Source organism: Neopsephotus bourkii, unplaced genomic scaffold (assembly GCF_033783945.1).
Source record: "Neopsephotus bourkii isolate Nb327-2 ecotype Australia unplaced genomic scaffold, CSIRO-AGI_Nbou_v1 NB_323, whole genome shotgun sequence".
Classification (NCBI taxonomy): domain Eukaryota; kingdom Metazoa; phylum Chordata; class Aves; order Psittaciformes; family Psittacidae; genus Neopsephotus; species Neopsephotus bourkii.
The window spans coordinates 626,808-915,165 of NW_026900831.1; the positions used below are offsets into that span (position 1 = coordinate 626,808).

General features: G+C 41.3%; 1 protein-coding gene and 1 long non-coding RNA gene across 2 annotated transcripts; both read right to left on the minus strand.

Annotated features, from left to right (window-relative positions):
• Positions 1 to 35,205: 35,205 nt before the first annotated feature.
• Positions 35,206 to 195,788, minus strand: RAPGEF5 (Rap guanine nucleotide exchange factor 5). Its single transcript, XM_061347737.1, has 26 exons — positions 195,555 to 195,788; positions 172,412 to 172,462; positions 170,443 to 170,549; positions 169,324 to 169,445; positions 167,297 to 167,465; positions 161,970 to 162,036; positions 153,557 to 153,605; positions 135,906 to 135,982; positions 130,170 to 130,295; positions 99,361 to 99,464; positions 98,938 to 99,026; positions 71,806 to 71,884; positions 70,353 to 70,497; positions 68,399 to 68,496; positions 67,613 to 67,643; positions 66,610 to 66,688; positions 61,802 to 61,951; positions 59,064 to 59,161; positions 57,182 to 57,304; positions 56,196 to 56,374; positions 52,272 to 52,362; positions 49,602 to 49,652; positions 48,418 to 48,505; positions 44,606 to 44,670; positions 40,195 to 40,253; positions 35,206 to 36,880 (listed from the first exon to the last, which is right to left on the minus strand). Exons 1-26 carry the CDS (start codon positions 195,780 to 195,782, stop codon positions 36,766 to 36,768), a joined length of 2,640 nt encoding a protein of 879 aa, XP_061203721.1. The 5' UTR covers positions 195,783 to 195,788; the 3' UTR covers positions 35,206 to 36,765.
• A 74,464-nt stretch (positions 195,789 to 270,252) lies between these two features.
• On the minus strand, positions 270,253 to 277,974 carry LOC133209237 (uncharacterized). The gene is made up of 3 exons (XR_009724638.1): positions 277,011 to 277,974; positions 272,788 to 274,390; positions 270,253 to 270,926 (listed from the first exon to the last, which is right to left on the minus strand). It is a non-coding gene; the product is annotated as an uncharacterized LOC133209237 (long non-coding RNA).
• Positions 277,975 to 288,358: the final 10,384 nt, after the last annotated feature.

Genomic DNA, 288,358 nt, shown 5'->3' on the forward strand with positions numbered 1-288,358 from the left:
AGCTGCGCTGGGCAGGGCACGTCTCTAGAATGAAGGATCACCGCCTCCCCAAGATCGTGTTTTATGGTGAACTTGCCACCGGTAGCCGCAAGAGAGGTGCCCCAAAGAAGAGATATAAGGACTCCCTGAAACAATACCTTAGCCTTGGCCATATTGACTACCATCAGTGGTCCACCTTGGCCTCCAATCGGGAGACTTGGAGGCACACAATACATAATGCCGCTGACTCCTTTGAGTGCTCACGAAGAACTAGTCTCGAGGAGAAAAGACAACGCATGAAGAATCGTGTCCCACCTGTTCCACCCAAGGAGACCTTCTGCTGTGCTTTTTGTAGCCGGATTTGCCTATCCCACATTGGCCTTCTTAGTCATCAGCGCGCTTCTAGTAAGCGTGGGTAAAAGCCCTTCCCAAATCTTCGTTCGCGAAGTCAAGCCATGATGATGACTGCTACCACCAATAATAGTAATGATAAAGGAAATAACAAGGGAAGAGAATACAACACCTCATCACCAGCCGACCGATAACTCGCCCCCCAGCCCGACCAAGCACCAACTGATACCTCCTCCAACCCTGCAGTCCCCCTAGCCCTTCCGCGTAACTCCCAGTTACATCCTGGCCGTGCAGTGCTGTGTTTTGACTTTCAGCTGGGAACAGAGCTGAAAAACAATGATGTTTTGGTTTGGCCAAGGACTTTGTGGGCCTCATGCTCTGCCAGGGAGGAGGGAAGCTGGGAGGAAGCAGAGACAGGACAACTGACCCAAACTGACCAAAGAAGTATTTCATACCACAGCACGTCATGCCCAGGAGGTAACTGGGAGTTACCTGGAAGGGCTAGGGGGACTGCAGAGTTGGAGAAGTGGGCTGCAGGGTTGGAGGAGGTATCGGTCGGTGCTTGATCGGGCTGGGGGCGGGGGGCAAGTTATTGGTCGCCTGGTGATAGGGTGTTGTATTCTCTTCCCTTGTTATTTCCTTTATCATTATTATTATTGGTGGTAGCAGCAGTGATTTGTGTTATACCTTACTTACTAAACTGTTCTTATCTCAACCCGTGGGAGTTGCATTCTTTTTGATTCTCCTCTCCGTCCCTCCGAGAATAGGGGAGGGCAAGAAGGGGGGGGGTGAGTGAGTGGACAAGCTGTCTGGCATTGGTTAAACCACGACATGGCTCTATTAGAGCAGCATAAAGACTTTTTGTTTTTTTTTTATTTTGTGACTTTAAAGCCGCCTTAGGAAGAAGGAGGTAGGGAGAGTTTTCTTTCAACATATTCTTAAAGGTGGTAATTTAGACAGCTACAGAAGAAGGCCTTGTCAAATCAGCATAGTTCTAACTAATGAATGAAAGTTAAGAAGTTTAATGACTCCTTAGCTCCTTGCAAGGCTCACTTTCCTGCTACACTTACCACAACAGCAATCCAACAGGAAGACTGCTGCCTTGGGGGCTGTTACAATGAAGCCATGGGATTCCTGCAATTTACTCTGTGGGAAAATCTTCCTCTTGGACCTACTGTTCTTTCCCAGAGCCTTTTCTAACTTTTCATTGCCTCAGCAGGGGCAACTTTTTTCCTCTCAGTTTCTTCACTGAAATGCTGTGAAAATTGAGAGAACGTGCCTGCAGCGGAGGCCATGGAGATGCTCTTACTCTGCAGCCCAGAAAGTGTTCTTGTATTGATTGAATTTCCTTTCTGCCACTAAACTAAACTAAAAAGTGTTTCTCACCATGGTGGATGTATAGGCTGACTCCTGGAGACACTGGAAAGAGAAGTAAGGTAAACTAACTCATCTGAAAAAAAATGCAGGATTGAGGCTGTGCAAAGAGATTATTTCTGCTTGGATTAAACTTTCTTCTTTTCCGTTCACTGAAACAAACAAACCACAAATTCACTTGCCTGCAGACATTCCTTTCAGCACTTAATGAAACACCTTTACTGCTCCTGAGAAAAAGAAGAGCTGGATTCACAAAAGAAGAGGAAACATTATCTCCTGTTTTCTCAGGAGTTCAGTCACTGGTGCACTAACCCAAGAATAAAGGAAACTGGAGTTTACATCCCTTCTCATCTCTCTGGGATTTTCCCCCTCCTCTCTCATCTTTGTGCCTTAACAACTATGCCATAGGGTATTCTGGAAGCATTCAAACTTCCCCACATTTTGTACCATTTTCTAAAAATACAGTTCTATTTTTTAATTTAAAAAATGAATTAAAAAAAAAATTGTATGAGTAAAACAATGGCAAAGTTGATTTGGCTTCCAGTTCCATTATGGGTGGCCTAAAGCTGCATAGTTTGAAGGAGCAGGGGATTTGTGGCTTGGGGTTGAAATTTTTTCTGAAGGTTGTGGTTGTTTCATGTTATTACCAGGAACATTAAGGCATATTTTACTGTGACCTGTAACAGAGGTGTAGTCAGTCTTTCTTGCCACCTGCCTGATGGAGAGCAGGCACTGAGATATAGTTGTCCAATCACACAGGAAAGGACACTGGGGCAGAGCACCACACACCTCTGCTGTTTTGTGGCTGGTTTTTGTGCAAAACCCCATCCAACCTGGCCTTGAACACTTACAGGAATAGGGCATCCACAGTTTCTCTCGGCAACCTTATAGAGTGAATAGCTTCAGCAGTGCTGGCATTTTACCCAGGGTCTAGTAGACTCAGAATTTCTTGAACTACCAAGTAGAATATATCCATGTAGCTATAGAATTGGACTGGATATAGAAATAATGTGGTAACGAGTTCCTATTGTATTATGCTTTCAATGCTTAGGAGTTTTATTCAAATAAAACATTTTACTTCTTTTTTTTAGAAAAAGATTTTGATTACAAAGGTACAGAATACAGAAGAGATGCAAAATATACTAATGCTTTTAGCTGAAGACAAAAGGGGCTTATACAAAACAAAATGTGGCAGGAAGCACTGACAACTATGCAATTTGAGCATTGTACAGGAGTGCCTGGAGCAGCAGCAGTATAATTGTTTTTTTCTGGTTTCTGTTTGGTCCCCATGCTGGCTCACAGTGTTAATCTCTGTATGACTTTTTCTGAATTCAAGTAAATAAAAGAAAAACAAGACTCTGAATGGACACACTAGTTTTACTTGTTTCATTGTTTAAATGTGAGAGGAGAATGGGTTATGGAGTGATACGTAATATACTGAAAACTGATCTGAAGCTATTTTGCTACTACTTGCTGGTATGGAAAAAGAACATCATTCACAGTTCCCTGGTTAGAAAAGTAAAAGCAAGTTTAAAACCATATTAAAAGAATACTTTCTTTTACAACAGTTAGCATTCAGCAAAACCTGGGCTGACATCATTTTCGTTTTGATAAACAAGAGTATGGCTTTTCACTGTTTCATTCACAACAACTGAAATTATGAGAAATTATGTTTCACTATTTAGTTAGAGGTGTGTTTTTTCCTTCACCCATCTCTTGCTTTCCATTTCTTTATCCACTCCAATCTTTCTTTTCAAAACCCCTTTTTCTGTCCTATTTAGCATGAACCTCAAAATCTAATTAACTATTTTTTATCAGTTTAAATTTTATATATGCAGTTTTTCTCTTCTTTACAATTCCTGAAAAACTGAGCTGAAAACATCAGTTAGTTCCAATGTGCCTGTGCCTACATTAATACGTCTCAATTCCAGAAGCTCTGTCGTGTAATCCAACTCCAGAAATATACGTCTAAATTTTACAGCTTACATTGGAGCTAGCCTATCTAACCAGAAGGTGGTGTTTCTAACACCAATGATTTACTTCCCTTGACACACTCTTCAAGTCTTACATTATTGGCAAGTCTTAATTACTTTTTTAAAAAAGCAGAATAATTAAAGGTAATTAAAATAACAAGCCCTTAAAAAATTATGACTGCAGCATTTTATAGAATATTATATGTAAGACTGTCATATGTGTGGTCACTTTATTTTGCTGGCTGCCCCAGTGCCACACATATGAGGTTGAAGAGAGGGATGAGGGGAGGAGATTCACTTGTAAATACTCTTGGATTACAGGAAACCAAGCAGCCATTGCTATTTGCCTGACTGACATATGAACAGAATTTGATCATCATTAGGACTTCTGACTATTTTTTGTATCCATGTGGAACTGTATGGCATGGCAGATTTTTGAGTCTAGTATACCTGGAAAGCCAGGACTTGAGCACTAGGGGGAAGCAAATAGTTCCTCATGTGTTGGTCATAAATAATTTTAATGATATAGATATGGACTCTGTAGGCTGAACCAGAGACTGATACAAAACTATTTAGAAAAAGAAATTCCAATTTGAATACTGGACAGTTGAAACTGAACTAAAAACAAACCAGAAATATTTTGAGTACAGTTAGGATTGAAAGATAGGGATGGTGGACTGACATACTGTGAATTAAATTCAGATTCATTTCTGAATAAGGTTGAAACAAGAATATCAAAACACTTTTGCTTGAACTGTTGAGTATTTTTTTTCCTCTTTGATTCCATTTAATTTTTTTTTTTTTTTTTGTGGTAAGTTTGCAGATAGCTTTGGTTGCTTTCTACCTGAATTTAGGTGACCTTAAAAAGTAGGGGGGGGGAGGCCAGACAGGCCTCTTGCGAGGATTTTGAAGATGCTCTGTAAATCCTGCAAAGTTTCCTTTGTTTAGTCTACTCCTTTTTAAGAAACTGGTGAGTTAAAAAGTGAGTTAAGAACTCGTCTTTTTAAGAAACTATTTTTTTTTAAAAGAACTCTACCACTGGAGATGTTCTAAATTCAATGGGTAAATAAATCAACTGTAAAAACACTTCTTAAATATGAGTCATTATACACAGGCAGCTGCCAGCAGGAGTTTGTTGCTGTCAATTAGGATGCAGAGACTGCACCTCACCATCTGAATACATGAATCATGCAAACTCAACACAAACCAGCTCCTATTAAATATTTTACAACATTTACCTCCTATAAAATATTTTACAAGTTTTACAACTATAACACTTGGGCTAAACAACTGCTCAGTGAACCAGACTTTACAAAATTCACCTTGCAGTACTAATGAATGCCTGTCTCAGAGACAGGCTTTCAACATTGTTGTAATGTGATTTTTTCCATTAAATTCGGATAACTGAACTTTTCCTGTCATGATGCTGTGCTGCTGAGATGCTGCTCCACTGTTAGTCAGAGACACAACCAATTACAAGCATATGCAGAAGGTTATCCAAAACTTCTTAAAGCAAGAAGCTGAAATACACTAGAAGAGCCGTGATGCACTGCCTTTTATTCATTTATTTATTTTTTGAATGTGCTGTCTGACATTGCTTCTGTATGATGAGGAATTCAGAGTAACCTGCACTGTCTATGAACATATGAGTCTCTTGTTTTCCACCCTGCTATCTCTTTTCCCATATGGAAATCCTGGTCCTAAGTCTGGGATTTCTGCGGCTCTTTTCTACATACACCTTCTATTGACCTGTCTATGGGGGACCAACTAGATAGCCAAACACTGGACAAGGCACAAGCATGTCTCTCGTTTATAGAACAGCAAAATCATAGAATCATCTAGGTTGGAAAAGAGCTTTAAGCTCATCAAGTTGAACCATTACTCCAGGACTGCCAAGTTCACCACAACACCATGCCACTAAAGGCCTCATCTACATGGTCTTTGAATACTTCCAGGGATGATGACTCCACCACTGCCCTGGGCAGCCTGTTCCAACCTTTTGGTGAAGGTGTTTTTTCCTAATAGTCTAAACCTTCCCTTGTACAGCTTGAGGCCATTACCCCTTGTCCTATCGCTTGTTCTTTGGGAAAAGAGACTAGCCACCACCTGGTGGTTTCCATCTTGTTTGCAGTCCCTTTCCTAGTAATTGCCAAGTTTTCGTTTGTTTTCCAAGTACTCAGCTGTTGAACTAGTAATTGGAACCTTCTTTTACATAAAGTCACTCATCTAAAGGTTGCAGCACCTTCCAACTGAGGAACAGATTTGTGGATTGACAGAAAACAGAGAAATTCAGAGTACACAGGCCTAGTGAATTTGAACTGAGTGGAACAGAGCCCATAACTCTTCAAACAAGGGATCTACAATTACACACTGAAAAACTTTTACTCAAAGTTTATAATGCCATTATCAATTGCAGATGAAATTAATCTCCTCAGATATAAAGTTCTGCATACTGGGGTGAACATGCAGAGATCTACTAGGAAAACAGTTCAGTGGGATCTTCTCCCAAGCACATGAAACCTGGCAGATACTGAAAATCTGGTGTCTACTGCTCTGGGGTTGGTGGACTAAGACCATTTCTTCCCAGTATTGCAAAGAATCCTCCATTACTGAAAAACCAGAGGGTATATTTAATGAAGTAGAGGCTGCAAGTGACAGGAGCATTGGAAACGGGTGGAGAGGAACAGGCAGATAGCAGGTGGAGCTGGCAGGCAAGGCAGCTGGCCATTAGCCAGGGGTAAATAGAGTGGAGCTGAGTGTTGGCTGTGGCCAGCTGGTGAGAACAGAAAGAGAACACAAGGAAGCAGTAAAATCATAAGCTCAGGCAGGACAGAGTTTGTTGTAAAAGCACAAGTCACTTTTGAAGCAATATACCTTTAAAAATATAAGCAACCCTGCCAGTGTCATACATTACGGTAAGATGCAGAAACTCCCTTGGCCTCCAAGTCTTCAAGCAAGAGCAGAGAAGTGAAAACTTCTCCAGGAACAAACGCCAGACATGAAACATGAGAGGAAAACCAAAATGCTTTTACAGAAGGACACTGAGCCTGAATTTTCCCTGGTTTGCATTTTATCACCAGCTACAAAAAGTGAATTTTAAATTCTACTGAACAAATAGCAATGTGCATAGGCACAGTAATTAAAGATTTAAACACTCATTTAAGAAACGGTTTTATTTTCCTTTTCAATCCAAAGTTCCTGTCCCTCCCTGCAACATATTTTTTCTTTTTCTCAGTAGCCTGCTACCAAATTCACTTACTATGACATAATAAAAAACTTCAGATTTTCCAGTATTTTTGGGCAATGTGAAGCTCTGCTGAAGCTGGCAGAAGCTTTGGCTAGCTAAGAATAAATATACTCTGGATCAATGAATTCTTCTAAGATTTTTGGAATATAAAAGTAGTACTTCTTTGGGAATTATGTTCTCTTGCCCCATGGAATTTCATTATTTAACTTTATAAAAACTTGCCTCTTGTTGATTCCTGTTATTTGACTGAAGGAATCCACATGCTCTGATCTTGCTTTTTTACCAGTTTGAAGAGATGGGGTGGCAGAGGGTGTGTGAGAGTGTGTGGATGCATGAAACAAAATGGATCATGAATTTGAAAATTGCCAATTATGTTGCATCACACAGCTCAGAACACTGGCACAATGATGAACCACAATCCAGATTTTTCAGCTTAAATGGCTTTACATTCAAGCAAGCAAATTAACCATAAAATAAAGGGGGGGGGGGGTGTTTACAAAATATCCCAAGAAAGAATAAACTGCAGATAATAAGCACCAATCTGGTGTTGAATGCAGCCCAAGATACCAATTGTTTCAAGTCACGACAAAGACAGCTGAATGTTCATCTTGTGGATATAGAGCATAGATGATTGCTTGCCATGAGTATCTTTTCTCACAAATAACAGTTTTTTTCACTTTTAATTTTCTGCTAAATTGGAAGCTAACTGCTTCCCACATTGTCGTCAGAGCACCTGCAGCTGTTCTGGATTTCTGCGCACCATTTCGTTTAGGTAAAACAGCACTCCACTTGCTTGAGCTCATCATTATGTTTATGTCTTCCTTTCATTGCACTGCCGCACTAATGATTCAGGCAGGCTGGTCAGTCATTAAGTGACAAGCAAATGATACCATGTGCAATGTGTGACTAATCAGTCTGAACAAATGAAATCACAGACTTGCTTTTCCCATCATTCATTTCACAAACAGTAGCAATGTGGCGCGCAGCAGGTAGTTCAGTTAAAACCAGCCTTGTAAAACAAATTTCCTGCAGCCGTTTAAAGTGCACTGTGACAGATTCGATGCTTTAGCTGGTAGATGATGCCCAAGGGAACTAAGAATGGTTTGAGCGAAGGGAAGTAGGGAGGAGGAGAAATGCTCCATACATAACATTACAGTAATTAAAGGTTTAGTTACCTTATTGGTTTAGATATTCTGTTTGTATCACTGAAATGACTGCTGGATTACCAAGCCCAAAACATGCATAGCATACACAACGCTTTTCAAGACAGAATACATAGATCTTTAACTCAAGTTCTCCAAACATAAATATTTTATATAAATCTAGGCAAAATTATTTCTAATAGCTATAGTCAGAAGACATACATATGAAAAGTAGAACTTAAATCTGTCTTTTAATCTGTGCCCCAAATCTCTTTCCTTGGTTTTGATGAGACATTTTTCTCAGTAATACTAACATTAATATTTAAAATATTTCCTACTTGCATTAAAAAATATTATAAAAATTAGCTGCCTATCCTCAGTAAAGTCAAAGGTACAAAATAATTTCATCTGTTAGCACTAGAATTTTGCTAGTAGTAAATAAAAGCAGCTAAAGCCACTTCCTAACTGACTAGTTTCACTGTTTCATTTTCTCTGCTTATATGCTAGCTCAGAGTTCCATGCTGCTTGTATCTCATTGAGAAGGTAAAAAAAAACAACAAACAAACCGACAAAAAAAAAGCCCCAACAAACTTCTGAGCTCAGAAATTCAGTTCAGCATAGGAATGAAAAGGCCTCTGTCCTAAAAGACGGTGTTCTTTCTGTCTTTGCTCAAAACTATCTTTTGAAGCCAAAAGACCCCACAAGAATAAAAAGACCTCAAACCAGTCTAATTTTTTATAAAGTAAATAAATGAAGAAAAAAGAAAAACATGACAAAAGGCAAAAGATAGATGGAGTAACTTGCCACAGTCAAAATTTCGAGAAGTTACAATCATAGTTAAAAAGGAGACACAAGAAGAATACCTTCATTTGCTCATGCATCAATGTTAGAAGCCTATCACAGTATCACAGTATGCTAGAGATTGAAAGGGACCTCAAAAGATCATCTAGTCCAATCCCCCTGCCGGAGCAGGAACACCTAGATAAGGTTACACAGGAACGTGTCCAGGTGGGTTTTGAATGTCTCCAGAGAAGGAGACTCCACAACCTCCCTGGGCAGCCTGTTCCAGTGTTCTGTCACCCTCACTGAGAAGAAGTTTCTTCTCAAGTTTAAGTGGAACCTCTTGTGTTCCAGTTTGTACCCATTGCCCCTTGTCCTATCATTGTTTGCCACTGAGAAGAGCCTGGCTCCATCCTCGTGACACTCCCCCTTTATATATTTATATACACTAATAAGGTCACCCCTCAATCTCCTCTTCTCCAAACTATAGAGACCCAGCTCCCTCAGTCTTTCCTCATAAGGGAGATGCTCCACTCCCTTAATCATCTTACTTGCCCTGCGCTGGACTCTCTCCAGCAGGTCCCTGTCCTTCTTGAAATGAGGGGCCCAGAACTGGACACAATATTCCAGATGCGGTCTCACCAGGGCAGAGTAGAGGGGAAGGAGGACCTCTCTCGACCTACTAACTACCCCCCTTCTAATACACCCCAGGATGCCATTGGCCTTCTTGGCCACAAGGGCACAGTGTTGGCTCATGGTCATCCTGTCATCCACTAGGACCCCCAGGTCCCTCTCCCCTACACTGCTCTCTAACAGGTCGTTCCCCAACCTATACTGGAACCTGGGGTTGTTCCTGCCCAGATGCAGGACTCTACACTTTCCCTTGTTATATTTCATCAAGTTATTCCCTGCCCAACTCTCCAGCCTGTCCAGGTCTCCCTGGATGGCAGCACAGCCTTCTGGCGTGTCAGCCACTCCTCCCAGCTTAGTGTCATCAGCAAACTTGCTGATAGTACACTCAATTCCCTCATCTAAATCGTTGATGAATATATTAAATAATACTGGTCCCAGTACCGACCCTTGAGGCACTCCACTAGATACAGGCCTCCAACTAGACTCCGCCCCATAGACTACAACTCTCTGGCTTCTCTCCTTCAGCCAGTTCACAGTCCACCTCACTACCTGATCATCCAGACCACACTTCCTCAATTTAGCTGTGAGGATGCTGTGGGAGACTGTGTCAAATGCTTTGCTGAAGTCAAGGTAGACCACATCCACCGCTCTGCCATCATCCATCCACCGTGTTATTTCCTCATAAAAGGCTATGAGATTGGTCAAGCATGACTTCCCCTTGGTGAAGCCATGTTGACTGCCCCTCATAACCCTCTTATCCTTGATATGCCTTAAGATGGCACCAAGGATAAGGTGTTCCATCACTTTCCCAGGAATGGAGGTGAGGCTGACTGGTCTATAGTTACCCAGGTCCTCCTTCTTGCCCTTTTTGAAGACTGGAGTGACATTTGCTTTCCTACCTTCTTCAGGCACCTCTCCCGATTTATGGATGTCCAGATTGCTCAACTGGTCTCTAACCCATTCCTCATCGACTAAGGCAGACCGCTTCGTTGACCTATCTTCATCTGAGGTCTCAGCGGTACAGGGCTCTTCAGGACTGCCTCCGGCAGAGTAGACAGAGACAAAGAAGGCATTCAGTAACTCTGCCATCTCTGTATCTTCTGTCACCAGTGCACCCGTCCCCTTCATCAGCGAGCCTACATTGCCTCTGGTGTTAGTTTTACCTGCCATGTATTTGAAAAAGCTCTTTCTGCTGTCCTTGACCCCTCTTGCCAGATTTAATTCTAAGGAGGCCTTAGTCATCCTAGATGCCTTCCTACATCCTCTAACAGCAGCCTTATATTCCTCCCAAGTGGCCAGCCCCTCCTTCCATGACCTGTAAACTCTCCTCTTCCATTTGAGCATACCCAGCAATTCCCTATTTAGCCACGCAGGTCTCCTGGCCCTCTTCCTTGACTTCCTATGTGTCGGGATGCTCTGATCTTGAGCTCAGAAAAAGCAATCCTTGAATACCAACCAACTCTCTCGGGCCCCTTTCCCTTCAAGCAGACTTGCCCATGGGATTTCCCCTAGCAATTGCTTGAAGAGGCCAAAGTTTGCCCTGCTAAAGTCCAGGGTTGCAATTCTACTTGCTATTCTACTGGTCCTACCACACAAGATCCTGAATTCCACCATCTCGTGGTCGCTGCAACCAAGGCAGCCCTCAACCTTTACTGCTTCGACCAGACCCTCCTTATTAGTGAGGATGAGATCCAGCAGTGCTTCTCTCCTGGTTGGCTCATCCACCATTTGCATGAGGAAGTTATCATTCATTGTGGAGTAATGGTTATTCTCACGAGGGCCTGCACAACCCAGGATTAGAGCCGAGTGAGACAGCCTTGAACTCTTTCTGACTCAGCTGGGCGGAGGAGGCCTGGAGTCGAAGAAATGTAAGCAGAACGCTGAAACAGGAGCTTGCTGGCCACAAGGAATGCACCGCTTATCACAAGGCATGCACCCTGCTGTTGCAGAGATATGTGTGTAAAAGTTAGCTTAGCCAATAGCAGTGTATAGACAGGCGTGTGAACAGTTGTTGGGGACCAATGATAGCTTTGCTTTAGGAGCGTGGCTTATTTAAAATCCTATATAAACACTGTGTATGCAAACAATAGAGGAGAACGATCATACTCATATTGAGGTTGCGTCGTTACTCCGGGCCCGACTCCCACTCCGACAATCCATACACTGAAAGAACCTCATGGACTGTGGCTGGGTTGCTGAGTAGTCCTCCCAGCAAACATCAGGGAAGTTAAAATCCCCCACAACGACCACAGCCTGTGACTGTGAGACCACTCTCAGCTGCCTGTAGAAGGCCTCGTCAACTTCCTCACCCTGATCCGGTGGCCTGTAACAGACCCCCACAACAGTATTGCCCCTGCCAGCCTGCCCCTTAATTCTCACCCACAGACTATCAACTCGCTCGTCATCTGTCCCTGAACAGAACTCAGTGCATTGTAGCTGCTCTCGCACATAAAGAGCAACCCCACCACCCCGCCTGGCTGGCCTGTCTTTCCTGAAAAGGACACAGCCCTCCATGACTATATTCCAGTCATGTGAGCTGTCCCACCACATCTCTGTAATTGCCACCAGGTCATAATCTCCTGACTTAACACAGGTTTCTAACTCCTCCTGCTTATTTCCCATGCTGCGCGCATTGGCGTACAGACATTTCAGGGAGCGAGCTGAGCACACCGATTTCACCCTAGGATTACAGGAGGCCTCCCAGTCTTCCTCAATTCTGGAGTGCTGTCCCACTGAGGCAAGCCCAGCTACAACCCCATCCCCCTTCGAATCTAGTTTAAAGCTCTCCAAATGAGCCCTGCTAATTCGTGCCCCAGCATCCTTTTGCCTCTGTGAGATAAACCTTTCCCACATGCCATTGTCCAGACTGGTGCCCTATAAAACCAGCCGTTATCAAAGAATCCAAAGCCCTGCCTGCAGCACCAGTCTCGAAGCCAATCATTTATGGTCTGAATTTTGCCATTCCATCCCACATCATCAATGGAAGATGGAAGGAGTGAAGAGAAGATCACTCTTTCACCATATGCCCCAAGGCCCTGTAGTCTTTCTTCATCCCCTTAGACTGCGGGAAGCGGCTTCCCCCTCACCTGTCTGGAAGACCAGCAGCAGGCAGTAGTCTGTCGGGTGCACCAGGCTGGGGAGTGCCCTGGTGATATCCCTGCTCCGGGCTCCAGACAGACTACACACTTCCCTGTGATGAAGGTCAACCCTGCATATCGGGTCCTCTGTTCCTCTCAGAAGGTAATTGCCTACTACAGTGACCCTTCTTTCTTTCTTATCAGAGGCAGTCTTGAGGTGCGAAGTTGACCGCCTTTTCCTATGTGGACTTGTAGGTGGGCCTTGCACCACATCCTCACCTACCTCTCCTTCAAGATCCAGGGCCTCAAACCTATTACGGAGGGACACCTGGGGAAGCAGGGCAGGAAGGGAGGAGGGTTGCCCACGATGCCGAACTGGAACTTGCTTCCAACCCTCGTCATCTTTTTGGTCCCCTACCTCTGCATGACAGCTACAGGGCAGGGGCTGTCTCAGGCCATCCCCCTCTGTCTGAGAGGGCAGGGGGTCCATCCCCTTTTGGGGGGTATCTCCCTGGAGCCGTTCCAACTGGCCAGCCAGGGAGTTACTCCACCAGTCGATCTCCCTTTCACACTCCCTGATGCTCCTCAGCGTCTCAACCTCCTCCTTAAGTTTAGCTACCAAGCTAAGCAGATCTTCTACCTGCTCACACCTCACGCAGGTGGAATGCTGTCCTCCCTCCCCTGGCAGCAGCAGGCTCTGGCGCTCCCTGCGTCCAGAGACCTGCACAGCCGCGGTTTGGGATGGGGTCTCTGCCTGAGTTGCTACAGTCTTCTTGCTGCAAGCTCTCTTTCTGGAGGTGACCATATCGGTCAGCAGTCTGGGACACCAGCAGCAGGGTCAGCAACACGACCTGCTTGTTCCTCCCTGCGCCTGGTGGGCAGCGACATGTTGCTGCCCTCTCAGAGGCTCTTTCAAGGCAAGGGGCAAGGGGGTGGTCACTGTCACCGTGGGAACGCCCCCCACTACATCAGCCACTCTCTCGCATGGGCTGCTGGGGCTTCGGGATAAGAAAGAACTGGACTTATTCGTCTAGATAAGAAAGAACTGGACTAATTCATCTCCCAGTCTAAATGTGACCCCACAGGTATTTCTCAAACCTTGGGGAAATATTTGGGTAATTAGAATGTGAAAACCAATTCTTAATGAGGATCAGTCAAAGGGGACCCTCTTTTGCTCTTCTGTGTCAAAGTAGATTTACAGGTTTCTGAGTCATTGACAATTCAGAGGCAGAGGATCATGATTACTTATAGATCAATCACCTAACAGACAAAAACACAAGCCAGGAGCAGGTAGTGCTTTTTGCATGTCATAGTGGATGACCACCTTCCACAGCATCCTTCCGTGACAAAGACAGAACGAAGTTGTGCTTATAGAGACACCGCAGTTTGAGGGGTTTCAAAATGGGCCCAACCCAGGAATATGCATTTGTATTTACAAATCTGGAAACAAAATATGCAGCATATCTTTACTGAATGGGGATCTGCTCTGGCAAAAAGGTAACTTAGGGTAAAAGCTCACAGTCCTGGTGGACAGTGAAAATGTACATGTCTTCTCAGCATACTACTTTTGACAAAAGGCTAATGTGACCTCTGTGTATATCGAGAAAGGGCTATCACATAACCGTAGAGAAGTTATAATCCGTTTTTCTTATTGAAACACTTCCTACAGTTCTTTTACAGTTTGAGAGCTGCATTGATGCATTCACATGTTCAAAAAAGTGCCCTGCAGTCATATCTGTCAGAGAGTACCGTCTACATGTTCAAAGAGCAAAACAGATAAAAACGTTACTTAACAAGACTTATAAGTACCTATAGAACTACAAGAGTCAGAACAGATCAAAATGGATGTCAGTTCAGCTAGATATCACCTCTCCACAGCACCAGATGTGGATGTCTGGAAAGAGCGTACGAGGACAGAGCAAATTTATGATACCTCCCTCTAAAATCTCCTACCCCCCAAAAAAAATTTTAGTTCAAGTTGTTTTCTGGGTCTCATGTTGTTTCTATGCATTTAACAATCATCCATGTTTTTATCTCTCACAAACATGGCCTATGTCCTGTAGAACAGTGGTAATAAACCAGCAGTCAAAGACAATAATGGGATCTAAAAGCTGAAAGTGGAAGCTCAGCACAGAGTATGGACACAGCAGCTGGGATAACAAACAATTGGAATGATGTAATGAGAATTGTGAACCACTAACAAATCTTACATCAGTTTGAGTAACTGATTCTGCAAAACCTCATTCTAGTTCAAAGGGCTGTTTAAGCAACCAGTACGCCATGTCTTGTTCCAGATGTTTGATAGAAACAATGCAAAATCCAGCCAATGATGTTTTCATTAATTTTACAGTTGTGAGATACCTTTCTACTATTATACAGAAATCTAAAAGACTAGGCTTTCAGTATCATAAATTATTGCATGCCTATGAGTAGGAAAAATCTTCTTTGTGTGTATCATATGTTTACTGCATTATTATTACATCAGTAGTCTCCACATGAGCTAAATATGTACTGATTTGGTCCTGTTTTTAATGTCACTCTAGTACTTCTATTTCCATATGTTGTCTAGCTAGTGCTACAGTTGGCAAAAATGCCTTTCAAGAATCAAACATTTATGCAATAGTTTTTCCCCCGGGGTTGCTGTTCATTGTTTAAGTCATTGCAACAAAGGGGAAAAAAATATATTACCTGTTTCTTCTGTTTTGTTTTGTTTGTTTGTTTGTTTTTTGTTATGCCATAACCCAGAAACTTCTGGCACAGGATGCCTCACTGAGGTCCTTTCTCTACAGAGAAAATGAAGTTGTGAATATCCCAGTTTCAACAAACATGGGATTTCACAGGAAGCCACTTGCCATTCAATATAATTTAATAGTTATGAGTACATGTCTATACTGGCGCTTATTGATACCTAGTACAGATTTACAGAGTGTGCCAGAAGTTGAAGGACACATTAATTATGTACCTTTTCCATATCTCGAAAGCTCTGAATAATCTTTTTAGCTTTTTATAGAATACAGCTAAAAAAGAGAGAATGGCAAAATGGACAACACAAGGTAAAAATAATTTTAAAACCCTCAGTAGATACTGCAAACTAAAAATCAGTGCTCAAATATTTCTTACTGACTTTTGTTTCTTTCTTTCTTTGCTTTTAAACACTGCCCTTAAAAAAAAAAAAAAAGAATTACAAAGGAAGATGTTCCCCATGGCTTTCTGCCAGATACTATCTTATTTACATATACTTTTGCAGTTTAATTACTCCCTTTGTTGTTTTTTTCCTCTCTGATTAAAGAATAAGTCTTCAGATTGTTCTGTGATCTTTGTATCTATGCAGATTAGATTTGGAAATTAAGGAAACTTGCTACATAATTAACTGTATAAAGATGTCTGCCACACTTTCTTGTTTTTTTAATTACTAACAAACACACATCATATGAAATATTTAGGGGTTTTGGGATTTAAAGAAATATTTTCTGGGAAAGTCCGAGTAACATTAAGTTGTGTAGGTGAATAATAAAGGGACCTTTTCGTACTAAAGCTTTCAGCCTTTCCAGGTGCACTGCTCCTGTCCATTTTGAATTGCTAATAGTTTTCAAAGTCATAGAGATTGTCATAGAGTTACTAATGCACTAATCCAGCAAAACAGGACAAAAGGGGAAGTCACAGGTTATTTGATTCACCTCTTTTACTTTATGCTGTCTATCTATGCAAGCAGGTTCAAGGATGAAAGTTAGCTTGGTCAACATAAATCCATCTTCCTATTATGGTGAGTTCAATAGGGAACTTGTCACATGCCTCCTAAAGTCAGCCAAAAAAAGTGCTTGGACGAAAATGTGTCTTCCTGAGACTCATCATAAACAGGAAATGCTAGCAATGCTATGAAGGATTTTACAAAAATGTCCCCAAATTGTCAGTGGAAATGGAAGATGCCAACTTTATGAAGTTTAACCATGCCACATGCAAGGTCCTACACCTGGGTCAGAGCAATTCCAGGCACAACTACAGGCTGGGCAGAGAAGAGATTCAGAGCAGCCCTGCAGAGAAGGACTTGGGGGTGCTGCTCAATGAGAAACTTAATATGAGCCGGCTTCAATGTGCGCTCGCAGCCCAGCAAGCCAAACGTATCCTGAGCTGCATCAAAAGGAGTGTGACCAGCAGGTTGAAGGAGGTGATCCTGCCCCTCTACTCTGCTCTCAGGAGACTTCACTTGGAGTATTGTGTACAGTTCTGGTGTCCTCAACATAAAAAGGACATGAAACTGTTGGAACAAGTCCAGAGGAGGGCCATGAGGATGATCAGGGAGCTGGAGCACCTCCCATTTGAAGACAGGATGAGAAAGTTGGGGCTGTTCAGCCTGGGGAAGAGAAGGCTGTGTGGAGACCTCATAGCAGCCTTCCAGCATCTGAAAGGGGCTTATAAGGAAGCTGGGGGTGGACTCTTCATTAGGGACTGTAGTGACAGGACAAGGGGTAATGGGTTCAAACTTAAAACAGGGGAAGTTTAAATTGGATTTCAGAAGGAGGTTCTTTCCTGTAAGGGTGGTGAGGCAATAGGTTGCCGAGGGAAGTTTTGAATGCTCCATTTCTGGCTGTGTTCAAGGCCAAGTAGGATGGAGTCTTGGGTGACATTGTTTAGTGTGAGGTGTCCCTGCCCCTAGCACAGGGTTGGAACTAGATGGTCTGAAAGTCTTTTCCAACCCTAACTATTCTATGATTATATGATTCTATGAAAACCTCCATTAGTTCTACCCAATTCCTCACTTTGATCATAGGCTGCAGTTTTGAGGCCACTTGAACATGAGTCTGTCAACTATCTAACACAGCCCATTTTCATTTATGTTTCCCACCATGAAATCACCGTGCATTCTGCTTTGTTTGCACTCCTGTTTGGGGCTATTTCACACACACAAAAAAAACAACTAACCAACAAAAACACTGAAAAGCTGTGATTTTCCTAGCAGAACTCTGAAGGGCCATCTGTTTGTGTGAGTATCTCTCAGCCAGCTGTCACAGCCAAAATTCCCACCCAAGGAGCCTCCTGATCCCAGACACCTCACAGGGAGAACACCAAAAGGGAAAGGCAGAAATAATTTAGCACAGACTCAAATCCCAGGAAGAGCCTGTCATAGTATGACTTGCAGCTCTCATTTTTTCCATTCTCTTGCTGTGCCAGTTACTTCACTGCCGTATTTCTAAACCACTAACAAAAAGCCCAGTGCTATATCCAAGAGAGATGATTTCACCCCAGCTGCCATTTGAGGAGAAAAAAGGAATGGCTGCACAAATACACTTGCATGAGGCTTATATGGAACTTCATAAGTTTACAGTTTCCTTGTGCAGCACTACATGAAATTGAAAGGCTCTGAACATGCTTTTAGAAATTTTCTTAAAAGTTGCTCTGCAACTTCTTTTCTGAAGAAAGTAGAGACCTAGGTTAGCAATTGTCCCTCTTTCCCTAAAAACCTCGAGTGAGGTGCACTCCATTGTCCATTAATTTTATCCTTGCCAGAGTCCAGCCAGGCCAGCATATGCCCACGTAGGGATGAATTGTGATGGTTGTAGTCTGATGGCAATCAGCAAAGAGCTGAGGTTGCTGAGCCCTTGGGACGGAGAATTTAGGCCAAGGAGAGAGGGAAGGGAGGTTGACAATAAAATGGGACATGGGGGAAGCAGCAGGCTTTGTTGTAGTGGACATGAAGGGATTGAAAGTGTAGAAATTAACATGGAAACTGCCCATTTAATTAATTAAAAAAGCATGTTTCATTTATTTCACTGTTCACAGAACAATGTGTTTAACAAAGAAATTAGTATACAACATCTCAGTGTTTTTATAAGGGTGGGTTGAGTGGAAACAGAAAGAAGTGAATTTTACAAAAAAAAATAATTATTTTGCTAAAGTAAACCTTCATTTAGCCTTGTTGGCAGCACTGAAATTTGCAGCCACATTTATTAAAGAAACTATATCTTCATGCAGAAGCTACAGGTAAAATTAGTGGCTGTGCTACTGTTTACCTGTCACTGCTCGAAGGGGTAGTTTATCCCAGGAATTTTGACTTTCTGGTTAACTAGTAGATAAACTAATTTATAGAATTTATATTGTTCTTTAGAAACTTGCTGTGTTATGCAAAAAATCAGTTCCTGGCACTTCCAAAAGAACAAGCACTTGTTTAATTTTGTTCTTTTTTCCCTTGAAGATGTATACGTCTGTATATATTGCACATATATGTACATATATATGAAATTCAGATTTTTGATTCATAGCATCTAATTAAAAAAAAAAAAAAACCCAAACATCTCTGCTAAAAACAGCCATAATTTTACCTTAAATAAGGTAGCATCTACTGCTGATGCACGACATTTGTAGAGAGCAGCAGGTTGGATCTGAAAGCATGTAACAGGATTTGTGCTTAATATTAAGTATGGAAAATAAACCAGAAGAAACAGTTCAATTTTCAGTGTTGTCTACACACACTGCCCTGCCAAATTGCATGGAAATGGGCAGAAAGTTTGACATACAGTTCTAAAAGGAAAATTCCCTCCAAAAATAAAGAGCTGTCAGAAAAATATTTATTTCCTTCTCCTTAAAAAGATATATTTCCTTTGTCCTCCCCCTTCTCTAAAAAAAAATAAAAATACCCTCTGTTTATTTTTTCCCCTGTTCTGACACCCTTCAATTAATGCTCTTTTTTAGGTGAGAGTGCACACTACAGGTTGTGTGGCTGATTGGATGCCTACCCCTGCCAAGCAATGAGGCACCCCACAGAGCACCAATAAAAAGCACCAGTGTCTGACCCAGATGGGCCTCTATGAATAACTCACCCTCTCTTTATTAGGATAAAAGATGTGCAAGTGCCTGTGTATGCCAGATTAGGAGTGGGAGGAGATATACATCTAGGTTTAAAAACAGTGCATCTCAAGGAAATTTCAGAATGTGATAGACATTGCTCAGCCCCAAACAGGATTTGATTCTTGTCTGCAAGGCAACATGCAATGTTGCCAGTGTTTCTCAACAAGGGTCACCACCACACCAAAACAAAATGAACAGAAGGTGCTGGTAAAGCCTTCAGACTGCTGCCTGAGGTCAAGTGGGTGTGAGACCTGCTGCCCAGTACCTTTCCTGCCCTCAGGGCTAGTCTGGCATCCACTGCTGGCCACGGGACACTAGGCACCTCATAGGCAACAAGGCAACAGTCTGGTGGTGCATAGGCTGTGTATCCAGGGGATGGGAAGAGGCTAAATTTGAAAAACTAAATTTCTGCAATGAAAGGATAAAATCCAAAAGGCCCTGAAATGCAAATATGGCACTGATGTCAACAGAGACTTGGCCAGCAACTTAACTCACCTGTACAAATTTATATAGACTGGTACTTAAAGCTAACACAATATTGAATTTCAGACAGCAGCCACTACAATAACTTTTTCCTGACATTCCCTCTGACATGCTAAACATGACATACCATTCAAATAATGTTTTCTTCTCAGTTTTCTTCCAGCTTTTTCCTCATTATACCTGGTACAGTCAAGGGAGGGCAGGTCACGGAGACGGAAGTAAAATCCAACTAATGCTGCCTGATGTGTAAAATGACACTTCTTTACCTGGCACACAACAGTGTGGGGTCTTGAAGAGTTCTAATACATACAAATTAAATAACCTACACTATAATCGTGCAAGCTTGTCAGTTGCAGGAGTGTTGTCGGGAAAGCAAACACAAGAGAAGCTGAGCTAGCACTGCTGTAGCCTGTCAAATTGCACCCAAAAATAATTAAAAAAACTCCTGAGGATATATGATGTGGAGCAGAGTTCAAATTCTTGGTTTTATTCTCTTAAAAATAAGAAAGCACTGAATGACTTGTAAGAAGGTTTAGAGACTTGTCTAAACCTGACAAGTTTTAGGTGGAAGAAACAGTGCTAACAGCATAGTTGTCCTTGCCTCTCTGATGCCTACCCAGCCTGTGAGCTGGAATTGCCGCATGGTAAGGGTTGTGTACACAGAATTATACACCCTGTGTTCTCATTATACTACCAACCCATATTGTACCATGGGGTGTGTTCACCTGTAACACCCTTTAGGTAGCTGTTAAAGTATTAAAACATTGATTTAACCTCATGTTATCTGATAACTGCTACATCAAATATGAAGGAATCTGGATGATTTTTCAGTCTCATGCTCTTTTCAGTAAACCAGCAAGTGGCTAAGTGGCAGATAAGAGCTTGCTTTATGCCTTTCCAGACAACATAGGCTGCAGAGGATTATTTCAGGACGCAGCATGGAAGCCAAAGGACTGACTGGGAGCACCAGACACGGAAGGGCAGCTCCTCAGCAGTGTGGATGCTGACCATATGCAGACCAAGAGGCAGAGGAGTCACACCAGCAGCTCTCAGGCACCCTGCTAAAGAACAAGCGCCACTGACATCTCAGATCTACTTCTTTCAAATTAATCAACCTGATCCTGCCAGTGCTCTTCACCTTGCATCTCCACCATGAGAATATAGTGATGGAAGGACAAAATAAAAAATTTGGGCTGTATTTCCTCCTTGGCAGGAAGGATATCAAAGCCATATCTTCCACCTTCTTTCAGCTTGACTGGCCTAAGTGGGACGCTCCTTTGCCACTTAAATTAATGTCAGAAGGAATGATATGAGATGTGACTTTGCCATCCAAGTCCCGCGGCATGGGGCCACAGGACTTTGTGCACCTCAGGCCAGAGTCACTGAAGAAACGCAGAAAGAGCGCAGAGTGCGGGGACCAGGCTCCCCTTGCTGCTTCCCAACATACAGCCAACAGCCTTACCAGGATGCGGAGTCTGGCTCCCTCTTGTGCTCTTTCTTTAAAACAAATTAATTTAGGAAATACGATTCAGTGGAATATTATTAAAAGGTAGCCTGAAAGTGCCACTAACATAGGGCTGGGGCCCTCATGCATTCTGCTATGAACTTGAAGCTGTTCTGATAAGGAACTCAGCTTCCCACTCATTTGGCTAAGCATGATTTTAGACAGGAAAAAAAAGGTGGATTAGGATTGCAGAAAGGGATTTTACATTTCTAATCTTTTTGCAGAAGGCTTCCTATTACTGTCAAGCTTGGGACTTCTCAGCCTGGGATGCATTTGCACAGCCCAGTAGGGAAACCAATTCTCTGCAGAGATGACTGCTTCAGCTTTCTGACAGCACATAGATTAGAAATTTCCAAGAGTAGAAGCTGAAATGATAAGACACGACATTTCTAGTGTTTTACAGAAGGTGTCATTGTTGCGCTGCTCTGTTTGACAAATTCCTCACCAGCATTCAGCGTGGTACAAGTCACTTCAGAAAATGAATCCTTTTACTCATTCAGCTACAGTCAAGCTCAAGATCAAATATGCCCTCTCACAGAATTTAACTATACATATAGACAAATATCACAGATGACTGTCGTGGTTTAAACCCAGCCAAGACAGCCTGTGCACTTACTCCCAGTGAGTGGTGCCAGGCTGGAAGCAATCGAGGCCCACGTTAGTCCCCCCCCCCTTCCCTGCTCCCAGAGGGATGGGGAGGAGAATCAAAAGAATGCAACTCCCACGGGCTGAGATACGAACAGTCTAGCAACTAATGTACAATACAAATCACCACTGCTACCACCAATGACAACAATGATAAGAGAAAATAGCAAGGGAAAGGAGTACAATACTACGCACCGAACAACGAGTCCGACCCAGCAGACCCCCTGTCCTTCCGGGTAACTCCCAGTTCCCCCCTGCGCATGACGTGCTGTGATATGGAATACCTCTTTGGTCAGTTTGGGTCAGGTGTCCTGTCTCTGCTTCCTCCCGGCTTCCCCTTCTCCCTGGCAGAGCATGAGGCTCACAAAGTCCTTGGCCAAACCAAAACATCATTTTTATCAACTTTGTTCCCAGCCCGAAAGTCAAAGCACAGCACTGCACCAGCTACCAAGAAGGAGAAAAAAAAAATGACTGCTACTGCTAAACCCTGGACAACAACTTTTCCATTTCCTTGTAAAGAAGATTAATCAAGCATGTGTAATCTCACAGAATCTAATGCATTTCTCATAATAAAAGGAAGTTCCTGGTTTAACCAGGTGTCAATAAAAGCATGTTGGAAAGAGTGTAACACTCATTATAGCATGTTATCTGAACTACTGCCATGTCTAGCATGCCACTGCTTGGAAATGCTTTAATCATGACACAGGTACTGGGAATGAAGAGGGTCTTAAGAACAGATGTGATCCCAGGAATGTTTCTAGCAGCAATAAGGAACCCACTGGACTCCCCCTATTCAGACACATCACATCAGTTGTCACAAATACTCCACATAACTACATCTCTCTGAAGAATGCCCTACTTTTTGCTCACAGTATTAGAGCAGGGAAAATCATTACTGCATAAAAATAACAAAAAATCTAAAATAGCTTCTTCTATGGTTGCTGGGGAATGACCCAGGATGCCAAATGCCTGTGTCTTACTGTGACATTAAACATTTCTGGTTAAATCATCACAACCCAGAGTCATCTCTGCCACTAGTATTGCTGTAATTGTATTTGATACGATACCTTTGTTTCAGCACTTTTGCTTCAAACAAACAAAGATTATCATGAGGACACTTCCCCAAATCGAATCCTGCCATAGGCACTCACCTTACACACAAATTATTCTTGATTCCACATGTGCATTCAGCAAAGCAAATATGAAGTCAGGCCATAGAAACATGAGCAGAATGAGGCAAGAACCACCTTTCCTGGAGAGAAATGGACCATTCAATAACAAGACCCTGCAACTGAGTGGAGAAAAAGTCCAATCCCGTTCATTGCCAGAACTAAGATTACTCTTCTTTGCAGCCAGATTAAGGAAATAGTAAATATGAATCCACGTGGTTTTCAGTTACGGAACTCACCTGAGATCTCCCAGGGACTAGACATATGTGCCTATAACTTTTGACAGCTTTCTCTATAATATTGTATGGCTCTGTCTCATATGAAAGAGGTTGGATAATGAACAGGTATCCTCCATTTTTTTGGGACTGCTCTTGTCAATGTAAGACCAGTTAAAATGCATTGTCAGCTCCCAGCTGGCGAGAACTTCAGTGTATGTAGTCCTCAAGCACTGCGAAACTCCCCTTCCACTCGCCAATGCTGACCTGAGAGTGTATATTCTCTGCCTTTTTTATTTTGCATGAAAGAAAGCACATCCCAAAAGCCCCATCCACTACCCAAACATTATTTGAGCTCACTTCCATATTACATATTTGAAATCAAAACAGGAGACTTTATCCAATTTCTTCCCAACTTGCTCCAGCTAGAAACATCTCTTTATCGATAGAAGCCAAGCCGATATGTCTTTGCCATAAAGTACGCTTGTACTATTATCTACTTGTGTAACAGCAGTTCTTTCTCAAATTTGTGCCATTCTGGTATATTCAAATTGTCTTGCTTGGCCAAATACCATTTAGGACCTCCATGGCTCCTTCTTTTTGAGAGTCCCAAAGCACTTTTCTTATATTCCTAAAGTGAGCTTCAGAAAAGAAGCCTCAAGGTAGTCAAGCATTTTGGAAAATATCCAGGATAGAAATAGGACTAATATTCAATTTGTGTTTTCCTGAGCTGCTGTCTTCATACTATGGCTGAAGATATAACAAGCAAGGAAGAAAGCAAAAGTTACTCCCTCTCCCACCCCCAATTAAATATTAAGAATGATGATGCTGTTTCACTGGTAGTAATCAGTGAGGAACAAGGCAGCAGTAACACTAGGATATCAGTGTCATTTTCAGAGCTCTCAAATGGTCAGAGTCTCCTGCCAGTGACAGTAGGAGACAATTCACCTTTTTTGCAGGGTGAACAAAAAAGCAGGACTGGAAAAAGGCAGGAGGAAAGGACTATGATACGAAACAAAGGAACATCAGCAAAAATTACTTGCCTAGGGTGGTAAAAGCAGAAGCAAGATTATGACCCTGGATAAATGCCTTGCTAGGACTACCAGATATTAATCTTCAGGATGCAAAACAAAGTGTACAAATGGTGCCTTGCTCAAATGGGCCCACATACTGATTCCTACAACCAGCAAAACTTCTGCTGGGCAAGAGTCAAAACACATCAGACAAGAGCTGGCTTGCTGCTGGCCACAGAGCACCACAGGCATGAAGAACAGTGCTGCACCCTCCTGTTTGACTCCTTCTCATCACTCCCAGCTGCCCTCTGAATTCCCTCATAGACATAATTAGTTCTGAGCCTTTCACTACTCTTCCACATTTGGAGGAAATGTATCAAGTACCAAGAAAGCTAAAAAGGGGTAAGACAGGGTAGCAAATGAGACATTTTTCTTTAGAATCTGTGTTAAAACCACTTCTTTCCCCTCAGCTGTATCAGCGGCAAATTCTTGCTCCCGCAAGTACTGCCTGTTACCCCAGAAGTGACTGCTGGCATAAAGGAGAAAAAAGATGGGTGAAAAGCAATCTGGACAGTGTCCCAGCTATGTGTGACCCTGGCCAAGCCTCTCTGCCCCTTTCTCTCACTTCTTTTCATCTATGAAAAAGGAACAGCAACTCCTGTCTGCCTCATGCTCACTTTAACAGGTCAGCATTTCTATTTGCCTTCAGATCCCTCTGATTTGCACTAAATGAACAAGGTTTATTGACATTTCTTTCAGCTGCTGTTCATAAGCACCCTTCTTCCTGAGTCCAGAGAACTGTTAACAGTCCCTATTATCACCCCAGACTGATAAGTGACTGTCACTGTGACCATAGTCACCACATCAGAGCAACAAGTCTCTGGAGAGGCCCCTAGACTTGCTCACATTAGGCCCAGTGGTGAAGTACAATTACCAAGTTGTGTCTGTATCTCGGATATGAGGTTTATGACATAGAAGAGTTTTGCCTTGAATGCTATCATTTCCCAGGTTCATGATTTGGCTTGATGTGCAGGCTTAGGAACAGCTTCATCTACACAACAGTGGGAATGACTGACTGGGGATCATCCTAGTCCCACCTCACAGCTGAAGTCAGCTCATCATGTGTGTATTTCCTAAAGTACTTCCATATTAGCTGTTTGGAGACCTTTGCACAATTTATCAAACAGCTACAGCTTAAACAAATATTTTACTTTTTTGAATCTTCTTCAGAACTATATATGTAACAATTTTACAGTCCTCGTACTTACCAAGTCACGTCAAAATCTGATTAGTCTTTACTTTTACTAGAGTCCCTGCTGCCTGCAGCTGTCCCTGGCCAACGACAGGGCATGTCAGAAGTTGGAGAGGGGATTTTTACAAGGATATGTAGGGATAGGACACGGAGAATGGCTTTAAACTGACAGAGGGTAGGATTAGATTAGGTGTTGAGAAGAAATTGTTCACTATGAGGATGACAAGGCCCTGGCACAGGTCACCCAGAGAAGCTGTGGCTGCCCCATTGCTGGCAGTGTTCAAGGCCAGGTTGGACAGGGCTTGAAGCAACCTGGTCTAGTAGAAGGTGTTCCTGCCCATGGCAGGGGGTTGGAATTAAGTGATCTTAAGATCCTTTCCAATCCTAACAATTATGTGATTCCATGTTTAGGCTTTCTGAATTGTTTCCATTTTAGCAGTCTCTGGTCTATCAACCTGCAACTTACAACACATGACTCCCAGATGCTCCCGTCACCTATATGCAGCTTCCATGTGACACCATGTGGCAATTCCAGCTGGCTGTCCCCAGCTGTGCTCATGGGAATACTGCAGACATGGATAATTTGCAGTGGTTTGCCCAGGGTAAAGAGGATGTGACCCATGATGGCACAGGGAGAGCAGACCAGCACCCAAATCCTTTTCCCAGTTGCAGCACACTGCCCTGCACCTACTCCAGGGTACACAAGCCAGCACAGCCTGACCACACACCTTGGTGACAGCAGCATTTAAAAGTTGTGAAGTCAGGAGCAACCTTTTATAGTGCAATTCATTTGCAGCACATGGGATTTGGGATCAAAACCCTATGCAAAGCAGTTTCAGTTGCTCAGCTTTCCTATTTATCAAAGGTTGGGTGAACACAGCCACAGACTATCACCAGGCTAGGACCATGTGTACAACAGCACCTTTCAGAAAAACAATCACTCCTTGGCCTCACAAACCCTCTCCTTTCATTAAACAGTGAATTTTACCTCGCACTGTTAACTCAGCAGGCAGAGGATTTGCTTGCTTTTGTCAAACACACCCAGACAACTCTGACAGTGTGTTTGGAGAAGCTGTCCCCGACCAAATGCTCACACTGCAGATGACAGCTTTGAAAGAGACACTGACTCCAGGGGCTTCTGACAGATGAGAAGGCAGCAGTCTTTATTCCCTTAGCATCTGTCCTAAGTGAAAGTGCTCTCTTATCATAACACCTGAAAACTAAATCCATGGGGAAATGAGCTCAAAAAGGCTGGATAATCCCATCAGTTCACTTAAATGGGAATCTGAGTCAACAAATCTAATAAACTGGAGTCAGTGAACAACTCAGATGTCAGAGGAGCCTCTCACTGCTGCATTATGTCCTGCAGTCCCTTGAGGTCCCAGAGGCAGGTTTGATGCAATAAACTGGCTCCCTGGGCACAGGATTTCACCACTAGATGTCAATGATGTCTAAGCTTTCAAAAAGGAAGATATTGCTATGTGCAGGTTAAACAGTTCTAAATTCTAGTAGCAGCTTTTGCTGCAACCTATCATAGTCCACCAAGTCTTTTAATTGGTCAAAATGGTGGTGTGGTCTTTGCAGAGACATCCCCCATAAGAACCCTGCCTTTTAGTAACACATGGCTCCAGCAGTTTCTTGTCTAGTTGTTTCTGGAAAATGATGCCCAGTTTTGCCACGTTACTATCTCTCAGCATCCTCTGAAACCCTTAACACTTAACCTAAGCTTTTTCTCATTTGCATTTGTACAAAGCCAGACCAAGTTCCCTGGAGTCTCTCAAATTGCTCTGAGAATAAATCAAGTTAGCAAAAAGCAAAAAATTAAATTTGATTGGCTAAACTATGTTATACTTTTCGGAAGAAACTCTTCTTTAAAAGCAAATTACCTCACTTAAAATGAAGCAAACCTCATCAAATAAGCACTAAACAAGAGTGTCTAAATAAATTTCAGACACACATGAATTTTCTTCAGATTTGGATGCTATCTTTCCTTAACAGTCTTCCCCTGTTCTGCCTCTGGTATGCTGGATTTGTTCAGTTCATTCCCAGTCCTGTCTTGCACCTCTCTGCTAGCTGCTCCTATGAGCACATCATCATCTACTTGGACTGAAAAACTGGCCTCCAACCAACAGCACACTTTCAAGCTGGCGCATGTAGCTATAGCCTTGAGCTAAGGTCAGTGCTGAAAACTGATATCAGCCACAGCAGTTTTCATCTGTGTGAGTGTGACAGGACACCCAACACTGAGCAGCTCTGCCTGGTCCCCTTCCTGAACTACATAATGACCAGACGTGCCGGCCTTGTATGAAGGGCAGCATCAGTAGCACATAAATCAGTTTGCAGTTATTTGCTGCTTTGAAGTGTTTCAGATTGGAATCAGAGAGTACATTTGGTTTTGTATTGTAGCCAAGGACTCACTCAGCCTTACAGCAGATGTTTTAGCATCCAGAGTTTTTAAAACCCTGCAGGAATCAGTAGGTCAACTTGACTTCATAGAGACTTTCTGAATGAGAGACACCCCTATGACAGCAGCTGGCCTTGTTTTGATGGAAGTTTTTCCGTAACTTGAAGACTTCAAACTTTTGAGGGATTTATGGCTGAAGGATAGTCAACTGGAGCTGCTGAGCTGAGTTCCTCAGTAGACACTTGTCTGTATCGCAGTCACTGCTTCCAACAGGCACACTTGGCTGGGGGCAAGCCCAAACAGTAATTAGGCCCATGTGGCCTCTGCAGCAGCTTCATTGCCTATGAAGCAACACAAACCTTCCCCTAGCATCACAGTGAGCTCTCACAAGCATGTCAAAGTCTGTATAACTTACTAGGGAGATGCTTAAACTGGGTTGAAGCTGCACCATTCTTTATCATTTTTAGGAGTGAATCACCCTTGTTTACAACCCTTGGCAAATTCTTCTCCAGCATAACACAGCTCTGTGTTTTCAAACCATCTGTCCCAGCTGGCAGTGCCTCTCTGGAGGGGTACTTGGAATTCTAGAACAGTCAGGGTTGAAAAGGACCTTAAGATCATCTAATTCCAACTCCCATGCCATGGGCAGAGACACCACACACTAAACCATGTCACTCAAGACTTCATCCAGCCTGGCCTTGAACACAGCCAGAGATGGAACATTCACAACTTCCCTCTGCAACCTATTCCAGTGCCTCACTGCCCATACAGTAAAGAACTTCCTCCTTATATCTAACCTGAACTTGCCCTATTTAAATTTGAACCTGTTACCCCTTATGATATCACTACAGACCCTAATGAAGAGTCCCTGTCCAGCATCCTTATAGGTCCCCTTCAGATACTGGAAGGCTGCTAAGAGGTCTCCACACAGCCTTCTCTTCTCTGGGCTGAACAGCTCCAACTTTCTCAGCCCACTGATCACTTAGGATAATGGGCTAGTTCTGCCAGTGCCACTTCCCCCTGCTAAGTAACACCCCTGTCTAACCCATTTTCCTGCAAAACAGACCTGCACTCAGCAGGGTCAGGACTTTTTCTTTCCGTTTTTGGGGGGGATTTTGTGTTTTTTTTTTTGTTGGGGTTTTTTTGTTTGTTTGTTTGTTTTTGGAGGGGAGGTGGGGTGGGTGGGTTGTTTTTTGGTTTAGTTTTGGTTTTGCTTATTTTTGGTTTTGTTGTTGTTGCAGTGCCATTTACCTCATATCTACTATTACAGCTTATAAAGAGGCTGTTTGCCATTGCTAACCATTTTTAATTTATAATCTTAGCTGGAACACTAACAGTTGCCCTGAAACAGCTCTTCCTGCCACTACAAACAGGAGGTGACTCGCACTGGTGACAACGACAGCAGGAAACAAAACCAAAAAGCTGCAAGTTTTAGAAGTGCTGAGAACTTCTACAGGAAAATTTGTTTGAAAACCAGGCAACCTATAACCCACCTCCTTGCATAAACCATCGTTTAAGATCCATGTATTCAAGGCGGGCTACTCCAGTGAACTGTCCTTCAGTGTGGTTTAGCTCATCTGGCTCTTCTTAAAGACATATTCCCGTTTTGCCCATGTGCTTCTCTAAACTTAGACTACTGAATTCACGTTTGCATGCTAAAAAGGATAAAGTTTGGTTTTCCAATTGAATTTTATTCTAAACTATACTGATGCACTGCTTCTTATCACCCCAAAGGATTGCTCTGACGTCTTATTACAGCAATGAGAGGAGAAAACTTATGTGAACTAACGGCACCAGGACCATAAAGAGGACTAAAACCAGACCACTAAGATCTTTTGTTAGGAAAGAGTCCTACTTACACACAAACCCAGCACTATCCACCTCTTTGTGCAAAGTAGCAAATTAAACAGCTAAATATCCAAGTGCAATCGATCAGACCCAGAGAGAACCCAAAGGAAGAGTTTCCTTTTCAGCTGCTGGGTTTATATGACCCCCTGTATGGATCTTTCTCTTTCCTGACCCCTAAATGAGGTTTTCTCCTGGGTTTTAACTGCCATGTTTCTCTAGGATTGCTGTGTTTTTCTCAATGGGGAGGCAAGGAAAAAATTGCCTCTACCCTGAGGATTACCCCTGTGAAAGTGAGACCTGAAAATGGTCAGCAGCACTCTTTGAGCTGTCATGGTTTAAGCCCAGCTGGAAATTCAGAACCATGCAGCCACTCACTCACTTCCCCCACCCCCCCACCAGCTTTCTCCCCCAGCTCCCAGAGGGATGGGAAGGAGAAATGAAAGAATGTAACTCCCATAGGTTGAGATAAGAGCAGTCCAGTAACTAAGGTATAACATAAATCACTGCTGCTACCACCAATAATAATAATGATAAGAGAAAGAACAAGGGAAGAGAATACAACCACTCATCACCTATTGACCAATACGCAGCCCAACCAGAGCGGCGCTCTGGCCCTTCCAGGTAACTGTCCCCAGTTTATATAGTGGGCATGATGTGCTGTGGTATGGAATACCCCTTTGGTTGGTTTGGGTCAGGTGTCCTGTCTGCTTTCTCCCAACTTCCCCTCCTCCCTAGCAGGTCATGAGACTCAGAAAGTCCTTGGTCAGAATAAACATTACTTAGCAACAACTAAAAACATTGGTGTTACCAGCGTTGTTCCCAGGCTGAAAGTCAAAACCACAGCACTGCATCAGCTACTAAGGAGAAAAGTGACTACTACTGCTGAACCTAGGACAGAGCAAAAGAAGATTCCAAGAATTTCAAGATGATGCCCCTTTCCCTCCTCCCATAGTCTACCTGGGATAAGAAAGTGATGAGGACAAAAAAAGCATACTGAAACCCAGACAGTTCCCAAAATGCACAGACATGGAAAGATCTCAGTGCTTCTGCAAGTAAGTGGCAGTACAGATCTTCTGGGGAGAAAACCAACTCCAACTGCTTAGCACTGCACAGACAGTGAAAATTAAAATTGTGCAGGCTGAATCATTGCCATTTTTTAACCTCTTAAAGGCTCTGAGGCTGCTTCTCAATCTCACTTCTGCTAGGCTTTCTGGACGTATACAAGGATCTTAGGAATTCCACTGATGTCCTTCCAGACACAAGGGAATGTTCCAAAAATTACTTATTTGGCCCACTTTTGCAGGCCTTCATAGTTCTCCAGATCATATTAACTGCACTGCATGATTCTTTTAACTCTGATACAACCAGATCGTATTACTGTAGCCATGTATGTAGGGTGCCATCACACAACTCTGCAGTGTGGAATGGTGGTTATTGTAGGTGTAGAGGTAGACAGCACTTAAAGCCAAAGAAAGACTTATATTCTTTGGATTTTGTTGCATAACTCAGCTGCCACCCCTATGGCAGAAAAGAGCAGGACTGCAGGGCAGGGCTCTGCATGGCATCAGTAAAAGCCTACTAGGATGTGAAGCTCATTTTCCAGGTTGAGCGGGGTTTTTCCCACTGAAAAGAGGGAATCACCTCTATGTAAAGCAGTTGTTCCCATACAGGTGAGTCCCACTCTGCACAGAGCTATACTAACCTTAAAGCAAACTGCACCCACCTGCTACTAATCACCTTCATGCTACTCCTCACATGCCTCTCTAATCACTTCAGTTAAAGCTGAAGTCCATTGAGCAGCTCAAATTGAAGGTCTTTGCCAATAAAGCTATTTTTGGTTGACTGAATAGAGGAGTCCTTCTCTGAATAGTTCACTAAGATGGTCTGAAGGGACAACTTTTGCAGTGCAGCAGCCTCTTCTTGTGGCTCTTCTAGCATAGCTAGAGCTGTAAGACAGCTATCCTCAGCTCTGCCCTTCCCATTTGCAAATTGTCTTAAAGCTATCATCACTCTAGCTTCTCATGACAACCTCCCAGCAAAGGTGATGGATTTTGGTGCAAAGTGAGCTGCTTGCATTCAGCCACATGTGGCTGGAAGTAATCCAGCTATCTGCAACAGGTTAGAAGATACTCCCCAGGTCTGCTTCTGGGCTACACTGTGGGGAGCAGTGATCTCCAGTGAGGGATACCGATGAAAAGCTGGGATTGGAAGATCTGCAGCTTGCACAGCTGGACCTGAAAAGGATGTCTGGCTGCAAGGTATCTTTAAATATTCTTATACAGCTGTGTCAATAATTTGGGCTTCTACTGTTTTAATTATTACAGTTAAAATTCACCCTACCTGTACATTAACACTGGCGCAAATGCTTTGTCCTTAAAACTATTGAGGGTATGGGTGCATAGAGGATTAAGTACTGCCTATTTGTAAAGCCCTTTGATCAGATGTCAGGCTGTAAATACCAAGTGTCATTCCTGCGTGAAATAGCCAGATGGTTTGACTTAGTGGTTCCCAGGGTTTGCAAGTGGCAAGGGTAGAAGTACAGGACAAGTCTCAGTTGCATTACAGTGTGATACATCATGAACTCTGCCTTCCCTGCTGCAGACAAGTGGAAAGAAGAGAGAGGAAACCACACCAGCAGGGATGTCTGATGACAGGCAAAAGCATTTGCTGTCCTCAGTAAGAGGATCAAGTGCTGATAAGCAGACTCCAGGGTATATGAAGGTAGATAAGACAGATTTAGTCCTCCTCTCTCCCACTGGGACTTCTCATGGTGGCTCTGGGCCACTCTTAGACTGTGTTGTGATGATAGGGCACAGCTGAGACCCAGCTAACATCATCCCTGCTTCTGAAACATTGGCACCAGCAAGTCCCACTGACTGGAGACAGATGACAGTTCTGAATGGGGTCAGGCTCCTAAGCCTCCACACGAGTTTACACCCACCTTGTAAGTGCAGCAAGGGTTCACGGAACTGAATGACTGGAAGTAAAATATTCCAATTAGGAACAATAAGGACATTAGGAACAATTAGTACATGTGATAGGCATGAAGGCACAGAGTCCAGATTTCATTAAGGTATTTTTTATATTTTGAAAAGCAATATGAAAAAACACTGGAAAATGCAAGATAAATGTAACAGTTGCTTCTACAAGTTTTAACCTTATATTGCTTGGCCATTTTGACATATAAATTATTGCTTACTAGCTCTCATAAATGTACAATACAATAATATGTACAGATGCAGACAAGCATGAAATATGAAAAGGAACACATTGGCAATATTGATTCTGGTAAATCAGATTATTTCATACATACCACGTCTCATAATGGTGGATAACTACTAGCTGTAGTCCCTGAGAAGTTAGGTAAATACCTTGATTTGGGGTTTTCTATTTTATTACTTTTAATGGAAGCTGACAGCGTTATGTCAGTCAGAGAGAACAAACGGGCAGGTGTTCTTAGCTCACTGCCTTCATCCCAGTATTTAACAGTGTATAAAATGATAATACATAGGCTATGCAAACAAATATTACTCTGATAAAATGTTTAGTATATACATCTTTCTCTGTAATTTTATAGCAGCATGTTGTCTTATTTCTGCTAACACCTTTTATTTTTTGCCACTGTCATGCAAATGCAATGTATTGCTATCCAAGATGGGGCTGGAATCAAAAAGCTATGTCATCAGAACATCTAAATTTGATGCAAAAAAATCCCACATCAAAGAGGTATAAAGTGACCAAGCTTTTTCCTTTGTTCTGTCTAATTACTCCTCCTAGCTACTAAATCAAATATGCAGAGTATTCAACCACAGGTGTGAGTGCAATAAACTGAACTTACAAGATTAATGGATTTTATCCTATGTAAGATAGTTGCATTATTGAAGGTCTGAAAAAAAATCACACAATACCACCAGTGCTGCACCATGGCAGAGGCTGTATAATGTTCTCCTTCCATTTCACAGGGCTTACTTTTGGTCTTCCTCCCAACTACATCTTCAAACTGCTTGCCAGTCTGCAGCCCAGCTCTGCAATTCTTCACCTGTTAAACAATGGGCTTTTTTTTTTTTTTTTTTTTTTCTATTAGACATAGCTACAGATTTGGGCTATTTGCCTTTCCTTTATGATAACAATTATGAGGTCCATATTTTCAGTGTGAAACTGATGCACCCACATTAGCCCCTCGGACCAGAAATTTATATTGGAGTTATACAGGCCCCTACAAAAACTAGTTTCTAAAGTTTTAAACAGTAGTCTAAGTAGCCACAACACATACAGTGAGCTTAATGCTGGCTATGTGCCTTCAAACTGGTTTTATGCCAGCTGCAAGGGGTTGACAACACCTGATTTAGTATAAAAGTTGCAGCAATGCACACAGCCAGTACCTCAGTTGGCTCAAAGACTACTGGTACAACTACCCATCCATTTACTTAAATCATTAGCATACCATTACTTAAACCACTTAATCCAAACTGGCAATGAGGAGCCTTCAAGGGGTCTCTAGTATATTTTCAAATCAAAGCCAGAGCACAAAGTAATTTTTCTTCTTCCATTTTTCTCTTTCTTTTTTCCCCCTTCTTTCATTTCCCTGTCTTTCATTCTTCTCTGGCACTGCTGCTGGCTTATCAGTGGTAACTACCAAAACTATCACAAAACCAAATGCATGAACTGAGAAACAGCCCCACTTTCTCACCCTGCATGCCTTCCTATGCTCTCATCTCCTACGGATTTCAAGAGAATCATAGACTCATAAGGTAGTTCGGGTTGAAAGGATGATCTCAAAGCTCATCTAGTCCAACCTCCCTGCAATGAGCAGGGACATCTTCAACTAGATGAAGAACAACTTGTGGACTACAGTGTTACACCACATCAGCTGAAGCATGCAGGCTAGTCTAACATACAGGCTCAAAAAAATAATGCCACAGTAAAAAAAAAAAAAAAAAAAGGATTTCACAAGGGGGAGCTCAAAAACAAGCAAACTATCCAGGTAATGCAGCTAGGGTGGGAATTCTTTGAGTGCTGCAGCCAGAACTGCAATAACACAAGCAGCAAATTGCATCTGGTTTGTGTTCTTACACTGCAAAAAGGAGCCCACCACAGCTAGTATCCTCATCTGAACAGTTTTGGTCTGTTTGCACAAAAGAGTTATTTACAATATGTGCAGTCACATCTACAGAAAAACATAGGAAGTTTTTACTCCATGGCCAGCAAGAGTTTATTTTTTTCTTGTTACTGCGTTAAAAGATTTTTTTTTTCTAAAAAAAAACCCAAAACAATATAGTGTTTGATAATAACAAAGTACAAGCAAATACACTTCTGAAACATCTGTTTCGTTTACAATAGATTTATACAGTATTTCACAAGATGGGAAAACCAAATGCATTCTACAGATTCCCAGAGACTACTTGTTAAAGCTGTTTCTTTTTTAATTCCTTTAAACCAGAGATAACACAATTATGAAGAGCATGCTGCTTCAGTATTCCCATATTTCAGTAAAGGAGCGTTTTCTTGAAAATATTCCTCATGTGGAAAACATACAATAGAGATGGGCAAGCAGTGCAATGTATTCTCCCTGTTCTGCAAAGGGACTGTTGCCATAAATCAGTGTACAAATGCACGCCAGACTGCGTAACACATTGCCTGTGGCATTCACTAGATTATTTCAGGGCAACTTCTTAGCACTGAAAACCAGAGCTACGGTGATTGGTGATGGTGGTGCTTAGATGTAGGTCAGCTGTAGACAAGACTTCAAAAATGCTGCCTCAGTACATGCCCAGGAGTAGTACTTTTAGCTACACAAGAATTGGCATGGGGAGGGGTGTGAGAGGGATGAAAGCAATAAAAGGACTCTGAACTGAGAGCCTAGTGTGTATGCAGGTAATTACACTGGTACCCTGTAAGGTCTACCCTTTAGTTCTTTAAATACTAGAAGCATGTGCAAGTTAGGTGAAGTTTTACCTGCTGAAGTAGTATTTCCAGGAGGTGAATTAGGAATGTAGCTGGATCTAGGCATTGCCTCTGAGTAGACACCAAGGAGGCTGTAATCCAAGCAGAAAACAAAGCTTCCACTATCATAATTTACAAAACATTAACTGCAGGAGCTGGTGCTAAATCTCAGATAACTGAAAAGGAAGAAAATAACATGTTTTCAGTGTATAAACAATTGTGTCCATAAATTGCAACAATAGTGGATTGGCTCTTCCAGTGTGTTTTATAAAGCAGATTCTTAATGGTCCATAACAGTGTGAACTGTTGTTTAGTGCTGACCTTCACAACGCACTCTTGAGTTTCATCTGGTGTGCTGTCTTTTTATATTCTCATTCTTGGTTGTCAGGACTTGTCTCGAATAAGATGCTCCAGTGGACTCCGGGGAGCTGCACGGATTGCCCAGTATTTTTGGCAACAACACTTTGGCAGCCTTGAATTAGTGAAGTACATACTGTGGTTAACTGACAATCAATCCCCCTGTGGCATGTTGCCTGCTGAAACGTTTTGCTGCTGTGGCACAACCATTCCTTTCATTCTGATACTGGCAGAATCTGCATTGAAAGCTACACTGGACCAAACAATATTTTCACAGAAACCAAGCTTCTGAGCTCAAAGGATGCTGCTCCACTCCCTGGGGTGCTAGTGATCAGCGGGGATGGCACCAATCTCACCCTGCAACTCTGTGAGCAGTTCCTTTGCTGGCTCTTGACTGATTTTCCTGTGCATGTTGTGTGAGCTACTGATAAAACTCAGTAAACTGTTATTATATAGGGAAGCAACATGCTTGGCATAAACATTCACTTAATTCAAAGTGCTGGAGTTACAAGGTTATATGAAGCTGTGTACGCTCACACTCTCGGCTCTATCCTGTGAGAAAGATCAAACAGAGCTTGCTGGTTGTCAATGACATGCAGGTGATGGACGTATGGCTTCAGCTCGTGATGCTCTTTTGAAGGAACTTCACTGCCTGCAAGAAAGGAGAAAGGATCAGAAAGCCATGCCTTGCTCACTTCTCTGCCCTGTGCATTACAAAATCCCTGGTGTGCCAATCTGTCAGGTGCTAGACAGTCACAAGAAAGACAGCCAATAATCCAAGGTACCTGCTGTTTTAAGTGCAATTCCTGAGGAAACAGCTAGATGCAGAGAAGGGGAGAAGAAAGAAAGAAAGCAGCAATGCTGGGCAGCCAGTGAGCACAAAGGAGGGACAAGTGGAGTGCAAGAAGCTGACTCTTCCCAAGTGGAAGATATAATCCTCTCATCTCCTGTAAGGGTGGTTGAAAGTTTTCTTTGTGCCGCTCTAGCAGCACAACAGGACATTCAGCAGGGGTGGGTGACCCAGCCTGTAACTTTTAACCAACCTTAGCACAAGTACACAAGACAGCAGGCCCTGGATAACTTCCTTCAGAGCAGGTGAAAGGTGACAGTGGAGCAGACAGATATGAAAGCTGTTCAAAGCTGCCCTGACAGGCCCCCACCTTTTGATCTATTCCACTTTTGATTTCTGATATAGTAACAGACGATGTTACAACATAATGTAACAGTAACAGTCATGTTGTCATTTCATGGGAGTTTACATGGCAAGAGGAATTAGCTGTGTAACAGACAAATTGAATGGTGGCTGGGATAGCAGATGTTTTCTGTTATAAGCTTTATGCCTGACATTGGCTTGTGGGAACTTGCCGGCTGTGAAACCCTCCAGCATGGCTGGTGACCAGCAGAAGTGCTAAAGGAAAAGCTAAAACCATGGTCACCAGACCCATCAAAACAGGCAGACAAGTCAGTGTTTCCCACACATTGCTGACTGCTGACAGACAAGTGAAGGTTGGAGAGCTCCATCCTAGGCCATGTCCTCAAGCAATTTTAAATAGTATTATCCTAAATTAAAGAAGAAAAGCCCTCAAAATTTCCCAAAACAATCACCTTAACTCCCACACTCCCTCCCTCTCCTTTTTTATATTATCATCCTTTTCTCCACACTCTCCAGCTACACAAGAAGCTTTCCAGAAACTGACCATCCCTTTTGTTTCTGATGAGAGCTGTATGGTGCTGCATGGGTAATGTGGGATGTCAATGCGGCCAGTTCTGTGTGCAGCTGCTAAAGGGGCTCCTGGGCAGCTATTTTTAAGAGTTATTTCTGAGCAGCTATCTAACTTGAGAAATGTAGGAGAGAACAGGACATGATGAATTTGTGTTGGGATACAGAGATGACCTTTTTGTTTTGAGGGAATAGAATCCTAGCAGCTGTGCTGAATGTACTAAAAAACATTTGTATTTCTCATTAACACCTGAAATAACAAAAGCTTGAATTATATTATTTTCTCAAGCTGCTTTGCCTGTTTTTGGAAACGCTATAATTTATTTTCAGGATTTAGGGTATGAAAGTGTTATTTCTGTTAAAAAGGAATCTCATTCTTCCCCGGAACCAAATCAGTTTCTTAAGCTTAATACACACGACACAGTCCAGAAACAATAATAATATTCCTTTTGTTTTAATTCTTTCATACAGTGAGATGTCTGTTGTTCTTAGACCAATCTGGAAATTGATGCAGTAGAAAGATTCACATTCCTGAGGGCAAAATAAGCCCACTAGAAAAGGCAACTGTCCATAAAGTCTCAATAAATATTCAGTGAATTCATTTCATGCCTAAATTAATTTAAGAAAAAAAAAGTGCCTACAGGGATGTCTGTATAAGCTGCTTTTTAAATGCCAGGTTTACAATAAATCAAGTCTGTGGTAAAGTAAAAAAACAGCCAGGTACTTCAATCTATCAGATTATATGATAAATCTCAGGTATTAACCTTAGATTTATACTGCAACACTTACAAAACCACTTGGGGAAAAAAAAAAGGCAAAAATGGGATGAAAGATTTGCAGAGAAGCTGCAAAAAAATAAATTCACATCATTAAAAGGAACCAATGCTACATTTTATAACACCAAATAAGAGACATTTTAACTTACAGAGGCATTGCTTGAATTAGTCACTGTTTCCTTCACTATCTTATTTCACAGAATAAAAACAAAAGGTACGTCCTTCTCCCTTTCCCTCTCTTATACATATGTATCTCAAAATAACACAAGAACCATACTACTGAGCAGCCTTTGTTTGAAAAACAGACTGTACAGACATATGGTAATTCTGAACAAGTGTTCAGCAAAGCTCTTAACAGTGCCTGTCATTCTCCAAAGTACATGAATTTATATACAAAAGTATTATTATCATTATTCTTTTTGTGGGAGTCTATGTTGAGAGCTGCTGAAAATTCAGCTCAAAAAAAAGAAGCAATTCAAACCCTTTTTATTTCCCCCCAAGGTTACAGCACATTTCTGAACTGCTCTTTGGGAAAGAAGTTTTAGTGGCCTCAATAAATGACATGTTTAGTGGGTTTAGCTCAAAACCTAACCACTTCCTAAAGGAGTGCTGTGTTTGCCCCCTTCCTGTGTTTAACCTCTCTGCAGAGAATAAGAAATGCTGAGGAGAAAAACAAGGTTTCTCTTCTGTAAGCAGCAGAACAAAGTGGGCTGGGGTCTTCTGGCATGGTCCCTTAGGGCTGGATTCTCTGGTGGCTTAGCAGGTGGAAACACAGAAAAGAAGGATTCTTTTGTGCAGCTGATGCACTTGTGGCCATTCCTAAAAACGCAGATCCTCCAGTGTCTAAAGCTCTATTAGCAGAGGTACTAACACGACTCCCTTTTCACCTAGTCAGCTACTTTGATGAAACCCACAAGATCTTGGTATCGTCAAAACTTCTACTGCTTTGTGAAATGTCCTTGAGAACCCAAACTAAGCAAACAATTGCTCTTGGTGGAAAGCCAAGTGAAAAGCTGTGGTGACAAATACCATCTTTTAGCTACTGGAAGCTGAGACAGCTATGAATCCATTACCAAAACAGCCTAGCAGGGGACTGAGGTAACTCAGTTATGACTGGAAAAGTGAAAAACAAAGCATACACCACAGACTTTCGTGATTAAGAGCAGCTGTCACATATCTTAACATGGTATTTTGAAAAGGTCATAATTTTTGCAGGAAAATAATTTGTAAAGAATTTGGAAGCTGTTTCTACAAATATTTTGTAAAGTAAAACTCCATCCAACTGTGGTTTCTGCTATGAGGACCTTCCAACAATGATGCCACCTCTTGCCAACCAACTTCTTAAATAATTGTTGACCACATTTTCCTGCTGTAGTAAATCTGAGGAAGTGGAAAGAAAGCAGAGAAAAAAACCCACAAAGCTTCAAGGCTGTACAAAGGCAAACTAAGTAGCAAATTTTGTCTACTTACCAAGCTGGTTGTTTCGGCAATGTCTCAATGACCGAACAGTATCTGCAATCATGTGCTGCAAAGACAAGATATAAAACATTAGTGCAAAAATCTGACATAGATTTTGTCACTAGAAAAACCTGGGAAAAAATCTCCTTGCCTACACTGTGCAGCAAACCCCCCCCCCCCCCAGTAGTAAGGTAGAAAATGAAGACAGCAGGAAAGAGACTTTGCTCTTTGTCTTAGTGATAATATATGATGCAACAGGGTTAGTTTAGAAGGTCCTTACTGATATTACACAGATTATATAAGAACAACTCCCTAAGAGCCCATAGAAAGTGGTAATGAAAAACTGCCAAACAAACAACTGCCTATTTTTGTTCCTGTGACTTTTATTAAACTGAAAGCCTACAGCAGCATACTTCTATAATGCCTTGCACAATCAGGCATCAGTACCTGCTAGGCAGTTTTCTGCAGTATGATAACTAACACAACAAATTCCCCAGCCCATAGCCAAAATACTGCAGAGCAAATACCCTGACACATCTGCAGGCATGTACCACATAAGACTATTCTGTACGTATACTATGTTAAAAAAAGCTGGCGCTAACACAGATACTGAATGTTCACATAGATTAAGCAGAGGAAATAAAAGGTTTAAGTTTGGTTTCTTGTTTACGCTCAGGTCTTAAACTTATGACAACTGGAACTGCTCACTATAAATCAGTGCAAGTGTGCTAATTTTCACTAGATGTCACTCATAAAATTCACGAGGCATTACTTTTTTATTTGACTGTTTTCTGTGACAACTCTTCACCAAGTCTAGTAATTTAAACAATTTGCAATTAGCAGGAATGCTTTAATAGCTCATGTAAAGAGGTGATGCTTTTTTCAAAAATAATCAGAGGGGGAAAGTATTAAATATCTTGAGCAGAGTATGTTTAAGACCAGAATGACACAAAACAGCCCTCTCAACACCCTGGAAGTGGCTTACAAGGCACCTCCATAGAAAAATTTATCACGTTTACCAGAAACTTCATATTACTTTAATCAGTGAATCAAAATAACTTTTTCTTGTTGCCCACTGTGCTTCACTTGCCATGACTTCGTGCGATCTTTTGTGCTGATGTCCTTGCACTGATCATAATAAAGTTCTAATGAGATCTAGATTTCACGATCAATACTGTGAGTATTAGGACAGCTAAACTTCCACCAGAGCTGCTGATATGATGTTTTTCAGGTGCTATGCCTTGCATTTGGCTTTTAGAAGTAAGAGAGATCCCAGTATTGCACACAGTCATTCTTTGCTGTTTCTCCATTGTAGTAAGTGTGGGGATACATCACCTGAAGGTGATGCTCTGGCAATGGAAGAATCTCTTTGTGTAACACTCTCCTAAAGCAGAACTCCAAATCCCCTGGCTTTAGTAGCCTAATTAGGCATTTCTCTCTGTGTGTTTTCAACTCTCTGGGATCCAACTTTAATACAGAAAATCAGCCAATTCCAATTGCAAAACAAATGCTACTTTCTGACTGTTTGAGCAGGTGCTTGCATATCTTTAATGATATGCAATGAGTAACACGCATTTTTTGTGGCCTTTCAGCCTACCAGCTACATATGATCATTAGCACTCCTTTAACTAAGGAGAGCAAAATCTCAGGCTTGGGAGTTGCACAGATATTTGAGGGATGGGGCTTGAGAGCCTTCAGCTGCATATACACAGTACTTAGAGCTGAAGGTCCTAGGTAAGAAGGTGTTATCTAAGCCTCTAATGGCCATTGACCTGTATGCAAGTTTGCTGAAGTGTGCCTAAGACATATCATTGCTAGGTTATGGTTGATGGCTGACTGGAGAAAAAACCTGAAGCCACATTTCAGTGAATCAGCTCAGCAAATATACTGGAAATACCTTGAGATACAACAGTATAATACCATATTTTCATTTATTCCTTCAGATTTAGTTGAGGAAGTGGGTATGGTACTGTATATTGATCTAACACTATATAGACTAGAGTTTACCCAACATGGAGTTAAATAAACCATTGCAATCCCTTAAACTTTAGTTAAAATTAGGCAATGTTCCTAAGACAAAAGATTGTTTCACTTTCTTCTCTTTGCAAATTCCCTTCTTTATATTTGAATTAACTTTCTCTTCACTGCAACCATGTCATGTCAAATCAAGTTCAGTCATGTAGGACTGTTGAGGCCGTGATGGTCTAAGACCATAAAAAAAAAAAAAAAAAAAGCAGGAATTGTAGGGAGAGAGAATATCTTGTATTAAACCAGCTGATGCAGCTGGAAAAAACAATGGTTTGGACTAAAAAAGTGTCCTTCGGGTGAGATGTTTAATGAGAAATTAAATATTTCCAAATACTTATTCAAATAGAGACACAAGAAACCATCTTTGCTTTGAAATTTATAAGTAGAAATTACATGCATTTATGACAGTAAGTTTCTGCCCCTAAGCAGTAACCTGCCATGGTAGAATAATTGTTTTCCTCTTTTTCTGCAACAGCAAATTTGCAGGTGAGTTTCAGTGTCTTCATTCAAATCAAGCAGGAGCCAATATCAATCATAATTTTTCTCAGCAGAGGCCAGAAAGTGCTCAACACCTAGCACAGAACACCAAGGAAGACATTCTTCCTTGCTACAAGCCCTTATAATGAGAAAAGAAACATAAAACTGATGTATACATGTCCATGTGTGATGCATCTTATTAGTAAATTCATGCTCATTGATTAAATGCCTTAGCGTCCAGATGAGCCTGCTTAATACATGTACTGCCTGAGTTTCCACTACACTCATATTTAAACCTCTCCTAAACCCCTACTTCCTAAGCTTGCACTATTGCCTGCATTCATACGTATTCAGGGCTCTATGAGACAGCATGTTCCTGAGGGTGTGATCTGACTAATAATATGGAGGAAGTATCAATCTGAACAACCCTAATTCCAGCACCATCACCTCAGATTCTCCCCCCCTGCCATTTAAAATGTCCATTATCTATTTGCATGGAAAAGGTGAAATCCTGGCTCACTGAAGTCAATTAGCAAAGCTGCCACTGCCTCTGAAGACACAGTGGTGCCAGAAAGAATGAGAAATCTTAGCCAACAAGCCCAGCATATATTAAATACACAAATGATTAAACAACAAGCAAACAAACGAACAAGGTCTGACTAAGAGTGGAACAAGAGTCAGATCCTACATATTCACTAAATAAATATATGAGCCAGTGGGTGGTTTTTAGTAACAATTACTGTGTATTAACAGCTAGTTTAATTTACATGTTAATTCGACGTACTTCCAAGAGGCAATGAAGAACATGCTAACGTGTTTTATGCAAACACCTACAGGTCAAACAGTTAATGGACTTGGGACCAGAAAACCTTTCATTAAATGCAAATGCTTGTTCTTGGTAACTGTCACAAAAAAAGGTATAGAAATAAAATAGAAAACACACAAAAAAAAAAGAAGTTTGGGTTCAAAAATCAAAGTCTACATCTGTGCAAATTGAAAGACAATATACAGTATGACAGGATGTGAAAATAAGTTCAACATCTGATTTGTGAATAAGCCCATGTTTGTATGTTCAATAGTTGGGAATGATTCACGAGGCATAGCCATCTGGACTAACAGTCCCATGGCACATATAGAGCGATTGGGAAGAACATTTCTTGTTCAAATACTCCAGGCCAACAAAAAAAAAAAAAAATTCAAAATTTCTCCACTTCTCCACTGTTCAGATATGCAAACTGTGGATTTCAATGCTATGAAAATGTCATCAACAAAGAAACGAAATATGAAAGCTAGAGAAATCAAACCTCTATCTGTAATGTGCCAGAGTAGGTGTCACCTGATGTCTAGAGTAGATGTGGTTAAAGATACAATGTCAGTAAGTGCCCTTCTACATAAAGTTAGTACAATGGTATTTACAGTCAGTTTAATTCATATTTTAGGCATTCTTTTCTTCATCAACTAACCCAGATCAATAATTTTATTTTCATTTAAGATCCCTGGAATTACTGTACCAGTAGCAAGTGATTAAACTAGAAAAACCTTTTCTTCAGTGCCTTGAGGGGGAGAAAAAGGGAAACCCAATTCAAGGAAAGCTAAAGCAGGAGAACTCAACTGAGGAGAAATAGTCTATGAGGTGGTAGATAACACTGGGAAAAGAAATGGTTGGAGTGTGTGGCAGTGGTGCTGGCCATTACTGGCTTAGCCATTTACACAAAAGTAGGGGATGAAGGAGTGAGAAATGAGAAGAGCAGAGGAAAAGGGCAGGGAGATAGTGCTGGCTGTTATATCCTGATTGTTCTTTTGTATCCCTGATTCATCCAGAAGAAAGCCTTTTTAGTCTTACAAGATACGGAACAGAAAAGGAAAAAGGAACACAAATCTCTTTGAAAAACAGGAAGGACAAAATTTGCTTACCAGCTTCTCAAAGTTAACGAGGTTATCCAGAAAAGTTTTATTTCCTTCATGGATGAATGTTACATCTGGAAAAAAAAAAAAAAAAAGGAAAAAGAATTACTTTTCATGGATTTGTTGTTTAATGCAAAGAAGTAAAACTAAAAAACAGCAACAAAAAAATTAAGAGGAAAGTATCCCATTAAGGACTGACACAATGTCTTATAACAATGGAACAAAAGCCTGGTATAATGATGACATGAAGAGATCATCAGATAACTACACTATGTACATATAGCCCCAGCTGGGACTGGACAGTCCCTGAGCCCAGAGCTCCATGGGTGCATAGCTACCAGATGCTGGAGGAGACTCTGACACCCCTTTATCTCTCTCTGTAGGACACAATGATTCTGAAGTCCTCCCCAGAGACAAAGGGCTACAGCAGCTGCCAGCTGGGGTGGTTAAACACAAGCCACTGAACTGAAATTCAAAGCTTTGAAATAAGCTTTATGGCTGGGAAAGAAACACTTTTACACAGTGTTGTAGGAGAGATTTTGCAAAGGCAGCAAAAAGGTCAGTGAGAGGAAAAGGTTTATGTTTGGCTCCTGGAAGGAAATGAACACAGTGTAATGAACTGGGGAGGGCAGGGAGGGGAAGAAATAACAGGCAAAACAAAACAAATGTTGCTAAATTAAGATTATAATTAAAACAGTAGCTTGAGGTCATTTTTTCCACTTAGGACACAAAGTGAGACCTATCTTGGACATGAAGTACAAGGGACATGGATAGACTCCCCATGGGGACTGAAGCTGCTTTGACTTCAGTAATGCATCCTCCTGGTTACTGAAAATACTTGGATACTAGGAGTATCAATACTCAAGTACTACTCCATACTATGAGCATCGCCTCTCATGTCCCTATCAGCTCTCTCCTGGATGTGCAAGTCTCCAGGAGTACCAGGAGAAGAGAGCACTAGTGCAATGCAACAGTACTCTAACACCATTGCTTCTTAAAAGTCACAGCTGTGTCTGCCAGCAGGCAAATGGCACACAGTAAATGGGAAACATCTCCTTCTTATCAGAGGTGCCAACCTCATCTCTAGGATTCCCTCTGATGCCCACTTGGTCCTCCTAGTTTCATGGGACTCTACAGCACCCCTGCAGCTGATGCTAGGGTTTGCTTTGTAACCCCCCAACCACCTTCATCCTCCCCCATAACAGCCAACCTGTCTTTATTCCCTTTTGTTTCAAAGACTCACACTGAGTCCAAGGGGCATTTTGCAAGTCCTCAGAATGGAAATGTTAATGGCTTCATATGCTGGTGGAAACCAGGGGCTTGCACTCATAAGGCAGAGCTCTGTGAAAGGTGATGGAGAGTTCCTGTGCCCCCAGGGCAGATGGGTTGGGGTCAGCCTCAGGCACGCCGGATGCCAGCATGGGGACCCCAAGTCCAGCTCCAACTCCTGAGCAAGTAGGGCAAGCACTGAGCGGGGCAAAAGGAGGAAGTGAGGCCCTCTACACCTCCTCTGTTGGGGTGCTTTGAGGCAGCCAGGGAAAGGGACAGAGAAAGGACACAGATTCAGGACACAGGCATTACTTGTCTCTGTATCACTGCAGTTAAAAATTGTCCATCTCTTCTAACAAAAAACTTACACGAGAAGCAGAAATTTCCACAGAGCTTTTAAGTCAGTAACAGCAATGTGTGTATCTCTGAGGGTGGAAGGAACAAAAATTTGCTTTGCGGCCACAACTGACAGTCTAGCTATATTGAGCAGAGCAGAAAATTGCATCTGAGCTTGGTTATAAGAGTACATCACAGCACTTTATTACACATTTGAAAAATCTGCCTGATTTTCCAAACCTGTGAGAGAGCTCTGCATTTAAATTTAATTAACTTTAAAAGAACACTCTAAAGTTATTTTTCATAATCAGAGAAAGGCTATTCATGATTTTCAGTTTTTTCTTGAAGCTACTTTTGTTTGTCTTGTGTTGAAATGCAGTAATTTGTTCAGTTAATAATGATTTCTCTGTTATCCATGCTTATTTTATTGGTCTTGGAAATAACGATAATGCAAACATGCTTGACATGGAATAAAGTCCTAGGTACTATGTGATACTTTGAGAACTACCAATCTTGGCAATATCTCCTTATGGATCACTGTGCTTGTCCTGGGTTCAGCAGTAGCAGTCATTTTTTCATCTTCTTAGTAGCTGGTGCAGTGCTGTGGTTTTTGACTTTAGGCCTGGGAACAGCACTGATAACACCAATGTTTTCAGTTAGTGCTCAAATATTTAGTCTGACCAAGGACTTTCTGAGTCTCATGCTCTGCCAGGGAGGAGGGGAAGCCAGGAGGAAGCAGAGACAGGGCACCTGACCCAAACTAACCAAAGAGGTATTCCATACCACAGCATGTCATGCCCAGGATGTAAACTGAGAGTTATCCAGAAGGGCTAGTGCACTGCTGGGTCAGGCAAGGTATCGGTCGAGCTGGGTATCAGCAGGTAGTGAACGGTTGTACTCTCTTCCCTTGTTCTTTCCCTTATCGTTATTATTATTATTGGTAGCAGCAGTAGTGGTCTGTGTTATACTTTAGTTACTGGACTGTTCTTATCTCAACCATTTGTGCCCCACGTTGGGCAACAAAAAGAACTGTCATGGTTTAAGTAACTCAGACCCATGCAGCCGTTCGTTCACTCCTTCCCTTCCTCCCCACTCCACTTCACGATGGACCAGGAGAATTGAAAGAACGTTACTCCGACGGGTTGAGAAAAACACAGTGCTGCACCAGCTACTAAGAAGGAGAAAAAATGACTGCTACTGCTGAACCCAGGACAGTACTGAAGAAAATTACTGTAATAATTTGCAAAGTCTCCTTGTTATTTCCAATACATTTTAAGAGACATAAATGCTGCTTACGTGCATGTTTTTACACATCACATTGTACTGCTGTGCAAACATCATTGCTACAAGTTACTTGTTTATGTTTGCTGCCTTTTGTTTGCAGGCAAGACGACACTTAAAAAATACTGATTTTTAAGCTTTGATAATTGCATCCATCTGAATTAATGCAAACTCCTTTGACATGTGCAAAGAGGGGAAGTGCCTGATGGCTCCTCAGCTGTCACCAACTGATCTGGAGAACTGTCTTCAAACATTTAAAACTCATAGCAGCAGCAGCAGGCTGGAATAAACAGCCTAAAGAGAACACTTTTGGAACACAGGAATAATCAAATAGATTTGCCATGTTCAAAGACAAAGGAATTAATAACGCATGATTCCAAGACAGCAGAATATTTGAAATGCCTGCCATTTAACAAGCTGCCCAGCTCACTGCATTAAACACATAGCTGTGTTTTATTTTAATAATTTTGTAAAAAAATATTTTTTTAAATAGTAAGATTTTATTTATCTCTTTCAGACCTATAAAAGACTCAAAAAACTCTTTCTCTCAGGGCAGAAAGACAGGACAGGTTCTGCCTTCAGGGTGACACAGGGTAGGTTCAACCTGTTGAGGCAGAGCAAGCATCACAGGACAGCATCATGACTGATTCATGGGCAGCCCCATTCAGGTATTCCTCCTCTGAAGGGGACGTGGCCAAAGCAGTGGCACACTGCTCTATCTGCAACTCACAGGAGGATACTGAAAAACTGTTTGAAAATTGCCATCTTCCCCCTGTATTAGTAAAAGGCAGATGTTTATTATCCAAACCAAGTGCTACCTTGCAGATACCACTACATGTGCCACATGATTATCATAAAGCCACCTGAAGGAAAGATTACCTTGTGCTTATTTTAATTAACCACAACAAATAAGAGCAGCTGAGCTTTAACATTACCTTTCAGAAGTAAGGGCATGAAGGGGATTTTCGGTGATTTCATTTTCTTGAATGCATCTCTATAAGCTTTGTGATTCAAAGAAGGGTCCTGCAAAACCATTTGGGTAATAGAGAGAAAAATCAATATGCTATAAAAACAGCAATTCTAAATCCATTAAGGGCTTATAATCCGAACATGTTTTAGATACAGAAGGTTTCTCTGGAAACGAGGTAGATAAAGTGACTAGATAGGTGACTTACTAAACTGAACAGGAAACATAAACAGTGAAAGGAACAAAAACAATTACATTCCTCAAGATGAAGCAGTGCTAAAATGGGAGTAAGCTGCAGACTAGACTCACTTGCACTGCTCTGTAATTTCCCCACAAATTCCTGTGAGCAAAACCTCTTGTGCTTACTATCTAGCACAAAATGTACCTCTGAAAGTATTGCTGATCAATTTTATCTTTGAAAAAAGACAAAACCAACAACAAACATCACCAAACAACAACAAGAAAATCGCAACAAAAACTGATCTCGGATCAGTGGAGCGTATTAGAGATTTTAAAAGAAAGTAAGAGAGTATGTTTCAGTGATGTTGTGTAAGTAATTCAAAAAGGCATCTCCATTTCCCATATAAACAAACATTTTTGTACACAAGCTCACACACAATCTTGAAAACACATTAATTTATAAAAGATTCTTAAGCACAGAAGCATGGACAGCCATTGGAAGGCTAGGTCTCATGTTCCCCGCACCAGGCAGCGATCTCACCAGGCATCCACTTTCATGACAGCCAGAGGAAACACTTGTTTATTCAGCTTTGATAATGCTGACAACGACCCTTAGCCTTGGATTTTGAATTTTTTTTCCAAGGTCAGCTGTTCTCCGTTTCTCCTGATCCGCAGCATGTTGTTTCAGATAAATGCTAATTAACCACCAGAGTAAAAGAACAGCTTCCAAATTGATGCTGGGGATCCAATGTACATTTGCCTCTCTGCCCTTATTCCAGCTGTCAGGAATACAGCTTCTTTCTTTTTGTGTGATTGGAGACCACCTCTGAGCTCTGGAGAGCTGCATGGCCTTCGGCAAATCACAGATCTGATGTGACAAGCTCCAGACAGCAGGTAGCCTCCAAATAAATTTGGCAGAAGGAAGACAGGTAAAGGCAAGCAATGTTGTTCTGCTCCCAACACTGTACTTACTGTCAAACTTTCAAGCTCAGTGAAAAGTTTCTTGAACTTCCCAGGAATTTTCTGAAGTGGGGAAAAGAGAGAAGAAAAAAAGGAAAGTTGATTTAGGCAGAAAAATGCTGATGTATTTTTAAGCCATGAGACTGCCGTGGTTGAAGTGCCTGCTGAAAGTACCAACAGGCAGTTAACCTCTGCTCCTCAGTTCCAAGAGCTCTAATTACTGACCATGTTATGTTCAATGCTAATGAGGCTCTGGAGCCTACAGCCTCACCTCAGGGATCTGCATCTTTCTCTCTCGGAAACTGCTTGTTAGCAGCTGTTTTAATTTTCTTCCTTAGCTTCTATGTCTGCTGTGTTTACCTTAATAACCATATCAAGACAGAAGCAGTAACACAGTCTGAGAATTCAGGTATTGTGATCACATCCAGGTTAAATTATTTATTGTTATCAATCCTCCCTTAAAACAAGGGTTCTAGAAATTAATAGCCATCACGCTTGGTGCTGTCTGATGCACCACCCCCAGTGCTGACCAGTGCTAGTGCTGGCATATGCTTGTACCAGAGATATTTCCTTAACAAATGACTAATCCATCTTCGATATCTCATCCTACAGGGATTCCAAGAGAGCTCGGACACAATCTACCTTCTTGCCTTACCTGCTCTACCCCACAAGCATCCGCTTCCTTTATTTCTAAGATGTTTTAATGAATTCACTTCATTGTACTCAAAGGAATTGTTCTTCTCCAACTTGAATTTTGCTGCTATTATTTCAGATTTGAGGTAGTGTGTGTGGACCCTTCAAGCCTATTTTTTTTCAACCATACTAGTTAGTCTAGTAAAAGATATCCCCTTACTACAAATCCTATCTTGTCTGTACTTAGACTCCGACAGCCACAGGTGACACTAAGAGAAAAGAGTTTTAGAACAATAAAGATTAAATGTATGTGCTGTATGATTAAAATGCTAAAATAACAGAACATGGAACTGCAATTGCAAAACTGCAACATGGAACTGCAACTGCAAAATATCACAGGAAAAAAAAAAGGTAGAAGAGGGAGTTTGGGAGAATACTACTTGTTTAAGAATTCAGGTGCAGAGCCAATATAGTTTACTGTCTAAATGGTTGCTTAAATTTAGGTTGTTTCATTTACAAGTGTAAGTAATTATAATTAATTTATAAACATTGCTCTACTTCCTAGAAGTCACATTACTAATGCAAATCACCTTCTTCTTTTGAAACTTCCAGTATAATAAAGTTTTGGGTTTTTTTTAAATGCATGTGTCTTCATAACTATTTTACACATAGAACCATGACATACTTTAAACAATACATATGCATATGCAGTCATTGTTCTGACAAGAAATTTATTCTACTCTTCCTGAGAGAACTCCACCAGCAGCACATGATCTCCAGAGGTCTCATCACACAGCAGGGTTCTACATGTTTCTCTGTGGGACAGATCTACACCATTGCCACTAGGTGCCTTTGACACTACTTAAAACCTTCCACTCTCCTACCAAAGCCCAGAGAAATGGGATGAAGGCAACCTGTAAGAGCAGGCAAGGGCAGATGTCCCCTAGAGAGGCATTTTTGAAATAGAAAAGACAAAGGGTTTCTGTATCATTCATTGTCCTCAGGTGTGTATTTTCTCTAACATTTTTGCTTCACCTGTTATTTAAAGTTCGCTCTTCCTTGCCTGTCTAAGTCCCTGTAAAATCCTCTCTGCAGAAGCAGACACTGCCCTTGTTGCTCTGTGTGCCAAAGCCACTGACTTACACAGGAATGTTTCCATATGCATGATTTCAGTTAAGGGGGAAGGCTTTGCCTAGACAGTGGTAGGCAGGTTTGTAAGTCTCTGATGGCCATTTGTCTTCAGCTGTTGGTGTTTATGAATATCTCCAAGGCAAGAGATCATAGCCATTCTCTGTCATTTTGCATTACAGATTAGTATTTTTTGAGTACTGCCCACTTGTGGTGTTAGGGATGTGGGGGAGGGATAGGGCTTCACCCCATCACACTTAATTGTTCCTTCCCTAATTTTCAGTTCATCAGCAGATATAGCAAGATTGCAGACACTAACACTCAATAATTTATGTGGATAGAAAAAAATTTAATCCACAATATAAGCACAGATCCCAGTGGGACCCTCCTCTAAATATCCCACACTCTGTCTAGGCACCAGCATCCTCTTTAGCAGATAATGTCTGTGCTCCACTATGCTCCTTATTCATGGCCCATTTCCTAACTTTGCTGTCAAGATGAGCAGCTGCAAAAATGCTGATAAAGGAGAATTAAAGAGGGTTTATTTCTATTTTCTGGGATTTGGTTGGTTGGTTGGTTTAGGTTTAAAATTAAATTATTCCATGATTGCTTTTTTTGGAGCCACCTTTATGAGACTTTCTGTTCTGACACCTACGCAAAATGCTAGGATTTTTATTTCATCTTTCAGAGGGTAAGATCTTGCTTTGCTCTTACTTAAAAGCTCTGGAAGGACAGCTCTATTTGAATAACTGTGTATCTGAAGTTTCAGGTCACAAAGAAGTTTCTCAGCTAACACTCATTTCATGTTTGATTTCAGCATGAAAAACCCCAATAATTAGACATAAAGGGTATTTCACCAGTATACAACCTTTGTGCGAAATGGTTTTGACAGGGTTTAAAAGATACAAAGATGCATCTTACCTCCCAGGTCTGAGACAGCCGGCTGACAGATGCAGTATTGAGACCCATAACAATAGCGAAGAATGAATTCAGATTTCTTTGGGCTTTACAGCTGTGGAATAAAAATATGAATGTTGTATTCTCATTTTTTGTACTCAGAATTAGAGATAAATGGAAAGCACAGGTATCCTAGGTTACTGAGTCTCATTTCAACCCTCAGCACTAACATACAATCATCTTCCACATAATGAACTCATTAAATGTCCTCTCATGAACACCTGCAGTCTAGGCGATGGGGTCTTTAAGAAGTTTTTTAGCAAATGTTCTACTGTCTCGTCAACCCTGTTGTTGGCAGGGTTTTTTTTCCCTTTGCTGTCAAAAGTAATTTTCCCTTTTCAATGTTCAAGTTACTCTCAGCTGTCCTTTACCATACAGAATAATTGACCTGTATTCTGTTGTATTATAAATATTTTCATCCCCTTTTTCATCTTCTCCGTAAATTGCACATCATCAGTTCCTTCAATTCTCTCTGTGGTCATGGCCTGCAATCTACTTTTCCATATTGTTATTATCTTTCATTGAATTCTTGTAATTTGTTTTAACTTTTCTTCCATGTATTTCCTTCTTACCAAGCTGTAGTGAGACAGTGGGGAGAGAAGGAGAAAACTAATTACTGGTTTGGCTTTAAGTTCTCACACCTTTCTTCTGTGTAAGTGTAAAACAAATAGCAAATTATTGATTTGGATCAGCATCACACTTTGTCCTTGCCTTTAATTTGTCATCTATTATCACCCAAGGACCTCTGCCACAGTACTGTTCTTTACCATCGTGCATTTATTTCTTCAGCTCAGTATTAGCTTTCCCTAGCTGAATTACTTTGCATCTATCTAAATTAAATCTCATTCTACTGTTGTTTGCATGTGCCACTAGACTCCTCAGATCATTCTTTTTTTTTCCTACTGTCCACAGCATTTGCAATCCCTCATCACTTCTATTGTCTAAAAATTTGATTAATGTTCAATTTACATATCCCTATAAATCAGTTGCAGTTAGCACTGGTCCCAATACAGGTCCCTACAGAATTTGCTTGATACCTCTATGCTTTGACATTTTACTATATACAATCAGACCCTGCTTATTTCTTGATAATTAGGATATTTGAAATCCTGAAATATTGAGTCCTTTTCAAACAAGGTTCCCCTTTCTCTTGCAGATTCTTGAAGACCACAATAAACATATGTGTGCATGTGTGTGTGAGTGAGAATCCTCTTTGAACATAATTTTACATACAAATGAATCCACTACCTTCACTGGGATTTATCAGAGAAAAGCACATACCAAGGCATTAGTCTGGAAATTTTCCAGCACTTCTTACAAGTTCTATAATGATTGCATTCATTGCTGTATACTATCTTGAGACTCTATTTCTCACCTCACTTCAGCTGTCTTAAAAGTTAATCATAACATTGTTGCTCAGACTCCTTCTATCATTCAAGTCAGACAGCTCCCAAATATAATTCATTTTGAAACAAAAAGGGTGTCCAACACAGCTCAAATAAACTGTTTGTTAGGTGGGCCCATTTCACACAAAGAACTGTAGAGAGAAAGCACATCTTTTCAAGTCAGCCACTGCTTGGCAAGCAAGAAGGCTGCTGTTATAGTCTATTTATTCTAATCCTTCATGACCTGTTTCTGTAACTCCTCAAAATGTTAATTTCTAACAACATGCTGATTAATTTTCTTTATTAAATCACTTGTTTTCTATTTTAGACTAGCTCATCACCGATAGAGTATGCATCTGTGTTTCATAAACTCCATCTCCCTTTTATGTACTGACACACTTGTGCAAAAGCCTTCATCTTCTTCACATATTCTTCAGCAGTAAAGTACACAAACATTCAGCATGAGGTGTTAGTCCTGGTGTTTTCCTGACAAGCTGAGAGTCATAGAAAATGATTCCTTGCCAAATCTGGGAGCAGAGAACAGGAAGCAGCCAGAGCTGCTCACAGCTCCCTATCTCTGCCTTAGTCAAAACCAAAGTAGCAAGGCTTCTTAGCTTGTGCCTCATGATGAGAGTCCTGTGCTAAGCACACTGTCCTTCTACTCTAATCGTTCCTCTTTTATCAGCTCTTCCAGAGTTGATATGATAATGTCTTCTTTTAGAAAGCTGCTTTTCTGATTACAAAAAGATCCCAAGCAAACCACATACGCACTTATTTGTATATCCATTATTTCATCATCTATAGGCTACAGTGATGCAATGCACTGGGAAAGCCAGTCTGCTGTTTATTGACAACTGTATTTAGTATCCATAGCTTTGGCTTTTCACTTAACAGAGATGGGATGCAAACAAAGCAACATTTTAGTCTGGTAACGAATATACCTCTATTCATGTGGAACAGACATGAAACTTTTCTGGAATGCAAATTAATGCTACTGTGGTGCAAGCAAGACACACAGAAGCAATCAATGTTGACATAATTTGACCAAACTTGTCCATTGATAAGGCAGAAAATGAACCATATGGATACCATACAACTTGCAAACTAAATCAAATCACATTTATGAGTTACACTAGATTAGATTAGAAGAATTAATTTCACCAAAGGCACTGCTTCAGCAGAGAACAGTCTTTTGTACATAACTGCCTTGCAAATTAAATCAATCCAGTCGATGAAGGGAACAAATTACACATTTTCCATGAACATGCACATCCAAATATTGCAGAAGACTTACAAGTGGAAAGAGAGGCAAGAATGGTTGCACATATTTAAACTGCTCCATTTCCCTGGTTACTAAAATAAGAGTGATTACAGAGAACTCTCTGTGTATAGTATATATTTTCATTCTGTTCCAAGGCATAGAAGAAATGCCAACACTATTTAGTAGCAGCACAAGAATATACTATCAAACTTAATTAATAAAGACCCTCATCTCCAATAAATTAATGAGTAGTCCAGAGAAAACCGCACAGGGCAACAGCTTATTGTAACTAGTTTCCTCTAACAGAATATTTTTGGTTTCCATGTAGTCTTTGATGAATAACAGTGCTGCTGCTCAAATAGTTTTGGAAGTTTAAACCCAGCCAGACAGCTTTTTTCACTTATTTCCCCCCCCCCCCCCCTTGCCTTCCCCCCACTCCCGGAGGGACAGAGAGGAGAACTGAAAAGAATGCAACTCCCATGGGTTGAGATAAGAACAGTTTAGTAACTAAGGTATAACATAAATCACTACTGCTACCACCAATTATAATAATGATAAAGGAAATAACAAGGGAAGAGAATACACCACCACCACCAGCTGGCCGATAACTTCCCCCCCCCCCGACCAAGCACCGATCGATATCTCCTCCAACCCTGCAGTCTCCTAGCCCTTCCGGGTAACTCTCCCTTACATCCTGGGCATGACGTGCTCTGGTATGGAATACCTCTTTGGTCAGTTTGGGTCAGGTGTCCTGTCTCTGCTTCCTCCCGGCTTCCCCTCCTCCCTGGCAGAGCATGAGCCTCACAAAGTCCTTGGCCAAACCAAAACATCATTGTTATCAGCTCTGTTCCCAGGCCAAAAGTCAAAACACAGCACTGCACCAGCTACCAAGAAAGAGAAAAATGACTGCTACTGCTAAACCCAGGACACATGGTCCTCAGGTTATCTCTGCTAAGAAAAAAGATATCTGCACCACTAGGGATTTTGCAGTTGATCCTGCAGATACAGTGGCTAAGTTGCTGGGGAAGATCTGAGCAGCATATATTCTGCCATGTCTAGTTTTGGCCAGTATTTGTTGTTATTTATGGACTCTTTTATCTAGGTGTGCTTACAACACTATTAAAACACAAGGTGACAAATTAGTTTGCTTTCTTTGCTTTTGCAGCTACTCCCACCAAACAAAGGATGTGAATTCAAGGATTTTTGTTGCTTTGCAATGTTAGTAAAATGTTAGTAACTTACTGGGCAGCAATCTTGATGAACTTTTTGACTAGCTGTACACGTTTGCAAAGCTGGCTGCAGAGGAGTATCTCAGTGGCAACCCAAAGCTGGACCTCGTTGCATCTTTGAAGCAGAAGACTGAGATTCTCAGTGTTTTCAGTACTGCCCTGTCTGCTGAATGTGAAGTATATCAGCTCTTGCTGGAAGACATTGACAACATTATTATGGGTATAAAAAAGAATTAAATGTAAATTAATTACAAGTTATTTAGAACTGTACTTTTGAAACAAGACTTGGGTATAAATGGCGATCAAGGAAAGCATATGATGAGAAGCAAGGGAATTTCCCCTTCATTTTCTCAGAAAGCCAACATACTTTTCAGTGAATGGTATTTTTAAGCGACATTTTGTGCTGTTAACTGTGTATTTTACTCAGCAGCTCACACTAGAACCTATAAAAGTCATCGAAACAACCCAGTGGGCAATAAAGGGGGCCATTATCCCATTTTATAAAGCCTACCCAGTATTTTTTATCTCACTGAAGCCTAACAAGAATAATAACATCACCATCTAAATTACTGAAATGGTTATTTTTTAATTTTTTTTTGGTGGGTAAAGTGATATCAAGTACACCTATTTGTGGAGTCCTATATTTAATGGAACATTATCCAGTGCAAAATACAATTGGTGTATACAACATATTCATACAGGCCAGTTTTAGAGAACAACCATGCTCTTCTACTCTTTTTAGGCAAGTCTCAATAAGACCCACCAGATACACAGGGAACATAAGAGATGCCCCAGTACAGGGAAGTTACAAACTTTTCAGTTTTTTTCTTTTCAGTGTCATGGATTGCAACACATCTCTTCGACCTGACTCAATACCACCACTACTGAGAGCTGCCAAACCATTCTGTCATGATGGTGAACTGAACATCAAGGAATACCAGTGCTCCAAAATGCACCACAATGCTGCATGACAGTAATATACCTGGAGGCATTTCTTACCTCATGAACTGCATTGAAGAGGCTCCAGTCAAAGTTTGTTAGTTCTAAGGCAAGATTCCAGGTGTTGATTCCCAAAATTCTTACAGACCTTTGCTGCAATTCCTCATTTTCACCAAATGGGTGCTAAATCAAGAGCAAAGAATCCTTAGCAAGTTCTACAATGAAAGAGCTACAGGACCAAGCTACAAAACAAAGCTGAGTAAGTAATCTTCTCTAAGTGCACTCTGAGGGATTTTCCCCAAACTAATCAAAATCAAGAATTATAGCCTATTTAATAAATAGCTTGAAACAGAAAATGGGTCAGTAGGATCAATGATTTGCTACTGGATTAGGCCTTCTCCCTCAATCTCTAAACCATGAATATAAAACACTGACCAAGCAGACAGCATAATGAAAATCAAATCCCCAAAATGTTCAGAAAACAAAATCTGAATTAAGACACCAGGAAATTTTTGTATTGTAAGATAAAGGAATCATTCTGCAAACACACTATATTTAGAATAAATACACATAACTTGCCCGCCAATCCACCTTTACTAATAACATAAATACATACATTTTATGATTAATCTACTCCAAATAGAATCACCAAACAGTAAAGTACTGTGGGTCCAGATTCATTAAAGCTACTTAGCATATTACTCTGAAATGCACTTGCACTGCTGGTGTTAAGGATCATTTGACATTTCCTTTATTTTCTTGGATTTACAAAAGCTTGCATTTCTCTTTTTTTTTTTTTTTTACCTTGTTAGGCTAAAACTTGGCACATGAGCCATCTGCCACAATAAAAGAATACTCTTACCAGTTAAGCCATTACTTTGATGCTATATGTCTGACATAGCAACAACAAGTTTTGTGAAATTTATTATGCAACTAATGAAACTAAATTGTCTGTCACCCATCTGTGCTGGAAACCTTCCCTTGATATCCTCATTTTTGGAGGTGGCTAGAACGCCAGAGATAATGGGGATGACAGATTACAATGATAGCAGCATGTCAGGTCTTCAGCACACACTGATCCAACAAAATGTAAATAGACATTTCTCATCCCTAGGATAAATGCAGATAATCTTAGTGGTACTGACAACACAGAAGTCAGATGCAATACCATCCCTGCACTTTCCTTGGAACATCTGCATAACTAGCAGAAAACTATTGAAAGAGTAATTGTTTGAGTGCCTGACTGCTCCTGCCTCACTGAGGTTTTGGGAAATCATGGTCAGAGAGAATATGCAATCCTGGTTTCTGAGGACAGAGAGAATGAGAGAGACCTGCTCCCTTCAATCTGCTCTCCTTCCCAGCACAAGAGGGAGGATGGGAAGACAAGATAGACAGAAGGAAGGGAAGAGGACATACCACCAGTGATACATGCCATCTACAGACTGCCCATGTGGCTGCCACAGCACTGGGGTTGCACTGATGTCCAGTAATTTTGGTAGAACTCACACAACAACCATATTTACAAATAGCAATTCCATGGAGTTTGTCCATGACCTTGTATGATTATGTACTGGCCACTTTAAGTGTTACAAAGGCACAAGGGAGAGTTGGGGGGGGGGGGTGGGGAGGAAGTAAAGAAAGAAAAAAACAGTCACACAGGCCCTGAATAATCCTCATCCCATCCATTTCTGTACAAGCACAAGTCAGCTTTTCCAGGCTGATGTAGATTGAAAGATTTAAGCTGTACAGAACCTTTGATCTACATGAAATTGGTAAACAAATTCCATTACTGTTCAACCAAATAAGTGACGTTAATTCATGATACTTTTTATAGAGCAGCTCACTAAGCTTTATTAAGGAAGCAAAAAATAAATTCTGCATTGAAAAAGCCCTCTTGAGTTAGACAAATAAAAACTGGGAGGTAACCAATACAGATTCTTACCAAAGAATCAGTCAGATCTTTCCGGTAAACAAACATACGACTGGATGACTCCAAAGATTTTGAGATTGCCAAGTCATTTGGCTGTAGCTCATGTTTTTCTGTAAAAACAGAAAACAAAACACAAAAGCTACAGACAAGGTGTAAAAGGTGTACATAAATATGAGAAAAACATTACAAATGCTTTTGTGCAGACACCTCAAGTTCTTAAAATGTAACTACACATCAGATCCACTCCCTCTGGGGACCATCATCTCCACACTGTTTCAGGCACAATAAAGGAAAGATGTCTCTGATGCTGGACTAGAGTGCAAAACCTTCCAGCATCTGCTTTCAAAGTGTACTTCACATCAGATAGAACAGAAAGAAACCCTTGAACCATACATTCTAACCTCCTATACATTACAGAACATTTAATTTCAACCCAGTGTAGCTACTGTACATGTAGAGACTTTTGTTGGAACAAACTGTTTCGGCCCCCAGAGACTGAGTTGTTGTGTATCATTAGCAGACAAGAGCAGGAATGGAGACGTGGCTACAGTCATTTGATGGGAAAAGAAGTTTAAATGATCTTAGCACCATGAAACTAACCCCACAGAGCAGGGCTGAAGAGTCCTTTATAGTACAGTATTTACAAAAGTTCCTCTAGGCATAGAGTAATTCAGTTAGGAAATACCTGAGTAAAAGAGCAGGACATATCAAATTGGTAGCAAAGAGAACAGACTCCTCCACTGCAGAGTAGTGGTTCAGTTCTGGGCAATCTTGGATGCACCAGAGAAAGGTGTTAGGAAAAAGCAAAAAAGTAAAGCAGAACACAGCTAAAATCTGCCCTAGGAAAACTGCCTCTTCCTGCAGGCTCCAAGAACTGACACATGAGGCTTGATTGCACTGACTGTATTATGGAGACCCAAAATCACTACAATCATGTTGACAGCTACCTTGGACTTCACATTGCCCATGACAGAGGAGTAGGACCAAGAAGACTCTGAGAGCCAAACATCATTTCAGCCTGTTTTGCCTCTTATCCATGTTCATACTGACACCACATACATTTATGCTGAGCTACCAGTATGCTTTTTCAAGGTAATTTTGAACGAAAAGAGCTCGCTTGTTCATTTCAGGAGTACAATAAAAATACATTCTCCAGTGCTCACACTGCTGCCCTCCAAGTGGATGGCAGATGACAGTTCTGAGTCATGCATACACCACAAAAATACCAAGGAAAAAAGGGAAAAGCATGGCAGACTCATCTATTAACACTTGCTGTACAGGACTGACAATGCTAAGAACAAAGATATCAAAACTGTGTTATCTCAAATTAATTCAGGCAACATGACTAACATTTTAAGGGTTACAGTGGTCATGAACAAATGACAGTCCTATTGTACCTCTATTTTAATAATTATTTCTTATTGAACAGTCACATGGCAACCACTTCTGTAGCTTTCTTGGGAATCAGTGTGGTCTAAAGATAATAGTGTGTTTCATTATTTATGAATTGTTGGTTTTCTTTAGCTAAGTAGGCAGTTACCACCAGATTTATTGCTATCAGCAAAACTTGATCTGCCCTTGAACACGAGCACAAGACCTGAAAAACAACAGCAACCCAGTGATTTTGCAGTGCTGTAAAATGCACTGGAATGGGCACACACAAAGGTAAAATGGGTATGTCTGTAAATGATATTGCTCAGCTGGCCAGGACATCTACATGTAATGCTCTTCTGTGACTGCCCCGTGCCCAGCCTTCCTACAGCCAGAGCAGGGCACCATTTTCCAGCCACCCACACCAGTGCCCTGTAAAAAAAAAAAAGGTTATTTAATTGAGCTCAGCGTGGGGGAGAAAAATGTGACCTTCCACTTCTGAATCAAATAAATACACAGTACAAGCCAACATTTGTGTATAGTTAATTTAACTAGACTGACTAAGAAGTAGCAAAGATGCATCTTTTGCCCCAGGGGATTGACACCAACGTTATCTGAGAACACAGCCAAGTATTCTACACTCTTAGCCCCTTTTGGTAGATTCAGCTTCTCATTTCTATGTGCCTAGTTAAATAGCTTTCTTTATATACTCTAAGAGCCAAAAGATACCACAATGACCAAAACACTTTCAAAGAGCTTGAGATCTGTCAGACCCAAAGGAAATACTTGGGGGTTTGGCTGGTCCTTAGTATCAGCCTACGATCAGTCTGGTTTTCCTTAAAAAAGACAAAGCCTTTCTGTTCAATGAGAAACACTAAAATAATAAGCAAAAAATGCCAGTTGTAAGCAAAACTGCTCACAAAATATTGCTTAGATTGCTCTTGGTATCTAAACTGTGCAAATACATGTCTCCCTCCTTTCTGCTAGGAATATTCATTACCCATGCTGTAAATGAGTAAACAGACACACATACAGTATTTGCTATTCCCTTTTGCATTTTTAAAGCAAACCATGCCTCATCGCCTTCCAAATTAATTTAAATATGAAAGTAGGAGATTTATCTGTGGGGAACAAATAAAATCTTGCAATACTGCGGTGACTGAAAGTCCTTTGCACTCCCTTCCGAGCAAGGAGATGGCGTATCCAATGGTACCCAAGAATGAACTGTTGCCATAGAAACAACTCTCTGGGAAGCAGTTCCCGTGGTCATCCAGCTGCGGGCCTGCACAGGAACAGCTGTATCCTTGCACCAGAAAATGTCACCCCTCCCCTACGTGATGCACTAAAAGGTAAGTAATCAGATGAAGGGGGTTATTTACCACCAGAGAATGTGACTGTCACGAGCACCAGCTCTTCCTCCACATACTGGATCTTTTCTGCTACAATCTTCAGTATGTCTAGAGCTGAAGTGGATACTTGAGCTTTCACACTGACATAGGAGTGTTCTGTTATATACACACGGCAGAAAACTGCACAAAGGAAGAAAGACACATTCAGCATTAGACAGAGACATCTAATACAGCAGGGAGAATCTTGCAGACGCAACCCTGTCAATGCCTCGGCTGCCTGGCTGCTGCAGCTCCTCACCCTGGGAAATGAGAGAGGCAAGCAAATGGAAATGGAGACCCACCATGAGGATCTGTTATGGACACCCTCCTCTACTGCTATCATTTTTCCAAACCCAGCTGTTGCCATATTTTCTCCCTTCCTTTTATGTTCAGATAAATCACCATCCTTTCAATACATTTCATATCTGCTGCAAATTATTTTGGACCGCCACTTCCACCTGGAACAAGAGGCTTCACAAGAATCACTCTCCCCGATTTTCAACCTCCCCAGTCTTCAACTGCTCCTGCTACCTTATCTGGCTAGACATCTAAACTACTTTCATTGCCAGTGTACTTTAGCACCAGTAGAGGCTGCCCAAACAGCAATGCAATTAGTTCTGACAACTCTTTCCCTGAATCACTTGCAGCACATATAAAAGAAACCGATCTAAAGAAATTCTCTGGGTTCACCACTTCCACTGAAGAGCATGAGTAGGTTAGGTTCTGGAAGGGAGATTCCCAGCAGCAATGCTGTGATCAGCTTGATATGGGAATAGACTCCACAACTCATTAAAGTTGTAAAGAAGGTATGTGTTTATTCAGCTGAAGGCTCACGGAGGATTACTCCTCCAAAGGCATGCGCACCTCAGTGTTGTTTTCCTCTACATTTATCCTCTAAAGTACTACATATGCATTAGGTTAAACAATACGCCTATACATATTTATGTCCTATCCCCTATCATAATGAGCCCAAAGGTCCTTCGCACATGCTCAGTGCCTCCTGGTGGTTGTGGGCAGGGGTCTTCAGATGAAGTAAACAAGTCTTCCTCGGGCCTGAGCTTTTCACCCTTGGTCGTCACGCATGCTCTTTAGGAGCCTGGATGAGTCTGGTCTATGTCCAAATGGTTTTTGCAGAAACTTAAGTAACTGTTTTCCTTATTAGGAGGTTATGTTCTGGTACTGCTTGGTAAAACACGATAGGTATTTGCTGAGTGATAGATTTGTTAAGCAAGCTATGTAACTTAAGCAATACCCCCTTGTACAACCCCCTGTACAATTTACCTAACCCCTTGTACAACCCCCGTGTACAATTCACTTAACGCCCTTGTACAATAGTCCACATGAAGCTCAGCTCATCTAGTCCTCTTTTTCTGTTACAAAAAGGATGTACAATCTATCTGCTTGCCAGAATTTTGGGTTTACACCTTTCGCTGAGTTTGCTGTATCCAGTTCTTTGAAATACAGCTGCCATAATGTCCTGGGTTCAGCAGTAGCAGTAATTTTTTCTCCTTCTTAGTAGTTGGCAGTGCTGTGGTTTTGACTTTAGGCCTGGGAACAGCACTGATAACACCAGTGTTTTCAGTTCCTGATCAAATGTTTAGTCTGACCAAGGACTTTCTGAGTCTCATGATCTGCCAGGGAGGAGGGGAAGCCAGGAAGAAGCAGAGACAGGACACCTGACCCAAACTAACCAAAGAGGTATTCCATACCACAGCTTGTCATGCCCAGTATATAAACTGGGGGCAGCTACCCAGAAGGGCTAGCTCTCTGCTCGGGTCTGGTGAGGTATCGGTCGGGCTGGGTATCGGCAGGTGGTGAGCAGTTGTAGTCTCTTCCCTTTTTCTTTCCCTTTTCATTATTATTATTGGTGGCAGCAGTAGTGATTTCTGTTCTATCTTAGTTACTAAACTGTTCTTATCAACCTGTGGAAGTTAACATTCTTTTGATTCTCCTCCCTGTCCCTCCAGGAGAGGGGTCAGGGGGAGAGAAAGCTTGGGAAGCAAGCAGGCTGGCTGTGTGGGCTACTGACTGCACTTAAACCACAAAAGTTCTTTTTGGCACCCAACATGGGGCCCGAAGGGTTGAGATAATGACAGATCTCACTGGAGTGTGTCTAATCATATTGGAGAAAAGCATTCATTGCTTCGGATTAATAGTCACTCATCACAATGCTGATTTATTACCTCTCAAAGTTGTTGTTTCTGATCTCAGGGTTTCAGTATGTTGTAACTTACAGCTGGTGTTTGCTGTGTTAGTGTTTATCAGGTGGGGGGCTTGGTCTAAGTTTCTTGTCTCATTATACTTTACGGTAATGACTTGTAATACAACAGAATCATTGATCATGAAACTGATCTGGCTTATGTTCCCAGTGTGGTCACCACCTTTATACTTTGGGAGGTATATAATAGAAGCGCTTAGCAATTACTCATCTTTTTTCTCCTTCTCAGGTGGTCAACCTGTGAAGGAGACATTCTCTTACCCTCCCAGACTACCCCCCCCCCCCGACCATTTACAGCATTGTTTTAGAGTTCTGAATGTTTTGAATGGCCTTTAAATACGCTTGAGACCTGTTTACTGGTTGTGATGGGGATCACCATGTTGGCACACACACAGAGTGTGTTTTACCCATGACCATTTTGTCTGATCTCAAAAGTTAAGCAGAGCTGGGTTGGGGTTTCTCTAGGGTTAGACAACGATATAGGAGGACCAAGAGGTTTTCCCCAAGGCTGGCCAGTCATGAGTGGCAGGTTGTGTGGGACAGTATGGGCCAGTATCTAGTCCACTGGGCCCCCCCCCCAGTGCTTTGGAAGCGCCGGAGATGGAAGGCAGCTGTATGGAGTCCCCAGTGACAAGTTGCAGAAACTGCTGAAGGGGAGGGTGAATTATTTTGAGCCAGGTGGGCCCATGACACTTCAGGCCATCAGGGCAGAGATGCAACATACAGATGGACTGATGATCGAGGGGTGGACTTAGCAAGAGACACTATTGCCCAGGTTATCCACAAGTGTGAACACTGCACACAGCCTCTCCTGCTCTGAAAGACTGTTACAAGAGATGGAGCCTGACATCATGGACCGAATGGACTCAGCAGCTTTACAGAGGTTGGTTCATGCACTAAGGAATGATCTCTCTCTCTGTCTGTGTGTGTGTATGTATATATATATATATGTAAGAGCAATGGTATATTGCAAATGTGGGATCTGAGCATGATGTGAATGGTATGGAATAAGGGGTGGATAATGTCCTGGGTTCAGCAGTAGCAGTCATTTTTCTCCTTAGTATCTGGTGCGGCACTGTGGTTTTGATTTTCAGCCTGGGAACAGCACTGATAACACCAACGTTTTTAGTTCCTGATCAAATGTTTAGTCTGACCAAGGACTTTCTGAGTCTCATGATCTGCCAGGGAGGAGGGGAAGCCAGGGGGAAGCAGAGACAGGACACCTGACCCAAACTAGCCAAAGAGGTATTTCATACCACAGCACATCATGCACACTATATATACTCTTGGGGCAGTTATCCAGAAGGGCTAGTTCTCAGCTCGGGTCGGGTGAGGTATCGGTCGGGATGAGTATCACCAGGTGGTGAGCAGTTCTGTTCACTTCCCTTGTTCTTTCCCTTACCATTATTATTATCAGTGGCAGCAGTAGTGGTTTGTGTTATACCTTCGTTACTGGACTGTTCTTACCTCAACCTGTGGGAGTTACATTCTTTTGATTCCACTCTCCAACCCTCTGGGAGCAGTGGGAGGGAAGAAGAGGTGGGGAATGAGAGAGAGACTGTGTGGCTGACTGGGTTTAAACCATGACACATAATTAAAAGGGAAGAAACAGGGCTGCAGACTTGCATAAATATTTCAAAGATTATACCTGATAATAAGAATTGCCAGAACTTTTGATTTCATACTTACTTCAGCACTTAATTAAACTTTAAATTTCTTTCTACTCTAGCACTTCTTACTGCAATAAAGCTGCTACCATACAGGCATAAAACAAAACTTTTCTTGTCCAAAAGTGCTGGGTTTTAAATTATTTTTATTGACAGATGTATGTAGTTCTGTGCTTATCCTACAAATCTTCATGGCTTCAGGGCACTTTCATTAATAGAGACCATGCAGAAGCAGTTAAGAACTCTATTCTCAAGAATATTTCTTTTTTTTTGTATTGTAGTGAAGAAGAAATGCAGATGATAAGGAAGAAAAAACTTAACATATGGCCTTGGGGAAGAAAAGTAATTTGATTTTATAATGTTTTCTTAACCTGCCTCTGCTGACAGACAGTAAATCAGATGCTCATCCTATGGTAGATTCTCTCTTCAGAGTGGTTATAACTCATGGAAAGATAGAGACATCAAACTGCACACTAAATTACTAGGTAGAAAAATAAATTTTAAGAACACTGACAGGAATATTCAGACTCCATGTGCAGTGTGCAACATAACTTGCTTACACTGAGTTTGACTGAAATCTCATCCTCTCTGTCATTTATGAGGGAATGATGACAGCGATGTTCATTTATATCCTTTGTTTAACATGGATATTTAACAGCTGGACGGGCTGCCAACACTCTTGGGAAGCATACAGTTCAACTGTAGGGCTGCTGGAAGAACCAGACTGAGCAAAACCAGATCGCTGCAGAGTAGAAAGCAGGAAGCTAACTCTACACAGTCAAATCTTCTGTAGCTGTAAGGTGCTGTTCAGAAGTTGCATGGGAGTTAAAAAAAAATAATTACATTATGGGCAGCCCTTGAGAAACAATTTCCCAGTTTTGGAGTTTTTTCTCTACTCTTTCAATCACACTTACTTTCTTCTGTTTCATTCATGGTTCCTCTGTGCTGCAGCCAGTTCTCCTTTAGACTGAACTGGTGGAAAAAGGTTTTATTCTGTAAGGGAATGGAAGAGAGGAAAAAAAAAAAAAAGAGAGAAAGACAACATTGACTCTTTGCATCCCTGCCCTTTACAAAGCAATAATTCACAGAACACAGTATTCAGCCTATATGTCTGGCCTAAAAGTCTTCTGTATATGAAACCCACCCACCCTTTCTTGGATCAGTAAACTGGGCGTTGCCTTACTAAATAATGGCCAAGGTGGGATTTTGTTTTGGAGGAAGCAGGACATGCCAAGGCTAAGCAGCAGGCATAATTCAAGGTTCTCTGTAGTCATGTTCAAAGCCCATTTCTTATATACACTTACATACATTTTCTATGTACCAATCAGCCTATTTAGCAATTTCACTACAATCTCATGTTCTGCCTTCCACATTTCCACAGCAACATATTAAGCTTATTACACACTTCAGCTTCAGCCCTGTAAATTTTATGAGCACAGCAATTCACTTCAGTGCAGTCTGTACATCAACTTTCTCCTTCTGCATTTTCTCCCTCCAGTTAAATAGACAGATTTATGTTCCTCTCTCTCTTTCTCTGTCACAACAAATCCCTGCTTTGCTCTGTCTACTTGACATCCATATAAATGCCTATGCTCAGCCTGGTTTGTCCAGATTGCTACATCTCTCCAGCCCAGTGGGGAACTCACTCCCAGGCCTCTCCTGAATTCTGACATCTCAGAACATCATGTTAAGATGCTAAACTGTCATAGGTTATATCATATAGCTGATATCCAATGGCTGAAAATAAACATTCCTTATGCAATATTGCGGGTCTAACCTCACTGATGTATCCTGTCATATTTTTGGCCACCTGTCATTTTCGGTGAAGAAGCCAAGAAAAGAAAGGGAAGCGGGCAGAGGGGAAGAAAGTGCGATAGTAAGTTGTCTTTCAACCAGCAACAGTCAGGTTTGCATTACCTTTCGGTGAGGTGAATACTCATCTACAGTGCTGAAATAAAAAGAAAAAGCCAGATTATTCTCTCCAGCCAAAGCTTAGGAAAATGAAGTTTTAGCTATTATAAAGTTTACAACATCAGAAAGCTTTTATTATTAGTCACCATAGACTGACTGCAGAGCTCCTTCAGGGAAAACTAAGGGTGTCTGGCTTAGCCAGAAAACTTTTCTGTGACTTCCACAATTGATGTAGTGAAGAGCAATGCTGCCAGCCTGTGAGCTGCTGGAGAACATGGACACAGCTCAGGCCCCTGGCGTAAGTAGTCAGGGTTACCCTCACGGACATGGCTCTTTCCACTTCCCCAATGCCAAACCATGGAAACTAACTCCATTTGTTTGCAAAAATTGCCAAGGAAATACATTTTACAAAACCTACCACTGTTAGTAAAATAATAACCCCAAGATGACTATTGCAAGAGATTTGCTTCTCAGTACCACAGACTGCAAAGAGAAAAAGAGAATAAAGGTACCATCTGAAGTCACAGACTGAGCTTCTGAGGGAAATGTTGCCATCTTTTGCTCAAAGTATCACTCTACTTGCAAGTCATCCCAACCAAAATAGACAGAAGTGACTGTTGAAACACACACCACCCAACAAACATCAGAGAAGACTGAATAATCATCTAGCTTTAAAGAAGAGATTGTCTGTAAAAATTAATATAGTACTCATTTTACTGAATTATAGCAAGATGATAACAAAAATGTATTACACTCTAAGGAGGCTCGATCACAAATATAGTCAATACTCACTGACGACGATGCACTCCCAGAATCTTCTGGAATTCTTTCAGGTCCTTCTCAAGAATCGGATATTCATACACATCGTCTAACACATTCCTGTATATTGTCTACAAAATAAAACAGTATCTGTAAACATCTGATAATTCAAGCATAAATCTAAGGCACCACATCAGCAGTATAAATCAATTCAGCCACTAGGTTGCTAAAGCTAATTTCATCACTATATTTACGCAAGGGCTATAAGGACAGAATGCTCCTGTTAAAATTTCTAGACTGATCCATATTCAGCTTGCCTTTGGAGAAACAATCTTTATAAGATCACCAAACAAGAAGGCAAAATGTTAGCACTTTTGACTACACACACAAAGATTTAAAACAACACTTGCGGCTGTTACAGGAAATCTAGGTTAGGTCAGAAGAAAACATTCTGAAGCTTAGAACAGACCACACCATGATCACCTACCCAAAATTATAACAAACAGGTTAATTTTTTTACGACTTTTAAAATGGAGAATTTTCTCCTTCACTTTTCCTCATGTTTGCATACATTTTAAATTTAGTTGATGTCTCTCAGAAACAACTATCAATATAATCCTAGTTGTAAGCCACTAAATAAATAAATAAACCCTACTTATTTTAAGGGGAGGCATTATCTGAATGCCATCAATCAGGAACCTCACTCAAACATGAAAGGCACTACCTCATACAAGAGGTAAATAAACTGAGTAAGCTTTTATGATTGAAATTGTAGCAAGTATTTTCTTTGTACTTTTTCAGAATCTGTGCATAGATCCTTCCCTTCCAAGAAAATGAGGATCGTATGTATGAGCTGAATCATCAGGTTTGTTTGGTCCAATTAACACGCTTACATTCATAAAGTTCAGCATGAACGATTCTGGCTTACAATCCTACATATTGTTTTTGCATGTCCAACTATCACTAACATTACTGCTGTTAAATATTGCACGGAAGCCTCAAGCAGAGAAACTGTGTGACAATACACATGCCCAGAAAAGACAAGCCCCATAGCCTTAACTGATGGCTGGAATTATGTCTACTTTCTAGTATAACACTACTGCCAAATAGTAAAATGGATTTTTGCTTCCATATGCAGTGTGTCCTACTCCAAAACCAAAACAATACGTAAAAAAATGAAGCTCAAGACTCTCCAAATTCAGTTCAATATTTCATCCCTTTGTCCTGAGTGAAAGATTGAAAAGAACAGTTTCAGACAATCTCACTGGGAAAGGTGGAAGACCCAGCATAGTCTCAAATACTTTCATCTTTCAAACAGCAAGGAGAAAGCAAACAACCCAAAAAAAAAAAAAAAACCAACCAGAAAACCCCAACCAGGTGGATCCTGGGTCAGCAATGACATGGCTATTTGTGAACTTACAGCAGAATCATAAAAGCTTTTGGAGCTCATTCAGAAAGATCAGAAAATCCTCTCTATAAAGTAAGGACATAATTTCATTTATTAAAAATACATTAAGCTTTGCTCCTCTTCGTGTACACCTAAAAAACACTGCGAAATAGAATTTCACTCCTCAAAGTAGCATCTCTTACAAGGACCCCAAAACTTTCTCTTCAGCCACGATCCTCTGCATGCTGACTGCAGCCCCGCTTTTGGCAGACACAGTGTGTCCAAGGAACCTCCACATCTTTGTAGTTTTATTTCTTACTTTCACTCTCTAACTTTTCCAGTTTTCTAGAAAGCATGGTGTTCTATAAGTTTCATATATGAAAGCAATGTTTTTGACATTGAATGTATTAACATTACATATCTTCTGTTCAAACTGACTATCTGTAAGGCATTCAAGGAAGACACAGGTAAATAATTTCATATTCTAGATTCTGTGTATAAAATTTAAGTATGAAAAATTATAGATTTGGCTGTTGCAGCTTTTTAGACACAGTATGTTCATTAAACAGTGCTGAAATGCATCGTAAAGTATTTCATTACCTTTAAAAATTGTTTTAAATGCTCATCTTCATGTAACCAGTCTTTGTAGAGAGAAGTCCACTGTGACACCAAATGCAAGACTTTTCGTTTCCTACAGGACACATCAGAGTCATCTTCTTTACCTTGATGGTTCTTAGCACAATAGGTACAGCAGGTTAAGGAACAAGTAATAAGGCCTCACTGAAAGTTAAGAATTAAGTGGTAAAAAGACTTTGCAATCATCTCACTTGCTAGTGAAAGAATTTTTTATTTTTTTTTAATACATTGTTCAGTTTAAAATGTTTTATCTTATCTGGAGATTTAGGAGTTTCATCAACTTTTTGGAATAAAAGAAAGAATACGTTTCTGTCGTTCTCTATTCACAAAGCAGTGGCACCAAATGACAGAAGATACCCACTTTGTACATTGTTCCTGTCCCTTTGCTATTCTTTCTTTTATTAGGTGAAAATATGATGTTTTCACTACATAAGGTACAGCTCAAAAAAGAAAAGAAAAAAAAAAAGTAGATTCATTTTATAGCTACAAGTTCATTCAAACAATGCTCCCCAGCATATGGAAGTAATTGGAAATACAAGAAAAAAGAAATCTTTTATCTCAGAATGCCTTAAGAATTATATACTGCATCACATGATAAAAGGAGTGGAGACTGTAAAATACTTATTCTCCATTTTTTTTCTTCACATATTCTGAAATGTATTACACAAATACAGGCATTCTAAAAGTTAACATATATGTCTAGATAAGTTTTAACACCACTTTAAATGTTACTCGTTAACAGTTATAAAGGTTTACTTTTCTTTAAACAAATACAGCAGACACAAGATTGCATTGTTGCTATCTATGAGTTAGGTGTCTCTTTCAACACATTTTTCAAGCATTCTGGTGAAGTTAAGTATGCACATACACAAATGTTTGTGTTTTAGATGCAGGTTTATTCAGAGGCACCTTTAGCTTTGTATGTTTCTTCATATCTAACACAAAACTGTTTTACAGCAATTTAATCTCACCACCTCTTGTGGTGGTGACAATATGGGAACAGATCCTTCCTTTCCTTCCTCCTTAGGTACCTGAAAAATGTCCAGTTTACAGTTTTTTTCCAGTAAAACAATTCCAATTCTTTCAATCCTTCTTTGTAGGTCTTTTTCTCTAGGATACTGGTAATTCTAATTGCTCTCCTGAAATGTCTCCTATTCATGCATTTCTTGGGATTTGATGCCAAAATCTCAGGTGCAGTCCAACTTCTAAGCATGCCACAGTAAATATTTGACAATTGTTCTCTTTTCTCACCACTTTTATACACAACCTCGAAATTAAATGGGTTGTATTTCAATAACATCAATATTCAAAGATCAAAACTAAGGCATGCAATTTACATTTGATATAAGGTTTGACAATTAGATAAGCCTAGTTTTAAGTGTGTGACCTGTTAATGCAACACTTAATAAAAGGATATTGCCTCAGAAGTGCCTGGCACAAGTCATCAGTCGTCATGAAGACTGTGTACGTGAGAAGGAAGTCATCCAGGAGAGTTTCTGCAGAGGGAGACAAAAAAGCCCAAGGGACAGTACATTAATGAGGGGAAGAACAGAACATGCAGCTTGTTAGCATGCATGGGAGTGATAGGACACCCTTCTCCCTACCCCGCAAAGCCAAAAAGGTCCAGAGCATACAGAATACCTCAAACTTCAAGTTTCAAACAATCAGCAGTATGTTACCACTGGAGAGATCAGATCCTTGATTTAACAAGCACATCCCCTCTTCTCAAAGAACCAACAAGCACAACTATGCACACAATAATCCACAGTTTGGGAACCAGTGTCCAGAGAAAAGTCCTTATCACAAACACCACTTGGCTCTGCTGAATGCAAAGCAACTTTGCCACCAACTAAGTTGTTCCGAAAATTCAGAAGAAAAGCTTTTAGTAATAGGAAAGAGAGAAAACTGTGATAGCCACGTACTGTGATTAACATCTACACACAGTAGCTGAGAACCATGAAATAAATAGACTGAAATCTTTAGCTGGTTAGTCTTGTGGGAATCATTATTAAGTGCTGATAAGTTTTCTTTAAGATTTATTTAATTATATTATGGGAGGTGTTTTCCTCCACCTTGTTTCTATCAGTGTTACAAAAATGGGCTGAAGATATTCATGCTACTCACTGCAATCGTAGCACCTCAGGTTGTCAGGAGAAACAGCACTGTCAATTTGGAACCCTGTGTAACTTTCTCATTCCTCATTCCTTTGCTACACCAGTTTTGGGATTTTTCCAGATCTTTACTGCACATAGCAAGAGGCTGGAGGACTAGGTTTGCTCTAGGATGAAGGGCTGGGGTAATCTTACAGTGATCTTAACAACCCAGTGGCAGAGCAGAGATAGGACAGACTTTTCCTGGAGGTGTGCAGCAAAATGATAAGGGCCAACCACCCTTGGTTGCAGCAAAGGAAAATTTGTCTGAATACAGGGTTTGGGGTGTTTACCTCCTGTGAGGAGGGTCAACCACCAGGTCAGGCTGCCTAGACATCAGGTATATTCAGGGATTGCCTGGGTAAAGCTGAGCATCTTGATCTTATTAGGCCTGTTTTGGGCAGAGTTTGGACCAGATGTCTTCACAGATCCCTTCCAAGGAAATTATTCTACAATTCTTGAACAAATTTGCTTCAAATTTTATTAAACCATTCACATATGATGTATGATCTAGGAATGAATTTGTATTTGGTTCACAAACAACAAAATCTTTAGTTTTCTTCAAACAGCAAGAGAATTATATTGTTCTTTTTAACCCCAAAACAAGAATGTTTTTTTCTTCCCAACATGGTGATATTTTCCTCAAGTTTTGTGGAGCTCCTGCTCACTGTATTTCTTTGAATTCCAGCAGATATATTGTGCTCCCTTTAACAAGAAAACAGGTTTGCAACACCTGCTTTCTCAGATAAGAACAGGAACAGAAGCTGAATAGCAGAACTTATTCCAGTTATATAGCAGAGCAAAAAATGCTTTACCAGTATAACTAGTTGTTAGTAGTTAGTATCAATTACTCAGTTGTAATTTAAGTGGTGGTTTACAACTGTGAAAACTACAAATATGAACAATACGTCAAATGAGAAAGACAAGGTTGAGCCCTGATTTCTGTATCCCAAGTTCCTCACTATTTGTTTGCAATCTGTTCTAGTCCAAGCTAGTCCTCATGTACAAGCGCGCAACTGAGAGCATCCCAGGAGCTTTTGATGCCAAGGCTGCAATTTCACAATAACTTAGACCAATTTCAGTTACAGCTGCCTTGTATGTCCTTGTCAGTGAATTATTGACCTCATAGCTGCAGTGTAGGATGGCAATAAGAATCCATCTGCACATCATTCAAAACTAGATATTATGGGGTATGACATGGATGGATAGCTACTGACATCCCACCCTGTGAGCATGGGATCCAAAATACCTCCACTGTCCTTAAAAGAAAAATAAATCTAGCTAGATCAATGTATTTAACCAGCTGATCTAGAAAAAGTCCTGACCCAAAGATAAACAGCTAAACCCCTTTACATCCAGGATCAAAACAATTAAATTCTTTATATTTCACCAACATTGTTGAAAAAAGGTGGAAAGTATTAGCTCTGTGTAAAAATTATATTTTGTCTCAGTAAATGAAAAGACATTGTGAACAGCTCGCTCTATATCTGAAAGGTCATCTATTCATTCTGTTGCACATCTTTTGGATGATACAGTGCAGCTATTAAAGTTCGAGGTATCACAAATATTTATTTGGAAATCACTGATCTTGGAGTCAACAAACACATTTTAGTTCTTCACTAAAACGTGACTGTGCAGTGATCCTCATGAAGTCAGAGATATTTACAACAGATTATTTCCCCAGCTTTCTGTATAGGTGATATCTGAGTTTCAGGGATACATAGCCATGTGTTCAGAAAAGAAATTGAGTACAGATGAAGCAAAACTGCAATGTTTATCAATGAACTTCTGCAATTGATTTCTTTTTTCTTCTAAATGCAGAAGAAATGCTAAGAAGAGAAGTTCATAAATTATTATTCCTGTAGCTTGTATATGGGGCTAGATCTCTTCAAATTGTCCCTGAGCTTGCTTACAAATGTAAACCCTGAAGGAATCTTTGGAAAAAAAAAAAGTCTGAATTCTACATATGGTCCATTAATAGCATCACTCACCTGTTAAATTACTTTAACAAGTAAGCAATGAAAGTGTTTTTGCTAGTTTAAATATCTATTACAAGGAGATTTATATATTTATATATAATATATATATTATGATTTTTATATATATTTAACTAAAGACTTTACAGTAATATTCATATTTTCAAATGCCTGCACTAGCGTGTAGGTATTTCCCTGAAGTCCTACTATTCACTGTAACCACCTTCTTCATTTTCTTCCTAAATGAATCGTAATTTAAAATCATTCCAGAACGGTTTTCCATGCCATAGAAAAGACACAAAACTTGAGGGTATAGTGATTCTTCAAAAGGAATTTGTTCAAAACAAACAATTAGACACTTCTCAGATACTTTTGGACATTAATACATGTCCACATATAGTAATTTGCTGGTTTTAACCTGCAAACAGAGAGAAAGACAAAGCGTGAGAGAATTTATTCACAGCAAATTATTCATTCTGCTACTAATGGCCACTAAGAGCAGTAAATTTGAAAGAGGAAGGGCTCTAAGTATACAAGTTGGGCTGATAATTATGAACACATGTATTAACAGGGTTTTTCTGTTTAGTCACAGTTGATGTAAGAATAAAGGAAGAAAAAAAGACAATTCAACTCTCATCATTAATTATTTACAGTGCACCTGCTGCTTCCCATGTGCCCATTTACCTCTCTAACTAGTTCATACCCTTTCTCTGAGAGGGCAACTCTGCAAATATTAGCTCAATATGATGTCACAGTTATAAATGCCAGGAGGGTAGAATGGTTTTCTTACATGTAATTATACACCAAATTTGATTTTTCAACGGTTTCCTTTCTCCCTTCTCCACTCTTTTCTCTAAACAGGGTATCAATTACCAAGCCTTGGGAATAGAAATGAATACAGATCTGTCTGTGATGCCCATTTAACAAATTGGGACAGGCAGTATACTTCATGGTGTTGCCAAGTCTAACACTTGTGAGCTCAAACAAGCATTTTCTTGAACTACCACAGTGGTACAAAGTCATCAGTGTAGCAGTTTCACATTAATAACTTCTTACATAAACATGAAAAGAGACTTAATCTAAACAAAAGGCCTTTGTCAAATTGACTAAAACATTCTTTTTACTAAATATATTTGAGGGCAGTTTTTTAAAAACAAATATTTCAGTTTAGCTATCACATCGAATGAGCAAAGAACCAAAAGTAGGGAAATATTCCAATGTTACAGAGAGATACAACTCTCTAACTACCCACCAGGAAATTTGTATGTCCATATACTATATACTGGTAAGCACATGCACCAACCAGTGTCTTTAAACCATCACAGCTAAAACAACACTGTATACACATTTGCATTACAAAGATGTTCAATGAATCAAATTGTATTCAGATCATACCTGTTGCTCTATTGCTAATATTAGACACCCTGTCCAGCTAAGCCAGATATAATTATTCCTAATGCCAGTCTTGAGTCATTAATCCCTTTATACCCACAAGAAGAGAGAACCTGAAGACAAATTCCAGTTTGTCCTGGTTTTCTGATCACCCTGCTACATCCTGAATAGCTTTTGCAACCAGGGTTTTAAATATGCAGTGCATCAATATTTTTTCCTATAATTATATTGTTTACAAAAGTTAACTTCCTACAGAGGAGTAGAAAAATACATACTCTATATTGCTTAATTTACAGATCTTCTATGTCACGTACTGTGAGCTGAGGAGAGGGTACTAGTAGTGAAATCTGTTAAATTGCAAAGAAAAACGACTAATCTGTTTGGGTTTTCCAAACTTATCACCATTCTGAACCCAAATCTCTTCCACTCTGCACAATACAAATCCATTATGAATGGCTGTGTAAGAATTACAGAAAGATTTAAGGGGGTTTCAGGCTTGTATTCCATACTAAATTGGATTATATGAAAATATAAATAAATTACTGAAATGCAAGTCTTTTTCCACTTTATGCAAAGTAGCTGTTCAGCTTTCTCCAGGAATTTGCTGGAGAAGGACAAACCTGAATGGAGATTGAAAAAAAAGAAGAAAGACTGCCTGAATGAACAAGCAACTGCAATTCACAATTAACTCATAAATTAAAACTACTCTTACGGCAATTTTGTGGTGTCAGTTTGGCAACCCTCATTCATGCTCCACAAGAGTTGTTGTTTTCACCATGAGAGAATTAAACCGAGTAAAAGGATGAAAATTCGTGTATTGACATAAAAATACTACTCTCTAAACTCTGTTTTCCAAGCTACTACTCATTTATCTTTCAGAAACATACCAAATAGAAGGAGATCATAAGATCTTCTTCATCCTAAAGCATGTTAGAACCTGAGCATAATCTATTGGTGGGCAGCGTGTAGGAATTCCAGCAGCATGAAATGTGAACGAGGGTTAGACACACATTTTTCAAACATCAATGCAAAATCTAAGGTTTGTGTCTTAATAAGATCTCTTTAGGGTTACTAAAGAAGGGGAAGGGGTTGAGAAACAACAAGTCTGAGAAATAGACGTATCTTAGACAACATTCAACAAATTCTAAAATTTTTTAGCTACACCATTCCTCTTCTGTGATTATGGCAAAAACAACAGGGTAACCATATGGTCAGCTCCTGACATCCTCTTATGTTAATACACTTATCAGCATTAGCCAGAATTCCAAATTTAAAAATCACCAACAACTACAAAATTTGCTCTAATTTACATTCACTGTATCACCCCTACCTTGCAGAACCAGACACTTCTCTCTAACATTTAGTGAGGCTCATTGTCCACAGTAATTTTAGAAGGAAAAAATACCCAAAACCCAACTGAATCCTTTGGGGGTTTTATCTTCCTGCATATGACTGAAAAACTGGGTCAATAATGCTAATGTACTTTGTGACTTCAAAGCACACACTGGAAATGGTTTTTTAAAAGACAATATTCACTGATGGGGTTAACAACTGACTGCTCAGAAATAGTTAAATCTTGCATTTCTCACAGTCATCAAGAAAAGCAGCCCTATGAGATGGGGTTACAGCTGGGTAAACTGACAGATGAGCTCCCTGTGCCTGAGTAAAATGGATGCTCATTACTTACTATTCTATAGGGAATAGACATTTTCTTCTACTTTAAATATTCACTCATCACATTCAAATTAAACTAAGTGAGGGCTAAAGCAAAGCGTTATCAAGTTTTTCAGCCTCTCAGTGCTGAAAGCTCTTAAGCTTGACAAATTCTTGTCACCTCTCTTACTCCTTTCTGTAAAATGAGAAAAATTATAATCACACCTCAAGGCAGACAATGCTACATGTAGATTTCTTGCACGTTTTGATCCACATATTACTATGCAATGCTCTGAAACCTTTCAGGAATGTAAACGCAAGTCTAGAGAGTTGTAGCTGTAATGGGAAAACTGCTTGTTTTCAGAAATGGAAAAACAATTTGAGGGCAACTGTTTTCAAAGATAGGAGCTCCTCAACAATCTGTAATTCCACTGTCATTTACTAAAAATGTCAGGATGTCTTTGAGTACAAACAGTAAATGCAAACTGCTGTCATTACTATCTGATCTAACAAGGTATTGCTCATGTCTGAGTGCTGAGTGGCCCCATATCTCCCTTGCATTCAGCAGATGGCAATGGCACTCAGGACCTTGCAGGATTAGCCCTTAATTCAATATCAAATCATATAATAACGCTATGCCACCATGGACACAGCATGAAGGAGAAAAAAAAAAAAAAGAAAATTACACTGAAAAAGAAGGTCAAGGGAAAAAAGAACATTGATAAATAATGTGCTGCTAATGTATTAAAACAGCCACAGTACTTTTGTCATCTAACCACCGAAGCACTGAGAAATCAATGCATAAGGGAATAAAGAGCAAGTCATTTATTTCTGGCATTAGGTTAGAAAAGCGAAAAATATAAGGGCAAGATATTTAACCTGTACAACCAGACCTCTTATTAGAGCATAAAAGTCAAAGCTAGGAATAATTTCTAAGGGCATCTCCCAGAAATTTTCTGGCAGAATTTTAACATCTGCAGAACAAATCAAACACATTCTGTCTGGTAAGGTCAAAGATCCTTCTGAAGGTGCATTCCAGTTGCTGCTATCACATGTATTGGAGCAGTTCCTTATTTCATTTGAGGGACAGAAAGCCCTGAGAAACCACAGGCAGAAAGAAAATGTCAACTTTTCAAGCTTTAATGAGACACTAATTTTTCCACACAGAAATTTGAAGCTCTTTTTTTTTTCCTCCAGGTATGAGGGAGCCCTGGTGATTAATGTGCAGCTATAATGGTCAGGGTTATTTGAAATTATTGGACAAATCCACTATGCCTTATACATTTTGAAGTATCAGAAATATTGCCTATAGCAGTCACCCTAAGATTTTATGACTCTTTGTCTGAAAAAAAAAAAAGCCCTTGACTACTGCAAATAAAACACTCAAGCTTTCCATGCAGTGAAACCCTGCTTGACAGTAAACTGAGGTATTTTAACATACACATGAAGTCCTCACTGCAAGAGGCAGCCACTCCTTGTTCCCATCAGGCATCTCTCAAAGTACTTCAGGAGAAAAACCCATCCTCCCTTTCTACTGATTGCTTAAAATAAGCCAGCCAAGCCAGGATTGCCTGGAGCAGCAGGACAAAAGATGAAAGATTTAATGGTTCCCTTTCATCCTGCTGCCCTGGGGTCCAGCTGTGTTATGGGGCAGAAAACATGGCTATGCAGCAGTAAGGGTCTGCTGCTGGTCTGACATCATGGGTTTTCACCTCCAGCATGCACACTGCCTGGCACTCCAGTCACTAGTGTGTCAAAACTGTATAAGCAAGTGCAAGGCAAGTTTCTACTTTTCTGCTTCTGTCTTGCACCTGGATGGACTTTTTTGCAACCTTGCCATCAAGCTCTTCTTCAGGCACCCAAAAAGACGCAATGCTCTCCAGCCCAGACCCCTCAACACCATGACTTCCAGGTGCCATCAAGAGCTGCCACTGCCTCAGCAGGACCAGGAAGACCTTTCCTTGCCTGGTAGCAGCACAGTTGTCATGCACAGCCATCCTCCAGCAACAGACAGCAGCACATAAAAAGGGGCTGCATCACCTGCCCCTCTCCCACTGCAAGCCTGGTCCTACCAACTGGGTGTTCACAGCTGCTCAAGCCTTTTCCCAGGTCCATAGCTCAGCATAAATTTGAGTCTTTAAAAATACACTAGACATTCAACTTTCAGAAAGTTAATGTAAAGGAAGATGTACTGAATCTTCATTCTTTGCATCTTTGCTGTCCAACACTCATTAGACAGGAATTGGCATTGAAGAAGAACCAAGTTTCAAGTTCAGCATGTCTTTCTCACTGCTGAATAGGAATATCTATCCCTAAGAAACAATAATCTTCAAATCTAATATTGTATTTAAATATAAAAATATCATTGTATCTTCAAAACAAGATTTTGAGTTATTAATTTCTGAGTCATCAACTTGAGATACTTTAAAAAAGCCTAATTTTTCATGACATTTCTGACAACATGAACTAAAATTTTCTGTTAACAACCCAAAAATATCATGCATATATATATAATAAATCCTAATTGGCATTATTTTCAAATAATACTATTAGCCACAAAAGTTTTAACTATGGTTCATCCAGCACACATGAGAGAAATGCACTGGGTCAAGTGGTAGGACATTTTTGGTGCATTGGGTTGCACAGACTAGGTTAGGGTCTTGCATATGTAGCTGTGGCCCATCATCATGTAACCGCAGAAGCAGTGACTCACTTGCCAGCATCTTCTGACATATGGAGGCAAAAGGCCCAACAAAGGAGCTGTATGGCTGCAATGTGTTACAAGCTACACTGGCCAGGGGGCAAGGAGGAGGAGGGAATACATCTTGCAAACCCCACAGAAGACTCAGGCATTAGCATACTGCAGTGCCACTGCTTAAGGATGCCAGTTCCAGTATTTTGCCCAGGGGTGTACAGTACTTTGAAGCTGATGGGCACACACTACTCAGACCTCTCTGAGCTATTTAGTTTATGCAGTACCTGAACACCTACCACACACAGCAGAGACCTCCTTGTACTGGCAGAAGAGACACAGCACCCAAAAGAACCCAAAAACCAAATAGTGCCATATCTGCATTTGACATTTCCACACTTGCCTTCCTCCCTGCTCGCTGGGACAGTAAAGCACAGCTTCATTGCATAAAACCAGAACAACGGGCATCAGAGCACTCATAAGGCAGCTGCATTTTGCTTCCTCATGTGGTAAATGGGTTCCAAAAAAAACCTTCTGAGTTTCATGATGGTGGCATTAAAACACAATGCTACATTAATTGTAGACTTATTTACATGATATATGTCCTTAAATTATGCACCCAAAATTGTACTTGCTATACTGAGACACCCAAATCCAATGACAGGTTAACATGCAATTAAAGTACTTAAAGGCAGCTTTTCTCATTATTACAACTTAATGGAAGACAGCAATACATAGTCTGTATATGTATTAAGAACATCTAACAACTTCAAACTATTGGGTTTGTCAGTAAAACCCTTCATTGACAGCAGAATGAAAGAAATAACAAAGGTTCCTCCTTGCACAGCTTAAAGATCATACACGGGTAAAATATGAAGAACAGACACTATCTAGACCTGGATAATACTTGTGAGTATTAAAATATCTGCATGTGCATATTTCCCTGTGGCAGCAGAACCATATTCTTGTGCAAGGACCTTCGACTGCTTGCAATACACGGTAGTTCCATGTTATGCTTTTGAGAAAGAACACCTTTATTTTGATAATTTTCAAACTAGTCTCTCTCATTGGGGAGCTCAGCATTAGATCCTTGATTCAGCTGTACCATAATTACTCAGGGATTTTATTTGATGGCCTAGCTTATTTCAATTAAATAAAGTGGAGGCATTAAGCAATTACTGGCCAAAAGACTAGTGGGGTAATTTTCTAAAGGTATATATTAACTTTTGGCATTATTTAGTGTTATTTATTGATTTAGTGATCAAAAATACATGCAGAATAGAACTATCTGATAGGTATAACGTTGGACTGGCATAATCCAGCTTCATTTGTATCTCTGTTTCCCAAGTCTTACGAGATACTGTATCTTTCATGCACACACTGGAAAGCATCTAATGCAAGAGATGCATTCTCTATCTTGTAAAAAGTGTCAGTTATGCAGGCACAGATAAATCTCCTTGGTCGAGATGTAAACCCTACCTTTCTGCACAAGCATACATGAATTTGATGCAGCATTTAGGATAAAGGTAAAAAAAAAATCCATGATGATGTTTCACCACTAGACATAAAAACATCCAGCTGTGACTAGCACTTGCTGCCATCTTTCATTTCTATAGCTCTTTTAGGCCATAAGTGCCAGCACAGCTTTTATAATACATGCTTTATTTTTCCAGTGTACAGAGAAAGAGGAGACACAGGCTCATCAGAGGCAGAAGGTACCTGCCAGGGCTGAGACTACAAACTCAGTGTCCTCACTCCCATTCTGCTCACCTCTCCACAGCCCCATGCAGATAATACCAGTACATTTGGCCTCCTGACAGTGAGGCAAACACCTTCAAATGTGAGATTCAGATGGTGATCCCACTGTGAATCACCCTTACCTATCAAATTGCCAAACTCTCTTCAAATTAAATAAGCTAACAGCAGCATACCTTCTACTTCAGAATTTCTTCTTTTTTCTTGTTTCCCAAAGGAGAATGGCTTTTGCAACTGAACCGTCTGACCAACTGTCTATCAATCTTCCTCCCTTTTAGCCCTGTAACCTTTGGATCTGTTGACAAATTCCAAGCACATTTGAGGCAGTGCAGCAAATTCTCAGACACTATATTCCTACATGTAATGGGAATAAGGGCATCTGTAGGTGATGAGAAATTTTCTCACTGAAGTAAAGGCTGCCATTAAGCACAGCTACATTTGTAGACCTAAAATAGCTTAGTCAAAAGTGATGCAGAGACAGTACCTCAAGCTGCTGCTTGTTTAGGGTTTTTTTTTTTTTATTAAAAGATACAATCTTACACACTGGAACTACTAGCATCACTGAGATATCCTCCTTATTTAAAATTCTGCAGACTCTGTCCATACCCCATTTCTCTAACAAGGCCTTCCTGTCACTGCTCCTCCTGTCTCTCTGTTGCTCCAGGTTGCTGGATCTTCTCTTAGTGGACCCTTCAAATTCTAGGGCAGAACAATGTCTCCTACTTTGTGGCTTCTGAATGCCTCTATATATGTAAAATGATAACTCATTATCTTTCCACATTTGTTTCTGCAAATAAGGGTTTGGATTTTTTTTCATTAAACTGTTTTGCTTATTCAGTAAGTCATTAAGGCCAACTACAAAACCCCATTTTTATTTTTTTTCTGACTAAGAAGCATTATCATTTCTGTATCAGCCTTGGCTAGTCTATAGAAAATTATCAATTACATGATGTCAGTCTCAAACTGCAATCACTTGTCAGTCCATGGCTGCAGACTGGTAGACACTACTGCTGGTGCAACACTTCCTATAGCTTCTTTCAGGTTACAAAATTGTAAGCCTGTATTTATTTTTACTAAAGAATGCCTGTCAGAGAAGGTAGAAAAGCATCTTAAAGGAAGACTTCAAGGATAACATACCAGCCTTCAGGCAGCTAGATAATCCCTATATAAGAACATACATTTTAAAGCAATTTTCCAAATCAGTTTTTAGAAACACATCACCGATTACAGCAAATATATAGAAGCTGGAATTGATTCCATTAGAAGCTGCTGTTTTAAAGATACAGCAGCCCACATCCCAGAAGAACAATGAAGTATAATAGTCAAGCTCATTTAATCACTGTATCCAATTACAAGAAATAAATCATCACACACATGCCTACATCTGCATTTTAAAATGTAAATAAACCATGAGTAGCCAAGCCAAATGCTGTGCATCTCTGGATTCATGCATTTGCATGAGAAGGGGTACATTCACTTCCCATTTGAAATGAGTTCATCTGAAAACTATTAACAACATCTAATTATCTTAAGGTAGTTTAAAACCTGTCCTTTTTTGTTCAGTTTGGAACTTGGTCATACAGATCTGCCATTCTCTACAGTAGAGAACACAATCCTAATCCTGCCAAATACTGAACCTCAGCAGAGCTTGTATATGGCCTAATGACAGACTTTGGTAATCTTTTTGCCTTCTACCTAGGGCTCTCCTCAGTCACAGGGATTCAGAAGAGAAGCTAGCCTTCTTGCTAACACTACTAACAGCAGCACTTTGGGCAACTGTTCCTGCCCTTTGCTGTAAAATCTCTCATCACAGACCTACATGACTGTCCCCTGTAGGAGGATCTCAATGCCCTCCATCTATCAAGAAAACCCAATACTGCCATTTCTTGCAAAGCTGATGGTATTTTCATGTTTTTCAGACACTTTTACAAATCTGTTATGAAAGATTTAGCATTCTTTGTAATCATAAACATAGTTGTAACTTCCGAAATTGTGTCTTACTAACCTTGACTCCCTGAACAAATGTTCAGTCCTTTAACCTGAGATGTTAAATCAAATGCCCTGTAGCCCATCTGCATGTCAAAACCCTCACCCAAGTAGGAGATCAGATCCCCATTAATACTAACACAGTCTGTATGCACACATCAAAGAAAAATAAATAAATGTTCAAAACATTTACAGAAGCTGCACAAGCAAACCATAAGATGTACCAAAACACATCACACTGGAGAAATTGCCTCAACCCACTGACACCACCCCAGGATAGACCTCAGGAAATGCTTTTTTACTGCTTTGCAACAGAAGAGAAATATCTGGGAGAGTACTGAAATTCTGGAGAACATATGGGAGAGACCAAGCTTCAGCTGGCAGAGACCCTCTCCAGCCTAAAGGTTTAGACTTAGCTTGCCCAACATGCCAAGGTTTCCCAACTGCCCACATCCCAAATTCTTGTTCTTTGGCGCTTCTGTCATAGCAAACTTCAGGGGTCCAGGGGGCCTCACAGTGGCAAAGTGATGGATGTGTGAGCCCCCCAAGGTCTCACACTGCCCTGGGGAAGGACTTCCTGATCACCAAGAAGCCCTGCTGGGAGGAGCACGCAATGCAGGCATAGATGCCACTTTCAAAGCACTTGCAACCTGTGTATGGCCCAAGAGCCCTACATGGCTGTCACAAAGACAGCAAGGTGAGCAGGCAACTTCTCTGCTTCCCAGGCTCTGCTCAGGGTGGACATTCCTTCTCTGGATTGGAGGAAGAGGACACTGAGGAGACTGCAGCACTGCCAGGGCTGCTTCCTCACACTCAGGCTGGGCTCAAGCAGGCCAGAGGTCTGCATCTGTTTGTCTGTCATAAGAGAAGAATCTGTAGTTGCCTTAATAGGCAAAATGTTTGCATTTGCTTGTTACTGGTGGTTCCCATGCTTTGGGGCAGTGCTGCATGCTCACTGCTACTTTAAGACTGAGTGAAAAACCTCTGGACAAAAGGGATCTGACAAAAGCTATTTGTTTGTGGTTGTTTTTCACTGTTGTTTGTTTGTTTGCGTCCAGCTTGTTGCTGTGCATCCCCTATGATGTACTAACAGTAACAACAAACAAAATCCCATGGACAAGGCTTCTGTCCAGAGGGAAATTAAAGCCAACAAGGGTTTCATTATTGTAGTGATTCTGTGGCTCTGAATTCACAACTGGGAAAGAACAAAGGCAGTATCTGTCTTTCTGATTTTAGCTGTTGTGGTTCTTAGAGAGTTCAACTAGCCCTAAATCCTAAGAAGTGGAGGTGGGGAGGGTTAAAGAAAGGCTGCTTGGGTAATTGGTAGACCCTTGTGGGTGGGAGGAGGGATAATGGCAGGAGGGGGATTCAGGGTGCAGAAAAAAGAAAATAAATTAAAAAGCAATAGAAGGTGAAGTATAAATGCCTCCAGCACTCCCAGGTCAGACAGCATGATTTCTCTATGATTACATCCCTGATTCTGGCAATTTATATTTCCATCAAACTTCAAGTTCAAGCAAAGGAATAAAAGCACAGTTCATCCCTACTGCTGTCAAAAGAAAGTAAAAAGTTTTTATTATTAGCTTTCATCAAAATTAGATCCATCAACACTGTCACTTTATTTACATGGATCTGTTTTCCCTGTCCTCCCACCCCAGAATGTTTCTGAGCTCAGTGTCCTTGAAAACAAACGGTTGTATTTTCACTTCAGAGAGAGTACTGATTTGGTTTCAGATGGATCTCACAAGCTTTTCTGAACTGAGACAAGGTCATCCCATGATCTCAGCCTGGCTCAGAAGACAGTGATGTGAGCTGCTGCCACAGCTACAACTCACATCAGTATTTTTCACCTTGTCTAAAAGATGGGACAAGCAATTTACTTTATTGCAGTAACTGATGCTATTCCGAAAAGCTCTTTAGAACCAGCTATACCTCATGAAGGTAACTGACATCTCACAAGAAACCTCTGGCTGTCAAAGTGCTGTAATTCTACTCATATTTCAATCTCTGAAAGGATCAAAACTGACTTTAAAAAAATCAAGCAGGATTGTCTCCAATGCCAACCACATGTTGGCACAACAACTCTCCTAAAAGGTCTTATACACCCTAACTGAGGCTAAACTAGATCAAGCCTTCCTTTCTGAAAAAAGTGACAGCAATTTAACACCTGCATTACAGGCCTACTGATGGCAGTTGATGCATGAAGCTTCTGAATTTATGCCAAGCACAATCTGCTCCATTATCTCCTTTTTAGACAGTTCCCTCTGCTCTCATAAAAACATTCCTACTACAACCATCTATTCCTACATCTAACAACCAGTCTCCTGACTCACCCATTAGAATGGAAACCTAGCAAGATAAACCATAGCAGAATCCCATACCAACCTCATTCAGCACACAGCAAACCCAGCCTTCAGTAGCTGCTGCCACGGCTGCTCCTTCCCATTTCCTCAGACACGATAGAGAAGACACCAGCCAGCATTAGGCTAAGGCAGAGCCGAGCTCGGCTACACTTGGTAATCCAGAGTGTGTTGGCACCAGTTTGCCAATGTCACAGGCAGGCTTTCTCAAGCAATTTAGTTTATTCAGCTACACAGCAAGCAGAGGAGTTTGGTGGTGTAATGCAGCTCAGGGTTCTCAGATATAAGGGAGATCTTAAGAGCTCACAGAAAGCCTCATCAACACTACACATCAGGAAACAGGCAGAAATCTATTCCAATTAATGTTTCACAAATAGGTCTTCTGTGGTGGCTTTTTGTTCTTAATTTCCACGGGTGTCCTCTGAGTACAAGGATTTACAGAAAATGGTAAGATGGGGAAGAAAATAACTGCCTCAGCACACTATACAATGAAGTGTCACCAAAGGGTAGTAACAGGCAGCATGACAGGGAGCTTAGTAAAGTAATGATAACTATAGTTTGGCTATAGCCAAAACAGTCCCGTTCTTGCTCACAAAAAGACCAAGGCTGCTATTTTCATAATAACGTAAAACAATCCGAACTCAGGGCATGTCAAGAAGAACTGCGGGGGAAGGAGGAAGTAACAGCATGAGAGTAAATTTAGTTCACAAGGGAGAAAAAAGCAGCTTTGAAGAACACATTTCTTTCAGATTCTTAATACACAACCTCAAAGCACATGTCTTCAGTGAATCTGTCCTTCCACCCTGCAGTCAGGGAATGAACACATTCTTCATATTCCTCAGATAATGTTAATCGCACAAGAAAATCATTGTATTTTTGAGCACTGGAAACACTGGAATTCTAACCCTGAAGACAGTGCACAAACTATATTCTTGGACTCAAAGATGTAACAAGTATGTGGACATAAATTTTTATGTTTTCAGCATTCTTACAGAAAAACTCACCCACTCTGTGAAAGTTTCCTTCCAAAATTATCTGAATTCAGAGCATCATCTCCACATTTTACATTACAGAGTCTGCTCTTGGGAAGGAGTGTTTTGTTGTATCCTAAGAACAAGCTTTCAACTTAATAGCCATCACATTAAGTGCTAATAGCAACACAGAAGTTATTAATGGACAAACACCCCTATTTATGACAGCAGGTGGTGAATCTTAATGTTGTGGGAAAGCAACCCAAAAAAGAGAGCACTGAAGACAACATCCAGTTTTCAAGGTAGGATAGTAGAAAGTCTTAAGAAGGAAGGAAAGGAAGACAAGGCTTAGTAGTGAGAATGAGGAAATACCCAGGTAATACGGGAGATCCATGGTGAAGGGCACCACAGTTGAGGTTCCTGATGGTCTGTGGCTCCTGCTGAAGGAACAGGACATGTGGAGACTTTCTAAGAAGCAAACACGGATATTTTGGTCTTTCATTTCCACTTCCTACTCTTACAGTTAACTGACCTGCCAACCCACACACCATCTGTTGCTGTTCCTCTTACACTACTCCCTTACAAGTAAGGTCTCACTTTTCCCTATTAGAAACAGCAGCTTTGAGGTAACTATGTTTTATAATTAGTCAGCTTCAATGAACCACATCCTGGGAAATCATGAAAACAGAGCTGAGAAGTTCTAGAAAGTTGTGTCACCCTCACACTTTGTGGTTTGATCCCATTGCTTCAGAAGAATGGATTTCCTGGAGACAGAAGTCAGTAAGAGTTACCACTATTTAGACATATTTCAGAATTTGGCTATGACTTTTTGATAAGCTGATATTGACTGCCTTTGCTTTTGACGTTCTTGTGGCTCACTGGGACCAATATCTCACTGGTTGCAACAGACTAGACCTGGCCTGCTTCATCTCCAGAGCTGCAGCCATGGAACTGACTCAATCACCAGTGCAGTGTTTAAGCCAGGCAAAGAATCAACCCAAGTGGCTAGTGTACTTCTAAGACGTCTCTCTCGCCAAAGGAGATGTTCTCTTTGGCATCACCACTGCAGTGACTCAGTTTTCCTTGCTGCCTTTTTGGCCCTCAGTCCCAGCCTTCTGACCCTGGAATACGAGTTATTACTGCTAGATTTGACTCTGACCAGTCACACTCAATCAATTAGAAAAGCAAAAGGCAGAAACTAAAAGACAACCTCTGCTACTCTTTTTATCTCCAAAACAAAAGCATTTTTATAAAACAAAACCCTGGAAGCATTTTTCAATCCCTTCCATAGTTGATTCCTGGCTTAACACCATCTGAAAATCAGGAAATATCAAAAGCAATATTCTGAAAAAAAGTTCCACAGAAAAATTTCTCAAATACACTAACACGTCCCTTTATAATCTCAGCTACTCACTGTATCTGTTAATTTAGAGATATATATAACCATATATCCTTTCACATGTTTAAAATACTTAACTCCATTGGTTTGATAATTCGAATCACCTAGACTTCCAATGCCATTAGGGCAAAAGTGATTTTACAAATAACTGATTATAATACTTTAGGGTTACGTTAGCTTCCCAGAAACCTTACCAAATCAAAACAACTGGTCTTCCAAATGTTTTATCAAAATTTTTATATCACTCAGGTCTATTTTGCAGTACAACAAATTAACACATTCTGCCTTTTATTACTTAAAAAAAACCTAAAAGCCTTTTTCACTGAGAAAAGAAAATTATAGATCTTCACCCCTAAAAACATTCTCTTTCTAGAACTGTGCTTCCAATTTTTTCCTGTTTAAGCCACTAAAATCATCAAACACCCACATATTGTCTACAGTGCACATCTTCATAAACACTAGGCTTTCATGATGGCTCCTTATCACTTTCTCACATAGCAAAAGCTGACAACTAGCTATAATGATCCCCATAATTACAAAGAAAAGATTCAGAAACTAAGAATACTACAATTTGACTACAATGGTAGCTTTTTCTTCTGCAAGTTTGACTCAAACACAAACCACTTTAAACACTTAGGGCCCTTAGGTCACCACCTCAAGACATTCTTCCACAGGGTATAAAAGAAATCTATTTAGGTGCCTGAGGTGCCCAAAGGTGCTTGGGCATTCCTGGGCATACTGAAACCATGTGTTTGATGGATAACTCAGTACCTTTTCCTTCTTTAAAGGGCCTGCTTTGCTAGCCGTTCTTACACCATGAGAAGTATTGGTGGTGGCGAACTGAAAAAATACCCTCAGTATCTAGAGTCCTGATAATGAAGACAGAGCCCTGATCACTAGGATGTTCACCATTCCTCATGCTGTCTCTAGTTTCCCAGGTTGCTTAATATAACAGTTATACAATCCAGGAGCAGCATTCCCAAACTGCCTTTCTGAAGTTTGCCCTAAAAAGCCTTAACGTCCAAGAGCAAAAAAAAACCCCACCCCTTTTTCAGGTTCTGAGTCCTAATTTCTCAGAAATAACTGCCTGAGTGCCTAGCAGGAGACAGTATCTCAGACATATTCCCCTTGCTGGCATTTCCTATGAGCTTAGGCACCACAGCATGTGACATGCTGCCTGTAGTGAATCCCAGGCGTGGCGCTCAGCCTGCAAGCTGATTCAGCTCACTAATGTGACAGAAAGCTCCTTGCTTCTCTTGTCCTAGCTCCAGCCCCACCATGACATTTGCAAAGTCAATCAGCAGAAAACTGTTTGCTCTCTGCTGCCAACTGAACTGATAACTCACACAGGAAGGAACTAGTACCATATTTTACCTCAGATTCTGATTAATTGCTTCCAAATTGCAATGGGCTTCATGCATTACACTGGGTCAGCTCACAGATCCCCATACAATAGAACTAGATGTTTGGTAAGAGGCCAACAGAGGATGCCCAGGGGAAGAAATAAGATAAGAAAAAGACAAATACAGAGTTATCATTCTCTGATACACTGTTCTAGCTTCCAGCAACTGGCAGCAGAGACTTTTGAGACAAGCAGGCACAAAAGTACAAAATTTAATCAGTTCTCAGCAATGTTAAGTGTGATAGCTTTGTAATGGAAAATAACTACGGTGCTTGAAGGTACTTGACATAGTTTCAGGTCCTTAGGACCTTAGTACAAAAGGTGTAAGAAAAACAGACTAGAAAAACGGGACCTGGGGATGGGGAGTATCTGGGACTAGCAGATGTCCAGGGTGGACACAGATAAACTAACTGATAAGGAGAAGGACAGGATGATTGTTATGTTTGGTGTTAGTAAAGCCATTAAGCTGGTGTAAACATCTACTGGGGAGTATCCCGGACTAGCTGATGTCCAGGATGGGAGCAGTTAAACTAACTGATAAGTAGAAGGGCAGGATGATTGCTATGTCTGTTATGTTAATTAAGCTTCTTGGGAAAAGTAAAGGACCCTTAAAGACCACCACATTTTTGTATGCATGCCGGAAACTTTCTGTAAAATGATGTAATATGCCCAGTGACCATATAAGGATGGCCTGCATGGCAATACGGGGACACACGTTAGGAGGAGCTATCCCCCATGTCTCCCGGCGCCGCAATAGAGAATACTTGCTTGTCAGCTTAAAACTGCTGGCGAGTTTTTTCCTGGAGTTTTCTCTGAATCACTTTCCAAACAGGAAGCTGTATCAACATCACTGCACAATGGAGTTTCTGCAGAGATTTTGCCTGATTTGTTTTTGAACCCTTCTGTGAGATATATAGGAAAGATTCGTGTCAGCAATTTAGGAGTCCTTGTCATCATTGTACTTTGAGTGGAATTGAAAATCCTTGAAATCATTGTATCATGTGTAGAATGTATAAGAATGATCAGATTATGATAGATGTTCCTGTCAATACAATGATGAAAGAGAAGAAGAAACAAGGGAATAAACCTTCCTAATCAAACGCTTTGTTACTTTAAGGGGTACTTTGTTTAACTACTTGAATGTCTCAAACGCTTTGCTAATTACAGGGGTACTTTGTTTAACTGCTTGAATGCCTTAAGGGGGTTAGGTAATCAAGAGATACATCCTGTTACAGGATGAGGTGAAACTTGTGTATTGAATAAGTAACTATATAAGAAATGGAATTTAGGGGGCTAAGATGGTGGTTAAGCTTGTGATAGACATCCCCTGTTAATGTATTGCCAAGGAATTCAATAACTTTTAAAGAAGTTTCTTCACCCGAAGATAAGATCCCAGCAATAGGAGAACAATGAAAAGGAACCACGTTGATATTTGGGTGAAGGAGACGACAGGATTGGCTGAAACCCAAGACTGAGGAGTATAAGAGACTGTACCCTGGAAATCTCGGTGTGTGTCTTGGGTGGAGCAGAAACTCCCCAGCGCAACCAGCGCTGCTTGCTCATTGCCTCTCAATATTAATCAATTGTAATGAAGAAATTAATTAAATCAGATCATGGCCAACACGGAATTTTTATAACACTTCCAATCTTTGGTTAACACAAAATCCTCACAGTAATGAGTTTCACAATTTAGCTGTGCACCATACCAGAAAAGAGCTCCTTTCTATTAGTTATAACCCCAGAAATTTCACTGTGTTAGAAAAACACTTCCCACATTATCAGAAACAATGCAAAAATTTTCCATACTCGCCTTCCCCATGCAATCCATAGTCCCATAGATCACTATATGCCTCCTTTACAGAAAGTATTTTTCTAAGATGACAAAACCTACACTATTCGTTCTTAGATGTACTTCATCTATACTTCTAATTACACTTGCTGCCCTTTTCAAGCTTTCTTTAGTTCATTTACAATCTTTTTGAGCAGGGGGACTAGAAGGAACCATATTACACATGCCATATTACACAGTTATACAATTGTATAGCTCTGGTTCTTGCTTGTCCTAGTTGTCTCAAATCGTTTTGTCTTTTTAATTAATGATGATCAAAATTTCCAAGAACTATCTACTCTATTTCCAAAGACATATTTTCTGCATGATATTAGCCAATTCAGAGCCTCTGCTGAATATGTATAATAAGGATTTCCCTTCTCTGGGTTAGAAAATGCATTACTTGCATTTTTTAAATTTGGATCTCATCTGCAATTATATCACGCAGGTTTTTTATTCCTTTCATCCTTCTTCAGGCACAGGGCTGGTTTGAGGGGAACCGCTCCTAACTCCTAAAGTATCTTCCCAGTCCTAGGCTGCCCTGTTCTTACTACTTCCATGAGGGTACTTCTGAGTTAGATCCACTTCCTAATCTAACTCACCTTGAAGAGACAATCTGTTTGCCAATATGGTAACAGGACAACACAACAACTCAAACAGGCAGTCAGAGGTGGGATAACAGTGTGTACAAGAACATACTCTTGCGTGGCCACCAATTTACTACGGCTTCACATACTAAAAGATCCCTAGCCATTTAATATTATTGGCAGATGCCATTATCTCAGTTTTCACCCCACACTCAACAGCACCCAGTCTTCAATGGCAGCTTCTCTCCATTTTAAACACTGAAAATTTACTCCTACTTTTCATTTTCTCTCTCTTAAGTCATCAACAGTCCTGAAAAGCATCTGCTTCCTTATTAAAAGGATCCTTAAATTTCTTTTAGGATTTTTGGCAAGGGACTTTATCAAAAGCAATGTGGAAATACAAATATAAGATACAGGCATACCAGACCTTCACACTCCTTCAAATCTTTAACAGCTCTACAGGCTACACAAAATTTGACTTATCTCTGAAAAAAAAACCAAACACCACAATTCCCTTCCCTTAGTACAATATTTCTGCATGCATTTCTTCCTTCTGCTTTTACTCTAACGCCAGCCACCTTACTAGCACAAAGGCATAGCTTTATACTGCAGCTTTGCATCTAATCAAAGTCCCACAAGCAAGTCCAGCTTCTGAAGGCAAGAGTCCTCTCCTGGTGTCCTCACCTGCACACCTCCCATTCCCTGCCACCTTCTCCCTGTATCAGGGCAAATTTCATGACAACGACAGATAGAGATGATCAGGAAAATGATCTGTCTTAAAACTAAAAATTTGCTGTTTCCTACATTAGTATCAACTAGGACCAGCTCCCTGCTCATTCTGCTACAGAGTCACATGACAGGCTGTCACCTGGGGACTGCACCAAGGGTCCAGTGGAGCAATAGGAATGAAGTCAGTGAAGGCTGAGATGCTTCTTTTGACTACAGTGCCACTTTATGTTGGAATAATGTCTTAGTAAAATGACAACCTATTGCTTAGATGTTCCCCAAACAGAACCACTACTTTTAATTGGCATCACATTTTTTCACTTTCCTATGTCGCTCAAGATGATTTTATGATAGATTACAAACTACTGTTAGGAGTTCAGCTATTTCATATTTGATCTACTTTAGAAGTCTTTGGGGAGTAACATCTGATCCTGGTAATTTGTTACTATTCATTTTATTGATTGTTTCTAAACCTACTTCTACTGGCTCTCCAATTTGAGACAGCTTAGACTCATACTTAATGAAGCAATGGTTCTGCACAAGAACCTTCCCAGGTTCTCTCACTGACCACTGAGATAAATGATTATTTTAGCTTTTCTGCTATTCTTAGATGATGTTGCTCCATGCAGTCTGCTAAACTACTATTCCTCTCCTATAGGCATAGCAGTAATATGCATTTAGCCCACTCAGTTCACCCAGTTTTCCTAAGACTCTGGGGCAAAGTTTACAAAATCCCTCAAAACAATGACAGGCAACATTTTATTATAAAGGACTAGTAAAAGGAAGGGCTAGCAGGCATTTATTCCCCCTATCCTAAAAGCTGGAAGATAGGATCACAAAGTGTGGGGCAAATATTTATTTTTCTTGGCCACAGCCCACATGCATCAAGTTGTGTGGCAATCATAGGAGTACTTTTTTTAACACCTTTTACTCATCAGTAATAAAGCACAGTGAGGGAAATTCCTAACGATGTCATTTATAGCTATGAAACAAAAAAAAAAAAAAATCAAAAAGCAATCAGATATTTTTTCTTGGATTATTAAACAAAAGACACACCTAGAAAAGGCCAAGCTGTAATCCTTTTTCACAATATCATTTAGCAGCTGACTACAGTCAGATGATTCAAGGCAGTACCATTCTTCTAAAAGGTCACATAAAGCTCTGCAGAGGATGCCATTAGCCAACATCAAAGTACTGTCATTGGTGCAAGGGTAGAAACTGAAAGGATTAAAGAAAAGTAAGCCTCACTCCACAGCACCTCTAGGACAGACATGGTCTGAAGGCCCCTTCTAGATCCTAAAGCTAAAACTGCTTCTGTGCAAGACAGGAGAATTCCCACTAATTCAAGGATCATGCATTGTCCCAGGTAAGGTGACACAGCATGGTACAAAGGTCATTATTCCTTCATTTTCCTATTCCTAAGAAATCCAGACCATGCTTACACCCTTCTGCGTGATTTAGCTACATCATCAAGATTCATCCTCTTTTTCTGTTCCTTCAGTCTTCTTGGGGCTTGGTACATTGTGGGTTAGAATAACTCTGTGAGAGGAAAACTTTCTCCCTTTAAGATGGAAGGCTGGCAAGCCTTTGTTACTGGCAAGCCCAAATGATGCATTTCATCACTAGCCATCCTAACTTCCATGATAGCCTAACAAAAGTATTGTGCCTCCCCTTTGCTACAATCATTTTCATCCAGTCCACTAACAAGATACACCAGTTAAGACCAACAATATCATATTGTTCCAGTCATACCATTCTTCACTTACATGCTTTCTCCAGATCTCCATTTCCCACCACTTCTTGCTCTCAAAGACCTTCACAAATCAGTCTTTTCTCCCCACTCATTCCCTAAAATTAATATTGCAGTAGGGAGGTAAAAGACAGGTAGTGTCATCACATGTGATGATGGAGATTATATTGTGCTTCCAAGATATTCTGCTTAAACTTCCTGAGAGAGGTGGCTCAGTGGCCTGAAGGAAGTGGTCTGAGGGATCCGGTCAAGTCCATAGAAATAGGAGTGGATGTGATAACCACTGTGTCATTCCAGAGGCTGACAAACTTTGAATGCAACCATCACGAGGCAAGATGGCATGTTTTAATAAAAGCCAGTCCAAGGTTATTACGAAAACTAGATCAGAATAATATCCAGAGAAGAAAATTGTGTTAATGCCCAAGAAATAAAAGCTTTTTCAGAAAAGGACAACAACTCTGAAAGAAATGTAGTCAATGGAAAGGGATTAGAGATTCTAAGACACTAAAATTTGGCTTCTTGGAGATTAATTGTTCAAATCCCCATCCTTGATGAGGATTAGCTCAGGAGGTATGCCTTGCATTTTCTGCCTGGATACTGACATATTTGAAGTGTCTTATTCTATTCAACTCTTAAAACTTCAAACTGCCCTCTAAAGCACACACTCAGAAGAAATTCCCCAGTGATTCCAAGAACCTTAGAGATGACTCAAAAAAGCTGTTGGTTAGAGAAATTTAACATTTCTATCCATGTCATGGTAGGAAACAGGAACAATCTTCTTGGGGGTTGGGACACTGCAGGTTATAATAACTCAGGAGATGAAAACTCTCCCTCTGAGATGGATGGCTGGCAAGCCTTTGTTACTGGCAAGCCCAAATTTAAGATGGCGCCACAAGAACTCACATATATTCCCTGGCAGTCACCACCCAAAAAAAAAGAAAAACAACCAACCAACCTCAGTAATTAAACAGTATCAAGTATGTTAAGTTCAAACAGTCTTACAAACCTCAGGCTTTCAAGACATCCTTGCCTACAGAAGTCATCTGAGCAATAGACTAGTCTAGCTATGCACACTGCAGTGTCCACTTTAGTGTCCTCGGTTGCTATAACATCACAGACAATGGGACAACTCTCCAGTCCAGGCCCCCATATATTTGCTATATTTATTATATTTGCTATATTTATTATAGCAGAGGATGCCACAGCAGAGTTATCAAGATAACTTGCTATAGGTTTAGCAGAGCTGAAGAGAGCCTTGAGGTCTGGGCTGGACCCCATGTACATTTATTCTAGACCAGATCCACAACTTCCCTTTCACTCTCCCAGCTGCAAGTGGTACCTGCTCACTTGGGCTGGAAAATGGTGGGTGGCTGGAAGTAATACATGGTGCATCATTCAGCCATTGTCAGTATCTATGAGAAGCAGTGTTCCATTACCACACTAGCCTCAGGAGGTTGTGGATTTAATTTTTTCTTTAATGATCATAGAGAGTTGCAGTTATGATTTATTATGCAAAGAGTGGGAATGAAAACACGTAGAGAATCCCTCTTTGGGAAGCAGTGCAAAGGGTCAAAGAGAAAAACAGCCTCCTATGCACCAGCATGTGTAAGAACAGCTCCTTCTCATGTTCTTTATAGACACAAATAAGCAAAACAGGTTGGGGACTGCAGGAAAAGCAGGAGGCCAAGGAATTCATCCTGGAACTGGCAAACTGACAACAGGAGCAGCAGCTGGCTACAACAGCATTGTCCTTTTATGTTCTGCAAAGCTATGCCTGCTAAAACACAAGTCTGCAGGACTCTGCAACGCAACCGTCCTCTGAGATGGGCCAGACTGGAACTACAGAAAATGCAAAGAAGAGCAAAATCAAACACACAATCAGCAGAAGGATGCCTTCAGGTGCACACACCTGAGGTACATGTATACAGTCAATATCCCATACATCCTCATGCAAATGCCACTAGGTCTGCAAAACAGACTGATAAAAAAATATACAGGGGCATCTACCACATAGAACATTGTGAAAGCGAATTGCCAAAATCTTCCATTTTGACAAATTTCTAATTACCAGCTTAATAAAGTCAGAAAAAAAAAAAACAAACAGTAAATGAGGAAAGTGGAAGTCTGCTGGCAAGGTTTGGCACACTTCTTTGTGATGGCAAAAAACTGAAGCCACACCTACTTTGCTCTGCCTCTGGGATCCAGTTAACCCTGGCTACAGGGCAGAGCTAATTGCTTCTTTCTGAAAGGTCTTCAGATAAGGGAGAAGAGATGAAGGGAAGCCAATCACCCTTCAAATACATTACCATCTGCTAACAACCAGGCCAAGTAGTGGTTTAGCATTTGTTTTGAGGGCAGTTTAGCAGCCCCTCTCTGCAACAATGAGAACAGGCTTATGAACAGTCTCCTGGTGATGGGAGGGAGGACAGCAAAGAGAAAAGAAAGAAAAGGTAGTACACCTGAGGATGCATATAGCATCTAATGCTTCATGTAAGGAATCTTTTATATTTACGAACACTAAAATATAATGCATATCGCTAGTGAAAATCACATTGTTTTCCAGCAAGGTTGTAAGCTTATAAAGAAAAAAGATGTAGCAGACCAGGAAGGCAGGCAGCTAATGTCCCTCAATCTGCGTTTCATAAACATTAATTGGAAACTTATTCTGGATACAACATTTGACCTTAAAGGGCCAGGGGAGGAGCCTCACTACACTGCCTGAGATCTGGCTCAAGTAAATTGCTCCCAGAACTAGTCTGAGGGCATATGTGGAAGGAAAAAGCTCACACCTTCTCTCTGAACTAAATATTAATGTCTAAACAGACAAAAGCAGCAGTAGGAATACCGTAATAATACCACCAACAGACACCGTATACGTTTCTTCGGAGCATTCACACATCAGCACTACGAATATGCCTATTGTCCCACATTAAACTAACAACTTGTTCTGAGACGTTGCTCTGGGAATCAGAGATGTTACTTATATTTTCAGTCACTTAAAAGGATTAAAGTGTGTTTATTCTCAGTAATCTCATTTGTAGAGAGAGATATATACAGGCAGCAGCAGCATACATTTTAACCCTGTTGGGAACAACCAAATGCACAGCACCATTTAGAGCCAGCTGCCTTCTTCTTGTCAGTATTGAACTCCAAAAGTCTCACCAGCCTGGCCGCTTTTATTAAAACTATTTATACGAAGTGCATGTTGCAGGCACTTGTGATAAACAACTCCAGGAGCTCTTCGTGACAATACATACATACATAAATCTTGGTGCATACAGCCAAGAGATCCACCTGAAAATTAAACCACATGTCAAGCAGCCGGATCATAATATTTGCTTTAGGCTGGAACAAATTACAGTCTCTGGTTGAAGACACAGAAGGACAGCATCCAGCTATACACTGTGCCTTGGGTTACAAGGAAATTTCTAAGCCAGGCTTGTGAAAAAGAAGGTGTGCCAAAGTATTGGGGTGGGGGCAAAACGAGTAGTTGGCCAGGAGACTGAAGCTCAGAGCGAGTATTCTGATCAAAATAGTCATAGCTGCAGACTGCGAGGAATGTCAGCCTCTGCTTGAGGAGAAACGGGCGCAGTGCAAGGCAGGCCTCAGCCGGCGACAACGACAGCCCGAGATAAAAGAGGCCCAAGTTGCGCTAAGTGTGCGGCTGGGGAGCGGCCCTTGTCACCGCAGACATCCCTGCCCCGGGAGTCCCGCTTGGCCACCTCACGGTTGCCGCACGCTCGCGGTTTCCTCCTCACGTTGTCCCAGGCTGAACATCAGGCTGGCAGCCGGCTCTCGGCCGAGGATGCCTGGAAGCGACCCCAGCGCAGACCCCCTCTACCGGCACTGGGACCTCTTCCCCTCTCCCGCCCAGGGCCGGGCGTGTCCCCGGTCGCCACCTCCCCGTGGGGTCACTCCTTACCGGTCTCTTTGTCCTGGGTGGCTTCCAGGTGTAAGTCGCTAAGCAGATGCTCCAAAATCTTCTCCGGCGTCCCCGACACCACCACGTATCTATCAGAAAGCAGAGAGTCCCCGGAGTCATCCTCGGTGGAGGACTGCGAGCGGCTGCTCCACTCGTCCTCCTCATCCTCTTCGTCGATGTACTTAAAGTAAGGCACGTCGAAGGTGGGCAGTGACCGCTCCCCGCCGCAGCCCGCCAGCGCCTCGGGCACCCGCACCCTGCCGCTCCCCATGGCCCCGCTCCCGCCGCACCGCCTCCCTCACGCGCGGCCGGCGGGAGCCATCGCCCAGCCAGGGGCCGGAGCCTCTCCCGCCCCACCGCCGCCACCGCGGAGCCCGGCCCGGCCGGCCAAGCCCCGCGCTCCCGGAGCCGCGGAAGCCTTACCTCCCGCGCCGCTCGGGGGCCGGGCTGCGTGACCACACCTTCCGCAGCACCAGCGCTGCGCCGGCCTCCTCCCGCGCGCGCTCGCCACCGCCTCCGTCGTCCACCTTCCGTGCGCACGGGGGAGAGCAATATAGAGACCGCGGTCATTGCCTAGGGCCGCCCCACGCCTCAGGTATCTGAGGGGCAGAGGGGAGGAACGAGCTCCCTTTTGGGAGCGGTACTCGGCAGCTTGCTCTGGATTTTAACTCGCAAGAGCCGGGTTTGGGGTGCGGGTTTCCGTGTCTCTAAGGTGGTGGCTAGTTTAATGCCCAGCCGATCAAATAAAGCGGAGGACAAGTAGCAACAGTCAAAAGCGGCAAGCGCTGACAGTACTCCAGTAATACAGAGGCAGAGCACACATTCTGTAAAGCATCTCTCCTGTACTTCAACAAAGGCAATAAACCTAGTGGGATAGGCATGGAGTGCGTGAGCATCTCTTTAAATAATCCGTGTACGAATCCCTACGAACAACTTTTAAACTTGGAAAACAAGTACCCCGCAGAAAGTTAAGCCCAGTGACCAGCCGGTGTGTGAATCTCAGCTAAACTGGGATTTGAACACTGACTTTCTCCCCCTCGGCTTCGTGAAACGGAAGGCAGCTGAACAATCATCCCATTTCTGCACACACAGCCCACATCCACAGAGCTGCTAACGCAAACTGACTGAGCATCGCAAGAGATGAGGGCTTGCTGCTGACTGAGCAGGGCACATTGACACATGGAGATCGGCAAAGAGTGTCTCGCAGCTCCCTGGCGAGACCCTCCCGGCAGTTTCAGTCACCGGAGGGTGAGCGACACAAAAGAGTTGTGTTTCTACACAAGTACATCCAGTAGTTGCTGTTCCTCTAATTCTGACCCGGTTTAGTTATATTGTTCAGTATTTTAAACACACATATGAAGGCATGTACTACTCAAAGGAGAAAAAACAGCTTTTGTGCATCAAGTGCAGAATATCTTGGCAGTGACAAAGACTTAAAGAGGGGTAGAAATTGCTGAGGAACAGAGCTTGGCAAAACAAGGGAGAGAAACCACTTTATGGTCCCTCTTTCTATTGTTTTATTTCTTATTCCAAAACCCGTGAGTCTGATTGCTGCTTCTGGTCATCACAGGGGTGCAGATATGTCCAAAGGTGCAGCCCTTGCCCTGAAGAAGGTTTCTTTTATCAGTAAACAACATGTAGAATTGATCTATTAAATTTCTGCAAGGTCAGACATACAGGTACTGAGCCAATTAATGTCAGATATTCGTTGTAACACTCCCAGGGGACATTACTGAGCAGCCACATGAATACTGATGCATAATTGTAATCTTCCATTTCATCTGACATGGTTTTTTTTTTTTTTTTGCTCACATATTAGACAAAATGGAATGAAAGTAGCAGCAAAAGAAGAGAGGAAGAACAATAAAGAGGTGCCACATTAAAGCAATTCAGTAACAGGGAGGTTTATCCAAACAAATAAATCTTTCAAATTCCCTGCCTTTCCTCTGGTATCCTCTAAAATAGCTCAAATCCTCATTTCCCTGTGCCCTCTGAGATTCCCAACTGCAGCACATATGGGACATGTATGTGATGTATTTGTACAAACCATCTCTTTCCACATATATGGGAATGGATTTTAAGTGTACCTATACATACATTACATACTCAAGCAGCTGGCAGCAAGTCAACTGGGAGCACTGGGAGTGTGAAAGCTCTCTCATACTGAAAGGACATTAACAGTGGTTTTTCTGGAAGATGGTGCTCCCTCTTCAGCATCTCACCAAGCAGAAACATTCTCAAAAACCCTTCTCAAAAGTTTGGACTTCCAGTTAAGTAAAATAGGACCTAACACTCAGAATCTGCTGCCTCCTCTCTCCCTGTGAGAAACACCCACTGCTAGAAATAGGAAAGCTGCCCTGCTTTCTAACAGAAAAAAAAAAAAAAAAAAAAAAAAAGCTCTGCAATGGACATCGTATATTCAGAAGCTGGCTTCACTGAATAGAAACTGCATTTTCACATTCCTCCACAGGACAGGACACCTCTGCAAAGATTTATTTACTTATCAGTACTGAAGCACCTGTTAGGCTGGAACACTGCTAGCTACCAATGCAAACTATGCACTTCCCAATGACAGAACTCTTCTTCAACATCTCCCCACCGGCTTTTTTGTTAAGAAAGAGATCAGACCCAGAGCTACTCCAGCAAAACCCACGTCCAGAGAGACTCTCACATTGATGGTTTCTATGGGTAAAGAAGCAATTAAGAGATAACCTATAAGGCACCTATAGACTTAAGAAAGCATGGAAAATCCAGTCTGCAGACAGATTTTCCTGCTGCCAATCAAGCAAAGGCAAAGAGACTCTTCTTTGGGCAACACGCAACAAAGCAAACAGGCTATCTGCTTTGAAATCACATTAAGTAACAAAGAAATTGCCTCCTCTAGGAGTTATGGAGGGCAGGAAAATTTTGTTTTCATAGCATAATTTGGTAGAACTAACTCAGCGCAATCAGATAATGCCTGTCACTTCTGCCTCTATGTCTTCTGATGATGGTGCCAGGGCATGCCCTTGAGAGGTAGGCATACATGAAGGATTCGTGCCCCTGTTTGTGTTCTGGAGACAAGACTGCTATCCTCAATGAATTCCTGGAGCTTCCCCTCACACATGGGAATATTTCCATGTAAGAGTTGTGAAATATAAAAGCTGAAGCAGGAAGGGGCTGAGAAGCACAAGTGTGGAGGGGCTGCCACTGCAGCACAGGGAATGAGCTCAAATAGGTGAGAGAGCAGAACAAAACCCACAAAATAACAAGTTCCTCATTTCAGAAGACTAATTGTTTTCCTGGGCAGGTATCTTTTTGTTTGGATATTATAATCAATTCCAGGCACATATTAGCAAATGAAGAATTACAAGGACACTATTAAGACAGAAAGGTCAAGTCTGAACAATGGGAAACACTGACATGTCCTTTAATTTAGCTCCATCCCTACAGCTCTACCTTCATATGCATGTGAATGCATATAGCTCTATCTTCAGTTCAGCATATGTTGAGGCCTTGCTTTGGGACTGGGTCCAGGCAGAGACAAAAGGTCCTTGTCTGTGGGGACCCTGCTGTACCCACTGCAAAGGTTCACTACATCCTATATCATAACAGCTGGGAGATACAGCTATAAATAAAAGCCTTCACAGCTCAAGCTGTAGCATGCTCACAGCTTAGCAAGCCTTCAAATACTAACCTGCAGAGCTCTAGAAACTCTTCACAGAGCATGTACAAACTGCATTTTTTGGCCTCTAACTTGGGCCAGATTTGGGCAGATATTTATGAAGATGGCAAGAACCCAAAGGGATTTCAGATCCCACTTCAGAAGTACAAGGGCATGAGAGCTTTCCAGAAAACTACTGCCAGAATTCTTTTTAACATAGCAAAACAGTATTTATGCCTAACCGTACTCTTAGCAGCTTCTGAACCAAGTTGGCTGCATCTTTCATTAAAAAATAAAATAGGCAGAGGCAGACACCTTTCAGAATAAGTAGATAAGATGCAACAACTCTTAGAAACAATAGAAAAAGAAGTCTTACAGTATGATGCATTTGCCAGTACTAATAGTAGACAGTGAGATGAGCCCTGGCTATAAAATAGAAATATATTTATATTGCAAGCATAAAATTACTCTATTCTTTACAGGTTATTCCTTTTTATTTGACAAGGAAATGGAAATGAACACATGAAAATTAAAGTGCGGATGGACAACAATATCTCTGACCTCTCTGGATAATCCATCTCAGAAAATGTTGATGTGTTTCACAGGGTTTTGATCGAGACCAAAATCTACATTAATATGTTTGATTCACTACCAACTGCAGCAGGAGAAAAGCATTTCAAAGTCACCAGCACAGCTTAACCCAGCTATATAAGGAGACTGGTCTTTTTTTTTCTTTATTCTAGAAAGGTGAAAATAAAAATATCTATTATTCTACCTGTATTTAAAATATCACAGCACAAAACATTTTCAGTGGGATTTCCTATTTTGCTGTCAGTTGCATGATCATCACTTTTCCCAAATTTCAGGGGGAAAATTACTTTACAGGACTGCAGGAACATCAACAGCAGCTTTTCATGTGGCTATTCTCAAGAATAAAAAAATTCTTACATAAGATTGTATTATTTTATTTTACTATAAAATACAGCTCATAGCATATACATATTACATTTATTATTTTTCTCATCTTGTGAACTTTTTCTACTTATTCTATCTCTGTTTCTCTTTTCAGTCATTCAATCTACTTTCATAAACATGTGCTAATTTGCAGTATACTGTGAGAAACAGGAATCCATTAATGATATTAAAATGCCTTACACAGGGATGTTGTTTTGGCTCTCAGTGACTTCTGACCAGTCCATAAAACCATAAAATGCTTTAAATGAGTCAACTACCACATCTGCCACCAAAGGGCACTCAGGGATCACATCAAAACTTCCCAGTGGTCTCACACTGAGCTATCTGTCTTGGAGATGCAAAACAAAGGCCTGACATTTGGCTCAAAATAATCTCTGAATTTGTCAGTTTTGCAAATAGTGGTAAAATGAGCATGAGCCACATCATGGGAAAAAAATAAATCAAAATCCTTTGTTGCTGAAGCCAATTCCGAATATCACATCTGACAATGCACAGAACAAGCCCTTTTAGAAAAAATGTTGGGGCTGTCATCTACATACAAAGTATCTGCAAGAAAGGCAACGTTAATAACAAGTTATCCTTGTCAAGGAGTCAAAAGGACAGTGCTGGTAAGATGACAGACAACAAGCTTCAAGGAAAAGATCAATATCCCTACACAGTCATATATCAAGGAACTCAATTTCTCCCTGTAATCCCCAAACTGCTGAGAGTAGGATTATTTCTGCTTTCCCTATTGCTAAGAAAGAAACCGCTCATGGGAATAGGGCACTGCTAAATGAGAGTCTTTATGTGTGCAGAAAGGATGTGATTAAAGTCCTAGGGCAAAAAGAAAAAGCTCAGTTGTGCAACACTCCCAGTGTTGATCCCATTGCAAATGAGACTGGGGTTTCATCGCAAAGGCCACATAAAAAAAAATGAAAAAATCTGTGTAGTTGAAGAAAGGCAAAAGAAGCAGGAAAAGAGGAGCCTCGTGGCATTTCATAGCAGTTTAGTATCACAAAATGCCCTATATTGAGATCAAATGCCCATACCCCTGATTGGCCCCAAGTTACCTCCAAATATCATCATTTAAGTTGAGAGCACTTTTATGGATAGTGCTTTAATGAAAAGAAGCGACAGGTCTAACATACAGCAAAGGGCACATCTTCTAAAATAACATGAAAAAAATAATCACTGGTGTCACAACCACTGATATAATGATATCATAACCTTAACACTCCACAACTCTTTGTCAGATAATGAAAAATGTCTTTTTAAGGCAACTGAAGGCTATGAATATTGGTTTTTCCCTTCTTGGAGCACACACTCTTCATAGCTATTAGGAGGTAAGATTGACAGCCTGACAGAGAGCTCCCACCTTGGCAAGGACAACTTAGGAGAACTTCTCTCTGTAACTGTACAAAAGAGGAGGGGAAAAAGAAAGAGAAGGGAAAGCTTGGAGAGAGAGACGAAAGAAGTGAGGATGGTATTAATGCTGTTATCATTCTCTCACAGCTGGCAGGGCAACACTTCAAAAATACTGGGGTATGGAAGAATTGTGGGCCTAGAGCATGTGCATTTGTAGGAAAACACGATAGGACAGGACAGGTAGATGAAGCAACAGTTAAATCTCTTCAGTCACCAAAGACTGTCTTCCAGTGATGTCAGTGGAAGCAGACCAAGCCTTAGCTGCAGTGAAAAGTATGAGGAAAATGATATAAGAACTGCAGGACTTATGTCTGAGCCACGAAGGGAGGAGGAATGCCAAGGATTCAAGGAGGACTGCACACTTAACCCAGATAGCCCATGACTGATAACACGTACTACTATTACCGTATGCCTCAGGAAAAGAAAAATGAAAGATGTTTGACTGGATATACAGAACTTATACTTGAGAATAATCTTAACATCAGAAGGAGGAAATTATAGAAATTACTGGGATACGAGGGGAACTAGATAACAACTTTATTAACATTCAACAGGGATGGAACTTGGCTTCTATGGCAGCCCTCATACAGCATTCACACAAGAATAAAAGCTGCAGAAGGTAGTGCACTAATATTAGTGAATTTAATTTATTAATGTAGACTAATATTCACCTCCGTAAGGACACGTTTACCAAAGCCTTACGACCGTTATAATGGAAGTAGCAATAAATAAGGTCTCCTGAAGGAACGGAGGAGAGATGGCAGTAAATATACAACACTGTCAGCCTTATATTGGTCTAGTTACTAGTGTTGAACACATACAGCTTCTAAGTCAAGCAGACAAGATTGCGGATCCCTTTCTTTGCCTTTCATTCCAGTTTATACATGGTGCAAAGTAAAATATTATTTAAAAAACCTGGCTTAGCCACTTAGTGTCTATCGAAGAAACCTTTGTCTCTTGCCTTATGTCCATAATACCTCTGAAGGCTGCCAATCCCATTATTCTAATAAAAATAAAATAAAATTAAATATTTACACTATCCACATTACAAGCCACAGTTCCAGCTAGAAAGACTAAAACTTGTCTATTAAACTCAGGTGTTGTTCATTACATTTATCACTGTAAGGCATGTATCTTTTACTGGATGCATTATGCTCACAGAAGAATGCAGCTGATTTTTCATGAGAGAGTACTCAGCAAAGGCAGAAGGTGGTTCTGGCCTCCCAAAAGCTTTAAGATGAACTCTAAACCAGAGAATACTATACAAAGGAACTCCAATACTATACTTAGGAACTCCAGAATCAAACTTGCTCAAATGTACTGACATTTAAACCAATTCTTTAAACAGCAAGTGTGAAAAAGCACTGAGTAAAGGAGCAAAAAATAAAAATAAAAATCCAAAATTCATGTTTAAAATAAAACAAATTCATCTAACTTCTAGACCAACAATACACATGACAAAGTAGAGTTTATATCCTGTGGTTTGGTAGTTATTTTCAACTAAGTTAGATATAATGCAGTGATTTTTCTTTAGAGAAAAGCATAAATCACTACGACTACAATTTTCTTGGGTTTGAATGATGATTTTAATTCCCTCCAAAATCATCTGAAATAATCAGCCTTTTTTTTACTAATGCTTCCTAATGTCTCTTTTCTTACTAATTAATTCATGCATCTAAATCACTCAAAAATAGATAAGCCACTAATCACTCGCAGACTTGATAATGTATCCTAAGTAGACACGAATGCATAGTGCATGCAATAATGCTGCCAGAATGAAAATGAAAGGAGTTAGAAAGAAAAATAAAACTCACTCCTTCTGCCTAATAGCAGGAGATTTGACTCTCCGTCTGCTGTGTGGGATAAAATGCTCACTAATGTCAGTGAAGAAAATGATATTTTCTAATGTTACATGCACAGGAACGAATTAACACAGAAATAAAGAAATTTTGTTGCAATATTACAACAAGAAATGCTTTCTTGCATGCCTACATAAGAATGCCTACTATGAAATGATAAATTTAATCAAATTTTTGTGTACTGAAGAAAACCAAAGTGGCACACACAGTAGAAGTTACAGTTATACAGTGCCAGTCACCACATTATGAAGTAACTTTTTATATTTCTTTCACTTTGTGATTTTAAGTAGTCACATATTTTATTTTATTCCAGATGGAATCATCTACCTACTTCTTCACTAGCTACATACTTTAAACATTTATTTCAGTATGAATACTGAGAGATTCCTCTCTGCTTTCTTCAGATAATACAATCATGCCCAACTTCAGGAAGGAGGTAAGTTAGTTACACCAAAGGCAATCTCAACATTTATTCAAGTTATGGAATGAAAAAATGCATTGTTACCATGGTAACTGTGAAATCACATGATATCCCCAATGAGATGCAAGGCACCTTAGTAAACGCATCTGTGTGCTTGCATGGCCTCCTCCACACAGAATTTTGTTCCTCCTTTGTGGGGGAACGTGCACAGGAGTGTGACACAGTCCAGATTTCACTGTCTATTCTAAAAAACTTGATAGAAGCAATCCAATATGTTATTTTTGCATAGGGTGATCTATCATTAGAGTAAGAAGAAATACTGAAAAGATCAAATACTAAATGTTTTGCTAGGATTTGCCTCAGTCAGGACAATGAAACCTTATAAATGACAGTATAGCTTTCAAACTCACTTTGTACCCTGGCATCAGAAGACTGTTCGTAACAGCAGTAGAATAAAAAAAAAATCTTCCCCACAGTATGAAGAGCTGCCACATGTACAGCAGCCCATTGCACTGGGGCAGCTGGAGCTGTTACTGTCTCCAGCCATCTTCCCCACCCTTCTGATGGCTGCTGCCACCCCCAAAACAAGGACATCTGATCTATCCTTGAATCAGCCCTGAACCAGGCTGCTGCATGTCTTGCTGGGCTCTGGTATTATTATCACCTAATGTGCAACCTCTCCCTAAGAGGGCCTCCTCTCTTCCCTGCTCTTAACAATATAACGCTCTCCAGAACAATCCCTCCAAATCATACTGCTCTACTACCAGTCCCATTCATAAAGCACTAAATATCCATCAGTCGCTAGGCTTCAACTGTACTTCCCTGCAGCACTTTTCTAGCTCTTCTTTCTTAGCCACTACCATGCCCACACAAGGCTCCTTCCCTATCCTTTTAATTCACCCTTAGGAGCAGCATTGACACCAGATTCCCGAGTTAATCTCCCTTTGATCACTCCCTTTCTCCTCCTTCAAAATATCTCCTTCATCTCCTGAGCAACCTGAGTGATATTATCTATAAGAAGAGAGAGAGAGCCACACTGTGACACCACTTGCCAGCTTCTGGTATCACGCTGTATGCACAGTGGTTTCTTCAGCCAGCAAGGGCTTCACCTGGGGATGAAAACGCCCACTGACACCTATATTCTTCTGATCTCATTCTCTTCCTCACACCACATCCCATTACTATCAGACAACATAGTACAGACTACTCAGACACTTCCAAAACCTATGATGTCATCCAATAAATATCAAAACCCTCATGTATCTCTGATCCTGACTTCCATTTCTGACCCAGACCCCATTTCTGGCTTCAATTCTTGCCTGACTCTCATAGCTTTCTACATGTTGTATAGCTTTCTACAGGTTGATGCTCTTTTTGTGTAGAACTTTGGGATCTCATCTAACCAAGTTCCTTCTCCTTATTCAGAAAATTCATTTTTGAGTCATATGTCTCAGAAAGTTATTTTATCTTGTAAGTCCTTCCAGTAATGACTTCTTAAATCTATTTCTTTTGTCATTGCTGGGCTCTTCCTTCCCACCTGGTTGGTCATTTGCTATTTGAGCTGAACTTTGACAGGTAAGGAGGTGCTGTGTTTGAAGAAGAGACACAATCTGGAATTCATCAGCTGTCACAGAGCATTTGAGTCAAAGAAAAATAAAATGAGAAGTGTGAACAAATGACCAGGTCTTAACTCCCTGACAGAACCCTGGGGAGAGAGTTACAATACCCGAGTACTCCAGGGAAATAACTAATGATCATTCCTTCAGTTCAGTCATGTTTCAAGAAGCAATTGCCTGAGTTACTAAGTGCTCAAGACTGCCTCAGTAACTGCAATGATTTATTTCATGCAACATGATAATTACAGCGCTAGGTCAGGAGGACGCGTGCCTTACGGATACCTTGAATTTTAACACAGTCATTGGAGGATTAGGAGACTGCAAGGAGAGAGCACAATGATCTGACTGGGGTGGGAAGGTGGCGGGGCAGGGGGGGAAGACGAAGTCTTTAAAATCCTAAGCATCTAAAACACTAGGCTTCTGTTAGATTTTTAATAAAATTAATGATATTTTCAGGTGTTTCTAAGCAGAAGTTGCTTACATTTTCCTTCGCTCCCTTAAAACGCAAGTGATGACAATTTAATGTTCCCAAAGATCTCTGTTAGGATTTTTTTCCAGTATAAGTAATGAATGTGCAGTTTACAGTGCAACTATGCACTCAGTAAAGACAAACCCTGTCATCTTTGTCTTACATGGCTACCTATTCCAGAGGAAATTCTCCCTTGGGCAAAGCATGTTTGTTCATCTATCTTTAATCTGTACTAGTGCAGTGGCTACCTGTTAACAACCAGCAAAGAGAGGGATAAGACCTTAGGCTCATGAGCATTTACTTGACATAAGAAGTATAACCTTTGCAAGTACTACTCACCTGACCTATCGAAACAATGCTATGCCAAAGGATATTTTGGGAAGATGCAGGTGCATATGCTTGCAAAGCAATAAAAGGGTTTGATTAGCAGTTTCTCAAGCATCTCCTTCCTCCTGACCTTACTTAAACCCCCTTCCCCAGTCACCTTTGCCTTTAGCTATGTGAGACTTCACTAGCACAGAAGGACATTTTTAGGATAATGAAAAAGTGTCATCACCAGAACTTTCAGGCTATTTGAAGATCTTAGAGACAATTCCCCTCAACCCCCATAAACTTCAGACTGTTGCCCCCTGTGACTGAAGTGAAAGCATTGCTAACCTTCAGCACTTTTCTTCAAATTACTGTGTTTCAAGGTTAGCAATGTGGAAAACACTAAGCAAACACAGTTTCTAAAGTCAAAATAAAAAATGCAGCAATGGTAATCCACAATAACTTTAATTCATTTGGTATTCAGGACATATTCTTTCTGAATATCAAATCACAAAATCATTGTAAATTCATCAGATTTTAAGCTTTAACTTACTAAATATTAGATGATGCTAAAAATGAAATGCAGTTTTTAGTTTGATCTTATAAAGACGTTTCTGTACACCTCTACAGCCTCTAATTATCTATATCTCTATATTATCCCAGTTGCTGTTTCGATATAAGCAAATGCATAACGATCCATTTTAATGGAAAATATTCATATACTAAAAAGTGTTAAAGCAATAGAAGAAGCTGAATGTCAAGATGCTAAAAATGAAAATGCTACTCTACATTGCATGTGCCAGGAAAGAAAGAGCTCACACAACATTTGGCAGTGATTTAGCTGGTGAATGAAGTTGCTAAGCCGCTGTCCATCATATTTGAAAAATCATGGCAGTCAGGTGAAGTTCCTGACGACTGGAAAAAGGGAAATATAACCCTCATTTTCAAGAAGGGGAAAATGGATGACCCGGGGAATTACAGACCAGTCAGTCTCACCTCTATGCCTGGCAAAATCTTCGAGCAGATTCTCCCGGAAGGCATGCTAAGGCACATGAAAAACAACAAGGTGCTTGGTGACAGCCAGCATGGCTTCACCAAGGGGAAATCCTGCCTGAAGAATTTGGTGGCCTTTTATGATGGGGCTACAGAACTGATGGACAGCAGTAAAGCAGTTGATGTCATCTACCTGGATTTGTGTAAAGCATTTGACACTGTCCCACAAGACATTCTTGTCTCTAAATTGGAGAGACATCAATCTGATGAATGGACCACTTGGTGGATAAAGAACTGGCTGGATGGCCGCACACAAAGAGTTGTGGTCAATGGCTCAATGTCCGGCTGGAGGCCAGTAACGAGTGGTGTTCCTCAGGGATTGGTGTTGGGACCACTCTTGTTTAACATCTTCGTCGCTGACATAGACAGTGGGATTGAGTGTGCCCTCAGCAAGTTTGCCGATGACACCAAGCTATGTGGTTTGGTTGATACACTGGAGGGAAGGAATGCCATCCAGAGGGATCTGGACATGCTTGTGAGGTGGGCTGATGCCAACCTCATGAAGTTTAACCATGACAAGTGCAAGGTCCTACACCTGGGTCGGAGCAATCCCAGACACAGCTACAGGCTGGGCAGAGAAGAGATTCAGAGCAGCCCTGCGGAGAAGGACTTGGGGGTGCTGCTCAATGAGAAACTTAATATGAGACAGCTTCAATGTGCACTTGCAGCCCAGAAAGCCAACCGTATCCTGGGCTGCATCAAAAGGAGTGTGACCAGCAGGTTGAAGGAGGTGATCCTGCCCATTTATTCTGCTCTCATGAGACCTCACTTGGAGTATTGTGTGCAGTTCTGGTATCCTCAACATAAGGAGGACGTGGAACTGTTGGAACAAGTCCAGAGGAGGGCCACAAGAATGATCAGGGGACTGGAGCACCTCCCATATGAAGATCGGCTGAGAAAGTTGGGGCTGTTCAGCCTGGAGAAGAGAAGGCTGCGTGGAGATCTCATAGCAGCCTTCCAGTATCTGAAGGGGGCATATAGGGATGCTGGGGATGGACTCTTCACTAGGGACTGTAGTGGTAGGACAAGGGGTAATGGGTTAAAACTTAAACAGGGGAAGTTTAGATTGGATATAAGGAGGCAATTCTTTCCTGTAAGGTTGATGAGGCACTGGAATAGGTTGCCCAGGGAGGTTGTGAATGCTCCATCCCTGGCAGTGTTCAAGGCCAGGTTGGACGAGGCCTTGGGTGATATGGTTGAGAGCGAGGTGTCCCTGCCCATGGCAGGGGGGTTGGAACTTGATGAATTTAAGGTCCTTTCCAACCCTAAGTATTCTATGATTCCATGATTTCCCATTATGAAGCAACTCTATGGGACTTTTCATTTTCGTAAAAGCCCTAACCTATTTAGAGCTTGCTGCTACCTTGTTGCCCTTAATGCAGTACAGAAAAAGTTCATTAAACAGATTGTCTGAGATAGCAAAGAAAAGAAATTTTGCTATAGTAAGTACTTGACGAGTGCATGGCAAATCAGAAGGGTTAAAAAAAAGGGTAAGAAGGATTGGAACTAATTGTCATAAAAACAAAAGTGATGCGGGCATACTGATATTACATGTTGTGCTGCATTAGCAAAATTGCTCAAATGAAGAAACCCCAGAATGGGAAGTATTATCAGATCTTCATCAGTAGGATTTTTTTCAAGCTGGCTGGGTACCCAACCATTTGATACAGATCTTATCCATGCATGAGAGCACTGGAACACCAGAAAATGCAGCATTAATGAATTACAAGTAAAACTGCAAATTACTATGATTTTAGAATTAATTTTCACATTACAATGGTCAAGCAACTTTCACAGCATCTTGATATTTCTGCTGGAATGCTAAACCTTTGTTTCTTCTTGCAGCAGGTAAGACATGAATTTCTATCATAATTAAACGAGTAAATTGCTGATTTTTTTACTGTTTCTATTCTTAGGGGATCCTTAATGCATATTGAACATCACACAAATTAAAAACTAATAGCATTTTAAAATAGCAGTTATACACATGATTTATTGTATAGCTTTTGTCTAATACAAATATTTACTATTTACATGTCACTGCAATGAAAACAGTATGTGTCAATTGATTAACTAGTAAATATTATACAGAATTTATGTGTATTGCTACAGCAGCTGAGAAGGAAAACGGTATAGTGGAATTTTAGTCTTTTTCCCTACATAGTACAAAACTAAGTTTTGCACCAGGGAAGAGGTAGTTGTAACTGTACATATACGTAGTTCATCTGTGTGACAACTGAGGGTGGGAGAATGAGGACAAATCACAGGGAGCAGTTGGCCACCCAGTGCATGAATAGAGCAACTCATTTCTATGGATGGCTGAAGATCCCCCAAAAATTAGCACAGACACTCACAACTCTATTGTAAAATAGCAGCATGCTCCTTCAGTTCCTGAGTATGTTCCTACAGGAGATATCTAAAATGAAACCATTTTTAGGGGTCTCCTGAAATGAAGGCTATCCCTCTTTAAATAAATAAATGAATAAATAAATAAATAAAGCAGGTTAACGTTTAAGAAAGTACCTGATATTGGGGTTCCCCACTAAAAATCCATCACCTGAAGCAACCTTTTCAGACTTTGAGAGGGAAGCTGCTTCAACTTATCTATGGCAGCCACTGCATCCTAACTACACAAACACCACATCAGTGTGGAAGAGCATCCTGAGAGCCTCTGTTCACAATGCTCCTGAAAGTAGGTAAGCAGCACTTCATATACGAATGAGGATCTGAGACAGAGAGGTTTGGTCATTCACCAAGGTCTCAGAGAAAGGCTGCACAGGACAGGGAACTCCTGAGTCCGCATCTGAAACCCTGACTCCACCATCCCCATTCTTCTCCAGGGAGGCATCTTTGGTAACATGTACCTACAAAGAGTTATCTGCAAGATAACCCAATGAAGAGACAGCCTGGATCTATGATTTTTTTCTGTGAGCAGTAGAAATTCACTGATGTTCACAGCCCTGATGTGCCCAAGGTAGGGACACAGAAGTTTGTACAGGTCTCAAACGCAATACCTGAGGTTCAGTTTTTGATCTGAAGAACTGAAAAGGAGGTTGAAACTTTTCAGAAACTCCTAGATGAAAACCCGATGCAATCTGAAGAGGATGAGAGGAGTGTAAGAACAAATGGGTCACCAGGAGAATCAGCTTTTTTATGGTACCAAAACTATGTAAACGGGTGGTGTTGTAGTTTAAACGCAGCCAGACAGCTTTCACTCACTCCCCACCCACTTCTTGCCCTCCCCCTACTCCTGGAGGGATGGAGAGGAGAATCAGAAAGAATGCAACTCCCACGGGTTGAGATAAGAACAGTTTAGTAACTAAGGTATAACACAAATCACTACTGCTACCACCAATAATAGTAATGATAAAGGAAATAACAAGGGAAGAGAAAACAACACCCCATCACCAGGCGACAGATAACTTGCCCCCCCCCAGCCCGACCAAGCACCGACCGATACCTCCTCCAACCCTGTAGTCCACCTAGCCCTTCCAGCTAACTCCCAGTTACATCCTGTGCATGACGTTCTGTGGTATGGAATACCTCTTTGGTCAGTTTGGGTCAGGTGTCCTGTCTCTGCTTCCTCCCGGCTTCCCTCCTCCCTGGCAGAGCATGAGGCCCACAAAGTCCTTGGCTAAACCAAAACATCATTGTTTTTCAGCTCTGTTCCCAGCTGAAAATCAAAACACAGCACTGCACCAGCTACCAAGAAGGAGAAAAAATGACTGCTACTGCTAAAACCAGGACAGGTGGTTACTTCTAGAATGTGAAAAAAGGTTTCATAAGTAGTCCCTGTAAGAAATCAACTTGGCTTTTAACGAGATTTTCAGACTGTTTAATGAATAAATATACACAGCACATGCACACATAGGAGCTCCTTCTAAAGAAGGAGCACCCCAAATTCCTTGGTTGAGGGGGATTCTTATTGGTGATCAGATGCCATTACCTGCGATGTGCAGGATTTGATGAGTCCCCAGTGGGGCATTGGGAACTGCTCAAACTCCTCTGGAAAGTCTTTCAATGCTAGTGATAAAGCAGGTAGGACAATCCTCCACCCAGGCTTAATTTACTACTTCTGCCTTTGTGGGAATAGAAGTAAAGAACTCACTGCAAAGGAGGTTTTGTTTAGAAGCCACATGCTCCTTTTACACAAGTTCATCAAATCTAAGAAACAAAAAAATAGATCAATATAGTGCAATGATTAGCTCGCTATAGGTACTGTGTACAGACTGACAGATAATTTAGACAAATTGAATCAATGTGTTGATTCCACTGAAAAAATTCAGGTTTCACACATGATGAGACAAAGCTGGACTGTCAGTACGTTTTCCAGCTATCTACCATCCACACAAGGAAACCCAGGCCTGAATGTATCTGGTTTTTAGTTCAAAGCCTGAACAAACAGGTTTTACGTGTTAGAACTGTTACTCTGGCCTCTTCACTGCAGCCAGCTCAGATTAGCATCTTCCTCTCTGATGCTGATCACATCAATTTTCTCTATTAATCTGCTAAATATGGCCAAACAGCATAAACTGCAAACAGTAAATCAATTTAACAGTTGTATTTGTATCCACATATATGTTTTAAGGGTTCCTGTGGTGGATAATTCCCTACTTGCAATGTCAAAAGTATTTTACAAAATGTCCTAAACTGATACTGTATTCATTGAACAAATTCTAGTGCCTATAAAAAGAGGAGACACACTGTGATACTGCAACTAAATCAAAAAGGTGGTGCTTATTTGCATTCTGTGCTTGTCTCCTACTCTACTGAAATAACAGGTTCTCCTTTGTTCCTCCCAGCACTGGGCTAAGTTGAAATGCTGCTTCTGATAAGGCATGTACACGTCTACTCCCCTCATGTCCCAGAGAAAATGGAGATGAATTAAGAAATGGTGCTCTCAGTCCAGTCACTCCAGGTGAGACAGCAGTGTCAGCCAGGCTGGCAGGGGACAGAACTGATGCAGAGCAGCCAAGAAAGGGATGTGAGCTCTATGCCTTTCCCTTGATCAAACAGGGCTGTGTAGCTGTGTCACCCCCTGTTCAGGGCTTATCCTTGTTCAGAGCTTGGAAATCCATCGAAGATTTGATCTTCAGCAAGCTGTTATAGGAAATAAAAGCTGCTATTCATGCTCTTCCTGAGTTAGGTCATTGTATTAATTTCCAAGTCACCAAATGATGCTAAAGTACTTTTTCCTGCAACTATCAACTGCTGCTGCTCCCATACGTCATAACCTTCCCTGCTCAGATGTGCACATTCCATCCAGTGACAAAAAGAGCTGGGAACTGCCTGCCACATGGTATCAGAAAATGTATTCAAGGAAGGCCACAAAGTCATTGCTAATTTCCAACCCTGTTTCATGTTTCCACATGAAACTTCTAATTAAAACTTAGCACTGGATAGTTACTAGTTATAGTCCATATGCATTTGAGATCTCATTTTCAGGTGCTGTGAATTAGAATACAGGAGGTGCTGCACACAGTGGTAAGAACACTAATCAAGGAAGGAGAGGAGAATGCCTGCTTTGATTTAGAGGAAGATAGTCAGCAAAAATACCACTGGGTTTTCATTCCTTTGCTCTTTGAGCTGCCACATACAACCAAGTAAAATGAATGCAAGTGGTGTATTAACTGCTACCAAATCAGGATTCCCCATGGGTGATCATGTGTCAAGCACATCGTGCAAAATGCCACCACCTTGCAAGTCTACAGTGTGATGAAAGCATTAGGCCCTAAGGGCTATACCCTGCTTTCACCAAAATAAACCTATTAACATCAGCAGGCGCTGAATTAAGCTTTAAAATGCAGGTAGAGTGAGTGACAAAATGGCCATAGCAAACAGACAAGCTCTGGAGTTTTTAGGGATGTCTCTTGATTAAAATAAATGAATCCTGGGGAAACATAAGCCTACAGAAATATAGAAGGTCAAGTTGTCCTTACTTTCTTGCTGTGGAGAAGGCTTCAGCAGGAGGTAGATAGACACTTTACAGCTCCCCCTTTTCCAGAAAGCACCCAGTACGTATAGCCTGACTGACACAGGGGAGGCAGCTGAGTGCACGGAAAAGTCTGATACTCCACACCAACATGCTCCAGGTGGACTCCAGAGCCTGCCTGCAGGAAGAAGTGCCAACAAATGTGGATAGAATTTACATCAATGAGATCCTGACCCAGACTGTCAGACCTCTGCAGAAAGCCAGGTGCCCTGGCAGTTGGGGAGGGCTCTGCTGCCAGCCCTGCAGCACTGAAATCACTGACTCCAGAGAATCCTGCCACTGGAACCATACTGAGCCTAGCAGAGTGCAGATTGTACTACACAATTTGCTCTGGTGCAGTTTCTACTTCAAACAGGAGTAAACCTTCAGTTGAAGAAACGTTTTCACCTGTTTAATGACACTAGCCACATATCTGCTGCATTACCGGCTCAAATCTCCACTTCAATGAAACTGAAGATTCTTTCTAAACTTAAAAAAAGGGGACTCAAAACACTGAATCCTTTTTACATGACTGGCCTCTGGGCAGGCTACCAAATCTTAGACAGCTTCCAAAGACAATGATGTGGTGGACACACATCAGCTTCTGGCTCATCAACAAGGTTTTCCTGTTATCTTCACAGAATCACAGAATCCCAAGGGTTGGAAGGGACCTCAGATCATCTAGTCCAACCCCCCTGCAAAGGCAGGGTAACCTAGAGTACATCACACAGGAACTTGTCCAGGCGGGCCTTGAATATCTCCAATGTAGGGGACTCCACAACCCCCCTGGGCAACCTGTTCCAGTGCTCTGTCACTCTCACAGTAAAGAAGTTCTTCCTGATGTTCACATGGAACCTCCTATGCTCCAGTTTACACCCATTGCCCCTTGTCCTATCACTAGACATCACTGAAAAAAAAACTAGCTCCATCATCCTGACACTCACCCTTTACATATTTGTAAACATTGATGAGGTCCCCCCTCAGTCTCCTCTTCTCCAAGCTAAACAGACCCAGCTCCCTCAGCCTCTCCTCATAAGGGAGGTGTTCCACTCCCTTAATCATCTTAGTGGCTCTGCACTGGACTCTTTCAAGCAATTCCCTGTCCTTCTTGAACTGAGGGGCCCAGAACTGGACACAATATTCCAGACGTGGCCTCACCAAGGCAGAACAGTGGGGGAGGAGAACCTCTCTTGACCTACTAACCACACCCTTTCTAATGCACCCCAGGATGCCATTTGCCTTCTTGGCCACAAAGGCACATTGCTGGCTCATGGTCATCCTCCTATCCACCAGGACCCCCAGGTCCCTTTCCCCTTCACTACTTTCCAGCAGGTCACCCCCAACCTGTATTGGTACATGGGGTTCTTCTTCCCCAGATGCAAGACTCTACACTTGCCCTTGTTGAATTTCATCAAGTTTCTCCCTGTCCAACTCTCCAGCCTATCCAGGTCTCGCTGAATGGCAACACAGCCTTCTGGTGTGTCAGCCACTCGTCCCAGTTTAGTGCCATCAGCAAACTTGCTGAAGGTACACTCAGTTCCCTCGTCCACGTCATTGATGAAAATATTAAACAGCACTGGTCCCAGCACCGACCCCTGAGGGACTCCACTAGTTACAGACCTCCAGCTAGATTCTGCCCCATTGACCACTACTCTCTGCCTTCTTCCCTTCAACCAGCTCTTGATCCACCTCACTACCTGATCGTCAAGCCCACACTTCCTTAGCTTATCTATGAGGATGCTGTGGGAGACAGTATCAAATGCCCTACTGAAATCAAGAAAAACCACATCTACTTCTCTACCATCATCCATCCACCTAGTTACTTCCTCATAGAAGGCTATAAGGTTGGTCAAACATGACTTCCCCTTGGTAAAACCATGTTGGCTGCTCTTAATGACCCCCTCATCCTTGATATGTCTAGGGATGGTGTCAAGAATAAGTTGTTCCATCACCTTTCCAGGGATGGAGGTAAGGCTGACTGGTCTATAATTACCTGGGTGCTCCTTCTTACCCTTCTTATAGACTGGCGTGACATTTGCCATCCTCCGATCCTCAGGCACCTCTCCTGTTTCCCACGACTTACCAAAGATGATGGAGAGTGGCTGAGCAATGACCTCTGCCAGCTTCTTCAGCACCTGTGGGTGTATTCCATCCTGACCCATTGATTTATAGATGTCCAGACTGCTTAACTGATCCCTAACCAATCCTCATCTACCAAAGCAAACTCCTCCTTTGTCCTGACTCCTTCTGAGGCTACAGGAATTTTGGGCCACCGGGGAGAGTCTGCATGAGTAAAGACAGAGGCAAAGAAGGCATTCTGCACCTCTGCCTTCTTTAAATCCTCTGTCTCAAGGACACACACCTCGTTCAACAGTGGGCCTATACAGCCTCTTATGTTAGTTTTATCCACTATGTATTTGAAGAAGCCCTTTCTATTGTCCTTAACCCGACTTGCAAGATTAAGTTCCAAGGATGCCTTAGCCGTCCTAATTGCCTCTCTACATCCTCTAACAACTGTCCTATATTCCTCCCAAGTGGCCAGCCCCTCCTTCTATAATCCACAGATTCTCTTTTTCCACATGAGTTTGCCCAGCAATTCCTTATTTAACCATGCTGGTCTCCTGGCTCCCTTACTTGATTTCCTACCCACTGGGACACTCTGATCCTGAGCTTGGAAGAAGTGGTCCTTAAATGCTGACCAACTATCTTGAGCCCCTTTATCACCTAATACCCTTTCCCATGAAACTTCCCTTAGCAATTGATTGAAGAGGCCAAAGTTGGCCCTTCGGAAATCCAGAACTGTGGTCTTGCTAGGTATTCTATTCCTCCCACACAGGATCCTAAACTCCACCATCTCATGGTCACTGCAGCCAAGGCTGCCACTGACCATCAGCACTTCAACCAGACCCTCCTTGTTGGTGAGTACTAGATCCAACAGCGTTCCTCTCCTAGTTGGTTTGCCCACCATTTGCATTAAGAAGTTATCATCAATGCACTGGATGAACCTCCTAGACTGTAAATGACTGGCTGTGTAAGTCTTCCAGCAAATATCGGGGTAGCTAAAATCCCCCATGAGGACCAAGGCATGTAGTCATGAGGCTGCTTTCAGCTGCCTGTAGAAAGCTTCATCAACTCCTTCATCCTGATCAGGAGGCCTATAATAGACCCCCACAGGTGTATCACCCATACCAGCCAGTTCCTTAATTCGTACCCACAGACTTTCCACTTGCTCCTCATCTGCCCCTGGAGAGAACTCAATACATTCTAGTCGCTCTCTCACATAAAGAGCAACTCCACCACCTCGCTTTGCTGACCTATCTTTCCTAAAAAGGACATAGCCATCCATGACCACATTCCAGTCATGTGAGCTGTCCCACCATGTCTCTGCAATTGCCACCAGATCATAACCTTCAGACAGCACACAGACTTCTAACTCCTCCTGTTTATTCCCCATGCTGCGTGCATTGGTGTACAAGCATTTCAGGGAGAGAGTGGAGCACGCTAGTGGGACCCTTGGGAGGTGAGAGGCCTTCTGGTCTTTGTTAATACTAGAACAATGCCTCACTAGTTCAAACCCAGCTACAATCCCCTCGGCACTTGAGTCTAACCTAAAGCTCTGTGAGTGAGCTCTGTTAACTCTCTCCCTGGTACCCTTTTTCCCCTGCGGGACAAGGTCTAAATAACTATCCTTTCCCTAAAATGAAGCAATAGATTGAGAGTCCTTATCTTGACTGTTTCTTCTTAGCCAGGTCCATGCTATAAGCCAAATCCAGATATCCTTGATTGGTTTTGATTCCAAGAGAAAAGTCTAGTAAAACAATAAATTATTTATATGATCCATACCACTGAAAGGTGAAGAACAAAATTACTTCCCTTGAATTGCAGAAATTGCTGGGAAATTCTGACTTAAGTTTGCATGGTACATATTCAAAGCATTAGCAACTTTTCTTTTTAATCTTACTGAATTTAGATAATAAGTTCCCTAACTCGACAGAGAGATACAGGATCTTATTCAGAGTTCCCAGGACAAGTGTAGAAGTAACTCTCTGGAAGCAGATGGCAGGATACATTCACTGTTTTATCAGCATAACTAGGAGTTAACTGATGTCATAAATCAGAAAAATGGAGAGAAGAACATTCAGAATGTCATTCAATTTATTGGTCTCAAAAAGAGAGGGGCAGACAGTAAATGTAAACCACTAAAATTTCTACTTCTCTAAAGGAAGAAAATGATAGATCAATTCTATGTAAGCCTTTGCACAGTCTAGAAACATAAGCATGTAAGTGGTGCAGAATCTGGAGAGAAATACAGAAGCAGAAGACAGCGACAACCTGCAGATGACAGCATTCAGAGAGTTTCCCTGCTTTTTCAAACTGATAAATGGAGCAGAAGACAGAATCAAGGAACCATGTTTCCAGTTTTGGTGCTACCAAGAACTACGTAGTTCCACTGCCTATGAAAAACATCACTCCTGTCCTCTCTCTGCTCCTGGATGATGTTGACCCCCATTCATCATTCACCCCCTTCTTTGTGCATGTAAGCCTCATGAAGCTACATGGTGAAGTACAGGGTCCAGATTAAAATTATGCCAACCAAAAAACTGCAAGGACATTTAATTTGACCCAGTTTAGTTTCTGGATTTGGTTAAGTCACAAGGTTTTGGCAAATGACGGAGGAAGGCTGTGTTTCACCATGAGCAGCAGAGTAGCTTTTGCCAACAAGAGTCTCTGACACCATGTCTCATTCTCACCCCATATCCATATCCTCTACCAGAAAAGAAACTGATCCAATTGGAAAACAACCCCATGGTAAATGTGTATTGATTTTATTTTTCAGATGAATTATTCCCTGTGTCTCTTCTCAGAGCAGCCCAGGGCTGGGGATAAGCAGCTGGGTCAGAGGTGCTGGCAATGGCACAGCCACGAAAGTGATTCCCAAGGACCCAGAGGCTGTGCAGTGGCTCTCCGGCCTCAGCTATGCTCTGGCTTTTATAAAATAACCCCTTTGCCCCCAGCAGTTCAAAGTCCAGCCCACTTCCAGCTTTCTGGGATCCCCAAATAATCTCTCAAGGATCCCAAAGCAATTTATCAACATTCATTAATCACTGCAGTTTTATAGCACCTTTCAAGGTCCTACATGGGTAAGACCCCATTTTATACCTGGGTAGACAAAGATGTGGGGAAGTGACATAATTTGGAGGTTACTTATTAAATAACTGATGGAGTCAAAAATAAAAATTCAGTGTTCTGGCTCCCAGTTTTTAGCCTGCTAAATACCATGTGCCCTTTTTACCCCTTTTAGCCCAGTAGCTAAGGTATTGTCCCATACAAGAATGAGTCACTGTTCCACACTAAAGAAAGCCCAGGATGCAAACTGTATATGTGGAATTTCCTTCTATACAAAGTAGTTTAGTGTTACAGAATAAATCAAAGAGGGGCAAATTAGGCTTTCTTTTCTTTCAAACTCTAGGCTGAACATCTGGAGGAAAGGAAGTATTATGGGAATATGCAACATAACTCAAAGGAAACTAGTGAGCTTCCTGCTTGACATGTTCCTAAACTATGCTCACAGCAAATCATGGGAGAACAGGCATGACTCCTCTCAAGTGCTTTACTTTTACAGAAGGATGGATCATGTAATTTCGCTGCTATTTTGCACTCCCAGCAAGAGGGTGTACACCTCAAAAATTTTGGCCACATTAAATAGACTCAACAAAAGGAATAGTAAGTCCTCTTAAAAGTACATAGTAAATAAACATACTTTCCTTATTATTTTAACAAACCCGTTACAAGAGACTGAAACAAAGCTTTTCCTAGCAGCCAAATGATCCCAGTCCTACATCTGAGCAAGAGAATTCTTATCTCTGGCAAAGGTTTTCCATTTCAAAAAGATGCTTCTGCCTGTTCGGAACTGAAAAAATAAAAAAAAAATCCTAGGACCTGAAGAAGACTTTTTTCTTAGAAGATAAAGAAGTTGGCTTATGAAGAACAGGGGATCACCTGGGGCTATGCATTCATTCCAGCAGATGAAAGATCAGCCGTCTGGAATAGGATACTCTCTTCAGAACATGACAGAACTAGATTCAAGTCCCTGTTCCTCCTGATTCAGACCAAAGACTTGAACTTCAGGTCACCTCTACTGCAACTTCTTAATTACTTGCTCTTACTCAACATGAAGCTATAAACTGACAACCTTGTTGATAGACTCAATTTTTTCTTGGCTTGTAGTGGAAAACTAAGTAAAAAATTGCAAACTGTCATCATCCTGGTAGAGCTCTCTGCTAATGCTGATGGATCTGAGGGAACTGGCGGAGGTCATTGCTAGACCGCTCTCCATCATCTTTACCAAGTCTTGGGAAACAGGAGAGGTGCCTGAGGACTGGAGGAAAGCAAATGTCACTCCAGTCTTCAAAAAGGGCAAGAAGGAGGACCCGGGTAACTATAGACCGGTCAGCCTCACCTCCATTCCTGGGAAAGTGATGGAACACCTTATCCTTGGTGCCATCTTAAGGCATATCAAGGATAAGAGGGTTATGAGGGGCAGTCAACATGGCTTCACCAAGGGGAAGTCATGCTTGACCAATCTCGTAGCCTTTTATGAGGAAATAACATGGTGGATGGATGATGGCAGAGCGGTGGATGTGGTCTACCTTGACTTCAGCAAAGCATCTGACACAGTCTCCCACAGCATCCTTGCAGCTAAATTGAGGAAGTGTGGTCTGGATGATCGGGTAGTGAGGTGGACTGTGAACTGGCTGAAGGAGAGAACCCAGAGCACTGTAGTCTATGGGGCGGAGTCTAGTTGGAGGCCTGTATCTAGTGGAGTGCCTCAAGGGTCGGTACTGGGACCAGTATTATTTAATATATTCATCAATGATTTAGATGAGGGAATTGAGTGTACTATCAGCAAGTTTGCTGATGACACTAAGCTGGGAGGAGTGGCCGACACGCCAGAAGGCTGTGCTGCCATCCAGCGAGACCTGGACAGGCTGGAGAGTTGGGCAGGGAATAACTTGATGAAATATAACAAGGGAAAGTGTAGAGTCCTGCATCTGGGCAGGAACAACCCCAGGTTCCAGTATAGATTGGGGAACGACCTGTTAGAGAGCAGTGTAGGGGAGAGGGACCTGGGGGTCCTGGTGGACGACAGGGTGACCATGAGCCGACACTGTACCCTTGTGGCCAAGAAGGCCAATGGCATCCTGGGTTGTATTAGAAGGGGGGTGGTTAGTAGGTCGAGAGAGGTCCTCCTTCCCCTCTACTCAGCCCTGGTGAGACCTCATCTGGAATACTGTGTCCAGTTCTGGGCCCCTCAGTTTAAGAAGGACAGGGACCTGCTGGAGAGAGTCCAGCGCAGGGCAACTAAGATGATTAAGGGAGTGGAGCATCTCCCTTATGAGGAAAGACTGAGGGAGCTGGGTCTCTATAGTTTGGAGAAGAGGAGACTGAGGGGTGACCTTATTAGTGTATATAAATATATAAAGGGGGAGTGTCACGAGGATGGAGCCAGGCTCTTCTCAGTGGCAAACAATGATAGGACAAGGGGCAATGGGTACAAACTGGAACACAAGAGGTTCCACTTAAACTTGAGAAGAAACTTCTTCTCAGTGAGGGTGACGGAACACTGGAACAGGCTGCCCAGGGGGGTTGTGGAGTCTCCTTCTCTGGAGACATTCAAAACCCGCCTGGACACGTTCCTGTGTAACCTTATCTAGGTGTTCCTGCTCCGGCAGGGGGATTGGACTAGATGATCTTTTGAGGTCCCTTCCAATCTCTAACATACTGTGATACTGTGATCTAAGAGGTATGAAGGGAAACAGCAAACTCCTGTGCTGTTGTCTAAATCCATTCTATTTCACTGATGTCAAACATCTATTCCACCTCACAGCTATTCAAGCCACAAAAGTATCTGCAAAAAATTTTAGTGTTCTATAGTCATTAGGTTCACTTCATTATAGTTGCTAGGTTCACGTTGATTCTGCAAGAGATGCAGTATAGGCTCCAAAAGTAGTGAATCTGCCATCAAGCTACCTGATAGATCTGTCCCAGGCAGAGCAGATACAACAAAAGCAGTGAAGATTTTCTTAAACAGAAAAGCACAGATTTCAGACATTTGATGTTAGCATTTTACCAGAGCTCTAATTACTGACCATGAATTCAATAGTACATTGGTGCAAGGCCACAGTTTTGTCAAGCTAACAAAAACTGCAGCTCTGGACATGTCCCGACGTTAGTTCTTGTCTCCATGCAGGTATCCAGCTGGACAAGTAGGTGCATCCTAAAATAACCTTGATATGTCATGGCTGGAATTTCCTCAAGAAATTCCACTGTTGTGAGTAATCTATAGGATGTGAGGCTCTCAACTGTTAATTTTCTTTTGTAAGCATTTTAACAACTTCAGCTCCACCACTAAACTGTTTCAATGAGCAAATCATCCGTCTTCTTAATGAGAACACTCATTATAAAAGTAAATTAACAGAACTGTTCTTCAGTGTCTGTTGTCCTTCTGAAAACATACCTGCTACCCCTGTATCTCTTTAATTTTCAACTAAGTCACAGAATCAGTACATTCAAGCTATATGTGCTTATATACTTCTAAACAGTTCATAACTCTAACACATATATTAATCTATGAAGGTATTACAAAGTGGATTTTGGAAACATCCCCCCCCCCCCCTCATTGGTGCACAGAAGTTCCAGAACATCCCCAGCCTAGAATATTATTTGTATAGCTGAATAAAGAAATTCATATTCTTTTGCTCTCTAATGAACACATTAGAGAATCTTAAATTTCATTTGAACATTAGTGTCAATTTGTAGAAATTTATTCAGTTGATTTGACTATGGAAGTGGTACTATATATAATCTAAAGAATATTTTCCCTCTGCTGCTGAGTGAAAGGCACTTCTACAAGTTTGCTAAGAATAAAACTATAAACAGATGTGATTTAATTAGTGAGTGCAATGCTTCATTGAAATAATATCTGGAAACACTGTACAAACGATCACAGCTATTACAAAGGCTTAATTTAATTAAGCTGTAGTTGCTTAAAAAGAATTAAAAAATGCAATTGAGTGCAAATGTGCCTCAAATGCATCTCAAATGCATGCTTCAGCAAAAAAAGCTATGACAAATTATTTCGAATGTCTACAGACAGAAGTTGCTTTCTACATTTTACTTAATGCTAACACTAAACAAGCTTTTCAAAACAGCAGGCTCATTTCATAACTGAATATTTCAGTACAGATTTTTCATCCATTTTCTGTCAAAGCAATTGGTTTAAGGGAGCTAAACATTTAAATAACATAAAAATACAAATATCCAGTTTTACATTACCCTGTGCTTATAAGTGTGATTTGCACGTAATGATAAATTAGAACTGCAAGCTTGCACAGTTATTTTTACTCTAGCCCACATTTGATATTAAAATAATTTCTGTGGATTTTAGACAACCATTTCATTTTATTTATTTATCAATACATCGACTATAATTGTAGGAATGCAACAGTACAGAGAAGCAGCTTATCTGCTATTTAGAAACTTATTTATTACTATTTACTTTCTACCCATTAGCAAAACTGAAGTTTTAGGAAACCTAATATATATGGTAGGTTCAGTGCCTTAATTAAGAGCCTCATTCTAACACATTAGCAAGTGGGATTGGGGAAAAAAAAAAAAATCACTTTAATTTAGTTTGTTGTTTTCGTCTACAAGTCTGTGAGCAACATTACAGTTAGAGCATTCTGCAAACACTATATTCACCAAAGAGGAAATTGGCAGAGTGCCACAGAACACCAATTCCAATATACCAGTCTAAACTGGTCACAGCAAGCTTGCAGTATCAAAAACAAATAAGCAGCTCACATAGAATCAGAACACAAAACTTTATAAATTACAGGACTTTTGGGGACACTTTTTTTATTCAGGCCATAAATCTGAAAAGAATGATAACATACTGGAAACCTGAAACAAAAGCAGTATGGACTTTCTGACTTGGGTACTAACAGTACCAAGTAAAAATGTAGCCATGTAAAAAATCATCATACAGGTATACCCTAATTTTACATCCTCCAGAACACATCCAAACTGAAGCAATCCCTTCTCTCTCCCACCACATTTCCAAACAGAGCTTTCCTCCAGTGAACCACCCAGCTGCCAGGTATTTTCCCTCTTCTAAATTATCTGTTTTTTTTTCTGAGAAATAATAATTACATTTCATCTCCTTCCAAACCAGCGACCCAAACCAATCCATGCTTCACCTGCCCATTGTGGGCCACAGATCACCAACACCACATACTCAAGAACACCTTTAGGTACATTATCTGCCCAAAAACCTCTGGAAGACCAGACTTGTGCATCCATGTCATCTACCTTTCTTATGGTAGTCACTAAGTTCTGCCCTCAAACTCAGACAAAGATTGTGATTTTTCATTCGAATGATAGGAGGGCTCACCAGTCTTCCTCACAGCCTAGATCTCTGTCATACTATGCTGGTATATATAGCCCAATCATACTATGCTTGTGTTTGCTGCTAATGCTGGAAAACGTGAGGTTATACTAATCTGAAGAGAGCTGCTTTAGAAACACAGTGGATAGCACCAGGGGAGCCCCAACTCCAATTCCCATTATGTGCATGGGATACAGTACATGCAGAGAGGAATTATACATATGCACAATTATAATCCTGCATTCAAGTTGGGGAGGGAAGTTGCGTATTCCTAAAGGAGAACAAACTAGAAGTCTGCTTTTAGCAAAAATACCCCCTTGGCCATCTTGGAAAGAGCTTCACTTCCAAGTGGGTTACAATGTCCCCAGCCCCAAACAGCAACACCACCCTGAGCTGACTGACACTCACAGCTCTGCAAACAGCAGCATTGCTGCTTTGAGATGGGCTGCCAAGAGACCAGCCCAGCTTGCCAGCTCTCCAAGTGCAGGGAGAGGAGCCTGGCAGGATGTTCAGGCATCTCATTTACAGACCAAATGCCATTCCCTTTGAGGAAGGCAGATCCACCATGAAAACACAGTTTGAGCCCCAGGAGGTAAAACTGGTGAAAGCTTTAGGGCAGGGATACTTGCTGAGAAATGAGGGTCCTGTGGAGAACACACAGAGCTGCTCCATTTTACTGCCTAGATCAAGTGCTCATTACTCTCTGTTTCTAAGAAAGTAATATAAGAGTGAGCTATGCTTTTAATTTTTTTTTTTTTTTAAAGAAGAACGATGGGCATGATACACATAATTCTGTAAGGACACCACACCCTGAACATGCTGTTCCTCTAACATTTACAGCAGGCAGAAGGGACTGGGCAGTAAGTCAATGCCAATGAATCTGCCATCACTTTCATAGCAGCAGAATAAGATGGGAAGGTCTGAAAACCTGCATTTGAGTGGTACTTACTACAACCCAGCCTGCTGCTTTTCTTCTTGGAGAAGAGATGGAACAGCTCCCTGGAGCAGTGAAGTCTGCCCAGCCAGCCAAATCCTGCTACCTACACATGCACCGGGGCAGCTCTTAGACCACAAGGGAGGAAGGGAGGGGAGGAAGGGATGGAAGCTCACAGCTTCCTGAATGTATGTGACCTGCCCCCACCACAGTAAAGCCTATTTTTTTTCCAGTGAAAGTAAATTACCTGAGTCAGCTAAACTCAGAACCCTATGACAGACCTTTCCCATGTTTAATAATGCCTTCTGGGTGACTATTCCTAATGAAATCACTAGACTGACTGTGGGCTTAGCAAATACACACTAACTGAGGACTGCAAGTCTGTCTTACATCTGGGCATGAGCTGCCTGGACCATCAGGAAATTCCATGTCACCCCCACCTTATAGAATAGGGGAGGAAGAGGGAGGGAAGCCACTACAATTTGTAATTGCCAGCTTGAGCTGTAACATATTCCTCCCCCAGAAATAAGGGGCATATGAGGAACGACCTGGTCTTCTGCAGTCTCATGTGACATTTTTCTTTTCTGTCACCTCCTAAGCATAAAGGCACATCCTTGCCCAAGAGCAGTAACTGCTGTGTTAATACTGCTCAGTATGGATATGAGCAGCTTGCTCTAGCTCCCACTAAACTGAAGTCACTCATTTCCTAAATAGCAGCAATTGCTAAGTACCATACTTTTCAAAGAAGAAAAGCTGAGCACATCTTTCCTTTCAATTTTTGGAACTGTACTGTAATATGTGCAGCTATAGAGCTGCAGCTGACACCTCAGCACCATTTGCAATGACTGAAGTAAGCAGCAAAAGTACCCACTGAGTTTTCGGACTATCAGTGCCAACATTCCCCTCTCCCTTATGCCCACAGCATCTGTAATCTTGCTTCCAAATCCTGAAACGCAACAGAAACCTCCCCTGGCTTAAAAGCTTCTTTACTTAAGCACCTAAACTTTTAATTGCACTTTGCAGATACGGCTTAAAGATACATGGAAATTCTGCCAGATGTCCATGGCTAGTGAATCAGCTGAGCTATAATTCAATCTCAGGGATCTGAGCCTAGCTAATTACCTTCTTCCCTCCTGCACACTTAATGAAAAAAATTACATATTTAATTACACCAGACTAGACCTTAAATGCTGCCAAACAGAACAGCATGAAGTTCTGAAATAAGATTTCATCTTTCTATTTTCCTTTGCACAACCTTATTTCAGTAGGAATAAGCTTGCAGATGAGCTGAAAAATCTTTTCTAAAATACATGTTTTTTTTCTACTGTCCAGTGAACAGCAAATGGAATAAATTACATATGCATAATAGCAAGACATATGAGGACTACGTGGGATTTTTGTTGTTTCTTGCAGTTATTATCCTGGGCATCTTTAGATGAATATGCAATCAGAACAGAAATCTTTACTTGAGAACAAAATTACAATACATTGTGCTATAAGCAGGGCCGTGAAGTTTTACTGCATGTTCAATCCAGTTATTAACATCTGAATGAGTGCTTTCAGATGCATTAAACAGAATGCTGCTTTCTTCAGTGTAACTTTTGGTTGAAAACACAATTTTTTAAAAGAAACTGCTGAATTGCCTATCCACACCATTCATTTTAACTCCCACTGAAAACTGCCAGCCAATATTTGCCTCCAAATATACCAGCAGCAAAGTAATTTTAAGACAAAGTACTTGAAGCACTCATATAATTTTAAGACAAAGTACTTGAAGCACTCATATACCTTATACAGTATTTAAATACATCTTAAACCCCAAGTATTTCATAATCACTAAAAAAAAAATTGGTAGAAAGCATTCTGAAATCATCCACTATTTCCTATGTGTACATGACATTAATAACAGTAACTGACAGTTAGTGACAATGTAATAATTTAAGTGTGTTGACAATTATTGAACTGAACACACTTCAGAGAAATGTAAATGTCAGAGGACAACAGCTACAGCTTCACGACTAATGTATGCCCTGGATTCTGACCATCAGATTTGCTATTTCAGTTTTGTAACCTGAATCTCCCTTCCCTACCAGAAAGAAACCAAAAACCCAAACAAGAAATGTCTTACTTGTTCTGCCTTCTTCAGCGGTTTTCTATCTGCCTGCAAAAACTGGCAGTTTTCTCTCGCCACCTTCTGCACCAGCTCAATCTGTCCGATGTCATCTCTGCCCTGGAGCTTCCACAAAACCCCTGCCTTAAGGGTGGGAGAAAGAGCAAAGAGATACTTAAATCCACAGTCCCAAGACATGACACAGCTACAGATTTCAACCTTAAAAGAAATGCATCTATTTTCTCATATTTGTGGTACTTCGGTGCCACTTGCTGAACACAGACAAATCATTGCTTCCTGGGAAACAACTGGAGAGGAGCTGAGGCACATCTGAATCTCTAAATGTATCTACTTTGGAGGAAAAAAGGCAGGGCTAACTAAATCAACCGTTCCTCTGAGTGTGTATTAGATACCCTGTGTTTTATTTATTCTTGTCAGCCTGTTTCCTGTTACGTAAGAGAACAAGAGGCAAGAGGTTAAAAACTCATGGGAAAGTTAGCCAGGAACAACCCTGGAAAAGAATGAATCTCAAAACGGGTCACACCTAAAAATAACAGCCTACAACTCCATCTGTTCCCGCTCCAAACATTTTTCACGTATGCAAGCCTCAAGAGGTAGAAGAGAGTTGCCCCCTGTTTATTTATTTTGTAAATAACAAAGCAGTATCTCCTGATTTTGTTTAGGGAATAGAATTAGATCTGCTTTAAAATCTACTTTAGAACTATTTTTTTTTTTGCTAATACTCTGCCAAGTTATTCAAACTATGCTGACAGTGTTTCATCAAAACATTCAGCACTGGTTGTTTTATAAAAATACCATGTACATATATAAAGATGGATTCACACTTGCACACAGGCATATCAGACACATCACAAAGTTAGTTGATGAGGGCTAAATTGTTCCCTGCAATATCAGTGGCTAACATCACCCTCCATGATCTGGTCATGCGTAACCAAGACCTGGCTCGATGCCAAACAGCTTTTATTAGACCATATGTTTCCTGATGCGACAGTGTATGCCTTGGGAGAGACTAGCAATGGGGCGTGGCCAGAGTATTGCTAAATTACTTTAAAGGCAATCTGCAAATAGCCTTTTTCCCCGCTTCCTCCACTCTTTTCTTTCTACTGTTCATTTTACCTGAATCAGTATCTACTCCAAAATTCACAAAACACCTAGTGAGTCAGGACCAAAAGCCAGAGATGCCCTTACTGCTAACCCATAGTGCCATGCAGGCTCAAATCCTTTGGCCTTGAGAAACTCCTGCTCATGACAGCTGAAGGTGTGAGACTGCTCACCTGAACCATCCTACTGTGTGCTGGTTTCTCTACCAAGACAAAGGATATGTGGGTTAAGGTTTCTTCAGCTGAGGAGAACAGATCTGCTTTCTAAATAAGCGCTTTAACACTGATGGAAAAAATTAGGTTCCATGACTGAGTCCAGAGTCATCCTCACCAAATTATTTGAAAGACATTTTTACATGCCTACATTGATCCAGTCTAGATGAAGGCATCTCCTCACAAACCTACATCAGGCACCTGTGCTCTGCAGAAGGATTTCGGATGCAATCTGTGGTTTGCATATCCTATGCTTAGCTCCCAGATTCCTGAGGAGCTCAACTTTCCCACATAAGTAACCTACACACTGGTTTGAAGATCAGAAATCCACCAAGAAAATAAGGAATTGCAGTGCTTAACCCAAAAGTCCTTACATTTTCCATGAGATTAGCTCCTTAGCTTTAAATTATAGAACCACTGAATTGTTTAGGTTGGAAAAGACCTTTAAGATCCTTGATTCCGACCATTAACTTAGCACTGCCAAGTCTACTACTAACCATGTCCCTAAGCACCCCCCTATAAAAGGCACAGATTTATAAAGCACTTCTGACACACCATTATCACCTGCAGATCAGGTGTGAGACTGATTTTATCAAATGTGGAAGAATATGCTGAACTAGTTGTCCAAACTTCTAAACAGAAAAATATTTTACAGCAGATATTTAAAAATTATCAGATGAGCTGTTTCATAGCATTCTCCTTTTTCTCCAGTAATTTATACACAGAATGTAGGTAATCCCCACAGACTTTGCTGAGGTCTGATGTCTGCACTTCATAGATGGGGATATTAACTACAGCCAAACTGGCTTATTTCATGGCTTTGGGATGCTTGTAGCACAGAGTATAACAAGCCACAGGCTTGTGGGCTAAGGATAACTCAAAGTGTTACAGCCTATTATGATTTTTGGGAATATAAAGATTTATAGTCTCTTTGGTTATGGGACCTTAGTACTGCAGAGGAACTTTTCACACCTTCTTCTTGTGTCCAGACAAGTCAGACCATGAGTGACATAGACGGCTATGAGTTCCTGTGCTTCAAATGTCAGATGGACATCAACAATGCAGTGTTCACTATGTTGAACAAATACTTATTGATCTTCAGTATATGAAGCAAAGTCCAGTGGTTAAAACCACTTATGCTAAGATGAGGAAGGGGACTTCAGTTTTGGGAAAACAGCTGGCTTCAGTTTGGTCAAACAGAAGAAACATCTCAGAGAAAGACAGTTTTTTGAACACATGGGCCTCACTCTTTTTTACTCCTTGCCCTTTGCCTGTCTACAGACAGAGCATATTATGGCTTTCTGCATGGATGAGCACCCCAGGGAAGAAGTTACTCTAGATACAAACCCATTAGCCTTGCCACAAATGTGGTCTGTATTCAAACTGTCAGTTACATTGAAGAATCATATTGTCCCATTTCAAATAAGAAAGGAATCTTACATTTTAACATGTGCCCTCCTCCCCCAACTATTTTTTTTAATTTAAAGACCTGCAGAGAACATAAAAAATGTATTTTATGGGGTTTTCAGAGGACAAAAGGTCAACTAAAACATTTCTGGGAGGACTGCTATTACTAAGCTAATTGTACATGCTTGTCTCTGGCAGTAAAGAATGCGCTTGAAATACAAATGCTTTTTCATAATTAAGAAAAAAAATATTAATCACTTTTAATTCTGATTTCCTCTATTATGCTGACTTTCCATGAGAAATCTTTCTGTTAAATACTTATTAGAAAGCATGCAGGTCAACTAATGAATTAATTGATGACAGCTTCCAAAAGCTGGCTGAGAAGATGTCGTCAGAGTCTCCTATAACTGGTTATTTTCACTTGTCAATATAAATTTTATTTGCAAGCAATACTTTTGAAGATATTAGACAGAAGCGTAAAGCCAAGTTGCTCTACTTGCAAAGTACAATTTCAATTTGTATTTTGTGTGGCCACACACCTTCCAAACTCCCATATGCCCAGATGTTGATGCTTAGCTCTCTAATTCATGTACCTCAACAGAGACACAAGGACTAACTTATATGAAGGTGAAAATAATGAAGTTGCATATTTTAACTGGCTTTAATTTAATGAAAGATAAAATAATGTAGGAGCTTTATATCAAGGTTTTACTACCATTCCTGGCCCCAAATTACCATAATTAAACATGTTTATGCAATATTTGAAATGAAATCAAATGTTTAATGAGAAGGAGTAAATTAGTCACTACTAAGGTTGAAAAAGCAGAGATGCTGACAACACATCTTCTGTTGCAGCACATCCATTGGAAAATACTCCCCCACAAAGGCCATAAATGAATATGCTAGCAGTTACATGGAGGTGAATTAAGACATCCCTAGGCAGACAGGATGGGATTTTTTATTTACATTATTTACATCGGTTACAGCATGCTTCCTTTTAAAAAACCCTGTACTGAATTCTTTCCGCACTTGTAACAGTTTTGTCAACTAATTCCAATGTAAGTGAAGCCTCTGTCAGGCAAAGCGGTGCTCAGAGCAGGCACCACACCCTTCAGCTCTGCTAACACAAGAGGTTTGCAGTGGCTTGGCTTTTTAACGCTGCACCTCTGTCTCCTGTGTCTGGTGAAAACAATGTAATTATTACAGGCTTCACCTTTGACCAACCTGACAACTTAAAAACATATGTCACTGCCTTGAAAGATCAGTTGTTTTGTTCCAGTCACATGCTCAGCCTCACTAGATTGAAAAATAAAATAAAATCATTCACACCCATAAAACAAACTGTATTGGGTGATTACAGGATGTCATTTTTATGGCACTGACAAACAAATTGGAGCAACAGCTGCTTGGATAACACTCTCACTCTCCTCCTGACTGGGCACATGGTCAGTTTTTTTAACTGCTTACTTAATGAATGTTTAATTTTAAAAGTGTTTCAGATTCTTTCAAATTTTAGAAGATGGTTTCCAGGCAAATAAAAGCTGAGCAAATCAATATCCCAATAATAAATTCTCATGGGTTTTTATAATCTGCCCATATATCTTATTAGCTGGTTACTTAGGAGCTTTGAGCACACACGTCATAGCCTTCCTTTTTACATCTCTCACATAAACATGAACAAACATTTTCAAAAAATAATAATCACAACAATAATCAAGTAGAACTGAGTAATATAAAACCTGAAAAAAGAAACAGAGGTCAGTATTTCCCCTTGGGTCTTTTCTATAACTCTAGAAGCCTGCTCCTCAATCCCATGCTGATGTGAATTAGGAATCAGTCAGGTAACAAAATTTTCACATATTAGGGCTTCTATTACTTTTTTTTTTTTCTTTTTTTAATACATTTGAAACTATGTGCAGTTAAGAAAAGAGCAGGCCATTCCCAAACATGCTGCTTGAGCATTACTCCAAAGCATGAGCTAGAAAAGGCCAGATAAACACTGATGCAGTAGGCATACCCGAAAGGTCCCCAACTTCTGCCTGCACTCTCCAGGTGTCTGCCATGTCCTAGGTCTGCTACAGCTCCTCCTGGGCTCACTGTGGCTGAGACAGCCCCTACTTTTAGAATGATACAGGTGCTGATCACATAGCTACATGGCTTGTACACCTTCAGCTAGGTTTGCTCACAGACAATGCTACAAATCCTGTCTTTCTTGCACACAGCTTTTTAGCGGGCAAGGTGTTACGAGATAAATCAGTGACAAGAACTGCAAGCTGCATATTCAGGAAGGAGAAAGGGTGGCAACTGGTGAGAAACACAAGATTCGCAAAAGAAACAGAGAAAAAAAGATAGCCAAGACTAGGAAAAATCAATTTTAAATTAAAAGCAATAATCAGCACCAATACAATTAGCAGTATAGTTATGCTTGCACAGTTTGAATGCATGAACAGAATGATTAAATGAACTGGAGAGTAATAAAAAAAGACTCACAGAATTAAAAAGGGTAACCAATTACACAGTAAAATACTCTAAGAGGCAGTAAAGTTTCTTCTGAGCAATATCTAGAAGAATGAATTAGTTGTAAATAAGGCCAGTTAGGGAAGGAAAGAAAAAGGTTGTTGCTTACACTTCAGTGACTAATAAGTATCTTCATTTCATTGCATGTCTACTTACAGTGATTCAAATTCAATCAAAATGGCACATGCTCTTGATTTCTAAAATACATCTCATTTTATTTTCACATCTGGTACTCGCTATATGTATTATCTAAAAAGAGCAGAAAGATAGCTGAAAAATGCTGTCCAATTGCAACATCATGGGTTTAATTCCCAGAGTAATCATCAATCTTATTCTAAATAGTCACACAAGACAAGATCCAGCAGACATTCTCCTTCCTATAGCCCCCCTGCACAGAACATTGAGGAAAATCCATTTTCCAGAGCTACTGGAAGCAGATCCTTCAACTTGTAGATCCAAAAAAGTTCCCAAGACACCATTAATCTTACACATTTACCTGAGTATCAGAGGTGTCCTTGAGCTGTTCTAGTCCTCTTATGTCTTGACCACCATTTTCTTCATTTTGATGAATTACTACAATAAGGAAGAGGGAATGTATTGGAAACAGGAAGTTTAAATCACAAGAAGCAGCAAAGCATCATGGCCCAGTTTAGATCAAATAGGATGACCGTTCAAGAAGCCTCGTTCTGAGTTTAGCTTTCTAGCTAACTCCTTGAGTGGACAAATACTATAAGGTGTACCTTATTCTTCCCAGGCAGTAAAATGCAGTAATAAATAGTTATATTCCTGCTACTGTTAGTCCTGATAAAAAAGTGATGCTTAAGGAAATGCCACTTTTGCATACATTATAACAAGACCTGATAAGTCATAGAGAATAAAGAAAATCAGACTTCCCTTTACTTTCATTACATTGCAGAAGGTCAATCCAGACTAAACAAAATAAACAGATTTAGCCCTCATCTCAGACTTGGAAAATTCTTTGTAAACAAAGTGATCTCAATCTTAACAAACACCACCGCAATCCATGAAAGCCATCTCCAGAAGGTGCTCTACTGAAGGCCATTTGCTGTTGGCACAGTCAGAGAAACCAGTGACTTAGCTCAATTAACATTGCTTAACACCAGTAAGTTTTGCCAGACTTTAATGACAAAAAGTTTTGGATCAAACTTGTAATCTCCAGAAGGGTTGAAACTAGAGTTGCCAGTTTACCTAGCTAAAGAAACAAGGACCACTTTTGAAGGGACACATCAGACTTCTGTATTGCGAACAGCTCTATCTGTAAGCATTTTTACTAGCTAAAGTCCAATATACCCTTCCAGTCAACATACCCACCTGCTATATTTTGGTGGGACATTAAGCCCTCATACATTCTGAAATGTGAGACATAGCAGGTTAGGAGGGTCAGACCAAATGAAACAATCAGAGTGACTTTATACTGTACTTGTTTACTTACAAGCACCATACTCAAATATCATCAACCTTGTGTATACATCAAATCATTTGCCAGTGTAGCCACAGCAGTTGTGACAATAAAAGCATCCTTGAAGCAGTAGAGCTGGCAAATCCATTTCCTGAACACCAGGCTCACAGCTTTGACAGACAGGCACAAGGGTTCTGTTTGCATGCTTCTTCCTCTCCTTCATCCCTGGGTACCAGAGCTGACTGGTCATTGGGCTGCATCTGAACAGCCACAGCCCACAGCACACTGTTTTTAGACAAGGATCACCAGTCCCATTTTAGCTTAGAACTGTGTCTGCGAGCTGAGGCAGCCCAGGATTTGATTGGTGAATAGTCTGTCGAAGGAGCAGGAGAAGGGTTGGCAGGAACCAGCCCTTAGGTGGAACCCTCACCTATGCTCTCCCCAGCCCTCAGCCTGAATCTTTAGCATACAACCACGTTATTACAGCTGAACTACATGCAATGTGAGCCATGAGGTCTAGCTTCATGTGTCTGTGGTTGCTTGGGGTCTGCTGTAGACAAAAGCCTAACCTTAGGCAGCCTCCAGCAACTAAAAATAAAAGTAACTTCAGACTGTCCTTGCTCTCTAACATAAAGCATATGGATTTATTTTTCTTTTACTTCAGAATTTCTGCTGATATTGCTATGTCATACAAGGTATAATTCTCCTTTCTTCCCTTCCACTTATGCTATAAAAAAACAACAAACCAAACAAAAAAATGAGTAATAAAAATGCAATTATAAAAGGGGTAAAAAGTCATTTTGTCAGTACAATTTATTCCATTCAGGGATATTTTTAAATCCATTATCAAAAACAGAGGTCTGCTATAAATCTTCACTAGTGTCTTTGCTGGCATTACTTTACCAGTGAGCCTCTGAAACTTAAGGCAAATGCTGAAAACACAGGGTCAATCTATAGCTATAACAGAAAGCATGTGTAATGGGGGTTATATCCCAGCAGCATTTAAAGCTAGGGGAAATCTGAACATGCCTGGGACATTGTAGCATATCTCTGCCCCAGGTCTGAAAAGTAACAACCCAATGAAGTAACCAGAGTGATTGCTTCAATGCCGTGGCCCCTCCTTTCCCGGTGTAGGTTAGGGTTTCCTAAAGCAACTTACTCCATCCAACTACGATGGGCGCTTTGTGCAGTCTCTTTCCTTGTAACCCACCTCCCAGTCTTCCACCTCAAGAGCTGCCTCATCCTCCTGCACACTCTCACATGTGCATGACCACATTCTACCCACTGTCACTGCAGGAAAAACAAAGCATTTGGGACATCCATTTGGTGAACACTAGTCAGATCAGAATGAGATAGGAACATTGCAATGCCAGAAGGCTTTACTGAATGGCAAAAAATGGTTGAGCAACTGCAAATGTCTAAAGCCTGTGGCTGCATTAGCAGAAACACATTTCCCCAGCTCTCCTTTCAATTTTCTGATTTCTTCTAAAATCAATTTGCTGCAGCCACTGATAGGCAAAACATCCCCACAGACACAGACGCTGGCTATTAATCACAGCATTTAGAAGAAGTGGCACCTAGCTACTAACAAGACCATGGGTCCAGGTTTAAGCAATTTACATTGACCGAGCCAGCTTTTCAAAGAAGCCTGAGCAAATGGATGTTCCACAAACAGCTGTGCCAGGGGAAAAGGTTAGCAGCTGCCAACCGGCTTCTTGTCACTGGCTCCTATTACAAGTGTCCCTTTCACTGCCCAGTGCCAGGGCAAGCACCCGAGAGCATCCTCAAATAAATCAAACAGACGAGCCTTCAAGGAGCAGCATGCTGTTGGGCTGGGATAGCAGATTCACGAGGGGATCATATCTGGCTGGGGAGCTAGTCACAAGCAGCAAACAAACTGTAATATCTCTTATCTGGCACAAAAGGAAAGAGGGTATATGTCCACAATGAAATGGATACAGGTATCCTTAGGTGTTGAACAATTTTAGCATGAGAAATTTTAAAGATCATGAGAAAATGATCTCAGTTTAGACATACTGTGAATGACAAAAAAAAAAAAAATGGTAAAGCTATTTTTATCAGCAATTTCAGAGCTCAACTCTAAAAAAAAATTAAAAAGTTCATAATCCAAACCCACCTCTCCTTGGCTTCAATGTTGTTTAGACTATGTATGGCATGTAGAAAAGAACCAGTAAATATTTTGTTAAAGGAAAAAAGTCCCAGACCTCACACTGACATTTTCACAGCCCTCTTGAGACACAGAGAGCAGTCAGTCTCTTTTTCATCAAATTTCCATCACAAACTTGAGTTTTGTGTCCTCTCTGCCTCTTACTCAAAGCCCTAAGAACCAACCACAGCTGAACGATTTAACTACACCTAGGGAGCAATACTCAAGGAAACACGCCACCTCATACAATTTTTTTCATCACAGGAACATAGTTCCTTGAAGGCTGAAGTGGCCACACAGATGAATAACAATTCTTAATTGCATTTTCTTATTTTCTCTATGAAAAAGTTACTACATATTTGTCTAAAATACAGAAAAAATATGGATTTCTTAAAACATTTCAGAATAATATTCAGAAATCTGTGTTACAGGGGATCATCACACACACATAAGAATACAACTGTTGTATTTCTATGCTCAGTGTGTCAGAATCATCCCAGGCACTCATGAGCTCTTGTGCACGCAGTACAATTTTTTCACAAAATGTAATAATTCAATGAGAATTTCGCACTTACAGTCAGTTGGCTGGTTATTTCTTAATAAAAAAGCTTGAAATTGAAAATACAACCATAGGAAAAGTGAACAGAAGGTTACAGTGGGATGGGAAACTATTTCCCATGCAAGCGAATGATTCTGGGACAGTTCCCTAAAACCTTTACATATACATACAAAAAAGTTGTAAACTTCATAGCTGGGCCAAACCCTTCTTCCTCTGCCAGCATAAACTGGCTTTGCTCCCTGATACAAATGTCCTAGCACATCTTACAAAGCAGCAACACCAGGGAAAGGCAAAGATGGTTTACCCTGATCTATATGTATCTATTTAATGTCATGTTGAGACCTTACCTGCAGTACTGTGTTTGGCTCTGAGGCTCCCAAAACAAGAGGAACATGGACCTGTTGGGATGAGTCCAGAGGAGGCTTAGAAGGCTTAGATGCTTAGAGGGGTGGAGCACCTCTTCTATGAAGATAGGCCGAGAGAGTTGGACTTATTCAGCCTGGGGACCAGAAAGCTCAGAAGAGACCTTAGAGCAACTTCCAGTGCCTAAAGGGGGCCTACAAGAAATCTGGAGAGGGATCTCTTACAAGGGCCTGTAGGCACAGAACAAGGGGGAATGCTTTAAACTAAAAGAGAAGATTTAGATGAGACATTAGGGAAAAATTCTTCCCTGTGAGGGTTGTGAGGCACTAGCACAAGTTGCCCAGTGAAGATGTGGCTGTCCCATTCCTGGCAGTGTTCAAGGCCAGGCTGGATGGGGCTCGGAGCAACCTGGTCTACTGGAAGGTGTCCCTACCCATAGCTGGGGTTGGAACTGGATGAGCTTTAAGGTCCCTTCCAATTCAAACCATTTTGTGATTCCATGTTTGGGTTCATGGTTGAGACGAGAGACAATTAAAAAAAAAAACATAAACATAGACTGACCCGTTCCCTTTCCTACCTGCATCTTTCCCCCTCCTTTGGAGGGGAGGTCACCATGAATGAAAGAAAAAGATGTTAAATGAGTTTGCTAATATGCAGTTCAAATGTGCCCATTTGCAAATTAGCCTAGGGATTCAAGATGTTGACATTTATGGTCACTTAAAGATCACACGGACCATCATCTGATCGAAGTTGCTTGTGCCCCCACAGACCAGAGCTGAGATTTCACTGGAAGATGCTTCTGTGAACAAATGTTGGAAGAGAGCATTCTTGTGGGGGAGAGCCTTGTCCTTTAGAAATACCATTTCAGTTCATTAAATTAGCAGAAAAATAACAAAGAAATAAGAAAAAAAGGTAAATAATTTTGTACCAGCTACCACCGTAGAATCAGCAGAATCATGGGGGTTTGAAGGGAAAGAACATAACCATCACTCACACTGGATCCACCACATCCTTTGTGCTACCATTACCCACCAACAGTGCCCCCCCTGCTTTTACTGCCATGCTACAAATTTTAACATAGATTTAAGATATTGGAAGGGATTTGTCTTCCTCAGCAGCATGATCATTACAGGCATGCTAAAGGACTCACCTTAGCTAAACAGATGGGCATGCAGTAAGGGTCACAACAGCCACCTGTGGCACTATGGACCTTCTCCTGCCCATGGAAGAATCCTGCCAAAGGTGTCAGGGTTACCCACAGGGCTGCGTCTCCACAATCTGCTGTTCTGTATGCCCCCAAACATGAAGGTAAATGTATTACATTTGATGAGTAAGATTTTCATAAGTCACATAATACAATACATATTATTTCAATTTAATACTTTGCCTTACTCAACAGAGAAGAATCTTTTACCCAACTGAAAGTGGAAAGGAATGTTATGAAACAAAAAATAAATAAACAACAGAAAGCAATTCCTGGAACCCAGAGCACTGCAGTCTTCCCAGAGGCTTTGCTGTATTGTGCTTTCTTCCTTTTCTAGAAATGAAGTTTCTACTTTCTACTCTTCTGGCTATAAAGATAACCTTCACAACACAAACCAAGGCACTAGCATCATTCAGCTGCTGAAGGCAGCCAGACTGGAACAATAACACCAGGAGAGGTGTGAACTTCCTCCCTTTGGTTTAATAGGGTGTTAACTTTGAAAGCTAATTATTTAATTTCTTAAAAGAGGACTGCCATCATAATTAACCACTTTGCTGCTGAACAGCAGGCAGGGACATCTGTCCATCCATAGGCAGCTTATTTTGGGTGAATCACAGAATACCAGGTTAGAAGGGGACCTCAAGTATCACCTGGTCCAACCTTTCTAGGCAAAGCATGACCAAGCATCCTGTCCAGCTGAATCTTTAAAGTTCTCAACACTGGGAAGTTCATCACTTCACCAAGGAGATTATTCCAATGTCTGATTGTTCTTACTGTGGAAAATTTTCCTCTAGTGTCCAACCAGAATCTCCCCAGAATTAACTTGTGCTCATTACCCCTCACCTTTTCCATGTAACTCCTTGTAAAAAGGGAGTCTCCATGTTCTTTGTAGCTACCCTCTAAATACTGGAACATGGTGATAAGGTCTTTACAGTCGTTGCAAGGACAGAAAACCAATTTAGCTCCCCATCACTGCTAGCTGTCCCACACCTCCTGTACTTACTATGCCCTCTCTGTACTACCATAAAGCATTTGAGTCTGTGGATTGGCAAAGGATTACTTTTAACCTGGCTCAGTTTGCTGACCTGGTTGAGAACAGAGCCTCAGGCAACAGGCAGGGCAGGGGAAGGGACAAGGGATCCTACAAGCAGGCATGGCTACCAGACTCCTTCTGCCACACAGCTTCAGCTCTTTAGTTTGCTTTGATGTGTCCAACTGTGGACAAGGATTGCCTGCCTTTTGGGAGCTCCTGCCCATAAACATTGTCCTTGGCAAACATGCAGTTTAACTCTGCACTGCCCTAGGCTGCTCCCAAGACTGAACTTGCTTTGATGTTGCAAAGCCCCAGGCATAGCCTTGGGATCCAGGCATCCAGCCTGTGCACAGGCTGGATGGAGGCTTCACTGTCCCCACAGCTGCTGCAGAGGCATCTCCACTTGCTGTACAAATCTCCATCAGCCCTTAGGCTAAGTCCCTCATGCTCTCATCAAGGCTCCTTCAGTTCAAACAAGGATGTTCATTTATTATTTAGTGTTGTTCTTTAACCTGCTGACATCCTAGAACATCAGACTACTCTGCCCTTTGTAAGACTGTAATCCTTTCAGTACTGAGTGATCAAAATTCATGCATGCATCTCTTTTTTTTCTAGCTAACAAGCAAAAGGCACCTATATGCCCTCTACAGACAGAAGACACATACCACCCTGGAAGTAGTAAAGAGCCTACTTCTGAAGAGAAGAACTTTGTTTATTTGACAAGCCAACAGATTTTCAATGTCTCATTCCTGCTGGATGGCTATAGCCTGTTTTTCTGTCCCTGTCAAGCCATCACTGTTGAAAAGACCTCAGGAATCTGCAAGAATATTCCCCTGGGGAAGGCTCCAGTGCTCTGAATTGCCAACAGCCTGCACCAATTGATTTATTGTCAGCTGCCGGGAAGGTCACAACTTCTAGCATTCTTCTTCTATCCCAAATTTTTTGAGATCCATGTTTCTTTTCTGGCTTTTTTTCCAAAGAATTTGCTAGCATGAAGCTTTTCAGAAACAAATAGCAGAGAAGTTTTTGTTTTTGTTTTTGTTTTTTTTTTGTTTTTAATCACATAATTCTAAGCTAATTTCATTATTTTTGAAAACTTTTTTGCTATTTTGAGCAATGGTGCTTGTGGTATCCTATAATTCTTTGTGGAGATTATACATAGAGTTCTAGAGATGGTGGTTACTATTGCAGGTCTAAGCTGTTTGACAGCATCATAATGTTTGATGATGCTTATTAATTTATGAGAGTGGAAAAACATTTAATAACTCATACTGATACCACTGGGGAAACTAAAAGCCAGATCCTGTAGGTTATGTAAGGCAAGTAAATGCTTTAATACCTCAGATTTGGGGACCCTTTTTAAGCCAGATGAGGTCTTCATATGTACTCCTGTGTTTTCAAAGTCCTATTTCCAAATTAAAGTGGGAAAACCAACCAGCACTGAATATCTCTGAATCCCTAAAAAACTCAATATAAGAGATAGTGATAATCCCAAGAATAAAACCCTCCAACTGAGAAATTGTTCCTTATTTACCATGAAACTGTAATCTTTTCCCAGAAATTACTGAAAAGAGAAAGCTTTTTAAGCTCATCCTTAACATATTTCCTTTTATTAGCAATACAAAAATTGCCTTTGAGCCTTCTCATTCATTTCCACTATTTCTGCATTATATATATATATGCAAATTACTGTACAGACTTCCCTTCACTGAGTGCACTACATATCTCTGAAACAGTTGCAGATCCCTCTGGGGTGTTGCCCAGACAGCTGTGTAATCAGCTGAGTAAGTCAGATAATTAAAGAAACAAAGAAAATGCAAAAATTATTAAAGACAGACTCTCCTGCTTACAGCATTGCTCAGCACCTCTGTATCTACAAAAGCACAGCAAGTATGGGATGGAATAAAGGTGCTTGTAAATTGGGGAATGAACTACGGTGCCAAGTGACAATGCCATTTTCTCTCAAGCATGAATCTGGGATTCATGATATTTATGTTTTGTAGTTTAAATCAATTTAATATAAATTACTCCAACTTTTCACTTCATTTTAAAATGACAAAAGTGTGAAATACAATGTTGGTTTCATAAGTGATTTGTACGTAAAAAATGGCCATTAACTTCTGCTTGACCTTAGATCTAGAACTAATATTGAATTTGCACAGAGGTACTCATTTTGCTGGTCTAGTTTCCACACAGAAAAATAAGTTCCCAAGGGTCCTAGTGCTTCAAGCCACTTCTCAGATCTCAAATAGGAAATGAGACTCCCCAAAATGATGCAAAGACATTTCCTCTCATTGCAGACTTTATCAAAAGGAACAGATAACAGCAAGGGTAGGAATCTGCAATCTAAACAGAGCAGCGCCAGTGTGCTAAAAAAGAAGTCTGACAGATGTAGATTTGATCTTCCTCATCCACACACCATTAAGGCAGCGTTCCTTTCCACTGCATCTGAATGACAAGAGGAAGGACAAACCTCAGTTTAAATGAGACTCAGGCCCACATACATTATATAGCCATTGTAAATTAAAAAATGAGCATACCAAGTAAAGCTACCAATATTTCACAACTCAGATTATGGTCAGGAGCTTTTGCTGCTATTCTTTTCACATTATTGTTCAACTGGAAGTTCTGTTTATTTTGTTATCAGACTTGAAGCATTTCATCTGGGTTTGAAGGCCCATATTTCATTCAAGGTTGTGGTGCATTAGAAATACATAATTTGTAGAACACCTCTGGCTAAACAAGAGAGGTATTTTTTAATAGATAACCAACTACTGTCAATTCATGTGGCCAGGGGAGGTTTGATTTTTCAATGCCTGGCACCAAAGGAAAAGCCACATTTTATGCCTACTCTATGAACATGCAAACTCACACAGTTTTTTATCATGAAAAAAAAAAGTGGAAAACAAGTTGCAAACACTGGAGGATTACTACAGGGACAGACAAAAATCAATGTTTTTTGTAGCAATAGCAGCTCAAGGAAAACCATTTGATGGCTGAATGCGGAAAGCCTTAACTGCTACCCAGTGCTTTTAGATATTCATTCTCATGCACATGGTATTAAACATTTAAATAAAATAAAAAATAAAGTGGCAGTGAATGTATTTATAGCAGTGTTGTGTGAAACATGATGATGAAAGGGTGTAGAAGAGCCCATTATATGATCAGCAGGCACAGGGACAATGATTGCTGAGAACTGATCAAACAATGAGGTACAGTCACTGAGGAGGCTAGTGCAAAGGAGAAGACTACTCTATTCCACAGAAACATCCTCTGGGCATGGCTGGGAAAGGAGCAGGAAACAAAGAGGACACAAATAAATTCTTTCAACTGTCTGGAAGTGCCTCTACCAAAGCACTGGAAACAAAGCATTCACCTGGGAATTTGGTTTTTGTGGTACAATTGCTGTCTTTCTGACTTTTTATGCAAAATATCAGTCACCTACACAGCTATTCTGCATGGTTCATTTCTTCTGTGCAAGTGCCTTATAGATTACACAGAAAGAACTATTCCTGAAGTTCTGCAACAACTGCAAAAACCAGACTTTATGCTGCCATAACCCCCCTCAGTGTAATTGCCACCAGAGAGCTCTTGGGAGCTATTTTCTTTCTTCTTCCAAGACTCAAGAGTCCATTCTGCTTTACATCAGCTGTTGAATACACAAAGGATGGTGAGAACAACTGTGTAGTCTGTTCACTGATGTTGTCCAGGGCACTTCCTAATCCCAGCGTTGCTCAGAGTGGGCACAAAGCAAGTGGTTGCCAATGCAGTCACAGAACAGCAGAACAGTGTGTGTGTGTGACATACATAGTTCTCCTGACTGGTCAACGCAATGAGCACCATTCCCCAGTGCTAGAAGCAGTTTGATCTTATACTTTTCAGGCATTGCTGGTTTACTGGTATGCCTGATCTCAGAAGTAATGGAAGAGTCTCATGGGATAAGCAAGACACTGGTGGGCATTCCTTTCAATAAGGCATAAAATGTTTAAGCAGGTTCTCTTAGAGAAGACACACAAGTACCTCCCTTACTTCAAGGTATGAAATCCTTAAGGCACAATATAACTTTTAAAATATTCCTAGCTATGTTTTCATATGGAAATTTTATTTTGAACCACATTTCAACTTAATATGACTTAATGACTTAATATGTCTGAGACTTAAACAAATCTAATTAAAATTCCTATTTCCATTGTCTATGCAACAACTCTGCTCTACAAGTAAATAAAACTAACGACATAACCTAGGACATTCATATTGTTCCAAATGATATTTTTTGCTGATTATTGTGAAGCAAAATTATCAAGAAGTCTCACAAGGATTTGTGCTACTTGAGGAAAAGGGCTGAATGGTAAAGATGCAGTTCCCTGAGTTAACTAAGCTGATAAAAGAGCTCAATGTTGCCAAAAGGATTTTACTGTACTCCTTCCCATATCCCACCACCTCCCTACCCTGATAAGAAGCTGCCACCCTCACTTTGTGCCAACTCCAGCACATGCTGCTGCCCCATCTTGAAAATAATACAATAGATGTGGCAAAGCTGATCAGATTTAATGGAATGGAATCGGTATGCTGAATGAGTAGTGATTTAGCCTGGAAATGAGACAGAGCTGCACAAAATCCAGAATAGTACAATGTTGAACTGAGCATGGATTATTCACCATTTTCCACCACCAGAGAGCTGTATCAAAACAGAATGAGGGTTGTGGGGAATGTATTTAAAACAAGTGAAATATGTGCTTTCACATACCACACACATGAATTGTGGGACTTGCCACCACAAGAAATGATGAATGTCAGGAGTATGAGCAGACTTAAAAAGCAGTTCAATGAATTAATGGAGAAAAGGTCCAGAAAGGCTACATAACACACCAGTGTGGGTACAGCAAAATCCCTCTAGAACAGACTGGTAGATTCTGAGTATGCACATCAGAAGAAGGACTGTAAGGAGGACTGCACTTGCTCTGTTTCTCTATTCTAAGCATCCTGTACTCATCACTCAACAGTAGGACTGCAGCTGGATGGACTCAGCCTGGCTGTTCTCATGTTTTTAACTGGGCTGACATTGCCTGGGGTGTGTTCGAGTTGAGTCATGCATCAGCTCTGACAGAGTGCTGTAGAGGTGGTGCAGTGGCTGGGGAAAGGAATAGCTGCTCATAGCTTGATTTTCATTCGTGTCAGCAAAGTGCAAGCCCCAGTGACTGCCTCGTATTGAATTGTCTAAAATAAAAATACTAAGCAAATCACATAGGCAGTTAGGTCCTGACAGAAGCAGTACAAAAGAAAAGGGGAAGGGTGGATACGCATACATAGAGATCAGAATAGGGTGGAGGTAATCCAGAAGGTCTTAAATATAAAGTTAATACATTACAGAAGTTATATTATTGTAAATAAAATGTAAATGACTCATTTTTAAAAAAAAATCAGTACAGCCTGTCAATTTAAAAATGGCCTCACTAAAAAGTATCTAACTATATTGTGGAAACCTGAATACCACTCTTAAGAGGAAGCAAAACCACACAAGTGCTAGGGCTCTTTTGGCTGCCCTGCCCTTCACAGGCGGAGGGAGAAGCAGCCACAGCCCTGCTGTTGCTCCTGCAATGCCTGAAGGGAAACGGCAATCATCCTCTTCCTACCTCATTGATATGTCAGCTGTTATCTTAGGCCCTGTATTCAGAAACACAAGGACCAGAACCATGCTCTTACTAATGGGCCTTTGCACGAATAAAGTTATAGAAATTCCTTTAGATATAAAGTTAATGGATGATGCCATGGGGTGCAGCTAGGTTCATGCACAGAAATCCAAAGTGCTTTGTTTGGGAGGGGAGGGGATTAGCACCAGTTCAGAGCATCTCCCTGACAGATTTTGACCAGTTCAGGTGTACCTGTGTAGCTATGCTACTGGCTAAAGCCTCCATCCTTAGACTATTTGCTGCTCTTTATCTTTGTTTTAGCTGCCATCTCTAACTCATAAGAAACATGCCATGAGCCATGACAAGCAATTGAGATAAATGCCACCTCTTGTAAATATTCATATGAGAGACTGTATTTCTGATACATTTGAGCACATTTGCAGAAGCCATCAGAAGCCAGCAAGGTATCAATACACACAATTCTAATGCCAAGTGCCTACAATTCAAAGCAAAGTTCTCTTCTGCTCCAGTTACTTGCTTCCCAAAGACCTTTTACCAAACCAAGGAAGACAGCATCTAATCTATGTATTTCTAAGGTTAAGTAAGAACATTTCTTTATGCATTTTTATAAGCCAGAGAAGTGCATAAGGTCATTTCCCTCTCTTAGGTCACCTTTATAATGACAGCTTTATTATAATGAAATATAAATGTGCTTTCTAGTCAACAGTGTTACTGAGGTCCATCAAAGCCTCAGGATTACAGACATTCATTTTAACTTTTTTTTCTTTTGTAGTTTTATCTACAAAGAAACTTCTGCATGATGGCTAAGTACCTATTACCTTATGCCTCGCTATCAGAGTGGTATACCTGCAGTACACATCTGAAATATGAAAATAGAGCTTTTTTCGACAGTGCAGAAGTTTTTCAATTTTCAGGTTCTGCATTTTTCTTTCAGCCACCTGTCATTTTTATGTGTTTCTCCTATTCTTCCACCCAACAATAAAAACATAAGAACACATTTTGGGATAATGCATTCTCACCCTGATGGCTTTTTATTTTCTGGTAGCCAACATTCTCCATCAAGTCAGATCCTGCACTAGCAAGAAGTTGATACTCTGACCTACCCCACAGCAGACTCAGGTCTCTGTCTTGGTTTTCAAAGCATTTTGTCAATAGAAACAGTGTTTAAATCTCTTTAACATCAATTCTGGCTCAAAACCTGAAACAGTTATAATTACTACTCTTTACATAGATACACTAGGTAGCAGATCCAAGCTTCATGTAAACAAAAAGAAACTGTTTCACCCAGGTAACCAAAGGCAATGTTTCCCTCTCTTCCTAGCTGGAACCTCTTCCCCTCTCCTAGACGGAACTGTGGTGTTTACGTGCTTGTGGTGTTCATGTGCTTGTACAGCTCTTTCCATGTGAATCACTTTTGCAGTGATCTACAACAGTCCTAGACAAGTAATATGGAAGCTTTAATCAGCCAGTTTTTCTAGTACAATTAAATGATTGCAAAGTGCCTCTCTAAGGGCAGAGGTACATCCAGAAATTAAAGTAATTCAGGAAAAGTTATACAGTCTTCACATTAAGCAAAAAAACATTTTGCTCTTACTCGTAGCATGTTGTGGTTTAAGCCCAGCCAGTAACTCAGAACCACACAGCCACTTGCTCACTCCCCTTCTTGTAAGTATACGCTTATAAGTATACACTCACTTCTGTGTGGATCAGATGGCCTGGCACATCAGTCCCACAGAAGTATAAGGCTCTAGCAGATACTGGCACACAGTGTACCCTGATGCCATCAAGCTGCCAAGGGGTGGAACCCATTTATATTTCTGGAGTGACAGGAGAATCCCAAGAGTTGACTTTACTGGAGGCTGAAATCAGCCTGACTGGGAGTGGCAAAAAGTGACAAGTACAGCAGCTACTCAAACTCTGACCAGAAGACAACACAGCTACTCCAAGTCCAAATACAGCAGCTACACCAACTCTAGGGACAAGTACAGCAGCTACTCAAACTCTGACAGCAACGGACAATGCAGCTACTCCAACTCCAAGTACAGCAACTACACCAACCCCAGCAACAAGAGGATTCATGGGTAAGCTTGCAGAAATTGCACCAAATTAAATTAAAAAGCTGTGCTCTTCATAGGTAAGCTATTGAATCAAACAAGTTGGAGCCAGAAGTGTACAAGGTACTAGAAGCTGTCATCAGTGTGGTTAATTTTATACCAAGATGACCTTTAAGTAGTACTATGAGGTGGGGAGAGACCATAAAAATATTTTGTACCACACACAGGTTCACCAGTTATCTGATGGCAAACTGCATTGAAGGATTTTCAAACTCAAAGATGAGTTATGAATTTTTTTTTCACTAGAATATAAGTGTTCCAAATTTGCTCATCTTTTCTGTGATAAGTATCTGACAGTTGAAAGAAACTGGTGATGTTGAGAAAGCCTTTTGAAAACAGATATTTGGAAATTATTGTTACGTGATACTGTGCCAAAAAATATTATGTCACCTATAAAAATCCTCTGTACAATTAAAAGAAAAGGACTGTTGTGGTTTCAGCCCAGCTGGTAACGCAGAACCACGCAGCGGCTCGCTCACTCCCCCTGCCTTCTTCCCCCCTTTCCCAGAGGGATGGGGAGCAGAATCAAAAGAATGTAACTCCCATGGGTTGAGGTAAGAACAGTCCAGTAACTAAGGTATAACACAAAACCACTACTGCTACCACCAGTAATAATAATGAAAAAGGAAATAACAAGGGAAGAGAGTACAACCGCTCACCACCTGCCAACCGATGCCCAGCCCAACGAGCAGTGACCTAGCCCTTCTGGGTAACTGCCCCCACTTTATATACTGGGCATGACGTGCTGTGGTATGGAATACCTCTTTGGCTAGTTTGGGTCACGTGTACTTCCTCTGCTTCCCCCTGACTTCCCCTCCTCTCTGGCAGAGCATGGGACTCAGAAAGTCCTTGGTCAGTGTAAACATTACTTAGCAATCACTAAAACCATCAGTGTTATCAGGTTGTTCCCAGGCTGAAAGTCAAAAACACAGCACTGCCAGGTACTAAGAAGGCGAAAAATGACTGCTACTGCTGAACCCAGGACATAGCGCTAACGAGCTATCTAGAGGAAATACTCTAATTTAAAAAACACCAAGCTATCAAGAACAGTTCAGGAAGTTCTACACTACAGCTCTGGTTTACAGGCTGCCAATCTCTAGGAAACCTTTAAGTTAATGAACTGATTATCCACTGCAGGTAGGTTCCAGACAGCAGGTTAGGACTGTGCCCACCACCTGCACTCCCCCCTCACATATCCCAGGGCAAATGATCCAAGCACCCACTGTGTTCCCACCAGCCTAGAAGCCACCCAGGGAAGCTGGCCTAATGTTTTACTCTTTTCAGGCCAAAATAAACCCTTTGTCTGATCTTTGTTTCCTGGAATTATAAGGAGTCTTGGAGAAGGTTAGAAGAACAGTATATTTGAAAGATACTTTGGCTTTTAGCTCCAGAAGTACTTCCTCTGAAATACACCTCTCTTCACCAGGCACAGCACCATAACTTGATTGCTAACAGTAACTGCTATGCTGTGAATTTAACCATCAGCAGTAAAACAAAGCAGCATAATCAACCACCCTAATCTACTCTGCTCCTACTGTAGTAAAGGCATTAACTTAAATTAGACCTTACAGTTTTGCCTTATCATGTAGACATTTTTTACAGTCATCCAAGATGAGGCATAAAGAAATGCAAATTTCAACAAGCATGCACTAGTTAAACTGACTAAAGAGGTACCTTTTATTCAGATCTAAACTGGTATTTTCAGCATTTAATGTATTAGGAAAGGCTGGTCAGCACTTCAAAGCTCTATAGGGAACTTTGTTTATTTAAAGATGTGATTTTTAACTAAAACCTGATTTTTAACTTTCTAACTGCTTAATGTGGGTTGCAATCACACTAGTATAAAGTAGGCTCCAAGAGCTACCTTCTGTTCTATTTTCACCTCCTGCAACTCATTCCTAATCTAACTCCCCTCCCATTTTCTATCGACACAACCATTTATGCAGCCATCTACTGAAATGAGAGGCTAATTCAGGTTAAAATCAATTCTTTTGGGGGAGTTTTATTTATTGCCAGAACAGTAGTAATATTTGCCAAAACAGTTGCCAAGAAGCAAAGAAGGAGATTTCCTAAAACTGCATAAGCACTAAGTAAAAAGGTACCCGGCACCATACTCTTCTTTTACAGAAAAACAAAAGGTTACCTTGAGTTCTTCCTTAAAATTGCCTGTGTATTCCTGCAGTAAACCAGAGCAGAAACATTTCCATATTTGCCCATTACAATTCAGGTGGGACAGGGATTACACCAGGTAAGGGCAAGCAGCTGAAGGGTTTTAATATCATATACAACAGCAGTTTCAGATGCAAAGCTATTATACGGAAGCAATTTAGGTCTGAATTCACAGTTAGATTTTTGTTTACTTTCTGCAGATTTACGTTTATGGATGACTGTGGACATGACCTAAGGATACATCTATTTGCAGACAAAAATGCATCAAACTGCATCTAGAATATATCTGTAATACTCACGTTTTCACAAGGACGTATCTGCAGCTATGCCAGCCACATCTTTTTGGTGCCTCCAGTTTAAAATATCATGTTATGTGTCATGTGCATGTTGTAATAACTTTTGTGTTGTACTTTTAAGCGCAGATAGATAGACAGATACAGATATTATGACACAATATTATTAGCAGGTCAGAAAATAGCTCAAAAAATGCAGGATACATGATCTCAATTTCTAGCAAAATCACTGAAGATAACAAGAGATGGTCAGTGAAAATGCTCCCAAAGACCTCAAGGGCTTTGGGAAGATGCCAATAATTTCAGGCAACTTCACCTCTGTTTTACTCCAGAAATACATTCAACTCTCACTTCAGCATACGCAGGTTGACTTTGCTGCAGATTAACTGTACTGTACATGAAGACATCAGAGAGTTAACTCTGCATAGAGTCAGGTCTTGTTAGTTCCCTTGCAATGCCTGGAAAACAGGTCTCTTGCTTCCACTCCAGCTCAGGAATGTTGATACCTTCTGAAAATGGCTGTGCTATCAAACACTGATGGAGCTGAGATGACCACATATTCCAATGCCTTTGAACTGCATCACCAACATTTACTCTAAATGCTTATATTGCCAAAGATTTTCAATCATCCATTTGCCTTTCCCATTTTACTGCCATGATAACAGAAACTTCCCTCAACAGAAATACAGATATACAGACAAGTCCTCAGGAAACAACACCTTCATGCACAAAGTTGTCCTTTTGTGGTTGTCCTGCTGACTGGGCAGGTTAAACACAGCAAAGATGGCACAAGATACTGGGCCATAAAAAGAAACAGGAAAATTATCAACTTAATTGTCTTAAATGTAAGTCAGACAGCTTTCTTTTATAATGTGCAAGCCCAGAGAAAATAGTGATTTGGACAAGAAGGAGACGCAAGTTGACATTCAACTGTAACACTGATTTGATCAGCTAGTCCATTAGATTTGATGAGCTAGGGGAAGCAAAGCTTGGCGGTAATTGCATTGCGCTATATATATATACAAACACACACAGATTCTTCACAGAGAGAGGAACAAGGTCTGCTCCCTTAGCTTCCCCATGTTAATAAAACAACAGTGACAATTCAAATACTTTAATAATGACATAAGGGAACGGCATTATAAAACTCCCTCTCAGGTCTGGCCTGACTTACCTGACTTCCTTGCTTTCAAGGCAATGACAGCAGCCAGTTCTCTCTGCACCTAAAATACCAGGAAAGGAAAGGATGATTATTGTTAATAGCACAGTCAAATGAAACAACATGCAACACTAGTAAGATACTGGCTATCAATCCTTTGGAGCCGTCAACTGCATATGGAAGGTACTTGGTTTCGAAACTACAGTCACTTTTCCTAGCAAGTCTATTTTCTTTTCAGCTAGGAATTCTGTGACAACTTTAATTTCAGGTAAATACTGCACATTCCTTGAATCCCCATGCATTAGAGAATGGGTAATTCAGTAGCCCAACCTGTAACTTGTTTGCACAGCATATCTCTTTCACAAGCACACACTTGAAGCTTCTTCCTTTCCCTGTTAAATGTTTGTTTTGCCTCTGCTGAGCATCCTGTAAGGCTGGATTTATGTGTGACTCCAGGATAAGAGAGTTCTCCATGCTGGGGTTTCACTGAGGTTCACATCTGTAAGTGACATTCAGTTTTTTGAGCTTTCAGGAGGAAACAACCTTTCCTAGTAGTATGGCTGAGCATTTCAGGACTAAAGTTTAGCTTGAGATGAACATGAAGAAGTAATCTGATTTCCAGATTTACAGGCTATTTCACTTAGCCTGCGATGAAACAGCCCTGACATGCTAGCCAGCTCCCTTCCTCAGCCTCTTGTCTCTGCATTCATCATATTTTCCCTATAATCTCTGCACAATCACCTATAGCCAACTCAACTCTGCACCCACTTCTCTCCACAGGTCTGTTCCTTTTTCTAACAGTAAAATTCTGTAGTAAGCATTATTTTTATGCTTCATATTTCCTCACTGCCATCTCCTGTCCCATTGTACCCTACAGCACCCCAGACACTCTCCTGCATAAACCTCAGTTGTTCCTTTCCTCTGTCCCATCCATTTTCTCAGACTCTTCACAGCTCCTTTCAATTTCCTTCATTTTCCTAAGGCAGCCTGTATTTAGTATTGACAACAAATACAGGAGATTCCAACTATTTTTCTATCTTACTTCTCTGTACAAAGTCTCCTGTAGTGTAGACTAGCCCTCTTGTCTAACAGACCTATGCAAAGCTCAAGGCTACTTTACAGTGGAAGTTTTGCATCCAGTTTCTGAGAGCATGTGAAATTCAAAACACCATTCAGAAGACATGTAGTATGATCACAATAAGGCACAAAGCCCACAGAGGATCCCCAAAGTAATAAATTTACTAACAACTGTCAACATCTCACTCTCATGACTCTGATGAAAAGTTTGAAAATGTGAAACAAGGATCGTTAAGATAATATTGATCTGAGCTGAAAGACAGACGAAATCAGCCAGGACATCTCACTACAGTGGTAACTCCAGCATCCACTGATCAGGCACTCAACAGCCACACAGCAATACACTCTACATGTAGCAGAAGGCAGTCATACCACAGGCCATATCCTTCCTCTGCTTACATCCTTCCTTCCCTTGTGGCAAAGGACAAAGGAGGTTTTTTTGCTGTCCTTGCAAGGTACAAGGATCTTTTCTACTCCTTGATGCTGCCCCACTGAGAGGGACAGCTTTCTGCCACTCCAAGCAGGAAAATATGAATGCAGTGCCGCAGTTTTCTTAAATGTTGTCCCATTTCCAGAACAATTGTGCAAGCTGGCAGTATTACCTTCTTTTCCTTCCTTCCTGTACACTCATTCCCAAGTCAGGAGAACTGTTAATCATGGCTAATGTAAGCATAAGCTGCAAGTAAGATGGGAAAGAACAGTTCTGTGGGAAAATAACTTGTGTGCCTGATTGCTTGCAGCAATTAATACACACTAGTAACAGCATAGACAAGCAACCCAGAGTAAGAGGATTTTCAATAAAAGCCCAAGTTGTTTCTGAATGACTTTTCGTGGCTAAATTGATCTCATCCTCTGTGTTCATTAACCTCAGCAATGTTGATGTCCTGATTCTGGTCTATTCTCACAGGTTATGACAGTAAAAAACAGTGCACTAACATCTCAAATTTATCTTTTAGCATTTAATAAATACATTGTCTTCAAGATTAGCCTGAAGAAACACTACAATCTGCAATAGTTGTAAACTATGCCAATTAACCCAAACAACTGAAAAATGCAAATCTCCCAGTGACTGTAAAGAAAAGCCCATCTTCTCAGAAGAAAAAGCAGCATTGTGGCATCCTGTGGTTATATCTGCAGGATTACTTTTGCTTATTAGGTAGTACTTTCCAGGTTTGAAAGACAGTGCTAACATCACAGGCAATAAAGACTGTTTTTCTGTATTTTGCCTATGTTATGCAAAATATCTAATTGTTTTCCATGTGCCAGAAATGCACCTAGCATATTACTTAATCTGAGCAAAATCCTTCAATTAAAGCAAGATAAAAGCATGCTCCTCTAGTTTTAATATTAAGCAAATGTTCTTTCATCATAGGGTTTCATCCTGATGCTTTGAGCTGCCTCTCATAGGACTCACTGAAATCACAATGAATTGGTACTGCTGAGCATCCTTGGGATCTTCCCAGTGTCCCTAGATTTCATAATCGATATGCTTTTGTCTACTTTAGCGTAAATGCACTTGACATCTCAGCTGGACATGCAGTTCCTATGCATCATACACCAATGGAAATACATGTACAACATTCATTCCTCACTGCACACATGCTACCCATTATCATACTTCTTCCTAATAGGATTTCAGCTACTGCCTGTTTGACAAAATTGATAGTTGCACATCGCATTGAAGATAATCATGTGGACTCAAAGTAAAATACAAATTCAAAGAGGAGCTATGCCTACCACATTGAGATATTAAATACAAAAAATTGGTTTATACATGTAGCTTGTCACTACAAAGCTACATTATCTAAACAGTATCCCATTTTAAGTAGCATTGTAGATATCAAAACTGATTCAGTTTAAAGGCCTGCTTACCACAAGTTATTTACAGAAATATTATGTGTCTGCAAGAGAATATTGTGTGTTGCTGGTGTATTACGACATCTTAATCAGTTTTATTTTTTTAGTATGAAAGAGCAAGAGTGTGCATACAGACTGGTACCCACATATACTTCTGCTGGATTAAATACAAATGGCATATTTATAGAGTGAATTTATTTATCTTCAAAGGACAGAGAAAGATTTTTCAAAAGTAAATGACAACTTCTGTCTTTCTTTTACCCATGAATCTGGTAATTTTGTCATAGAAAGCATAGCTTTACATCTAGTAGGCAGTTCATATCACCTCTGCTTTTCTCCCCCTCTTTTTTCTGCTGATACTAGTCTATTGTGAAACAGTATTCTAAATACTATTCTAGATGTCAAATTGGACTTCAGATGTAGAGACAAAGTGGTAAGCCCTACAGAAGCTCAAAATTAAATCCTGCAACAGAAAGGTCTAAACAGCAGGCGTTTAAGAAAAGAGTCTAGTTCACATTTTTACATGTCAAGTAATGATAGTTTGATGGACTCAAAAAAAAAAAAAAAAAAAAAAAAAAAAAAGAAGTGGTATTGCCTGACCTCTTAAAGTACCAGAAAAATGTATTTCCCAGATTCACTGCATCCTGATATTTTCTTCTGTCCCATTGCAAGGTAAGTTAAGAGCTTTGCAGTGCAAATACTCATAGCCATCCCACTGTGCTCTGCTTTTTGCAGACAAGACACTGAAGCTGCTCTTTGGGACATGACACTGGATGCATGACAGCTCTGAAATGCTTGTTTAAACACAGGGGTGATCACTACATTTTCTTACAAATTCACGACCAAAAAGATTATCAAATGCAAATGTATTTCAAATAGCACTTTGCACCGCCTCTGTGTCAGCTACCTTTGCAATTTAAGTTTAATGGTGTTGTCAGTGCCTCATTGTAATGGAGCGTATGATATGAGCATATAATTCAGTAGCCTCCATTCAGTTATCCTGGCTGACTCTGCTTCTTCCACTATAGAATAAAGCATAAAAGAAAAGCGAGACTCTCAACAAGCTACTTAACTTCTATATCTGATTCTGCACTTAAAAGAGGTGTATTCCATACATTAGGCAGAAGTTAAGATGATAAAGAAACCAGCAGTTTTTTCCCTGCTGTCCTGACTTCACATCATTCATGCAGCTATTGCTGTTATCTTCTACAATCTCCATAACCTTTGTCTAAAACCAAGAGTGCATTTCCCTAACTAATCAGTTGTAGACTGGCCAAATCATAAAAAATAATAAAAATAATACAAAAATTATTAAAAAAAAATCACAAATTGTGCAGTGAATGTGAAAGAAAACAAGGGAAACACCATCTTGTAACACAAAGCAGTAGGAAATGAGTAATAAAAGAAAGGCCAACAAAGAAAGCCAGGCTACAGTAAAGAAAAAAAGGTGGAGAGAGGAATTCACCAAACTCGTACAAATGCCTGTGTCTCTGCTAGTCACTCCATAACTCCTTCATAGCAAGCGCATACCTTAAAAATGGAATTTAACGTATAACTGTTTTTTCCCTAAAGTAGACTTTCAAAATGAATTATATATTCAGCATCCTAAAAGGCCCCATTACTGCTCCCTGCCTGTAAGGAGTGCCTGGGAAGCTAGTTCAGATGTATATGCTTGCCATATGCTACTTATATTTAGGTTAGTTCTACCCCCTACAACAGCAATATATTTTATAGAGTTACAGAAATATATAATTAGACCATACGTGCATGTCTGCTTACATTTTTTCCCTGCACTTTCAAATATTAAAATGGTGATTTTTCTTTTAGGCACACAGATTCCTCCAGTGTTGCTTGGGCTGGATCTTCACAATCAGTTTAGATTTGAAAATTTAGTTCCAAAAAAAAAGAAAAGCTGACACAGAAGAATCCTTCAACCTGCCATGGAATATTTTATTCCATTACAAGGAAAGCAACAAGAAAAGTAAAAGATAGGGCTGTGTTATCAACACCAAAAGGATTTGAACATTCAAACCTAGAAAAACACAAAAAAGTCAACACTAATCCCTGACTGCTTTAGTGCTGGGCTGGAAATAAGGTTTGGGGTGGGGTTTTCTTCACTTCCGAAAAAATAGTCTGAAGAGTATTGTGAACAGGACTCTGAATTTTGAATTCTTCAAGGAAGACTGGCTTGATTCTATACAAAATACATGTGAGCCAAAAATCAAGACAGTGTAAACACTGCAGGCTAATAACTTCATTTTTGGTTTCCAGCCTTTGCTCACAGGACCGTTTTTCCCATGCAAACTCTGAAGCTGACAGGAAAAAAAGTGAGAACCTGTATCCTGGTGAGTTCAGCCCTCTGCTGAGTGGTGCAAGCTGAGTGGTTGAATTCCCTTATACATATAACACATAAAGGCTCTCCACATACTCACAGTGAGTACTTTAGATTCCTGTCTATTATATCGAGGGAAAGCAATATTTGGAAGAGATAAGAGAGAGCACACATTCTCCTTCCCTTCAATTTTTCAGCTATTTCAAGGTAATGCTTTATTCATTTCACTTAAGATAGCTTTTATCCTCCCTCATGCCTTTTTCATGGCGGTGTTACCGCACTTCGTTCAATTTCATTTCTGTACCTTCTCACACATCCAAGGCAGAACTTGCACTAATTCCATGTTTTGCTGATAGCATGATTTACGTATGATGTTTGCTGAACCATATAATCCCAGAATGGCTGAGGTAGAAAGGCATCTCTGGAAGTCAACTGATCCAAACCCCTGCTCAAAAGCAAGGTCAGCTAGAGAATGTTGCTCAGGACCATGTCCAGTTGAGTTGTGAATACCTCCAAGGAGGGAGACCACTACCTCTCTGGGTAACCTGTTCTACTGTTCAATCACTCTCCCAGTAAATAAGGTTTTTCTCATGTTTAAGTAGAATTTCTTGAATTCCAGTTTGTGCCACTGTTTCTTGTCCTGTCACAAGATGCCATCAACAAGAATCTGGCTTTGTCTTCTTTATTCCCTTCCATTCGATATTTATACACACTGATGAGATCCTCCAATAGCCTTCTGCTCTCCACATTTAGTTCCCAGTTCTCTCAGCCTCTCCTTGTAAGTCAGATACTTTACTCAGTTAATCATCTCCATGGTTACTCACATAAAACATCCACATGTCTCTTGCACTGGGAGTTCAGAACTGGCCCCAACACTCCAGGTGTGTCACACCAGTTCTGAGAAGGGGAGAATAATCACCTTCCTCAGCCAGAGGACAATGGCCTTACAGAAAGTAGTTGGTTTTCTTTGCCACAAGGGCACATTTCTGGCTCACGTTCAACCCAGTGTCTACCAAGACCCCCAGGTCCTTTCCTTCAAAGCTGCTTTCAGATGGTCAGTCCCTAGCCTGTAGAGGAACATGAGGTCATTTCTCCCAGATGCAGGACATTGCACTGCCCTTAGTTGAAATTCATGAGATTCCTGTTGGCACATCTCTCCAGCCTGTCATTTGCTCTGAATGGCAAATAATCACAGAATCCCAAGGGTTGGAAGGGACCTCAAGAGATCATCTGGTCCAACCCCCCTGCAAGAGCAGGGTAACCTAGAGTACATCACACAGGAACTTGTCCAGGCGGGCCTTGAATATCTCCAATGTGGGAGACTCCACAACACCCCTGGGCAACCTGTTCCAGTGCTCTGTCACTCTCACAGTAAAGAAGTTCTTCCTAATGTTAACGTGGAACCTTCTATGCTCCAATTTACACCCATTGCCCCTTGTCCTATCACTGGATATCACTGAAAAAAAAGCCTAGTTCCATCATCCTGACACTCACCCGTTACATATTTGTAAACACTGATGAGGTCACCCCTCAATCTCCTCTTCTCCAAGCTGAAGAGACCCAGCTCCTTCAGCCTCTCCTCATAAGGGAGGTGTTCCACTGCCTTAATCATCTTTGTGGCTCTGCACTGAACTCTTTCAAGCAGTTCCCTGTCCTTCTTGAACTGAGGGGCCCAGAACTGGATGCAATATTCCAGATGTGGCCTCACCAAGGCAGAATAGAGGGGGAGGAGAACCTCTCTTGACCTACTAACCACACCCTTTCTAATGCACCCCAGGATGCCATTTGCCTTCTTGGCCACAAGGGCACATTGCTGGCTCATGTTCATCCTCCTATCCACCAGGACCCCCAGGTCCCTTTCCCCTTCACTACTTTCCAGCAGGTCAGTCCCCAACCTGTACTGGTACATGGGGCTGTTCTTCCCCAGATGCAAGACTCTACACTTGCCCTTGTTGAATTTCATCAAATTTCTCCCCACCCAACTCTCCAGCCTATCCAGGTCTCGCTGAATGGCAACACAGCCTTTTGGTGTGTCAGCCACTCCTCCCAGTTTAGTGTCATCAGCAAACTTGCTGAGAGTACACTCGGTTCCCTCATCCAGGTCGTTGATGAAAATATTAAAACAGCACTGGTCCCAGCACCGACCCCTGAGGGACTCCACTAGTCACAGACCTCCAGCTAGATTCTGCCCCATTGACCACTACTCTCTGCCTTCTTCCTTCCAACCAGTTCTTGATTCACCTCACTACCTGATCGTCAAGCCCACACTTCCTTAGCTTATCTATGAGAATGCTGTGGGAGACAGTATCAAATGCCTTACTGAAATCAAGAAAAACCACATCTACTTCTCTACCATCATCCCTCCACCTAGTCACTTCCTCATAGAAGGCTATAAGGTTGGTCAAACATGACTTCCCCCTCATAAAACCATGTTGGCTGTTCTTAATAACCCCCTCATCCTTGATATGCCTAGAAATGGAGTCAAGGATAAGTTGTTCCATCCATTCCTCCCAGTTCTGCATCACCTGGAAACTTGCTGAGGGTGCATTCTGTACCATCATGCAGATTACATCAGATTGAGTGAATCTAGCTTAACCTTCTGAAGTCATTTCTGTTTGCTTATTAGAACAAGCATCTTACAAGATAAATAAGATGCATCGAATTCTAGCACAGACAGGATAAGCTGTTGTTTATTCTGAGGGAGTTCATTGAGGCTAAATATAGCTGAAAAGACAGATACCCAGGCTTCCTGGGTGGGTCTCCTCAGAAGCTTATGATAATCTATGCCAGCAATGCTGAGGCCCTTTCTCTTCCTTTTATCCCATGCCATTGTTGTCTTTACGCTGACATCAGTTGACCAAGAGGATCTGAGTGTAAGCTACCTGGCAGAAAAATCACAATGATCGTCCAAACTGGTATCTCCTGGGCCATGAATAGCACAGTTTACAAGAGATCAGGCTGCAACAGACCTTGCTTGGATTGATTATAATAGTTTTAGAATTGCACAGTGAGAACTCAATAAAGCTTCCTCCTTTCAGATACAAAAAGGTAGTTTGTATTACAAACACCTGCTCACTAAGACCAAGTCTTTAATTTGAAAGGATCTAAAACATGACAACATTTCAAACATGATCAGTACAAACTTTGATGCAGTGACCTTACCGCAGAACTGAGACGAGCAAGAATCTCGGCATTGGTTTCTGCCTTATCTTCTATTTTGTGATCAGGCCTTAAAAAAATAAAAATAAGATTTTATTATTTCTTTCATTCTGTTTCAACATCTTTTGATTCCTGGAAAGGAAGAAACTGTGGAGCCACAGGCACTAAGGTAAAAGGTTTCTTGACATTCCACATGAAAATGCTGACTACAACATGACAATAATTAATTGTGTCAGTAACAACAAGAGTATACCCTTTGTCCTCTGCTGTCAAGAACTCTTTTGACTGGACTAACGTAAAACAATGAGAGAATTTTTCAGCTATAAAAATGTGATGAATAACTGAAGATTGCAGGATACTCTTAACTCAGAGTTGCTTATTTGAGTTCGTATTTTGCTGTGCTAAAAAAAAACTCCATCAACAGACCGAAGAGTTTTCCATCTGCCCCCCCACCAGCTAAAGTGTGAAGTAACACCTATGGAATATAAGCTCACACAGATAAAAGCAGACAACATCAAAATCATTATATGACACATGAAGTTTGGTATTACATAAATAAATAAATAAATAACAATGTGAACATGAAAAGAACACATCAAGAAGCCATAAATTAACAAATTAAAGCAATGGGTGAGAACACTGTTAGGTATCTTGACAGCTACTCACAAGACAGACTTCATGTGTCTTTGCAGAAGTGGGACAGTACAAGAAGAATCGTTCTGGAAACTGTCACAGAAGTCTGGTCATATGGAAAAAGCCACACAAAAGCTGCTCTGGACAGTACATGGGATAGGACTGTGTTTCTGTGTTTTTCTTTAAACCAGTTTAATTCCCATCATTAAAACATCTATGAGCCTTTCAGAAGCCAATTGTAACAAAGATGACAATATGATGGGGTTATTACTATGAGAAGAAAATGTCCTTGAGATCTTTACTTTTCATGGTTTTCAAGAAGCGTGACATGCCAGCAAACTAAGCAGATACACAAAACTGCAGCTGCTGTAAATCCCAGGTATTAGCAGAAGCGTCTATCTTTGACTAAATTAAATAACTGCTCATATGCCTTGATGTGTTTAAGGGGAAAGCTGACAGTGTGTCTGGAATATGCAGCTGGTATATTGTGGTTCTTACATCGCATGTCTTACATCCCAAGAAAAAAAAATTATTTCCCTGATAAAAAAAAATAAAATCAGAAACACAGAACAACACATGCATTCATTCTGGGACAAGTATATTCAGACCAAAATAGTAAATCAGATTAGAAATTGATTATTTTCACAACTGCCTTTCGTATGCAAAGAAAAATGCGAGTTAACATTTTTAAGTGTTATAAACAACCCAAAAGAAATAAATGAATGCAGTTTCATTTACAAATACTGATTTATTCAGACTTTATAACTCAGAATGAGATTAAAATAACTGACCTCTTTAGATGCTTATGTTTCCCTACACATCTGATCGCTTCTGATCTCTCAGAAGCAGGCTAGGACTTGGCTCTTCTAAATTGGAGACAGAAGATAGCTCAGTAGACACAGCCACAGATGCAATCTGTAAACTCAAAACAGCATATAGCATAGCTATTTCCACCTTGGGCCTTTATCACTTCATCTTGTATTTAAAAATAATCCCAGCATTCATCTGCATATGAAATTCAATACTTATGAAACCATCAATATACTAAAAATTATAGTCCATAATCAAAGAGGAAGAGTGTATTGTGATACCCAGGCTAATGGAAAAAAGTAAGAATGAATGGATGCTGAGGAACTGAATCAGCTCAGATATCACCCTATTTTTTCAAAAGAGGGCAGACTAATTGCTAGTAAGGCTGGTACAAAGCTACAAACCCCTGGTGAACAAGACTAAGGCTGTATAGCTTCTAGAGGCAAGTCAGGCCCAGCACGCTTTTTCTGGTACTGGAATAATTGCACTGGTGTACAGTAGTGCACCACATGAAGGCAACTACAGTGCTTCCCAACCCACTGACAGAGGAAGCAAAAGTGATACACCGATGGTCCTCGTCTTGGACCTCAACTTTCCAATACAGAGCCTCTGCATATGTCTCTATGCTAGCTTTACACTCCACCTACAGTGACAATAAAAGAGCCATGGATACCTGAGAGTTGTTTGCATTCAGCAAAAGCTTTCCAGGAACTCCATAAGGCAATAACTAAATGAATATCCCATTATAGCTATTTATCTTTAAACCAAATTACTTTTCTGAAATTAATAAAATGTAAATTATTGCAGGACAGAAGATACAGAATATAGTGCAAAATATAAAGAAAAGAAAATAACAAGGAATATGAGATAAAGAAAAAAATCCCCTGTTAATATCTCTTCAAATAATTAAAAAAGTTATGGGATACATTTCAACAGTCTAGGGTACCCAATTCATTCTTGAAATGTTCATTGAGTCTACCAGTGGTTCTGGGAATTAGGTGTTGTTATAAACACCTTCATTTACAAAAAAAGGATATAGAAGCATACAAAGATTAGAAACCTGATACAAAACCATTATAGTCACTTGAAAAGAATTCAAGAGGCACTGGATGAGAGCCTAAGTAATTGCTCAAGTTTGCAAGGAAGTCCATGGCACAGCTTTCAATACAGACATTTTGTTTCCAGGTTACTGCAATATTCAATACTTTTCTGTGAATAAGAGAGTAACTGTGTGATTAACAGGGTGTTTAATTACCTCAAGAAACTTCTGCATTAGTCCCATCTCATTTGACATTTACAGCAGCTCAGTCCTGTGGAATACATGTAACATCAGCCTTCAGTTTAGTATGAGCAGCTTTAGTGTGTAGGGAATTTGACAGAGTCAAAAGGCAACATTTATTCAGGAACTGCAAGCATGTCTCAGGATTCAGAAGGCTATTTTCATTGTAGAACTTACTGTAGTACTATATAGTAACACAGCTAATACTGACCAGAAGCAAATGCAAATACTTCACAGATCTGTACAGCAAGTTGAGACCAGGCCACATTTATTTAACAGGGTTTCCAGAAGAAATTCTGAAGGAATTTCCCAGAGCTGCTACTGCCTACTCAGGTCTACAGACTCCTTCATGGAAAGCAGATCCATGGCACTCCACAGAGATCCACTGATGCAGCCAGCAGTCCAGGCAAGCACAAGGCTGCTGTAGAGGAGGCAGAGCTCATTTGGCTCCTGGGACCACCAGGAGATGTTCAGCATTGCCTTTTGGTGCACAAGCAGGCAGTCACTTCTGACTTCATCAAAAGCAGGCAATCTGACAAAGTAAGTATTTCTTCATCTCTATGTATACACAGAATTAATGCCTTCAATACAGACTATGAGAAAAACTAAGACAGAAAAATAAACACACAAAAAACCCAAACATAAGAAACACTATGCTTCTAGTGATATGAAAAACATATAGTAGCTTATCTACTTGAGAAAGGACAAACACTCAGTGCAACAAGAGTTTTAGAATTGCCCTCTTTCTTCATACATATATATATACAAAGAGTATATAGGTTTATTTAGAACAGATAACTTCAACAAACACCTCATCACATCTATTCTCTTGCAGATTGTGCATTAACAGTGTATTATTTGCATAGAGAATGGAGAAATTTGAACCCAAAAAGCCTCCTTTCCCTTTAATATTACTGTCCCTCAAGAGTATGTCATTATTTAAAATTCAGTTCTTGTATATGCATATTTTATATATGTATAATATATATGTATATATATTTATATATTTATTTTATATATGTATTATACTTTTTAAAAAGCACCCTCATAATCTGACAGGTAAACCCTCCATGAAATAATTCTTCAGTGATAATGTTCCCAAAGAGATTACAACTTGTATGAAAATTTGAATAATGTGAGCAGAAGGAGCTGGAAATGTACATTAATGAATAATTGTTCAATTCATGTGACAGGGATCATCTTCCAGTAGAAATGACAGTTGCACTGGAATGATAAAACTGCAAGGCAGACTGTAAACTCAGACCTAAAAAGTTTTCAATGCATTTTCCTTTCCAGCATCCTTCACGTATCACATTAATATAAACTATCTGCTCTTTCTGCTTCAAAGTCTTTGCATGAGAAGTCATAAACCATGAAAAGTGGACTGATTTCCAGTGATAATGAGAAAAACTAAATTCCCTCATATTTAAGGGACAAAATCACCTTCATATTTAAGGGACAGCCAGACTGCTTTGCACCAGCATAGGTTGGAAGAAAAGAATTTCTATTTGCAAAAAAATATTCAACGTTTTTCTCTCATATGCATCATCTGCTTAGAAAAAATCAAGTTTCCACCCTGAGCCATGCAGAGAAATTACTGAGATTTTGTTCTACCAGCTCAAGATGTCTGAATTTAAGAAGCTGGGCTTGAGACAGCTTTACAGGGACTTTGGTGCTCCTTTAAAGTATTTCCATTTGACATTTATTTGAGAGAATGTGTTTTAAAAATCTAACTTGTAGAGAAGGAAAGTACTTATAGAAGAAAGTTTTGTCTTGACATCAAAGAGAATAAATCCTATCACTGGCAGAGTAATAGTTCTTCAGAGTATAAGTACTGGGTTTGAGGATTCATCATGCTAGGGACAATGAAAGAATTTAACCCAACTTGCCTACCTAGGCCAGCTGATTTGCTAATGCATGAGAGATCACGAGCCTCCAGACCTCTCACCAAGACCTTTTTCCCATATTTTGGCCTCTTACTGTGGCAGAGATAACTCTGATTTCATTCTAGCTGATCTAAATGGGCAACATTAGGATGCAGCTGTATCAGCACAGAAGGTATCCAGCATCAGGCGGAAGAGGAGACATATAGGAAGTGAAACTCTTAAAAGGTAGATTCTGAAAAAGGAATAATGATGTGAGATTACAGAGCTCTGACAAAGGTGCAGTAGCCAGCAAAAATCAGCTACCACGTTTTTACCCATTCCCTCTTTCCATCTGATGGCTGATCCTGACACAGCACAAGGGAATCTGGTCTACCAGTCCGTCAGCTCCACAGCATGGCTGCTGCTAAATTCATGCCAAACTTCTGAATGGAACGTAATAGGAGACCAAAAAAAAAGATAAATAATAAAGCCATTTGCCAAGGTAATCTAGCAAGCTAGAGTCAGCAAGCTAGTGCATAAGAACCACAATACACCAAAAACCCTGAACTGAGTGCCTTAGTTTATCTACCCACAATTACAGAGCCCATCTCAGAAAGCTTGCCAACCCTGAAAAGAAAGCTGTCTCATTTGCACAGTGGTTTGGAGGCAAACAATGTCATTACAAGACAGCAACTTACAAAACAGTCAGCAAAAGTTGCAGACAGCTATACATGCATGCTTACAGATTACACATGTCAATCCTGGCAGGAGACAACGGCAGTAGCTGAAGTAGGAGCTTTACTCCGTTCTTCCATCCTTCCTCTTTCTCATATTCACAGAATAGGTAGGTACATTCATCCACTGAGAACTGGTAGAAAGCATGAGTGTCTTGAAAACAGAGTTGTCTGTCCACTGTTAGGGGAAAAAAAGGTTAACATTAGATAGCCTGTAAACCTTTACCATGTAAGGGTTCTGTGTCCTCACCTCATTCTGTGTTGCTCTTGACCTTAATGCTGAGTTGCGCCACCATACAGGGCAAAGGGATTATAAACTTGGCATAGAAGCAATCTTGCCCTGTAGTATTACTTCCGTGCACCCAAACAGGAAAACCCCAAAAACTCAATTTGAAGAATTCCAGGCTCCTGAAATTCAAGCATTAAGACTGCTGAGTATTCAATCAATTTTGGAGCAGTTCAGAATTAGAAGACAAAAACCTTCCATTAGTCAGATTTCTGAGCCTCAATTTCCATTGGTTTCTAATCTGTCCTCATTAATGGCCAGGCACTAATAAACAAAGTTCAATAATGGAGATGCAGCTACTAATTATCCCAGCTTCTCCTCAAATTCAGGGCTGCTGGATTTGTGAACTAGACCTGGGTAAGATGATGCGCTGCTACAACAGCATCTTTCCTGGCAAAATCAGGATTGAGCTGGGATTGAAGAATGAGGTCCAAAGCCAATAGCACAACGTTCTGCTGGGAGAGTCATTCACCCCTTGCTGAGGTTGCATGATCAGACATACCATCAGCATATGTCAGAAAAGGCTGAAGTGAACGTAAGAGGAAATCTTCCATAACATCTCACCTTTCACAAGGAGAAATGTTAAGTGTCTAGCACAGATCCCAAGGTGGGGTATGCTCTGAGCTGAGCTACCTCAGTAGCTACAGCTACAAAGCTACAAAGTGAAGTCCATCAGATTTCCAGAGTTTGGTTACTGGTGTAATTAATGCCTAACACATTAGCTGCACCAAACCCATAAATTTGGTTGGGAAGGTGGGAGCATATGGGTGGAACCTGGCATCACCACTGTCTCAAGGAGCTGAGTCCCCTCTCAATCCATTGTAATCTAAAACTATGAAAAACAGGGAGAGGAAGGGTATGTCACTGATAATAGATAATGGTCCATGGTGAAACACAAAAATAGAAAAGTATTGTTTGGCACAGGTTGTGGGAACATAAGCTTGGAAATAAGGGAGTTAACACTGCTGTTAGCAAAAGGGAGTCTTACACCAGTTCACACGCTGGCCACATCTGGACTGATGTTGCAACTGGTAATTTTCCACTCCAACCCCAGGGGGGATATAAGGACCTATGCAGAGACAGACAGGTGAGAAGGCCAGATGCACATCTTGATTTGGGGGACACCCTGATGATGCACTGCCTACCACCCCTCTGACGAGGCAACATGTTTCATCGTCTTCTCCTGCTCAGCGGTACCCCATGCAAACAGGGGTTGGAATGTATGTAACCTGCTTTGCATTAATATATGTATTTGCTTTGCACTAATAACTCAATAAACAGACTAGAACATTTGATTGTTTGTATCATGTTTGGTGTCCAGTCTTTGTACATGGGAACCCTATGAACCTGGAACAAAGGGAAAATCACTAATAGCTAGGGAAGTCATCCAGTGAAGCCATGACCTGCAGCGACTGAACAGTTGCTGTATTGTGAAAAACCCAAAAGAGTTTGCAGAGAAAAAAAAAAAATAGGCTGGAAAAGACACACATGGTTAGTAATAAGCAATTACATTTGCAAAAGAAAAAGGAAGGAAATTTGCTAAAAGAGACTCATCTTTGGTATTTATGAAATGAAAGACCACAGAGGTGAACCTACCAAAGAGAGAGTAAAATAAAAAACTGGCAAGAAAATTGGATCTGCTTTTTTCTAGTTTCCCTCCTTCCTCTTCCATCAAAACCATGAGTCTTATTTACCCTATACAGGAGAAATTCATAGCTTTCACCATGCTAGAAATACTATCAAGACTGACCTGATAATATAATGCCCATATCCAGGAGGAGCTGCCACACTCCAGCTGCTGCAGATCTGCACTTAACAAATGGGCACTGCTCCAAAAGCCAGTCTACCAGTTCTGATCCAACACAGCTTCTCCTGAAAATAAGCAAAACATCACTTCTTACACTACAGTAATGTTAAAATGCTCTTTTATAATAAAGAGCTCTTTTTTAAAGCTATTAAAAGTGAATCATTTTGTTCGGCAGGGAAAACCCTTTATCTCAATTACTAATTTCTATAATCCTATTCATTTCAAGGGAAGAAATTAGTTTGGCAAGCCTCAGGGGATGCTCCAAGTTACGAGGGAACTAGTGTTAGATAAGTAAGTTCCCTTACATATCTAATTCATGCAGCACACTTAACAATATGTAATATTTTTATCAATTTGTGCTGCTTAAAGACAGTCATTCAAAGATGGAAAAAGCTAAACAAAATATAGCTTTTAACCTCGGGACTTTATTTCCTTTCCAAGCACAGGCACAAGCAATACAGCTACAAAATCTATGTGTAAAACCTTGAGTGTTGCTTTAGAATGTACTTCATCTTCCATATTATTGGTAAATTTATATTTTTAAAAACAAAGCAATGGCTGTTTCTTAAATATGGATATGAATGAATGGTACTATAACAGAGACCTACATATTCTGGCAGAATTGAAAACAGAAGGAAGCATTTTATATTGTAATGCAACACAAATGGCAAATCATTACAGAAATATTCCATGAATTACATGCAAAAATCACTGTGTAATTAAATCTTAGAAGTCCAATTAATCTCTTTTGTAACTCCCAGACAGGGCTGAATTTAATACTCTTTCTTTTCAGCAAAATAACAGACACAATTTTATATGAAACCATAAGCAATTAAATTAACGGACATACAATTGGGCCACTGCTGCTTTCTGACAACTGACAAAGTAACATAAGAAAAGACATGAAACACATGAGCTTTTAAAGAACTTTTTAGAAAATAGCTTCAATTCTTAGTAACACACAAAATCTCGCTCTTAGAATTTACTCTCTTGTCAAATCGAAGCATAGACAAATGCAATTAAAACCCATTCAGTTGATTAGAATGAATGGTCTCAGGTTACCTGCAAATGCCAGTAAGGTACACCCTGTCTTTAATCAGATCAGACGCTTGTAGAGTAAAAATATTCCTGAGAGCTCTTCCAGCACAGGAAGAACTTTCTCCATAAATCTGAATGAAAAGAAAAATTGAAAACTGTGACAAACAGGGATTTATTCCTCCTGTAGTAAATTGCCTTGCCCCTGTCCAATCTCTCTCTCTGAGCAATGCCTTATCCCCAGCTAAATAATAAGCAAGCAGTCAAAAGTAGATTTAGATTACATATTAGGAAGAAATTCTTCTCTGTGAGGGTGGTGAAACACTGTCACAGGTTGCCCAGAGAAGTTGTGGCTGCCCCATCCCTGGCAGTGTTTAAGGCCAAGTTGGACAGGGCTTGGAGCAACCTGGTTTAGTGGAAGGTATTCCTGCCCATGGCATCATTGAGCTGGATCATTTAATTGGAACTAAATGACCTTTCAGTTCCCTTCCAACACAAACCATTCTATGATCTATGAAAGCCTCATAGGAAGTGCACCCCAGCTTCTGTCATACTCAGTTGCATCATGGATTGCAAATCCCCTCCATGGGCTGGACTACTTGTACATTTGCTGCCTTAGGAAAGCAAGGGTTTTACTATATGTCAGTTTTACCTTTGAACAGATAAATCTGAATGAGAACAAGTGTTATTTTAGCAAGGCAGACACACACTATTTGCAAAGCCACACAAATACAGTTAAAATTAAACATTATTCTGTCGACGCGGGAGTCACTGACAATGCAGGAACGATCAATGTGATCAGCGAATGCCAATTTATTACAAAGCTTTAACTCCTTATATACCATTTCTTACAGGCACCTACAGTGATTTGGCATATGCTGATTGGATACATGTCTTGTAGACCCTTAGCAACTAACACATAATTGGCTAAGCACAGGTGTGAGAACTTGACCTTGAAAGCTTGCCAACCGTCCACAGTTCTCATTAACTTAGTGAATTACAGCTTCTTTTTACCTTGCTTGCTTAAGCTTCCTCAGGCCTCTCACAGTTGCTTAAGCTTCCTCAGGCCTCTCACGGCCTTGCTGTATCTTTTAGGATTATTCAGAGTTTATGTATCAATTATCCATTCTCCTGTGAGAACACTGTCTCCACATTATTCCATATTTACTGGAGTTAAACAATTTAATACAACCCTAATACACATTGACACCATTTCATAGCTTTTTGATGTTGTTCAGAATCCTTCGAGGTGTCCTACGATAGTTACAAGTCAGTTGATCTGTATTTTGCCAGGAGGATGTGGTCTTTCAGAATGGATGAACTCTGACTTTCCCTACACCTGATTTCTACCTTCTCTCTCTAGGCTGTAGATGTAGTGGAAAGTGTCCCTACACATGGCAGTGGGGCTAGAACTAGATGATCTTTAAGGTCCCTTCCAACCAAAACCATTCTATGATTCTATGTGTCTATCAAAACAAGACCCAACCCTATCTTCCATAAAACCGTACTCCACCTGGACTCTGTGCACCACTTTAACCCAGGCTTCTGAGGAATGTGTGATGTTTCCTCACTATCCCAGTAAAACACATCAGTAACAACTTGAAAGAAACCAATGCTGCAGTATCACCTTTTTTTTTTCTGTTTTGTTTCCTATGTTTAGAAATCTTTCAAGGAATACAAAATAGTTCTGAGACAGTGAAGTATTTTAACATGCAAATGCAAAGCTCTCAAATATGACAAAGGTAAGCTAAGCAGTGGCAATCATTTAAATGTCTGGGAAGTGAGTGCATGTTGGAATCCACAAAAATTCAGTTTGCAAATTCAGTATTAGAAGAAGACAATTTCTAACACACAGATTATAACTTGTTAACTGGATTTAATGGCAGGCCACGTTCAAAAGTGTCTTCAAAGCTACAAGTAAGAGGCTGAATCAAAGCAAAATGATTCCTAGTATGTTGTTTGATGAAATAGGATTAAGAAGAAGCTTGACAAATACCTTGTTTGAAGGAGTTTCCAGGTAGGGATTTGAAATTCTTCTGGACAGGGTCTGTAAAACAATTTGGTAGAGCTTTAGTTTTGTTCTGATTTTTGTATAGCAGCAGTCTAGGTCTTTTAGCTATTGAAAACTAAATAAAAAGAATTTATCAAATCATCCGTGTAGTCTAACCGAAGTCTCAAAATAATTTTTTCACACATCAGGAAAGAGGTTTGGTAAATTCAGTTCTATGGGTTTTTACTACATTTATTCTTGAGACGGAAAAAAAAGATGAAGTGGCAAAATCTGTAGACCACACACAATTATTTGGGTCAAGAAAGACCAAAAATGACAGGGAAGAATTTTAAGATAAACCTAGAAAAAGCTGGCTGAAATGACAGTATCATGATGAGCTCAACATTAAAAGTAGCATGTATTAGAGGGAGAAAATGTAATTACACATGCTCTAATAGCTCTTATAGCAAACTTTATCAATTTAGTAAAAACACCCCAGGGTCACAGAACACTTCTCAAGGAAGACAACTCTCGCAAATGAAATTCTTAACTGAAGTTAAAAAAACATAGGATAAATGAGGAATAAAGTGGTGAACAATGGGAAGGTAACACTGCTTTAATGTAGAGCAGCATTGTCCCTACCCTGACACATGCTGCACTGACAGCAGCATCTCAAAAAATGGACTCCCCAGTGTTAGAAGGGATTCAGACAGTAACATTAGTAGGAATAATAAAGGATCTGGATAAATTTTAATATGAGAAGAGGCAGAAAAGACTGTGACTATTTACCTTACAAAGGAGAGATTACAAGACACATAATACAATTACACAAATCAATGAAAAGGCAGATGTTGTGCTCTGGTTTATGTAACTGAGAATAAATGACCACCAAAAGAAATTAGAGAGGATTAATGTCTGAGGAGATAGAAAGGAAAATGATACATAATTCTTCACAGCAGGGAAATACAAATGCCAAAACCGTACCACTGATTGATAAAGCCTGGGAATTTAAAGTTATAAAATTAACAGTGAACCTAAAATTCTGGAAGGCAAACAGAGCCAGGTTGTTCCAACTTTACTCACCCTGGTACTTCCATATCTTGTCAGTGTTCAAAGACAAGATATTGTCTACTGTGATGCTTGCTGGCAACTTCTATCTTACTACAAGCCACAAAAGACACAAATAAACATTGCCTAAAAGAAGTCTGGAAGTGGAACAGAAGACATTGTGCAGGAGTATTGGCAGCACAATAAGAGGATTGTGTGGTGGTCCCTCATATTATTCCAACTTGTAGGCAGCATAATTAATCCCTCATTTTGAGAAGGATCCAATTCCCACTTGGTATATTGCAATCATAAAACAAACAAACAAACAAACAAATCACATCCTTCACACCCTGTAAGAATTACAGAATCACAGAACCTATTTCTGTAGCACCACCTGTCTTTTTTTCCCCCTGTATATTCCTGTTACCATATTTTTAGACAGGCAAGAGAAGTGACAAGGAACCATAGAAAAACAGTAGCTCCATATAGAAATACTATAACATAAAAGCTTAATTTCCCTCTCATACCCAACAAAGATGCTGTAAGCATGTAACATTACCTCAGATCCCATTTACTTTTCCTAGCCAGCACATCATTAACACCTTGATTTTGCAGCAGTCTTAAATAACACCACTTCACTTGGTTTCTGTCCAAGTCTTTCATTCAACAAGGCTTACTCATTGCAGCAGTACAGTAAAAGCTTACACATCGATTTCCCCCTTCTCTGCTCCATTCCCAAGATGGTGCTAATGATGTTATTTAACTTGTAATCAGCAAGTTAATTCCAGTGATGCCAGTGGGAACTACAGACCCTGACATTGCATTGTCCTGGTCCCTGGCATTCAGAGGACAGCTGAGCCTCAGCCAGGGAAAATGCTGCTGCTGCAGGGGCAGTTATATCACAACATAAGACCATACTCAGCAAAAAGGACAAATTTGATGGCCTTCTATAGAAGGTTACAGCTTTGGTGGATAAGGGAAGAGCAATTGATGTCGTCTACCTGGACCTGAGCAAAGCTTTTCATACTGCTGACCCACACGCATCCTTGTCTCTAAAATGGAGACATGGATTTGCCAGGTGGACCACTTGGGGATTAAGGAGTTGCCTAGATAATCCAGCTCAAAGAGTTGTGGTCAATGGCTTGATATCAGGATGGAGACCAGTCATGAGTGGTGTCCCTCAGGGGTCCAGGACTAGTATTAATTAACATTGTTGGGGACAGTGGGATTGAGTGTACCCTCAGCAAGTCTGCAGATGACACCAAGCTGAGTGGTATGACTGTGGTGTGATCAGCATTCTAGAGGGGAGGGATGCCATCCAGGGGGACCTTGAGAGGCAACAGAAGTGGGCCCATATGAAACTCATGAAGTTCAAAAAAGGCCAAGTGTAAGGTCCTGCACCTGGGTTGGACAATACCAAACATGAATACAGGCTAAGCGATGAGTGGATTGAGAGCAGCCTGAGAAGGGCTCAGGGGTACTGATGAATGAAAAACTGAATATGAGCCAGCAATGTGTGTTCACAGCCCAGAAAGCAAATGGCATTTGGGCTGCATCAAAAGGAGCATGGCTAGCAGGTCAAGGGAGGTAATTCTCACCCTCTACTCCACTCCTGTGGGACACCACCTGCACTACTGCATTCAGCTCTGGGGCCTCCAACATAACGAAGACATGGGCCTTCCTGAGTGGGTCCAGAGAAGGGCCATAAAGATGATCAGAGGGCTGGAGCTACCTCCCTGTGAGAACAGGCTGAGAACAACAGGGTTGTTCAGAAAAAAATTTTGCTAGTTTATCCTTCAAACCACACAGTGCCAGCTTTGGTCCAGGGGAGAGAGAAGGAATTTAAGCCCTGAAATGGGAAAAAGGAATACAGGATAAATTCTGTTTGTGGAATCCCGAAACCGTATGATTGGGATTTTTTTTTTTTTAGCTTGCCTCAATAAATATTTAACCACTGAGCACACCTCTGCTCAGAAGACTGGCTGCTGGGGACAAACAAAGGGCAGTCCCCTTCCAGAAACAGGATGAAGATGGAGTGGATCAGGGCTCCAGGCTTTGTTTGAAAACCCCAAAATTCAGGCTGCCATGAGGAGAGAAACACCACTCCTCCCTGAAGGCATTTGGTAAATACAGGCTGCTCCTCCCAAATTATTTTAACGCACACACTAATTCAAAATACATTTGCGAATAACTCTTAGAATGAGTCATCAAGCAAACAACTCATCACTCATGTAAACTACCTTAGAACAGCTATTGCTGCCCATGCCAACTGCTGCTTTCTAGGCACTGCCACCCCGGTGTCCCCCTGTGCCTCTTCATCTGCTTGAGGAAAAGCTTTGTTAAGCCATATTTCAGGGAGAAGATGAGGATGTGGCAGCACATATGCTCCTGGGACAGGAAATCTTATGTGGAGCAAATCCAGAGAGCTGGGTGTCCTCCAGAAGGGCTTTCCCATCATACCTGAGTAGGCATGCATAGGTAACTTTAGCTTCCCTGCTGGGGATGCAGGAAGATAGAGGCAGGGAGCTGGTCCCTGCTGGTTGAACCGGGAGGGTGAAGTATGAATGTGGCACAGGAATGGCATCCTAGCTTGTGGTAATAACTTGCATGTGACAGGAGAGGACAGTTAGAACAGATGCCCTAGGAAGAAGTTTTGGAATAGGACTGCCCGGATTCAAATTTGAATACACCACAGATAAACTGGGAAAAAAATAGAAAGGAGCTCACTATGGTATTTAAAACTACTGGAAATGCAGGGAGTAGAATAATGGTGTTAAAAGAACAGGAGGATTAGAAAAAGTGATCAGCAAGTAATTTAAAATAACCATTAGAAAATATTTCTTATGGCCAGCTCATGGAATTAGAAGCTAAAGGATCAAATAATCCAGTCAGACTTTTAAAAGCAGTAGTTAAACCAATGGTTGATATTACTATGTAAGGTTTATATCTGGGTTTAAATTGGTACTTCTTCAACTGGTCAATTACTTTTAAACAAGTTGAGAATTTCTGCCATTCTTTAAAGTTAAGCATGCAATGACATTGATGATAATATCTTAATATATGAGCACAAACTGACTTCTTAAAGGTTTGTAAAGGAATTCCCCCACAACATGCTACACAAGCAAAGTGCACTAATGAAAGCATGTTTTGGTCTCCATTGGAAAGATCAAGTTTTATCTTACTGGAAGATGCTAACGTAGTTGTTTACTGAGCAGAATATTGAACTGGCTCCACTACAACAACTCCCTATGCATTTACTACAACCTAGTTAATGTTCTAGTCAAGTGCTAAAGAAACTATAGAGAATGTTTTCAGCCATAACTTTTGGAGATGCATTTGAGTTTTCTCCTCATTTTTAAATCTGGGATTTTGCTTTGGCCTCATCTCAACTTCAGAGGATGACTTGCCTACAAGCTGCTTGTGCTCTGTCTCCTGCCCAAACTGTTCCAACAATTGCTCATATTTCTGCCATTGCCAGCACTGCAGTTGCAGTAGCATCAGCAATGCTCCATATGTCCGCTAGCAATTTAATCACCATCATGCTCAGAAAGAAACAAAGCACGAGTGCTTGGAGCTCCAGTTCAAGGGCTTTCCTCAGCTGGGATTTAGTACAGCGGAAGCAGCCAGCAACCTCTCTATGCTAGAAGTCACACTGTAGCACTACAGAAGCAGGTGCGGAAATAGTAGGAAAATAGTAATTTCAAATATGGGCCACAAATGTTTTGCCTTTCTTCTAAGAGCTTTTGACATCCCTGTGCAGTTCACAAGGGGGGGGGGGGGGAAGAAACAAAAACATAACAGCAAAAATAAGACTTTTTTTATAATTATTAATCAAGATTATTCCTGTTTCTAAATCTTTTACAGAGGAATTCGTTTTAAAATTAAAAGAAGAAAGAAAAAACAAGATCAGGGCTCTTCCCCCTGCCCCCAGCAAGTTGTATAAGCTTCCACTCCAAGTTTTTCAAATAACTAGTTTTCTATCTGGTTGCGTTACTGAAATAATGATACATTATTTTAATGTTCACTAAACATGCACTCAAACTTCACCTGTTTTCAGTTTACAACATGCTCATCAATATTGTCTGTTTGATCAGTGCTTCATTTGCAAACATGCCCATGGTCAACTCCGCACTGCTGAACAGTCCTAGGAATGTTTTAGTGTACAAATATAAGAAAACAATTATTCATAGTTTCAGGGCAGCATCCCTTTGTCCCTAAAAAATTCAGGATAGCACTTGTGCATTCCAAATTGGATTACTTGATATATGTAAAATTAATCAAATGCTTCAGTGTTGTGCTCTACCAGGGCTTACTTCCTAAATATGAATAGCCTGAAAAAAAAATAAATCTCATTTTGAAATGCACATGGTGTAACACAGACTACGTGGTAATGAGATTATTTCTGTTCCCTGACGGGGATTCTGCAGTCACTGAAAACCTGAATCCTAAATTGCCTAATGTGACCACAAAGGAAATTATATATTCAGACAGATTTTCAACAAGCATCTAAGCACCCAAGCCTAAAATACACTTCCACAAGTATCCATACTGGAAACTTCTCATGTTCCAACCATGAGAGATGACATACAGAAAAGGATCACAAATAAGGCTGAATCCAAATTCACTCTCAAAAGCAATCACCTGTTTATGCTTTTCGCTCTTCACCAATCATTCGACTCTAACAATACAGTGCTTCAGGAAAAATTAAAGAAAACCACGAGTGTACTTACATAATTTCTCTCAGGCTTCCCTCTCACTCCATGCACAAATCAAAAAGTAGGTAAAGTTTCTTAGACAGATTTCTTTCTCTCACTGCAAACCATGACATTGATAGCGCCAGTGATAGAAGCTACTGCAACTGTTACAACCAATGTAACCCTGAGGGGTTTTGTCTTCAAAAAGATCTGCTGGAGTTGTTAAAAACAAGCGGCTGTAATAATTACAGTTTCCCCTCCAGTTGCCCCAATCTGAACATGAACCCTGGAACAAAGCTGGGCTGTACCTGCCCAGCACACCTTCCTCAACCTGCAACGCAAGAAGGATTTCTGGAGGAGTAAAAGCTCATTTATTGCCAGTGCTTACTCATGACAGGCATGAGTGGGGGAAGGGAGACAAAATTACTGAACAATTTGGCTTATCAGTTCGTCACCTTGAATTTCTGCATTTGACATTGCTTGCTACTGTCTAAATCAGGAGTTTTAAGCATAAATTACAAGGGTGCTGTGTTAGGTAGATGAAATGCTACTGTTGGTGGAGGGTGGCTGGTTATACAGAGTGTTGTCATGAATCCCAATCTGTTTCCATGTGGCAACAGATTTTTCCTCATGGTTGCTAAGGCACAGCAAGCAGAGTTGGTTCAGAAGTAGCTGACTTTCAGCAGATATCGTTCATATGAAACCGTAGAATATGACTGACTTTCTGCCAAATAATATTTGTAACAAACAACCTTCCCCCACTGCTCCTCTTGAAACCCACTGTCAGAATTCATAGATAATGAAGAACAAACAATGGAACAGTTCTCTTTATTAATATTTTTTGAAAATTAAATATAAGTTTTTTTAAGTTATCTTCACCTGACAATCTTAAATTTCATATACTTAGGTGTAGCATAAAAAGGTAAAAAAAGCTATAAAAAGAAAAATCTGTACTTAGTAGAGCTTGCAATGTAGGGTTCCCAGGTAAGCCTGCAAAGGTCTTTGGAGAAACCCAAATGGATCATTAGTGAAAGGAAACTAAAGAGTGTATTATCACGTCCTTTCTATATAAAATGAACCTGCAAAGTTATTTCACAAACGAAGAGGCCCATAATTCATGGTTTACTCACACCTCTCTCAAAACAGAAAGGTATCTGCAAAGAAAACAGCTGCTCTTTATAAAGAGAAGCAGTGTTCTTCAGGTTTAAAGACTTACTTCTGAGATGACAACAGTCAGGAAAGCAATGGGTTTAGAAGCATTTCGATATTTTCCAGTACATACCAAACTAAATATTGTTGAATGGGTTTATGCTTTGAACAAAGCTCTTTTTTAGTTAATCTAGCATAAGACAGTCACTTTTAAAGTCTAGCAAGGAGTGTAATCTAATGCACTAGAGCAAATTTTGTTTGCAATGCCCTTTCATTTATTCAAAAGAAGTTAAGAATAGGAAAGAATATCATAGAAGACAATACGGTAGAACTGGCTGGTTGCTCTTCCTCTTTTCCGCAGTCTTACCATGGCAGAAAAGCTCTGCCTAAATCCAGCTTCAAAAAGGCACCAACACAGGCCTGAATTTCTCTGTCCTTATCCTGTGCCTTAAACAAAGCTGGGGCACCCTGACACAAAAGCCAACTCAGTTTGAGAGAAAGGGAGGAGTGGTGAAATGGCCAATGCCAGAGTTAGAGAAACTTCATGCTCCTTGAAAAAGAGATGGCCACTCTCCTGCTAATTATGTATTTTCCACAACCAGATTAAAGTACTATAAAAGGAGGCTGTTGACAAGCAGTTTGGGTCCTCCCTCCACCTCCTGCCTCGCCTTCCCATCCCACCACTCTTCTGCTTTGTGCTTCCACATGTGTTTGTGAAGACATGTCCTGAACCAAGCTGAAGGACCAATAGCTTTGAACTGGTTTATGAAATGATTCATTTTAAGCCAGATCATTGCCCTCCACCAGGTCAGTAGGGAGCCATACAAACACCATTGCTAGCAAGGCAGGCAGCAAGGGCACAGGCGAAAGCAGTGGGACATTGAGAGAGGCAGGAAGGTGCAGCTGTGCTCAGAGGAAGTATTTGTTTATGCTGAATTAAAACTATCCAAGGAATAATGATATAAAACATGCCTAATAAATCCTCAGTGTCTCTTCTTTGTCCACATAAAAAGGAAGTTAACTATGTCCATTAAAAATGACATAACAAAATTCACAGTTGTCCGTAACAGGTAACTTTACTTCCCACCTTCCTGTTCACATAAGTGCATCAGTTTAAGTAAAACAGAAATCCCATCTTATTTAACTCCATAGATCAATTACAGACTGCATGGGCTACAGCCATAGTCTACAATTCTATGATTCTATGACTCTACAATAACTATGTCTAACAATACAGAAACAGAGCTTAAACTACTTTTCTCTTCTTCTTACAAAGATAATTATGGACATTTTGAACTCATATGCTCATACAGTGTTTGCAATGAGAGTTCATTAAATCTGAAAACAAGAAGAAATCAGAATTTTACTGCTTTTTATCATGTTTTACATAATATTAAAATATGCAGAGTACACTTAATTGATTATTCGTGCTCCTTCATTAACAAGCCACAGAATCTGACAAGCTACTCATATGAGATTAACACCCTCTGTGATAATATTCCAGTCAAATTCATAGAAACAGGAAGTATTAAACTGTGTTGCACTAAACACTTTATGGAGAAAGTATACATGAATAAATTGGTTTAGGCAGCCTAAATAAATAAACAAATATATAAATAAATCTTCCTTCAATTTGTCCCACATCAGCCTCTTGTCCCACATAAGTCATGAATCCTGGTAACTACCCAGCCCTCAGAAAAAAAACCCTCCAGAAAACTAGACCTGGTATTTAAAGCATATAGTTCCCATTTCTTTCTTTCATCATTTGTATACACTAGGAAGTCTTTAAACAATCAAAAAGGCCCATTTTGATTTTCTTTTACAAGAAAGGTACCACTCCTTAAACAGAAACCTCACAATTTGAAAAACAAAGAATTATAAGATTTTTCTAATTTTACATCTGATTATCTGAATTAATTAACCTTTAATTGCATTTGTAACTATTAACTAGTTTTGTATCCCAACATAAGTCCTACCCTATGATGTCTGTATGCTAGTTAATCTCATTCCCATATTCAGTCATATACAAGAAAAAAAAAAAAAAAGAGTGCTAGAGTGTAAATTAGCATGAAAAACATGCATGCAGTGGGAAAAAACAAGTTTATAATATTACAGCAGTGCAAGGATCCAAGGCGAATTGTATGTTATGAAGTTGAACATACATGCTTGTGTAACATGTATCTCTTGGCAAAGAGATTGAATTCTCTGTGATTTCAACAAGATCTCTGCACATCAGATGCTGTAATGAATATTACTTCTCCAGAAGGACTGTTTGGGGTTTCATCTCACCATAGAACAGGAGTCCACCAGATATGGGGTAGTCCAGAAAATATGTATCAGAAGATCATGCTAAGGGATTAACTGCAGTTGGCACAATTCAGTGAAACTCTGTTAAGCAGCCTTCCTACTCAACTGACCATAAGCCTTTGTTTTAAAACAGAAGTGTTTTGGCTTGAAAGTTGTGGATGACCTTTTTAAGGCTGTTTCAAAATGTGCATGATGCAGTAAGCACAGCCTGCAGCTGCAGAACCTAAAATAACAACCCAGAAGCATACCTCAACCTTCACTGAAGACAGCAGTCATAGCATTATAACTTTTTTTAAAGAAATGTTCATTACAACACGTAAGAGAGAAGCAGAAGGACACAATGTGAATATAAGAATGATTATCAGTTGTGTGAACTAAGGCATATCAAAGAAAAGCAGAACAGCCTCTGCATTACTCACAGCCAAAGTATAGGAGCTTATCCTGAACAAAGCAACCTCAAAAAAGCCAGCAGATGGGTCTGCTGATGCCATGGTACAATCAGAGGAAAAGACTCAGGCATCACTACCTTTTCTGCAGGGTCACATTTCCACCACTTGAGGACAGTCAGTCCTGGCAGCCAGTGCTAGAAAAAAGTACCTCTGAGGAACTTCTGACCACCAGACTAAGCAGCAGCTCATGCATTCCCTGTGCTACTTGGGGCACCCTCCTTGCTCTACCACACACACCACTGTGCAGGATTCTTCCAGGATCCTCCTTAACATATTCATGTAAAGCAGAACTGAGCCACCACCTTCTGCTTCACCAGATTGAGTCTTCACCCCAAGATTCTTGAAGGTATGCTTTGTCCTATCAAAATAAAAGAATCAGAGATAAACACTAACCATGTTTTTTCAGGTCTAGGGGCAAAGAGAATTAACTTTCTTTGTAATATTCTGCATCATAGCCAATGTTTGCAACATTGATCACTTCAATATGCTGTTATCCTCCTTACACTTTCTCACTGTATTGTGGTTACCATCCCACTCAGATTTAAAAGTTAGTAATAAATACTACTTTAAGTCAATAAATGTTTTTTGACCTATGCAAAGCAGGAAGTGGGAGAGAGAGGTGAGAGGTGGGAGAAATGGGGAACTGCTGCCTTTAAAAGTTGGTTCAAGCAATATGCCCATGGAAGATTCTAATTTGTTAGAGAATTTAGACTGAAAACAGAGAAGCAAAATGATCCAGAAGATTAATATACTGCAGTATTCCCCACCACAGCGACTGACTGTCAGACTAGCAGAGATGCTCTACCTGTGTTTCTACAAACACTAACAAAAAGCAAGATGTCAGTGACTTTCTAACAGTCTGTTGTGATGCTCAGTCTGTCCTCACCAATCAACCAAGGAAGACTGGATACCCTGCCAAAGTAGATAATAACTCTTCAGACTCTTCTAGCCCCTTTGCCATGACAATTTCAAAGGCCCATCCAGCTCAATAGCAGCAAGGACACCTGAGCCATCAGTTAAACTCTTGCAGTGGAGCAGATTGGTGGCAAATCACCACTTACTGTAAGAGACCTTCATTTTGAGATACACTGCCTTCAAGAACTGATTGATTCTCACCCTGATCAACTTGCTTACTGCTCCATCCTTTCCCATGCCAGCTTTCTAGAGATGACTTTAAACCAGTCCTTGTCTCAGTGGAACCACCACCACCACCACAAACCACATGGGCTTCACCTATTTCATCTAAGCCAGGCTAAGCCTATGGGATAACATATTTATTTAGTCACCTCTCAAGTGCCAAAAATAACTTTATCAAAATTAAATGGAGTTCCAGCATCTTCTTGGTATGTAGATACACACAGACATTTCTTCAAAAAGCAAAGCCTGCAAGAAGATATTTTTCTTCACTGCTAATCTATTCACTGCATTTTCTCTATGCAATGCAATAATATTTGTTGTAGGCACTGGACATACCAAAAATTAATTGCAGAGGGCTTCTGGGAAACCATTCCTGGTGAGTAAACCCCTGCCTTGGAATTCACCTCCCTGCTCCCTCCACCAGGATATGATCAGGTGAGTTTACGAACAACAAAGTAATGGGAACAGGAACACTCTGGGGTTTGGAAGATTACATAGAAGGTGTGTTTGCACATTTTTAGCATGCCTCATGCTCGTTGACATTTTTAACTTCTCCACTGTGCCAAGAGATAACAATGACTTAGGAGGGAAAAAGTCATGATATAAAGAAACAAGCATACACATACTGAAACTGGAGTTGGCTCAGGCTGAAAAGATGACTCACACACCTGAAGTATTTAGCTTTGTTTCTAAAAGCCAGATAACAAGGAAAATTGCTAAAGCAAAGGATGAAGATTCACTTTGTTTTCTTCCTTTACTCAAATAAAAGATTAAAAATCAGGTATTCAGTTTTGGAAGTCTCACAAAATTGACCATTAGCTCTTCAGTGACAAGGGAAAGCTTTTAACTCTGGTTTATAAACCAGACATAATTACTGGCTTTGGATAGCTTCTTTGGAATTACTTTTATTTACAGAATGGAAGAATATGTTTCCTTATCCACTCCCACCATCCTGCAATAAATTTTCCTGTAACATGTCTTGCTATTAATAAGCAACTGAAGTAGGCCCTTTTCTACAGCCACAATAAATGGATTCTCAAAGAGCATGTGTTGGCACTGCTTTTAGTAAGACCACAACTCTGATTTAATAGCAGTGTTGTAAACAGCAAGCCCAGGTCCTTTTTCACCAAGTAGCTTTCCAGCCACTCATCCCCAAGCCTATAGCATTGCATGGGATTGTTGTGATCCAAGGGCAGGACTCAGCACTTTGCCTTGTTGAACCTTGTATCATTGGCCACAACTCATCTACCTCATCTGTCCAGATCCCCCTGCAGAGCACCCCTGTCCTTCATCAAATTAACACTCTCATCCAAAGATTTAACAAAGTTGTTGGTTACAAATCTGTGCAGAGCCTTCCAAAGAGTTGTCCACCCACCAACAGACGCTTCACCAGTCATCAGCATTCTTATATTCCCCACAAGAGCAGGAAAGCCTTTGACACAGTATATTGTAACAAAGCAAAGACTGAGACGATATCAAGCTGGTTTTCTTGTATGTTTAGAGACCCCCTGAACAGTAATACTCTAAAGCTGGACCTCCAACTTCAACAGAGATAGTATAAATTCACCCTAGCACATAGAACTCCTCAAAAGAAGCTAAAATTGTCTTTCCTGGAGAGGCAAAACATTGTAGTTGGTTAAATAATAGGGAAGTAATGAAGGACAAGAGTAGGATTAAACATGCTGTTTTCATTAAGAAAAGGAAAATTGAAAGATGTCCCAACATTGCAACCTAGGCCTAATGCTGTTAAATAAAATGTATTTGCGATGTTAGTGTCAAGATAAGCAAATTTTGCTTGTATGATTTCAGTTAGTCACAATCAGAACTCTATCAACAACTTTAAATGGACCTGAAGTCCACTATATGGTAGGTGAGTGGGCAACTCCATGTGTTAAATTGTTTATCCGCATGAAATGCTAAGTAACACCCACGGAAGGAAAACTGCTGACAACCTACATGGTTTTAAATTAACTATATCAACTTAAAGAAGGCAACCTGGATGGCTGTGAAGACATTTCAGTGAAAAACTAATTGGGGTCACTGAATGATTTATATAAATCAGTTATGAAGTCTCATCCAGAATATTACATTCAGCACAAGCCACCACAAGTTCAAAGGGACACTGAAGAACCAGACAGAGTTCAAAACAAGGTAAAAAACTGATTACAGCATGGAAAAAGACATCTAGAGAGGCTGGGATTTCTTGCTTTAAAAAACAGCCGTAAAAATATATATATATAAAGACTATATAATGATTAAAGGTAATAATTCCCAAGTGTCAGAGTATAAGGTACCTCTGGCTTTTTGAAACCAGAAAAAAAATAAACCGATGTGAAAGGCAGACTATACAACACATTTGCACACACACTCTCTTGAAATCACAAGAAACTTCATATTTGTGGCTAAAACTGTTACCTGTTAGATTAACCTTAAAAATTATGGATATAGGACTAGATGAACCATCATCTTGACCCACTACAATGTTTTTTATCTACACTAGCTTCCTCTGAAATAATTGGGGCGAGGGAGGGGAGTGTGTGTGTGTGCAATGTACCTCTACCAATGTAATGTAAATATTTATAAATACATTGAATTGCAAATAGTCAACTTAAAAATGGGATTATTTTAAACAGAGCTTCAGATACATTCTCAGTACATTCTCAGTTTATGCATTCTCTGATACTGAGGACAGACGTCTCAGTGGAAAAAAACAAGAGACATCACTCCTGCTGTTCAGCTTGGAGACTCACCAGTTTTAACGCATGTCCTGGCAACCTAAGAGACGTATTGATTCGCAGTCATTCATTCAAGTGGAGAGAAAGCCATAATTAGATAAATAGCTTTAGTAAAACTAATCTGAAACTCATTTATTTTGGGACTGTCTGTTTAATGAGATAAAACATAAATATCTACTGACTTCCTCTTTGTATCACACATAATAAAAATATAAATAAAGAGGTATTCATTTGGCTGTCATTACTATTTTTGCATTTTATGTATTTTATTCCAGCAATTGCTGTCAAAGACAATTGCAAAGACACTATTTATGAATTACAGCTCTAACAGGCTGATCAGTTTTATCCATCTCTTTCATACATATCCTCAGTGGATACTGAGGAATAAAGAGGAATAAAGAGAACAGGTCTTTCAACCTTTTGTAAAAACTGAGCTGACAAAGTATAGCTTTAGGATAGTATGCACAGTAGAAGGTTTTAAAGTATCAAAGCTCCATTTTGCAACATAATTATGCCATCCTTTGTGAACAGAAGTTAAATTCTGATTACATTTTCAAAAGTGTTTATAACACATCTAGCAGGATGATATTTTGTTTCTTAACTATTTTTTTTTTCCAACCAAATGCTAGGGAAGACAACTTTGTAGAAGCCCCATGCACAAATTAGTGCTAGTATAGACAGATGTTATACTTAAGTTGAAACACACTTAAGCTTGGGGTACAATGTGCCCTCACCTTTCTTCTATGGCAGCTAACCACTAGATTCTGTTTTTGTTCCCTTAGGACTTGCATCTCCCATATTTGGCCTGCTTAAAGACCACAAATCTCTGTTCATCCTACAACACAAGATTCAGCAGCAGACTAACAGCCCACACCCCACATTTGCTTTTGTTGCAAAGAGGCTTCAGGCACTGCAGAAATGACAAACTGCAACAAAGCATTGGATTGTACACAAGCTGGGACCCAGACCAGATCTAAGGGGTTCTTTCAGCTCTCCTTCAGTCATCCAGTAAACAACAGCTTTGTGACTTTCAGAGCTAACCATGCATGTACATTGTTTTTCTCCTCTCCTTTCCGTATTTTAAAAATCAATTTATGCATCACTAAAGTGCATTCACCTATGAGATGAAATGGAGCATCTGCTTAACAGTGTGCAGTAGCAGCCTATGACACCAAATGATTACCCTGTCCATCTGAAATTACAAAGGGTTTTAGGATCACGGTCTAACTCCCTCAGCCACAACTTGGCCAAAACACCACAATTACATGCTTATCATCCTAAAATAAAAATAATCAAAACTCAAACACCTGCTCTCCCTCCCCCAAGCCCATATCATAAATTCTTGATGCTCACAAGTGGTCTGGATCTCAATTTTCTGTTGTGGGTGGGGTTAGGGGTTTTTTAATCCAAAATGAGTACTTTCTCCGGTTTACCATTCCTCAGTACTGACTGGCAGACTGCGTACCATCTATGGCATGACAAAGGGCTTGGTTTGACATACATTTCTTTTGCCAGTGGTATCACTGCAAGTAGCCGTTGTCCCTTGCTTGGTGCTGCTTGTTTCACAGTCCCAGCGATGATAATGACACATGTCCTGAAGAGATGCTCAGAAGGGCCAGCCACAGGACAAGCTACCAGCAGATCACAGTAAAGCACACATTATGGAGTGGTTTTTATAAAATCCACTTGACAATTAATCCACAGGACTGCTGGAGAGGCTCTGAACAATTTCTTTCCTTACTCCCCTAAGGCAGCCCCTCAAAACCAAGGTAAAAAAAATAAAGCTGCACTCCTCACAATCAATCTTTAAAAAAATCCAAACTAGAAACCATCCAGCACTTTCAGCACTAATGGGTTAATTCAGTCCTAAATTTGAAGGCAAAAAAAAAAAAAAAATAAAAATCCTTACTGATGCTATGAGTACAGCTCTACTCGTATTTATATAGACTCAAGGGTTTTTTTCCACCTCAATCAGAAGAATATTTTCTTTTTGCACTATAAAAAAATATCTTGATTTTTAATCAGTTAGTCTGCTGTGTCATCTCCAGGAAAGTATCTTGTGAAAATGGAATTCATCAGAGAAAAGTGTATAATGTAACATTTAAATACTAATAATTGACCCTAGCTTAATACAACAGCCAGAAATAGATCATTTTACAAGGTCAGACTAACCCAAACTAATTCCTAAGTTACCTGAGTTAAAAGACGTAGTGACAATTATGAATAGGTACTGCCTTTTACACCTGAAACCTTAAAATAGTCAGATCCTGCTTCCATGGCTTTTAACTTCAGAACCAAATGACTTCATTTGTAACCTTAAACTTCTGCCAAAAGCATAAATATAATGAGAAATGTTTAAATCAAAAGATGTCATACATAGAGTTTACACAGCAGATATTAAAAACAAACCTAAAACATTCCTCTGAAATTGAACCATGCATATGAACCCTATGGAATATGCAAGGCAGCCTGATCTGGGGAAAAAAGAGGTTTAGGAGTTTGTGCATGAAGATTAGAGCAATGTATAGATGGCCCAGCTAAGTCAGCCCTGAGGGACTACAGAAGAACAGGGCATTCTCACTCTGTTCAGAGCTAAGAGGTGTCCCATTTTATTTTCAGTCCTACAGCACCATACTGAGCCTCAGACAACACTACCACTCTTTTTCTAAGCATTAATAGGAACCTCCAACACAGGATGGCTCACATCCCAAGGAAACAACTGTGTGTCGAGACCTACAACATCAGGGTGCCCAGTGTTCAGGCACAGAAACACAGCAAGACCCACCTAGGGTCTTGAGTAGTTCAACAGAGCCAGACCAAAAAGACTGCATACTGAACCCCACCACTTTGCACACTGGCTGTTACACCCAGCACCTGCCTGGGGCAAAGTCAGAAACAATGAGTGGACAGAAGCACTTCAGCTATAACTGAATAAGCAACTGATGTAGTATAAATATGAAGTTTACACAATATACAGTATAACATATACTTTATACAGTATAAGTATGAAGTTACATAGTGTAAGTATAAAGAACAAGCAGGACTGATGGATATTTTCAAGTCCCTAACTGAAGCTGTTAATGATAACAACAGAAAAGAAGGATGAGCATGGGCAAAATTAACTCAAGGTGTTTTCAGCTTGAGCTGTATTTTCAGTGTGGGCAAGGGGTTAACAATAAGACCATAGCAGCTGCCGGTGCTATAGCAGCTGACTCTGTGGGTCAAAGACGGATTTACCTGGATATGCTCTGGCCAAAACAGAGAAAGGGAACAGAACCTGTTCCATAGCTTAGAGCAAGCTGATGGACTTTTTCTGTGTGGATGTCAATTTTAGGCACCTTCCATGAGCAAAAGCCACATGATAGCACCTCTTCCTCATGTTTTGGCAGCAGCACCTCCTAGTGCTGCACGTGGACGTCCCCAGAGATGCTAGATAGCAGCCGAGATGTCAGCCTGGGTATTGCCAGCCTCACACTCAGTGCCATTGTAAGACCACAGGCAGTGTGCATCATCTTGACAACCAGACTAATCCTGGGTCTCAGGGAGAAAAGTAACTCTACATTCTGCAAAACTTACTAGGTACTTCCTAGGGCATAACAGGGGGTTTGCCTTTCATTTCACTCAAATGTAGTTAATCAAACCCAGGCATAACTTCTCAAATGTCATAACACAAGGGCTAACTAAGAAGTATTCTGAATTTAGTAATTCACTGAACACTGACTATGAAACAAATTATTATGCAAATAAACACAGGAGACACTGAAATTCCACGTAGCTACCATGGTCACTGTTGACAAGCTATTTTACTCAACGTTTTATGTGTCACCAGCCAGACCTGACAAGTTAAAGGATACTGTGAAAGACAATTACCTTAATCAAATACATTTAGTGGGAATACGTAATAAGCCTGATTCCAATAGGAAAAATTCAAGGCTACTTGCCATGGCTATTTTTAGTTACGTAATAACTGCCAAAGTGATGGGGGCATTAAGTTCCCAAGTAGAACCTCAATGGCAGGCTTTAAAGCAAAATGCCATCAGTATCAATCAGCCTACTTTGATAATACTTCTGAGAGTTAAATTTTCAGTTCACTGAGCCAATCCAGTATTTTTGTTGTAGCACTGATTTCACCCAGTATAACATCTATGCACAACACTGCATCTGTCTGATGCAGGAGAAATTCCAAAATTAAAGCCTCTATAGTATATATAAACACAGTACAACAGCAACTGTTCCGATTTTTTTTTTTTCTCCTCCTATCATTAGCAACACTGGTCAAATGAGCATAAAAGTGCTAGTGAAATATGTTGATGGCACAAAATTGGAGGCATTGTCAAAACAAATGTAAACAGAATAGAGTACAAGAAGAACAGGTGACTTCAAGAATTGGAACATCAGGAAAAGAGCAACGAATCAGCAATGTGAAAACCAAGCTCACTCAGGCCCTACTAAGCTGAGAAGGTGCCAACAAGTATATGGACTACTATAAATACCAGCCATTAGTGGGAAATTTACCTGAGTTCAAGGCAGACCTACATGCTTGGCTCAATCAAAATTTAACTATCAAACATCAGCATGAGGTAGCCATGGAAAGGAGGACTGGAAATTCTGAGTATTTCCAGCATGGAATTTCCAGTGTCCTGGAAAACCTTTATTACAGCACTATGGTTTCTCCAATCTCAGGATGAATTAATTAGAGGTAAGTAACTTGAATGACATAAGCAACTGAAAGCTTCTTAAAAGAGACAAATAAAAGTTTAGCAAAACATAGGGTGAGAGGTTTGGATACTTCATTTAATTAAAACAGATTGCATACAATTTGATTTTTTTTCCCCTGCCAAAGAAGGCTTGCCTCCAACAGCATGACAACTCCTAGTGCCAGAGTATATGATAGATATCCCTAATATGCTCCAACCCTCCAGCTATTTTCAGCTCAGGAACCTTCTGTGCCTTATGACGATTATTCAACACATTTCTCTTCCTTGAACCACTCCACTCTCACCCTGAACTCATGAAAACTTTTGGCTTCCATACTCTAACTCCTGTGATTCATTTTTAACCCATAACCCTACAGCCAGATTCCATCCTGACACACATATACAGCAGAGCTGTCACTCAGAGCTAAGGTGAAGACAGTCTGAGAATATTTGTCTGCCCAAAGACCTCTAGGAACCTCACAGAAGTCATTACAGGTTCTCAGAGGAGAAAATAGTCATGGTATCTCTTCAACTTCCAGCAAGCCAAAAGGCGTGTCACCTGGTTTGAAGCAGACCCGAAAGATCTTTCACAATATCAGAGTAATGGGGTTTGAACATCCAAAAGGTTTTCCAGCTCCACTACTGTGACAAAGAGCTACATCCATGCTCACATATAAAACCAGTATTCCAGTTGTGAATAGATGTGAAGCTAGAAAGCAGAGGAAAGCAGAGGAAAGCATATATGTGTGTGTGTGTGTGTGTGCATGCACGGTAATTCCTTCCCTGATTTCTGAGCTTTTCCCTGCTCTCTCAGGACATACTCAGCAGCATCACTAGCTCCATTAAGACTGCAACCTAGTGTTGTGAAAAGGATCTTTGGCAAGACGGAGTGACAGATACACTGATGTGCGTATGGGACCTCACCACTGGTGCTTCCAGGGCCAGGGACCCATATTTCATCACTAATTATAAGAAAAAGGGGAGCAGAGAAAGATATCTTTGGCAAGAGCCAGGAAGAACAGCAAAGACCAAATACTCATGCTTACTACATGTGAGCTTTACATATATCTCAAGGAGGCAAAGCAAGAAACAGGAATGTCCCAGTTTTCAAAGATTCAGAGAAAACACATGGCAAAGAGGAATTCTGCCACAGGGCACAGCGACCCACTGCAACAGATCCCTCCTCTGCCTCTGCACAAACTCTGGCACAGGCACCCACACAGCTACCACAGCAAAAGATTGGATCATTTCTACTGTTTTATCCAGCAGAAATAAAGACACATCAGGCAGAGGATGAGGAGTAAAATTCACACCTCGCAGGTCACTGTGCAACTGCAGCCTAAGCCCCAGTGCTCTCTCAGGTATCTGTGCTGCACCTGCCACAAGAGTGAATTTAAGGAAAAAAACTATTAGGAACAAGGCCAACGTCCAGTTCAAAGTTCAGAAGCTTCAATGGGCTTTGCTAACCAAGGAACTGGAGGTTGGTTTTATCTAAATGACTGAAGCAGTAGAGTGCATTGCATTTACCTGGTTCCACAGCACACAAATATGCAGCAGGACAGTTACCGCAGCTTTCCTTCAAGGTGTTTTTCCACCTCTAAGTACTTCACATGTATTGAAATTCGACATATCCCGACACAGAAAGCCAAACACACCCACTTGTATTCCAGTTTTGGGTTCTCTGAACTAGGAGGGAAATGCTTATTTTGTTACACTACATTTTCAATTACCCCCATCTCTGGTCACAATTATCAGATAGTTTAGTGCCAAGGACTGAGAGGCCCAAACAGATTTCAAAGGTTAATAAGTTTATTCTACCTCATACTATTTTGCAGAATGTATTTGATTTCCTGGTTTTTTTTTTTTTTTTTTTTTTTTTGTATACTGCCCTCTATTATATAATGCAATGCTTTCCTTCCCCTTCACCACAGGAAGTACTTGAACAGCAAGCAGTGAGGTACATCCTTAAAACAGTTACAGCACCCTTAACACTTCCATTATATTTTATCATACATAGTCCCTGAACACGCACACACATGGATTATCCCTGCTTTATAAATGTGGAAGCAAAATGCTCCACAGGCAGTCCCTCAGCGAGTCAGCATCAGGGGCATACCCCAGTTCAGGGGTCATAATATTTTTCTAGGAAATTAAACAAGCCAGAATTTCAGCTGGTCAGCATTTACTTAAAAACAGCTCACCTCAGTAAGCAACATTCCTGTTGAAACCATCTGGACAAATAAGACTCTCAGCTTGGTGTTTGAACAAACAAAACACCACAAAGAAAAAGTCACTGGAGAGGAAGATCAGACTAAGGTTGTCATTTTTCAAAGGGTTAGATGGAATAGGCATTTCATAAGCAAACAAAACCCTACAAAAATTAAATTTGAATTAAGTTGAAATATTTTGCTGAGGTAAGAAAAAAAAGGAAACTTTGTTTCATATTTATGTTACTCAACCTTTCTACAACCTTAAGACCTTTTTCAAGAATCATGTTTAAAAGTATAAAGAAATTATGCATTTTATTATTCTAACATATCCTTTCCCTTTCCCAAGTACTGTCATTTTCAGGGTTAAAGTTCTTCTCTGCATTAATAGAAATATGTGAAAAGTGTCATGCCCCTAAAATTCATTGCTGGGGGAAAAAGGCATATGCACAGGACACTACCAACAGAGCCAGACTGCTCCCTTAAGAACTGTATATAAGGGAGAGACCATCCATGTACCCCAGGCTTCCACTTTTCTTTCAAAGGGAACAAGTGACGTTAACATCACTACTGGGCTCCTAGCACTACCTGCAACTCAGAACGCCCCACCAGGCACTTGTAATGCTGAATATTTCCATTTTAGAAGAACTGCAAACCCAGAGACGGCAGAGCACAGGAGTATGGTTTTCCACACCGGACCAAGCCATCGGATAGAAGGTCCTGCAGGAGCCATGCAGCATCTCCACACAGCATCACCCACTGATCTAAGATCTGCTGGGTTGACTCCAGATCACCCTAAAAACCCACCACCCTCCCTCCAGCTTGCTAACTGCCAGGATAGACAGTTCAAGAAAAACTTTGCCAGATTACCCACAGGGTACTAGGAGGCAAAGCCACAGATGTCACCACTACTGAATCTGTCACTCTGTGTTTGGTGGTCCATAACATGGCACATCAGCAAAGTCAGACAAAGCCTCAGATGGGACTGCACAAAGCAAGAAGAGGACAAGGTTTTGAGAAGCACAACTGAGGAGTTGCATGACCCAGGAGCTACCCAGGCTTCTCACCAGGGTATTAACTCACCCACCCCAAATATTTACAGAGTAACTGCTGTACCATTCACTTGTCAAATGCTTTCAGAAACGCTGAGGAACAACCACAAGGATAAAACGGAGCCTGCTCTGCATGGTGTCTCCCTGAAGCCTCATGAATTTGTTGTGCTAAAACTGTGTTTCAGACCCACTCGCAAACACCTTTACCAGAAGCAGTTCTACACTCTTACCTCCTCACTGCATACTTACTCCACTCCTTTGGTAGTATGCTCCTTATGTGGAACAAATTAAACTCAGTTTAGAAAAGGACTCATCTTCATTGAAAGAAGTCTGTCATAAACACCCTGTTAGGGCACAGCAAGACTTGGCTATTTCAAGTTAACCAAATCCCTTCAGCTCTGTGTTCATATGGACAATTTGTCAAGTGGATTACTATTTCACTTGAACAATAAAAATCATTAGGCATCTCCATGCATCTCCATACATTGGAGATGTACACATTCTTTATCCTGTGGATTAAACTTCTTGAGGAAAGAAATTAATCTAGAATAGGAATCTGAATAAAAATAATATTCAGAAATACCTATTCTGCTGTAAATTTATAGGCTACCTCAAACTTATTTATCTTCCTTGTGTTTATATCTTCTTAAAATTGTATACAAAAACATTCACCCAGGAAGCACTAATAAATACCCATTTATTTACATGGGTAAAGTACTACAAAGTTGATGTGGGTACAAATACAGACTGTGTTGACTTCTTCCCCACTACCTCGCTTCACAGACACATTTATCAGTGGACCAAAACCACACAGCAGCTCACTTTATTCCCCACGTAGACACACCCAACCCCACGCAGGCAAACCCACTCCTTTGTTTCAGCTACTCAGATGGTGAGCTGCTGGCCAATTTGGCCTTCAGGTAAGGTTTGCTATGACCTGACAGCAATGCCACCACTGTGTCCCAGTCACAACTGGGAGATTTCACAGGCATAAGCCGTGGTGTCCTGCTGTACTTCACCAGATCACTGCCTGCCCTGGAAAGCCGTACCACCAGCCTTTCTAAAACTTAGTGACAATTGGCTGTGGATTTCCACAATGCCCACCTGACCCCACAGCCTCAACGTCTGGAGGCATACAAGACTGGGGACCGAGTGTGCCTAGGAAGGCTTTTCAGCTGCAAAAGCTCCAGGGCACCCTGAAGTTCGTTGTTTTAACACAGGTCTGCACAAGTGTCTGAGCACACCTGCGCAGCACCTCCTGTCACACGAGAGCATGCTCTGGCGCACGCACATTCTGCCACATGGAAGAGGATGTAAGAGCCACACAAAGAACCCGGGAATGGGGTAGGAGCACGTACTCTTAAATATCAGAACTGGGATATCGGAGCGGCCAGAGGTGGATCGAGCCAGGGACCGGCCCACGGCCTTCGCGACCGGAGGCTGCCGAAATGCCGCCCCGCCCGACCGCAGCCGCGCGGTCACCTTCCTTCCTTCCCTCCTGCTCGCCGGCAGTCCCCCGCGGAGGGCCATAATCGAGAGCCCGCGGCCCGGCCAGGGCTGCCCCGGGCACCGCCTCGCCTGCCCCGGGCACCGGCTGCAGAGCAGGGCACGGCGGGGTGCGGCCACGGAGGGTAGGCAGACCCCAGACCACCCGCGGGCTCAGCCGGTCACTCACCCGGCCGGTGGCGACGGCGCTCTTCCTCCGCAGCGTCAGCCCGCTCCGCAGCAGTGCCGGCAACTCCCGCAGCTTCTGCCGCAGCTGCACCGACGACGGAGGCGGCGAAGCTGCCGGAGCTCCGCCGCCAGGGCTCCAGCTGTGGGTCAGCTCCGCGCCCTCACACAGCGACGGCATTTTCACGGAGCCCACGGCCATGCCGCATCCCTCCCTGCCGGGCGGAGACATACAGCCCTCTTCTACCTGCCTGCCCGCCCCTCGCGTCTCCCCAGCCCCACTCCCACCCCCTGGCAGATTCGCCTCGCACACTTTCCCCCGGGCGGCGCAGGGAACCGTGCCAGCCTTCCACCTCTCCCTCCGCGAGCCGCAGCTACGGCAGCGATAAAGTGCAGGTAATGAGGAGGGTGGAGGAAGCGCGAGCAGGAAGAGACAGAAAGTCCTGTTAATTCCTTTGCGCTCAGGGGTAGCCGCCGGGGCACTGTCCCCACCTCTCCGGATGGCCTGCGCACAGCAGGGACTCGCCCCTCTCAGGAGCTTCGCGTCCGAGCTGAGGCGAGAGGGGTTCAGGCTCCCCCAGGAGCTGAGCGGCCACGGATCCCTCCTGGAGGGTGTGAAGCCGGACTGGTGGGAACCCCAAACCCCCGGTGTGATCCCAGAACTGAGTCTGCATGGGTTGGAGGCTGTCCTGGGTCCCTACCTGCCCGAGCCACCCTGTTATCCCCATGGGTTGTTTATGATTGCAGGGGGGAAGATCTTCCCTGCTCCCTTCCCAGTAGACTCTTGACTCAGTGAGGTGTTCTGTCCACCGTGTCACCATTGATACTGGAGAAACTGTGCAGTTTATCCCAGGTGAATGGCTTGCTTCCAGTTATTCAGGTGGTCCCTGGAAGGGAACCCTCGATGCCAGAAACCAGTTCCTTTATTCTTTGTATAAGGAATAAAGAAACATTCAAGGTACTTGACTCAAATTCCATACCTTGAGTTAGGGGGGCTTTACTTAGTCTCCAAAGTCTGCCTTTCCTAGCTCAGTGGTACAGGTGTTACTTCCTTTCTGTCAGACTCTATTCTCACCTATTTCAGAGAAGCGATTGTAAGGTGGGTCTGTTCTTACATATATCTTCTGCCTCACTGCTAAAAAAATAAAGCTCATCTTCTCTTCCAGGTTAAATTCACCAGTGCCTAAATGTCTCAATAAATGACATTACAGTCAACTCAATCTCACAGACATATTACAGAAAGCTATCGCCTTGTTCCAACTAAGGGGACATACTGGTTTCTGAGCCTGCTCCTAGTAATCCTCCAGCCCTGTAGGGAATTGACTTAACCATGAACCTAACTTTGCAAAAAAAAAAAAAAAAAAAAGAAAAGAAATAGTTTTTTCTCACTGCTCCCTAAAGCACCTCCACTGGGTCACAGAGATACCCATAGTAGAAGGAACAAGGCAGATGTCCCAACCTGTGTCAGGGTGCCAAGATACAGAATGGTCCCTTCAAGCATCAGTGTGACATTGGGTTATCTGTCACCTGAATAAAGCAGCAGCAGCCTAGCCTTTTGGCTGCACTCACCTAAAAGCAGGATGGTGCAAAAAGGTGATCCTGCCTGCAAGTCATAGATGTGTACTCCCTTCACGTCCCTTACATGGGATCTGATAAGTGTCTGACTCAAGTAAGCCGATCAATCTGGTGAAATAATAACACCCTCAAAAATAAGGAATTTTCCATTGGCCAGAGAGCTGAATTGATCCACCTTGTGACCACAGAGATGCTGATCAAGGAAAGGAGAAACCTGGAAGTGAGGGAAAGTGGAACTGCGCCTTTTAGCAGCTGTCTGTTATTAAATCAGCTTAACTACACCCTGTGTGAATGATTTCAAGAGTAGAGCACACCAGGCCAACCCAGGTACTCATGAAAAGGACAGGGCTTGCTCCAGCCACATTCTGCCACCACCTCCTTCCTTGTGGTATCGTCAGTCATTGTCCATTGCATGAGCCAAATCTGAAAGGCTAAGTGTAAAAAAACCAGATATTTTACTGAAGTGATATGGCCCATTGCATCATACCTGTTGCTGACACAAAAGAGGGAAAAGGGACAGGAATGTGCCAGCCCTTAGAGGAAAAGTGTGCTGCAGACCCCAAAATGCCAGAGATATCTGGGAGCCCCAGTTGCAACATTAACGCCAGCCCTTTTGCAAGGGTATTATGCTGTAGCCAAAGCATCACTGCATCATCAGGTATGAGGAACACGATGAGCATACGCTGTTCTGTGTGATGCCTTGTGTCCCAAACATTTCTATTATTTCCCTTGATCTGTGCTCTCCCACTGCCCAGGGATGTAGTTTTGACAGCTGTTTTTTTCTGGCAGCCACTTTGTCACAGCTCAGGATGTAATTATGAGGAGAAATGTATCTACACCCAAAAGAATAATGGATCCTTAGTGTAAAGGCTTCACAAAAGGACCATGTTCTTTGTCCAAGTCTTTAGGAGCTGGCTACAATACAAACAACCCAATAAAGTGTGACTTAACTGTGACAAAGTAGGGTATAACCAGAAGTAATTTGATTACGTTAAGAGAAGGTAAATTTATGCCAGTGCTCAGAGCTTCTTGTTTGGTTTTTAACTGATCAAGGTAAGTATAACTTGTGAACAGTGTCAAAAGGGAAATAAATATGCTCTGCAGTGCATTTAAAAATAATCAGCTGCCAGATAGCATAATTTGGATTGACAGTTGTCAGGAAAATTGAGTAGATAGTAGTTAGCTTGTTTGGATCATTACAGTTCCGGAGGAAGACTGTGATAGGAATTGTTTAAAATTAAATTTTGTATTTTTTTTTTTCTAAGTCACAGAAAGTTTAGCTTGGTGAGACTCGCTGCTACTTGTTCTTTTTCCTCACAGGGAAAGGGGCTAGGGGAGGGGGGAGAGAGCAAAAACAGATCTCGTCAGGAAAAAAAAACCACCACCAAAACCAAAGACAGTTTGTTGCACCCAAAATGTTTTCAGAGCATCTTGCTCTGAAAGTGCATTGACAGTGAACTGTCAATGAAGGGAGAGCAGAGGGCTAAGGGAATGTGGTCCCTATTCTCAATAGGTTTGGCCCCTGGATGACTGGATTTCCTGCCCCTCACGAGCAGCATCATTAACACAAAAGTGTTATCAAATTCACTGACCTTGTACAGGCACTGAGGAACCTCCAGTTCTACAGATTGAGCACTTTTAATTTGGTTTGATATAAAGCAAAACCAAAAAGAGATTCTCTTTGGAGCTTCTGGCAAGCAGTGTAGGTACATCCCTGAGTAGGGCCTGGACATGATTCTCTCACTTGCAGAAATCGTCATATAAATATAGGAATGTCTGTGTTTAAAAGGGTACAGGATGAAGTCTGGAAACCTAATCCACTCTACTGCAACTTTATAGTTGTAGGGCCTGGGAGTGTCTGTTTTTTTGAATGTGTTTGTTTTCCTTTCATGATGTAGCACAATAGAAATGCAGTTCGAACAACACAAGTTGTTTCATGCCTGTATGTGTTTTAGATTGTTTTTTAAGTAGACCATTGCAAAAAAGAATTACCTGGAACCAGACATTTCCTGACAAAGCATAATAAACTCTCAATTTGAACTTAAAGTATTAGGAGTTCTTGAGTCTATTGGAATAACTGATAAATGTGCTCTTGTTTTTCTCTGCATGAAGATAGGTAGGGCAGAGTTAGAACTTCAGGGTACTGGAGTGCCATATGTGAGGAAGTCATTGACAAGCAGCAATCCTGAGCCAGCTGCTTGTGGCAATCTTTTTTTTTTTTTTGCTCTCCCTGAACTGTCAGGAGGCGCTTAAATGAAAGTAAGCTTTTTCCAAAGCAGGAACACCCGCTGTACAACCCGCCAAACATCACTCTCCCTTCCCCAGGCAGTCCTGCTGGAGTGGGGGATGATGGGGGGGAAATGACAGTGCCTTTTTACCCTTTCAGAAACAGAGTTGATTTTCTTCTTCCCCTCTCTTCAGACATGCAGAAGGAGGCAAGCTGTGCACTGCCCACCTCACTGTACCATATCCAGATGATAGTCAAAAGAGGTCCCTTTCTGCTGGACTCATCCTGAGCTCTCATGAGAATCCTATCTTACAAATTTTAATTAGCCAAATGTTACTGCATGCCCAACACATGTGAATCTCTGACTGCCCCTGTCATGCTCTGAGACCCAGCGAGCTCCTGACGTGGGATAGCCTGGCATTGCAGATTTTTATTTCTGGCTTTAAATGCACTATGTGCAATGACCCTGTAAAAGAGAAGGGTTGGGGAAGGCTTTGCACCATCCTCTTACTTTCGGTGCCTTTCCCGGGTGCATTTCCCCATCCCCAAAAGGGGACATGTTTGCCCCTCATCACTTCACCCACAGCACAAGTATGGCAGGTGACAATTCAGGCACCGCAGTGTGGGCTGGAGATGCACTGCTGAAGTCTGGGCACCTCTCATCTTTTTGGCAAGTCTTCAGTGATTCATTCAAACAAAAACAACCACAACCTGTTGATGTGTTGATGTGATCCCTGAGCTGCTAGGCATCCCCTTTTTGGCTGAATCATTAGCCCCCTTCCACCTGATCAAAGACTGGGACCTCAGTGGTGTTTTAAATGATGGATATCACCATCTTACTGTGGATATAAATAGCATAAATCAATTATCAGAGGCATATACATCAGGGGCATGTATGTGGGTCATGCATGCTTTTTTTTTTTTTTTTGTTAACCATCAGTTTAGTTTCTCAAGGGTTTTTTTGTTTTCTTGGGTTGTTGGGTTTTTTTGGAAAGAATAATTTCCAGCTGGTTCAGTGCCATGTCATCACATACATCAAATATTCAGTGACTTAAACTCAGAAGCACTGGTTGTAGCACTTTCAAGACATGAGAGGCCGGCAAGATGTACTACATGCTTGGCAATGAAAAGATAACAAAATGGGAACAGGGGACAAGGAAGCAAGAGATCACTGCAGGGTTTGACTTGAAAGACAAGAGAACAGGAGAATAACTACAGATTCACTAACAGCCACCAGCCTCACATGCCCCAGCATTTCTTCCTGGCTTCAAAACTCAGCCTGTGTCCTGCCCATGATCCATCCAGGGAACTGGGACATGGTTCCTTTTATTGAGTCTTCAGCACTCAAAGGTGAGAGAATTCAGGAGCATCCTGAGCTGCTGGCTGTGTTACTGCCATTGCTTGAATCAGCATTATGGCACTGGTCAGAAGACGGGTGGAAGGGGGTGTGCAGCAGGTTGGCTGTAATCCTAGATTGATCTCCTTTTATATTTTTTTTCATCATTTGGTCCTTTTTAGGAATCACTGGGCCATGATGACAAGGGCAAAACTTATATAAATACAACTAAAACCAAAGTTTGGTGCATAGCATAATTTTTGCTTTAATACGAGTCCAAGGAAGAATGCATTCACTGTGGTAATTGTGATTTGCCAGAGCTCATGAACTAGATTCAACTCTTAAGTTTGATTTGTCCTTTAACATACTTGGAAGTATGGGACCTTATGACCCCTCAGGGAAATTAAAACTCTTAAAGCTCTCATGTCTGGCCTTTTCTGTCAAAACAATGTTATCATTGAGCTATTGCTCTTTCTGTTACAGGCCAAAATTAAACTGCAGTGGAATTTGTTCAGTATTCCTTTTTTTTTTTTTTTTTTTTACTAAACACAAAAGTCTTAAAATGACAAGTCAGTATCTTTTAATTAAAAAATTAAGAAAGGAGAACATAAATGGACCTATGGAATCAGGAATTCTGACAGCTGCAACCAAAATTCAAGTGTTTTTACCCCCATATTTTTTACCCACATATTTTTTAAATGTCCAATGTACAAAACTTTACATACCTTTACAAAACAGATAGTATAGGAGAATTTAAAAGAGACAACTTACAATTAGGTGCGAAATTCTCACTGAAAGTCAGTGGAAAATGTCCCCTGTGTAACTGATGATTAATCTGCATATCTGTATTTTCCTCCTTATCTGTTAAATTCTGTATTTAAATTAATGTTTTCTGTTTCATAATCATAGAATCATAGAATAGTTAGGGTTGGAAAGGACCTTAAGATCATCTAGTTCCAACCCCCCTGCCCTGGGCAGGGACACCTCACACTAAACCATGTCACCCAAGGCTTCGTGAAACCTGGCCTTGAACACCGCCAGGGATGGAGCAGTCACAGCCTCTCTGGGCACCCATTCCAGTGCCTCGCCACCCTCACAGTAAAGAATTTCCTCCTTATATACAATCTAAACTTCCCCCGTTTAAATTTTAGCCTGTTACCCCTTGTCCTGTCACTACAGTCCCTAATGAATAGTCCATCCCCAGCTTCCTTATAAACCCCTTTTAGATACTGGAAGGCTGCTATGAGGTCTCCATGCAGCCTTCATTCTCCAGGCTCAACAGCACCAACTTTCGCAGCCTATCGTCATGCAGGAGGTGCTCCAGTCCCCTGACCATCCTCGTTACCCTTCTCTGGACTTGTTCCAACAGTTCCATGTCCTCTTTATGTTGAGGACACCAGAACTGTGCACAATACTCCAAGTGAAATCTCACAAGAGCAGAGTAGAGGGGCAGGATCACCTCCTTCGACCTGCTGGTCACACTCCTTTTGACGCAGCCCAGGATACGGTTGGCTTTCTGGGCTGCAAGAACACACTGAAGCCAGCTCATGTTCATTTTCTCATCGACCAATGCCCCTAGGTCCTTCTCCGCAGGGCTGCTCTGAATCTCTTCTCTGCCCAGCCTGTAGCTGTGCCTGGGATTGCTCCAACCCAGGTGTAGGACCTTGCACTTGGCATGGTTAAACTTCATAAGGCTGGCATCAGCCCACCTTACAAGCGTGTTGAGGTCCCTCTGGACGGCATTCCTTCCCTCCAGCGTATCAACCGAACCGCACAGCTTGGTGTCATCAGCAAACTTGCTGAGGGCACTCAATCCCACTGTCCATGTCACCGACAAAGATGTCAAACAAGAGTGGTCCCAACACCAATCGCTGAGGGACACCACTCGTTACTCCTCTCCAGCCAGACATTGAGCCATTGACCACAACTCTTTGCGTGCGGCGATTCAGCCAGTTCTTTATCCACCGAGTGGTCCATCTATCAAATCGTTGTCTCACTGATTTAGAGACAAGGATGTCATGCAGGACAGTGTCGAACACTTTGCACAAGTCCAGGTAGATGACATCAACAGCTCTACCCTTGTCCTTCAGGTCTGTAGCCCCATCATAGAAGGCCACCAAATTGGTCAAGCAGGATTTCTGCTTAGTGAAGCCATGCTGGCTGTCACCAAGCACCTTGCTGTTTTTCATGTGCCTTAGCATGCCTTCCAGGAGAATCTGCTCCAAGATTTTGCCAGGCACAGAGGTGAGACTGACTGGTCTGTAGTTCCCTGGATCATCCATTTTCCCCTTCTTGAAAATGAGGGTTGTATTACCCTTTTTCCAGTCATTGGGAACTTCACCTGACTGCCATGATTTTTCAAATATGATGGACAGTGGTTTAGCAACTTCATTTGCCAGCTCCTTCAGGATCCGCGGATGGATTTCATCAGGTCCCATGGACTTGTGCACATTCATGTTCTTAAGATGGTCTCCAACCAGATCCTCTCCTACAGTGGGCATAAAGTCTTCATTCTCACAGTCCCTGCGTCTGCCTTTCAAGACTTGGATGGTATGGTCAGAGCATTTGCCAGTGAAGACTGAGCAAAGAAGTCATTCAGAACCTCAGCCTTCTCCAAATCCAGGGTAGCCAGTTCTCCTGATAGCTTCCACAGAAGGCCCACATTGTCCCTGTCTGTCTTTTATTTGCAATGTACCTATAGAATCCTGTTTAAAACCCCAAAAGCCAGAAGGATCATGAGGCCCTGCTTTCACGGTCTGTATTCATACTGAAAATCAAGATCAAGTGAGCTTTTGCCCTTCTGCTCCGCGGGAGGTTTCCATCCTCCCTGAGCTCGCCTTAGGACACCTGCATTACGCTTTGACAGGTATACCACCCCAGGCAAACTCCCCACCTGCCACTGTCCCCAGAGTGGGTCGCACCCGGCACATGCTTGGCACCAGAAGCGAGAGCCCCCCTTGGGGCTTGCCTCCCCACATCACTGGGTAAGTGACAAAATGATCAGAGTAGTGGTATTTTACCAACGGTCGGGAGGCTGGCGAGCGGTTCGCCCCACGCCACCCAGCGAGCGCCTGGCCTCCCACTTCTTCTACACCTCTCATGTCTCTTCACAGCGCCAAAATGGCAGATGACATGGTGCATGGGAAGATACAGATCCAACCTTGCATGTGGGCGGACCAGGGCATGGGTTGCTCGTGATTGCCCAGGAGATGACAGTCCTTGTTGGACACTTCCTGATTGCCTAAGCAGCCTTTTTCCCAACCAGTTTTGCATATCCCACATCCCCTTGGTCATTGTGCTTGTAGTAAGCATGGGTAAAGCCCTTCCCAAATCTTCGTTCGCGAAGCCAAGCCATCAATCAATCAATCAACCTATAGAATCCCTTCGTGTTCTCTTTCACATCCCTAGCCAAGTTTAATTCTAACTGGGCCTTAGCTTTCCTAACCTGGTCCCTAGCTTCCTGGACAACATCTCTGTATCCTTCCCAGGCCGCCTGTCCTTGCTTCCACCTTTTATAAGCCTCTTTTTTCCCTTAAAGTTTCCTTAGCAGCTCCTTATCCATCCAAGGAGGTCTCCTGGCCCTCCTGCTGCACTCCCTTCTAGTTGGGACAAAACACTGCTGAGCCTGTAGCAGGTGAATATCAGCCAACAGTCTTGGGCCCCCCTGCCTTCTAGGGCTATATCGCATGGAACTTTACTAAGCAGGTTCCTGAAGAGGCCAAAGTGTGCTCTCTTGAAGTCCAGGGCAGTGAGCTTGCTGCACGCTCTTCTCACTTTCCTGAGGATCTCGAACTCGACCATCTCATGGTCGCTGCAACTGTTTCCCTGTTGGTGAGCACAAGGTCAAGCATGGCACCTCTCCTTGTTTGCTCCTCTATTACTTGCAGTAGGAAGTTGTCTTCCACACAATCAAGGAGCCTCCTGGATTGCTTGTGCTGGGCCGTACCATCCCTCCAATAGATATCAGGGTGGTTGAAGTCCCTCATGAGGACAAGGGCCTGCTAGCATGAGGCTGTTCCTATCTGTCTATAGACCGCTTCATCCACAGAGTCCTCTTGATCAGGCGGTCTGTAGCAGAACCCCACAGTAATGTCCCCCATAGCTGTTCTCCCTTTAACCCTGACCCACAAACTCTCTGTTGATTAACCACCTGTCCCCAGGCAGAGTTCCATATTCTCCAGCCTATTTGTAACACAAAATAGCAACTCCCCCTCCCCGTCTGGCAGGGCCTGTCTTTTCTAAAGAGCCTGTAACCTTCCATTCCAATACTTCAATCATAGGAGATATCCCACCATGTTTCTGTGATACCTATTATATCCCCGTAGAGGTGCACACATCTCTAATTCCTCTTGTTTGTTCCCCATACTATGGGCATTTGTATAGAGTCATCTGAGCAGAGCTCCAAATGAAGCCAGCTCATTGGCTGGAGCGGCTGAAATATCTCTATATGGCTCTGAGCATTTATTATAGGTGCTGGCAACTGACTGGGAGTGCTGGGATGGAATGGTGCCTCCCTCCCCCAACACATATAGTTTAAAGATTTCTTGACCAGCCTGGCAAGCTTCTACCAAAACCAGATCACCAGCCTCCAGTAGACCTGGCCTCCCAGATTGAGTTCCATGTTCTAAATACCCAAACCACTGACTATGGCACCGCTGTTCTAACCATTTATTAACCTGGCAAATCCACCTAGCCTTTTTAAGGTCCTCCCCTTTATCCTGGAGAATTGATGAAAAGACTATCTGACCTCCAGAGCCCCTACCCACCTCTCCCAGGGCTCTGTAGTCCTTCGCTTTTGTTACATTACAAGGAAATTATAAATACTTATATATATAATTATATATGTGTATATATATATATACACACTCAAGTATAGGATCCACAAGACAGATTCCATGTCTGAAACCTTTGTCCTATCTAAGTTATACGGAAAACACTAACTTTAAGGTAAGCCAATTACAAACAGGCCATTTGCTGTTTAACCTGTTCTCTGAAGGCTGTGTTGTTATGTCTTTATAATAATGTCTTATTAATTAATTTTGTCTTTATAATAATAAACAGCACTTAGTCTGAGCACACCATTTGGACTCATTGCATTCTCCAGCTGGTAGGCACAATGGAGAAGAGGGAGTAAAATCATACATTTGCATGTTGCCACAGACTCCAGCAAGCATAAAATAAGTCACTGATACTGTGAAGACAATGAAATAATTCAGACAGTTCATGCAGTTTCCACAGCTTTGCAGTGAGGCTGCTGAAGTAAACCCATAAAATTCTTCCCTCTTTCTTCTTTAGAACTGCCACAGACAATCTCTGACCAGGTAGCTAGTCAGACACTGCTCACCAGACCAGCTATCATGTTTATGGACATCACAAACATCATCTTATTAGGACACCAGCCCTAAGTCAAAGCCTCTGACTTGGTCACAAAGACTTCAACAACCACCAAGGTTTGCTAGAATGCAAATGTCTTTTTCCCCAGAGGAAAACATGAGGGGCTCATAAGGCATTACCACTGACACCATGGACAATCAGCACACCAACTGGCTCTGTCTTCCTACCATCTTAATACACCTCTACCTTTCTGGCACTGCGTGTGTTCTCTTGTCAAAGACATGAGAAGTAGTGCCAAGTAGCAGAAATAAAAGCTGAGGCTGTTCCACACTCCCACAAAATCTTCCTGCCCACCTCCTGATGCTGCCAAATCTCACCCCAAGCCTTCCTGTGATTCACAGATGATTAGTTCTGAACAGACAGATCTTATAATCAAACAAGCATCAGAAATGCAAGGCACCATAAAAGGACACCACCATACCCAACAGTCCATCAGAGATCCCAGTACCCATTCCCTTCAATGAGTACGAAGTTTTACATGCTGAGAAGAGGGCATAAACCAACAACTTTGGATACAAGAGTTGCTTTTCCTCTGTCATGGCAATCAGGTACCACTTGACAAAAGTAGCTGACATGGAACCCACAGGAGAAGGCTCTCTTCAAAAGCACAGTTTGGCATGTAAAGTGTTCTGGGTGCATGGGTAAGCCTGTTATTGGCTATGGTGAGCTCTTCTTCACTCTATTCATAAACAAGTTCACAAATAAAATAACCAAAGATGAAGTGTAGCCTAGTATAATTGAAGGTTCATGTCTACATTTGGATTTGGGACTTAGATATGAAACCATTTTAGTAGATGTAAAATCTCCTCTCGTCAGTGGCGGGACAGTCAGTATACATCCTTCCTCATGCTCCTGGAACTGCCTAAAGCATTCAATGCTGTCTCAGAGACTCAGTTCCTTTTCCCGAGAAAAAAGGCAAAGTCCAAGGGTAGGGCAATAGGGTAACAATATGAAATGAACTCTTTCTGCAGCAGGGCACTCAAAAAGTAGTATGAGGAAACTGCAGCTTTATCACAAACTTTCATAATGCTCTTGTTCAACATGTACAATCACTAGATACAGCAGCTGGAAAACCAGGACTCAAGTTCCATATTATTACTTAGAAAGTAACTTGTATCACCTTTCTGAAATCAGACCTTGCATAGCATCATCTACAGTCATTCCTGGCTGGCTAGAAAGCTTGTCCATGGCAGATTATAATCTGTTTTTAGTAAATCATGCTTTGATCATCCATCATCTGTCTACAGCATGCAGTATATGTTGGCTGGTAAAATGGCTGCAAAATACTGCCAGGTATCTTCTCAGAAATGCGGGCAGTAACAATCATGTCAAACTTTGCTGCCACAAGAAGCCATCCTGTTGTACACTGTTCTTTCCTCAGGAGAAACACAGTAAAGCACACCATGGACCTGACTGAGTTTGCTCAGCACGCTGCCAGAATGTGCAATATAGCTCCAGTGCAAAAACCCCACACAAGTGGGGGGAACATATATTTATGAACCTCCATGCTCAGCTGAAAGTCTGCAAATGACAACAAATTGAAATTACTTCTGAAATTCATTCCAACACTTAATTATGTTCACAGTTAAAACGTTGGTATTTTTAGAAATATATTTATAACAAGCATTTTAGTCATCTAATTAAAATGTGATTCAGAACAAGTAAGTCCATGAGCCCAACTTCCCTGCATGTCCAAAGGGAAAGATATGGATTCTAGCATGTGGCTCAGAGCACCTAAATAGATGCATAGTATCACACAATGGAAATAAATGGTTTGCCTTCGTTAGTTTAAGATAACCTGAAGCCATATTCCAGTTCAGGTTTGTCACCTTCACATAATTACTTTTGGTGCAGCAAACAAATGTTGAAGTAGAGTAAATCTGTGGATGTAGTGAGAATCATACTACCATAACACACAATCAGCAGCACAGCTGGAACTTCAGCCCATTAAGCATGTGTTCTCTTTCTGCTCCCAGGTGGTGTAAAGCACAATCGCTGTCTTTTGTTGACGATGTTTTGCTTTCTGAAAGATTAAATTCTACATCCTGGGTTTAAAAAACTCAGTTCACAGTGCTCTGGATTCACCTGCTGTAATGAACAAAGGGGCAGTTCATAAGATACTAGCATTGGAGTCAGTGCAGGCTGACTGCTGCAGTTTTTACACTCAGCCATGCAGAAGGCTTTGATCAATATAGTATCAATATTTGTTCACATACACTTTCCTGCTGGAAATTCTTTACAGGTTGTTGTTTCCCTCACCTCAAGCTTTACAAATGAATCATCAACATGAATCTGACTCTGCTTATGAATTTTTTAAGCAGCCCAACCAGAAACTGTTTCATATTCAAGACAGCATCAACAGGGAGAAGAGTTAAAATTTAAACCCCCATTGACAGGCATCTAGAAAAGCACATTGTACTACAATGTCACCTTCCCTTTCACCCTTCAGCTCTTGAGCCTGAAGTTACTGAGAAAAATGTGCAATGAACACACTGATCATGCACAGATATATTCACACAGCATATGCACCTTGAAAGCATGTTAAATTTTATTTATTCTTGCCTTTTTCTTTTTTTTTGGCATGTTACCCTTTATTTATGTTTATTTATATATGTGTTTAAGTTGCCTGTGTGCATCTCTGTCCACGTTATTAAGAAATATCCATGGTGTTAAGAAAGTGTCTTTTGCAGTGGTATCTCTAAATCATTGAGCAGTCTACTCATTACTGCCTCTATAAATCGTCTACAGAATATATAAACATCCTGCCTTTTATATATGCATCAACCTGGATTATGTAATTGGCATCAATCTCCCTTATAAACAATTTCTTTTTCAAAAGGCAGTCTAGTCAAAGGTTTATACAAAAAATGGTATGGATAGAGATACTAAGCTAAAAACAACAGAGCTCCTGTGGCACAGGCAGTCCACCTGCTGAATCACAAAAATTGACCATTTGCATGTTCTTAGCATGCTCCAATTGCAAAATAAACATTAGTTTAAACCACCGTGAAGGTGCTCACACCCTCAAACCCTCAAATAGTCTATAAGATTCAATGTGGCTATTATAAATTACAGTCTCCACTATATCTAAGGACAGGCTTAACTGGGACCTTGGTAGCTAGCTACCCACCAATGCTGCTTTGAGCAATGAGTACACCACGCTGTGCTGGTCAAAACCATGGACCATACATGTCATGAATTGTGAATCTTGGAATCATATGGTCCACCTCAGCCCTCAGCAGTTTTAGCAAGTTATAAAACTGCCTGAAACAGAAAACGGATATTTCGAAAGCTCCAATGTAACACTGTGGGGATTTTTTCTCAGATTTAGGGTTCACATTATAAAATGGTTTCATTCTGACCACACAGCCTGTTTATCAAACAGATACACTGTTATTTTATATTATAATAATGCTGCTACTCTTCCTAGTATCCTTTAATAGAATCCAAAACAATCTTTACTCATTTAGCAAAGCAGGTTATTTCATATTACTGCAAAACCTGCCTTATATTGATAAAACAAGCAAAGTCAGGTTATTCTTTTCAACCTGATCAAAAGTTCTAGCAAAATCCAAAGGCTTCTGTGAAAATTTTTGATTTGAAAAAAGGATATACTGCTGCAGGGGAAATGTGTCCTCCCTTAGTCAAACAGTCAAGTCATATAAGTGAGTAGTAAGAGTGCTTATAGCATCTGCTAGCTACAGATATACTTGTGATGAGACAGGTACAAGTCCATACTTTGCTGGGTTTGGCTTCAGTCCCTTCACTTTAGGCCTTAGTCTTTCCCACCCTCCGCTTCCTCAAAGATTGCTAGAAAATCAAAGGAGATTTAAACAAGAAAAATAAACTCCTATTAGTCTTTGAGGAAAACAGCTACTTTCCAAAGAAAGTATCAAAATGGAAAGCAGATTGAATAATCAGAATTTGATTTTTTTCAGACAGCTGGTTAAATCTGGCAAGTGCTGAATATTCTGCTCCAAGTTATTTCCATCACAGGAGAGAAGCAGTAGCAGAATTTATGCACAGTTCAGAAATAACTAATACAAGATAAATGAGAAGCTAGGCCATTGGGTTGAAAAGACCACGTTCAACAGTCAGTATAATTAGCATCTTTTATGAATGGTGATACAATGCTGGCACGGTTAAACATCTTCATTAGCATCCTGGATGGTGGGATGTAGTACACCCTCAGCAATCACACAGATCTGACCAGTATAGTCAATATGCAGAAGTTTTTCTCCTTGTTCTGTGAAGCCATTGTGTTCAGTTTTACATCCTACAGAACAGAAATGAGATCAAAATAATGAGTGAGTGCAGCAGAGGGCCACTGAGACAGTTGGGGCTGCAGTACTTGCCCATGACTAAAGGCTGAGGGAACTGGTCTTGTTCAGACTGGAATGGAGATGGCTTCAGGGGGAAGCTAACAGCAGCGTGACAGGATCTTTGGGGGATTACAGAGAAGATGGGCACAGACTCTTTTCAGAGGTGCACAGTGAAGGGATGATAGGCAACAGACACAAGTTTTATCAAGGGAAACTGACTGGGTGAAAGGAAAACAATTTCACTGTGAAGGTGGTTAGCAATGGAAGAAGTTGTCTGGTCTCCATAGAGATATTGAAAATTAACTAGACAAGGATCTGAGCATCCTGATGTAACTTTGTACCTGGCCCTGCTCTCTGCCCAGGCTAGGACCAGATGACCTCCAGGAGTCCCTTTCAACCTGGTATTTTTTGAGATTCTGTGACTCTTTTCATCTATAAATTAAACTAATTTCTGCTTTAAAGCACTTTATATAAATTTGTGAAGAAAGGAAAGTGAATGCCTCAAAATATAACATCTTAATTCATAAAATCAAACGAAATTATTTATGATTTAGTGTAGGAGTACTACACAAGCCTTTAATCACGGAAATGACTACTGCTTCCCTTCTCTACAGGTTCATAAGCTGCACTCATCAACATAGTATCAGATCAACTTCTCACAGTGCTCTAAGCAACATGACTAACATCTGGCATGTAGTTTGTTTCATGGTTACTGTCATTCTTTTATCTGTTTAGATCTTGACTCCTTTTGTTAGGGACATTCACGTAAACAGGATGTTTCTCTGTCTGCCTTTACAGATATCATATTGTTGCAAGTTGTCCTGCAATAGCCATTTTTAGCAAGGTAACATTAAAGGCTGAGATTACCAGCAAACAAAATCAAACCCACATTCAAAACAACAAAATAAAAAGGAATCTTGTCGAGATCCCACTAGAAAAACTGCTGTCTCCACTTTATGTGGTAGCAGCAAATGTGATTTGCACAGCTGTTCTTCAGGGACTTACAGAGTCTTTGGGATCTGGGAAACCCTAACCTTTGTTTCTTTCTGGGCTGATTCTATCTCATTTTTATAAGGTCATAAATCAAGGCTAGAGAGAGAGAAAATATATTTTGGCTTTTGAGTGCAAAATGAAGAAGAGAAAAAGCTGGCACTTAAAGCAGAGTCCTCCTCCCTGCCTTTTTTCTTCCCAAGTGCAAACTCCCTGCTCTACAAATCAAAAGTATGCACCGAGATGGTGCCTTCATCTTTTTTTGAAATGGGCCCTTCACTTGCACTTCAGTGGAGTTTGCTGTGCGTTAAAATTTCTTTTAATAGCAGAAAGAAATAATTTGGTAACTAGGGCAGACTGCTGCCTGCTGTACCTACTGTTTGGGCTGGATATGGGGTAGAAGACTTACAGAAGGGAAAGAGACTTGAGGTTGGTTCCTTTATGCCATCTCCTCATGGATCACAAGACCCAAAGGTCCCTACAGTCCTGTAAGGGTAGAAAACATGTAGCTCTTGACATCTGCAAGTGATGCATAGTCCTTGCATAGTTCTTTTGCCCATGCTGTGTTGCCTGACCTGCCACATCACCAGGTGTGTAGTAGCATGGGCATAGTTAAGCAATCTAAATCCCAAGCTAACGTGGGAATAAGCCAGCAAGGGTGGAAAAGGTCAACATTGCTGGGTTGCCCAGGGACACAGCTGCATGCCAGCACTCTCCCACAGGCAGCACATGGAAGACCCCCTGGGAAGGTACAACTGTCTTTCTCAGATGAATAGCTCCTGCATTCCCTCAAATGTCCAATGTACTGATCTCATGGCTTGAGGACACACAGGGATTTTGACATGAGATACTACGTGGACATGCACCAATTTGCCCAGTCTGGTGTCAGGCACGCTCCTTCCTTCCTCAGGTCCCTTGCTGCTCTCCAGCAACTTTGTTGCCTGAACAAGTCCTCCCCCACTAACCATGAGGCAGGGGATATAGGAGTACTACCTTATTTCCCCAAATCCTCCTTCTTGCACAGCATCCTCTATACTATAGGAGTCATCTCTGCAGCTCTTCACCCTTGTGCACACATCTGAGGGTTGAAAGAACTGGTTCGTTCTTTTCTCAAGCTGTTGACATTCACATAGCCCAGGCAAGACTAACTCAGATCAGTACAGCTCACAAGGGTGCATGCTCACAGATATATTAACACCAGCCTTCAAAGCAAGCCCCTCAAGCCCAAAAACAACAAAAAAGGAGGCTTCAAAGGCTACACCTACCCCCTCCACAACATAACATCCCATGCTCAATGCAAACAATAGTAGCAGAAAAATCTGCCCTGACAAGATTCAAGGAAGACATTGAAATAAACTCAGCTGGATTCCCTAGGAAGGACAGACTTCTCCAGCATGGAAGAGGGTTGTTTACTTTTTTTCTAAATGGTAGGTATGTTTAATAATACAAAACCTGTAGTACCGTTGTCCAAATATTTGTTTTTATCTCTGTGCAGGCAAGCCTGGCTCTGTTCAGTCAGATCTTGTTTTACTATACACTTCCAGCGTGAAATCCTTCACTGCAAGTTTCCAAGTTGTGCAAACACACATGCAACCTCTAATGCACCCTTCATTGTATTAATCAGGCATAAACTCCAACTATAGACTTATGGGTAGAGCTGGAAAAAGCCCTCATTTCCTTATACTTTAACCTAGCATATTTTAGTGTCTCAGTTGTTTTTACCTGGCATCAGATACAAGACATAAATTGTGCTGGGAATAATTTTTCATTGTTGCTTCTCGAAGCTGCCAGTGAGTTTATTAAAACTGAAAATGTAATACCCCGTATCCTTTTATCCTTTCATGTAATACCCTTTATCCTTTTATGCTGTTTCTTTTCCTCCAGTTCCTTTTGTCTGAAGCAGAAGTTGTTGAATGTAATCAGTTTTTTAAATACACATTTAAGGAGAAATTGCAGTAGAGGAAAGTTGAGCTTTTTTGGAGAAGTAGGCATACAGCTATGATAAAAATATTTTTAACATCATGTTGCAATATGCTAAATTTCTTCCTGTGATGTCATCGTACATTCTGTATCCTACTTTATTTCTGCCTGTTTCTCTGTGTTTAGAAGCAGTTGGTAACATGTATCAGTGCTGGATGTTTTTTGAAGGCTTGTACTGAAGTAGAGCTTTGTAATGAGGGAAAATACGTTTTGTCTCCTTTTTAGTCTGTGTTTATTTGGAATATTAAAATAAGACACAAGAAAAGCTGTTAGAAATGGCAGTGACTATCATAGAATTACAGACTGGTTTGGGTTGGAAAGGACCTTAGAGATCATTTAGTTCCAACCCCCCTGCCAGAGGCAGGGACACCTTCCACTAGACCAGATTGCTCCAAGCCCCTCCAACCTTGCCTTGAATACTGCCAGGGATAGGTCAACCACAGCTTCTCTGGGCAACCTGCCAGCACCTCACCACCCTCACAGAGAAGAACTTCTTCCTAATGTCTAATGTAAATCTGCCTGTTTTTTCAGTGTAAAGCCATTCTCCTTTGTCCTATCACTACATGACCTTGTAAAAAGTCCCTCTCCAGGTTTCTTGTCAGCCCCCTTTAGGCACTGGAAGGCTGCTGTAAGGTGTCCCTGGAGCCTTCTCTTCTGGAAATCACATTCCATTATCTTTGCAATCATTGTCTAGTCTCGTTTTCATATAATTGCTGCTTTATTAAGCAAAGTATTTAGAAAGTTCCTCCCAAAACCTTTACACTGAGTGCTTTTAAAAAATTAAATGCTAACAGAACAATTTTTCTCCCTTCCATCACTACAGGAATGTTATTAGCAGGGCTGTTTTCCCCATTTTTTTCAGTCTTCTCCCCTCAAATCTGCATGTGATAGTTAGACACCATATTGATGTGGGTGGCGTAAGAACCAGAATAGAATAAAGAAATATTAGAACAGCACATTGCCTGTCTTACTGAGGATACATTCAAGAAGTTGTAGCGGGAAAGGCATGTGAAAGGGAAGCAAAAAAAATGAAAGATAATTTTTATGGTTTAGTTTAGGCCTGGTCTTGCTAATGTCTGCTGCTGATGTTGTACTCTGTGGACCTGATGACATAATTTCGTATGGCACAGAATCACATTAGGAGGCAACAGCAGAACCAAGCCAGGACTGATGCCATGTCATGTAAACTGTAGAAGGTTCACATATTCAAAATGGTTGTTTCATTTCATTAAGACAATTGAATATGGCAGCACTGGCATTCCCAGACTTTTCTGATGTTCTAATTGGCTGCTCCACTATAATCATAGGCAGATGTGGCAGGAACAGGCATGAAAGTGAAATCTTGGTCACAGGGGTTGCTGGAGAGCAACTGTTGCAGCAGCAATCACTAGCAACTGGCAGCCACTAGAAAGATGACACTTTCCAAAAAGCAGGAGCCAAGAACCCAGTAGGACACCTTGCACTGGGAATATGGGCACAGAGAAACACAAGCTTTTCCTCCACACACATCCTTCCTACTGGCCAGTGAAAAATCACTCTGGCAGGAAGGTGTCTGAGAGGGAGATGAGGTAGCTGAAATCTGAAGGCTCACTGACCCAAACCACTAACCAACATGCAGTACATATGCTGCTGTGTACTGGCTTGCACAACAACCTTCTCACTTTGTGTGCATGGCTTTTACTATCTCACTCCCCATACTAACTGGTAAATAGCCATCATGACATTTAGTGTTTACTACAGCTTTTCACAAACTGAACCCTGGCAAACCTGAGCACAATTCTTCTGAAACAGCAGAACTTTGACCACTGAGAAAATTTCCTGGCCATCTCTGTGGCACCCTGCAGGCTCTGCTAGAGGGATGGGGAGAGAGACATCTACAGCATCACAGAGCAGCTTGTCACATTGGTATGAGTGCAGATAATGCCTACAGCAACAGTACTCAAAGGGCATACTTTATATGCCATAGAGGTGTACTGTAATGTACACATGCACTACATACACTAAACAATGTGGTGGGATTTCTCTGACAGGTATGGCACTGCCATCAAAAAAACCCTCCTTCCAACATGGTGTGCAGATTGCAAATAAATACCCCATCTCACTTTAAGCATCTGACATACTGCCAATCTTGAGCAGGAATTTTTCAACCCCAGTGCTGCATTTCTAAAATATTTCTTTAAGAGCACATAGCCATCGCATTGCCAAGGTTCACAGTTCATACAGTTACAGAACCATTGAGAAGGGACCTTGGGAGGCACTTAGACAGCTCCTGTTGAGGTTTCTTATGGCTTTGCCCAGTTGAGTCTGAAGCTTCTCTGGGCAACCTCTTCAATTATAACAGATTTCAGTTTCCCTTAAAAAAAAAAAAAAAAAAAGGAAAAAACAAAAACCAAAAACCAAACCAACCAAACCAACCAACCAAACAAAAACATTCCCATTTTAGGCAATAGAAAATAGTTTTTTACTCCTCATTTGCTGAAATGGTTTCAAAAGGTCTGAGAAGTGTCAATCAGTCAAGAGGATATTCCAACAGTACTTACATAAATGCTTGAAAACAAGCATGTATAGAGAGAGAATGCTGATGTCGAGCTACAGCTGTGTCACTACAGGTATTGCTAGACTAAAAGAGACAGCACTACATTAGTAACTGTCCTGGGTTCAGCAGTAGCAGTCATTTTCCTCCTTCTTAGTAGCTGGTGCAGTGCTGTGTTTTTGACTTGCAGCCTGGGAACAGCGCTGATAACACCGATGTTTTTAGTTGGTGCTCAGTAATGTTTAGCCTGACTAAGGACTTTCTGAGTCTCATGCTCGGCCAGGGAGGAAGAGAAGCCAGGAGGAAGCAGAGACAGGACACCTGACCCAAACTAACCAAAGGGGTATTCCATACCACAGCACATCATGCACAGTATATAAACTAGGGGCAATTACCCTGAAGGGCTAGATCACTGCTCAGTTGGGCTGGGCATCGGTCGACGGGTGGTGAGCGGTTGTATTCTCTCCCCTTGATATTTCCCTTCTCATTATTATTATCAGTGGTAGCAGTAGTGGTTTGTGTTATACTTTAGTTACTGTACTGTTCTTATCTCAACCCATGGAAGTTACATTCTTTTGATTCTTCTCCCCATCCCTCCAGGAGTGGGGGGATGAAGTGGGGGAGTGAGCGAATGGCTGCATGGTTTCTAAGTGACAGGCTGGGCTTAAACCATGACAGTTCTTTTTGGCACCCAAAGTGAGGTATGAAGGGTTGAGATAACGACAGATCTGACCAGAGTGTGTCTGATCGTATTTGTGATAAGCATTCAATGTTTTGGATTAATAGTCATGTGTCACAATACTGATTTATTTGCTCTCAAAGCTATTGCTCTTGATCTCAGAGTTTCAGCATGTTGTACCTTACTTACAGCTGGTATTTGCTGTGTTAGTGTTTATTGGCTGGGGGCTTGGACTAAGATTCTTGTTTTATTGTACTTTCTGGTAATGACTTGTAATACAATAGACTAATTGATCATGAAATTGATCTGGCTTGTGTTCCCAGTGTGGTCACCACCTCTATACCTTGGGAGGTATATAATAGGAGTGTATAGCAATTATACATCTTTTTTCCCCTCCTCGGGTGGTCAGCCTGTGAAGGAGACATTCCCACACACCCTAGTGACAATTACAGCAGCTACTCAAAGTCTGACTACAAGAGATAATGCAGCTACTTCAACTCCAAGCACAGCAGCTACACCAGACCCAGTGACAAGTACAGCAGCATTGTTGGAGAGTTCTGAAGGTTTTGAATGGCCTTTGGGTACCCTTGAGACCTGTCTGCTGATTGTGATGGGGATCACCATGTTGGCACACATACAGAGTGTGTTTTATCCACGACCATCTCATCTGATCTCGAAAGTTAAGCGGAGTCATGTTTGGGTCTTTTCTAGGATTAGATTATTAGATATAGGAGGACAAAGAGATTTTCCCCAAGGCTGGACAGTCATGAGTGGCAGGGTGTGTGGTACAGTATGGGCAAGTATCTAGACCACTGGGCCCCTCCAGTGCTTTGGAAGCATTGGAGATGGAAGGCAGCTGTATGGAGCCCCAGTAACAAGTTGCAGAAACTGCTGAAGGGGAGGGTGAATTATTTTGAGCCTGGTGGGCCCATGACACTTCAGGCCAACAGAGCAGAGATACAACATATAGATGGCCTCATAATCGAGGGGTGGACTTAGCAATGGACACTATTGCCCAGGTTATTCATGAGTGTGAACACTGCACACAGCCTCTCCTGCTCTGAAAGACTGTTACAAGAGGTGGAGCCCAACATCATGGACCTGATGGACTCAGCAGCTTTATAGGGATTGGTCCATGCACTAAGAAATGATCTCTCTCTCTCTCTCTCTGTGGACGTATATATATATGTATATATATAAGACTGATGGTATATTGAAAATGTGGGATCTGAGCATGAAGTGAACGGTATGGAATAAGGGGTAGATACTGTCCTGGCTTCAGCAGTAGCAGTCATTTTTCTCCTTCTTAGTAGCTGTGGTTTTGACTTGCAGCCTGGGAACAAGCACTGATAACACTGATGTTTTTAGTTGGTGCTCAGTAATGTTTAGCCTGACTAAGGACTTTCTGAGTCTCATGCTCTGCAAGGGAGGAGGGGAAGCCGGGAGGAAGCAGAGTCAGGACACCTGACCCAAACTAACCAAAGGGGTATTCCATACCACAGCACATCATGCACAGTATATAAACTGGGGGCAGTTATCCGGAAGGGCTAGATCACTGCTCAGTTGGACTGGGCATCGGTCGACGGGTGGTGAGCGGTTGTATTCTCTCCCCTTGTTACTTCCCTTATCATTATTACTGTCAGTGGTAGCAGTAGTGGTTTGTGTTATACTTTAGTTACTGGACTGTTCTTATCTCAACCCGTGGAAGTTACATTCTTTTGATTCTTCTCCCCATCCCTCCAGGAGTGGGGGGATGAAGTGGGGGAGTGAGCGAATGGCTGCATGGTTTCTAAGTGACAGGCTGGGCTTAAACCATGACAGTAACCGTCACCTAAATGACCCCAGGTCAGTTCTAGTTGGATGAGAGATACATTTAAAGACCTTCACATGAAAGGAAAGGAAAAATAATTACACCTCTATCTAACACTTTCATTTTTAAACCAATACATCCATTGTGGTTGCCTCTAATGAAAATGCTACCCTGAAAAAATTTTGTATTTGATATGTTATAGCAGGCAGAGTAATCCCTTCCTCCTGTTGTGAAGGAACAGATCGTGCAAGATGGGAGCCTGGGCTGTACTGAAGGCAGTTGAAATTGCTCCCAGCTCCCAAAATAGATGTCAAAAGCCCAGCAGGCTCCTCTTCTCTCCATCACTGCCCATGTCATGGAAACCATTCCACCATTGTTACAGACATTAGACAGTTCTCTCGCCTTCCTCAGCCTAAGAAGGACACCTTGCCTTCTGACCCCATTCTTAGTCTTGCCCACACATTCCCTGTTCCCCAAAACTGGCTGGGTTTAGCTTGAGAATTTAGACCTGGAGAGTGTCCACAAAGTCATGTCATTAATTTGCAAAGAAGTATAGAATAAAATTGGTATATGGCTGCTTTTTTATTTCCAGGCAGGCTTGCTGAGGAGAAACTCAGCCCTACATGGAGAAGCAGATTTTAAGACACTAAGCACAGAGCTGACAGAATAGATTCCCACATTCATCAGAATGCAGGTGAAAAACCCATTGAGCTCACTGAGGATGACAATAAACAGGGACGCTCTCCTTACCCTTCAGTGTGAACAACAAAACCATTCCCAGTCCCCACCTGCAGTGTTGTAGCAGAGCTCCAGTTATGTCTGCTACACAGGTAACAGCCTTCTCCTAGGGACTCTTAGGCCTCTAGATATATTTTGCAGCGCTCAGCTGCAGCTTGATAGTGCTGAACGCCTGACCATTGCACTGTGGTCTCCTGAGTTATAATACGATGACCACAGTCACCTGGCTTGCAAAAATACAGGTATGGATGCAGTTGGCTGAAGAGAGGAGAACTTCCAAGGAAGTTTTCTGCTTTGCTTGTTCTCCAAGCCTTTCACTAACACCACACAGCTTGGTTTGAAGACAGAGCTGGGAACAAGTTCTGGCTTCCCAGTCTTAAGGACACAGACCTTTCAGATGATGCAAACTCACCTTCAGCAGCAGAACATTGACAGGGGAGCTGCCCAATTCCTACCACACTGCAAGAAAATCCCTCTCACTCCACACCCCTATCTTTTTCTATGTGTTTGGAGAGTACTTCTGAGGCTACCAGTACCCACACTTCTTCCCTCAGCTCTCTCCAAAATGCCAGTAACTAAGCCACCAGGACAGTTCAGCAATCAGGGTCTTGATATAATCTTTCCTCTTTGACAGTCAGTAGGAAATAAATCATTCATTGGAGCCTGCTACAAATACAGCACCCAGGCACAGATAACATCCCCAAAAAAGGATGTGAAAGGATTCTGCAGCTGTCAGAGGAAGGTATTTTCTATGGCAGAGAAAATACCTCATTTTCTTGAGTATTTTCCAAGCCAACAGTAAATGTACAGCCTGTAACCCAAGAGATCTCTAGAGATTCTGTGAATTTTCAACATCATAAGCATAGGATTAAATGAAATTGGAAGCAAAATACTAGCTTTCTGGTGTCCAGTATATCTATTCTTACATGAAGATTAGGTGAGGTGAAGGAGAAAGAGAAGTGGCCAGGAGAAATGCCATATAAAATTCCATCTTTTGACATAATCTAAACAGAGAAGCTGGAACACAAATCAAGAAACAGCAGCCTCAAAGCACTTACTGATACCAATAGGTTTAATTTAGAAAAGAATTCTTGTGCTCTGAATATTTTTGTAGGTACTTAGCTGATGAATTAATACATTACAGTACTTGTTTTAACTTCCTATATGACGTTTTATGAGAGGATGAACCCTCGCCTGATACTGGACCAAACCACACAGATGGCCTGGATTGGTGTTTGGGAAAATATAGATTTTCTATGATGTTTGCAGATTAATTTTACCAATTCCTTTCTAGATATTAGAGGCACCTACTGGAGTTTAACACGTGCACATTCACATTTAAATTCTGATTCAGTAGGCTCAGAAATCTATCAGCACAGTGCTCTGCTCAAAGCACACTGCCTATTGCTGAACATTTCTGGAATATGAATTGATTTCAAAATGGTAATATATGTATTTTTGCTCCAACTTTTAACTGCTTCACTCTGCAAATTATCCCATCATTCCTCTAAAAATGCTGATGAGACTGACAGCTCATTATTAATTTTTGTCATCATCTTAGAGATAATAGCATTAGAATTCGTCATCTTGAGGAGACAGAGGGATATTCAAGTTGCAGGACTTTATGTTTAAGGTTATAATTTTGCTTTGAAGCACCATGCCCTAAGACTTCAAAAAGAATTTTCCTCTGCAGTAAGGAAGGGATGGAGGAAGAGAAAAACACTCCAGCTGTAACACTGCAAGTTAAAGTAGCTGATCTCACAGTATAAAAATACCTTGGAAACTGTACTTGAATTCATCTTAGTATTTAGTGAAGCCAAACCGTCTACAACCAAAGATTTAGTAACTGCAATTTGTAAATGACTGCTGAGTCTTACATCACTGACCATACTTCTTCAGACATTTGCTGTCATACTTTTTTGCATACCATGTGTTAAAGATAAGCCAATTGAGATATTATAAAAGCATGTGATAAGTCTTTCTGCTCCCTTGGCTCTCTGCTCTTATGCCCATCAGACGACTAATGTACAAGCAAGGCAAACCAAAACCAGCCACTAATTAGCTAAGGTAATTCATTCCAGTAAAATAAAACCCAAACCTTTTCAATACTGTAGAAAAAAAAAAAAAAAAAAAAAAAGTAGTATCACTTCCCGGTTTTCCCAGTTAAAACTGGCCTTGTCTTCTGGTATTTACACACCTGATAGCCTGCCAAAATTCATACATGCTGAGAGAATCAAGGAAACAGGAAAATCCAAGGGCATAATATAGGCATCAAATATCCAAAGGGATGCTCTCCTTCATGACTTAAGCATGTACATGTGTCTGTAGCTGACCTATTGCTTCAAATTCCTTTGGATGTAATGTGCATTATTCTAATATTATTCTTGCCAGAACCAAGCCTTTACCTTTTTTTCCTTTTTTTTTTTTTTTCCTACATCAAAGGAGCTTGTAAGTTCTTAAAACCTGAATGTTTTAAGCTTAGTTTTCATTCATTACTCAGTAGGTAAATAAAAAGAAAAAGGGGGGGGAGGGGGGGCACAGAACATCACAATTGTTTGAGAGCTGTCTTATCTCCAGTAAAAAATGTGTGATAAAGACTATGTTATACCAGCCCTTCCCCAAGATAGCTTCCACTTTCTAATGAAAAAGATTGGCCCATGACTAGTCCAAGACTCAGTCATATCCAAGCCAACTAGCCAGGGAGACACCCTGAACAGTAGATGGGCAGAACACCAGCAGGGGCAGCAAAGGCTGGCGTGTGCCAGCAAAGGTCACTCCCCCTTCCTCTTCCTCTCTGCTTTTGTGGTGAAGTGACATCTTTGGCTCCAAATTGGACAAGGGCAGAGCAGACTGTGATTATTTCCTTCCCAGGGCAGGGCAGGTCTCCATCACTGAGTGCAAGACTGTGGCTGTCTTAAGAATTTTCAAGGCCACCAACACAGAGATAATGAAAGACCCACAGCCCCTCGTGGCAGAGGAGCTGCTGTGTTTCTGCTAAGCAGCTTGGGCAATTTTCCCTCCCCAGCACAGCATCCTGCGAAAGAGGAAAGGGGAAAGGTGTGCTCAGAAGGGAAACCCAACCCTGCAATCAGGGGCTGTCCCCATATTTTGAAGAAGCACGAGGCAGAGCTCTCTAGTACATGCAAGAAGCCAGCTCGCTGTTTCTTCTAGTTCCCCTGATTTCTCTTCAAATATTCATTTGGAAATCCCATATTCCTAACACAAGCTTCACACTCAATAAGGAAGACTACGAGAAGGGAAATGGCAGCCTGGCTGGCTGGGAGATGTGGAGGTTAGTCCAGCAGAAATAGGTTGGTGATTTCAGGCCAAGCTTTACCTTCAGCCTGACAAAATCTGCTACTTGTATTTTAGCATAAGCGTTTAGGTTTCCTTGGCTGGATCTGTACACCTGTGTTTTGGGCTGCAGTCATAGCACAGAGCAGCCATGCAGCCTTGTCTTCATCCTCATGGGTTGCATTTCACTCGTGTTTGCAGCGGGGAGGTCTTTGGTGGGCATGGACTAGGTTGCCTTCAGAGGAAGCTGAAACAATTGCTGTGATCTACATGTGCAGGGAGCACTATGTACCTTAATCCTTGCTGAGAATGCGCAAACCCACCTGAATGACTGGGGCATTCACTTGAAGAACCAGATTAATCTGATCCTGCTTTGGAGTAAAGGGGCAATTTCAGTACAGTGGAGGTGGCGGGGTCCCAGCACTGGCATCTTCAATTCATAGGTTCACTCCTGTCCCACACACCCCAGACTGAACAATTCAGAGAAGATGGAAATGGACAGAAATCCCTTTGCTTCCCTTCTCATGGCTTTGAGAACAATGGAAGTTTGAGGAACCTGACAGCAATTGTGATACTGATACACAGAAATTTCTGGTATACAAGGCTCTTACCAGCCACCTTTGGCTAGTACAGGTTCAGCATAAAGCAAGCAAAAAGGAGTAGGGATTAGGGAAAAAAAGTAGAACCCATTGCATCCTGTGAACAGTGGTGCTAACGTTCCTGGGACAAACATTAAAACCATCATGTGAAAATATAACTGCTCAATCCAAGACAAAACCTGGCGATATATTTGATACTCCAGAAAGAAGCCTGCTAGGGAATTTATGATTAGGAGAGGCAAGAAGAAATAAGGATAAAGTATGTTTGGTAACATATAATCAGAGTATGTGATGCTGCCTACATCCAGAAATATATTTTTAACTGACCTTCCCCATGTTACACATTTATAAAGCTTCTGAAAAGTTTGGGAGTTCAGTGCTCTTTTGTAACTATATTATCATGAGGTGTGTCAGTGGCACTGCAGCTACATGAACCAAACCTCAGCTGGTAAATGAGCAGAATCCCAACCCATTTGACACAATTTAACTTGTCTGGTGAAATCTGTCTTGTTTCCAAGTTATTTGGATGTTTGATAACCACAGCTCTGCGTGCACAGATAAAAGAGTGACTGAGCAATCCGGGTGCTTACAGAGCCACCTTTCCTGCTGCATGCAGCTTGTCTGCCTCTCCCATGTAGCTGTGAAACTGATATGCAGATTGACTCCACACCTCGTTAGAGTTGTAAAGTAGGTATGATTTATTCAGTGTTGAGGTGCATGGGGGTTTTGCCTCCAAAAGCATGTGCGCCCCTCTTTGCCACTCAGTTCGTTTATATTACATATAATGATTACCTAAACATGAGATTTCTTCACGCCTAATACATATGCAAAACCTATTCCCATCTAGTATTATAATTAGTTTTCTGGCATTCGTCCCATTGGTGCGCCTGCGTAGTGCCTCCTGGTGGTGGTCGTTAGGGGGTCGTGAGGATGAAGGCCTGTAGTTCCTCTTCATCACCGCGAGTAACCTCTTGCCTTCACGCAGACTCAATAGGGTTTCGGCTCCTTTCCAAATTTCAGGTTCGGTACAAGCTGGTTTTATGTATCTTAAAGTAGAAACTTGTCAAGTTTGTAAATTTTGTTACTCTGGCTATCTTTTGTTCCTTTTCTTTCTAAAGATATTACTTGAACAAGAATGTCTTAAATATTAAGTTATGAATCTTAGCTACTACAATTTTGTCTAGCAGCTGTAACTCCTATAATTCTGTTTCATCATTCTAGTAACTTTAATTCCTACAGTTCTGCTTCACCGAGTACAGCGGCTGCTTAAGCAAGCAGGCACAATGCTAACCCTGTATTTCCTGGTATCAGTCCCCCCTTTTCTATAAAGTTAGTAAATTCTCTTACTTATTATACAGGCTACTTTTTTAATCAGCTTCTGTGAAAGGTATTTTTCAGTGCTTTACCATGTACGTTTGATAAAGAAGTCAAAATCATTATTCGTTGTAACATCTTCTAATTCCAAACAAGTAATCCAATGGATAACACAAAGCTAATACTAATTAGTATTAGAAGAACAACAATGGGGTGACACAATGTATTTAAATGCCAGTTGCAGTGGGTGACCGTCCGAAAAGTACATCACATCAGTGGTAATTTGTATCGTCTTACTCATTTCAAGACTCTACTTATTTTTTCATGTCATGATGAATGGTAATTAAAGTTTTCTCTCCATTTTCCTGGACTTCTTTTAAAATGTTAATTATGTTTTGGTGTTTTATCAGCTGACTTACCAATGTAAGGCCCATTCCAATGGGTATAGGTGATAATTTGTGGTACATTGTGCAATTAGACTTTATCAATTGGTGGGATACAACCAGTGCTAAATACGTGAAGTCACATCCAGTAATCTTAATAAACTTACAAATGCAAAAATTAGAATGATCCTTAGCAGTTATAATTTCATTATCATCTATTCTCACAAAAGTATAAGCAGTTCTTAAGCATAAGCAACTTTGACTAATATATGTAAGTACAGTCTTTTGAGTAATATCTGGATCAACCTCAAAATGACCAATGCCTTGTTCCACGTCAAGACATATGTCTTTTGCATCAATTGTGTTACCTTCACAAATGAACCCTTGTTCTCGTGTAATATAAGATTCTAAATTTATAGTCTGTCATCTCTTATCTATCATTCAGGTCCATACTCTGTGTTCAGAGGGATAAAGCACTGTTCCTTCCTGGTTTAATCCTAGTGCAATAATGGGGTGGATAACATAAATTGTGGCATTATGTATAGAAAGCACAAAAGCTGTGGACATGTTCGTAATAGGGTTATAGGTGAAATTTACCAAAGTCCACCAAGATTGGAGCTTTCTTTTCAAATCATTGGCATTATCCCAAACAACCTTTCAAAACTCAATAGGGAAAACACTTTCACTCCCTTCCTTTATAGTTAAGGCAGCTATTGACTGCATCCATAATTGTGCTTGTATATAAGTAATAGCTAGGGATACATTGTCCTGGGTCATGTCAAGTGCATCTATTATTAATTTAAATCATGATTGCATATAGGACAATTTCCTTGATTGAAACCCTGCAAACTAGATTACTGAACATTTCTATCCACAGTGCATTTATCTCGCTTGGATAAGTTTTAGCTTCAATTCGTTACTGGCTGGTGTGACTTTCCAGGGGGGTTTCGGAGCCTTTTAACTCGCGTACAATGAATCCAGGCACTCTGCTCCTTGATCTTAACAACTATAAAAGTCATGGGTAATATCTGGAATGGTCCTTTCCACCCTGGTTCAAGATTTTCTTCGCCTGCAGGTGTGAAGGATTTTATATATACATAATCTCTAGGTTGTATATTATTGTACTGGGCTATCCAATCCCCTGCTTTGAGTCCCAGCCACATGTTTTTCAGTCTTTCCAAGTTGTTTCCTTAACTCTGTTATATAGGTGCTCATAATTTCTTCTCCCACTCGGGGAGATGTTCCTTGTTGAATCTCATATGGTCTCCCACGTAGTATTTCAAAGGGACTTAACCCTTCCCGTGTTCTTGGTTTAGTTTGAATCCTCAACAGGGCCAATGGGAGTGAATGGGGCCAAGGCAGACTGGCTTCTTGGCTTAATTTCACAATTTGCTGCTTGATTAGGTGATTGATTTTCTCCACCTGAGCACTTGACTGAGGGTGTTAAGGGTACAAAGTTGCCAATCAATAGCTAAATGTTTATTAATTTGTTGTACCACAGCTGAAATAAAGAGTGGTCCCCTATCTGAAGACATAGTGGCTGGAACCCCATAGCATGGTATTATTTCCTGTAACAGTGTCTTTGTTATTTCCCAAGCCTTTACAGTTCTAGTTGGGAAAGCTTTCAGCCAGTCTGAAAAGGTATCTGCGAATACTAATAAGTATCTATACCCCCCTTTTCTTGGAAGTGCCGTAAAGTCGATCGTCCACTGTTGTCCTGATCTGTTATTCTTCTCAATTTGGCCTATTTCGGGTTTAGGATTATTTCTGGAATTTTTTTGAAGGCAGAGATCACATTGGCAGGTTACCTGTTGGGTAGTAGCATACAAATTTCTAGTCATAATTTTGTTTATTAAATATTTATGTAAGGCATCTACCCTCCAGTGCGTTTTTTGATGTTCACTCATTACTAGGGACCATAACAAAGAAGAAGGAACCATTATTTTTCCTGTGTTATGCTAGCCCACCCTTCTTCATTGAAGGTTCCACCTTGGTCTGAAATTAATTTTTGATCTTTGTTATTATAATTTGGCCTACCTTCTAGGAAAATTTTCCCATCAGGAATTAGGGCCCCTTCTACTGTTATCTTATCTCTTGCCGCTTCTTTTGCCTCTCTGTATGCCAGCTTGTTTCCCTCCTTCAGTTTTGAGCTCACCTTCTGGTGTGCCTTGATATGCATGATTGCTACCTTCTCAGGTAGTTGGACTGCTTCCAACAATCACATTCTTTTCTGTGCATGTTTGATGGTTTTTCCTTGTGAATTCAACAGTCCTCGTTCTTTCTAAATAGCATTATGTGCATGTATAACCCCAAATGCATATCTTGAGCCTATAGATGTTTATATTATTTCCTCTTGCTATTTCTAAGTCTCTAGTAGGGGCAATCAGTTCCGCTTTTTGTGCAGAGCTGTTTATTGGCAAATGTTCAGATTCTATTACTTCTCTGCAAGTGGTGACTGCATATCCAGCATGTCATTTTCCACTGAGAACATAGCTGCTCCCATCAGTAAACCAGGTTTCTGCATTGTCCAAAGGGGTATCTTTCAAGTTTGGACAGCTGGAGTATGTGGCCTCAATGGTTTCCAGGCAGTCGTGGTATATTGGTTCTCCTTCGTTTCCACTAAGGAAAGAAGCTGGGTTAACAATGTTAGTTATCACTATCTCTATATCATTTCATTCCACAATGACAGCTTGATATTTCAGAAACCTCTGAGGGGAAAGCCAGTGTCCACCATTCATTTCCAGCACTGTAGACACTGTATGGGACACTAGAACCGTCATTTTCTGGACCAAGGTGAATTTGCGTGCTTCTTGGATATTCAACATGACTGCTGCGAGGGCTCTGAGGCATCCAGGACATTCTTTGGATGCAGAGTCCAATTGCTTAGAAAAATAAGCAACTGCTCGCCGGTACAGGCCCAAGTCCTGTGCTAGTATCCCTAAGGCAATTCATTGTTTTTCATGGGAGAAAAAAATGAACGGCTTATTCACGTCTGGGAGTCCTAAGGCTGGTGCTGACATCAAGGCATTTTTTTGTTTTTTTTTTTTTTTTTTTTTTTTAAATTGGTGGAAGGCTTGAGTGGCTTCCTTTGTCCACTGAAGATTCTTCAGTCTGTGTGGCTGCTAGGAGGTCATCCACATATTGCAACAATTTTCTGTTTTCTGATGGAGTTTCCCAAGACTCTAAGTCTTTTGTCAGTTGTTCTCCACACAGGGTAGGGCTGTTTTTGAATCCCTGGGGCAACACCATCCACGTGAGCTGAGTTTTGCACCCGCTCTTGGGGTTCTCCCAATCGAATGTAAAAATTTTCTGTCTGGCTTTGTGGAGAGGGAGGCAAAAGAAGGCGTCTTTCAGATCTGAAACAGTGAATCAGGTTAGTCCCAGTGTTAAACATGTTAATAAAGTGTATGGGTTTGCTATTACAGGGTAGAGATCCTCTGTTACCTTGTTAATAGTCCATAGGTTCTGTACTACTCGGTATGACCCATCAGGTTTATGGAAGGGCAAAATAGGAGTCAGATTAGTATTCTCTTAATATCTTAGTTGTAGAAAGTTTTTAATCACTGGTCTAATTCCTTCCTTAACTTCCTTTTTCAAGGGGTACTGTTTGACCCTGACTGTCTGTTTTCCTTCCTTAAGTTTAAATTGTATAGGAGGTGTGTTTTTGCTTTTCCCGTTACATTAGTGGCCCATACTCCTGGAAATACCTGATCCAGTATATTTTTTCTGATTTTTTCTTCACTGTGTTTAGTAACCAAACTAAGTTTAACATCTCTATATACTGTCGGTTGTGTACTTTTGAAGTGATCTCGCCTCTTTTGAAAGTAATGGTCACTCCCAAGTGTTCTAACAAATTTTCCCCCAAAGAGCTTTTGGGGAGTTAGGCATATACAAAAACTTATGAATGCCCCATTGCTTTCCCAATTGATATTTCAATGGTTCACAAAAGTGCGCCTTTTCACATTGGCCAGTTGTCCCTTTTATCATAATATAGTCATCCCCTACAGGCATTAAAGCTTTGTTCAACCCTGAATATGTCGCATCTGTATCAACTAAAAATTCTACTTTCTTCTCTTTGTCCCCTAGCTTCATTATAACCAGTGGGACCACTAGGGAAGACTTCCCCTGTCCCTGTCAGTCTAGTTACAATTCTGTCATCAGAGCCACACCATGGCACACCACCCACAGGGCAGTCTCACTTCCAGCATCCAAACTCCTCATAGCACACACACCAATCCAGTTTCACAGAAGAAGAGCCCACTCCTCCACCTCCACCCGACATTCCTCCTCCACCAGTTTTAAAGCAACCACCGCAGCCATGGGTATAGCACAACCCAGTTTTTCTTTTTTACCTGTGCCCAATTCCTATACGTTCTCCATGCTTCCTCCTTCACTCCTGTCTACATTTATTCAACAACCCCTCAGTCCCATCTGTCAATATGTTTGTTCCCACTTGTTTGTCTGCCCCAGTACCCATCCAGTGCTCAAACATAAGGAGCTGTGCAAGCTCCCCTCCTTTCCTCCTTGGTTTTCTTTCTTTTTTTTTTTTTTTGCTCACAGCTGCTCACCCTGCTCTGCAGGGGTTACAGATGTCTGTCTCTGCAACAGTACTTCTGGTTTAACTCTTTCTTAACTCTGAATGTGAATGTGCTGTTTGTTGTCAGTGACAGCGATCTCATCTTCTTTATCAATATCTGATAGGACAGATATAGAGAGTGCTCCTCTTGGAGGTACCTGTAATATATAATTTTCCTATTTATTTTCCTGAAACGTCTTTCCCCAATATCACAAGCTGAACAACATCTCTCCATCTTAACTTTCAGTTTTTCCCTGCCCTTTTCCAAAGCAAAAATTAAGGGAGCTGGTGGAGTCATATTAATTGTGCATTCGGTCTGTCACTCTGGGTGGTTTCTTGAAGTGAAAAACATATATCTGTATACATCATGTCATCCCATTTTCCTTGTCACTTTAAGAACAACATCAATTGTAACAACGCATTATAGTTCAAAAGTTCCATGGAAGGGCCACTTTTCCCCATCTTTCAATTTATATAAAGGCCACCATCGATTATAATGTTTGATTAGTTTTCTTATTTACCGAGCTTCCAGGAGACCCTCCCATTTCTTTCCAATGTGTCAAAATGTAACCCAATTGGCTTTTCTTCCAAATTTCCTTGCTTTGACCGGCTCTCATTTTAAACAGTCTTTTAGAAATCTCGATAGCCTCTCTCTTCCAGTGTTCCTTGGATACAATTATATGAATGAGAGCACCTACACACAAGTTTTATGATATTCTCAGGGGGTTCAGTAAAATAATATTTCTGGATTTTACAGATCAACTTCCCTGTTGTTAGATCACAGTTTCAGTTCCAAGAAAATTTATACTGTCCTAGTATCTATGACAGGTTCCACTGTTCAAAAGTTATTATGCACCCATATGTGAAGCTATAGTTCTCTGAGTGTAATGTCCAGGTCTCAAGAATAGAACCACAAATATTAGAGGTTATACTGCTCTTATACAGCCAGTGGGGCCCAGAGAGGGAACTCTTCTCAATCCCTCCCCCCATTAGTCACAGTTTACTTTCATCTACTCCTCCCCCACCGTTTAAACACTGTAATCTCTAACATCAACAACAGACATATGCACACACAAAACATTTAGACACAACACAAGACAAATATGCTTTGTGCATCTCCAGCTGCTCTCGTCGCGGAGAACACGGAATCACGGACCAGGACTCCACACTTGCTTCATAGCTATGCCACATCTCAGCCACACAAAACACTTAGACACGGGATCCCACAGACACACTCACACAGTGGTTACCCTTACGCTTCTCCTGATTACGACACAGCCAGGATCAGGTTCGTCCTGGCTCCCAAAACCAGAGACCTGGTGGGTTCACCTACCCTTCACCTGCTTCCACTACAGTCATTAGCAGCTCCGTCCTGGCTCCCAAAAACCTGGGATGCGGCGATAACCCGGACTCACCTGATCCACCCTCAGGATCGCTAGTGGCCTCTCTATCGGTCGGCGAGTCTCCTGCTTGCAAGCCCTACCTATCAAGGGGAATTACGCCGTGCGCCAGATGTCTCTGCATGCCTTACCAGCAGCCCCAGGCCACATGTACAATTTATAAGCCCCCTAAATTACAAACCTAAATTCCAAGCATACCGTTTCTCAGCAGTCGGCAGAGGTTGTTGTCTGCCCCCACAGTGAGCGGACAAGAAGCGGAGCTCCTCCAGGCAAGCGGCCTGGGGTGCCTAGGAGTTCCACTCCTCCCCCACTCCTGCAGCCAAGCAGAGGTCTCCTACCTGGCTCGCCAAATTGATATGCGGATAGACTCCACAACTCGTTAGAGTTGTAAAGTAGGTATGCTTTATTCAGCGTTGAGGTGCATGGGGGTTTCTCCTCCAAAAGCATGTGCGCCCCTTTTTGCCACTCAGTTCGTTTATATTACATATAATGATTACCTAAACATGAGAGTTCTTCACGCCTAATACATATGCAAAACCTATTCCCGTCTAGTATTATAATTAGTTTTCTGGCATTCATCCCATTGGTGCGCCTGCGCAGTGCCTCCTGGTGGTAGTCGTGAGGATGAAGGCCTGTAGTTCCTCTTCATCACCGCGAGTAACCTCTTGCCTTCATGCAGACTCAATAGGGTTTCGGCTCCTGTCCAAATTTCAGGTTCGGTACAAGCTGGTTTTATGTATCTTAAAGTAGAAACTTGTCATGTTTGTAAATTTTGTTACTCTATCTTTTGTTCCTTTTCTTTCTAAAGATATTATTTGAACAAGAATGTCTTAAATATTAAGTTATGAATCTTATCTACTACAATTTTGTCTAGCAGCTGTAACTCCTACAATTCTGTTTCACCATTCTAGTAACTTTAACTCCTACAGTTCTGCTTCACCAAGTACAGTGACTGCTTAAGCAAGCAGGCACAATGTTAACCCTTTATTTCCTGGTATCAAAACCACTGCCTGGAGCAGGATGTGAAGCCAGTGAAGTCAGACAGACACCCACAGGCACCCCACCATGGGTCACGGCTGTTTTCCCATCCTCAGAGCTGCACTATTCTTGGCCAAGGCCAAGGATTGTTCAGACACCAGCAACAGGCAGGGCAACAATGTTGCTGAGCCCCAAAACACTGAAGGCAGCCTTAGGGTGTTGTTCATCATGTCATGCAAGGGCTGTGGGCTAGCGAGAGGAACAAACCTCACAGGCCTAGGCAGCACCCAGGAAGGACAAAAGATTCAGCCTGGAGCCAAAAGCTCAGCTCAGTCAGGTTGTATTTCAAGCACCTAAGCCACTATGCTAAAATACCCAACACACTGCAGCAAACCGAGCCATTCTGAGACAGGAGATGGGATACATTTCCCTGAGACTGATGGTTTTCTTAGTTACTTCTTTCCTTCTTCAACTTCTGTGAATTTGTGGAGCATTAAACACCATGTAAATGGAAATGTCAAGTACGAACAAACCACATCATGACACCTAACACCATGAAAGGTAAAGCTGGCTCTCCAGCATGTTGCTACAGAAAAGCCTTATAGCACTGTAGGAGAAAACCAGTAATCAATAAGAGACTATTATGTGTGGTACTTAAAACAAACGGCAGTGTTCTTCAGAGAGCAGCACTTAGAGAATAAACTTCTTCCATGAGCGTGCCAGTGCTCAGACTTCATTAAATAAAACCACTATCAATCAGATTAATTAGTTAATGTCTGGTAAGCCCTTTGAAGAAATATGGCATTGTATATATCAGTGCCAGCTGTTATTTATTTCAGGGGCATATTCTCTACTTGACTGCACCAGTGTGAGATCTGAAGAAAGACTGAATGTAATACCAGAACAGAATTTGGCCTTTAAACACTAAAAATGCTACTTTTGCCATCTGCTGTCTCCTCCTGACTTTAAATTTGATGCCAAAGCAGAGAAAAACAAATTTTTCTTATACAAACAAGAGGTGTATTACACCCACAGGAAGCAGTTGTCCCTCACCTACAATTTCCACACAAGCCATAAAACAGTACAAGATATTCAGAGGGAAGCACAAGCTCAGGCAGCTCCAAGACATGCCAAAGATGAAAATGGCTGAAGTACTATAGAATAGTGGTATGGATAACAGGGGACTCATTACTCTATGAAAGATGAATGCCCAAACTACGCTAGCTCCTAACAGTTCTGCACAAAAATCTGTTAGACATATCTGTGCCACTGTCAAAAGGTAAGACAGATAAACACCCTAAAATGCAAGCTGGGTAGTCCCATAAGTGTACTTGAGAGGACAGTGTCAAGGCAGAAAAATACTGGCTAGAAAGCTGTCAATAAATATAAAACCTCCTAGAAAAATAACACCTCTAGTCCTCCTTAGAATTTATACCCCCTTTTGAGTTGGCCTTCACATGTTTCTTAGACAAAAAGCTGAGTGTAAAGCTCTCCAGTATACCTATAAAGCAGGAGGCCTTATGCCCAAAAAAAGTGAGGCATCCCTAGAGCAACAGCAGGCTTTGCATATGGCTTTCTCCTACAAAGAAGTGCTTTAAGGGTGAGAACAGATAAACAACTGCCAGCGAACATTGTGTCATGATAGTGGTCTTTGGCCACACAGTTATTCCTCTACACTGTAGTGAGACCGGCAATCCATCTAAGAAGGACACCACCTAAGCCATCCATTTAACACCTGCACACAGACAACAATGGGAAAGATCAGCCCCCCTGGCATTTCTGTTCAGATAACGCGTGGCAAGCATCTTTCTGCATGCGAAGTCAGGACAGATCTCAGTTCTCTGGAGATTACCAATTATATAGATATATATATATAATTATATATATTCTCTCATCATAATTATAGAAGATATCTTTATATATTGCAGGTTATGACAGCTGTTTACTGCTTAGAACTTGTCTGCATTTGCAAACCAAGCCTATAAATTTTACTAATTAATTTAATTTTCTTATGCTGCTAAATTCTGTTCTTTTATAGCCCTAAGAAATTACACTCTTGATATCAGAGGAAGAGGAATTTAGAGATAAACTAGTATTGCTGATTCCAAAATAAAAGATTGCCCGTGTACAAAGTTAAGTTTGAGTATCTGGGAATTAATAATCCTGAAGATTCTACGTGCACATAAACACGTCTCCCTGTCCATCCAGCTGCACAATCACTCTGCAAAACCTCAAAGAAAGCAATTATTTTTTCTTTTCTTTTTTCTTTTTTCTTTTTTTTAACAAATGCAAAGAGTGAAACCAATCATAAAGTCAAAAAGGCCATATTATGAAAAACAGATTTCATTACTGAACCAAAAGGCAGAACACCACTCAAGATATTGGAAGCATGGACTATTGCCTTGGGAGACACAAAAGGCCTTTCTTTTATTACTTTATCTCTCCCCATCCATTATGCATCACAGACGCCAAATTAAACAGTCTTCATGTCAGATCATTCCTAAGCAAGCTGCAGCCACCCACCATGCCAGCAAGTGGCCAGGGACCAGTGTGGCTGGTGTGGCACAAAGGTGAGTCCTGGGGATGAGGCACTGCACCAGCCCACCTCCACCTTTCTCAAACAGGAGTAGTTATCCCAGGTGAGCGGGCTCTGGGGCACAGCACATTAAATATGCAGGAGAGGGGACAAGTTTTGCTCCTCCCTGAAAGACAAGTTGTGCCATTTCAGGCCCTGATACTTGCTTCCCATTACAAAAAGCAACTTCTTGTAGGATTTTATCCTAGGCTTCTTCATATTCTTGCACCACTAAGATGTTTGGGGAAAACTCAGAGAGGGATAGAAGCAAATGAAGGAACAAAAGGCTTCAAGAATCCTCTAGCATCCTGTCAGATAAAGGCACATCCTGACACCATGCCTTCAAGATACCCAATCATCTTACTCTGTCCTTATGGCCTTGGGTGCTGTTTGCCCATATTTCTGCTGGTGCTTGCACCCCCTGCTCGCTTTTTCTCCCAACAGCTATCATTCTCTTTTTCCTCTGCAAAGGACTTGCAGTTCCCCCCAGCTTCCCACCCCCTGCCTCTTCATTATCATTTTCTTTCTTCTTCTATTCCTCTTCCACATTATTATTTTTTGAAAGGCTGTCCTGGAAGGCTGGGATGAACTAAGACTGTATCTCTGTGTGTACACATGTGTAACATCGCTCTGCTCACAGGAGAAGCAGAAAAAACACATCGTCCTTCACCGCAGACCAAGAGGGTAAGGAGTGGAAGAGCACACAGCCACGGGGATGTGCAGTCCCATATCTGAGGCACGGGAGAAGCAGTGGTTGGGGACTGAAGCCCCTGGTGAGCCAAGGGGCACCCCCTGCAGCATCCCAATAATTCCCATGTCCTGCTGTGTCAGTTCACAGCCCAGAGCCCCAGTCAGTGCCAGCCTGGGAAATAAAGCAAGCAGGACACATATAGGCCAGCCCATTTCATTGCCACTGATAGTTCAGAACCAGCATTTCCCAGATAATTTTAGTTTGTTCTACCACTTGATCCCAAGAGCAGGGGGAAACTGTTTTTTCTCTCAACACGGTTATACAACATTGTGTTGAACTGCATACATAGAGCCAGAGGAAGAACTGGGCTTAGCAAGTACTTCTTGGCAATCAGTTTTTAAACAGATGTTCAGTTGTCCTAAGATGCATTGTAGTAGTGGGCTGTGTCCTAGCAGGACGTAGCAACAATTGTACAGGATTAATTAAACTTCCTGAATGACCTCACTTAAAGGCTCTGCAGAGACCAGATAAGAATTGCACAGTTTAGCCAGGAGCCTTAAAAGGGAAAGGGAGGGGAAAAGGACTTTCCGTAAATGTGCACTTCTTTCTCCAGTTTGGGTTGTGGAGCAGCACCTGTAGGGCCTGGAAGACAGGGGGACACTGCTGCTGCTCTTGCTCAGTTGAAACAAGAGAGCCAAGTGGCTCAGATGGGTGAGTAGCCAGCCACAGGCAGACCTGGAGCCTTACAGCAGCACACAGGGCAAGCTCCCACTTCCCCAAGAGTCCTGCTGCCCTCACCCCTTCTCGTGTTGCACTTACACAGCACTTTCCATTCATTCCAGGATTCCAGGGCACAGAAAGACATACCGACACAAATCTGGGGGCATCTCTGCTGCACGTAATGTAGTTTCCTACCTTGCTCAATCATACACCTAGTAATTGCATCAAAAGCTGGCTCAGCCCAGATGACTATAATCATCCCCCAGTCTGAAAGCATAAAAGAAACAAATTGCAAATGTGGCTCCTTCCTCCTATAACAATCTTCCAACACTACCCTAGCTGGCTTTGCAACCTGAAAACACCCCACAGGTGTCCACTTGCCATTTCACAGGATACAAACAGCCGTACAACCTGTGCTACTTGAACAGCATCTGGCAGGCTGTGATACTGCACTCAGGCACTCTGAACTGCAAAGATACCACAAAATGATGACATCTTGGGTCATGAAAGAAGTGCAGATACAAAGGACCTAAACAGGGCCAGGACATGAACTTTATCACTGCCCATACTGTTGTATTCTCAACAGGCTCTCTAAGTTGTGTCTCCCAGGCAATGCCCAGGCTCACTTCAGGGGACACCATAATGTATTCACCATTCATAAGAGAGAAGATGGTCAAGGCTACCTTGTTGTGCAGTGAAAGAGCTCATCCATCAGCTGTGCAGGAGCCCCTCAGGATGGAGAGGACATGGCCCATTTTACTTGCTTATCAGGGTTACTATGTGGGGCCCACAGATGTTCCCTGGTGCTCTTCTCTGAATGTGAGTCACTCCATATGCCTTCACCTGGGAACAAGCTATTGCTGCTGGGGTCAGATGCCTCCAGCAGCATAGATGTAGCCAGAGGTATTCAAATACTCAGCTTCTTTTGATTTCAAGCACACAAGTACTTTAAAAAAACAGAGGCTGAATTTTACCATAATTCTGGGAATATAATTTCATAACAATTAACATTATGCTCCACTGGGATGGTTCTGCTCACCCACCCTCACATCAGTTTTGGTGGCTCCAAACACCAGTTTACCACACAAGGACATTAACACTCAGTGTCTTGTTAGGGAAGCAGTGTGACATACAGCCAAAGATGGTGTGAAGAAGAAAGGGGACACTCACACACAGCAGACAGCAGATGGATTGTCTTACAAAAAGTGCAATTGGAGAAATAAGTGAGATTTGCAGTTCCTGGGAAATAACATGGCTGCTGCTGTCCTCTGCACCAGTGGTGCCTGCTTTGTCCTACAATGATTGGAGAAAACATGATGCTATAGAGCTTGGTCTGCACACTTTTCCCATCAGCATCCTGCTCTGTGCATCAAGTGCCAAATGAAGTCCTTAGGCTCTACTCACAGAGCTCTGCTGCTGACACCTCTGTGAGGACACTCCCCACTGGTGACTACTACAGACCCTGAGGGACACGTCAGACATCACCATGAGGGCAACTCCATGAAACACCCTCCACGGGGTACCTCCAAGGGGGCTCCAGAAGGACGTCTCCACAAGGACACCCCTCGCCGATGGACTCTTGGGGGGCAATCTGCTCCAATACTACAAGACTACAACCCTGAAGAACTCCCACCACCAATGACAATAGATCCCCAGGACACTGTTGAATCTATGGTAGTGACTCTCTCTTTCTCTCTGCACCCCAAATTCTTGCTTCATTTTCTAACTTTTTTCCAATCTGTCCTCTCACTATCTCCTTTATTACAATAATTTCCTTCTTTTTTATAGCAACTTTCTTTCTGCAGTTTGTAATAAACAAACTGTCTGATTACAGTACTTGACCTCGTTTGCGTCTTAACTTCACTCTTGGGATCACAAACTGAAACACTGTCCAGCCCTAGGACTTTTCTCCAATTGGACCCTGACAGACCTCAAAAGCGGGGTTGCCCACAGAACCTATGCAAACAAGTGTTCAGAAAATTACCCACAGAATGGAAAATATTCTCCTACACAAGTCATATTTCTTCATGGAGGAAATACCTTTGGCCTTTCCTACCCACAATCCTGAACAGGAAATCAGTGTCAGGAGAGTGATGGCAGAGGAATGTTTGGTCATATGAATGTTTTAAAAACACATCTATCTAATGTACTTACATGTTGCTCATATTGCGTTATATATTATATAAAGGGTTGTGAAATACTGCTGGAGAAGGTAAAAGACTAGAAGAATTAAGTAACTTGCTGAAGTCCCACAGCAAATTGCTGGTAAGAATGAAGAACAGAATCCATGTGAAACAGCAAAACACTGCAGAATCGAAAGTGATTGGCAAGATACCTATCTGTTTCAAAGGAATTACAATTTAACCCTGGAGTCTTGACTTCTAACCTGCCCTTCTTGTGAAACAGCAGATTATCAGCTGAGAAACTGCTCTATTTCAGGCTGATAAGCATGACAATGCAAGTGACATGCATCTTGATAAGCAAGTTATGATAAATGTATTCTTAACCACAGTTCAATAAAATAGGTCCAGCAGATATTAAAACTATCAAAAATGTGATGGAAATGTCTTCATAGATTTACTTGTTGTATGTGAACCAGGATCCAAGTCCCTGTTATGCTTACAGAGCCCAAAGGTCCAGAAAATGTATAATTTTCTTCAGCCAAATGCAGGAAGTTTTCTTCCCAAATAAGGAGCTCATCCTATGAAATTTAAAATACCACGTTCAAGTAGAGTTAAACACTTTCATTTAATCTGTAACATGTGGTTTTTTGCTGTATGGCTTGAGATCTCCTGGAGCTTTCGCTTCATAACCAGACACAAGGAGTCTCTTGACAGGCTCAAGAGTTGGGCCAGCTCAAACCTCATGAAGTTCCACAGGGCCAAATACAAGCTCTTGCACTGAGGCCAGGGCACTCTCAAGCACAAATAGAGGACGGGCAGTGATTGCATTGACAGAAGCCCTCAGGAGAAAAGCTCTGGGTATTGGCTGCTGAGAAGCTAAACATGAGCCAGCAGCATGCATTTGCACCCAGAAAGTCAACCACATCCTGGGCTGCATCAAAAGGAATGTGGCCAGCAGGTTGAGGGATGTGATTCTTCCTCTCTACTCTGCTCTTGAGAGACCCCACCTGAAGTACTGTGTTCAGCACTGGAACCCCCAAGAGGGAGGTGGAGCTGTTGTAACAAGTCCAGAGGAGGCCACAAAGATGTTCCAAGGGCTGGAGCACCTCTCCTATGGAAACAGGCTGAGAGAGTTGGGCTTGTTTAGCCTGGAGAAGAGAAGGCTCAGAGTAGACCTTAGAGCAGCTTCCAGTGCCTGAAGAGGCTACAGGAAATCCAAAGGTCAAATTTTCACAAAGGCATGTAGTCATAAGACAGGGATGATGGCTTTAAACTGAAAGGGGGGAGAATTAGATTAGACATTAGGAAAAAATTCTTCACTATGAAGATGGTGAGGAACACAAACAGGTTGCCCAGGGAACCTGTGGCTGTCCCATCCCCAGCAGTGTTCAAGACCAGGTTGGACAGGGCCTTGAGCAACCTGGTCTAGTGGAACATCTCCCTGCTCATGGCATGGGAGTTGAAACTGGATGAGATTTAAGGTCCCTTCAAAAACAAGAAAAAAAACCTCAAAAAAAAACAAACAAAAAAGAAAACAGTAAAATTTGTGCTGTTTCTATGGCAAAATGAGATTTGACAACGCACGTCTTGTAGGAAGGCAGTGGATAGCTAGGGTACCAAAACACCCCAGACCCTTTTCACATCCTGTCATGTTTTAAACTCAGCCATGCAGTCTCTCTCTCGCTCCACCCCCTTCATCCCCCCACTCCCAGAGGGATAGGGAGGAGAATCAAAAGAATGTAACTCCCATGGGTTGAGATAAGAACAGTCCAGTAACTAAGGTAAAACACAAACCACTACTGCTACCACTGATAATAATAATGAGAAGGGAAGTAACAAGGGGAGAGAATACAACCGCTCACCACCCGCCGACCAGTACCAGCCCGACCCATCAGTGACCTAGCCCTTCCAGGTAACTGCCCCCAGTTTATATAGTGGGCATGATGTGCTCTGGTATGGAATACCTCTTTGGTTAGTTTGGGTCAGGTGTCCTGTCTCTGCTTCCTCCCAGTTTCTCCTCCTCCCTGGCAGAGCATGAGACTCAGAAAGTCCTTGGTCAGAGTAAAAATTACTGAGCACCAACTAGAAACATTGCTGTTATTGGCGCTGTTCCAGGATGCAAGTCAAAAACACAGCACTGCACCAGCCATTAAGAAGGAGAAAAATCACTGCTACTGCTGAACCCAGGACTCCTCTAAAGCATGGGTTAAAAACACCTGCCTTTCTCCTCCACACCACCCTTTCCTGCAACAAGAGGCAAGTGCAGAACTACCCCTGTCAGTCCTAGAGAGCTGCTTGTTTCCTCCATGCTCTGGGACAGCTCTGGTCCCACACCAGGAACATGCAAGATGAGCTCCCAGCAGAAACAGGGGTGGCAGGGGACACCAGCAAACACTGAGCCCATACCAGACACTCTGATGGGCAGCACTCATTGCTTTGTTTGCATGATGAGAAAAGAGTAGTATTACATCCTCTGCATAGTGAGATGTTGTTTGCTGTTAAAAAGGTACTGTCTTGGAAAAAGACACTGCAGAATACGCATTTTCTACTTCTTTCTGAACATACGGAGCTCAGTTTACCTTTAACTCCTTTAAAAGCACACACACAAACACACTTGTTGACCTTATGCAGATTATCAGTGCAATGCTTTCTTCACAATGTCCAGGTTTTATGTGTAAAACTGCTCAGTGCCTCCTGGTGGTGGTTGGTAGGGGGTCATGAGGATGAAGGCCTGTAGTTCCTCTTCATCACCGCGAGTAAACTTTCGCTTTCACACTCAATAGGGTTTCGGCTCCTATCCAAACCTCAGGTTCAGTACAAGCCACTTTTATGTATCTTAAAGCAGAAACTTGTCAAGCTTGCAAATTTTGTTACTCTAGTTACCTTTTGTTCCTTTTCTTTGTAAGGATACTATTTAAAAAAGAATATCTTAAATGTTAATCACACAAGTTATGAATCTTATCCACTACAATTCTGCCTAGCAGCTGTAACTCCTACAATTTTGCTTCACAATTCTAGCAACTTTGACCGCTACAGTTCTGCTTCACCAAGCACAATGACTGCTTAAGCAAGCAGGCACAATGTTAACCCTTTATTTCCAGGTATCAGTCCTCTCAGCCTAGAGATTCAGATGAAAACAGACACAAGGTTCAGAGATCCTTAATTCTATCTCAGGCCTGTGACTAAAAATGAAAAGCAGATGTTATTTGATCCATTGGACTTACTCTAAAAACATGATCCTTCAGAACTTAGTCAAAGTTCCCATGACTGCCACAGAGGTTTTCACAGAGAGATTAAAGCAATTATTTTCCTTTAGTATGGCTTAAAAATTATATTGATAACAAACCAAGCAAAAATAAAATACATTGAAAATTCATGAGGGATTCAGATAAAAAACAAACTTCATCTGTACTCAAATTGTCTTGGATGAGAGGAGACTTAGAAACCCTAAAAATGGCCCAGAACTCAGCATCCTCAGACTTAGAAGAAAATGGGGAAGAACAAACAAGCTCTTAAGCAAAATGAGTGCTTTTCCAACCTCCAGCTTCCACACAGGAAGGCAGCCAAGTTTCCCACAACCGATGCTGGCACCTGCCAAGCAGCAGCCTCCCTGGGGCATTTCATGGATTTGGTCTGTCATTAGGTAAGATTGGAACCATTCCAGTCAAGAAGAAAGTGTTACATTCACAGCATCAGCATGACACAAAAGAAATATTCCTAGGTTTTATTGTGGCTGAAGTAGTAAGCATTCTATTATGCCAACACTTCAGTTTTGTAACCTAGAAAGCAACTATTTTAGCACTGAAGCCCAAAATCAAATGTATAATCTTTAATGTAGACAGCAATTTACTACAAATAGGTAAGATCCTGATGGAACAGATACTCTCTGCAGGCAGAAGGGTACGCTGCTCAGAGTAGCTGCATACTGACCTCCTCCAGTAAGTTATATTAACTATTCTGACACCTCTTCACGACAGATAATAACCCCCACTAACAAGCACCTGACTGCCTGTTGAAAGTGCCACTGTCACTCCAGTGGGAGCTGTGCTTAATGCTCCTCACTGGGTGGGGAAGAGCAGATCTGCAACATCCTTGCAATGAGCCACATCCTCCTGCTTTTCCATATCCTACAGCATGTTTGGTTTTCCTGCCACACTCCCTAGAAGCGCTGGAAGGATACCATTCCAATCCTGAGTAACCAAGAAGCCCTCTCACATTTTCCAGCACAGGTTGTGGAATAGGGTATCTAAGCTTTTAACCTGACATTGCATAAAAATTCCAAAATTCTTCCCATATTTCAGGTAAGAACAAGAGGGAAATAACAATATACTTCAGATACACTTACGAAGAAAAGGCAGAAAGACTAGAAGAGGCACAAAGAGCATTCAGCTGCATCTTTCCCAGGGTCTTCCTTCCTTCTAATAGCATGTTCTGCCCAGCTCAAGAAACATGGGTCCAGTGCAGTGGACCTATGAAAAGCTGCATTAAGTATAGTAGAGGGTTGAGGAAAAAAAGAAGGTAGGAACAAACTGGATTTTTATTCTATAGTTATTAGCTCTGCCAGCTAGCATAAATTTAAAGAAGAAAAAAACCCAGCAATCAGAAGGAAACACCTGCAGCTCTTCGGGAGCCCCTCAGCCTTGAATTGGAACTTAGTTGTTTCACCATTTTAAATTAAACAATTAGTCAGTAATGGGCTGCCGATTTTTCTTAACACACCTTCCAAATGAACCATGAGTTTTTGATAAAACTGTGGTAAAGAAAGGGCACATAGGAGATGACTCTGAAATTTGTTGCCACATTTAAGGGATAAAAAACCTTTTCCGTGTTGCAGAGGTGGAGAAAAACAGAGTATTTTAATCAAGTTAACCTACTGGGTACCTAAAACAGGTAAGTGCATGCAGAGTCTATTGACTACATTCATGTAGGGGGTTGATAGGGAACATATGTGAAGACTTGGTGGATCTGGACTCACTCCTCCCCACCAGCAAGCTTTCTTTTGGCTGCACATTTTGAACCTGTTTTATTCCCCCTACTCTTGGGATCTCCACCACCACACGTGTGCAACCAGCGTGAGTTTGCCTCATGACAGCAAAAAGGTTTACATAATCTGTCTCCTGGAAACACTCATCTCAGCAATCCTCCTCCTCCCGTAGGTGTCTTCTCTAAATCCTGCTGCTCTCTCTGCATTCATTAACCCCCCAGATAATTCTGCATGTGCTTAAGTGATGTCTGGGAATAGGAAACTTTCTCCAGTGGGTAAAGGGAGAGAATAAAAGAAATTAAAGCTTATTTAAAAATTATTTGTTTTTTTTTTAATGTCTGGGTGATAGAGTCTACTGAGACAACATCAAACTGTCTTTCTTAGGCAGCAGCTCTGCTCCCCTTAGACCAGAGAGCTTTGTGGAACAGAAGGCTTTTCCCATGAGTCCCCACTTCCCAGGAAGGTTTACTTCCCTACAGCCTGAGATCTGAGACTACATGCCTATCAGCAGAGAAGGGAGCCTTCACCTTCATCTTAACCCTTCATACCACTCAAACCACTAATCTACTAACTTCCCTGACCTGCTGTGCTTGTCCCATCTGCACATTGCACTTTCCAGAACACTAGAAAGCCTGCTGGCACATTTCACAGGCTGTGCTGTCATGCTTATGGAATTGAGCATCCTCAATATCTCACCTCAAGCAAAAGCTAAAATAGGACTCAGTTGCAACATGCACTGTATCTTAGCATATGATGAACCCCACAATACCCACACAATCAAAATCAGGCCGAGTCACTGACATCTACATCCCTTGGGTACCTACACATCAACAAGTCACTCAGTCTTCTGCCTGCATTGAATCCACTCGGTTAATTTTAAAGCTATCTTTGAATTAGCATGATGCAGCTGCAAATGCAAAACCTTCAGATTCTCTGCTGAAGATTTAAAGACTGTAAATACATCATAACAACTATAATGGGAATGACAACTCTGAGCAGAAAGGACTTTTTAGAACCACAAGTAAGTGTATTTTTCATAACTTCTATTTTTTAAAAGGACACAGAGAACAGAGGTGAAGCCAGCATCACATACAATCACAAACTAAAAGTGGACGAAACCTCTAGAAAGAGAGGCAAAGAAACACGAAGTAACATGTCTACATGTCTATTTTACCTTCTCAGAGGTGGAGAGCCACCACTGCCTTTGCCACTTCCTCCACCAGTTCTGTCTGCTGGAAAGAGACAGGCAAGGACAAACAGCTTTGCCAGTTCAGGTCTGGAGAAACACCAGGTGGCCTCAAGTGGAAGTGGCAGACCCATTCCCTCTGCCATTTGCTGGCTACTGTCCTTCATGGTCCTGAATTTGGCTTCATGCCTGTAGACCTGGCAGATTTAACTCTGATGCCCCAGAAGGGTTGTGTTGCATCATGCCTGCAGGCCCTGGGCCAGGGAGGGTCAGTGATGGGAAGCAGAGGACTTTCCAGAGGAAAGCCCCTACAAAGAGACTTTGGGAAGAACGTCAGGCTCAGATTTATGTCTGTGGTCCTAAGCTGGAGTTTAAGTGCTGTAAGAGCAACATTTGCCAGGTAAGCACGCTGCATCCCTGCTACACTGCACGGTGTCACTCTGTGGTGACACCTCCTCTGCAGTTTTTAGTCACTGCTGAGGGAGGGGCTTTGGTTCTCCTCTGTCCCTTTCTGCTAGTATCTAGTTGTGGTAAAACCAGTCTTGAAAGGATTAGGGTACTGTGGTCCCCCTGGGACTCTCGCTTCCCATGTGCCAATGTCCAGCTCACATGTCCCAGTAGCAGAGTGTTTCCCTTCATGGCTTGCAGCAAATCTCATCCCTTCCGACAGCTGTCCACAGGATTAACATTGCCTAGTTTAGCTGATGGACAAGATTTCAGCACAAAAAGCACAATAATTTGTAACTGAGCTGCTTAATATCTACATGTCAGCATGTAAATGGTTCAGAGTAGCTACAGGGGTCTTCCTCACTGCTGAACATGGCAAAGGGCTTAACTGCTTGAAAGCTTCTCTGTTCTCCCCCAATCCCTCTCCCCACGTGAACTCTGGATATTGCCTACTATTAGAAAAATGGCTTCTCCTACAGCTCTGGACCATATGGTTGTGTTAGTATTATTACTGGAATTAAGGATTTCCAGACATCTGCTGGCCCTGCCTGTCCTTTGCCCCGGCCCCAGCACTGAAGGCTGCTGAGGGACCAAAGTGCGTCTCTAGGACAGAAGGGATTTCTCTACCCAGCTTCAGACCTGTGAACAAGGTCTGGCTGTACTACAAATTGCTTTAGCATGGGCCAAGTTTCTCGAGAACCTAAGAAAGCTTCTCTGTTTGCATGAGATGAGGCTGACACCAATGATGGCAAAAAATATTGGCCTTGTTAGTGAGGGAGCCATTCCTCTCTCACTCCATTGGTGCCACTACTCCCGAATTTCAGGCTAATCACAAAAATCTGAATTTTTGCAAAACCTCTTCTATTGGAATGAACAATGTCATCAAAACACCTTGAAATCTGGAAATGCAAACTTCCAGCAAGGAGAAAAATCAAGTCACATGAAAATTTTGTTGTTATTTCTATAAACTTTTAGATTGTTACAGTCTGCAGGTGAAGACTATTCCAACTTGATGCATGCACTTGATAGGCTGTTGATAGGAGTCATTATTAAATAGATTGAACACAAAACAGCCTGAATACAGTCCAGGCAGCACTAAAGAAAAAAATTGCTACTGAGGTGAAATAGAAGTACTTCAGCCTGACAACACACAGAGTCACAACTAATGAAGCACCAGCAGTGCATTGCAGGTAAACAACCTCTGTAACTTTTCAAACTCTTTGTTCTACATTTAAATATTTTAATATTCATTTATTCTCATATCATCTCAAGTAAATAATGAATTATATCAGAATTTTGGTTTAAGAAACCTCCAGCAACAAAAAAATACCAGACTCTTATAGATCAGCCTGCCCTGGTTAATAGAACACAGAACACCTTTCTTAAACATAAAACCTCTCTATAATTGACTCCCTAAAGGCTATTCAGCTAGCTACAAAAATTTTATGTTTACCTTGAAAGCAGTCATTAGTATAGACTAATGTCTAAAAACTTTCCTAAAATCTGTGGTTAAATAAATTCTATAGTCAAGAATGAATTCAGTAGGAAATGCTGCACTACAGTAGGAGCGTCATCATCATGGCTTGCCTTCGCGAACGAAGATTTGGGAAGGGCTTTACCCACGCTTACTACAGGCATGCTGATGACTAAGAAGGCCGATGTGGGATAGGCAAATCCGGCTACAAAAAGCACAGCAAAAGGTCTCATTGTGTGGTACAGGTGGGGCGCGATTCTTTCTGCGTTGTCTTTTCTCCTCGAGGCTAGTTCTTCGTAAACTCTCAAAGGAGTCAACAGCATTATGTATGGTGTGCCTCCAAGTCTCCCGATTGGAGGCCAAGGCGGACCACTGATGATAGTCGATTTGGCCAAGGCTAAGATATTGTTTCAGGGAGTCCTTATATCTCTTCTTTGGGGCACCTCTCTTGCGGCTACCGGTGGCAAGTTCACCGTAAAACACGATCTTGGGGAGGCGGTGATCCTTCATTCTAGAGACGTGCCCTGCCCAGCACAGCTGCAATTTCAGCAATATGGCCTCAATACTGGTGACCCCTGCCTGTTCGAGGACAGTGACATTAGACACATAGTCAGTCCAATGGATGTTTAGAATTGTATGGAGGCAGCGCTGATGAAAGCGTTCGAGGAGTCGCAGGTGATGACGGTAGATGACCCATGATTCAGACCCATATAAAAGAGTAGACAATACAATGGCTCTATAGACACTGATCTTTGTACTTTTCTTCAGGTGTTTATTACACCAGACTCTTTTATGGAGTTTTCCGAAGGCTCTATATGCCTTTGCTATTCTGTTGTCTATCTCTTTGTCGATCGTGGCATCCGAGGAAATGATGCTTCCCAGATAGCTGAACTGCTGAACTGTCTTAAGCTCTGACTCGCCGATGGTAATATGGGGATGGCGATAATCTTCTTGCGGTGCAGGTTGGTAGAGGACTACTGTCTTCTTCAAGCTGACTTCCAGCCCAAAAACCTCAGCCGCCTCCGCAAAGCAAGATGTTAAACGCTGCAGAGCTGCTTCTGTATGGGCAACAAGGGCGGCATCATCAGCAAAAAGCAGTTCACGGACAAGATGATTTAGGGTCTTAGTGTGGGCCTTCAGTCGCCTTAGATTGAATAGGCTACCATCGGTACGATATCGAATATAAATGCCGTTTTGTTCATCGAGGTCTGCCGTAGCCCTTTGGAGCATCATGCTGAAGAAGATTGTGAATAAAGTCGGTGTGAGAACGCAACCTTGTTTCACACCATTGGTTATTGGGAAAGGCTCAGAGAGTGCATCACCATATCTGACTTGGCCTTGCTGGTCCTCATGTAACAGAATGATCATTTTGAGGAACTTGGGGGGACAACCTAATCGTTCCAAGATCAGCCACAGGCCTTTTCTGCTCACAGTGTCAAAAGCTTTGGTGAGGTCAACGAAAGTTACATATAGCCCCATGTTCTGTTCTCTACACTTTTCTTGCAGTTGTCTGAGAACAAATACCATGTCTGTGGTACTTCTATTAGCTCTGAAGCCACACTGACTTTCAGGTAGAAGTTCTTCTGCGATAGCAGGTACTAGTCTGTTCAATAGTATTCTTGCAAGAATTTTACCAGCAATGGAGAGCAGAGTTATACCACGGTAGCTTGAGCAGTCTGACTTGACACCTTTTTTCTTATACAGAGTGACGATGATTGCATCACGAAAGTCTGATGGTAATTTACCTTGTTCCCAACAGCGCACAACTAGCTCATGGAATTTAGCATGAAGTGCTTGGCCTCCATGCTTCCATATTTCAGGTGGGACTCCGTCAACCCCAGCTGCCTTGCCAGTTTTCACCTGCTGTATGGCCTTAAGAGTCTCTCCCATGGTAGGGGCTAAATCCAATTCATTTTTCACCGGATGTTGCAGAATGTGCTGGATTCCTTCGCCTTGGACTACACGATTAGCACTAAAGAGGGTTTGAAAATGTTCAGACCAACGATTCAGGATGGAGATTTTATCTGTAAGAAGCGTTTGGCCATCTGCACTAAGTAAGGGGCTTTGAACCTGAAATGTGGGTCCGTACACTGCCTTCAGAGCCTCATAAAATCCTCTATGGTCACCCAAATCTGCACATAGTTGAATCTTTTCTGCTAGGTTGAGCCACCACTTGTTCTGGATGTCTCTAAGTTTCTGTTGGAGTTTGCTACATGCAAGATGAAAGGCTGCTTTTCTTACATGGCAGAGTGGCTGAGCGAGGTGTGCTTGATGAGCAGATCTCTTTTTTGTCAGCAGTTCCTGTACCTCCTGGTTATCGTCAAACCAGTCTTTATTTTTCTTGGAGGAGAACCCAACGGATTCTACGGAGGACTGCAGGATGCTGTTTTTAATATGTTGCCAAAGCGCTTCAGGAGAAGAATCTGTAAGTTGGTCTTCAAGCCTCGTTTGAAGGTTAGCCTGAAAGCTGTCCCTCACTGCAGCTATTTGGAGATTATTAACATTGAGCCTCCTCCTTGGAATGCCACCCCTCTTAGGTTTGGGCTTGAGGTGGAAATTGAGTTTGCAACGCACAAGGCGGTGATCTGTTTGACATTCTGCACTAGGCATCACTCTGGTCTGGCAGACATTACGAATATTTCTCTGGCGCACTAAAACATAATCAGTGAGGTGCCAATGTTTAGATCGAGGATGCATCCAGGTTGTCTTCCAGCTGTCTTTCTGCTGGAAGATAGTGTTGATGATGGTAAGCTGTTGCTCTGCACAGAACTCTAGTAAGAGGTGGCTGTTATCATTGCAGCTGCCAAAACCGTACTTGCCTAGTACTCCTTTCCAGGCTTCAAAGTTCTTTCCTACTCGGGCATTGAAAACACCAAGGATTATGATCTTATCTTCTATAGGAACCTTTTGAGTGAGGTGATGCAGGTCGGAGTAGAATTTTTCTTCTTCTGCAGGGTCAGCTTGCAGAGTTGGAGCATATATGCTGAAAAGAACATGTTGCTTATCGTGTAGTGGAAGACGTAGGGAGATAATACGATCGGAATGACCTATCGGCAAATTTTCAAGTTTAGAGATGATGGAGTTTTTAATCATGAAGCTGACTCCAGAAAGATGACTTTCAGTTTTGGGTGTGCCTGACCAGTAGAGTGTACAGCCAGCACCGTGTTCTTTGAGGCTACCTTCCTCAGGAAGGCGAACTTCACTGAGAGCAGCGATATCGATGTTAAGTCGTGACAATTCATGGGCAATTAGCGCAGAACGGTGCTCAGGATGCCGGCTGTTCGCTGTATCAAGCATAGTTCTGATGTTCCAACATGCGAGTGTCAATCTGGACACACCTTTGGAGGCAGGTGTATGCCTTTGTCTCTTTGTCTTTAATTGACCGCAATAGAAGATGCCCATTGGCCGTGGCTAGCCAACCAGGTGAAGGGGGAGATGAGCTTTGGTTAGGCCACCTTTCCTAGGCCTCTCTCCATATGGAGCAAGCAGTGCTGTCCTTGAAAAAGGCTGCTTTGTCATTCAGGATGCTGCTAAACAAGACTGTCATCTCCTGGGTCAGTCTCGAGCAACCAATGTCCTGAACTGCCTGCATGCAGGGTTGGGGCTGCGACTTCCAGTGCACCTTATCACCTGCCGTTTTGTCCCTCGCCTGTCGCTACAGGGCTTTGCAAGTGTGGATAAACCCTTCGGGCCTGCGTAGTGGATTTTTTTTTTAGGTGAGGCACAGCGTGCGCAGAACTGGCCTCACCCTTTACACCTGAGGTTTATCTGCCAGGGCCTAGCGAGCTTGGACGGTGACAGCAAAGTCCTCAGGTCATAGGTTTGATCCTTCTCTTAGATGGATGGCCTTACAGGGCTGTATGAGCTCCATCTGCCCGGGTTTGAAGTTGGAGTTGTCCTTCTCCTAGAATGGTTGCCCGAGGGCTAGTGTGCCCATCCTGCCCATGAACACACTTTGTCTGACCCTTCATTTGAGACCTGACTGGCATGGGAAACCCTACCGGAAGCATAAGCCACCACCAGCATAGCTCCCAACTTCGCAAGGGCACGTGAGTTCTTTCCCCACGACAAGGGGGTGTCTGTAAAACAGCCAGTACCTCCCTAAGACCTCAATAACACCCTTGAGACCCCAAATACCCCCCAGGGACCCCAAATACGCCCCTGTGGCTCCAGTACTCCCCATTGCCCCCCTCCTGTGCCCCCCACCGGGCATTGGGCTGCGCTGCACGATGGAGCGGAAAGTATCCCGGGTGTGCTTGCGCTTCTCCTCAATGCACTGCAGGTCGTCCTGACGGGGCAGGCAGCAGAAATCCACGGTTGCGCCGCACCGCCGGCCGAAAGGGCACCTCAGTTCCACATGCGCGCTCCTGGGCCGCCGGACACTGGGACCCAGGAACACCGGCGTCCGGAACACAACGGCGACCCGGCGATGGACATCGGCCAGTGTGAAGGACCCGCGAGCCCCCCAGCCCTCGGCCTAGAACTGCACCTCAACGTCATGTCCACGCCTGTCCTCCAGCACCAGCAGCACCGTGCGGGGCCCGCGCTCCAAGGCCGGGCCCAGCATCTCCCGCAGCCCCCCCACCGTGGACCAGGCCAGCAGCGGCATCTGTGCGGCCCGCACTGGGCCCGGACCCACAGGGCGGCCGCCAACACTGCTGCCATCTTTCGGGAAAAAAAAAAAAAAATTCCTAAAATCTGTGGTTAAAGAAATTCTATAGTGAAGAATGAATTCAGTAGGAAATGCTGCACTACAGTAGGAGCATAATAAGTAATAATTAACATACAAGCAAAATGCACTGAAAGTACAGACATTTTTCCTGGCCCTCCAAAATAGAATAATGGGTGTTTCTCAGAGTTTCTACATAACACATTTCCAAAGGAAAAACCCCAATAAACCCTGAACTTTTATTTTGCATTTTCTGAGGCAGTCAGAAAATATCAGCCAGGTCTTATGTTTGACCTCCAAATGTTTTTCCCACTTAAATTAGTTTATCACAGCATAGCGAGAAAATTAATATTTTCTTTTCCAGCCTGTCAGACACCTTTAAAACTGCAAAAAACAATACCAGATTGAAGTGATTACCCCCTCTACACAAGAGGTAAAAAAGAAGTTTAGAAAATAATGTTGTATGTTTTGATGGTTCATTTCAATTACTACCTTGCTAAAGTTATAGTTACACTGTTATAATTGTGGAAAGGGCTACTCATCGTATACTCTTAGATACTAAAATGACTTGCTGTTGTATATGCAACACTTAGTACAGGGTTAGCTTGCCTGTGACCATCAGAAGCATGCTGTCAGCTGTAACGAAGACACAGGATTGCAGACTCCTTAGGACAAGTTGGCACAGCCATGGTAGTCAGACACTCTTGCTCTCAGATGCCACTGTCCACTTTCTGCTGCCAGCACTACCGTTCACAGTGGAGTAGGCTAAAACATTGATCCAGTTGAAAATTAACTAAAACAATTGGTCCAGCCCCCTGTTCAGCAAAATGGCATTTGACTATAGCTTTTTGCCTTTAGAGCACCTCATCCCTTTTTGTTCATCATAGGGCAGTGTGCATTTCCAGTGTAGGCTCCAGTTCTGCACCGTTCTCCATACTGCTCTCATCTCTCGTTCCTCTCAAGATGCTGCCAAGATAAAGGAGCAGGAGCATTTGTATATGTGCCTGAAATTTTTGCTCTTAATCCTCTCAACTTCATCAATCAATTTAAGAAAAATATTAACTTTCCCTCCAAAATCTGCATCATTTTTTTCTCCATGGTGCTTTTTAGGTGACAATGCATACTGTATGAGAGATTTTAGTCCACAGTGCATTGCCACTATAGACAACTTAAAGTCACCAAAATTCCATGAAAAACTGATGAAACCCCATTGCTATTGCTGAACAGCTCCAGAGAGGGAGCCCTGCTTACTTTTTTGCATCATGAAGGAGTGATTGACATACGGAAGTTCACAGGAACTGTGACCAGGCAATGAGTTACTTTTCAAAAAGAGTAGCCTTGTGAAGACATTTCAGCTCTAGAGAATGTGGGCACATTCAAAACTCAGAAACTCCCAACGCATAGTTCCAGTTCAGACAATGGTCCTGTTGTACATGTTAACATGACATGCAGTCATCTTGATGCCTTCCTTGAAATCCCACACTTGAAATTGTGGGATCTTATTTTTAAAAGAAAATTAAAATAAACAATGTCAGTGGTGTCTCCAGTCTTCACAACAGCATCACTTTGTGGATTACAATTTTCTTTCTGTCTGTCTTCCCAACAGCAATTGATGAAAAATAATTTTAGGGAGACGGAAGGAGTGAGAGAGGGTAACATACCTTCTTTTGTATCTTTCTTTGGAGTAAAAATTGATACCCTAAAAAATGGAAAATCAGTCTCAGTTTGGTTCTCCTGACAGGTAACACTCTTCATGGGCTGGCTCCTCATGTGGGAAGTCAGGGAACTTACATGTAAGTGTTTCCTTGAGTGTCAGTTCAGTGCATGAAGTTCCCATGAACATTTTATTTATGCATTCCCATCATCCTGGTGTCAGTATTTCCAGTCGTGCAGCCAGATTGCTCTCACTGAGCCTACTAATCTCATCCACAAATCTGTGACAGCTCCTTTCAATGAGCATTGTATTTGGTGGATGCGGTACAGGAAACCACCTTCATTTATGAACCACTGCCTCACTAAGGGAAGTTTTTGGTTTTCCCTTCATTGTTGCTGCGGTGGAAGACAACATATATTCCTTCTATACTAGCCTGCTTGAATGACTACAGTGTTAAACAAATCGCACATTTTGGATGAGGCCCTGGGAACTGCTGTATTTCCTTGTGGCTGCTGCTGCTGACTGCAATGTCAGACTGCCAGTTTTCAATACAGTAACTTCTCAGGTTCTTTAACAACAAAATAACAGACAGGTTTCAAATATGAGCCATTCAGCTAAAGCAGCATCCATGCATTAACTGTTCTGAAAGGTAAAGAGAGGCAATCAAGGAATTTGAACCAAGTGACAAAGGGCTGCAGTCTGTCTCTCTTCTCCTGGCTGAAGCAGCAACACTCCTAAGAAATTAGAATTCAGTAGTGCAACCGGAACTACCCAACAAAACAGAATATTATAAATATCCAACGCATAGATGGCTGAGGCCTTACTGCTGCAACTCTGCTTCTGCAAGGATCAAAGCATTTTGAAGGGGGATCAAATGAATAATTAATAACCATTGCCTATACCCCACCAGCATAAAATTGCTCATTTAATTCTATTCAAAGTTAAGCCTCAGTTTTCCAAGACCAGACTTTTTATAACTTTATTGCAAGATCCCAATGTTCTAAAGATGTTTTTCAAATGCTATTTACGGTTTGGTTTTTATGACATCCTAAAAGAGCTCATTCTCTTTGTTGCTTGCCTCACACAGGTAAACTAAACAGCAATTGCAATCTGCAGGATGCATGACCATAAATAGAGTACACATGCAATAGCTACTGAGCAACTTGATGTAGCATATCTGCACCTTAAGACTGGTAATATGTCAGCAGAAGCTATAGGAGAACATAAATGAGACCAGAAAGCAAGACAGCAACATATAGTTCAGACATGGATTCCCTTCAAATATTATGTTAGTTTTCATCCCTTCAGACACAGTCTTTCCTCTTCCTTTATGTGCACTCCTTCTGTAGAGGCAGAATTAACAGAAATCATTCAGCTTGACCCTTTTCCCCTTCCTGGCACTCCCCCAGAGTCCCTGGCTTTAGCACTCCCCACCATCAGCCAAACAAGACTAGACGCAACTCTCCAGAACCTGTCAAAGTAATATAAAAACTCAGCTAGAAAAAATCAAACAAGCCATGAACCAGAAGGTTATTCCAAAGGAATTCTCTATTGGGATGCCTGAATTATCTTAATAGCTTTGTTGGCTTAAGAGTTTGGCAGTTCTGAGTTCTCGCATTTTCATTGCTTTTTTTTTTTGATCCAAGGATAGAGGCATATAGCTGATAGGAAATACTAGGTCCACAGAGTTAGTAGAGTTTAAATTTTCTGAACATAGTCCTTGGATGGTCTGTCCTGGGGATATGGCAACTTACTGTATCATAGTGACCATAAGTGACGCAGCTGACGTCAATCTTAATTTACTTGTAGTATTCATTATCATCATCTCAACATCAGAATGAGTTCTGGCACTAATCACATATTCTTGGAACTGCTGAACTTTAAGAATTAAATTATTTGAAAGCACATCAAAAACATGGAGAAAGCAGAAATACCTGCTTTCCCAACGGAAACAATCTCCAGGCAATTTATTACATGGGTGACAACTCAGATTATGTAAAATTAAAAAAAAAAAAAATTTGAACTTTCTTGAAATAGCCCAACATATAACCTTAAGGGTCCATTAGAGTGAGCAAATTATGTCAGTGGCAAACATGGGAAGTTAACATGGCAGCAGGATCTAACCAAGGATCTCATCCCCACCAGGAAGCACTGAAGCAGCATTTCTGAGAGCTTCAACCATCCACCTGCATTTTCTGTAGGAATTTGAGAACCCAGCCGGGGACTGCAGGTGGGAAACTGTACGGAATGGGAGTAGAGAACTTAGGACAAAAGTAACAGTGACATTGTAACATCTTAGCTGACACCACTAAAACCAAGAACAACTGTTCACATTCCACTGAAGGCACACAGAACATTATGTATGTGGCGCATTAGACTTAAAAGCTCCCAGTGCACACAATGAATTATGCAGCATGTTTACTGAACGATTTTACTAATAAGCCATCTTAGATTTAAGTAATAATAATTTTTCATGTAAGGCATATAGTAAAAATGATTAATGCATTCTGAGTGTCTGGGTCAAAGCATACTTCTCTTAGCAGGAGGCTCACTGGGAGCTGATAGGTGAGGGATTACCAGCTCTGCATAACACTGGGGACAGAAAAACAATGTGCTTCCAGTTCCTCCTGGCCACTTTAGGCATCCTAAGAGCCAGCCTTAAGGCAGGAGCTCAGGACTGTGAATATTACAAGTGTGAGGCTTTGCTATTGAGAGTAACCAGGGGCTTTAACTGGCAGCTGCAGGGGATTCTTGCATGTACATCTAGTGCTAAATGTAGCCAGGGATAAGCAGAAACTGATGAAACAGCAACGGAGAACTGCAAGATGGTGAAGTGACAAAGTATTTATTTGGGGATTTTAGTCCCCAAATACATAGGGATCACCCAAATATTCCAAGAAGCCTATCAGGAAGGAAAAAAACAGTATTTGCACCACTGCTCCATGTGCTTTAGGGTCTTAATGACTTATGTGTTAGTATACTACGTAACATTATAATTTGCTGCACTTATATAATTACAGCAATATTGCAAAATATTATAATGCATAAAATTGAGATAATGCTACATAAATGTAATCTGCAATATAACACATGAACTGATTTGTATACTATGTGACATTGCATTATAACGCTACATTCCGTCATTTCACATGCTCTAATTGCAAATTGCCACTTAAAGCATTCCCTTAAACCCCTATACGCAGCTCACTTGTGCTTTCCAGCCTACCCTCATTTCTTTTCTATCTTCCTCACATAGTTTCTGCCTAATCTGGCTTGCTCATCGGCTTCTGTTCCACCACAGTGTTTTTTGCCCTGGCACAGGTGGTATTCAAATCTGGTCCCAGTGGATTATAAACCATTTTGAATTAATGCAGAATTGTTCAAGAATGTAACCACAAAACTACATAAAAAAATAAATTAAGATCCTAAGTGGTAGAAAAGCTGACTTTGTCCTTTCAGCTAACTAGAAAATAATTATCTTTGGAACTGTTAGTAGAGCATAGAAGCATACTTTAGTTTGTATACTGTAAATTAGCAAATCTACATACTGATTGTTGAGCATATCTGGAACTATATCTGAATGCTACAGTCTGCAACAGCTGCCGTATAGCTCTATCAGTTTGACCGCAATGGAGCCTGTCCTGAATCACCCAAGGACCTGCAGCCTCCTTTCCAGCTTTGCTGTCCACTTGGCACACTTGTAGCCAGTGTCTCACAGGTAACAATCAATACTTTCTATATATTAATTTAGCAGTAATGTCAAATAATTAGGTAGTTGTTTTGTGCTCTGCAAATTTAAATCCAAACACATCATCCACATTACTAACACCTATGGACTTTGTTCCAGTTTTAGCTATCTTTAAAAACAAATGGTAATCACATGTTTCCCCTGGAGTTTGTGTAGAACTATCTATGTGAATAAGGAGCAAATGCTAGAGCTTTCCAGGATTTTAGTTAAAGCTTTCTTCATGGATAGTTGAAATGGTTTACCTTTTCATGAGAAATTTCTGCTATTTCTAGGAAATTATTATTTATTCCCTTTAAAAGTGGGGAAAAATTCCAAAGTACAATTAAAAAAAATTAAAAAAAACCACAACCCTGCACCACAAAACAAGCAAACAAACAAAAAAACCCCACCACCCACCTAAACATGCTTGTTTAATAAAAAACAAAGTTTTGACTACAGGAAAGTATAAATTGGTATTTTCTGCAATACCAAGTTGGATTTGTAGGTTGAGTGGCTGAATCTCCCCTCTGAATTAGAGCTGCCATCAGAATACACTTCTCATCAAGCACTGCCAGGGACTCCTTTGATGGCTGAGCCAACCAACCAGATGGGGATGATGCCATTGAGCCACAAGAACAAGGCAGATGCATTTCCAATAGCATTTTCAATGTTTTAACAGTTTTCCATTTTAATTTTGGTACAGCAGTGGTATTTTTTAACATAATTTTGTAATACTATACTACCTATCTTTTCTTTCCCCCATCAGCTTTAATAACTTATCCTAGGTGAGGGTAAAGCAGGGAGCTCAGCACCTCAGAGAGCACTCAGCCAAATAAAGCATCAAATCTGATCGTAAATGATTCAGCGTTTGACCAAAGGGCATAGTGGAAAAGACTGGAACTTTGAACTTCTCTCAGCTTAACCTAATTTGTATTCAAGGCCTTTCTAGTTTTATTGATATAGTCTAGCTAGCATTTTTGTCAAGTAAATCTAAGGTTTTTTTCCTCCTCCATCACTCATCCCATTCATTGGAAGAGAAGCAGATAAAAATACTTTTGAATTAATCCAGAAGATTTCTTTCAATCCCCTTTAACTCCTCTTCCCTCTGTCTGTTAGTATAGTGTTCTGTAAATTTTAGCCTAGATTTTGTGACCAGATCACATCATTCAAGGGAAAGACTTCCAAAGAATGTGGTCCCACATGGGACCAGATACCTGTCTTGCTCACTGTTCACTATGGGAAGCTATGTGTGCCTACTGTATCTTGGATAACCTGCTCTAATGAGATGCATGATTCTGGTTTCTGACCTTAAATACTTCAGAGAGGCCAAAGTATTATACACCACTGAAGTCATCCTCTGAAAAAAGTCAAACCCTGAGGATGTGCTTGGCTGAGTAACAAGAGTTCACCAGGCAATTGTGAAAATTTTGGTCATTGAGGGCTGGTGCTCTTGTGATTAGTACTTAAATAGTGTTTAAAGTATTATTTATAATATTTAATATTTACATTCCTATTTTCTTAGCATAACCTCACTGTCATTTCTTGTGACCTAGGTGTTCATTATCCCTGTTCACCTTTAGCAATAGGTGACACGCTCTGGTTTTAATTAAAGCAAACTTCAGCTTCTCGTTGAATACCTTCGGCTGCCGGAGAAATAAGCCCCAAGCTCACAGGGCTCTGTAAGGTAGTGGGGGCACCCCCGATGAGTTTTCTCACGGAGACAGAGCCCTATCCGCTGCCACAGGGAGGAGGCAGTTGCAGAGGCTCCGGAGGAGGAGAGCGGAGGGCGGGAGTCTGGCTCCATCTAGTGCCCGCTGCGCCCCATGTTACCCGGCCCGGGCAAAGTGGAGAAATCCATCACTGTCACAATAATAACAGAAACTTAAAATAATAACTAAACCGACTTCAATATTTTTAAAATGGAAAAAAGAAATACTATTTCCAGGTTAAGGCATAAGAATGGTACTTCATAAAACAAATTCCCAGACAAATAATTGATAGTCTGCTCTTCTGAAGAATCAGAGAATACAAGGTTGGAAGGGACCTCAAGAATCATCTGGTCCAACCTTTCTAGGCAAAGCATGACCTAGACTAGATGTCCGAGCACCCTGTCCAGCTGAATCTTAAACATGTCCCAACACTGGGGAGCCCACCACTTCCCTGAGGAGACTATTCCAATGGTTGATTGTTCTCATTGTAAAAAAAAAAATTCATCTTGTGTCCAGTCAATCTCCCCAGGAGTAACATGTGCCCATTACCACACATCTTTTCCTTGTGGCCTCTTACAGAAGGGGATTCTCCACCTTTGAAAGCACCCTCTAACTACTGGTACCTGGTGATAAGGCCTCCCCTGAGTTGCCTTCTCTCTGGCTGAACAAACCCAGCTTTCTCAACCTTTCCTCATATGCAGACTTCCCAGTCATTAGACCATCAAATCCTGGGGGTGTTTTGACTATGGTACCACCAAGCCTCAGGGCTGGGAAAAGACAGGAAAAGCAAGGTATGGTGGGGCTGGAAAGCAGCTGCAAAGGGAGCCAGTGCTGACAGTAAGTGGAAATGCTGGCTACATTAGCTGTCTGCTCAGGGGCTGATAGATGTAACCTCTTACTTGGGTGGCTGGGGTTAAAAGAGATTCTATGGCCCCATGAGGATTGGAGCTGGAAGGGTCCTATCGGAAGGCATGTGAAGGATGTAACATAAACCCTGCTCTCCCCCATCTCCCCAAGGACACCTTACTGAATACCATTTTGGGGAAGCTTCACAAATCGGCTTTGGAAATCTTTTCCTGCATAATTACATGCAGCTACATTTTTAACCCCTCCATTAAGTACATATTACCTCTTTAAATGACCTAAGAGCTTTTTGTCATAGATTATTAGAAGCTTTTTTCACCCTTTATTCTTTAAGTAGCTGTTATTCACACAAATAGGGCTAATACCAAATGAAAAATATTTTTATGGAATCCACTACAGACACTAAAACATCTTTTTGACATTTCTGTGAAATTAAGTCTATTTTGTCCTTCTTCACAGTTGCTTTATCATCTGTGCACAAATTTGGCCTGATGAAACTTCATAGTATTCCCAGTTCAACCTGACAGCTGAGGCATTGTCCAGCAAACCTTAATAACATCATTGTGTTGACATGACAGACTGCACCTTGCCCATAAACTGGTATAAAGCAAGTATGTGAAATCAGTCATTTCCCTGGTCCCCTCCTCTGAACACAATCAAGCACATCATGTACTGTCATCACTCCCATACTACAGAGGGGTTTGTGTTTTCTGTAGTTAGTAGTTTTTGCTGATGTCAAAATACTTCTTGTTGAAAATATGTGGTGGTATGTGTAATACACACACACACACACACACATATGTATTGTTTTACAATATGGGAATTTTCCCTAAAACAAAGACTGGGTCAGGCCCAGTAGGTTCAGAACTGGGGGGGGTCTCCACTGCAGCAGATGATGGGCAAGGAATTAGTGTCATCTCATAGCCTTCCACCAATTAAGGCTCCTCCCATAAAGGTTCATATAAAGTCTTCATTGTATACTAAGAATCAGCAAGCCAGATGCTTCATCAGCTAGAAGAATTTAAAAAACTTTTGACAAAGCTCGCAGTAACACTACACTGCCACAGCCCACAGGCAGGGCCAGCAAAAGAGCAAGCAGTTGCTGCTATAACATCGAGGGTGAGCAACAGCAGCTGTACCAGTCAGTGGGTCCATACCCAGGAGAAGAGCGTTTGAAGCTCTCACTCTACAGTGAGCACAGTACAGCTCCAGCGAGGACTTAGCACACAGAGGAGGCACTGCACAGCTGCATCCAAGCATCCCAGCAGGCCACCAGCACTGCCTGCAGAGGCAGGCAGAAGGACCCATGCAACCCTGCTCAAGCTCCTGCCATCCTCAGTTGCCTTCTGGAGAGCTATCGTGGTCCACAATTGGCAGGACAGGAACAGGCACTGTGGCTAGCAGCCATTTGGTTTTGTGTTAGAGGATAAGTGAACTGAAATGACTGAAAACCTGCAATATCCTCTGCATATAAGAACATGCATTGAGCTCTGCTTGCAGATCAGAAAAGACAATATTGGGCAAGACTACCATTTTAACCATATTTCTGTCCATCACTAATTCCTTTACCACCTCACAATATTTTTTTACAATGAACTGATATCTCAAAAGTTCCTGTTACTTCACAGCAAGGGCCGGTTACTTTATAGGAAAGCTGGAAATAAATTTAGCTTGCACCAAAATGTCTCAAAAGCTCCCAATTAACCTTGATGGGAGCTGAGGAGACTTCTGAACTAAGCAAAGCCTGTTCTGATATGCAGGAACACAAACATGGGAGAAAGGGCTTATGGAAAAATCAGACAGTTTCTGAGTGAGCTTAAATGCTGAAAGCAAGAACACAAAGGTAGAAGCAGTGACAGGCTGCCCAAAAGGAATAGAGAAACTTGGCTTGAATTTGCAGGAGTGAAGCTAGGAAGGCCAAAACTCAGCTAAATTGGAACACAGAGGCCACATTGGCCAGGAAGGACAACTTCTATAAGCACATTAGCAGTAAAATGAAATTTGAGGAAGAAACAGTCCTGCTGGGTACTGAGGCAGGGGGCCTAGTGAGAGAAGACATGGAATATGCTGAAGTACTCAATGCTTTTCTTTCTGGCCTTAGATTTCAACAGCAAGTTCTGCCATCTGGTCTCCCCTTTCCATGACCATACCAGCCTAGTGTATGGGAGCATATCAGGAAGCAGCAAGGGGGGAGTGAGCCAAAGGTGAAGACACCACAGGTAAGTATCTTACCACTGGGGCATGGTCCCACAGCCCCTAAATAGTGACAGCAACAGGTCCCACCTGTGATCATTCAGTGATCATCAGGCAAAGACAAGATAACAAGTCAGATCCAAGGTCAACCCAGGAAATCCAAATAATTATTCATAACCACCAGGAAATAGGACTGGAAAAAGGGCTTACAGCTGCAAAACAGCTCAGAAAGGGCTTGTGATCTGAACCTGAGCTTAAGAGAGCTCCTCAGTCAGTGGGTGTGTGTGTGGAGGTCACAGGTGAGAGTGGTCAAAGCAATTACAGCCTAATAAAGCACAGGGCCCTGGCAGACTGAAGAGTTGCTCACAGCTGAGGAAGATACAGTTAAGGAGTACTGGCCAGATACAAGTAAAAAGGACCAGAGAGAATGCACCTGAAAATCTTAAGGTAGCTATTGTGCAGCCCCTCTCTATCATCTTTGAAAGGTCATTGTGACTGGGAGAGATGCCTGATGTTTAGAAAAACGCATCACAGATACCTGCAGGAAGGACAGTTGAGGGAAATAAATGTAGACCAAACGGCTTTGGTTTAGGTCCAAAGATTTCCAGCCTCAGAAAGGTCATGCAAATGTCTGGGAGCAGTCAGCATAGGTTGTTCAAAGGCAAATCATGGCTGATTAACCTGACCTTTGATGAGGTGCCTGGTTCTGGGGATAAGGGAAGGGCAATATCTCAAACTCTGGATCTCAAGAACCTTTTCAAGACACAGTATTTCCTCTGCACAACATAAACCTGTTGAAAGACTTAATCAATGCCATATCTAGGTCAGCTCCCAGGCCATCTCAGACAGTTTTAGCAGATACATGCACTCATAAACTGGGTTAGATGAGACATCCAGGTCCTCCAACATAAATGTCTCCGTTTTTCCCCTTGAAGGTCTTGCAAGGTTTTATTTCTTGTTTAAAGCAGTAAACTACTTCTGCCAGTTTTCTTTTTGTTGCCTTTTCTGAGATGCAGAGCAGAGATGGTGGCATTGTTGGCTGGGGCCAGGAAGAAAGCCTGTGGGAAGTGTCAGTGCTGAGACCATGGGTTTCACACAGTGTGTGTGGCATCAGTACCAGTTTCAGACCAGTACAGCTACACTCAAGCAAGGTATAGTCTCTTTCAATGAAATATTTTGTCACCTGAAGACAGTAGGTTGATAGAGGAGTGCAGTTGAGTGTGAATATCTTTGGAGCAAGGGAGGAGATAGTTCTTCCATTAGGCTCCACTGCTGAGCAAAGGAGTCACTTACGGGAATGAGCCCAAACAGGACCCCCTCCCAGTGCAGAATTCCTCTTTATAGGTGCACAGCTTGACACTAAGTCCTGAAGCTTTTCCCAGGTCTATTTCTAAATCTCATCAATGCAACCCAGACCCATAACTGATAGGGACAAACAATGAATTAAACCAGTTAACAACTTCTTCTAGTGCCAATGCAGATCTGCATTAGACTTGAGCAGCTTTAGTGGAGCCACTTGTTAAAAGAGGAGGCAAGAAGTGCCCTTGTAAGGTGTGTATCTGGGTATTAAAATTGGATGTCCTTTTTGCTAAAGGAATGGGAACTTCAATCATTAAATAAAACACAATAAATTATGTTAATGATTAACTGGACTGAGAAATAAGTAATGTCTAGGCACTATTTTTCTTATTCATGTCCTAATATTTCTTAACTCCTTAAGTGTGATGAAATATTTTCTGTCACAAGCCACAAAGCTTTTCAAATGTAAAGGTTATAGCTTCTCGTGTAATGGCTTCAAGGTCGTCTAAAGCAGAGAAAACATAAGTTCCTCTCGATAATACTTCTTTTATATTCAGGCAATACCTCTTTTACATTCAGGTCATAAATGTGAAAGGCAAAATATACCAAATGGCAAATGATTTAAATAACAAAAAGGGAAATTATAATGGATTAAAAATCAAGTCATACTTAGTTTTGTAAATGAGGAAGTTACAAAGAAAGGTGTTTCCTGCATATAGTACTTCGCAGAACAAAAATAATCAAGCTATATCTAAAATTGAACGTCACCATTTCCTGCAAAGCTAAAGCATGACTTAAATGAGGCTCAGTGCGGTCACTGAATCTCCGATTCCTAGACAGGCTCTTGTGACTACTCATGCGAGCAGTTTTAGCATCAAAATATTCTTCCTCACAAAGTCTGTAGCCTTGGATCCTTCTGAGAAATGCGTGTCCTTAATACTGTGGCACTATGGCAATTAGGCCTCCTTTTGGTTTCTGCTGTGATGTGGGGACAGCCTTTATACTGACACAAGCTCCAATAAAAACTGGAGGTCTCTACAGCCTAATTGACTCTGGCTGGATACTGCTGCTCCTGGGGATATCTGCTAGCTAGGAAGGGTTAATGTGCTGTGTGATCTACCATCTGTGTCTCTCCTCAGAGCTACAACACACTTTCTCTTGTCACTGTCTGGAGCAATCAGTTGCGTCAACACCACAAATTTTTAAAAGTAGCATGATTAAAAGGAGGTCCTTTGGGTTTTCCTAATGAGTGGTGGAGAAACTGAAATTGTGATGATAGAAATGCCATTGGAGTCATACTTGTTGCACTGTACTATTCCTTCCTCTACAACTGTATGCAAATTCTTTAGTGGGTTTCACTAGGATCTGATGTAGCCTGTTCTTTGGTGATTAGGGAAATCCCCCAATTAAAATTGTTCCAGTACCAATTTCATAATTCCATGAAAAGTTTCCTAAAAATGCCACTCATGTCACTCCCTGAAATCATCCTTGCAATTACAATATAAGTGGTTGTATTAGGAAGGGGAAATGGCTTGTTGAAATACATGTATTTATATATAAAGTATTATAACACATAATCTACAATATGATAACGTACAATATATTGTTGATACATTATATGTTTTATATAAAACATATAAAAATGCACATGCTTAAGTGTGTATATATATGTACACAGTAGTATGTAAGAAATACACTATGGTTCATAACTGCTCCCATAAAACCACAGTACTTGGAGTGGTGTTAGGCTAAAGCCCAGCATTCACATTTCAAGGAAACTTGTGGAAAAACCCCAGCTGGATAACTGGTTGAAAGCACATGCATATGATGTGCTTAACAGAGTTTTTCCAAATAGGATGCTCCACAAATCTTTTGGAGTTCTTTGAAGAACTCTACAAGTATGTACACAGACTAGGTGGATCCAGCTGATACAGTCCACTCAGACCTCCAAAGAGCAACTGACTGTTTTTTTAAGGGAAAAAAGCTTCCATGTGATAAGAGTGAAGGACTTTGCATGCTAAGCAATGACGGGAAGATAATAAAAAAAACACAGATAAGAATAAACTGTCTTTTTCACAGTAGAGGAAAACCACTAACTGAATACCATAGACTTGTGTTAGAGTCTGTATTTTCCAATATATTTCCATACTGTGTGAAAAAAAGCTGACTACCGAAGTAGTGGTGTTTGCTGATGACACTATGCTGGAAGTAGCGACACTCTGAGAATGGTTGTCATGAGAAACTGCTGAGGCAGGTTCAGAAAAGGGTCAGGCAAATTCAGGACTGACATGTCTATAAATCATAAATTGACAGGGCAATGAAGTGGCATCACCTATTTTCCCTGTTGGATACGGAACACTGAGTAGGGAGACTATTGCTCTAAGTAGAGAGTTTCTTATATTTTGTGTACACTAGCTTTTTCAGGGTAGTAGAGATACCAGCTAAATATGAAGAACTGCAAAAGCAGTCCTGAGTCGCTGGGAGATAAAATGGCCTCTGGATCAATGTGACTGTGGTGCACATGAAAATAAAAATCCTAACTTCACAAACAGGGTGATGACCTCTGAACTAAGCATATATTGCTCAGGAATGAGATGTTGCGGTTAGAACAGAAAGTGCTATGTAAACATCTGCTGAATGTCCAGTAGCACTGCATAAACTCAAATTAAATGTTGGAAAGCATATGACAGAAATCATCATTATGTCATCTATTACATCTAGAGTCTGTCTGCATTTTTGAATACTTTCATAGACCTCCATCTACCAAAAATCATAGGAGCCTCAGAGAATATATCAGGGAAGTGTGGCTGTACAGTTGGGCTCTTCTTACATGACCCTTAATCATCCTTCCTTCTGTTTCCTGCCAGAAGAGTTTACTGCAAAACCAAGGATCATTCAGCTTTGGCAAAGAGGTACGGACCACAGCTGTGGTCATCACAGTCTTCCCTAGACATGCTCTGTGCAGTGATGGCCCCATGCACAACATTCTCCATAAAACCTACGAGAAACCTCATGATATGTGAGGTGCATTGCACACTGACATGGGTGGGCCAATCAGCAGAAAATGGGCTTAGTGATGCCCTAAACATTGTCGTAAAGAATCTCAGTACCTCTTTCCCCTAGCTTTTCAACTTCTTCTCCACAGCCAGGCACAGTAAAGGCACAGCCAGTATCTTCAGATACTGAGCTAAACGAACTTCTGTTCTTGTTTCCTTTATCTCAGTGTCTCCTCCCCCGTTCAATATCACCCACGATTTATGCTGCACAATTTCTGCTGCCTACCAAGTTTTTCAAACCTGTTCATTGCAGACAAGTAAGAACTAGGGCACACCTCATTAAATGCACAGACATAACTAATTTCTATTCAAAGCATGGCCATGTTCACTAACCATCCACAGACTGGAGAAACATATGGTGTTTAACAGTACATTACATTACATTACTATTACATTACATTACACTACATTACATTACATTAAACACAAGGTATTACATTAAACACTACAAGATATTAGTGCAGAAGAATTAAATTTAAGATTAAATTCCACAATCCTGAATGCAAAAGTCACTGGTTAACACAGTCTAGCTTTATGTCTGTACCAATAGTGACCAGTTTTTCTTTTTCCACCTCCATAAATAGATACTCTGAACAGCCATTATTAGCTCTGTGTTTTTAAACACTGTTTAGTTTCCTTCTGATTGGTACATAAACACTTTTTTCTACTGTAAACTTAGTCACTGTATGAGTGACCTTCAGAGTATGAGCAAAGCTAGACAACTGTTACTATGAAATTTTAAATCTGATCAGAAAAGACCTGGAAAATAGAGTGCTTGCAGTGGTAGTCGCCATTCTGCATCTCTGCTGGTGTTGCAGTCAGAGCTCAACTAGGGCAAGGGCACCAGACAGAGATTGTGCAAAAGCTCTGCCCATACACGATGCAAGTCAGGCACCAGAAGCAGCACAGGAACAGGGTTGCAGTGTCTTGAATTTTCTGCGCAGAGAAATATCTTCAGTACCAGCAAACATGATCTCTAGTACCTGCACATGTTCCTTGTCCACACTCTGCATACCCTTTATGCACTGATGCAGGCAGAGGCTATTCCTCTATCAGAGACTGATCTATGAATATCATGTCTCAGAAGGACAACTGAAAAATTCTTATTTTTACCAGACAAGAAAAGTCATTTCAATGGATTAAAATAGAGGAAAAATAAAAAATCAAAGTTTAAAATAAAATTTTGTGATCAAATATTTCAGACAATTAAAAATGCATAAAGTTTAGGACAGCAAAATTTCCCAGAAAGAAATCCAATTTTGAGTAGCAGTCTTAGGGACAGCTAGAGTAGTCTGTCAAATCAGTATAACTCATCTGCAATTAGGTATGTGACAAGATAATGGGCATTTTTTTAATTTCTTTTAGAATAAGAGATCTCAACAAAAACAGAACACCAGGCAGGTAATTTTTTAGGCTGACTTGTGGTTTTTCTTCACTGTTGCTTCCTTTAACTAATTGCAGAATCCATTACCACATAACTTGCTTTCATTTTCTTATATGAGTATGCTTTTTCTCTCCCCAGGTGAAACAGGATATCAGACTTCCAGAATTTCTGTCCTACCTTTTGCAATACCATTCATTTGTATGTGGCAAGAGCACAAGGATTTAGCAAATCACACTGTGGTTAAAGGAAGTTTGCAGCTTTCGTATTGCAATAGAAGAAAGCTTTTGTTGATCTACAAGATTGACTAATGTGGGACACTTCCTACTCCCCCTTGCTTTGATGTCATCTGTTTAAGAGAAATAATAACAGCAGAAATAATAACTGTATTTTACTGTTTATCTTCCTCGTTTTGCCATGACACTGACTTTTAAGGAGAGCAGATTGAAAGAGCACATAAAACAGCTGGAAATGCCCCTTCAAATCCCATGCCATTAGGGACAATTACCCCAGTGTCACTCATACAAAGAGTATGGGACCTCCTTTCACCCTGTTAATGAGGTATAGTGATTTTCTTTTTTATAGAAAATGCTAACAGTTAAATGTCTATGCTGCATTGTCATTGCTAACAAAAAAAAAAACAGCTACAAATCATGAAGACAGCTTGAATAATAGACTGGTTTTGCTAAGGAGATTTTTCAGTTATATGTAACATGCTACGACAAGAACGATACACATACTAATTTCTTAATAATTTGCTCTCCAAAATTCCAGTTTTCTTTTGGAAGAAAAGGGGAAAATCCTGGCCAACCTGCTCCATAAAACTGAGGTAAGAAATGAGAAAAAAGGGGATGTATTTGGACAGAAGAATCAGGTTTTTCCATATTCATTAAAAAGGACATGGAAACCGGTATCACTGTCTTGTTGTGGCTTTTTGTTTTTTGGATTTTTTAAAAAGAGCTTCCAATTGTTTTCAAAGGATTTTCTTTACTTGTAAAGGGACTGTGATTCTTCAAGTGAAATTACATGTGCACATATCCTTATAAAATTATTTATAGACAGCTATAAATGTTTGTCCACTCTGAATCCATGGCTACTCTCCATGATGATTATTACATACCACTTAAAGATATATGTGATAGAAGGACATTGCTCACTTAACATGCTCCTCCTGCATTTATACATTGTGAGGTTGCTTATACTTCCAGGAACACAAACTGTTTTCTCCATGGGATTCTGCTCTCATGCAGAGTCCGGGATGAGTGCTGCTCAGGGGATGAGACAACTCCTCAGTACTTTGGCTCTTCGTTCAACAGATGATCCCTTTCTCACCTGTAACTATTTGCATTTTTCCTGAAGTTTTCTACTCCGGGAATGGTAGGGAGGTGATAACCACAACAGGATTTCTACTACTACCTTCTAAACCCTAAAAAATATTGATTTATCTGAGGCAAAAGTTGTCATTAATATTATTCTCCTGGGAAACTGAAGAACAAAGTCCCTTTCCTGAGGCTACCCAGAGATTGACTAAAAAAAAATAACAAACCAGTGACATTTTTCATAAAATGTTTCCTTCACAAATAGTTGCTTCATTTGTGAAATAAAATTATTTAAGACAGTTTCAGCTACACAAATGAATTAATGGCAGAGAAATCAACCCTCCTCCCCTCTGATACTGTATTCCTTCAGATACCACAGTTTCTTTGCTACAGTGGTGAACACTGCAATGACTTTGGCTATAGGTATCTAGAAAATTAGAAACACTGCTGTTGCTTTAGCTTTTAAAGCCTGGTGATTATCAGTGGCCTATAGGGGCTTCTTATGGCAACCAAGACATTGCCAGTGGTTCACCTCCTGGAGTACAGAAAATAACAAAAGGACTGTGCCTGGATCCTTCCCTACTGGTGGTAACTTCAGTGCCAAAAAACCCCAGTCTTTGAGCAAGTATAAGAATTAATGGGTCTCTACAAATTCTTTAAGCTGAAGTCCTCCATTTATTTTTTTGATTTGAACTAAACTTGCCTCTCAAAATTAGGTTTAGGGTTCGACAGAGAGGAAAGGTCTGAACACCTTCATTTTGTATCCTAAACCTTGGAGGGCAACTGCTGTATCCTTAGTATGAAGTGCACAATTAGTACCTAAATGAATATAAAATATTTCAGTGAAAACGACATTTTGAAACATTACAAAGACTAACCCTAAACAAGAAGATTATAGAAAGAAAAGTTTTCAACATAGTTTCATTGTTTTGTTTTCTCAAAGTGTTGAGACAATTCTGCAGAAGCAAATTAACCCTTGGGGACTTCACTTTCAGCAAAGGTGGTTACAGTATGAGCAAATTTTCAGTGTCCCCTCAGACCTCATTCCTAATCTGCTTCTTCCATTTTAGATATAATTTCCAGCAGTGAACAAAGCCCTGAAGAGAAATAAGCTTAATTATTTGTTCATGGCCCCCCACAGTGTCCTACTTGTTTGTGTCAAAAGAGTCATTTTGCTGATGCACCTCCTGCCAGCTGGCTGTACAGTATAGTGGTGACTCTCCTTCCTTCATTTTGCTTTCCCTCTCCACTTGGCAGACGTGCACGTGTGGGATTTCACAGGGTCGTCTAACAACTTTGAGGCAAGAGATATGTCCAACTTCTATTGGTTGCTTTCAGTTTGTAAGGACTAAACCAACATTATTTGAAGCTTCAGACAAATACCAGGAAGGAAAAAACCCTCTGCTGTTGACCTACTGAAACACACTATGATTGAGACTTCAAGGGAGGGAATTTAAAAGGAACAAATTGCATGGATTGTGCAAGCTATTAATTCTATCATTTCATGAACAAGCCTAATAACACATACCCTAACATGAGAACGTGGGTAACAAATACCACAATTCACAGCTGTCATGTCTATCCTAAAGTTATGTCTGCATAATTTCCCAGACTAACCAGTTACTACACTTTCTCAATAACAGCTGAATTTGCCCCTCCTCTTCTGCCTGTTGCTTCCAAACTCATTTCCTTAACACAGTCAGAGAGCAACTAATAAGACTTTTACAGATCAGACTCAGTACAATATATCTAAACTGCCTATTAGTGTTATATAAACACTAACAAAGACACAAAACCTTTTTCAAAACATAAACTGGAGGTTTCATTTTCTATATACAATATCTCACCTCCTTGATATGTTATATTTGCCAGGGCATCTTATTCAAGAGTCACAATAGGATTTCTATGTATTGGAGCAGAAGGAAGAATATGGAGTCTATTAAACACTGAACGTAATGCTGAACTACAAAGTAGGACTTTGCACAAAGATTAAGTGCCAGATGTGTGCATCTTGCTCATCAAAATTAGCAGCCAGGGGATTCACAAGATGTTTAAAGCATATTTATAGAATGAAGACTCTTACTAAAATATTACTAGGCAGATGGTGTAGCGATATTGTACAAAGTAACAGAGTAAAAATAATTCATAAATATGATAAGGTAAGAAAAATGTTCCAAACATTTTGGCCAACAATAAGTTCTGCTGTTTACAGAACACTTGGGAAATATTCTTTATTTTTAGGACTTCCTAGGAAGTTACCAGTGAGCAATCAAAGAGGACCTCATAGACATTTGATAAAAAGAACTCATCCTGGTGTAAAACTACTGATTAGCTGTTAGAAAGATAGTAGGAATCCGTGATGCTATTTAAAAAATCCTACTCTGTTGATCCAGAAAACCCACGCCATTCCTAAGAAATGTGAAATATTCCAAAAGGCTGATAAACTTTTTTTTTTTTTTTTTTTTTTACGTTTTCATCCAAGCAATTATCCACTGCCAAAAAATAAGTAGTTTTTCAACTTAAGTAACTCATTTGGGGATAGTTGTTTCCACACTATATCAAGGACCATTTTACGTTCCTTGTACACCAGATGGTCCTAAAAATTTATCTGGTACAGCTTTGGTACAGTGAAGAAACTCACCACCTTGCAGGTGCTTTACCATTTCCCCAAACTGTGACTGTAATCCCATGCCCTTCATCTACTGCTGTCTTTGACAGCCTTCCCCACTCATCCCTGTCCCATCACTGCCACCTCCCCTGTCTCCCCATGCACTTCTCTTGATGCAGAGGCACTGCAGAGCTCATGGAGAGCAGGCATGGTCATGGGAGTATCTGGTGGCTGTCCTACAGAGAGCTCCCCTGCCTTCCCAGGAGATGTAGGGTGAATGAGCCGTACATTCTGGAGAAAATACGTACGTATATTGGCGAAAATGAAACTGAACTGCTCACAAGGACTCTCTGCCCAGCTCTGTAGCAGAGAAATAAATTAAACCTTACACGAAAATGGCTGCTGGTTTCACTAGCCTTTCTGCCTGTAGTCTTCTGCAGTTTAGTCATCAGTGCATTTCATATCCCTTCATTTTGTCCATCAATGTTGATACAAAATACCATCAGTACTAAAGAACAACTGTAAATTCCCACAAAGAGGATATTGTCAAGTGTTTCTCCATTCCCCGCCTGAAGGAAAGACTACATGTAGTATTGCCATTCTATTGCAGCAGCTTTTTTTTTAAACATAACACCTAGGGCTAGAGTCAAACCTTAAATCCAACAAGGCAAGTTTGATATTTCAGATAGTTATATCCTGTTATACCTAAGCTTTTAAATTAATCATGGCAATACTGAATTTAGGATAAGTACTCAATTCCCCAGAATTCTAGGAAAGTTTTGCACTTTCTAGTGAACCTTGTGCTGCCATGAATATACTGCCAGAAGATGCTCAAGATAGCTACTTCAAACACAATGACCTTAGTCACTACATTTACTGCAAAAATCTCCGATGTGGGGTCTTTTTGTTACTGCCCTCAGTTTCCCATAACCACCATCCCCAGGGCCTCAAAAGCAAAGAACTGGCAGCTCAGTATGCTAAGTAGAGGTCAAAGAGTGTTAGTGTGATCTTCTCTTCACACTCTTCTTCAGAGTGTGAAAATGTAGCATTCTTGGCCTTCATTTCTCTGCAAAAAGTGCTGAACTCCCCTTCCAGAAAAGGCACACATGCACCATGTTTCTAGATGACTAATACTGTATTCTGTGTTGCAAATGCACTTTATTCTGTTGTCATTATTTTTTCCACAGTCAGCCCAAGGGTGATTCTTGCATTATTTTATCTCATAGTAATGGGACAGTTCGGCAATCTGTCTCATTATCCAATATCACTCACCAACTCTCAATGGGTTTCACTTTCTCTCCTTCTAAAGAGAAAAAAGTGTCCAATTTACAAAAGCCACGCATTTGGGTTTTTTTGCCAAAGAGATGTGTGAATCAGGCTATTAACAGCTGCTACATGCAGATCAGCACATCAAGTTGATTGTGGGAAATAGCTCATGTCTGACCTCACAGCCTGACACAGACAGCACGGTCCGAGCAGAACACCCGTTAGCACATGAAGCATGGATGAACAGGTAGCTCAGAACACAGCTTTATGCCACAGTTACAGCAATGTTCAGGATAATTAAAGAGAGAATCAAAATAGTCAGGATAAAGCTGTATTTTTTAACCTGATTAAAAGCAAAAATATTGTGATGAGCCAGTCCCCATCACTACTGAAAAACAAGCACAGTGGTCAAACAGGGAGATGTGAAAAGAGTACACAGCTTTCAGCCCGCTGCAAGAAAAGGTCATCCTATTTCAGGGGGGATGCTTGTGTATGTTAGTTGTTTTTCATATCAACTGATATTAAGCCAAACATTATAAAAGGCTTAGTGACTAGATTCTTTCCTACACCATACTGCTGGGAAGCTGCACTGTTTAGAGGCTGTGATCTCTGATCGCAAGGAAATCCAGCAATAGCATCAGCAGTCAAATTGATAGCAGTGAGTCAGGCCAGTTTATCTCAGAAATTTCTGCTGCTGGTGTATGTAGTCAAAACCCTGGCAAGTATTACTGAGCTGAAATGAGAACTGGGGAAGTTTCACATCCTTGACCAGTGCTGGGCAACCAGCACCTTCTCAGCCCTCTTGCTCCAGAATATGCTTTACCAAATTTATTTTTCAATTAACCCTTGTTGTTGGCCAAGAAGAAGAAGAAGCAGCCAGATTTTCTCAGTGAGAATTACCCATAAGGACAGAAATGTTAATGCTTCAGCAGCAAAGACCAGCAATGATGACATGAGGCCAGCCAGTGCTAATGCTAGGCACTCCTGCACGTACAAAGAAATTAGGTTGAGGGAAACGATGAACAGAATAATGTTCTTTGCTGAAAGGTTCACAGCCCCAAAATCAGCCTGAGAAGCTGTGGTTACATACTGCAATATGTGGTAAGGAGATAAAAGGGAGGCTGGAAGAAGTGATACTGGGATGAAGCAACCAGTCACACTTACAGGAAACAGCCATGTACCATATTCTTCCAAAAATATCCAAAGCACTTGGAGGATCCTGTCCAGCTTTTGCTGGTGTCTATGACCCAGTTACATTGCTGCAAAATCATTTTAAAAAAAGTAAGAAAACTTAACTTTCAACAGCTTCTAAATACACAGCTGTAGAGAGGAATATGATGGTGCCTGCAAGCCTCAAGCTCCAATATAGGCTAAATATGTTCCAAGTTTAATTTCTGTAACTTCTTTCAGAGAGTGCCACCTCCACTTCTAGCCTGAAAGACTTGGAAACTTATTAAAACTCCACTTGTCTGAGATACAGTCTATATTAACAGGAAAAATTCACAAAGCTCAGTATCTTTTAAAGGCTGTATGGAGCAAGTGCAGCTCATAGCAAACCCTGAAGCTGGAGGAATGGAGCATAACACTTAGAGCTATCACAGAATGCCTACCACAATCCTAATGAATATGTGTTTAAACTCCAGACATCTGATGGTCAGTTATAACAGAGTGCTGTAAATATTAGAGAAGAGTGGTTTTGTAATGAATCCAATTGTAATGGGTCTCGCTCTGGGTGGTGCTGAGAAAAAACAGCTGTGTAATTGCAATGTGCTCTGCTGCTGTTCTGATTAGAGTTGTGATGGGATCTCTCTTAGCTTATATGATCTGGGAAAAATCTGCATATTCTCATTCAGTTGATGAAGCATCAATATCTTTAAGTTGGCCATTGAAACACCATCAGTAGAAAACAGCCAATGAATTACCCTTCAGTTCGGGTTCACTGCATTTTACAATTAACCACCAGGTCTGAGTTTTCTTACTTTTAATTGTAACTCTAGACATATAAATTGTCACATGTCTTGAATTATTGGTAAAGACATGTTGATGCAAAACATCAGTTAAATACTTTTGAACATGCAAATAAGTAGTTAATGTAGGCATTCAAAATTAGCATTTGACCTCAAGGATTTTCATGTGAGCTTTAATGCTAATCCATTAGGTGTGTTTAGACAATATAGTTTGCATTCTGAATTCCTGTACAATGCTTGTCCAATGAAGTGAATGGCTGTAGTTAATCTACTAGGGACTGCTGGTTTGATTAATCATTGTAATATTGCTACAGCTAGCAGCCACAGTCAGCTGGGCAGTACTGTTTTGTCACATACAGTAGGAACCCCAGTTCATCACAGTCTCTCACAAAAAAAAGAAGCAGGAGAGAACCCTGCACAATCCTGGAAAGATTCAAACAACTGTTCTTGCCCTCTCTCTGAGAGAAGTCACTGCCATCACTTCTGCATTTGCCCTTATGGCTTGCTGTTACACTGGACACAGCTCTCAAGAAGCACTGAACACATTTGGGTCAGTTACTCAGTGAATCATCTTTAGTCCATGAAAAATCAGATCAAAGAGCTGAGGAAACTGGGAAGGGAGGTAAGGGGATAACATTCCTTTTCTCCTCTTCACCAACTTCTTGGAAATATGGGAAATGCCTTCAGGACTTCAGCCATCTGCAAGGCTTGTGGCTTCTCTATTTTATTCTCAGCAGCTACATCTGGTTTCTGCTCAAGGGATGGCCCTTCACCTTCCCTTTTTCCTCTGACACGGACATCTGCAAAGTAATGAGAATGAAACCATTTCAGTCACTTTCAGGGAGACTGAGTGAGTTTTCTTGAAATATAACAGGAACTGAAAGCAGTAGCAGCTCTTTGAGCAGAACTGTGTAAGCTTATGCAGTGGCATCACATCTTGCTGCAATGCCAGGCTGCCTGGGGAACTTCTGTTCATTCAACACCTCTTCCAATGACATCTTACACTAGTTCATTTATTTGAAGTTCTTGAATCTGGAAATAATTAATGGCCAGTCAAAAGTGGAGTTCCCCAGGGTTCAGTATTGGGGGCAGGTCTGTTTAATATATTTATCAAGTGCACCCTCAGTAAGTTTGCGGACAACACCAAGTTGGGCAGGAGTGTTGATCTGCTGGAGAATAGGGAGGCTCTGCAGAGGGATCTGGACAGGCTGGATCAATGGGCTGATGCCAATGGTATGAGATTCAACAAGCCTCAATGCCAGGTCCTGCCCTTGGGTCACAACAACCCCATGCAATGCTACAGGATTGGGGAAGAGTGGCTGGAAAGCTACTGTGGTAGACAGCTGGCTGAATATGAGCCAGCATTGTGCCCTGGTAGCCAAAAGCATCCTGGTTTGTATCAGAAATAGTGTGGCCAGCAGGACTAGGGAAGTGATCAACCCCTTGTCCTGGGCACTGGTAAGGCCGCACCTGCACTATTTAGTTCAGTTCTGGGCTCCTTAGTACAGGAAAGACATTGAGGTGCTGGAGTGGGTCCAGAGAAGGGCAATAGAGCTGGTGAAGGGTCAAGAGCACAAGTCTGATGAGGAATGGCTGAGGGAACTAGGGTTGTTTACTCTGGAGAAGAGGAGGCTCAGGAGGACCTCATCGGTCTCTACAACTACCTGAAAGGAGAATGAGGGGGGGTGGGGTTGGTATTTTCTCCTAAGGAAGAAGTGATAGGACAAGAGGAAATGGCCTAAAGTTGTGCCGGGGAAGGTTTAGGTTGGATATTAGGAGAAATTTCTTCACTGAAAGGATTGTCAAGCATTGGAACAGGCTGCCCAGGGAAGTGGTGGAGTCATCATCATTGGAGGTATTTAAAATACATGTAGATGTGGCACTTAGGGACACAGTTTAGTGGTGGACTTGGCAGTGATATCTTAATGGCTGGACTTCATGATCTTGAAAGTTTTTTCCAACTTAAACAACTTTATGGTTCTGTGATTCTGACATCCAATGTTTGGCAAGGGCACTCTAATATATAAAAAAAAAAAAAAGTTAAAAAAATCAAATCTGTTTCTTCTTCTCTCCATGTTTAGGATATTTGGAAATTTCACAACAATAATTGCCAAATTCCATTCATGGTCCCCCCTCCTTCCTGACAAGCTAACTTTACTCCAGACCTCAGATACAGTAGATTCAGCTCACATCTAGACTTCCATTCATCCTAACCTTCTGTTAGCAGCACTGTTGTGACAGCTGTGCCTTGTGTCAGGACTGGCCAGCTGCAGGGAACAGGGGATGAGATAAATATGACAAAAGTGCAATTGTGACACCAGCTTTGTACAAAGGAAATCAGGGATTGTGCTGGCTCCCCAATGTGTATATGAAATACTACTTGTACTGCTCTGCATTTTTTTAACTTTTAATCAAGCCATGACCACAGGATTCTAAATGATAGTGACTTTGCCTTCCCCCTCTGGTGTCAGAAGTGACAACACCTTCCAGAAACACAGGCCTGTAGACTGCATCTTTTAGCCAAGCTGTAGTGGCTTTGGGTGCTTGACGCCCATTGATGTCTTGAGCATATGCTATCTTTTTAGGCGCGAGCTCACGGATTTCACTGGATAGGCTTTTCACAAGATCTTGGCCAAGAAAAATAAAACACCAACAGTTATCTCTCTGAAACACAGGCAAATAGAAAAATAAATCACTGCCCCATCTTGGCACCTGGTTTGCTTTTGAATACAACCTGCTTCAGCACATACTGTTTGCTATTGCTGAAAATAGGTGCCTCTAGTTCCGTGCCTTTGGAAGTCAACATGCTCCTTAGTGGCCTTGCTCTGCAGATGACGTGAAGTCAGCCTACGGATATTAGATGGAGTCCAAAATGTTTCATAACAATCGAGAGAGAAAGCACAGCTCAGGATCTGTTTGTGCTCAGTTGGGGCTGGGTTGCAGACCCCGACAAGCTTATCTGCTGATGTCAAGAGTGGTTTAACATGTGACACTGTGTGGAAACTGGCTGTGCAAGCGGTTGCAACATCCAGTAAGAGCAGCAAAGGCAGTAGGAGTACTACAAGTACTTTGCAACTACAGCAGTTCACGCTGAAGAAAATCCCCATAAAAAGCATTTACAGCCATCCTCTGACAGAGGCTGATTAGTAAGATGGATAGTAAGTGGGATAACTGAAGGTTTCCTAAGGCAGCTGTGGTGATTTCCATACCCCAGAGATAAGGCTGGGTGTGAGCAGGAGCCAGGAAAAAGTGGGATGTGACACAAAAGGGAGGAGAACCCACATTTTCCATGACCCAGGAACTTTCCCCAGTGCGAGAGAAAACAGAAACCAGAAGCACATTTGCGTCTTCTCTGGGGTAAAGGGATTAATCATAAAGAGAAAATGCCTTGTAATACTGTGACTCAGCAGAAAATATTACTTGGAAGCAGCTGGAGGACACAGCCACGACGCAGCAGTGAGTCAGGGAAACCTGGGATTTGGGCTGTTGTCTTCACCCTCCCCTCCAGACAGTCTTAAAATTTGGGAATAAGGTGATTGCTTATAAAAAGACACCTCATGTTGTCTTGTGTAGCCAGTATGGATTTGGACTGTACAGCAGAAATAGGAGTACAGAAGACATTATTTTCCTTTTTGTGATGTCTTCTTTGGCACTGATATTTCTACGGCAGCTCCTGTAGCATGGTCGTAGCAAAGCAGGGTGGTGAACCACACTGAGCCTTCTGACATGTACAGTAGTCTAAACTGATAGTAGTACAGACCTACATCACCAGCTTTTCCATAGGAAAAAAAGAAAAATGAGGTAAAAAAAAATCCTATCACCACAGCCCTATAGTCTGTGGTGGTTTTAGGGGAAGTTCTCTCAGAAAAGGGGATAAATAAATCATGTGTTGTCTTTTCTGAGAATGACCACAAGCAATGAAGCAAGCTTTCATCTCATTTTTGATGAAAGCTTTTTAAGCTTTCATCTCATGGAGTCAAAAGAAAATAAGTCTCATTCCCAAGACAGACATTGTGAAGGTAGGATGTTATCCAATTGCTCTCTTCTGTCTGATTTACTTAAGTGGTTCTGCAGAGCAATGAATTGTACCTGGGTACTAAATCAAAACACAAGTTAAAGGAGTTTTAAAGACTTTTAGGCTGTCCTGCTCATCTTTTAGGAAATGTTAATTTTCCATAAACCCTTCAGATCAACCTACATAGTGGTTTTCTTTTCACCATCTTATGTTACATAACAGTCTGAAGACCTCTGCCAGAAGTAAATCTCACAGTCACTGGAACAGGTTGCCTAAAGAAGTGGTAAATGCTCCATTGCTGGAAGTCTTCAAGGCCAGGCTGGACAGAGGTTTGGGCGACATGATCTAGTGTGAGGTGTTCCTGCCCATGTGGGGGTTGGAACTAGATGATCTTAAAGCCCTTTCCAAACCTAACTATGATTCTATGGTCAGTAGCAGTCTACAACTCACCAGGAAGCTGACTTTCCCCTGTCCTGATTTTATAACCCAAGATACAGACAACAAGCAGCAGGTAAATAGTTAAAGGAACCTAAGTAAGTGAAATAAACAGACTAAATAAAACTTAAATAAAATTAAATAGCAGGCAAGGGAAAGGTGATATACTGTGACAGTGAAGTTAGGTGGGATTACATGACCTAGTCACCACAGAGACCTGGGTAATTACAAGCCACTTCAGGATCATTTGTGTGGCAGACAGCATGAAAAGGTAGGATTTGGTGAAGAAAAGATGACGGTCTCATGAATTTGAAATAGTGCAACATGCAAAAATGTTAGGTATTTTATTTACTGGATGGATTCATGGATGTATTACAAGTCCATGAAACTGAAGCTGGGATCTGCACTATTATCAGTCATGATGAACAACCACTCTTTCCTTGCTGCTGTTCTCTTTTAAGCCTTGCTGCTCAGCACTCTGACATCTGAAAGATTATAATGAGCAATGCTGGTGGGTTTTTCTCCCAAAATTTCTGATGACAACCCCTGGTGACGTGTTAGAATACACTGCTGGTATTGGGCCACTGCCAGAGGGTGAGCCAAGAAACCAGCTGTGGGAAGCGACACCAGTCCTTACAGCTGAAATCATAAGAGGAAGTGAACTTCAGTTTCACAGTCACTGGGCGTAACTGCATGCTCACAGATGTACCTAAGTCAGGCTCCTGGCCCAGGCCCTGGTTTCTGTCCTGTCTGAACAGTACAGTTTTCAACCCAGGCTGACAGAGGTCATCCAAGGACCACCATGACTTCAACAGTGTCTTTCCTAGGGATAGTTCTGCACACAAGTCCAAAGCTGCCAGTAACTTCTCTTAGGAGCTCTCTCTGACAAGCAGCCCTGTCTTCAGCGCTAACTAAAATGAAGGCTATAGCTTACCTCATGTTAAGGAAGGGCCTAAACCAAAACAAAAAGATAGCAATAAATCCATCATTAGAAGTTCATCTTCTTCCCACTGTCTTTTGACTTAAATTGCTGCTTTTATCCTTGTTTTAGCTACCATCTCTAACACCTAAGAAATATGCTGTGAGCTCTGACAAGCAATTGAGATAAACACCAACCCTTGTAAACCCTCAGACAAGAGGCTGCATTTCTGTTATATTTCAGCAGTTTGGAGAAACTACCATAAGCCAGCAAGGTATAAATACTCATTAATCCTTATCTTGCATTAGCACCATGAATGCCAGAAAGCGAATTTGAGACTTTATGGAACAATACTACACAGCTATACTACACTGATGCCAGCAAAGAAGTTTCCTCAGTTGAAAGGTGGCCTGAGGTCCTTACACTTGCTTGACTTGTTAAAGGGTGTTTAACTTGGCCGTAACAGTAGTGTTCCCTGCACATTTTATGTTTAAACAAAACAGCAAATTTAGCTTCCTTGTATTTTCTTCCTTAGGCAATTCATCTTCAGGAAGAAATATTATAAACATGCTGAAAGCCAGCATTTCTTTACAGTCTCATGAGCTCACAGTACTCTATTAAGAGTTCCAGTATGGGTGGTACCATTATTAGAACCATAATATGCTCAGGGTCCTTATGGTAGATTAGAATTTCATATATAATAGTGACAATAGTAACAGTAATAATAATAAAGCAATTGTTAAACCTTGTGTTGGTAGATAGGAGTTTGAAAACAGTAAAGCAAATATAGAAACAAATATTTATTGCCTGTTTATCCTTTTGATCTCTGTGATGCTTATTTAATGCATGATGTAAGGGTGGCACTGCTACCGTGATATCCTCCTGATGAGATTTGTGCTGTGAAACCACCTGCAGTACAGAACAGAAATGGACACATGAGATTAGCTAATTAAGTACTGTTCTTTAGGAGGCTGGAAAATAGAGTAGAAAGCTGGCAAGTTTGAGGAGGCTGAAGTGGAGGCAAGAGAAAAGAGGTGAAGATCCTCTTGCTCTTCCCATCTCTAGGCAGAAACAGCCTGTGGCAGTTCCTTCAGTATGCCTGGGCACCTAGGCCATGCAGCAGCCTGCACTGCCACAGCCATTTTGTCCTAAGGGATGGGGAGGGTATTTTAATCTTCATTTTGAAACAGTAGTAAAGAGAGCGTTTCCTCATTTCCTTGCACCATGGCTCCTGTGTGTTATATGCATCTTCAAGTCCAAGAAGAGAAGGCAAGGAAAACGTTTGTCAAAGTAAGATGCATTCAATGTAGGGCATGAAGCAGGTCTTGTTTGAGGAGTGAAGGGCAGAGGAACAAGTTTTAGCAATTCTAAGAAAGTCCAGGAAATAGTTCTTGTACACTTGCCTGAAATCATAACAAAAATGGAAGAAGATAAAGTGCTTTAAAAAGAGAAAACTTTAGCTTCTTCACTTGCCAATATCTTCTTTTCTAAACCTAAGCAGCCAGGCGACAATGAGAACAGGGTTTGCCTGAATTGTTTGGAGGGGCTTTTGGTTTGTGGTTTGGGTTTTTTCCATTTAATTTTTAAAGTATGCAGTAACTTATATTTCTAGATGAAGTGGAAAGAATAATAAGCAAAACTTATTCTCTAAAAAAATGCATGTAAAATGCAAGTTTGTTTCATTTTTTTGCTTCTTTGGGAGTGGGGTCTGGAGATTGTGTTTTGTTTTCTCAAGACTTAGAAAGCAACTCACATTCCAAAAGCAGTTACCAGTTACAGTTTATTGTGTTTGTTTTTCAAGAGAGTATGAAAAACTCATTTTTAAATGGCAGAAATACTTTACCAGCACTAACCATTTAATTGCCAGACAAGAGCCACAGTTTAACACTATTGTGAAGTCTGTAAAAAGGACAACATGAAAAATTATTAGGTGGCTCATTTAGCTTACAGCTATTCTGCATTCTTATTGAGCTGTATGGTATGTCAAAGAATGACAGTTTTCATTTTATCTTCTGATTGCTTTGTTTAGCTCACTTTGACACAGATTACTGCTTTTACAGGAACACAGTCCAGCTGGAGGGCAAACATTTCTCCTGAGGCGGCACTGGTCTCTGCAAGGCAGTGGTAGTCAGGTCCAGCACTGGATTCAAGGCCCTGCAGATGAGTTGTTGGCATCTCAAAGCTAGCACAACTTTCCTTTTCTCAGGATTTTGGGTGCACTGCAGCAGCACTGTATTCAAGCCACATTGCATCCTCCATTAAGACAGACAAGCCATAGCAAAAGGGCTTAGGGGTAAAGGACAGCTAGTTCAACTGGGAAAGGTGGATCAGACAAGGGAAGGTCTTTGTGATCCAAAGCAGGAGATAGACACAGAAACCACACTTCAGGAGACAGATCCAGAGACCACTTGCCACTGAGAACTCCTAAAGCTGAAAGGAGATATTGGAAGAAGTAGTAGTAAGAACATATTCAAGAGCTGATTCTCAAAGACCAGAGAGTTCAGAAGAGGATGCAAGAGCAAATTTTTAGCCACTCAGAATATCAGTCCTACTAAATATATTTATGGTGAGAAAGACAACATGTCCTTACAAGAAATGAATGCAATGTAAATACATTATCAGAGGCAAACATCTGCAGCTGACTGAGATCATTGCTTATGAGACTCTCTGTTGACTGCAGTGGAAAAAGGAAACAAGCGTGTGAGAGAAGTGGAAGAAAGCATTTGAGAATCCTCTTCTGTAAAAGCATACTTCTCTCTACTGCTGCTTCCTCAAGTGTCAGGAAAGTGCCTGATGACTTCCCCAGAATGAAGTGTCTTCCCCTGTATCTTCCTGTAGCATATGCATAACTGCTCTGGGTCTTTGAGTCACTGGAGCTGGTTTCTGCCCCCAGGCTATGAATACTGGGCATTTCCAAGTGATTCAAACACTTTTTCCTGCGGAGGTTGTTTTGAAGTGTTCAGACAAATGATCCTGCCCATGCCTATGCTGGGAGAGCAGGGCACCTGACACCTCAGCAAGTAGCCCCCAGTACATGGTCACACACATACGTAACGTGCAGAGCTCACAATGGAGGCTGAGAGCAGTGATACTGGTGAGTGTGCTGCAAGCAACCTGGGTCATGCTGAGCCACCCATGTGATGGAGACAGTCACCTGAGAGGCAGCAGATTGCAGGGTACCAGGAGACAGAAAGCTGTGCCCTGGCTCTTGGTGCAAGGCTGAAGCAGTGCAAACTCAGAGAAAGGCTTCAGGGAGAGTATTGCAGAACTATACACGTCTTGCATGTGTAGCTGTCTTGCACCTCACAGGTATATAAAGGCCAAGACTTTTTAGGGTGCACCCCACTGGCCAAACCAGGAGAATTTTATAATGAGTCAGTGAAGGTTTATACTTATGTTTTGGGCATATAGCCTAGGGCAAGCTGAGCCTTAAGTCACTGGAAATTGTACAACTCATTGTGTACCTCTTTAGCATCAGAGTTGTAGCCCAATCTACAGATTACCAAAAGCATATGGAGATTTTCCTACCAGATACAAATAAAACCAGTGAATAAGGTATAATTTCACATGAAAATATCTTTTAATTTATTCCATTTTCCCCTTCTCTGTTTATTTTTTTGCCTGCTACTTCAATATAAAAATAAATACTGTTTTAAAAAATGTTATCCTGGGCATCTATTTATAGTAAAGCTCAGTAAACTATCAGCCCAGTCCTTGCACATGTGTTTCTGTGTTAATATAGGTCTACTGGACAAAGAGCTAAATTGCCTGAATTTGTTTCAGTAGAATGACATTGGAAGAAAACTGAGTTGCAAACAAGTAAGAGGGCTTGCCTTCCAGTCTCAGGATGGATGGGCCTGATGAATCAACTGCCTCTTTCCCCTAGAGATAATCCTACCAACCCACTTAGGCTCACTGGAGAAGATGAGTTGCTAGGGAGAGAAGGTTGAGTCAATTTTTGTTGGTTTTGTGGCTAGATACCCCTTCTTTTGCAAGCTCTGTAATTCCATGGCTCAAAACCAGTCAGGTCAATTTTTCTTCCTCACTTCATTTCACTTTCTAAATGATTTAGGAGAGGCTGTGCCATTGTATCTGCCAAAAAAAAAATAATCAAATTTTCTAATCTCTTTAGCAAATCTGGACTTCTGGCCTCCTCTTTCTCCTTCTTCCCCTTTCTTCTCTTTTGGTTCTTTCCTTCCCCCCCCCCCCCCTTTTTATTTTATTTATTTTTTAATCCTATTTCTGCCTCAGATGTATTTTTTTCACTGAAAAATAAGATTGTTCCCAAACTTCAGCACATCTCTTTTGTTCATTACTTGGCCATCTTTAGCTTCCTGAAAAGCTTTTCCCTGAATCTTGTGAAAACTACATTGAGGAAATGAGTGATAAAAACAGCCAATAAATAATTTCCCGAGTTCCTCTCTATCAAAAAATGCTAAGAAGGGATTGTTGTTGCTGCTAAGCTGTGAGACCCAAACATAGGAGTTGGCAAGACGTTCTGTCTTGTCCCTGCATGTCTTCCCTGTAAGGCTTACAGCCTGGAAAGAACTCCCTGGTCCTCAGTCTCTTTCCTACATACACCTACATGTATAAAATAATCCTGTTGTAAAGGTCTGACATAACAGCATTTTGGGGTTTGGGGACTTATCCTTTCTTCCCTTCTGCTTCTCACTAACGTGCTGTGAAAGGTTTCTGGGAGCTTCTTTGTTCTAATGGAGCATGGGATCATTCAGGTGGAAGGCACCTCTAGAATTCATCTAGGCCACCTCCTCACTTACATATTGTTGAAAGTGTGATCAAGTGCCTCATCCAGTCAAGCTTTGCACATCTCCAAGGATGGTTATTCAACAGCCTCTGGGCACCTGTGCCAGCAAAATTTAAATGAATTCTCACAAACATCTTTGAATCAGGACAGTAAGCTTCCCTCTTTTCTGTTGGATATACCTCACCAGACCACTCTGTCACATTAACAGCCCACCCACTGTATACACCAGGGTCCTTCCATTCCACAATTATTTCCATCCAACTTATTTACTGCCATCACAGCACCCAGCTCATGAATTCCTCTCTGATACATACTTACTAACACTCAGCAGTGCTACCTCCGTTTTAGCCAACTCTGTACACACCTAATCCCTGTTTTCTCACAGCTCCCTCATCCCTACATCACACAACAAGACTATGAAAAGGCTTAACTGAAATTCCCAGGATGAAAACATGTATCACTTCTCAAAGAGTCTATTGGGCTGTCACTATCCAATGCTGCAAAGACATGTTTAATTTTATCCTGTTCACCTCCCAACCTTTATTTGTCCCTTCATCCAAAGTTTTCTTGAGAGCTTTGCATACTATAGCAGCCAATCACATAAGACTCCCTGGGTCATCTCCTCTCCCCACCCTCTTAACTAAACAGCCCAGGTTTGCTTTTCTTCATGTGTGTTATTGCCCTCATTGGAGAGGTCTGAAACTAAGAATACTTGCTCCCAGGGCTCTGCTTCCATGTGCTAGTCCCTCCAAAATTCACAGGCACACTTTGCCCCACAATGATCCAGAAGTTTTCCCGGAAAATGCCAGATCTGAAAGGCAGAAGGGGCAGAAAAAATGATTACACACTTGAGATCCAAAATGACTTATGATTATCCCAAAAGCGTGAAAAAAGAGACAAACTAACTGCACCATAGCTGACAGTGTGTTCATAGCTTCAACTTGTCAGAGCTTGTCTGTTTGGTCATGGGGATGCAAAACGCTGCCATAGCTCTCAGCTTCATTTCTGGAGTTACTAGCTGGAGAAACATGAGGAGAAGAGGTGAAATCAAGGCTTAGGGAGTTAGCTACCAATAGGAGAGATTTCAGTTTCCTTCTAATCTCTCTTTTTGTTGAGACATGGCTTATTATCCCAGTGTGTTATCCTTTTCAATCAGCTTTCCCAGAAAAACAGTTACCAGCACTGATTTTGTAGTACCCATAGCTAAAATAGTTTTGCAATATGGGGAATATCAACAAGATGGATTTTGTTGGTCTCCTGCCAATTTTCTTGAACTCTTCATGAAGGGGCAAAAAAAATCACTTGGCACAAGAAAATCTTTTCTCCAGTAATCTTTAAGAAATCTACACATAGAAATAGATTCTTAAAAAATGTTAATGTCATGCTCCACATTTAAGGAGTTTCACTTTCTAATTTCAACCACAGTTATGAATAAAATCCCTGATCCCCTGCTCAAAACATACTATAAATGTCTTACAGCATGCCAAGTGGAAATTCTGGAATTTCATCCTAGAAATTTAAACCAGACCTAGTTCTTTCATCTGCTCAGTTCCTTACAAAACCATCATTAAAAAACAAAACACCACAGAAGAAAAACTGCCAACAAGAATAACCTTAACCTTCTGTTGCAGCTCAACAGTAACAGCACTAAGCTTAAAAGATGAATTTTGTGGGTGCTGTTACTTAGTTAGGAAAAATGGTACCTGCATGGTATGGATAGTCAAAGATAGATTTATCAGTACTGGAAACTAACTGTAGTGAATAAAATGCAAAAGACTGGGAAGTTAGAAGCCAGCAGAGATAAGTAACACAAACCATGTGAATGTGAATGGTTATTTATAATAGAATAAGACAACATTATTTACATAAACCCAACTAGTTACTATTTAAAACATAATAGTTTATGCCATCAAAAGACATCACGTCTTTTTCTCCTTTCAGAGCCAAGGCTAAAATTTACATTAGAGAGTGTTTATCTACCAGAGTTACTCCAAACTGCAGCATGATCACAGCCGCTGTTTGTCCACCAGGGGAAAGGAGCCGATTCCTCCTTTCTCTGGAGTGTAAAACACTGTGTTGAGCTTTCAGCAGCTTTGCTATGAACCAGCTTGAGGGAACTTAACCCAAGGCATGGGAATGCCCCCAGATGGCTAACCAGCTCCATCTTTCCCTCGCTCCTGTCACTATCAGTATAGCTGACATAGTACAGCTGACTGTATTATAGTGCAAATACTGTCTGTAGTGTAGGTATGTGGTATAGCTGATGAAATTCTGCTCCTTTTTTGCACCAGGAAGAGAACAGCAGTATCACTGAGGGTGATATTTAAGAAGATGGGAGCTGTGGTTCAGAAAGTCTGACACTGTGGCTTCTTATAAGCTTTGTGGCAGTGCTCAGTGCCAACCAGGCCCAGAGCAAGGGACATCATGGACAATGGTCCACTGGGATGATTTCTCACACATCACTTAATACACTGTAAGTTTCTAAATAGGTAACACATTCTAGACTGTCATTTCTAATTCGCTTTCTGGTCAAGACAAGAAAGCTAAGCAGCTATCACAGCTGTCCTGCAATTTGGAGATGCCAAGAGCCACTCCTGATATTTTAGAGCATTCCCAACTAAAAAGAAACATTCTCTATTTCATATAAATTACTTCTGATTTATTAAAACCATTCCAGGTTACTGAAGTGGTGAAAATAAAGTGGTGCAAAACTGTCATAGATATTTCTTTTGCAAAGTTGCAGAGTAGCCTTGGCTTGTGGTAGTGTACCATAAGGATGCTTTCCATGTGACTTTTTTTTCTTCTGATAAACTCTTGCTTGAGAATGGCAGGTTTGAAGTGCTAAAGCAAAAGGGAAAGAAGAAAAAAAGATAGGAAAGAGCAGAAGTAGAATACATACCCACACAAGCTGGAACCGTGATCTACAGAGAATACAATGTATTGTCTGATGCTAACAGAGGAAATGGCATCCCATGTCTTTTTCAGTCCAGGTCAAACCTGAAATTGTCTATACTTTATAGTGTGATGCTGTATTAACATTGAAAGGAAGCGCACCGCACGTGCTAGGCAAAATCTGATTTGAAGGAAAAGACATTTTAGTGAAAGAGATCTAAGCACAGGACAGGCTTTGAGGATACAGCAAGTATGCCTATCAGCAGGGAATTAATGCCAACCTTCAGGAGTATCAAGAGACACTGTTGTGTGGGATTACAGGTCCCTACATGTCCCTGTTCAGAAAAATCTATTCAGGAAAAGGTCCTTAATGAACCACTTTAAAGTGTTTCAACCTTTTTTTTTTTCAAATTAAAAAAAACAAACAACCCACAACTATTTCAAAATCTTTGAAAAAAGGTATCACTTCTCACAAGTGACCACATAAAATTCATTTCAAAATGAAAAGTTTGTTACTCCACAAATCCTGGGACTTCATTTTGGAATTACGAAATGTCATGGTCCCATCATGTACTTTGTGACAATTAATCATTACATTCTCCTTGTTACTCCAGAGTATGTCAAGATTATTAGTGCTTAAGCGCCTAACTTGAAGGAGTAAGTGGCAGAACAGGCAGAGTGACTTTGTCCCCTGGCAAAGAATTTCAAGCAGATGTCATCTAATGTTCGGAACCAGTAGTTCCTCCTTTTCTGATATATATGCTCTGACTCATTTTCTTCTTTGAGGATGATCAAAAAGATAGATATCTATCTCTCTGTGGTAGTGATTGTTCTGATGGTACTACTTCCAGAAAATTTCTTTCAAAGCCTGATGAGAAGGAGCTGAAGGTCAAAAGAGAGTGAACAAATAGTACAGAAGGCAGGAGGGATGGTAGAAAATATTTCCCACTTTATCCATTTGTCTGTCTTTCCTGCCAGATTCATAATGAATTTAATAGAAATGTTGCCATTGAATTCACCCCCTTACAGTAATTTTACCGTACCATTGAGAAAGTTTTAAACAGCTTTCCCTCTGTGTGGCACTGATCTTTCCCTTTTGAGAAGCAGCTATTTTTATTACCCCTGTGACCGGTTCTCTGAAACAATACACAAAAATTTGCTCAAAAGGGACACAAAAAGGAAACTATGAAGAATGAAGTAATGGAATTCTGGAGATGTGAAAGGAGCCTCCCACACATTTCTTACCATCATCAGAAGCCAAAAAACATCAGCTCTGTTTTGCTGACTCTTTGCAGGCTTTTGATTCTGTAGAGGTTCTCGGTAGACCCAAGAGCACTGGGAGCTCTGGCAAAATTTGCTGTCTAACAGGTCGTGCAACCCCATCACATTGCTTAGAAAAAATTGTCAGCTGTGGATTTACGTATTTGGATGGCAGAGCATGTACTGACAGTGGTGTGTGGCTACAAAACTCTTCAACTTGACTTTCTCTGCTGTTTCATCAGACGAGTCCTGTCAAAATCAAAGTAGTTAAAACAGCACAAAACATTTGCAATTGCTTTCTGTAGGCCAAGACAACCATTCAGGGAACAGCAAATATGTCCAAAGCATGATCTGGAGCTGAAAGGAGGTGAGGAGACAGAAGTCCTCATGATATAAAATTGAATTTGTCTGTTAATAAAGAGTGATGAGCATGTCAATGTCTTAAAACTTCCTCTTTTTATTATGTGGTTTCAAGAGTATGT

Bases quoted from the DNA above. Each gene is read 5' to 3' on its own strand.
- RAPGEF5 (XM_061347737.1), bottom strand. From the start codon at position 195,782: ATGTCTCCGCCCGGCAGGGAGGGATGCGGCATGGCCGTGGGCTCCGTG. The intron at 170,550-172,411 runs GTATTTGTCAAG...CTTTTCATTCAG, and splicing joins TGGAAACTCCTTCAAACAAG to ATTTATGGAGAAAGTTCTTC. The intron at 66,689-67,612 runs GTAATGCAAACC...ATTCCCTTACAG, and splicing joins AGTATTCACCTCACCGAAAG to AATAAAACCTTTTTCCACCA.